At 36.2% G+C, this 288,358-nt stretch overlaps 5 protein-coding genes across 18 annotated transcripts; 3 read left to right on the top strand and 2 right to left on the bottom strand.

Annotated features, from left to right (window-relative positions):
* Window positions 1-59,751: 59,751 nt before the first annotated feature.
* Window positions 59,752-66,983, top strand: LOC124159848. Its single transcript, XM_046535747.1, has 2 exons — window positions 59,752-59,920; window positions 64,418-66,983. The coding sequence occupies exon 2, from the start codon at window positions 64,449-64,451 to the stop codon at window positions 65,874-65,876; it is 1,428 nt and encodes a 475-aa protein (XP_046391703.1). The 5' UTR covers window positions 59,752-59,920; window positions 64,418-64,448; the 3' UTR covers window positions 65,877-66,983.
* Window positions 66,984-69,860: 2,877 nt separating this feature from the next.
* On the bottom strand, window positions 69,861-80,954 carry LOC124159258 (solute carrier family 35 member C2). Its single transcript, XM_046534953.1, has 7 exons — window positions 80,694-80,954; window positions 80,362-80,576; window positions 80,136-80,208; window positions 76,567-76,685; window positions 74,355-74,488; window positions 74,073-74,248; window positions 69,861-73,501 (listed from the first exon to the last, which is right to left on the bottom strand). The coding sequence occupies exons 1-7, from the start codon at window positions 80,835-80,837 to the stop codon at window positions 73,148-73,150; spliced, it is 1,215 nt and encodes a 404-aa protein (XP_046390909.1). The 5' UTR covers window positions 80,838-80,954; the 3' UTR covers window positions 69,861-73,147.
* Window positions 80,955-82,024: 1,070 nt separating this feature from the next.
* Window positions 82,025-102,845, top strand: LOC124159259 (syntaxin-17). Its single transcript, XM_046534954.1, has 6 exons — window positions 82,025-82,107; window positions 82,234-82,403; window positions 82,483-82,678; window positions 82,784-83,025; window positions 83,154-83,370; window positions 96,161-102,845. Exons 2-6 carry the CDS (start codon window positions 82,260-82,262, stop codon window positions 96,301-96,303), a joined length of 942 nt encoding a protein of 313 aa, XP_046390910.1. The 5' UTR covers window positions 82,025-82,107; window positions 82,234-82,259; the 3' UTR covers window positions 96,304-102,845.
* Window positions 102,846-110,311: 7,466 nt separating this feature from the next.
* Window positions 110,312-115,076, bottom strand: LOC124159257 (peptidyl-prolyl cis-trans isomerase-like 1). Its single transcript, XM_046534952.1, has 5 exons — window positions 114,936-115,076; window positions 114,656-114,789; window positions 114,399-114,488; window positions 111,509-111,616; window positions 110,312-110,654 (listed from the first exon to the last, which is right to left on the bottom strand). The coding sequence occupies exons 1-5, from the start codon at window positions 115,028-115,030 to the stop codon at window positions 110,539-110,541; spliced, it is 543 nt and encodes a 180-aa protein (XP_046390908.1). The 5' UTR covers window positions 115,031-115,076; the 3' UTR covers window positions 110,312-110,538.
* A 39-nt stretch (window positions 115,077-115,115) lies between these two features.
* Window positions 115,116-198,941, top strand: LOC124159256 (JNK-interacting protein 3). 14 transcript variants are annotated; one of them, XM_046534948.1, is made up of 29 exons: window positions 115,116-115,790; window positions 115,866-115,986; window positions 119,710-119,905; window positions 123,087-123,231; window positions 123,892-124,006; window positions 129,267-129,414; window positions 130,131-130,222; window positions 131,392-131,427; window positions 137,331-137,366; window positions 140,177-140,194; window positions 145,439-145,496; window positions 149,840-149,896; window positions 150,860-151,007; window positions 151,582-151,775; window positions 157,024-157,218; window positions 159,166-159,499; window positions 161,100-161,402; window positions 163,291-163,474; window positions 165,205-165,498; window positions 166,706-166,837; window positions 167,350-167,509; window positions 168,085-168,349; window positions 170,089-170,260; window positions 173,118-173,132; window positions 180,538-180,651; window positions 185,783-185,968; window positions 186,977-187,132; window positions 190,780-190,926; window positions 196,633-196,720. In XM_046534948.1, exons 1-28 carry the CDS (start codon window positions 115,488-115,490, stop codon window positions 190,875-190,877), a joined length of 4,275 nt encoding a protein of 1,424 aa, XP_046390904.1. In that variant the 5' UTR covers window positions 115,116-115,487; the 3' UTR covers window positions 190,878-190,926; window positions 196,633-196,720. The 14 variants fall into 14 exon arrangements, with proteins under 14 accessions (XP_046390904.1, XP_046390903.1, XP_046390894.1 ...); XM_046534947.1 differs by having other exon boundaries at window positions 190,777-190,926; XM_046534937.1 differs by lacking the exon at window positions 190,780-190,926 and having other exon boundaries at window positions 115,126-115,221; window positions 115,322-115,790; window positions 196,633-198,941.
* Window positions 198,942-288,358: the final 89,417 nt, after the last annotated feature.

Here is a 288,358-nt window from a genome sequence, read left to right as displayed (position 1 = left end):
GCATATTTTATTTAATTTCTTGAAAAGATAACTATTATCACAATGCTATGATTCTTGTTTAGAGCTCAATACATGTTAGCTACATCTCCTCTTTAAAATCTACGTGTCCATAGTACCTTGCTAGCTATCTCCTGACGGCGTGGAAGAGGTTGAGTTTATCCCAGAATGCCATAGCATTCGCAGCAACATCTTTTGGTCGATATTGTATTAGTAAAATTTTATTGTTGAACATCATATAAATTAAATATTATTTACCTTGGACAATTCTCGCCTAGCTCGTACAATTCTTTACCATACAATTTCGTCATGCCAAGGAAACTCTATGCCTATATCGCCATCACAGACATCCAGGTATTTCTTCTAAATTGTGCTTCCAGCGATCTTGGGAACTAATGGGGACTAAATGAATGGTCAAATTAGTAGTCCCGTTTCCCATTGAATAAGATGCGATACAAATTGCACATCTGTTCCCAAATGCTATTGCTTCAGTAATTGGTTCCTTTCTGAAATACTTAGCCTAAAGGTACTGTGTGATATGACTCCGCCCCGTTTAGCTTTTATGTCTGAAACTACTGAGCAGTGGTATTTCAGAGGTTAAGACTACATTTAGCGACTGCGATAAACCTTACAATTTTTACAATGGCTGTTGGTAACTCAATCATTTTTTTCAACAGACTACCACCCGAAAATGCAAGGAGTAAATTCCTTGAGCTACATTTTAAGCCCTGAGGAGGGGAGTAACTCTAATTGTATTAACATATAACTCACTTTTTAAGGAATGATATTTATTTCACTCATGTGTATCTACAACATGGTTATACTATCTTTTGATGCTATTTCCCAAATGCCTTCGCCACACAATCGGTTCTACACTTGTTTCTCTGCGTATTAACAGCATATGAAGAGCGGCGGTCGTAATTACAGTGCTGCGTTTTCTGGGTATTAATATCCTTCGTTGAACTGTGATGATGATATGCTGTGTGTGCACCTCTTCTTCGATCTAATATTCCTTTCCTATTTTTCTAGGAGCTCCACCAAATCTTTTTTTTTAATAAATCATTTTCTCGATGTAGGTTTTTAGTTCGTTAACTACCATCGCCGTGAATTTTATTTTTAAGACGATGTAAATTTCCGGATGGTTCCTTCACTGCAGCGTGCCATCACGTGACGTAATTCAAAAAAGTTTCATTTTTTGGGCTACGTAGGCAGAGAACATCGTCCGAAGGAACGAGGAGGCGTCTCTAGCATTGCTTATTGTTTGTTCCAGCCCATCGGGTCATTCCTCCTGGGGTAAATCATTTTAATAAAACTCTTAAATCACACGGAATGCGCGCTAGGGGGGGAATACAGAGTTCTTCCCTTCTTTTACTATTCAGGGAGCGAAACAAATACGCAGAACAGAGAAAGAAACAGAAAGAGAGAGAGAGATAGAGGCAAAGGTATATAAAAAAAATTCTGCAGATGGAGGCGCTTACACAAATAAACGTAACTTCTTATTTTTACGGCCGGACGGGGAATATGTGGAGGACAAAAGAGGAGCGGGAGGCGCGCGAGGTTTAGGGTTTGATGGGGCAGGTGGGAGGAGGGCGGTTGAATGGGGGAGCCTTGCCGAGGCCTCACCTCTCAGCAGTGGAAAAGGAAGGAAATGGGGGCGATGGGAGGGGGGGAGGGTTATTGCAGAGGGAATGGAGGGCCAGGGTTTTTCTTACCCTGGGAGAGAAGAAAGAAAAAATAGGGAGTATGGAGTTCACTCGCTCTTAGAAAAAATATCAAGCGTAATTCATACCCTCCTTCAAATTCGTACAGCAGTAAGTTAGGCTGCCGTTTTGCATGGGCGAGGTAAAGCCTAAATGCAGCTTTAAAGATAGAATTTAAAAAAAATTAATTGAAGAGAGCAAGTAGCAGATGAGTATAGCATAATTTTGACAATAGCGCTCTCAGAAAAAATTAAATGCGAAGCATAGGAAAGCATTTTATTTTTTTTAAATATAGGTTTGAACGATTTTAAATCCGCCCGAAATTTAATGAGAACTCAGGGTCGTACTCATGACAGTTGTTTCCAGCCTGTTTGTTATTCACTTTTTGTTTTACCTTTATTGGTTCAATTCAAACCATTAATCATGGAATATGGTGTCCCAAAGTAGAAAATAACATGACTATAAATAAACTTCGAACATGCCAGCTCAAGAACATTTATTATCGAATTCAATAATATGATAGCCGCAGTTTGCAGTTGGTCTTTCCGAATTGAGGCCATGTGATGAGTGAACTGCCTCGTTAGCCTTATCTCGATGTGCATCCTCCCGAATTTCGTGCCGTTATGAATGGTAAAAAGAAGTGAACTTCAACGCAGCATACAAAAGGTGTTTTTTGCCATGTTTACTGACAGGTATTTATGATTCTTGTTTTCACAACACAGTATCCTTGACGGCATCGATAAGCCCAACCCATTAATACAACTGTGCTTTTCTCCAGAAATAACATCTATCTCTTGAATTCTAGTCCCTCTTTAAGACGATGCATATCTCCCGTATATCAAGAAAGCATATCAATCAGTTGAACTTCCTTAAAAAAATAGTGAAGCCAATTGGCTCCAAGCCGTTATCCCAAAAATTTAACGAGCGTGGATTTGTATATTGATTATATTAATAATAACTCAAGCATTTATTCCAAGTAGATTTTTTCTACCACTCAAATGTGCATTTCCAGGATTTTTCACATTAATGATAAACATGTATATCTACAAACTCTATTAAAAAAAGAACCATCAATTTTTTTAAAGAATCGATCTTTTGGTTAAAATTTCGATTTTATTTGAAAACTCGAGAATTTCATCATTCATATGTCAATTTTTTTTTGATTAAACGATCTTTTGGTTCAAATTTTAATTTTTGTTGAAAAGTCGAGATTTTCATTATATATCGATATAAAATCGATAACTCGAAAAACCGAGCACACCCAGCGGTCCACAGTAGATACATCTAATGTAATATTCGTGTTGTAATTTTAAAATGAGTAATACGTCACCAAATAAGGCAAAGTACGACCGGTCGAGGGAGAGTTTTGCGTCATGTTTGAGTGTTCCCCCTCCCTCCCGTTGGAAACCACTCCTCGACCAGAAGCGGCCATTCAGCTCCTCGGCCACTAATTGTTAATGGGAGCGGCGCTGGCGGTCAGCTCACTCCAACCTAATCCTCCGCCCGTGTGCGGCTGCAAATGCTCCCGGAAATGAAGTGTTTACTCGCTCTCTTGGCCCTATCCCTCTCACTCACAAAACCCTCGATCTAAATGACGGTAATGGGGTATCTTTCCGACCGCGCGAACGCATTAGTTTTTGTTTTTGCGTTGAAAAATGTAAGCTATGGTATTAACCCTTCAAGTAGTCTCGTGAGATAAAGTTACGTAACTACTCTCGTCGGGTGATATTGACCCAGAATTCAAACATCAAAGTAATAATGGTCACATGATTGGAAATGAATCTGCCTTATAGCATTAAGAAACTTAATCTATTTAAAATATTTTGCATTGCTTTTTCATAAGATACGGAGGTCCAATACATAGTTTCACAAATAATTTGCAGGTACTTTCTTCGTATATCTAATTATTGCATCACAAACTCTCGCGACGAGTCGTAGAACGGTATTTTTAAGACGCAAATACTCGCGTTTGGTCAAAACGTAAATTATGTTACATATCGTATGCATCCGGGCACAAAAATGGCATGGAAAAAGTGGAAAAGTACCTTATGAAATAAAATGGGACACAATTTTCTGAAATACTTAACTGAATTTTAGTTTTATTATTATTATTATTATTATTATTATTATTATTTTATTGTTTAAAGAAAAACGACTTGTTGATATAGACCCGACGCCACTATTTCAGGGTTATGTTTAGCTCAATGACATACCTTAAATTTACAATTATGGGTGGGAAACAAAGCTGTCGAAGGAAAAAATGGACACGCTTTAAATTGTGACGTGAGAAGTAAATACATTAAGCTAAAATCTCTCTCGTAATACCACTCTCAGTAGGGATCTCTCTACAGAATAGAGTTCATTGGTTGGGGTGATGGCGGAGTGGAATAAAATGGAAATAACAAATGTATGCCAGAGTAAAATTACCGTGCTAGATGATTGCTGCATTATCCCGCAAGACGCATCAAATGGCATCTGGCGTGCGGTGTGGAGTCACCAGCTAACGTTAACTTGCCCGATAATAATAAAGAGTTTTGGCGGCGAATTTCGAGAGATTTGAATGCCTGAGCTGACCTAGTATTTATGAAAATCCTGCGTAGTTCGGGGTGAAATTTCTTTCCATTTTAATTCTTTTTACAGGGTGAGCTAGAATGGACTCCCTACGGACTCATGGCTAAGGAAATATTCTTGTCTAAGCATAGGAAAAATCGATACCTCCACTGCACAAACGATCAACAATCACCCACCGAATCAATCCCCTCATATAGTAGCCATCATAGATTCTAGATGAGCGTATTAAAAATCGATCTCAATTCTCAAATCAGGGAACCCATTCTGCCCCATCCTGTTTAACGGAAATTGGCCGAAAAATATAGCTAAATATTTGAAAAAAGTTGTGCCCTCCAAAAAAAATCTCATTTTTTATCTCAGATAATTTTTCACCCAATTGGTTGAAACGTGTAGTAATTATGGTCTCTCCTTTTGAAATCGATGACCCTTTACAGGGGTTAACTGAAACCCTACTTATTAGAAAAAACCATTTCGATTCTAATGTCAAGTTCTAATAAAAATTATTCTATTTTGGTTTTTCCTATGGCCTCGTATCTTTCTTTTTGATTGAACACCAGCCCCTCTTGAGGTATAAGACCTCACTTTCCTCTAAGTGTGTGGGGAGTGACTCTAAAATGAGAGCTATATTCTTTTCAATGGATGAAAAACATAATAGTCCAAGGAAAGAGTTGACTACGTATTAAATGTGATGTGAGCGATAAAATTAATTAGTTAGACTTTGTATCTGGTCAGTATACGATTTCACTCATAATTACTCCGTCTCACTGACTACGTTAGATCTATAATTCTATTTTACATTTACCGTGAAATACTCCTGAAATTATTCAGCATCAGATCCGTTTATCTGGGAATGATTTCTGTTGAAAATCTGAGTTCTTTTCATGGCACGTCTACTTACGTTTATTTTCATAAACATTTACTTGTGACTGCTGAAATCAGTCCATCATAGGACCAGCAGTAATCAAATCTACTGATAAAATTTACTTCCTGTGAACTTCAATGCACGCCTTCTCATTTTTAAACACTCACTCACTCAATTCCATTCCATGCACTGCCTGCCTTTCTCCACCCCATTCAGGTGACGGAATACCTAATCGCTTAAAACTTTCTCTACCGTCTTGAAATTTTTTGGGGATAATATCGTTTTCAACATTTCATATAGCTTCAATTTTAATATTATTCTTCAAATATTTTTTTCTCTGATATATTTGTTTACATTTGAGGAACAGGACAGATTCTTCCCCACTTCTTTCTGAGATTTCCGAGATGATACCATAAGTTTGACGCGAGTAACCTGTGAGCAATAACGAAAGGTCGAGAGGGAGATAAACGCAGTCTTGAGAACCGGTACACTATCTTTCTTTCGGGGCCTCTGGTCGATTGGAGACCATCCCTCTTCATTAGTTCCTAGTGCTTCCGTAGAAAGATCGAGCGCTTACTTATCAAGCGGACGATGAATGGGGACCATTTTCTGCTCCTAAATGGAAAACGATGGCTCCGAGTTCGACCCGTTCCGCTCCAAGTGGTTCGGGGCGTGGGACTGATATAATGGGAGCGGAATCTGCTGGGTTGTGGTATATGGTAAGGTGCGGGCGATCGTTGAGGTAACAAATATCGGTCACGGAATTGCTCAAGTTCTCGGAAACTGAGTGGATGAATCGCTGGAGGACACGAGGGATTCCTAGAATGGAATGTTCACTTGAAAATTTATTTAAGTCTGCAGTCTTGAGCGTTAAATTCCACTTAAGTGAAACCAATTAAACCGTATAATGACGACGAAAATCCCTTGGAGTAATCTAGCCAATGGACTGGTAGAGGTAATTCTACCAAGAATAACGTGCATAAGGGACGTGGATAAAATTATGATAATGGCCTTAGTTGTCGACATAGCCAAAACAACTCTGGATGGACTTGGGACGAGACCGATAGCGGGTATCGGCCATTTTACCGATACTTCGATACTTTCTAGTATTCGTTTTTTTTCGGATACTTTTATTCGAAAGTATTCGTTTTTAGAAAAACGTCTAAAAACATCGAATTTTAAAATCCCACCTTCTTCAACTGGTTGCGCGACGCGTTGTGTATTTGTTTTCATTGCTGCGACACTGCTGCCCTCAAATATATGCATGACTCTTGTATCTATGTGACTGGTTCAGCGAGTATTCGAAGGTATTTTATTATTGAGTATTCCAGGGCAATTGAGGAGTTATCTGATTGTTTAAGTCAATCAAGTCTGATTGAGGAGGTTCAGGGTTTCTGAGCAAATTTTTTCAGAGACTGGTGCAATGGTTTCTGATAGAAGAACCCTCTTAACTGCTGAGCATGTTCAGCAGCTCATATTTCTTAAAAAGAATTTCCAGTATTTACAAATGCAAGAGGGCTTAGAGTCTGAAATTTAATCCCAGTAATTAATTGTCAGAGTTGCAAAATAAAAGAGTTATCACAATGTCATTTCTCCCATTGATTGCTCTTATATCACACTTTGGATTACTGAGCTTAGTTCACGAGAAAGAAAGCACATATTAAATTTTTTGGGAAAAATAAGTAAGGTATCGGCAAATAATACTATCGGTATCGGCCGCTGATACCGGTTTGTAATCGGAAAAAGTGGTATCGGTCCAAGCCTAGATAAAAGCATAAATTTTTTAGTGTAATTTTGTAAGTTGCCATGGCTCTTTCGTCGTCATCGTCCGGGGATTGATAGGGGATTGATAGTCACACAGAAAAAGGGAAGAACTCATATCGGGAACAATCACACTTAATTCTTAATTCAGCAGCGTACCCACGCCGACTGCCCAACGTGCTGTCGTCTCACTTCTCTCGTCAGCGATTCCGTTCTTGGGTCGGGTGTATGGCAAGATCCCATTCACAGAATTTCTTACGTTATAGGGGGTTGGGTCGTTGGGAATGTGGAAGGGGGAAATGCGACATTGGAGATGAAAGGAAATGAGGCAAGGAAGACGACAGCCACTTCTTACAATTGCATTTTTCTTCCTGTCCCTCGAAACTTCATTTTGATCCGTTCATTCAACGTCCTTATTAACTCATTCATTCACGGAGCCAGATATACTTCACCTATTTCCGCCAAGAAAAATGTCTCTTTGCGATTTTGAAGATATTGAGGTGTTCCAATCTTACGGCTTTCTTAAGCAAATACGATCGTCCTTGCACGAAAAATATTTTGGTGATGCATTCTTCAAACAGTTTTCTCAGAATGATCCGTGGCTTGAGTTGAAATCAGCTTTTCAATTCCCTTCCCTATTTTAACTTTATTATAAATGCATCTAATTCACATACAGTTGACGTCCATGTTGGAATTTCCATTTGCACCAATCCCTTTAAGCAGACAGGGAGATACGGGAGCGTTGACCATTATCTTTCTATATCATCTCGGTAAGTTGCGAATTCAGGGGTTGGTAACGTTACCTTCATGTTTTCGTGGGGAAGCTAAGAGAAATACGATGAATTAAGGACGCGAGAAAAGTCTTCTTTAGCGGTGGCTGCTGGAATATTTCATCGTAAGCCAGGTATAGGTAGTGGATTTAAATGAAAAAAGAATTCCCATGCCCTAAATGTGTTATTTAAACAAACTTGTTCTTTGGGTAGGATCACAATTTAAGCATTGAATCTCTCAAGTTTTGTAGTGTATTATTTTTCTTTTGACCTCAATGAATTACGTGTATCAAGCCGAAACTAATAATAACAGAATACACAAAAATAGGTTTGGCTTAAGTTCTATCCTTACCTATCCCTACAAACCTTCGGGTCGAATTACTGAATGAGTGAACGAGGTATTTCATTTTTATTTTTATTTTTATTTTAAAGAAAGATAACCACATGCAGCAGATTTGCCATTTTAAAGTGGCCAGGTAACAATACATAAATTTGATAAAATACACGCTGGGAAGTATGAATGCTGGGAAAAGCCCGTGTGACGCCATTCTGGTTCCAGCCGCCGCCGTGTGAGGCCATCTTGGTGCGAGGCTATGAACGCCGATACCGTGCAGGCAGCTAGCAGGTAGCAGAGTACCCTGCTAGCAGGTAGCGTTAAGCTTAAATAAGGATTATTAATACCCTATATATGAAGGAAACTTTCCGGCCATAGGCGATTTTAATAGGTGATTATTAAGAATTGTTTCCCTGAGCTCTATGCCACATGCATGCGTTGGTAATCTCAGACGATGTTAAACTCCTGACTACTCGTATAGCATCCAGCATCCTGACTGCTTGTATAGCATCTAGATCCCTGTGACGTCACGTGGAGTGGCATCGCATGGGTGCCAATCTGGCCTTTTTCAAATGAGGAAAAATTGATCATTAACATTCGTATAAACTGAGATTTATAAAATCAAATAATTTGTATATTATCAATACGCTAATGGTGGGTATCGAATCGTAATCAATGCCTTTCGTTTTCTTCGATGAAGGAAACTACCCTAATTGGCCTACTCTATGTAGTCCCCTTGTTTCCGAGATATCTCAGTCAGCCGCTAAGTCAGTAGTAGGTGCTCGACTTCCATGCTTTCACATGGGAGAAATACGATCGATTATGAACGGAGAAAAATCCTCGGAACGAGGTTGCTACCCTTACATTCGACCGCAGGACGTCGTCACCATCTCATCACCCGGCCCATCATCCCGTCAAATGCCCACTTCGCTCCGCCAACGCCACCTTCCAGTCGATATATATATATATATCCCTCTCTCCACGCAACGTCACGAAATGGCGCCAAACTCCCCTCCTCCTCCTCCTCTCCAGCTCCTTTTCCATTGGCTCGTCTTCGTTCCTAGGCTCGCTCGCACGCCACTTCGCTTTCCTCCCTCGTGTCCTCTTGATTGAGGACGGGCCAGTTTGCCGCCTACAATTTTCTCCGGATCATTAATTCTTGATCGCCTCCTGCTCAAATATTTATCGTTTCCACCCCTTCCCCCCTCTTATTTTGGGGTCCACCGCGATGGGAATGCGCGTTGAGAGTTGGAAGGACCGTCTCCAAACGGTCTCTCTCTCTGTCGTTCCCACGGAAATGCGGTATCTTGTGCTTTTCTTTTTTTTTAGTCTTTCGCCACCTTGTTATTCTCGTCCTGTGGTTTCGATTTCTCGTTTGCGGCTAGATGTTTTAATAAATCAAGCGAAAGCGTTTGAAATATATTCTGAAATATTTAGAATATTATCCACGAAGTTTAAATTTATTCTTCATCTTTCGCCACCTTGCATTTCTCACTTCGAGGTTTCAATTTATCGCCCGTATAAAAAATGTTCATGAATTTAGGTACAGATATTGGACTGTTCTGAAACAAAGTGCATTAAATGAAACGGTAGCGGTGGGATAAAGTCCTCGCCTCCCAAACAAGAGGTCGCGGGTTCGTCTCCCGCCTGGCTAGGTTTCCCATATCCAGGGCATGGTTGTTCGTGTACGTTTTATTGTTGAATTTTATTAATTCCCCGATATAAAATGGCGAATATGAGCTGTATTCGGTGGTTTGCGATTAAAGTAAAGTTTGAAAAAACTTTATGCTCTATTATTCGCTGCTTAAATTTTCCTCTTATGATGTTTCGATTTCCCATTTTTTAAATGGTTACATATTGATAATTCTAATTGTGGTCCATTGTGGTATAGAAAAAATAGTTATCGGTGAGAATGTGAATGAGAAATACTTGGGAAGCTTGAATGTATTCACTTGCTATCAAAACAAAATTAAAATCAAAGAGAAGCACGTGGATGTATTTTTAAAAGAGGAATGCTGCTGCTCAAGATGGTCTTGATACATGTTTTCGCTGGTTTAACGAAAATAACTAGCCCTTCGGGTACATGACTAAAATGGGTGTGGGCTGAGAATGTACGTTTATAGCTGGAAAGACGTCATGAAACTGTTTCTCTTTTCCACGGAGATGAAACAACTCTTGCAATATGTTATATCATTCATATTTTACCAACTTTTACTTCTTGTTGTAAGGCTTGAATTTCTCGTTTTGAATAGATATATTAGTAAATTAAGGGATTTTATAGCGTTTAGTACATAATAGATAATTAAGGTAACTATAATAGTTTTTCCTGAAATACAATAAATCGTATCAGAGACTCAACTGAAGTAAAAAGAAATCAAGCTGCGTTCCAATACTTATGAATTAGCGTATTTTTTGGCGTCACCGGTGGATTTCTATTTTTCTTCAGATTTATGTTCACAACACTTATCCAACCCTCATAGTGAATATTTCAACGTACACTTTTTTTAAACCCTTGTCATGCTCAATTTTACGTCAAAAATCACGTTAAATTATCGCCCAATATTTTGTTACATGACACCCAAGCACAGGTTAAAATCTCTGTTAATAAGTTAAATAAATAAATCACAAAATATTTATAGACTACAGCTTCTTTGCCCCATCGAAAACTCCAATAGCGTGATGATATTCCAAATCTGGAATATTTTCCAAGAAAACCGAAAAACTTAGAAAGTTTTGTCATGTATGCATGACTATAATTAGTAATTGCGAATAAACTTGGGAGGCATAATTTTATCGATTTTCAACCATTTTATACGTTACTAATGTCGCCTAGTTTTAGGTTCCTATCGTTAAAAAAAGGCATTGAGTCTGGAGACGTATTTGTTATGACAAGTTATACGTTATTGTGCATTTCATCTTGAGGGATTATAAAAACATTATGAGTTCTTAAATGCTTTAATTAGCGTCACCATGGGACTTTTTGGGAGATTTGAATACTTATAATTTTAATGTCTGGGGAAAACCCTAGTAACTAAAATACAGACTCCAGACTCAATATCTCTAGAATGAAACACAAATCTGCATACATTAATTATGACTAAGCCATTTAAATTTCACAATTTAAATAAAAAATAAAACTAGTCTGCTTTGTGTCGTCAAGTAAAACTAGTCTGCTTAATCATGAAATGCATAGTTATATACGTGGCCACACAAGTGTGTTTTAGTCTATGTAACTTTGGAGTTTTGCTCTATCACTATCATTTATTGGTGTAATAGTTGAAATTTCTTCAGCTCAAACTAATGAGGTTAGCTAGGGGATTATCATATTTGTTTCGTTGTCGTGGGTTGATTTTCAGGTCGGATGGAAATTAATTAGCTACTTCAACCATAAAAGAGCATGTAAAAGAACTATCTTTCGTTTAAAATACTACCCACTAACTCCGACATTATAAATCAACAAACAACAATGCATATTGTATTAGAGAAATAAACATTGAAATTGCACACGCTAATACACCAGCAGTTTTAGTGTCAAAAATACACCTTACGTGCACTGAAAGTCGGTATTCAATACCGTAAACCCCCTTTACTTCGCTCCATTGCCACGTTCCCTCGTGTTCCATTTTCTCTTATCGTTCGCTTAGGAACGGAAAGGGATCGTGCTGCCATCTTCCGAGAGAGACAGAGGCACTGAAAGAGTTGAATCGTTTCCGCGATCTCTTCCGAGCCGTTTCATCCCATTGGTCCTTCGTATCCTTTTTTTCCGTCGAATCCTGACTCGTCCCACACACCCTTTCGAGTATTCGCTCTCCTTTTGAATCATGCACTTTTGAAGATATGTATACTACTTTACACTGCTACGCTCCTCGCACAATGAGCTTCTCCTTTTATTCATGCATAAGTTGCGCATGAATAATCCACGACAGTGCTTCCACCTGCCGGCTGTGGAATCCTCCCGCGTGCCGGCGAGCGACTCCCCGATTGCCTTTTCGCTGCTTCTGCTGTTGCAGACGCACTCAATCCGTATGGGGGCGTCCATCAATATTGCACGGCCGCCGATCCGAAAAAGTATAGAGAAGGCACGGGAGGAGGAGGGGTTTATATTCGGTGGGAAAGTGAAAGCGAAGAGGTTTTGGCGCTGGGAATCGTTCCACTTCGAAAGGGAACGATTCGCTGACAGTATGGAAATCTTACGGGAGTCCATACCGCAAGTAGGTAAGCCTACCCGGGGTGTTATTTATTCCAATGAGCACGTTCTCCAATTCTTGCCGATTTTTCTATTTTTTGGAAAACTGAAAGAGACACGTATTTTTCCGTTATTCGATTCTTTGCTCAATTCTCGTGCTATTCGCGGCGAAATTGGCTGAAATGTACTTGTATGGCCTAGATTAAAGCTATGCTTTTGATGATAAAGAGATTAATGATTATAAACTCACCATTAGATCGATTTCTTATAATAACGACAATAATATAGCATTCATCGTTCAAATTCGCTTTTTTCTGGTATGATATGAGCACCGATGGCCCTCGGAAACAACACCCGAAGACAAGAAGACCGCCACGTGTATTCAAATGCTTTCATTTCTATGTTCAAAGTTTGTTAACCCTGGAAAAAAAACTTCAATTTCCAACCTTTTTACCTCCTCTGGTTTTTCCACTCTCCCCTCTCCCCCCCCCCCCCCCCCCGCCTTGCACTTCTACCCATTCCAGCCACCTCCTTGAGCACTTTGCACCCCATTTCTCCTCTCTCAGTTGGTACCTTGAAAGTGATGTAGTAACATCGAAACTCGAGTCGAATTAAATTTTATTTTTGTGGAAAATTGCAAGTCAGTGTTTCATTATGAATCAATTCCACTCCGTCTCGCTTGATTCTTCGAATTTTATAGATATTGGAATATTTACCCCAAGTGCCTTGCCCTTGATAATATTGTTTGCGACTGCGAAACGCGTCGTGTTAAGATAAAACCCAGTGGAAATATTGCAATGTTTAATTTTACTGGTATTCACTATTGTAACACTTACCAAACCAAACACAACAAAACATGGAAACACAATCCCATGAATTTCCAAATTTCATCAAGATTTTTCGATAAGTTTCCTGGGGGGGCACCGCTCCTCAGCTACAACTCGGCATTATTTGAAGGCCCCGCATGGTTTGAAATTGTTTACACTCTTGGAGAGGTTTACTTCTCTCCATGAAATTGTCTCTCAGAACGAGTAAATGAACTATAACTCTAACAATAAATCATCATTTTGGAGTGTAGGTTTTGAAAAAATTAAAAATAAGTAAAAAAATTAAATTTTCCGTGGAGACATACAAGCACTGCGATTTTACATATTTATTTCAACGTACTCCCGGATTTTGCCGTAGTGTAGCTTACTCAACAATGGATTCTTTTATTTGAGAAGCAGAATAACTTGCGATGAAAGGAGCAAGAAAGAAATAATGAGTACAGTAGCCCAAGCGAAAAGAGAATTCAACTAAAACAGAGATCTACGGACAGCGGGAAATGAAAAGTATTTAATCCTCTACTTTATCACAGGAGTATGAAAGCAATTTATCAGAACTTACATATGGAGTACGCTTCTCAACGGAACTGAGATATGGGCTATGACAGCGTGAATGAACACTGAACAGGTTGCCAGGAAATGTGCCCCTGTAACTTATGCACATGTCTGAGTCTCAGAAGCTGTGCCAACGTGCATAACTTCTAATATGGGGACGCAACGCCGCACAGTGGTCCCAAATCGAAAAAAGCTGGCCAAAAGTCATTTTTTCGACTTTTTACGAGGAAGTTTTGAATTACGTATTCGGATTCTGCAGGATATGGCCTATAATAATTTGTACCTGATAGGTCTGTGTGATTATTATGTTGACCTGTGTAACCCGTCAAACATGAGCATGTTCAGCCTAAAACGCCCGAGGCGTAGAAATAGTCGATTTTAGGGTAATTCAACTTAATAAATGACTATTTTAATTTCATGGGATTGATCTGTCAATTTTAATACGGTAAGTTTGCATATTTTTTCACAATTATATGGTAAGTTTTGTTCGTTTCAGAATTTATTATAACTATATTTAATTATTTATAATGTTAGCTATTTTTGGGCCTATTTTTAGTCAAATGTGTCAATATAGTTTCGTGCCCGTCCGTGCCCCTCAAAGATTCCTACGCTTAATCCTTAGGAAGAGTATGTACAACAAGATGGAGAAAAAAAATCTTGCCTATACTTGCCTATCCGACATCTAGAGGGTTTTAAGTTGAGCGGTGCACCGTTCCGCTGAGGGCGGCCGCCGCGGCGGCCGGCGGGAGACAGTGGCATTATCGCTCAAATATTCCTGTATCGGTAGTCAAACTTGCATGGTGTATACTTAGCATAATTCTACATCCTGTACGATTACATAAATCAAGTGCTTCACGCCTATCGTATGCACACTTCTCGTTTGTGCTCTCACCTTCAAATATTCATGAAACCAATGAGGGCCGGTTTTCATGCTCTTAATGAGAAATATTATGAGTGATCAAAAGTGACTACTCAAGTCCTCGTGCGAGAACCTTACAGTAACCACAAGATGCTTTTCTCTGCAAAACTTTCCTCATATTTTTATAGAGAAGAGATCCCTTGCATGCTGTACAGCGTTGTCAGCACGTTATTCCGAAATAAGGTATTGGCTCTAAGAGAAAAAAATGCTCCTTAATGCCAAGAATTATTCACAGAATCATTTCAACAGCCCATAGACGTAGATAGGATTGAATTCGGAGGGAAAATTCGTCTAAACCCACCAATGGAGCGTGAATCTTGCACGTGCATTTTTTAATAATAATGGAATGAGGATGACGGCCTCCCTCACCATAGCCATTGCATGGATGTGGTGAACATTTCCCACTCAGCTTTACTTAATGATTTTCTATGTGAACAAGTGCTGTGCTCCGAACTGTGTTAACACGGCTAACTCGAGAAACTTCTCCTGTCCAGATAATTAAAGCACTTGGTTTGCCAGTATTTGGCATTCAAATTTCAGGATACGCCGGAAACTCAGAGGCAAGTCTATATAAGCTTTATATCTTTTATTCAATGTCAAATCATAATTTCCGGTTTACTATTGGTTAAAAATAGACAACTTATAGAAATCACATTCATCGTTTCAGCCGTAAATACTCCTGTTAAATTTGAATTATGGGTGCAGCAAATTTTTTCGTACCTTGCGGTGTACAATAAAAATACGGAGAGAAAAGAATATTAATAAGCGAAGAAGAAGGAATATGTCGTGGAATATTTGAAAACAAAATTTCGACTGAATGAAATCAAGCATGCAAAAAATATTCTGACGCGTTTTGTGCGAAGAATGTTTTCTCGAAATACCTGAGAAAGTGGAATCAAAGCTCGAGGACAGATGAGCATTGCAAGAGATGTTCAAAAGCTGGTTGCAGAAGGAAATGAAATTCCCTCCAGAAGCATATCAATATCTCCTTCTCGCATCTAGTGAGTGCAAATGATTACCGTGTATGCACAGTCGGTGAATATATGCAGTGTATAAAAATAATCACTTATTAATCTCAATCATCATATTTTTAAAAGTGAAGTTTTGATTCAGGATTTCATTTCAGACAAGATGAAATTACGTGTAAATATAAAATTATAATCAATAAGTAAGAAATATTGGACCCGTTTCTATAATTTTGAAAAATCTAAGAATAAATGCTTTATGTGTATGAAATGTAATTATTAATGTGATTTGTAATTTCCACGACGGGTATCGATGAAAGACTTATTCATAGACTTTCAGTGATATTAAAATCTCTGTCCTGCGGCTATGAGATAAATAATGAAGCCTTCAGCCAGTATTGCATTGAAATAGCTGAGCTGTGCATCGATTATGCTTGGTATTATATTCTGCTCATGGTAAATAAAGTATGATGATAAATGGAACAGCAATTTCCAAAGAATCCTTTCTTACAATTGAAGTTTTAACGGAGGAAGCATTGGAGGCCAGGAACATAGACATGAGGAAATTCCGAGAGCATTGTACAAGAAAATACCCAAGAATGTTAAATTATGAAGATATCTTTCGAAGACTCCTGCAAATATATGAATCATACATTTTAATTGCATCAGGAGTTACAAAAAAACGAGGTCAGCCTATCAGGTGAGGTGAAAATTTGCTAATTTTAAGTGATTCGCAGAACGACAATGAGTCCGATGGTGTGACATCGGGAGACGATTATTTTTAAATTTGTTCTTTGTGATACATGAAAGCCATTTTATTGCAATTCGAACATTATTTTCCTCAATGTTCTTAATATCAGTCATTTTATTTCATCTTATGTGACTTATCAAATACATGGAAGCCAAAAATGAGTGAGTGTGAGCACTTTTTTCCGATTTTGGTATCTCACCAACTATGCTGATGGTCGCGGATTCGAATCTCACCAATTTCATGTCGTAAATTCTATAATGGGTTTTAACAACAATTTCTACATCTTTTACCTTAAAATTATACTAATTTAAACTCTCCATGAACACCAAGTTATCACCAATCGCAATGACATCTGTATTGAGATTTTCTAAAAATTGTTTAAATAATAACAGCTCAAATAATGATAAAATGAAGAGACATCGTAAAAATAATGCCAAAATCAGACTCAGACGATCAAAATCAGTGAGAGATATCCACTTTTGTTGCTGTTTTTGCTAAAATTACGACGTTATTAATTTTGGCCAGCTTTTTTCGATTTGGGACCACTGTGCGCCGCGGCGTTGACGTAGATCGTTTCCGCGAATATTGCTCTTCCACTGCTGCCCTTTATGTGGAGCATTATGAATGGTATTTTATGCCTCCAACTGTGCATAAGGTTCTAATACATGGAGCGTCTATTGTAAACGCAGCAGTGCTACCATTGGACAATTGTCGGAAGAGCCCTTGAATCGAGGCACAAGATTAGTAGGTTCAGGGAGCAGCACTCCAGAAAATTTTCAAGAATGGTGTCGTTCGAAGATATTTTTCGAAGACTTCTTCTATCTTCGGACGCAATAATACCCTCATCAATCGATTCGAATCACGGAAATATGAAGGTACCTAAAGGAGCTAGGAACCTCCTTCTGATTGACGAGAACTCAGAGTCGGATGGAGACGAGATTGATTCAGATGACGAAGACCTATAACTGTATTTACTCAGGTATACATTATTTCCATTTCATTAGTCATTCATTTCAGATACAGAAATATGGTTTTAACTTCTAATGAAAATAATCGAAAAATACTTGCATTAATTTCCGTAGAATACATTGATAAAATCCATATCTTTAATATTATATAGATACCGCGCATCGATACATATTCTGTGATGTATTGATACACGGTAAAGTTGTTTAGGGTTATGTATCGAAGTTTCTAAGTCATTGATAGTACTTGTATGAATATAATAAGCATCTAACATGCCGCGCTATTAATGCTAAAATTAGGGAATTTTTACTGTTTCCGCCATTTTATTTAAGAGAGGCCCCTGATTGTTCTAGAGCAAAAATAACATCAGATTCGGATTAAGGAGGTAATAATAATTGAAAATCGAAAAAAAAGTGGATCTACGTTGAATAATAACGGAGATATAAGTTTTGTCAAGCTTTTTTCAATTTCCGCCCACTGTGCGCCGGCTGAAAGACGGCTGAAACGGTCGATGTAGCAGGGGTTGAAAAACAAAGGACAGCATATGCAAGGTTTTATCTGAGTTTGTACTCTTAAGTGATAACAGAAAATACATTAAATAAATGGACATGAAACAATTTCCATCAACTTCTCCCGATTGTTTGATTTAGGAATAAAATATTTCAAAAGCCTAATTGGGAGTCCAAAATAGTTTTTCTCAAAATCTTTGGTATGGTGCATATTGTCTGCATTGCTGCCTTGCTCAACCTGATTAAATACATATTATACGTTGTGTAGACTGGTGAGCTTCTTCCATCTGACCCAGCCGGTTAAATCATCCTTTAATTTTTAGTCAACTTTTAAGCAATACCCGTAATGGAAAATTAAGGCCATATTATACTTACCAAAGAATTCTTTAAAAGTGTCATGGTGACGATTATCTCCAGAGCAAGTATTAATATTCGCATTAGATTTTTCACAACGTTTTCAATACACTCACTTTGTCGTTTGTCGTCTTGTCCGGGTCAAATCTTGTAACTCACTTTTAATCCACTTTTCCATTATCTATCAAGCTGATGATTATCAAGATAACTAAGAATTATATGACAATGCAGTATTCTAACACTTTTGGATTTTAATTGGATCTTGATTTTTATTCAAAATTGAAAAAGCCAATTCGGAGATTGGTTCAAAAAACGGCCACCACAATTCTATGACGACGCTGCGATTGTTAAAATAAAGAACAAATTTGTTTGCATATCTTATGCAAACAAAACAATTTTTTTGGCTCAAGATTCAATGGGAAAACTGATAGAACTAAAATTTACAAACAAAAGAAGTAGGATAGAAACAGGAAAAGAAAAATTGTAAAAGAAGAATTAGCTGTAACGAAAGGGGAAGAAAGATAAAGTAGGAAATTTATAACGTAATTTTTTTAAAGTCAAGTACGTCGACGCTTAGTTAGATTCCAATGAATTTCATTGAAAAATTCCACGCTTTAAAATTTTTTGTTGTTATCACTTTAAACTGGATGTTCTCGTTAGTTTCGTAATTTTTTAGGTTTGCAAATGTTCAGGATGACTCGGAACCAGACGGCAATACAGTACTCTAACACTTTTATGATAAATTGGAACTCTACCACGATTTTTATTCACATTTTTAAAGTACGTTTGGAGATTAGTTCAATCAAATGCGACGGAAATTCAATTAGTGCTACTATCATTAAAGTAAATAGAATAAGAGAAAACTATTGCAACAAATTTGTTTACATCAAATTTTATTGAAAAGTTGTCACGAAATAAACGGTGTGTTTTTAAAAAATACTTTAAAAATAAAATAAAAAGCTGCACTCCGAGAGTGCCGACAGAAGTAAAAACTTGAAATAACGGGAGTATTTTTGAATCTAAGAAATAATTTCTAATGTTTATATTTCTACAATATATAATTGTAAAGACTTCACATTTATAAATTAATTTTATGGCACAACATTCGAATTAGCTACTCAAATTGAACGTATTTAAAGAAATTGAGTTATATTGCACTAACCTTCACTATTCTTGCATCGAGTACACTCCCCTGCACGAGTATGGACTGGTGACGATGACGGTGATGCGAGTCTAATGGTTTGCACCCCTTCACAAGTACTGTATATTGCGAGTATACTGCTTGTATACGGAATATACACAATTGTGCCTATATGTGTTAGCAGTGACGGTGACGCGAGTCCAATGTCTTTTACCAATCTACAAAAGTGATCAACGTGACATAAGAAGTTTTCACTTCAAAAATTACTTTAAAAGTAAAAAAAAATACCTTAAAATATAAAAATACTTTAAAGATAAATCAAACAATTAAGTGATACCATATAAAAAATTACTTTTACGCTGTTATATTTTTTCTTTTGCAAGAATAAGTGACTATTGAGAAAGGGGGAATGAGTACGGGGTGATGAGTAACGAGGGTAGGGGGGGAGTCAGTAGTGGCAGTGGTTAGAGGAAAACAGAGGAGGATGAAGAGATGGCATCCGTTATTCAGCAACGAGCCGCTGGATGTCGCAAACGAGCGAAGAAGGATAGATAGGCTCGCTCGCTTGTTGCTCACTCCCTCTCGTCATGCCGCCGGAAAAGTTTCCACCTTCTCTACCCTCCTTCCCCCCCTAAAGAAAGCCACTTCCACCAGCACACGAAACATTCCCCACCTGACCCATTCCCTTAAAACATTCCCCCTCTGCTGTCCATCTTAGAGTCCAAATATCTTTCTCTCTTCCTTCTCGTAGAGGGCAGTAGATAACCCTTACCCTTCTTAGACACACTCTCGAAACATAAAAACCCATTTCCGTCCACCGTAGTCATGTCTCTACACCCTGTCGTGCTGGTCAATTGAGGATCTTGATCAGGCCGCTGCTGGGCCGCCGGGACACCGAGACGTGCCCCGATGCGCCCTCCAGGCTGGAAATCATTGGCGCCCTCCCGTTCCGAAACTGACAAATTTTACAGTCAGAATATCAACATTATAAACAATTTGTTTTCGGCAAACTGCTAGTAATAGATGTGACTTCTTTATATCAAAATTGCAAGTTATTGGAACAAAAACTACGGGATGCCAAGCGCTCAAAGTTGGGCACCTTGATTTTACGCGCAAAAAACGGGTAATTTTTTGAGAAAAAATTAAGTACAGGAAATACTATTTAGCCGAAGAATTTTTAATGTACGTGATATAACGTAGAACTAAATTCTCTTTCGTATGCTTTTTATTGCATTGAAATCGTTTGCTTTGTTTAGACACTAGAGCTCCTCAAACTCGAGTATCTTGTTTTTTTTTACAGACAGTAAGTAGTTGACTCGAATTCAGTGATGTCTCATTTAACAGCATAATTAAAACCGTCTTGAGAAAACAAAATCATAATTTAAATTAACACACTTCAATCTTGTTAGATTCAGTTCAATCTTAAGAGGGTAAGGATTAAAGTTTTAAAATTTGTGCATTACATTCCACACCCCCAGACCACCCGGTAGTCCTACCCCTGCATGCAACGTGCTGGCACCCTCTGGCCATGGCAGTCCAACCGCCCTTACAAGGAGTCCAGCACGGGCCTGGTCTTAATGAAAAAATGTGCACTTTTTATCTTTGAAATTGTCTCCGATATGCTGCTTAAGGTTTGTCAACGTAATCCATCAAAACGTTTATTTTTGAAGTTTGTAGAAATAACCCTACTTGCTGAAAGATACTGGTTAAAGTCCGAATTTAAATATAGACACCTACAGTTTGTAAATAAAAATATTTATAAGGACGACCGTATTTACTCAAGACGTCGGTAGGATCGAAACACCTCTGTGTCTTCAAAATCGCAAGGAGACATTTTTCTGGGTAGAAATGGGTTAATTCTCGTTCACAATAAGTTAACTTGGCATAAATTGAACTATTACAGTCTATACCAAGGAGTATAGGTCTGACAGGGGGGGTACAAGGGTCTGATAGGGTGGCACAAGGGTACTCCCAGGCGTTAAGGCCATTCACGGTCCCCACACAAACCCCTTTCCCACGAGGGCAATATTTTTTTATCGGGCGTTGACTAGCAAAATACCAATGACTGGCATATCTGTCTTCTTGACTTAGGCTCTAGGGTTAAATAAGTGAGGCTCCGTAATACACAATAAGAGTCTGGGGGGAACGTGCCCCCCCCCCTGAATCCGCCTATGTATATCAGCATAAGACGCCAGCCTCCTTGGCGGCGGGGTACCCTCCTATCTTACCAATCTAAAGGTGATGAAGGCCGAAAATCCTAATGACAAATAGAGTTAGAAAGAAAAAGTGTTTCAGAATTCGGTTAATCGATTGTTTTAGGCACCGAAAACCCGCCGAGAGCTCGGCTAAGACTAGACCTCGGCGGGTCAAATCCTGCTCTCCTTCCCGTCTATGATTGCAAATGAGAATTGAAAAATCTCTTTCTTAGATTTTTCCCTTTTGATTTTGACAGACATTTGGATTTCCTGTCATCGGATGTAGTGACCGGCATTTGCGGGTTCGAATATCGTCTGCGTAGGTTTACGCCACCCTGGCCATGAATGTGTGTGATTCCAACTTTTTTTTTAATATAAAAGAGGACTGCATTATCCTGGTGACATAAGTTGGTATAAATACGCTTTTATAATGACAATTATTATATAGCCAATCACAGCTTACACTACAAACCAAGCATGAAGTCCGTTTTAGGCACTGAACTTTTAACAAAGAATGCTGGAACTTTCTCCCTGCATGAATTCAAGACGTTGCGATGAAGAGAAGAGGTCATCTTAGAAAGAACCTAAAGCATTGCGCTCTATTGAAATAGATAGGAATTCACGCAACTTTGAATTTTTCTCATCTAATGTAATTTGGATGAGATTGCAACTTGAAAAATAAATTAATGGAAACCCTAACAAGAGTTTTGATCCTCGAAATACTCTATCCTCACATTCGCATCATACATAATTTTCCTTTATAACACGTGGTATTCAGCCATTTTGGGAGGTGCCAGACGAATTTCAACCATACTTTAACTGATCCCGTGCGCATCGCATGGCGACCAGCATTCCATTATATACAGTCAAGTTCTTTTACTGCACAAAAATTATGATATCGACGTTAGAGGACTAATCAGTTTTCAGAACTGTTACGATTTTCGATTGCTGTTGGAACTATAAAATTGCATTGCTTACTCCCTTGCTGCTGGTTAAAATTGGCTTGAGAAAGTTGAGCGCTTCTCAACCAATGGTCAAGTATTACGCCGCTTCAAGTTTTTGTCTACTAGCTCTTACTCTTACTTCTGTAGCCATTGGAAGCTTAGATGGTTTTTGGTCCCACCAATCAAGCGCCAGCAGATTCTACGGTCATCGTCTTTCTACAGTTCTCTTAAATCCTTTTTTTTCTTATTGTCCATATTTCTCCTTCAATGGGACAGAATATTCTTCGATAAACTTTGTTTTCAAATTTTATCAGGTTTTTCTCTGACTTTTTGTACAATGCCACACTTTAGAACTATATAATAATATCGGAAGCACTATTGTTTAATAAATCCTAATTGGTGTACTTTTTAACAAGAGTTTATTCTTAAATAGTTGTTTTAATATCCACTATGACTTTTCCTCTGTGTCAAATTATTTCTATCTCTTCTGTGCTGTTGTTTGTTTAAAGCACTCTTAGACATTTTTGTGAACTAGCGTACCCTCTTTTTTAAATTCTCAACTACTTAGTCACGCCGGGTTAAATCAAGTTATGTTATAGTGGACAAGGCTTTAACCTCCTTTACTCTCTCTTTCTCTCTACCTCTATCTCTTCTCTGCCCACACTGTATCCTCCCTTCTTTCTCCCCAGCGGTGAATCCTTAATAGCGTGTTCCACCACTTCCCGTCCGACTGGCGCTGCGGTCAGTCTCTTCCCTCTCCGTGTGCCACTCGTACTTTATCCCTTTCCTACCCACCTAATCGCCTTCATCTATCCCTTTCCTCTCTCCCCTCTTATCTTTTTACACGCGACGACGACTTCCCTCGTGTTGGTAGTTGCTCGGACTGCCGCTTCGCGGTGCGGTCGTCGCGCGCGGTGGTTCGCTCCCTCCACGTGGCCCTTATATAAGAGTGTCCACCGCCCTCTGTCTCCATATATCCAGCTTCTGGCTCGACCTTTCTCCCCACTATCTTTGCGGTTTGGTACCCTTCTCCGCCTTCAAACTACGTGGGGCACAGTCCCTCTTTGGTCACCGCATTTGCATTTTAGTCCGAAACTTTTGCGCGGGCTGTTGAAGAAAAAGTAAAGAATCGATTTTCTTTTAGGCGCGAAATCTGTCTTCCATCTCAAGCTCCTCCTCGCTCTGCTCTGCTCAGTTGTTTGCCGCGGTTTCATTAGCACGAGTTATTAAGCGAGCGAGTGCGTGATTCATGTCTCATGCTTGAGCTTGCGTGCGAACGCGGCGTGCCCGCAGTCGGACTCGTGGTTTCTTGGCTCCCTAGATCAAGGGGTGGTTAGACCGAGAGATGTGCAGCCGGTGCAACTAACAGTTGTGCCTTGCACTCTCCCAAAGTGACTGCAATGGTCAACACAAAAGAATTTTCGCTAATTAAGTTTGCATGATTGTTAATGAAGAAGTAATGTCCAGCTTCGTGACTGAAGGTTTTCTATTATGACCGGGCTAAAGTATACTTTCGTAGAAATATAGAAGTTATTTTTTCAACATAAGTAGTGATGCAGTTTTGCACACGTTTTGTGACATTGCCACCTTTGATTTTTTCGCGATACTTAATACATGGCGAAAGTATTAAAATTTGTGAAATGTATTAATTGAATTTACATTTATAAAAACGATACGTATCTTAATCATTGTGCGGACCTCCAATTTTACTAAATCCAACGATAAACAAGAATATAAAATGAGGAAAAATTGGATAATGAACGGAAAATATTACATATTATTTCCTTCATACAGATACCTTTTTGTTTGTTGCGCTTACCTTGAATTCAGATGATGGATGTTCAATACAGCAAAAATTCAGAGTATTCAGGCACTCGCAACAATAAAATTTTTTGTGGTTTCACCTATTATGATCTAAAATTTTAGAACTTACTCTAGTAGTGTTGATTGAAGTATTCCTTCAATCAATGAATCAATCGCACATCAATCATGAAATTGATTTTGAAGGACTAAGGATAGCTTTAATGTATCTCAATGGACAAAAATATATTCCTTGCTATTAAAACTCAAGACAAAGTTGATTATTTTTTCAACCAGTAGCTCTTATAAATCAAGTTACACCATTTCAAGTTTATGTGAACCATCAGGCTTTTTTTAAACCACATATGTCTAGTTAACCCCAGTTAAGTTGTTGTGAACAAGAACTCACCGTGGGTGAACTACATCATCTCCTCTAAATAAAAAACTTCAATTCTGCGAAGTCAATTATTTTGATTACATTGGCAATTTTTTATAGCGATGGTCATTCAATAGAACAGCCATTATTTCCCTGAACAAAGACCTGATCCCAAATTATTCTTCCTTTACATTCATTTTTACATTGGATAATAATTACCTTTTGAATACAGTTCAAATCTGTAGGTTCGAAGATTTTCGCGGCGTTGGTTTGATTATCTTTCCATTCTATTCGGGTTTTTCACCGCGTTTGTTGTTTTTTTTTAAAGACAACAGTTTCGCTGGCGTTACAGTCAGCGTCTTCAGGTCGAAGGTAATATTTTTTGGAAAATTTTTTTCCGCCTTTTACAGGCATAAAATTTTCCGCCTTATATAGGCGGCGGCGGCTGCTGATCCGCTGCTGCTCTCTCATTGGCCGGTTGTCCATCTCTCATTGTTGGTAGTCGGAGAATCCTCCTCCATGCAGTATGCAAGCTGTAGCCTTGATCTCTGTTGAAATTTGCGGGCGTTTTCGCTATCTCAATAGCTTCTCTGATCAAGCGAGGGAAGTATTTATATTCTTTAGCTATTATCACAGTTCAAATCTTTCAAAATTATTGAAAACATGTAAAAATAAACCACTCCGCTGCGCTTATCAACAATCGCGAGGACGCTGTTTGTCGGCACTGCCTGCAAAAGGGCAGCGGAAAAATACATCGAGTCCTCGGGACACGAGACTATCCATTCTCTTGTGACCTTCTCCCATCCCCATCCCTTCGATTCGCCACGCCCACCGTTCTGGACGCGGTGTACCTCAAGTAGTATTTATCCCCTCCCCCACCCAGCCTCGTTGTCTTCGCCCTCTCACGAGCGATTGCAGCCAACCCTCTCGCCATTGCATCTTTGATGCGGAGCTGTAATCGGCCACTTGGGGGGAGGGGGAGAGGAGAGAAGTTTAGTGTGGGAGGGATGAAATCCGCCCGCCGCCAACGGCACGCGATCCTATAGGTGCGGCGTGTGGCAGGGGGTGACTAGCGGTTTATATTACCCTTCCGAAATGACCAACGTCCGTTACGTGCCGTCAAGTTTTACCCAATTTTTCCATTTTCGAATAGGTTGTTTTAATTAAACGAAGAACTGCTGTCTACTGTCGTGATTTCAAAATACATACGGGAATAAAATCTCAAGATACATTTTTTCTTAGATGAAATTTAAATTTAATTAAAATAAATACCTTAAAAAAAATTAAAAATGTATATGTTGATAGCACATGGAAAGAAACATTTAAATAGAGCTTGTTGCTTCCAAGATATGTTGAGTTTTTTTGTTGACTACGTATGATTTCTTCTTTCAGGCACACACTAGAGGCTAATTGAATGGGGAAAGTAGATTGCGAAGATTCTCGATTGGAGCAAGAGCAATCACGTACTCACTCACGATTTATGGGAATAGGATCCCATATCGGTGAACAAGAAACAAACAAGATAATGAAAACGTAATTATAAATGCAATCACACAGGCAGTTGTCGGTCATTTTTTATTCATTGACACCCTGTGACGCTATATATATTCACCTGATATTGACATTAATTGCTGAAACCGAGGTTCATTAAGATGTATTTTTTTTGTGGAACATTTACGGTGTATTTTTGCTTTTCGGCGTGAGTATTTTAAATTTCTACCGCTTTAAACCTTACGATTATGCTTATACATCAATAGCGAAATTTTATCAGTCCTCTCAATGATAATGATGCTTCAAAATAAAGTGAAGTGAAAACAATTTTATTTTTCAATTTGCAGTAATTGCATGATTGCAGTCAAATTCTTATCTTAATAAGTGCGAGATACAACTAGAATTGATAGGTAATTTCCTTGGCCACATATTGACGACGGTTGCTGTCATAGTCACGAGATATATACCCGTCAGCTATATACCTGCGCATTCCCAAAGCGGGAATGCAAGGAGGGGGACCTCGAAAGTGCGACTGAGGCAACAGGAGTTCCACGAACATAGCTAACCTCGGATATGGTTTTGATTCATATTTTCCGCTATTCTTCTCGCGGCTGAGCTTTTCGTCAACGAGTGCGTCCACTGGGTTACGGATGATGGGTCGACCTATAGATATAGAGGTTATCTACGAGATAAGGGTTCTTTATTTGCTATTTTTAAGTTTCATGGCGAAATACGTTTTAGTCATCACCTTGTTATCTAATCTGTCCGTTTTGGTCGGTAATTTGTTTCAATTATGACAGCCGTACTACAGTTCTCGCATGAAAAATTCTTGTCCACTATGTTTCGTAGTTAATGTACACATATTGGTTTAGTTAGTATATTTACTTTGAATCACGCAGCCTTTTTATCTAAATGGCATATTGCTGTCGGAAACCTACTGATATTATGAAAGCCTTCCTCTGGGATGTTACCATAACGTCATTCGTTGAGCACTCAGGGATTTTTATCGTCGGAAGTGGCTTCGGTGATTCCAGAAGAGGTTTCCAGTGGCTAAACGCATTGGTTTATTTGCCTCAGTGTGATCTTTGTGATTTCCGGTGACCGGATAAAGGCAGCGGATAATCAAAACCCTTCAGCCACATCCTCTCAAAATGCCTCTGGTCGTTACGTACCGTTTTACCCTTAAAGCCGTCCCAAGATTCGAAAATCAAATTTTTGATACGTGACAAGTACATACCATACCTTTTTGTATATATTTTGATATTTAAAAGATACGGAAATCAAATACTTTTCATAGCACATGGAAAAATATTTGAAGTACAGCGCATAGATTTCAAGATAAATGATGTTTTTTGTTAAATATGATAGATTTCTTCTTTAGGAGCAGAGTTTATTATTATCTGATATGCAGAGGTGCGGCATAATTTTACTTTACCTACCAATTTATTTCTTCAATGGATAGACACGTTATGACAGAGATGGAGAAAACCTGGGAGGAAGAAACTCCCCAAAACTAGGCAAATACATTGGCCGATAGGAAATTTCTAAGTTATTTTGGGTAATTGAGAAAAATATTTCTTATTTTCATGATATCTCATGTAAAAATTCTCAGAAAGTACTATTCCAGAGATGAATGAGTTTTTCTAAACTTGATGTGCTGACAATTTTACATAAAAAGTAGCATGCAGTCGCTTGCACAATTTCTTAAATGATCATTTTCATGCTATAATTCCACCGTGATTGACTTAAATTTGCATGAATTTTAGTGCAAATTACTACTTTAATTACAAGTAGGTCTGCCGTTTTGAATTCACTCTTTCGTACTAAAACTCACACCGCTTACAACAGCCGCAAAGCCGGGTAAATGAATTGAGGATATGAAACAAATAGGTTAACGGTGACCTCTATCCGGATAAAAATAAAAATAAATATTTTTAACTGTTAATTCTGTCAAATAACTTTAAAAAATACAAACCGTGGTTGCTCAGTAAAATGGTACAATTGAAGCAACAATCACTTTATATTGATACTGCCTGCTGAAATTAGTGTCTATTAATTTTATTTTAATAACATATATGAGGAATATCCTCCAAATAAAGCCTTTCAAGCTTTTATGCGTGCGTCTATGCGTTAAAATTGAGAAAATTGATCGATACGCGATTCAAGTGCGTGGAATTACCGGAGTTCATTACGAGAAAGTCTTTACTAAGGCCGTGTTATCGTCACGACAAAGAGTCTCCGCTCTCCCTACAAACTCCATCACGTTCCTTCCCTCCTCGTAAATAATTCCCCTCGCAAAACATCACGAGCCCCCACTTCGCTCAACCAATCCCGCCAGCTCTGAGATATTTTCTTCTAATTTCCCTTCCCTCTGGCTAACCATCTCACCCCTAATCCTTTCAAACAAGGATCAACCCCATTGAGGCTTGTTACAATAATGACCCCTCCTTTAATTCTGGTCTCTACGTGCAAACCGTCAAATTCGTTATCTGAATTTTGTGGAAATTCTTGTTTCCTATGGGAGCAAGGCTTGGACATTGACAACAGCAGAGATATCAAGAGTGGTAGCATTCGAAATGCGGTGCTACCGAAGAATGATGAAGATAAAATGGATCGACCATGTAAGTAACGAGATAGTGCTAAGAAGAGTGGGAGAAAATAGAAGCCTCCTAAAAACCTTAAACAGAAGACGGGACAACTTAGTTGGCCACATTATGAGGCACGATGGCCTGATGAAGAAAATCGTAGAAGGACAGGTGGAAGGGAAGAAAGGCGAGGGACGGCCCCGAATGAGTGACATAGGACAGGTTATAAAGAATGAAAAAGAGAAGAAATTCGTCGCTATGAAAAGGCTAGCGGATAGGAGAGAGGAATGGAGAGCTGCGTCCAACCAATCCTATGATTGTCAACCTATGATGGTGTCGACGGAAACTTTCTACAGGGCCACACAGAGATGTTCTTTTGCGCGGAGAACCTGCTGATTCCTCAAAATCGTAATCGTCGCTCCGACAAAAAAATCAGTCAGTTGTTGCGTTATAATCAGAACGCGGTAAGAAAATCTCTTAACTTTTTTTTGAAAGGGGATAGTGGAGTTTGGACAGAAATTTTTTCAGATGGCATGTACTATTAGAATGACTAATTTTTGGAGACCTACTGGGGCTTTTTGGTATTCCAAGATTTTCGTGAAAATTAGACTGTACAGTGTACAGGGACGATTTTTTTTGTAAAAATAACATGAAATAGTTCCAAATATTTGTGCCATCTCTTTACTTGCTGAGTCATAGTGAAATACGTAGATCACATAAATAGTGTGATGTTTTGAAGGTAAAACTGTGTTTTTCAAATTTATTGTTTGGAAGTTTTGAAAAGAGAAGATCTACTGCGAATGGGTTGTGGTAACTTATGGCTATTTTCCAAGAAATTGAATGTAGATTGATTTCCTATGAGTGGAAGGATATTGATTATCGGTCGATTTTAATTAATACTCTCTACGGACTTTGCATGAATCAGAGTTGCGCCTCGTCTCGTGAATAATTTGGCTAAGAAAGGATAAAACAAGTGAGACGATGAGATAAAAACACGAATAAGCTAGTAATGCATAATTTCCAGGAATTAAGCTCGCATGAAAAGGATATTGGCGCATACTATAAATTTCAGTGAAAAATTTATAATATTAAAAAAAGCAATGATTCATCGTTTTCAAAGCTATAAGGAGCCAATATAAAATGTAGTCACATCTGCTTCCACGCCGTTTCTATAATAATTTGTTACATATTTTTTACTTTTTTCCTTGTCCATTATGTATGCATAGTAAATGATCCCACCGTGTAATTCAAAAAAGTTTTCATCATCCAATTAACTATCTTATTATTTATCATAGTGATAAACGAGGGTATCGTAATATCCACAATTTATTAACCGAATACTGTTAATAAATTGTGTACAATACGAAATCTTCGTTTATCATTACCTTTACGTATGTTCCACAACATCTCCCTTAAGAAAGTTTACTTTATTATTTATCAATGGCCTTCGGACGATAGTCGAAGGACTCATGGAAAACATTTAACCTTAGCGGGGAATAGAACTACGAACATTTTGCTCACCGTGTAAATGGTCAGACCAGGGGCGCAGCTAGGAATTTAGGCTAGGGGGGGATTTTAGGCGCAACTAATACTGCAGAGTCTGGGGGCCCACCCCAAAATGGTGAGTTTTACGGCATTATGAGGGATATTTCATTAATCCTTACACTATTCTATAAGAAATATTAATCAAATTAAGTAAAATTGATTAAATTTAAAAATTTCTCTGAACTCCGGGGGGGGGGGGGGCGGGTAGGATCATACCACAAATTTCCCCCTCGCTGCGCCACTGGTTCAGACCACCGAGATATAGAGATTACTTAAGTATTTTCGGGCAATATTCTCACTGTCACCGTTGTGTCCATGGTCATGCATTTGTGTTCCATCACTTTGTTTCAAATATATTTGTATTTATGGTTGTATACTCACTTATAGCGACCGAAAACGCTTCTTGCGATAGCACTTAAATAAATAAATGACTAGATTTTGAAACATAGAGACACGTTAAAAAGGTCACCCAAAAAATGTATTGCCAGGCCCTTCAGTGGGATAACTCACTATCCTCAATTAGAGAGATTGGGTCTATCCTCTCTCGTTGAGAATAATGGGCCATTCCATTGAAACGTCAGGCAAAACAATGTGTGAGTGCAATGAAACAATTTGATTTTATTAATCCTTACACTATTCTATGAGTAATATTTATCCAATTCAGTAAAAAGGATTAAATTTTAAAATTTCTCTGAGTTCTGAGCGAGTTTTATTCCCCTAAAACCTCCCCCTCTGTCACTGTACTGGCCAGCCACCCGACGTTGATCGGTAAGGATAGTACCTAGAGAAGGGGAAACTTAAAACTTGTACTTTGGGTTAATATATTATTCAATGGGAAAATATGAAAGAACGTAAGAAGAAACACGATTTGTCGGAATGCACGGTTAAAAGGACATCGAGGTTATTCGTGCGCCATTTACATGTGAACGGTGAAGTTGCAATGAAATGCATTATTGGAACTGGAAGCCGCCGAATCGGCCTTCACCTCTCACACAACGCGCACAAAGATATACAATCATGGCAGAGTGAATGGTGACGTTATCAGAAGGTGGGAGAATAAGCAGCGGATGGTGATGGGTGATAGATAGGTGGCTTTGAGCGCACTTGCAGGGTCCGGCAATGAGGAAACGATACAAAGGACGGTCGGACGCAACGGAAAGTAGCACTACGGGGTTTGGAAGCATGAGATGCAATGTACCCTTTAAGGTCCATTAAGATTGCAGCCATTGGATTGCAAAACAAAATACTTTTTAAGGCTCTTATTAACCCTTAATTACACGCTTAGCGGGGATTTTGCCGAATTTTTTGAAAATTCGAAATAACACGTTAACTGCGTATACATCACTAGTGACACACTTTGGTATTCTATTTCTGTACTTTTCCCTCTACCAAGAACATTGCCGTCAGTAATTCCTTCAGAAAAATTATTCAAAGAAATCTAGAAGAAATTTGCATATTTATATGCTTCATTTTTTGTTTATAAATGAAATATAAAAATATTTGAAGTACTTTTAATTATTAGAGGTTATCCAAATGCGTTAAAGTATCCAAAAATTTTCATTTATATTTCGGAAAACCAAAAATATTAGAGTGCGGCAAAAAAGCCGCAAGCGTGCACTGGCGCTTTCCTCGCGGGCGCGTGTAGCTAAGGGTTAATGCGTAGATTACAAAAAACATTTATATGACAGCGATATCTCGAAAAGTTTTTTAGATACAGACTGGGACGTGAAATAATACCCTCCCTTATGGTCCACAGGGACATGTGTGTCTCATGACATAAAAACACTAATTTTGTGAAAATTGAAGCACAAATGCCGGGTTTTTCATACTAACTCCACAGTCTAGGTACACCTAAAGGATAAACCGGCAGTCTTTTTATAAATGGCCTTCCCATTGACATTTAATAAGGTATTTAATTTCCACTTCGTTAACAACATTTCTAGTGAAAATTCTGAACAATATGGAAACTACAAAATCGAAAGGATATCACAAAAAGAATTTAAAACTAGAAGCCAATAGCCTATTCTTCAACAGAACCAATTTTTACAATCGCACACCTTCTCATATAATGTTGAGAGAATTTTCAAAATTTGGGACACATATGTCCCTTGGACCTTAAAGGGTTGAGTACTAATTTTGGTAGCAATCCGTGCATAATGAATAATCCGTATAAATAAATTCAGAAGTAAGGAAAGAAAGGGATAGGAGCATATAATAGAAGAAGGACGAGGACAACAGTGCTGTGGTAGATGGAAAAAGCCAGAAATCAGAGCGTAAAAATGCGGCCTGACTGGGAGACGAACCCAGAACCTCCCGGTGGCCGGCCGGTTGCTCTTCCAGTTGCGCTACCAGGACGCTTAGATTTACCACGATTTCGGCGGGGGTTTATGCGAAAAAAAACTCCCTTTGCTTTGGTCCACAAGAGTAACCAATAGATGGCACTGGAGCAGCTCACCGCTCACCAGCAGAAGAAATGGACGACGATACAAGGATGAAAAGAAAGATACACACTCACATGATAGCAGGTAAGAGACTGGAACATGCGTTTCGGGGCACGCTGAGATCAAGTGAAATAAGCCCAATGGCCGATATACTACTTCATTCATTCACACGACGCCTTAAGCGCAAACATTCAAATAAATTCAGATGTTCAGAACACTCAAATAAACAGAGGTAGGGAAAGACAGGGATAGGAACATATAGTAAAAAAAGAACGAGGACAACGGTGCTGTGGCAGATGTAAAAAGCCAGAAATCAGAGGTTAAAAATGCGGCCATACCTATATACATATCGATAATGAAGGATCACATTCCGTTGAATGAGCTCCTCCTTGCCTTCCTAAACCTTTCCACTTCTCTCTCTTTCCTCTCCTTCGCCGTTCGCTTCCCCCAGCCAAAAGGATCGCATGCACGGAGTCGCGTGTCTTTGGCGCCGCGCGGCAACTTCCTCTCCTCCCCAAGGGGACGACTCAGGGGTCAGACCGCACACCGCGCGTCCCAGGGATACTCCTCACTCATTCATGAATTCGCCACCAGGGGGGGTGGCCTTATCCCACTAACCCTAGAAAACCCTTTGCTTCCAGAACGGGGTGGGGAGCCGAAAAGGACCCCCTGGGGTGAACGTGGTGAGCTGCACTTGTTCCGTGGGCGATTTTTACTCAAACTCACGATTTCCAACGTTGATCGATGCGCTCATTTTTTGGAGAAAGGCATGGAAAAAATCGAATGATTTATCGTCAATTTTAAGCACTGTATTGAAACAATTGAATGCACCCCGAGTGGGAGCTTTTGAAGGTAGGCTGAGTCATGTTCCAGCCCTGGTCGACTCTCATGTATTTTTAAATGGGAAAATGAATAAAATAGGTATAGGTGTAGGAGTATAAAATTTCCTATTAAGTTTAAAAATAAGTAATTTTCCTTCCGAGTCGCAGCCTTGTCCGAAATGTATGACCTGAAAGAAATCAAAGTTTCCCATATATTTAAATGGTGCGCAACTCTGCATGTCTTCAAGATGGCTGGATATGCAATGTCTTGGCCTCTCTGGCATTTACATTACAACGTTTCCTTTCCGCATTTCAGTAATTTTCAACAGCCGGCCTTATTAGTCTAGAGAAAAACCTAGTTTACCCAAGTTGGCTTCTATGACAGAGGCTCAGGGCCGGTAACTTGCAACTAGTATCAACACAGAAGTGGCCTCAGAGTGACAATAATTATTAGCTTATGCTTCGTGATGAAAGATGTCGAAGCACTATAGAAATGACGATGGCGAAAGAAAGTTCTAGTCCGTTTTCATTCTACTTTGCAGCACACTATTCTACTTTTCATAAAAGATCGGTACGGTTTCAGTACTTTTTTAGAGTATCATAGGGATAGGGTGGCATAGATTTATCATAGGCTGCCCTATCCCTGCTCGAGTGCCTTAAGGAGGGCAATTCAAGAACAGCATTCCATCCGTCGGATGGGACGTTAAGCCGTGGTCCCCTAAGCGCCTTTCGTTATGAGTTGGCTGATATCAACGCTGGGTTTCTCTCTTGTAGAGCGAATAAGGGTGTATGGATTAAAATATATTAGTTAATTTAAAAAATTGTTTGAGACGATAAATTCGAAAAATTACGAACTGTAAATAAGTCTATTTTCATTCAAACCATGCATAAAATCGGACTATTATTTTATGATATATTAATAGTAAGATATTTATTAATATAAGCATTAGAAATCAATTTATTAGCCATTGGAAACATGCTAATTAATGTCCTGATATATCTATATTTACTCTTGAACTAAATAGGTATGATGCTTGTTATATCTTAAGAAATTTGAAAAACATTAAACTCTGGGTCTTCACTGATTGGGTTTTTTTATTTACTAGCTAATCCATGTTATAACTGGAGTTAAAGCACGTTATTCACGTGGAAATGGTGCTATGTTCTGATCTCAAAAACCGAAATAAGTGTTTACTTAAAAGAATTAAGTCTGAGTTATCCACATTTTTCTACCATTATTTTACTTAGTAATTTCAATGGATATCATCAATAACGGCAAAGAATTTAATGAACATACTCTTAAACTATGTAAGTATTTTTACATTCATCCCGTCGTACGCACTAAGAGCTCACGTATTAAATATTTTTATTAATGTTAAAAAAAACTTTTTGAGATGGCAAAGTCTAAAAATAAAAATACTTAAACTGTAATTTAATGTTTTCATTATCACCATGTTCGTAAACGCAACATTCTTTCATGATATTCTTGTATAAATAAATATACCCTTGATTAATAGATACCCAATCGGTTGACCGGCGAAGAGCATGAGTTTAACTTTTTTCAAAATTCTTAACATATAACGAGCATCATACCAGTTTAGGTTAAAAGTAAATATAAATATGTCAGGGATTTAATTAGCATATTTACAATGCTTATACAATGGTCTCTAATGCTAACACTAATAAATATCTTATTATTAATATATCATAAAATGATAGTGCGGTTTTCAGTATGGTTTGAATGAAAACAGAATTTCTTACAGCTATTCACCGTACTGCTTGTATCTTATTCTATTCCCCTGTGTGCTTGCCAGCTCGTTCCTCAATCCATTGGTCTAGTTTATCTTCTCCTTTTTCTGTTTTCCTTACAACCCCAACCTTATTCCACCCATCAGTCGTGACCCTTCTTTCCGCACGAAAGGGGTTACCCACCTTTTCCCGACAATTTCCACCCATAGATAGGTAAGCGTGTAGGGTTACATCGGCTGCCGTGTATGTGGAATTCAATTGCAGTCTCGGCGAGCGGAGGGTGGGGAGACCACTTAAAAAGTGACAATTCGATTTGGCCGGTCACGTGAGCAGGAAGGGAGGAAGGGAAGGGGGAGGACGTTGGGAGGTGCGCAGGTGGAAAAGGCCGCTTATTAACTCTCCCCAGGCCGACTCTATTCGCAGCAGCCATGCCATTTGAACCACCCTTCACGAGAAAGGGAACGAAAAAAATAGAACCGCCCCCTAACGCCGGCCCTCATCCCACTGACATCAATAGAGGTGGGGCCGTAGGGTTTTGTTCAAGAAGGTGAAAAAACATGTCCTTATCAGTGTGTTAAGAGTTTTTTCATGTTTAAGTGCGAGGAATTCTAGCTGATTAATAATAAAGTTACTGGAAATATTCTAAATATACTTCATGTGCACGGTTTCAGCACATTTTTATTGTCTTGAGACCTGAATATTGATCAGTTTATTTAGGTGAACTTATGGAGCAATTTGAGGATGACCAACAAGTAAAAAAGATCCCCAAAGTAATTTTATTTTATTCTGATGATTTTCTTTAACTCGAACGCACCCAGTGTCGTTCATGGATGTGAAATTATCCTTTCTTATCTGACTTTCACTACCGTTTGGTCATTCAATCTCATAAATAATTGAATACTTCAATATGATTCTTGGTTCTAGATATAAAATTGCCATTTTCATCAGATTTTTTTACAACTGACAAGCATTAGAAAGCAGGGAATGGCAAGTGATACGAAACGAAAATGTTTCGTTTCGACCCGAGACGAAACTTTACTCATGGGAACGAAACTAAATTAATCGAAACTCCGCTGCTCATAGTTAAGTTTCGATCACAGTGGTAAAAATACGAGTGCCCCATGCATCTAATGGCGGTAGGCCGAACCTCTCATTCATTCAACCATACTTCGTACTCGGTGCGTGGATTGAAACTAAACTGTTCGAAGATGAAGCACGTGTTCCCTCCGGTGCGAAACATTTCCTCCGTTTCGTGTCATCCCAGAGTTTTAGTTTAGTTTAGACTCAAAGTAGTTTTGACTCCGATTTCGTTTCGACCCTGAGTTTAGCTCCCCGTTTAAGTCCACTCCGTTTCGTCTCCACATTTCGCTCCCGGGAAGGAAACTATTGAAATTTTACTGGTTTTGACTCTAGTTTCGTTTCACTTGCTATCCCTGATAGAAAGTGTTAAGGCACTTTAAAGGGCCTTAACACTTTTTAAAAAACTATGTTAAAGGCCCGTTATTCTTGAAATAAATATCGGTGGTTATCGTACTGAGTTTCTGAGAAAAGTAAGAGAAAGAGGAGCCTTTTGAAAAACTTGTGTAGGAGACAATTTACTGGGCCACATCAGGAGACATGAATGAATATTATCGTTGAATGGGAAGTGGAAGGGAATTACGGCATGAGTAGGCATCACATGAGAAACATAGAGCAGATTATAAAGGATTGAAAGCAGAAGAATCGTGTTGGCGTTAAAAGATTATCTGATAGAGAAATGGAGAGCTGCGTCAAGCCAATCTTATAATTGATGACTGTTGATGACTGAGTAAACAATGAGGGTAGATGATCCAGTTCCTTCTCAGGCTATTGTGACTGTCTGAATGCGTCACCCGAGATTTGAACACAGAACCCTTGAACCAGTAAACCAACGCTACACCCACTGGGCTACCATGCTTCTCCTATTTTTTGGTCATTTTGGTTTAATCGTAGTAACTATTTTTTTATTTAACCGTTCCGTTTTCAGCAACTACCATACCTTGATAATAGCATAGAGTCTGAAATTTGGTCGGGTGATTAGGTTTCAGATGGTAATAATGATGCTGAGTATTCCTGGAGTCTTAAATGATAGTTCTTTTTTTTTTAAGTAGTTATAAGTAAATAATAATTATAGCTTTTAATATTACGATTCATACAACTTTCATGAGTGACGGAAATCAATTGGAATCGTGAATTTAAAAACGCCTTAAGTTCACTTGCCGGGAATGAATAATTTTAATACAAATGTTTGGGTTTTACACAGTATGTTGTCCCAATTTTTTCAATGAATGCATTTTATAGCCTTTAACATATCCATTTAAGGGGAAAAGTTTAATCAACTGCTTTGATAGCTTTGGAAATGTGCGTGATCATTGGGTTGTATCAAAACTTTTCTAAATATATTTGTACTTTTTTGGAAAGTACGGCCTCAACTTTAAATAATATTATTTATTTATGCCCTAACTATTTTTTGATAATAGATTAATTTAGAATTATTTTAGAATTTTCACTAAATACAAAAATATTTATTTAGGCGACCATTTTCAAATAAACTGTAAATAAACAGTATCATCCTCGGGTCCGTAGTTATAAGTGGTGAAAAATTGCATTACATCTACCCATTTACCGTAGCATATTTGAAATAAATACCAATATATGCAGTCAAACATAAAAATAAAATATATTCGAGTCATTCTTATGAATGCTGATTACCTCAAATCATCCGATGAATGAGTCAGTGGAATTAGTCAGATAAATATACTTGTGTATCCCCTTCTTATTAAACTAGCCACTGCACTACTAGTATTTTGGATAGAGTGTGACTTCAGTCTCAATCTAGCGGAATTCTAAAGTACTAATAAAATTTCCAACAATTTTTAGGCTTAATTACCGATTCAATTACCTGGAAATTTTTCCTGATTTTTAGAGTATTAACGACTTAGTAATAATTTTCCACAAACATTTCCAGCAAACCCAGCTGCTTTCCGCATTTATCGGAAGTTGTACCCTTGATAATGACACAACAGGTGTTAATATCAAGGACACAAACAAACTTTGATCAGGTTAAATACAAATTCGTTATAATTACCATCGTCAACTTTTATTTTATCGATGGTATTGTAGATTTTGAGGTCATATGTTTACGTCTAAGTTTTATGCCGTCTTGGGATATTTTCCCACAGTTCTCTTATGCATGGAAAGAGGACACTTCATCGCATGGTGGAAAAATCCATACTCCCAACCGCTCCTCTTCTCAACAAAAACCCCTTTAATACACTTAGCCTTTAAGGGCTGCTATCTTCCCTCCTGTGCCACCTAATTATACCCTTTCGGTGGAGGGAGGGGGGGAAGGAGGATAAAGGGACCACACAAACGCTCTCCTATCCGTACCCTTTTTTTTTCAAAGAACGCCCACTTCCTTCCCAGGGTACCACCCACACTCAGGGTCTTTAAGTATTCTTTCCGGCAGCAAAACAGTCGCATATGCTGCTTTCAGGATAAGTTCAAGGGGATCTACGTACTTACACTCTTAATCGACCGGTCGTATTTTCTCTTTTTTTCCATAGAATTACATGCTTAACACTTTTCGCTATTATATTGATATTTCACGGCATAAAAAGTCGAATGGCAGAGAATGAGGGCGCTAGAGTGTGCTTGTATAGACTTACTTAAATTGCTAACCAACCTTTGGAAAATTTTATCTTTCTGCGAAAGAAATATAGCATACTTTTCAGCCACTTCTTCTAGACAACTACTCTGATTCTTTACAGGGTCTCGGTCAAGGAAATACTTCGTGTTTCAGAATATAGCCTATGTTTTAGCGAACTTATTCATCTTTTTCACGGCTTACTTAGTGCTTTTATGATAAAATAATTTTTCCTGTTACTAAACTCAATGTCTGTAGAATTTAACAAAATTACAATGCAAATTTTAAATTTGCAAATGAGATTTTTATTGCCTCAGTTTCTACATAAATTCAATTCGGTCTAAGAAGTAGCATAAGAAATGGCCATATGAAAAAGCACGCGTTAAGCAGTGAAGAAGGAGAATAAATTCACCGAAACGTCGCCTTTCTTCTGAATTAAGAATTATTTCCTTGACCAACACTCCAAAAAAGACTCAACATAGTTACTACTGTGCAAGTGTGTTGTGTTTAAGTCTTGTGTTGCGAGGAGCTATCCGCATGCTATGTAGTACGTTATGATCACATGATAGGTAAAAACCTACTCTGTTTGGTGGTCAAATGATGTTAGTGGCTTAGACTGTGGGGTGGGGTGGGGTATGGTCTAAGGTTAGTGGTAACTTTGACAGGTGCTGTTATGTGGCGCGATTTAAAACAACTACTTGGTAAACATTCCATTTTGTTTGAACTTTTACACAAATTTTTTACCATTGAATTGAACCATTTTACACAAAAGTTAACTTTTGTGTAAAATGGTAAAAATTTTACACAAAAGTTAGCTTTTGCCACTTCCTTCCCTTTGCTTTCAAATACCTCATATGAAAAATTCCACGCTTAATAATTTGTTGTTTTAATCACTTTAAACTGGATATTTTTATCGCTTTATTTATTTATTCTTTTATTTTTGGGATATAGGTACTGAGGAAACTTGAGTAAAATTTTTACTGTATCTTAATTAGCAAGTTTTTGCCTCCTGGAAAATATTATTGAAAAAATGTAATTTTTGTAATGTAAACAATGTAATTTTTGTAATGTTAACAATGTAATTTTTGTAAAGTCAAATTCTTATAGCTTGTTTAAGTATGAGGACCATGGAAGCCAAGACGTATAAGTGCAATTTTTATAATTTCGGAAATAAGTGCAAATAATGGTTGTTGAGGTACACAATATTGCTGTGGCAAATGGATACAAACGAATCACTGATTACATAGATTCAGTAATTCACTTTTATCCCTTTGCCACTGCAATACTGTGTACCCAACTAACCATTATCTGCACTAATCTCCAAAAATATAAAAAATTCACTTGGCTTCTTGGATCCTCGTATGAACAATTCCACCCCGAAATTTTTTTGTTGTGATTACTTTAAACTGGATATTCTCTTTTGTTTCGCAATCTTTAGGATATACAGAGGAAACTCGAGTTAACGTTTACCAGTACCTCATTCGTAAATATTATGCCTTCGATAAAATTCTAGTACAATATTTTTCAAGTTTTTTAGACGTGTTTTAAAAGTTACAACGAGGAATCATGTTTTGCCAATTATAAAAAGGTGCCTGTTTGTCGCCTTTCCCGGGTCTAACATTACAGCATAATTTAACCCGCTCTCCGATTGGCTATACGGCTGAAACTTAAAAGATAACTCATAACCAATAGCAATGCAATATTATACCACTTTCATTACGATTAAAACAGTATCTCGATATTTATTCAGAGTTTAAAATATGGATTTTAGTTCAAAAAAATAGTCACCAAAATCTGATGGCATCGCTGTGATCATTAAAAGGTAGAAGAATGATAGAAAAACATAACAGCAAATTTGTTTGCATCAAATATTATTGAAAATCTCATTAAACTAAAATTTACAAACAAAAGAAGCAGTGATGAACTAGTAAAAGGAAAAGAGGAAAAGAATAAGAGCTTAAACGAAAAGAAGAGAAAGATACGGTAGGAAATTTGAAATCTAATTTTTGAAAAGTCAAATTATTCATGGCTTGTATATACTGCAATGAATTCCAGCAAACAATAGGGTGGTTTCCTATTATTTTTTTATTGCCTTAATCGAAAGATTATTACTCCTGGAGTACGTATTTCACGCTTTTAGATTTTTAAATGACAAAATCTATTTTTCGCGATTAAATGAAAAGTGAAAATTTTCAAGCGCGCGAAAACGCGACGCTCAAGTATGAATGCCGGGAAATATCTCCGTACGTCATATTTCTGGTTCCCCCTCCCGCCCGGTGAGGTGACCTTGAGGCGAGACTTAGCGCTGATACGTCGCAGGCTGCCAGCGGGTAGCTGAGTACCTTGCTGAATGGTAGCGCTTGGCTTAAAAAAGGTTTATTAATACCTTATCAAACGAAGAAAACTTTCCGACCTTAGCCAGTTTTAGTAGGTGATTATTAAGACATGTTTCCCTGAGCTCTGTGCCTCATGCATGCATTGGTAACCTCAGACGATGTATAACTCCTATCCTCTCGTGTAGAAACTAGGTCCCTGTGACGTCACGTGGAGTGGAATCGCATGGGTGCCAATCTGGCCTTTTTCAAATGAGGATAAAATTTGACCCTTGCCATTCGTCTAAACCGGTATTTCAATAACCAAATAATTTGTGTATTATGAATACACTAATGGTGGGTAACGAATCGCAATCAATGCCTTTCGTTTTCTTTGATGAAGGAAACTACCCTATTCCACGCTGAAAAATTGGTCGTTGTGATCCCTTTAAACTGGATATTCAGTGAAACCTCTGTCCACAGACATATCTGACTTAAGGACAGTATTCAATATTTCCGACATAAGGGTAGTATTCAATTCTCCGGCAGAGGGATAAGCATTTGTTTAGAGTTCAGCCTCTAGTATAAGTTCTCTCCCATTTACGGACACGGATATTTTTATACACAATTTTACTCTTTTACGGACACCATCACCATGGGTTTTCTGACGATCTCTTAAAAATAGTTTTTTTTTTATAAAAAGATTTCATTCAGCTGGCTTCAATTATTACACTATAATACTTGCGGTGCTATAGTAATCGTAATCATGAGATTTTCTTTAAGCCACCTCCGACTTCTGGACACCTCTCACGTACGGACACTTACCTTGAGGACCGTTGGTGTCCTTAAATGAGAGGTTTCACTTATTGTATTTTGCTTCGCATTTTTTAGGTTATCCTGAGGAAACTCGAGATAATATTTGCCCATATCTCGGTTATGAAAATGTTTCCACTTGTAAAATACTAAGATAAAAGTTTTCAAGTTTAGTCTCTTTGGGAGGTGGCTTTTGGGTGGTCTTTCGGGTGGGGAAGAATAGTTTGGAGTGGGGGTGAGTTTTCGCCCCCCTCCTTAACCGCAGACCGCCTGTCTCTCCCACAATTCCTTCCAATCCATTATTATCCCCCCTCCCACCCTTTCTCCTCCGCCGTCGCATTCCCAAGCCTTATGAAACGCACGCTCACAAACTCGACGAGAACACGTGCCGACATTTTGTACCGCGCGCCACCCCAACTTGAAGTGCGACCCCACACTTAAGGAAGACTCCACGCTCTCACACATTAAAGTCCCTTTTCATTCCCTCCCTGTCTTTCCGTTCGCATTTCTCACGCCACCCACCTCACTTTCTATCACGCCAAACTGCAGCTCGGCCTTTGTGCTAATGAATCCCCCCCTCTGCTTCTGTTTTAGTGAGGTTCAACCGTCCACGTGTTCGCTGGAGTGCATGTTGCGTCGTGTGATCGCGAGCCCTGATACATGTATGGGACATAATAAGAGTCACGTTTTTACTTTATAGCAATGATCAAGGAGCGTCAATTATTAAAGGATGAATCACACGATCATTTTTCCCATCCCTTTCGAGGGAAAGTTCTAGCGATCGCTCCGATTATGCGGAAAAAATTACGTTTTACGAGATCATTTTTCCCGATGGCTGCAGGAATGGAAATCCCAATACTTTCTCCCTCACTCGGCACGTTTCTTTTCTCCGTCACTGGCGCTGTTCTTAAACCAATCAGAACTAATAGCGATTCAAACGCCGCGCTTGACTTTTCATTGGACGACATTTGTAAATACGGTAGGTAAGTGACGGAATAAGCGAATAAAAAGCGACGATGAAAATGACCGTTTTCGTCTGGGTAACGCATTTTAAATTTAATTTTTGAATTTATTCATCATCAACCCCAGAATTAATTCGCCAAAAATAAACTTATATATAAGTAAAGCATGAACAAGAAAAGTTATGACTAGCATAAGATTAATAACAAAATGAAAATGTGGACACGAAAAAATAAGCACTAAGCGAGTCGTACAACATCAAAAACAATCCCTAAGATACAGCCTTAAAATGGCGCATCCCTCTCGCTTGAGCGATGATTTTTGATGTTGAATGACTCTCTTAATACTTATTTTTTCGTGTCCACATTTCAATTTTGTTATTAATCTTTTGTTAGTCATAACTTTTCTTGTTCATGCTTTACTTAAGTATGAGTTTATTTTCGGTGGCCGGTTTATTGCATCTTCTCCTCCATCTTATATTTGCATTGTACAATGTACTAACACCCGAAAGACATAAAAGCAGTCCTTTGGTATTCTTATGCATTTGAGATAGCATAATATGTTCAAGTTTTTTAAACTGTTTTTGTTTTCGTTATCAAAAAATATAACCTGGGTATTTCCTTCGGAAGATGCAGCCTTAGAATGACGTATCTCTCTCGCTTGAGCGATGATTTTTGATGTTATATGACTCGCTCAAATCTTACTTTTGCGCGATTTAATTTATAGGGTGTTCAGAATGGACAATTTTGAACACTTTCCTGAATCTCAAAATGTAAAATTTCTCCTCAATATATCCTCGGATGTAATTTTTTTGCATTATGAGATAAGGCCAAATTTTGACGTATCTATGAACTATACCTAAAACCTACTTCCGACCACGTGCTCGCTCACTGACACGCTCATAAAAATTTATGGGGTGAACGAGACGATATACGACAAAAAGTCGTAGAATCGACCCTCTTTGAAATCGTCTGAAAACCTAGTACAAATAGTCGAAACATTAATTTTTTTAATTTCTATTTAATTATGTATTTTTTACCTTTGAGGTACAACGTAATGTGGACACACTTATGCTTTATAACCCCTAAAAATTTCAAAATGATTACGTCAGTTTTATGTAAGAGTGTATTTCGTTCCCAAAAAATACAAAATATGACCGGTCGACTTTGAGTAATGCGCCCTATTCCCTATTCAAAAGATGACTGGAACATTATTTTCACATAATTTATTACAGCAAGTGGCCTAAGAAATAAACTTAATTTTCTTTGAAATATAAGTGTATCTGATTACTGATGAACTGTTTTTTCTCTCTCATTTTTTACTAAATAACATTCACAGTAATAGGTGTCAGGAAAAAACTTTAGAACAGCTTATTAAACACTTGAATTGCCCAAATCTATGGAAGGCAAACTTGGAAGCTTCGTATTTGGATTATTTCGGTGATTTATACTAGCCGCTCCGCTTATTGACGAATGCTAGATCCAGTCATTTATCAAGGGAGTGACACATGCTTAGCACACGCTTCGTGACTTCGAAATTGAATGGCCGAAACCCTATGTTCCACGTAGTTCGCGTGCCCTTTCCGTAATGTCAACGAGTGGAAGTAAGTGCTTAATGAACCCTCGCCGACGTCCACTTCCTTTCCTTTTTTCGCTATTCACTTTTTTTTATCGCCACGCCGCCAGCGGAAGCCCCCCACAGCCCCATATAGTGAACCTACTCCCTGCTTGGCGGGGGCTAGTGACCCCCTGCGGTTTTCTCCCGCAAACGGGAATGTCGTGATGGGCCATCGAATTGCTGGGGGAAGAGCTACAGGAAACAGAGGTGGCTATTGTGGCCGTCTAGGCAGGGGAAGTAGTCGTGGTGATACACGAACATGAAGTATCCACCTAACTCCACCCCCTTTTGTGGGATAATCTCTCACTCTCTTCTTCAACTGGAATATCGAACCTATCGTGGGGAACACGCAAAAGAAATATTGGTGGTAGAGCCCTGAAGAAGTTAGGATTCGTCAAGCGAATCGAGGGATGATTTTCGGGCGAGAAAGTAAAAGAGAGGTGATATTTCGCGCTCGCCCGGCCACACCTTTAATATGCAGCGAGCATCCGAATAAGTCTCGTTCAGAGTTTCCCCCGTTATATATGATAAAAGACTTTATTAAATGACAGGCGTAATTTCGTTAGAGTATTTCCTTTTGCACAATCTTCGGATTGTGCCATAATACCCCTTGCGACACATCTATTGAGGCGGCTAACCAATTGGTATGTAGATGTAGTTGAAGATAGCTCTCACGCATAGATACGTTTTTGACGTGTAAATTGCACCAGTCCGGGTGGCGTCAACCGGATCCACCTAAACATTTGCAAATAAATTGAAGGCTTCAACAAGACCTGTGCGCCGACAGTATATTTCGTTGACGCCTAGGGGCGCGAAGGGTAATTTTTGTGGCGTGTGGATGCCTGGTATTCTATGGCGCACTTAGTTCTCAAATCGAAAAAAATGACCAACGAAAATTAAAGAGTTCAACTTTTAACTAGACAGTCCAACATGGTTTAATCAACAGAACGGTGGGAATGACAGTGTGATTTAATGGATTCTGAACTCTTCTGACTTCGTACGGTCTTTGACATAGGATTACGCCCTTTTGACAGACAAAATTTTAAAGATTAAATTAAGATTAAAGATCTTCGTCGTAAATTAAAAATGTCCTCCGATATACCCACGTAATCTGTCCCTACGTACTCTGTATCCTTGAAAACTTTAGTGGCTTCGTTTTTGTTTGCTGCCAGTCCTTCGAATTACGTTTTTGCTAGTGTCTTTCGTACGTCTCTGATGGCCGTCACCTAATTAATTCAGTCCACCGCTTGGTTACCTGAACCTTGCCTAATCTTAAAAATGAATCTCATGTGTCTTCTTTCGAGTTTTTCAATTTTCTCGATTCTTTCCCTAGTCAAAAAGCCACACCACACCAGTGCGGCGTATTGCAATGGTCATACATATGACTTGTTTATGAAAACTGCGATTAATAGCTAATATTTTATTTATGGGAAATATGAAGAATCGGTTTTTGTGTCTAAAGTGTTAAACCATCTTGTGTGCACATGAAATATTACTTACGCGAGTGTTAATTTTTGGCTTTAGGCAATTGAGGAGCACTCAGTTCCACCCTCTCAAGCAATTACTTCTTTGCATTTTTTGGTTGTTATTCTTTTTTTAAACATGCATTCAAAGTAGAAATTATGATTGGAAATGGTAGCATGGGTACATCAAAATATATCCAGTAGTATTTTTTCTTTATATTATTTTGATTTTTTTTATTCCCTTAAAATATTTCTTAATTGTTAGGATGATGTCCTCCATTTCTTCAATTGTAAATTTTATGATGTGTGTAACTTGAACTCTTTTATTAATTAGATCATTGTGAGCAAGTAAACTCTAATGTTCTGTTCATTTTGCTCTGAGCAATAGTGAAGAATCATTAAATTATTGAGCTTCGTCTTTCAAAACTTTGGACATTTTGATTTATCAAATACAAATATTGGCTAATAATGTCAAGTTAGCTTATGTACAGGAGTACTGGTATTGTTCAAAATAAAAGAAATTATTGCCTTTTTTGAGTTGGGCAGCTAGGGTAGAGGGTAGCAAGACTTATTAGAGGTGGGTACCGCCGGCAATGAAAAAAATGATAGGTTCAGCGATCACTCAGTTGGATCCTGAAAACATGTCGCATATGCTATCAATTTGAGGGATGGAAAAATATGATCGTGTGACTTAGGTTTTAGCATGATCAGAAGGAGACTCGTGGCAAAACCGCGCGTCCTTGCTTAGCACTCATATCATGCGGATCTATACCCACACAGACCCCAGGATCCTCAACCTCTCATCACGCAAGGATCCGTGAGGGAAATCATTTTAACCCACTGAGGTGCAAACAACACAGTATAAAACACACCAGGAGGGGAACGAGATTGTCACAATGGTCCGGAGAGAGCTCTCGAGGGGGGTTAGGGAATAGGTGGCATTGTTGCGGGAGGGGAAGTCCATTGTTGAATTGTTATCCCCTCCCCTCGCTTCAACCTCGATTATTTCATCGCTGGAACCAACCATTCGGGAAAAGAACGGGATTATTGTTGGCGTAGGAGGAAGTCTGGCGGGGAGTATTATATTATAGGCTGGGGAGGCGGGAATTCAAACGCCCGGGGGTTGAGATAGAACCCCACCGCCGAACCCATTGTTCTCTAGCTCTCGAAACAAAGTGGACACAATGCAGAGGGAGGGTTGGGGGAAGGCGGTGGGTGGAGGCAGCCAGGGCCGACTAAACAAGTCGCTTTCTAGCGCATAGCCTTTAGGGCCTCCGAATTAAAGGCTTCATCTCTTCCGAAGTGGAATGGATGAAGTTTCGTCATCTTAACGGTGGCAAAAATGTGATTAGATAATTAGTTTTATTATTACTTTTCCTCTTCTATTCTTGGCCTTGTTTAATAACTTTTTATGGTATTTCTTGGAGTTTAAGTCAATAAAAACCAAGTTATAGCCAATGTTTCGATTTATTTAAAATCATCCTCAGGGCTATGAAAGAGAAAACATGAACAATATGAAATACAAAGATGACAACAATATACAATATTTTTACATAAAAATGTTTCGATCGCGTTTTTTATACAGTAATATAATTTAAAGTATACACATGTATATATAAGAGCAAAATAGAATGCACAAAAAATTTTGACATTAAAAAAATGTGATTTAAACTTTGAAATTTTACATGGTTTTGACGAAGGTAAAAAACTGGATTTTATTGAATTTTGTTACTAGGAGTGTGTTCTAATTTTTTAGGAAAAATCTCGTAAATGAGGTAATGACCTCTACTTTTCTTGTGGTGAGAGTCCCTCCCCCATTTCCTTTAAGCATTGTCCGATGATCTGCCACCTGCATGATTCTCCAACCTAAATCCCCCATTTTTACTTCTAAATTTACCCCACCTACACCTTCCAGCACTATACATACCAGGCTATCTGCAATCAAAATGCTCAAAAATGCTATTTGCAATGAAAAAGGTAATAAAATTATTTAAGAAAATAGGAAATAATAATTTATAAAAACTGTAAAAAAGAAAATTTCCTCATCTGATTTTTTCACCGTTTAATTAAGGTATTATAGTGACTTTAGCAATGTTGATTAGGTATTTTCATTTAAATTCGCGAATTCCAGTTAGAGCCTTCAATGGTCTCGTTTTGAAGCTGTTACTTTGTAAATCCAGTGCTATCGAATCCACCCATTAACCATGTACAAGTTAAAAGCAATGGATAATTGAGTAAAATCAAGTCGTAAGATATCATGATGAGTAGCATCAAAGTTTTTAACAAATTTCGAGATCCAGCTTTGTGAACGAATTTCAAAAATGACTCAAAGAACAGCAAGTTTCAATCAAAATCAAATTTCAATTACGTCATCCATTTAAGCTTATAAGTCGATTCCCTCGGATGAGGTACAAAAAGAATACCATTTTTTTTATAATTAATGGTATTAATGTATATCTCTTCGATATCTCTGACGAACCTCTTTAACCCGGTTGGAGACCCGAATAGCATTCAATAACGTTACAATCCGGAAAGCATGAGAGGGAGAGAGAAATTCCTAGTATGCCCTCTCTTTGTTTTTGTTATTTGCCGTCGTCGCAGTCCTCGCGCGTATTGATTCTCAGCTGTCTGTCAAGCTCTCAGGGGTCGCGTCACGGTTTGTTTTCAAAGGGTGGTCGGTCGGAATCCCCTCTTTCCCTCCCATACCGTGCGAGAGGTGGACTAGGTATCTCTCCAGCGAAAAGGGTATGGGGTGTATGACGACATCGAATGGGGCAACGGGGGAGAGAGAGAAATGACGGGGCATTCGAAAAGGACGTTCGACCACACTCCCACGCACAGAAGAGTAGGAGGAGACCCTCACCTCTTCCCTTCACCCAGGGGACATGCAAAGGGTGCCGACGATGAGCAGGTGTTTTGCGGTCTATTCCGTGTGCTTTACTCCTCCGTGTGCGTGGGTGCTTTATAGCGGGAGAAAGGGACCGATGGAGGCCTCTATCGGCGGGAGCTAGCGTCACCTATCCAGATGACGGTCGGGAGGCGACTTCCTCTTTCCCCCCTGAGTAAATGCGGACAGCACCGATTTTCGTCTAATGCGCATATGGTCAACGTACTTATTTTTCTTCGGTCTTCATCATTTTCGTTGATTTGTAGCAGCTAGTCATACTTCACGACATAATTTGCCTTCCTCTCCATTTCGCCATAAGTCTTGTGAACGGGCGCCGACAGTTAATCTTCCAAGGCGGTGGGGTGTCGTCCGGACGCATTTTTTGCGGTGTGCGGCGTAATAAAGTGGTACGAGTAAATTCCTGCTCGTGATGTATGCTTCCGAAAAAACAACGCTTAGTTTGCGTTCGATACAGTATCTCTGCTCGCACATTTTAGACTGGGTCGCAGCGCTGTAGCTCGACATTGCGTAAAGTTGCGGGCAAAAACTGTGCAGAAATGGACCAAAAACAGGCTGCTCACAGAACGGGATGCACACAGTGGCAAGCTACAATTGATTTCTGCCTCTCCACTGCAGTAGTTGTACTTTGCAAAACTCTAGTAAAGGAGAGCTGGGTACTTGTATGCCACAATAATTTCATGTCCCTCAAAACTCCTGAGACCATTTCTCGCAATTGGCCCATGATTCTCACGATTGGGCCATGACGAGCAACAAGGTAACAACAGGTAGCTCAGCAAGGTCAACCAGGGTGTAAATCACGCAGGTGGCCACTGCTAGTTGGTTATTAAAGATGGTGGTGGGTTTGTCGGAGCAACGAATGTAAATATTCCTCATCGCCTGCCAATACCATAGGCGGATTTAGGAGGGGGGCGGGGGGACGGGGGCACGTGTCCCCCCCCCTGACGCTTAAAAAAAAGACAACATTTTTAATACGGTTATCATCACGTTCGTTTCGTTTTATGTATTACGAGTCCTCAATCATTTAATTTCATATTAATACCTTTCATATTAAAATCAAGATAATATTTCGTACAGTAATTTCTGTATATGTTTAAATCTCAAGTATGAGAAGATTGTTTGCCTGTCAAACCCTTGTACCCCCCCCCTCCCCCCCAAAAAAATCCTGGATCCTCCCTTGGCCACTACCTACTTTCACCGCGGCGTTACATTGTTAACAACATGAATATCCTATTTTCGATATTTATGGAATATGTTGAAACTGATTTCCCCAGATAAGGTTATATCGATTTCATTTATGGATCTAATCAAATACTTTTTTGTTATTACTTTCGTAATCGCTTCTTATTTCAGTAGGTGCAGCGCTCGAGCACCATGCTGCCTGTACAGCGAAGGAGTTGCTGTACGCTGAAGAACTGTGATTGGGAATGTATAACTCACCAATGGGTTCCGGGTTCAAATCCATGATGAGCATTATAACGGACATTGCCAAATAAAATCTCACAAGTTCGAGGCTGTATAGGGAAAGGAATTGCTCACCTTTCCTGATTGTGAGATATCCACACGTCTGTGGCTAAGTCGAGGGTGAGATCTACCCACAGTGTCCCACACCCATCTAAATCAACCAGTGGGTTGAGTCACTAAGGGTGTGAGTGATCCTAAATAGTAGTCAGGTATGCGCTGCGTTTGAGACTTAGCGGCCTTATTTTGTTGTTCTAGATGTATTTCCAACATCACATTTTTTATGATACGAAATATCGTGATGATTTTCGAAATGCAAAAGTTGCTATTTTAAAATATTTCAGAATCTCTGGCACACGACCTCCTTAAGAAATTTGGCCCTAGAGAGGAAGTATATGTCATTTTTATGAAAATTTCAAAATATACTCTTATAGCTGTACTTCGTCGATCAATGGACAAAAATGAGCTTTCTACAACTTAATTTTCTGGAAATTGCGTGTGAAATTCGCATTTTTATTCATGTTTTCATGGCATTATCCTCCTCCCCCCCGAAATGGAAAAAAATAACTAATTGTAGGTTGAACAAATATGAGCATAATGCGCGTGAGAAAATAGTGATGTAAAGTAAATGCCTTTTAAAAATAACAGCATTTTAAGAATGAACCTCCTAGTTATTTATTTTTATTTAATTTATGAATTTAGCTACCAAGAACTAATGTAAAACATTTATAGTAACCTATATGGACAAAAGACGATGTCTGTTTATCTGTCCACTATACATTTTCATATGGCAGCTCGGATTGAGACCAAAGTTATACTCCCAAACCCCGTAGTGCTATTCCTGGTTATGTCCGATATGTCCTTTGCGTCATTTTCTCATAGCTGTTTGTTGCGTCATGTTATACAACTTCTGCGATAGGACATCCTGTAGGGTAGACACTCCTCTTAATACGATAGAGGAAAAAAGCAAAAATCCAATAGTATCATGAAATTCAAGTTCCAAGTTTCCCACTCTTCTGAGTACTAGTGATGGGTCGATCACGAACGATTCGATCAAAAAGATTGAATCACTAGGTGAATCAAATGACTCATGATTCATTTCGTTAAACAAGTCGATCATCAATCATCAATCACTCCGACTTCCGGTTTCATATCAATCATCCCGGTTTCCGGTTTATTCCAAAATTTGGAACGATCGATGCTTGATCTCTTTTCGTCAGGGCAGAAATAGTTGTGAGAAAATTAAATACTATGTTATAAAGAACTGAATACTTGTGTAATCTTTTTCTTATAAGTTTTCCAGCAGTTATTAGTATTAATAACACCACTACACGTAAAAGGAAAATATTAATATTACTCTTGTAGGAGAACGTTAAGAAGTAGATAGAAGTTAAAGCTGTTAACATTTTATTGTGCCATTCATAAAATTATCCTGCAGATCAGATTCATGCATAGTGTGTGGTGTATTTTGTGTTATATTTTGAGATATATAGTTAGAAATTATTTTATTAGTGTTAAGAAACTGTGGCAGTTTTGCCTTCCCAAATATTTTCATGACACTACTTCCTTCATTTTTGCAATATAATTTACTCATCTAGAAATTCACAATCAAAATAGTATATGAAATTATAATATGGATAGCAATCAGCGTTACCAATGCTCTTCGCAGATGCGGCAGTATCTATTCCATTATTCAAAGTGATTTATTACATCCATTGATTGAGTCTTTTCGATCTTGATTCCTTTTGAGTCTTTTCGATCATAGTGATTGAATCAATTGATTGAATCACTTATGTGACTCGAGTCAAAATGATTGAATCACTAAAATGATCGACTTTGCCCATCACTACTGAGTACTATCTTTCGCAAGCAACGCCGGGTGGTCTGCTAGTTACCAATAACTGATTATTGCGATACCTCCACTGCATAAACTCTCAACAATCACCCACCAAATCAAATTCGCTCATCTAATGGCCAAAGTAGTACTAGATGAGTGGATTTGATTCGATGGGCGATTGTTGAGCGCTTGTGTAGTGGAAGTATCGATTAGTATTGACCCCCCTAACCAAAATATTATCTATATTCGCCACAAATGCAGTCCCCATTGGGTACCACTATCCCTTTCTGTGGGAGTGGTGCGTTTTCTTAAGAATAGGCATCAGTCCAGCCAAATGATTTTTTTCGTGATATATGACATGATTCCTAGTGAAACTATCACCTTCATATATTCAGGGAAGATATAGTTGAAGAAGAAGCGCGATGCGTTTCCAAAAAACAGAATGAGGACGGAAATTCTTTGGTTCCTGCTGGCTTCAACGTCCGGAAGAACGAATTCATTCGTGACGGCAGGTAATGCGTCACGTAGAACTAAATTTTGATTGATGCCCTCGAGCCAAAATTGTGAACTTTGTATTCGAAAGGCAAGAAAATTCTTCAGTGCGTGAACATCCGTATTTTTGCGCTCCTTTTGTAACCCTGGAAACGCATTTTGGGAATTTGATTTATAGTTTCAAGGTTTTTCAACTTTGAAGCGTTGGAGCCGAAAACTGGGGATATCGAATCGAGAGTATGGATATCGGGTAAATTCCAGTGAAAAGACATTAATTTTCCTTAATCAACGGAGAAAGAAAAAGCTCTTCCACTTTTCCATTGAATTCACGGCGAGAGCGTTATGTTCTAGGTACAATAAAATTACCGTAATTACGGGTTATTTTTGGGTGGATTTGAAGTAACTATCTACTGTGCACTCATGGCAGATGAATTTTTCACTAATATCATAATACTTTACGTAAAAAACTGGAATAATATTTTCTATTCTAGATTTCGATAGCATTACTGCAGTGCTGCATACTTTTTCATATGAAAGTAAATTGATAAGCAAGGCAATAAATGTAGGAGGTTTAGGTTATGGATGCCACCTTAAGGTAACGAGCTATTCCATCCTGATGGTAGTATTTTTGTTTTTTTAAACTGATTTGTGTAAAACTCACGCTTTAAATATCTAAAATGTAAGGGGTAGAACGCAGTACTGTAGTAGGAAAAAAATTTAGGCGGTACTCACCAAAAATTCCAACAGCTGAACATGTATTATACATCCAGCCGCGAAGGTATTTTAACCGGTACGCTTATAACGAGTTTGGGTTTTAGGGGGTACGCCGTACCGGCCCAACTACATCACTGGTAGAACGTTTTAATTTTCTCTTGAAACTAAGTCAAGAAAATTTTATCTAACACGAAAACGGAAATTAGAAATACAGATAAATATTGAAATGGTTCTACGCTATATACTCTGTAAATTACAAGGAATTAATAATAAGCAAGTATAACGTCAGGAAAAAAGAATGATCGGACGGGAGTAAAGGGTTCTCTTAAAGGTGGATTTCGAATAGGAAGAGGATGACGGACCCGAATGTGATTGGAGAAGGAGGTGAGACAACCTTGGCTGTGCTCGGCGGGAAAGGGGAGGTTGGCAGGGTCGCCGTAAAGGCGGGAAAGCCTTCGGGCGCTATATGTCTGTGCCTTGCGCGGGAACTTGACGTTCGGCGTATAGCAGGTACACACACGCCGCGAAACCGGCAGGATAACTTTACCCTGGAGAAAAAGAAAGGGCTCTTGGAGAAGGGATGTCTGAGGCGGTGAAGGGGAACATGGGGGAATGTTGGTAAGGCGGTTTGGGCGCAGGGTGAAGGCTCTAATTGTGTCCCGAGTGGGTTATCGATGAGAGCCCATTGAATAGTTCACGAGGTTCTATGAATAGTTGAGGAGGAGTCAGTCTCCTTTCCCCCAACCTCCTTACCCTTTATCCGTCACCACCACCGCCCACAACCACCAAAACCCTTAAAATCCTAGCTCCCCCTCCTGTGTCCCCACCCAAAACCCCTTCCTTCTTCTCCAGGAAGTCCCTGCTCTCCCTTCCACGTGACCCTAAAACCCTTCAGTCAGCCATCCCTCGGGCGACCAGTCAAAGATCTCGGACACTTTACGAATGCATGCCTTCGGTTCGGCTTAAGGAAGTCCTGTGTCTGTGTTGGTACGTGTGTGTGTGTGTGTAGACTGTCTTTCGATGTGGAACTCGGGGAAGGCGGATGAATGACGGAGTTGGGCCGAAGGGGTGTGTTCTGGTAAGGCTCCTGAGTCTTCTCTCTACCTGTATCTTTCTCCGCGTGGTGGGAATAGGGAGAAGGAAATAGGTGGCGGGGCGGGGGTGCCGAAGGGATCAGTTTACTTCCCCCAATATCCCCACCACCCCTTACCTCCTATGTATCCTTATCATACTCCCTCCTCTAGATAAACGTCACAAAAGAGTGGATTTTCTTCGAAGGGTTAAGGATGGAAGTTGGGTAACGGGCGAAGAATTAAAAAAAGGAAGCCCTACCCTTAAACTCTTTTCGGTAAGAAGAAATTGAACAGTGAAAAAATGGGACAAAAGATAATTTATATGCATGAAATTTGCAGTATAAGCCAACGTTATTATACTTGAGAAATTATCAGTATTTTTCATGAGAGCCGTACCGCGAGCCTTTTATTAACCGATTTTCAATCACCATTTTAATATTTCTAACACATTTTAATTCTTTTAGCGCAATGAATTCAGACCATATAGAAATTTATTTGAGACGTCAAGGGGCTGTAACGTCAGACTCTTGGTTTTTCTTTCAATTCACCTCATTTCATCAGTACAGTAGACTTTTCCTTAACAAATTCCCCCTCAACCCTTTTTTCTCCTCCCTCTATTCCTACACAGAGAGACACAGAAAACATATTATTTGAGCCACACTATATCTCCAGGTCCGATAGAAGCGATAAATTAAGAGAGATGTTTTGCCGAACGGATAGATATGGGAATTCGTTTTTCCCCCGAACCATAAAGGACTTTAATAAACGCTAGTCCCAACCTCGTTAGAGCACTTCTTTTTTTTATAGTTGTAAACGGCTGGTGTCCTAACACCCCCTGCCACACGCCTTTTAGGCGGCTCGCGGGGTATTATGTAGATGTAGATGTAGATGTTTCTCTCAACGATCAAACGTCCCGCGTCAAAGCGTCAACAATTATTCAACAAACCAGCAAAAACTAAAAAAATTAAAGTATTTAAATATTACAGAAAATATTAAAGCATTCAAAATTCCATAAAAACTAGACGTTACACCGTGTATACACGTGGCCTTTTAATAAACCACGCCCAACTCAGATAAATGCGACTATTATCAATGGGGAACTTGCATGATTTTTTTTTATTTCACAGGCGGACAGAAAATTATTTTCTGAATACAACAAAGAAAACCGCATGTATATCTGAGCTTTCCTTCGCGAGTTATTTAATTATAAATATAACGAATTTTAAAGCGCGGGAAAAACTCCCTCACCCCCCAAGCCACTGCCGACGAAGACTCGATGACGTCAAAGGTGCCTAAACATCACGCGAAGCTATATTGTTGTGATTGTTTGTAATAGTTGCCAGCAGTTGTGAGAGCTTCGTTTGTTAGACGTGTTGATTATTTTCTATTTAAAGATAAATATGCGACGATAGAGGCTTGGAAGCCCTCATATTTTGCATTATTTATAATATTAATATCTGAGTAAGGGCATAAAATATAAAACTGGAGCAGTTAAACCAAAAATTTTATAATACCTAAATAACATCGTTGTAGGAGTCTGAGCCACGGCCATTGGAAGGAGGATACGTCAATTGTAAGTTTATGTTATCGACGGCATATCATTCATTTAAGTATGTAATTAGAACGATTTTGATGTTTACTAATGTCCGCTTAGCTTTTATATACAATACATTCATCCGTTTATTCGTAGGTACCGGAGAATTCGTCGTTTAGGACTGTCTGTGCTTGTATTATGGGGTGAATTCCAGTCGATGCAACTTTTGCTCGCTGAGTGGAGACATCTAGGAACATTTTTGTGCCAAAATAGTGTTATTTTCAACGTGACATCTCCCGTTAAGCTACTGCTAATAATCACAGTGCCAGTGGTTGTAATGCACAAAATTTGACAAGGTTGAAAAATATCGGCCAAGAGTTATCAGTGTTCCATCGTGATTGAATTGTAAAAAGTGCTATTACGCTATCGATAAATGTCTAACAGTAGTGCAAAAATTGTCAGTGGCGTGCTAATCTCCGTTGTTCACCGTAGATATGACATTTCACGATCACGCTATTGAAATAAAAACTGTGGGTGAAGTTTGTTATTCCATTAATTCAACGAATAGTAGTGAGAAAACTCACTTGTGCGGGCTAATTTAAGGGTTAAAATCAGTGAATAAATAGTTGTTTTCATCATAACGAGTTCTGTTATTGTAAGTTGTACGTGATGAATATAAGAATGTGACAGTGACTTCCAGTTTTTGATAAGAGTATTTGCCTATTTCCCACTATATTTTTATGGTATATGCTAGCATATTGTTTATGGATTTACCTATATTATTGAAATAGGTTGTAGCTTGTGTGTGTGTTGGCAGCGGAACCGATTCGCGATCTCACATGTGGATTGTGTGCAGACTGTTTTGCTGTGAATTCGTACCGTAGGACGGATAGGACTACCTTCTCCACTAATTCGGCGTTGCCAAATTCAACAGCACAGCTTAATCTAATGTCAACAGCACAGCTTACGATCGTTATCCTCCAGTATTACAAGTTTATTTTACATCTCGATTTGCCGCCGACGTATAGCAATAATTTGTCTTAACAAATTCCATGAGGGTCGTGGCATCAATTTTTGGTGTCCTAAAAAAAGGCTGGTGTCCTAACACCCCATGCCACACGCCTTTTAGGCGACTTGCGGGGTATTATGTAGATGTAGATGAATTTCAGGTGTACTATTCGAACGAGTGGCAACGTTATCATCCATTTTTTCTGATTACTAAAACATACGAAGTGAAACGCTTGTACTTCATCATCCCAATGCCGCATTATTAATATCCCAAGTAATAATCTAGGCACAATAGCAATAGAAAAACTTGTCCAAGAATAACAGAAGAAAATAAATTGACGATGAGCGGCTAAATACTCCCTCAAAACAAATTTTACACCATGCGCTCAGCGTATTTCCCAACTCCTTACGGTTGTTTAGGCACCTATGACGTCACGCCTGGCCTCGGCAACGCTCGGGTGTCTTCGCGCAGTGGTCGGGTCAGAGAAATTTTTCTCGATTTTAAATGCAATTTTTTTATTTCTTTTGATGTTGAATGGAGAAACTGAAGGTATTTTTGCGACCTAATGTATCCATTTGACTTATTCAAAATAGTTTTTAGCGCAATCTACGACCCGTGCAAGTTCCTCATTCGGGTTCGTTAATCTTTCTCATTGGATTCACGTAAATTGGTGAGATTGGGTAAAGGGATTGGGTAATTGGGATTAGGTAAATTGAGAGGAATAGTGATAACAAAGTTGTCCCCATTAGTCTCACACAAAAATGGTTTATTTTTATTCTGGAGTGCGATGTTTTGAAAGTAGTACACATTTTACTAGTAAATCTAAGTTTAGAGAGCTTTAGAGAGTTTAATCGTTAATGTTACTCATCAAATTCATAGACACATTTAGGATACGAATGCAAAATGAACCCTATTGTAGGTATGGAAGGGAATTATCGGCCACAGACCAATTCATTGATCTACGCTCTTACCCCATTTTTCCCTGTCAGTCAATCGACAGTAATACATGACGATTCACTGATTTCCCTGACGGTTTACATATACTTTGTCATTTCTACGTGTTCCTTGACTTATAACTTCCCTGATATAGAAACCTTAATATAGCCTGGGTATTTAAGGGACATTGAAGGAGACAAGTTTGCGACGGCAAGATTTAACAAAAAAATACTTTTTGATTGTGTTAATATAGAAGTTTTACCATCGTAGACATCGAGATTCAAAAGCAAAAACAAGGTAGAGAAATGTGGATAACTCGATCTTAATGTTTATAATAAAAGCAGAACTACTTACAATTTATGTTTTTTTTCGAATTTGTCGTCTCAAGCAGTTTTTTCCTAAGTGCCTTGAGGAGGTAACCTAATCGAATGAAGATTCTAACTGAAATATTGATCGATAACGGAAACTTCCATAGAAATTATGCTTGATGCGAGGAATTATTTTATGGTGATAAATGGGCAGTAGTGAATTTTTGCATTTTCCGTGCATTGGATGTTCGCGATAAGCGTGACGATTTCGTAGATTCTGTTTCAGAAAAATTCATTCCAAAAAGACCTTTGAGATTGGCTGGGTAACTGACCAGGTAAATTTTTATTCCTAGTTCTAGCCTCCTCGTGGGCGTTTACGTCTTCTGTGATGGGCCAAGGTAAACGCGTAGGTTTATGAAATAATTTACAATCACCTTCTCACTTTTTTTTTCAATTTCGCAACTACTTAAAATCGCTTCGCATGCGTGATACATGTGCGCCTTCACTATTCGTGAATGTGATCCTCATAGATTTTAGGACTGGTGAAGGATATGTGCATTTCTACAGTGAGTGAAGGATATACGCATCTTAAGCTTCTCGAACCATGGGCTCCAAAACAATTTTCCGAGTGATAAATTTTCAAATATGCTTAAATAAAGGTTATTTTTCCTAATTCTGGACGTCCCATACACTTTTCACCAAATTTTTCGCGCGTCTTTTCGAAGAACTTAGTGCTATTAAGCCTATTTTTTGCATTGCCGATAAAAGTTTAACGGGTTTTATCGGTGATTATGACCACCGAAACGGTTGATACATTTCAGCATCCAATGCTAGTAATTTCGGTAATTGGTGACTTTTTTGGACATAATTTTAGCAAGGTTTGGTATTTGGGTTATTTACCGCAAACTTATGAGAAATTAAATGCTGTGTACGGGGAGGCACCATCTATTGGTGACCCCCGTAGAATAAAATCAATGTCAATGAGTAAAAAAAGTTAGAAATATGAAATTTACCATCAAGGATAAGGTTAAAGTTATCTCTATTTGACTAACTCTAGGAATTATATATCGCCTGTCAACTTCCTAATGCCACGTCCTCCTCTGGTTTATGAGGTATTTTCTTCTGTATTGGAATGGCAGAGCATTAAACCTCTCATAAATTAGCGGAAATTAACCGGATTTCAAATTTCGTTGAAATCACGTCCAAAAAAAAGTCGATCATAGTAGGTACAACGAAGGAATGTATCAAGTATTAAATTCATGCCTCTTTCGTAATACCATAAAGTCCATTATTACTTCAAATAGCTAAGAATTATTCTTAAGATGTGATGAATACTAAAGATAAGATGTTTTATTTTATAGCTAACATTTGCTTCATACGTGGCCAACATCCCTGATCAATTTGACGAATTGAAGACAAGCATGTAGTAGCTCTATTGAAAAAGTGACTATATCAGAAAAATGATTCGCGCACAGGAAAAAATATAAAGATGAAAGAAGGAGAAAGAAGATAGTGTAAATAATTTCATAGCAACAGTCGAATTTAATATTTACGCAGTTGGACACAGTCGCTGATCTGTGTTATTGTGGCAAATATATACTACAGTATCTCTCCGGCTACGATCAATTTATAAGCTGAGAGAGTGTTACGGGAAGGAGCTTACCGGAAAGCTTTAAATTCCACAAAGTTCAGCAGCAGTTTCACAATAAGGTAACTGAAAATTTTATCAAAGTAGATTACCATAATTTAAGGAATATTATTTTGCATGACATCTCACATGGATTGGGGTGAAAAAAGTAAACCGAAGATATTGGTAAGATCGGATACCTAATTGATGTTCTGATGAATCTCACATCCTTATACACCGCTATAAAATGTAATCTTAGTATACAGGTAGTTAGTAATTTCTAGTTTCTAGAATAATAATAACTTCATTTTTAACTCAATGACTTTTAAACTCGAAGGAAACGAAAAAATAATTGAAGCGATATCGTAGGGAAGTATATATATATAGAAGGCCACTGGACTAGGAACTTTGCCAAAATGAGTAAAATAAGGAATAGATTCATTACCGTAGACGTAAATAGTTCAATGAATCATTCATGAGGGCATGGCCACGGAATGTGGTGATTCTCTGTCATATTTGCCTATTATTGAAAACAGAAACAGTACAGTGAAGGTGTTAAGTACAGTACTGTTAAGGTCTCACAGCTCACCTTCCTTCTTCTACCCATTATTATTTGTCTAGTGAATATAAATTTAAAGTATCTTGGGATTTGTTTATTTAAAACGGCTTAAACCAACAATATATTTATCTTGGTTCCCTTGCTATTACAGCTCCATCTTTTTAAAGTATCGCTAAAGGACTATTAGCCCGTGTCACGCGAGAGATGAAAACAGGCTAACTCGAAGGGCCGGAGTTGCCCAACTGAATTTGACGAATATTTCAGATGCGTCTTGACAGGTGCAATCGCCTATCGTCAGATAGAGGCATTGGGGGCAAATCAGTGTTTGAGAGCTGCCACTAGTCGACCCCTCAGAGGCGAATGTAAGGAAGGGGGCAAATTCCCTCATCCCCACGTAATGAGGAGCTTCATATATCGAAATGCGGATCTTGGCTTGGACCAAAAGGGGGTCGGGGCTAGTGGCCTGAGGAATTTCTCCCCAGTCAAAACGGGGTTTTGAAGATTTTGAAAATATGTGATTTTCAAGACTTGAAAACGATGATTTTAGGCTTATTCTTTGATTAAAAAAGACACTATAAACCACTTGTAGTAGGTCGTTTTATTAGTACCAAAGCCTGTAAAATAGGCCCTAAGATTTAAAATAATTTTATTTTAATTCGTTACAGTGGGTATGTTTACCAGAAAATACAACTAAATACTTTTATTCAATGAAGTAATCTCCAAAAATTTCGATTTTATCTAGTGCATGTTTTGACCCAATGGTGGCCTATATATCCTCCTACCTCAATATATCCCAAGTACGACAGATAATTGGAGTCTGAGACGTATATAATTCTTCGTTTCAAGGAGGGATAGGACCCTCTCACTACATGATATGTATATTTTAAATAATACGAATAACATTACCTAAAAATTAATATTACTGCAAGCTACTGTTATGCCCTTACGTATGATTCATTTAACTAAGTCAGGCTACGGTACTTCATTCTCCTCACTGCGGAGAGCGGAGGCACCAGGCCCCTTATCCTTATACACGCCCTTTACTTTATTCACGCCCTTGATTAATGTACCAAGGCACTCAGAGAGGGCGAATTATCAATGGAGCTTGGTACACTTCAAACTTGGTTCCGATAGGTCTCGCCTGAAGCAATTTCATTTGAAGTAAATCAAGCTGATATTAACATGAGTTTTGTTGGGGTCTTAAGCCCACTCCTACCCCAAGGAACCAGTGGCGCAGCGAGGGGGGGTTTTGGGGGATAAACCCCCCCCCCCCCCCAGAGCTCAGAGAAATTTTTAAGTTTAATCCATTTTACTTAATTGGATTGATATTACTAATAGAATAGTGTAAGAATTACTAAAATATCCCTCAGAAAGACGTAAAACTCACCATTTTGAACCATTTATCCTAAAATTCCGCAATTTATTAATCTCGCACCTTCCGCTTATCCTGGTGGGTATTCCATACCCACATACACCCCGGTATTAGTTGCACCTAAACCCCCCAGCCTTAATTCCTAGCTGCGCTCCTGCAAGGAACAGCCCTTGACTGCATCATGATAACTATAGTTGTGCTTGAGGGGAACGCATTCCTGGTAGATAGGCAATTTGGCAGACAGATCTGTGTTGGTGATAGCAAACATCTGAAGACCCTATAACGCAAGCAGCGAAATTTTTGAGCCACTAAAACGACGTTATTTTGACTTCAACGCCTCCAATATTTTAAAGAATGACACTCAAAGAGTTAATCATCACCATCATATTCACTGGTCAAAAATCTTAAGATTGGTTTCATGCAGCTCTTCATTCAATTCTTCTTTCACACCTATATATGTCTTCTCTTTCACATCCTTTACCCTGTGGCGTAGCGAGTGGGATCCAGGGAGGCCGGACCACCCCGAAATATAAAGCACAATTGTTTTACATCATAAAAGAAACTAACAAGAAGTTTCCAACATACAAGAAAAAAATCATGAATTTATTAAAGATTTCTCTGAAAAATGAAGTTTTTGTGGTCATGAAAGGTGTTTAAATTAGTTTAAAACCCTCTACTTTCTACCCTATTTTTAAAAAATTTTCCCTCTGGCTTTGGACCCCTCCCCCCCGAACGAAATTCCTGGCTACCCCACTGCCTTTACCTGATCTATATATCTTAACCAAAGTTTCCCTATCCACTATTGCCTTCGACTTGCCCCTGGATGTTTGTCTCCATCAGACCAACATACCTCGATATGTGGGCTATGCAGTTGGTTTAAGGTGTTCTGCCTTCTTCTTAACCTTCCGTCAGGTACAATATTGGTATTGCTGAGTTCAGGTGCAGTGTGTCTGACAGGCACAGATGTGAAAAAAATATTATTAACTCTTAGAATGGCTCAGTGGTACACCTTTAAAGTTTAAAGCACCATTATTAGTGATCTCTGCATTTCTTCAGGGTTTTATTCCACGTCAGCTTGTTTGTGTACAACAGTTTCGCTGGCTATCCTGCCAGCGTCTTCAGGTCGAAGGTGTCGGCTGTTGGTTTCTGCCTCGCTTATATACTGTAGGCTGGATAGGTTCTAGCTGCACTGTGATTGGCTGTCTGACAGGGCGCTTCTCTCTGATTGGCTCTCTCTTTGATGACTCTTTTCCAGGCGCTGTGAAGGAAGTATCCATCTTCTCTATTGAAATTCAATGGTATTTTTCGAATTTCTATCGCTTCCCTGATTTGTCTTGGGAAGTATCGGCACTCCTTAACTAAAAGTTTCTTCTCCTCAAATTTGATGTAATGGCCAGGTTCCGACCATGCATGTTCAGCGATGGCAGAGAGTTGAAACTGTTTGTTCTTGGTCACCCTTTGATGTTCTCTAATCCTTACATGCATGGAGTGGCAAGTTTCCCCTATGCAGGATCTTCCACAGGAGCAAGGCACCTTGTATACCCCCTTATACAGTTCTTGAGGAATGATGTCCTTGGGCCCGGGGAGGAAGTCCCTTATCTTGGTCACACAGTTATATCTGGCGACCACTGATCTTTTTTAATATTCTGGCGATCCTTTCTGACGTTCCAGCAATGAAAGGGATGGTGACGTATAGCTTCTTTGACGATTCTGCCTCTCCATCGTCATCACTCTGGTTTTCTATGTTGGCCTTGGTTTGCTTTTCCTCTTCCTTCGTGGTCCTTCTAAGGACCAATTCTCTCCGATAGCCATTTTTCTGCAGTGCCATAGTGAGGTGCTTTATCTCCGTGGAGAGGGAGTTATTATCGGCGATATTATATGTTAATCAATGTAGCCACTAGGGAGGCCTTCTGCCTGGGATGATGGTGAGATGCTGCATTTAGATAGTGGTCGGCGTGCGTAAGCTAACTTTTTATAGCGACGTATTTCTTCTCTTTTACATCCTTTATAATCTGTCCCATGTAACTCGTTCGGGGCCGTCCCTTGCCCTTCATCCCTTCCACTTGTCCTTCTACAAAAGTCTTCATCAGGCCATCGTGCCTCAAAATGTGGCCAACTAAGTTGTCTCATCTTCTGCTTAAGGTTTTTAGGAGAAAGCCAGTTTGTTTATCTCCATTATTATCTCTATAAGCCTAAGAGTTAAAATTGCTGCTATTGTGCCCTTGTTATTCCTAAATCTGATTAGGTCCTCATCCAGGAATTCTTCTGCTCTTCGTTCTATTCTCCTGTAAATGATTCTTGTCAAAATCTTGGATGCATGTGCCGTCAGGCTTATAGTTCTAACATCTTCTCACTTCTCCGTTCTTGTCTTTGTGAATGTGGGAATAATGATATTATGTATACATAATATGTTTAACAAAATGCAAAAATTTGCCTACAGGACAGTTTCAAGGTCAAAATATTGGTATAAGTGAGACCTTGACTTGGCCACATCATTAATTTTAGCATTTGTGCTAGATGGACTATCTAGGCTATATCACTGATAAAAGGGATTATGTACTGTTGTTAACATTTAATTTGATAGGGAAACTGTGAAAAGCCTTTAATATTATGTCTAGCAGAAAATTTATGCTTTACTCTGCATTTCAGGTGAACTATATTATTACACCCCTGGGGGAGAATGAAAATGGATTTTTTCACAGAAGATGATCTGACTGCTACACTTATGTCAGCAATTATGTCGCCTAATTTCAAAATATTAGACCACAGATTTGATAAAGTCTACAATTTTGGAAGCACCAAAATGGGAACTCATCGCCGTTTGGTTTTAGAGATTGAGGATAGTGAGAATGACCAGCACTTACTCTCATTTTTTGCCAAGTTTGTGCCGGAAAATGAAGCACATAAAGCCTTCGCCATAGCCAATGACTGCTTTGGGAAAGAAGTATACTTCTACTCGCATATTGCCTCAATAATGGAGCCAATGCTGCCGTATGAAATGCCCCTGCCAATCCCAATGTGTCATTTTGCCAGAGTAGGAAGTACAGAATCAAACACATCAGATTCTGGTTTGAGTTTTGAAGCAAGTGCCATCATCCTTCAAGATTTGTATCATTTAGGTTTTGTTCCCATGAATATGTGGATACCGTTGGACCTCCCATACTGTAGGGTTGTCATGCGAGCCCTAGCAATATTCCATGGTGGCTCAGTCCTCATTCAGAATTCTAAAGGTGAAAGTTCAGAACTGGCAGAAGTACATGAAGCCATCTTTTCTATTAAGGAGAGTGTTTTCATTTTTGATGAAGATGCACCTTCCGGCAAAATTCTTCATGGTGTAGTTGAAACCACTGCAAATTTAATTTGCCAATTTTGGCCGCAAAAATACCCTAAGGAACAGTTTTATCAGAGACTGCTTGATATCCTATGGAATAGCTTCAGAAATGTAGGTGCAATGCTACAACCCTCTCATGATCTTCTGAGTGTTCTCTGTCATGGTGAATTATGTGGGAACAACATACTGTTTGCTTACGAAAAAGATCAGGAAGAGCAGGCACCAGTTGATGCTAAGTTTGTTGATATGCAACTGATGAGATACAGCTCTCCAATCACTGATATTTTGACATTCCTACACGTTTGCACGAGGCGTGGTTTTCGTAACAAACATCTCCCAGAGCTCCTCTCCTACTATCAGATGGAATTTTCTAGAGCCGTTTCTCCAAAAGTTGCCACTAAAACTCTGTCCCTAGAGGAGCTCCAAACATGCGCCAAGGACATGAAGGAATTTGGATTAGTGGCAGCTATTCATTTAATACCAGTTTGCTTGGCTCAGAGTCCAGCACAGACAACAGTCTCCTCTTTCCATTTCGATGATGAAGATTGCCATCAAATTCAAGACATGCTTGGAAGACAATCTCTTCCTTATAGAAGAGACAGCTTACTTGAGCCTCTCCCGGAGCCACTACAGAAAGCATATTCCATGCAGGAAAACCAAAGTGAAATAATTTTCGAAACAATGCGTGCAAATCGAAAATTCAGAGGTAGACTTGAAGAAGCATACATAGAATACTTGGAGTTTGTCGGGCTGTGGGAAAGTAGCTCTTCAGAATAGGTTTGCAAATATTGGCTAAGTAAAAATGCCACTCTATTTTCTATATTTCATAAATATCAATGTAGTTTAATACATCTAAGATGAAATAGATTTCATGATTCTACTTACAAGTATTCTGAGACTTTGCGAGTTTTCCAACGCAATAAACTGATTATATATTTAAACAATAATGTGAAAAGGATAATGATAATAGCTTCCAAGATTAGAGTATCAACTGATTGTGCCAAAAATTATTTTTATGCAATAATATTGCGATAAAATCATCAATTTTTTGTGCTTACCAAGAAAAGTAAAACATGGAAGCATTTACATATTTCGCAAAAAGATCTTCAGTAAAAAAATCTTGACTTCGCCAGCTTTGTCGCATTAAGTAGATCTCATTAGAGCACATTTTCTTACCTTATCAAAAAAGTTTAAATTTTTGAGCCAAGGTTACCTGTGTACCAAATTTCTTTTCAGTAACAATCAACAGTAGGAAATACATGAAGGTTGATAGGAAAATAGGTCTGGAAAACAATTTTTCTGTTTAAGGCTTTCATAATAATGTTCCTTCAATGGAATCAAGGCTTTGAGGTAACCCTAATGCATTATGTTTTGGATCCGCTCCTTTGCATTGCATGAGCCATCCTCAGTAAGCTTCTAAAAGGATAAGATGGCTTCAGCATTATGGGCAAAATCTTTCAATGATGATTAAGAGACAACATTTTGCAATTACGATAGAGCAAATTCCAGTGGGGATGCATGGAATATGTATTAACTATTTGGCTGAGGGGCTGTCTGTGGTGGATCTAGGTTTGAACCAAGGGGGGAGGGCGGGGGGCGGGAGAATTCCCCCAGCCAGAGGGCGTTTGGGGATATCGGAAATTTGGGTTTTTCAAGACTCAAAAATGAATGTTTCAGGCTGATACTTTGATATTTAATTGACAATACTCAGCACACCTCATAGGTCATTTTATTAGTACCAAAGTGTGTGAAATATACCCTCAGGTTTAAACTAATTTGTATTTTCATTCGATTTAGTTGGTATGAATAAATTTACCGGAAATTATAATTAAATACTTTTGTACTAAGTGATAACCTCCAAAAATTTCAATTTAATCTAGTGCATGTTTCTACCCAATAATAATAGCACCCTTAGCCCCTCCCTCCCCCCATAGATCCGCCACTGCTGAGGGGAATGTATTGAATGTATGTATTGATGGTAAAGAAAAAATACTTTCTACTTCCATTTCCTCATAAAGTGAATTTTGGAACTGATAAATTATAAAAATTTTAAGAATCTCTGGGAAAATTCTATCTCCAGTGGAATTATTAATGCTGAAAAATTGAACTGTGAGATTAACTAAAATCTTCAATCACTTGCTTCAGGTTGATATTGCGTATATGCATTACAAAATACATATGTTGAAGAAGCTCAACCTTAACTTGTAACATTAGCATCATGAGCTGCAAACATTTATGCATTATTTATCATCTAAATGAAAATAGCAATTATATTTGAAAAATAAACCATGATAGTCCGACAGATGGCCATGCATGTAAACTTGATTACGAATCCATGCACTTCATCTATAAACCTTAAAATGAGAAATGGGTCAAGCTAGCCTGAAATAGCTAAAATGTGCTCCAATTTATAAGGGTTAAAACAAGTTTGGCATTTTCCAAGTACATATCTGCAAATCATTTGCACAGGGGACTCCCGATTATCCGGGTGCAGCTTATCTGTGTTGCAGATTATCCGTGCATGAGTTCATACTCCTTTGATGTTTTCAGCGATTTTTCTAAAAAAAAATAAAATTGGAGGCAAAAGCAGCAGGATGTTTGCATTTCAATGCATGGCAACACTGGGCCTATTATTTAAAATTGAATTCCTGTCAAAGAATGAAATTATTTTATTTACTTGCTGACAAGGAATGTTTCAAGTTTACATGGACGTCTTATCTATCTAAAAAAAAACTAGAGTAATTTTCAAAGATTCTTGAAAGGTAAACGAATAGTAAATGAATAAAAATGTATAATCCATATCATTAATGTGCAATTATTGCCCTGGACTCGCATTTGCTACGGCCCAAGAGAACCGGAGATTTTGTTGGACTATGGCATGTTTATATCTTGACTAGTCAAGGACCAAATGGAGAGGAAGGGAATAGTAGAAGTGTAGGCAGTGAGGGAAGTGGAAGTAGAGATAGCACGAGTCATAGTCTGCAACGCACACACGTCGTGAGAAATGAATTGACGAGAAATAGGCAGTTAGGAGTGAAAAATAACAAAACAATAGGGTTGATTTCCAACAGTATAAATACATTTAATATGCAAAGTAAACTACAAAGTTGCATAGGTACACAATACATATAATACTAAGTTGCCTGAGGTTAATTGTAGTCTTGAAGTTGGGAAAATGCCGGGCAGGAGGAGTTCCTTCCTTGTTCGGGGTCTGGAGCAGAGAGAGCGAGCCAGCCGGCTTACAGCCGAGCCGCGGCGCTTGAAGCAGGCGTGAGAGGGAAGGTGAAGGCAGAAGAGGGGAAACAGGTTTCACTCTGACGTTTCACCTTACAATTGGAGAGGTGGTGGTGGAGAGTATTGGAAGTTCACACATGGCATAAAGAGGCCGGCACAGTTGATAAATTCACTATAAATTGCAGAGGACTTCATTAGACGCGAGAATCAGCGGCACGCGAGAATCAAGTTGGCGCGACGGACTCGAGCGCTTTGCGAGGTTTGGACTCATGCGCTCGCGAATTGACTCCTCGTGATGTAGTCTCGAAGGGATTAAGTCTCGGAGAGATTAAGACCCGGAGGGATTGAGAACGTGCCCAGTTATGGCACAAGTCAGGCACTTGCTTGCGTAGACAGTTTGCCTTAAGCCCGGTTTCCTATGACCACTGCTGGGCAATGGGGTGATCGCGTGCCAGTTGCCATCATGGGAGTACCACGCGTTCCTGTTTTCCAAGCATCACAGTGCACGATCGTGCTCCGTGATCACGGGTCTCTGTCCCAGGCAACTTGTGCGAGAAGGGAATAGGCGGCATGGTGCCTGACAGTGTAATTTCCGTTGTCGTGCAGTGATTTTGGAGCATTCGTGCAAACCACATTTCTGAATCCGTGATCTCATAGCCACGGATGCGTGGTTTTTGGAAAACAGGTATTACATGGAGCAGTATGACTAAGAATGCAATCACATTATCAGCGCAAAAAAGATCGCAGTCGGGAAAAGAAAGCTGCTAGTGATTTTGGAAAGCAATGTAAAATAACATAAAATGTGCCTGGATATTAATAGATTGATTGATTAATGTACATGATGAAAATTTTAAGAAATTCAAGTGAAAGTTAGGATTACCTATTCGTGCTTTCAATTATTCGTGCCGCCTCTCCTTATCATTAGCCCTTATAATCGGGAGTAAGCTGTATTTCAATATCTAAGAATTTTCAGACCTGGGAAGTTTGTAAATCTTAATCCTGATTATTTGATTTTTAGTAAGAATTTTCCTACTTCCTCAGCATCCACATTTTCACAACGTAAGGCATTAGACTCCAGATCCCTCTTTCAGAGCTCTTTCCTATTGAATTTTTCTTCTAAAGGTTACGCAATTCTCTATCTGATTTCATTTCTGCTTCAACAATTTTCCTCCGACACCCTGTCAAGATAGTTGAATTTCTCCACCAGCTCTTGTTTGTGCCTATTTACTTAATAAATGCATCCTTTCTCGTAAGACTCGTATAAACAAGACCTATCTGTCTCATTAGCATGACAACACCACTAACTCCTGATAGGAAAGTAATCCTTGAGATGGTCTACTTTTGTGAGATGCCCCATTATTAGAGGATGTTGGATATACTTTTCCAGCAAGTAACTATAAGATTAATGTAACAGAATTTTTTGGTTCCAAATTTTCTGATAAAAAAACAAGACAGGATGGTAACTTCTATGGCTGCTCAATGTATGTACATATATGAAGGGAATTCAAGCAAAAATGAAACTCGGTATATTTTAAAAATGGATATTTTTATGTTCTTTTGAAAACAGAGTTTTGTATATTTATTTACATATAATCTCATTGCACTTCCTCTGTTTGGAAAGCTAGAATCAAAATAGGCCCAGAAAAAAACAACTTTCGGAGCCAAAACACCAAAACAATTTAACGCATGGCATGGAATGTACATTATTACAAAAATTAGCAACTATTGGAAATCTGGCTTAAGGCACCAAAGTATTTATGCATCACTATAAATTACACATAATAACAGTCACAATAACAATTAAATATGTACCACAGATGGATAAGTGCAAAAATTACATTGTTGCTAATTTTGTTTTACAATTGATTCACTCAATTAACACCATGTATGTTGGAAAGAGAGATAAAATGGAAGAACTACATTTCCAAGGCAATTTAAGATTTTGTTCACTAATTAAGTTAGAATAAGAACACCAAGAGCTGAACACCAATAGAATGCAGAACATTTCACTACAAATATGCACAGAATCAGAGGCATATCATTGTGGTTTTAGGCATGGAGAAAATTTCAATTACAGTTCTATCAGAGGATTTACATATATTTAAAGTAATTTTAAAGGCTAAATTATTAAAAAAAATCAAATTTTGAAGCCAACCACGGAAGGAAGAAAAATTCTCCATCCATTAATCCATTGGTATACCTCTGGAAACAACACATGTATTTAAGCTTCAAGGAACAAAATTGCATTTAATGAGACATAGGTATCATATAAATGAAAATAGCCATTATATTTGAAAAATAAACCATGATAGTCCAACAGATGGCCATGCATGTAAACTTGATTACGAATCCATGCACTTCATCTATAAACCTTAACATGATAAATGGATCAAACTAGCCTGAAATAACTAAAATGTGCTATGCTGAAATGATAAGGGATAAAAAGATCTTAACTTTCTTTGAACACTTAAAATTCACTCAATGGAACTTCATGGAAAATCAGATATTTAAAATGCTGAGATCGACCTTGAATAAAAAAAATTTCCTGAGATACACACATACAGAAAACAAAGCATAATTATAGTTAGGAGTAAATGCAAAGGTGCTGAAAGTATGAGCATGGTGCAAGTACAAAAAAAATAAAAAAAGTACAATGAAACAATTGTCGCAAAGTATCCCAATTATATTCTTGGATAAAAGGGAAAAATGAAAAAAAAAAATGCAAACATCACCTGGATGACATACATTATAGCATATGAAACCCTTTTGCATTCAGAGATGATCGCATTTTGAAGACTCATTAATGCAATAACAAAATGCAAGAACCTTAATCAGAAAAGGCACTATGTACTAAAAATATTCCCTAGCAAGAAGAAATAATATATCACCACATATCTCCAAACCCAAGTTTATACAGTGATTTCCTAAACCATGACTATATTATCACAAGAAGCATTATGTTATGAAAATTATTAGCTGGTAAGGGGAATAATTCACATCATGAATGTAAATTTAAATAAATATTTCCACAGCCATTGCACAGTATTTACCAACTCTAAATCATACGTATGATTTAGAGTAAAAATAGTAGAGTATGAAAAAATTGTATAAAACTGTTTAAAATTTTTATACATTCTCATGCATTGCCATGGCAATGCATAAAAATTTGAAAGTTTTATACAATTTTTTCATAGGGGACAAATACAATACTCTTGTCATTTACCTGTGCCAAATGACATAAATTTCACTTTTGCAAACATCCTAAGGCTGCTGCTAGTCATCTTATGCTCAGAGAATTAAATTGTAATTGAAAATATTACAAATATGAGCCTAAGTCATAACATTTTTCATATTTTTTTATGGTAATTTTTTTAACCTCTTCAGGATTTCCAAAAAATTGGAGTCATCCAAATTTTGAATCATCCAAATTCAAATACAAAATTTTTAATTCTTGCCAAAAAAAAAAGCTAAGGATTAAGTGCTGAAATTTTCAAAATTATCGCATGAGATTAGTGAGCAAGCAGCAATGTCATCTATAATATACACCCTGGAAACAATCCAGATTTCCATCCAAACATCTTTCTGCAAAATAATCTTCCAATGTACACTTCCAAATGCAGATGATCACATTTTGAAGACACTTTAATGCAACCACAAATGCAAGAACCTTTATCAGAAAAGATATAAACACAATATGCACATGGAATAAATATTTATATTCTGGAGAGAAATGGCAAAATTTTTTCATGAGATAGCTCAGTTCAATTGGTTTTGATTAGAAATAATTACATCTATGAACTATGGAAGATTTTTAATGACTGGAAATACTTGTTTCTCCCAGCCACGTTGAATTAAGGAATGGCAGTGACTTATCAATGTCTTTGAGTTTCCACAACCTTTCAGTGTCATTATATATATGTGCATTACAAGCACCAGGCATACTTATGTTAAAAGACCATAGCCATGGAGGGAAGGGGGTCATGGATTCAAAATCATCCCTCCCCCAAAATTTAAGGGGATAATATCTTGACAGAACCCTCCCATAAACCAGCATCTGCCAAATTCCTGTCCTTGTAAGGTCAAGTCCCCTCCCCAAAAAAATTCCTGGCTGTGACTTTGATTATGTAAATAAGTCGATGAATTGATTGAAAGTGCAAAATAGAGTGCCTATAACCTTTGCACTGCCTAATTATGGTAACCATGTCAATTACTCTCCTAACTAATGCTGATGCTGAAAGCTTTTCCACATTTTACTTATTCCATAAGATTGTAACGATGCTTCCACAGTTAGTGGAGATGGTTCCACCTAGACCGAAATCATTATAATATTTGACTTTATTCACTTCCGCATCACTCAGTCGACACTAATCCTGCATAGCTATATTTTTCGTAAAATTTCTATTCTGAATAATTATCTTTCACTCAAAGTATCTCACACCTGCCTTGTTTCTTCAAATACGGAAGAAAGCTGATTTTTAATAAGCCAGTTCAGAAAAACTTTTAGAAACTAATCATTCAATTTTGCATGGATTTCACTCCCCGATATAAAAATATATTGAATGTATATATCGATACAATGGCATACGGCTGACTTTCATTCCCAAGATAACGGTATGGTATGAAAGTTACAGACAAGCAAAAATAGGTTAATTTATCTTTCTGATTCATAAAAAAAGAGAAATTGACCTTTGGTATTTTGGTGAAGGCAATCTTCGATTAATTGACTTAGGTTTTCGTGGTGAACCCAACCTTTAGGATATGAACTGTTAACATGAAAGGAATATCGAACCGTGCAAGGAATGAAATGAATTTAATCATGACCACTCCCGTTTCAGCACATTAAACACTTCATTTGCACTTTCAGCACTCTCACCAGTATCTGAATCGCTGAGGTCACTATAAGCCACGACCCCACTCCCATCAGTTAAATCCATCAATGGAATGTGAGAATCTTCACTATTTCCTTTCCAACCAGTTCTATTTCGCACAGGTAGAGGTGAAACGCAGACCTCCTCTTCCAAGGAATCGATAGGTACTGCTTGGGTGGCCATAGCTTTTAGAGCAACGTGATTCACAATGCCCCCAAGACAAAGGAGGAACCCTATGTAATTGATCACCGACAACTGATCTCCATTGATTGAAACAGCTAACATCACAGTCACCAGCTCCTACAAGAAAACAAAAAATCATATGAGACACACTACATATACAAACATATGTAATTGCAAGGAGAGAAAGCTTCTATATGAGATAACAGAGGGGTTGGATAATGTATATGTAGTTATATTCTAAATTTTTAAATACATTGATATCCACATCATTAGCATGCAAAGGATTTTTTTGCATGGGTTCCAATTCAGTTGTCATAAACCCACACTTTATAGTTATTGACTCAATGACCACTACTTTTTAATGGTAAAGAAATCATTAATGCCATTCTAAATTATATTATTTCAGTTAAAATAAACACCAAGGAGCCATTTTGTGAATGAAAATCATTCCGACTCCTTAGCAGTAATGGTACCAATAGATATGATAACAAACAGGCATTTAAAAGAACTGAGTCCTCACAAGCCTTCATTTTTCCACCTGAATGTCTACATCTCAAGTGAAGCTGAAATAGCAATCCTGGTTGTACCTATAATAATTTAATTTTTCCCAGATACTTGAATGATTTTTCAAAGATATGATGAATTCTTACAGACACACTGGAGTCGATTTCAACAAAAAAATGCTTACCTTAAAAATTCCTGCCACAGAAAGTGTCAGGCCAGAAGTGTAGGAAACAACCATATATTCAGCCAACTCCATTAGAAATGCCATCACACAACCAATCAAAACCAACCCCACTGTTCTAAGGAATAAATCCCAATCTGAGACATTAAAAGTATTGTGATTTGCAATGAAGGTCTTTCCTGAAATGAGATGATGCACCGAAAATAAATTAATGACTGCATTGAATAATCTTGGTAGAGTGTAGTTTCATTTTTACAATTCCATCACAGTTTTAAACAGATTTACCTTCAACTGCAAGAGCGATTGGAAGCAATGCCACAATCATCCATGGTTGAACATGGTACACCATATCAACAGGGTTTTGAAGACCCAGTTTCGACTTCTGCATCACTAGCTGAGCCAGGGTCCACCGCAGACCACTAAATATACACGAAAAAGTAATTATTAGCATCCTTCTTTTACATTTTTTTTCTTCCTACATGAAGCCACAAATGGCAGTCGTAAAACTGTATGAATTTCACTAGGAGTTTATCAGTTGTATGAAAATGGTATTATTTATTTTTCATCCTGAATACTTAATCAATGGTGTTAATTTGATTCGTGAAGTAATGGTACATGTTTTTGCTCCCGATTTCTCTTTGAGAGTAACTACCAAGGACGATTGTGTGAGTAATTTGTGTTTATTTGATTAGAAAAAGTAAAAGTCAACATTATCAGATGTTAGATACTACAGATAAAAATATGTGTAATGGAAGTACAACACCTATATTGGTCAAAACTATACAAGAAATGAAAGCTAACAGAGAATTGGGAGGATTAGGAGCTGGGGCATATTATGCAGAGGTCTGCCTACTGTCTCCTTTATTTTTAACTCCTCTATGCCATAGACTTAATTTTAAATAAACTATAAAATCAGTACCTTAGTTGACAGCAGTATGCATTCATTTTAAAAGAATATAATTATGAAAAATGTTGATTTATATTATTCATTTTATAAGTAGCTTTTATATTTCCCTGTACTTAACATTAAATCATTTCCTTTTCCCACCCTTGAGGCTATTAATAAGTCCTGCAGCGTATTTTCTCAGCAACTATTCAATGCTATTATGTATTTGTAATAGATAAAATTCAATCTATTCAGCTCCTTTATTAAATAAATTATAAAGGCTCACTCAATCTTACAACCTGAAGATGGGTCTGATAAATGAGGATGGATCTCAAATCTGATCAAACCAAAGACATGCGAATTTCACAAAATCAGTCAATTGCTGCACAATGGCTGGGGAGTACCTAGAGGTACCAAGCTATGAACTCTGCACAATTTACTTGCTTTTTATTGACTTTGTGGTACCGCGTTTCACACCCTACCCAGAACGTGTGAAATGTGCACATATATGTCTTAATCAAAGGTGAGCTCTAGCCTTATCAAAGGTGCTGAGCGAGTGAGTGATGCAAAGGTGTCAGCATTTCACCCATACTAACAAATGAAATGTGATTCCACCCACTATGTGCAACATATTACTAGCCAGTGGCGGCGCGTGCGTATACGCATGTTAGCAAGTGCACACCCAAAGATGAATGAATTATAAAAGAAAACTATTCCTTTGCAACGAGAAGGATAAAAATCCTGTCTGCATATGCAAGAAACATGAAGCTCCGAACGCTACAGCTATCTCCTTTTCGAATTCACCGCTCTACAAGTGTGCGATCCCGTGGTATCGCGCCAGGCGCATTTTCGGTCTATGCGATTGCTTGAGGATGCTCTGGCGGGACGAAGTAAGCGGGGGGTATGTACAGTTCAAGTGGGTGATGGGAGCAGACTCAAAACGATGCGAGTGCGCACGCACATATTTTTGGTGAGTGACTCGCAGGTAGTGTAGTGGTGTAGCCGCCACTTACACTACCTGCTCACAGGATCCTAGTCCGTCTACAGAGTCATCTGTTTTCTACACTACTTCCTCATAGGGTGTAAGGAAAGGAGAATGAATTTCACCTACCGTCACTTGTAAAGGTGTGTTTAGAATAATTATTTTCATGCGTGCTAATATTATTTCTGTTCATGCAATTTTAAGGGTAGAATATACCAGTGATATGTTTAGCTTGCTATGTGTTCTATTACGACGAAATATGATGCTCATGGATTAGTATTAACATAATATAATTAAATCATCCTATATCTGCTCTAATGCACACCCTAGATAAATTACCACCAGCCGCCACTGTTACTAGCTCAACATGTATATATGTATTCGTCGCATGTCGCATAATGGTGCAAGAACTTAAAAAGGAAAAATTCATACAAGCAAAACACTAACGTACTTCTTTATGACATAAATTCATGAATGAAGCTAATAAATTAGTGAGATTACAGAATTAACAAGTAAGGCTAGACTAAACCTCTCCTTACCTTAGGGATTATATTTACGCACCATATTTACTATCTTATTTCCATGCACTTCCTTAAACTTCATGCTAAAATTAAATAAAATTTACTAACCTTATAAATGATGCAAAGAGTACCAGACAGAATCCCAGCACATTAAACTCTGCAGCCTTGTAGGTGAATAGCATCAACCCAAGTGATATATTTAACACTATAAAAACTAACTTCCATGACTGTAAAGATAAAAGAATGAAATTGAAGTGAAAAATAGGAAAAATGATACAAACACTAAAAATTGATCCCAACTTTATATTCTTAAATTAAGTTGGTGCTATTAAACATAATTAGAGAAAATAGATACTACAGATAAAAATATGTATAATGGAAGTACAACACCTATGTAGGTCAAAACTATACAAGAAATGATATGCTAACAGAGAATTGGGAGGAGGATTGGGAGGAGCTGGGGCATATTATGCAGAGGTCTGCCTACTGTCACCTTTATTTTTAACTCCTCTATGCCATAGACTTAATTTTAAAGTAAAATGCCCACTACAAACTTCTGTGCACAAGGAATTTTAGGTGCCTAATATGCATATAAATAGGCAAGTCAGTTCAATTTTCCATTATGACCTAAGAAATCAAAAATATCAATAGACTACAGGCACTCATCAGCATATGTCATTTTCATGAGGTTTCCCTTGACCAAATTTTTGGAACTCAGCATCTTTTCAGTATGCCTTCAATTTTCAAGATGTGAACAAGTTCTATCCAAGTGCTGCAATTTTAAGGGTGCCATTGCTAATACCTCTATTAACAACATAACAGGGAAAAGGCCCCCTATACTTCACCCCAAGATGCAGGCCCCTAAAAATCTGGTGGGATAAACAACCTCAAAGGAAATGTCTCACAATTAGTTGCAGTCTATGCAAGAGGGCAATAGCTGCTGTGAACTTCAAGAGGACACATGACCTCCGCAGATAGCGTGATGTTCAGTAAAATCAATAGTATCAAAAGGTTCTCTATTTTACTGTGAAAACTTGAAATTTCCCCACAATACGGGGTACATATAAATATATTGGCATCTGGAAGGAAAACCAGGTGGCAGCACTAAATTAGGTGTCATGACCGAATAGAGGTGATTGGTTGCCTTAGTATGCTTGTTTGATTGAAACGATAGCCAGCCAGCCCTACACCGTTTAGTCGAATATTAATAGCATTATGATGAAAAACATAGAAAGAGAAGTTCATGAGCAACAAAATGTGCGGCATTTATAATTGCACCAACCAGGTTGAGACAAAAGCTATTTCTCTACATAGATTCCCCAACACCCCTAATTTGAGAAAGAAGTGGGAGCACGTCTTGAGAATGGGCAAGAGTTAGCTACCTTATTTAAGAAAAAAATTAGAATGGGTCATAGAGAAATATATGAAGGCATGACATCGTCAATGTATTATTTAATGTCCACTTAAAAGATGTTCGCGTAAGTATGGAGGTGTCAGACGAGGAGATGCAGACGGAAGGAAGGTTGATCAAACTTGCAATAACTATCAATGAAACGATGGTGGGCGAATCCCCGACGTTCCGAAGGCCTGTGCGCTTCGCTCGGTTAAAGGATTTCTCGAGTCCCTTTGCCCAAATGGCCTAAATTCCATTTTGCCGACTGGGGCCAAGGCACGGAGACCCTCCCGGGACCCGCCGCATCACTTCCCATCGATCTTTGCTAGCCGGTGAGAGTCGAGTGACTCAACATAGTAGTCAATACGCAAATGCAAGGGGAATTCGACTCTCGACCACACCGACGTCGAATTCCCTTAACTTAAGTGATACAGGTTGGATCACTATTCACAACCATAAAACAAAAGATATTAGCTTATTGAGGACGGATGGTTTATGTGAGGAGATACCTGTCATATTGTTTGATGATTTTAATAATGATCTATTGTAATCGATGGTCGATAAAATCGTCAACCATTATTAACGAAAACGGAAAAAGAAGTGCCAATTTTCTTCTGAAAAGCATGTATCTTGTGTGGCATGCCATTAATAATGATTGTTTGTATAAAAAAGCCCATTACAAGAACCAAATACTTCAGTGCTTCAACCATGACAACTTCCAATATGTGATTACAGCATTCCAGTTCATAGCCCTCAACGAAGGGCCTCTTGAAGTCTCTATTAACTCCAAAACATCAGGTGTGGAGAAAATTACTTCATCCATTATTCACAACTGAGATATACATCAGTATTCACTTCACAAAATTGCTGAAAACACACCCGTTTCGCTCACCACTGGGCTGTAGCATTAGTAAACAAACCGGCCGATCACCTTTGTCTCATTCCTGAAATTGGCCACCAGATGTCAGCTACTTTGATTCCTCTAGGCAATAACATAAAACTCATATTTCGAATTTCTTAAATATAACCAGCCAATTATCAGGGAAAATTTTTGCGAACATTTTCAATAATAAAGCTGTTCATTCATTAATGAAGAAGTATATACAGTGATTACAATAGATAAAGGCAAAATTTGCAGCAATTACAAGTTATCTTCAATTTTGGGGTCGAAATTGCGCAAATGTGTGCAGGGAAACAGCTAAACATTAGTTTAGTTTAGCATATTCTTCCTAATTGTCAATGCTAACATAAACTTTGTCTTATATAATGACTCCACAACTCTCATCTTTAGCTTAGATTATACTAATGAATTCAAGTTTGCCATGGCTACGGTCAAATAATGAAATGGGAAATCTTGTTAGTCAATTGTGACACTTTTTGTGGAGGTATTGAGCCTTAACAAGGGTAGGGGATAGATCTGCTTCAGAAATTACAAGGAGGGCCTAAAAATGTTACGAGCCATTGTATTAAATATATCGAGCGCTTTCAGTGATTATTCCATTCTTTGGAAACATTATCCAATAGCCAGTGAATAACTTTCATCCTTAACATGAAATATCAATCTGGGTTGATGCAACAACTGAAACCTTTACTAGAGTCAATTGAAACTGTCAGAAATCAGAACTGATGGGTCAATAATTAATGCACAGGATGTAAAAGAAAAAGCCCAATGCAATACCATTGTATACTTTTTCTTTTTTATTTTCTATATTTCATTTAATAACTATACTTATACAGGAGAATAGCAAGGGTTGTCTAGGTGGACATCTTTTGATTGTGGAATTTGTTGGTAGAGGCCCTATGCTGCTGCAACATACATGTTGCATTCTTTTTTTATGTTCCTTCTTTGATGATCACTGCATAGGGTATAATGGATTTCCACTAATTTCAAAAGCATTTCCACTAATGATTCCTTCAATGGCTGCAAAAGCTAGAACCCTTAAGACTCACACAATGCAGCAGCTTCTACACGCCCCCGAAAATTATGTCTCATACAACAAAAGCCTTACACTCAACTGATTAAATAAACTTCCTTGAAGTATGGCAGGGTTTGTACTATTCTCAATTAGTATTAATACATTAAAACTCATGCATTTCATTTTATAAATATTTAACATTTAAAGGGTTATATTTGCAAATAATAGAAATAAAATTTGGCCAGAGTAAACGAAATTACTATAGTACATAAATTATCATACTATATATACATAAATTATGATGTGTACTTTCATATTTTGTCATCCTAAACAAAATAAATTGCTTAAGTATGATAAATTTCAGATACCTTCTCTTCCAGCTTGAAGATTAAAGCGAATCCCATGATAAAAATTATAGCAGTAGACTTTGTCATTGTGTAACTGAAATAATAAAAACACATTCATGGACAATATGAAATGCATTTAAGTTCCTCCAAATAAAAACTATCGATTGCACTGTTTACAAACATTTGGAATGAGAGCAGAGGAATCGACTCTCTTCCTATTCATGTTAGTTTTAGGAAGAATACTTACAGGGAAACTGTCACCAACTCCAAGCCCCAGTTAGAAAATCCAATGTCAAGCCCACTGGTAAGCCCCGTTGGTCCAACTTTCATTATGTAATTTTTCCACTCCACTGTCACTCTATCTTTTCGGTGGTAACACTCCCATACCTTCCGACATATTCCCGCTAATATAAATTTCACTACCATATGACATACTACTACAGAAAGTGGATAGTGAAAAAACTGTGGAAGGAATTACATTATGAGATAGTACATGTCCGAGTCAAGCATAACAAGGTGAATGCATCGCAATCTAACAGTAGGACAAAAAATAAATTTCAATAATAATAAATATCCAACCTTTAGAAACCGATTCTGATAGAATACAAGACCAATTGACAAAATATAATAAATGCATATCACCGAAAGAGTGCGAATGCAAACAGTGAGTAGCCCACGATGACATTTATTGACATAGTCTTCGATCGCACGAATGAGTTTCATAGTTGATAATCATAGCTCGATGAATGATCAAAGCCGGAAATTGGAATGCTATCAAAATATTTTGAACTAAACATTAGCGACGTTTCACATGGGATAACTTCACTCAGCTGGTAAATATCGAACACACAGGCGATTATCGACTGTCGATTGTATTCGATAATGGGTGAATAGCGACAGCGTGGACAGCGTCTTTTGTTGGAATTAAAGCCGGGATTTGACTGTCATTCGCAGATTTTTTTAAGTTCATGCCACAGTATTAAACATGTGTACTTTTCAGGCAGAATGTGGGATGTACTTTACGTGGGGCTGAGGCGTTGTACCCCCTAAGAAAAATATAGAATATAACCCATACCATATCCCTTTTTTCTCGAGTCAATTATTGTACACGAAGGGACTTCGTTTAATTGTTATTCGGGTACTTCCCTTTAACTTCCATCTTGAGTTCCGGGTTTACATTTTAAAAATTCTTTGCAATTGCATTAAATCGTCTGTTTCGTTCAATTTTTATTCTTATCCTGCGAAGACTTGTGGCAATAAAGCAATGAAATTTAAGAGCTTTGTATTAATTATCAGCTCGGGCGTATATAGAAAGTTAAATTTAAAGTTAAAGGCCTTTTAAAGGCTTACGAATTGAGGCATGCATAATTATCAAAAATATATATTATCATTATTAGACAGTGAAAATATCCAGATGGAAAAGTAATAAACTTCAGCTACAATATTTATTCCTCTTGCTTACAGCTCATCCACCGATGCAAATAATGAAGAAATCAATAAATTTTCGTTCCACAGAAAATTGGACAAATAATATTTATTTTAACTATCGATTTTTCTCCTTTAAATGCTTTGAAGTAGTTTTGAAGTGCTTTTGTTTATCGTCATTGCGTTCAAAATGTTATCATTCTTCAATTTTCGATGTTTGTACCACCTATTTTCCTTATCAATTGCATCAATATTTTATTGATCCCAAAATAATATTCAGCATATTTGTCAAACGTTATGCGTGGTATATGCTTTCTTAGATGAGCCTGCATCTTTTATTGTAGAGTTTTAATGTTCCAAGTATTACTTCTATCACTAGAGTGAAGCAAAGAAGATGATTGTATGCCTATCCGAATGCAAGTGCTCGACACTTGACTTTCAAGTCACCGCCATTTCTTTGGGAGTGGTGGATGGGGGAAGACGTCAGCTGTTTCTACCTGCCGAGAACTTGCGATTATTGCGAGAATTGCTCATCAGTTGTTGTGTGTTGTTAAGTAATGTTGCTGTGGTAACTATTTTAATTGGAATAAATGGGAATTTAGGCAAAAGGGAACCGCATAAGTTCCGCAAAGTACATATCATTGTAAATAGTGAAATGTTATAATCATTTGCGCTTTTTAATGATTGTTCTTAGTGACTGTATCTCTGAAAGTATTGCCAATGGCGAAGGCAAATGTATATGGGGTGCCTTTGGGAATGAAGAAGCCGTTGAAATGGGTGGAAATACCTCTTTATAAATTCAACGAAATTGCTATTCCTCACCACGTGGAATTACTACATCGCCATCGAGAGAGTATAGAGAAGGTAAAAGTTCAAATTCATTATGTATGACCTTTGAATATTCGCGAGCAACCTTTGACTACGGTATTTACCCCTTTTGCAGTTTCAACTTAAAGGGGAATGGGAAAAGGCACATCGAGAACAGGTGAACGCAACCAGAGTGGTGAAGCAGTTGAAAGATCTTCTTGTGGAGATTGATTCCCTTCGCATGCAAGTACAAGATTCCGATTTAGAACAATTTGATAAGCACACCGAAAAATCTCGTCAAATTGCATTAAATGCCATCAAGACCTATCTAGGTGAAACTCTTTGATTTTTGTTTTTTTAAAATCTATGAATCTGTAATTAATTGGTTGACATAAATGTAGTTCTGTAGTCGCTAACATGTAGATCTTTCCTTACAGTCATAACACCTGCTCAAGCTAATGCATGGTTACGGTCCAGTCTGGATGAAGGTGAGAGCTCGAAATCTGTTGAGGATGTGAAGGCAGAACAATTGCAGTTGTCCGAAACGAAGCTTGATGTGGTTAGAAATGAAGAGGAAGAATTAGCAAGAAAAGAAGCGTGCCTTCACTCTTGGCAGCAGCTGTGTTCAGATGCTGACGAGCTTCGTCAATTGTTCACGGATTTTACCAATGTTGTTAAGGTTAGATTTGCATTTTTAAAGTTTTTGCTTAATTCAAATGGTCAGTTAGTCTTTAGTCGTTGCTCATTGGTTAGAGCAGAGTAAGCCTGGTCAAATTTAAGTCCTGTGTATTTGGCTCTCCATCATAGGAACAGCAAGAGAGTATCTCCAGAATTGAAGAAAACATGGAAACTACATCAGTGAATGTCACTGCTGGACAGGCTAATGTCGCTAATGCCGCCAAAATGAAATCTGCTGTGTATCCTTTAGCAGGTGCTGTACTTGGAGGATGCATAGGTGGGCCTATTGGTCTGTTAGCTGGTGTCAAAATAGGAGGTCTTGCAGCAGTGGGGTGTGCTCTCGTCGGTGAGTCATTTGTCAATGTTTGAGAATTGGGAATCTTTTTTATTCATTTTGAATTTGGGAAAATAAATATTCAAGTAGTCTAGGGAATCAGGAAGAGAGTCATGAATTTAATGAATTATTACTTGCCATCAATGATAGGGGTAAGGAAATTTCTTTATGCTTACTGATTTTCCAATTTTGGGCCATTCCATGAAAATAGGTAACTTTTGGAAATAAAATTATTTTTTTATATTTAACTTATTGTGTCATGATTGTCTTCTCATAAGGTTATATTATGAGTATTTACTAGGAATTTTAGTCAAATATATTTAAATATGTAGGTAACCTAGGTTCAAAGTCGTGTCTTCATCAGCTGTTCAAAAATTGCCATTTTAATAGGTTGTGTTGCCATTTCAATGCTTGACTAAATGCTATTTTTATGTGTCTTGGTAATTATAATATCAAAATATAGTACAGTATAAGAGTTTCTATCACAAAATTATATTAATTTTGCGATAGTATAATGGTAAAATACAGTGTTTAAAAGTAGATTGTTTCTTTGTCCCGTACGTAACATAAAATATATAAATTTATTTTTTCACAAAGTTTCTTGACAAACAGCTACTCAAAATACAATTTTCTAAACTGGTTTTGTGTCAAACTAAATGATTATGATGTTGTGAAAAAATAATAAAATTTAAACATACCCTAATGTTCAATTTCTTTCTGTCCCGTACGTAACGTTACGTACGGGACACTTCACAACATAATATGCAATATACATAAAAATGAATTCACTATGTCATATCATTACTAAATTTTGATAATATTTAATTCTAAAACATAAAATGAAGCGTTATTTACATTTAGGCCAGAAAAGTCTAGGCCTACAGTAATTTAAATTTAAAATTGTGCTCTGGGCATTCAGGGTTGGGGAGTTTGGCATCGGTTAATAGAAGGGCCAGGTATTAAGTTTATGTCATGAAATGACAAAGTGGCAGAGGAGTAGGTGCTGTGGTTGAAAGTATGCATTGTAGTAAACAGAAGAACAAGTAAAATTTTAGGTGCATAGAGGGCGGGTAGAAAAGGTTAGAAAAAGTAAGGTGAATGAAATGGTAAATCATGACTGTTTAATTCCTGCGTTTCATTTGATTTTGTCACCTCAATAATCTCCAGTTCTTCATGACAAAAAGTGGGGACTTAATTTCTTTTGTCTCAGTGTGTGGTAGATCTCAGATGTGAAATCACTGGGATAGTTGTTCTCGATTAGATGTTTGGTGATACTAGAATTTACAGTCGCCTTTAGCCAACACGTAATACATGTTTCAGTGCGTGAGTGATTATAGCATATGTTATTTTTGTGACTGATTACTAGGAGGGAATCAAGGTCAGAAAATAAACAATGTGGACTACATGAAGTATTTTTATTTAAGTAAGTTTACATAAGCACCACTGAGTAATGCCTGAAACTTTGAAGATAAGAAATTTAATGCTTTTTCAGAATTTAAATGGTGGTGGAAAAACCTTAGGCAACTGCTGTTGCTAGAGTAAAGAAAATGCGAAGTAAACTAAATGCAAGTGATCATGATGGGTTCTTAAAAAGAAGTAAGAGGATAAATTAATTAAGAAAAAAGCGGAGAGAAAATATTACCGACAAAGAAAAAGTATGAAAGGGAAAAAATGACAGTGAATAGCAGACAAACTTAAGCTAAAAAATCAAGCTCACATCAGTTCTCCTGAATGCAATTTTAGAGAACTGACTGAATGTTAAGAGTAGTGAGGATGAAAATGATGCTCTATTCAATCTGCCAAGGATTTTGCATCAGAATCTTCAGTAGTTTGTTCAAAGACAAGTTTTATTGTATTGTTGTTCAATATTTGTTTGTTCAAGGCATATTATGCTGGAGAAGATTATATAAATGATACCATCATCAAAGTAAAGCATTGAGACAATGTTCAAGCAGCACCAGATATCCTTAGCTTTCACGTGATATGCAATACAAATGAAAGTTTTTCAGGAGAGAAACATTTTAAAGATATCAACTTGAATTTAGACCTGTTTGTTGAAGTGAAGACAGAATTCAGAGGTCAGTGGGTTCTAGTGCAATATAATGGCAATTTATTTTGAGGCAAAATCACAGAAATTGTCTCACAGAAGCAACTGTAAGTTACAGTCATGGTACCTAATGGTGCAGCGAGGGGGGGGGGGGGAGGTTTTTGGGGCATAATCACCCCCCAAATCTAAATTAGTTAATTGGATTAATATTACTTATAGAAAAGTTTAAGGATTAATAAAATATCCCTCAGAAAGCTGTAAAACTCCCCATTTTGAACCATTTATCTTAAAAAATTTCTGGGGGAGGGTCCCCGTACCTCCTGCTTGCCCTGGCAGGTATTCCATACCCCCCAGATCCCCACTATTAGTCGCCCCTAAAACCTCCTCTAGCCTTAATTCCTAGCTGTACCCCTGATGGTACCCACCAGTCCCCAGAACATTATAAATGGCCAACGCTGCCCGATTGTATTGTATACAATAGAGAGACAGAGGTGATTAAAGCTATTTCTCCTCCTATAGTGTTGAACAAAAAAAGACGATGGAAAATTTAACCGTAAAGATCTTAAATTATGAACTCTGGTATCTTTCTCCTTGTTTTTTTTTTAATAATACCATGGTAACAAGATTAAAGTAGCTGTATAATTTTTTTATACCTTAATTGTATTATAATTAAGCTAAGCAAATACAAGTTAATTGATCAAGAAAATAATGCTTATAAACATACGATCTTCTTATATTGTAATTGGCTTAACAACCTTTTCTGATAAATGTGTTTTTGACCATGTTAACTCTGCCTGCTTTCAATAACTTAGCCTGAAGTGTACAATGTCCCGTACGTAACACCCTTGTCCCGTACGTAACAAAAGGTGAAAAAATTGCAACTTAGTTGAAAAAAATTTGTTAATAATGTTAAGTATATGTGCTTGAAGCATACTTTTTAAGCTATATGAAAAAAAATACCACAGCATTATGAAAATTCTAATTGAGCTGAAATATCATTTTTCATAACATGAGCCAAACAAGTGGTTGACTCAGCTTGTCCCGTACGTAACAGGCACTTATTTTTTCTTGCAACAGTTACAACAAAGTGCTAAAGCCAAAACTGTTGCTTGAAAAATAGCTTAGGTCTACACCTAACAATTTATAGCTGTTTCAATGAAACACAAAAAATATTAGGAGCAGAAATAATATTTTAAAGCTGTAAAAATTAGTACAAATGTCCCGTACGTAACGGTGGAATGGCCCTTTTATATTTTGTCATACATGAGCCATCTCATCTTTTGTAATGCATTGTCCATCATATTCTTGACATTTCAGTCACTCCACTTAGCACTCTACTTCACCTAGTTGTAATTCTTTCATAGCAAGGGGAAATGGTCACTTTTTGTGCATAAATGGTTGTCTGCCTCCAAGTAACATTCTTGGATGACACAATAAGCTTCAGATCAGAGATTCAGGTTGGAATTCCTCGTCATGAAAGTATCAGATGGGGAAATACTTTGCTTTGACTGAGATTCGAATCAGGATTCCTTGAGGTGCTCCTGGGTTGGAATTAAATCTTTGGCTGGTAAGGAAATTTCTCAATCCCATCCTCCATCCAGGTTTCTCAATTAAGTCATTTATCAAGGTTTTGAGCACTTTCTCTCCAATGATATAATAATAATAATTTTTTATTCACCGGACTGGCAATGTACATTGCATGGTTTCGTCACAAAAATCACTATGATACAAATTACATAAATACAATAATACAAATTACATAGAATCATTTAAATAATCGCTAATATCATAATAGGCTTTACCTGCTAAAAATTTACATAATTTAACTTTGAATAGGGAAGGGGGACAGTTTTTCAATTCAGATGGAAGTTTATTAAAAATGATGGCTGGAGTGTGATGAGGTCCCTTGAGAGCTAGAGATAGATGGTGACTTTTGAGGTGAACGTCACATTTTGAGCGAGTGTGGTAGTCATGCCATTCATGATTCCTTGGAAAATGCTCAGGATGCATTTTAACAAAAGTGGCACAATTCAAGATAAAAATGGAGGGAAGTGTTAATATTTTTAGGTCCAAAAAGATCGGTTTACCAGGAGTCCTCTTAGGCACTTGAACCATAGCTTTCAATGCTTGCTTCTGTAGAGAAAATAATTTTTTTGCATGGTGTGAAATTCCCCAGAACATAATACCATAAGATATATGAGCATGAACATTAGCATGGTAGATAAGTTTGAGGGTAGAAAGAGATAGAAATGGGGCCAGCCTTCTAAGCATAGAAATACCAGTGCTAACTCGATTCATGATGGCTTCAATGTGTGGTGTCCATTTAAGGTCGTCTGAAACCAGAAGACCTAAAAATTTAACACAGTTACTTTGGGTAATGGGCTCATTCATCAGATTAAGTTGGTGATTAATTATAGGTGTGACACTCTTAGGGTGGAAATCCAAGAAAACAGTTTTGTTAATGTTAATTGATAAATGGTTGGTATTGCACCACTCAGCCATCCTGGAAATTGAAGTATTGACAGAATTTACCAGATCAGAAATATTTCTAGAATGTGACAGACATGAAGTATCATCAGCATATAACACAACATCCTGTTGAGGAAACAGGTTTGGTAGGTCATTAACAAAAATAATAAACAGGAGGGGGCCAAGTATGGAACCTTGGGGGACCCCAGTATTAATATCTGAAGGAGAAGAGAATGAGATATCATTACTATACTGTGACCGGCACGTATATTTCACAATTTGTTTTCTACCAGTTAAATATGATCTTATCCAGTCCAAGGTTTTTCCTCTCATTCCAATGTTGGCCAGCTTAAGTAAGAGAATATCATGATTGACTCTATCAAAAGCTTTTGACAAGTCATAAAACACTCCTAGTGAATGTAAATTTTTGTCTCGGGCATTATAGATGGAATTTAACAATTGATATGCGGCAGTAATTGTCGATCTTGCTTTCCTGAAGCCATGCTGTGAATCATGCAAGATATCTTTTGATTCAAGATAAGAAATGATACGGGAATAGAACACTTTTTCGAAAATTTTGGAAAAAGCAGTAAGGACAGAAATTGGTCTATAATTGTTGGGGTCTGAAGATGAGCCTTTTTTTGGGATAGGAGATACTATGGCTAGTTTCATGCGAGAGGGAAATTCACCACTTAGGAAAGAGGTGTTAATAATATCAACTAGTGGACTTGCTATATAATGGATTACAGTTTTAATGATCGGCATAGGGATGTCATCAATTCCAGAGGACCAATTGTTGGGGAAGGAGTTAACAAGCTTAATGACTTCATGTGCATCAGTGGGCTGTAAGTACATTGAGCAGGGAAAAGGGGTGCGAGATGTAAAGGCCGCAAAATTTATGGTGGGGCTTCGAGGAGAATTACAAAAGAGTTCATTAAAACAATTAGCAATAACATCAGGATCAGATGTGGACTGATGATTGAAATTGATAGTTGTGTTGTTGACACAATGTGAGGTAGACTTAGTATTATTCTTAATAACTTCCCAAGTTGCTTTGGTACGATTTTTCGAAGTAGAAATGTAATTTTCATTGATTACCCTTTTGTGCTCAACCACCTTGAGTTTAAATCTTTTTAGAGCCATATTATATGATTCCATCTGGTCTGGATCGGTTGATTTACAGTGGTAGTAAATATCTCGCAGCGATTTACTTTCAGCCATTATTTCCTTAGAGTAGAAATTGGAGTTAAAAGGTCCATTACATTGTTTGATATGTTTGACTGGAAATGCAGCATTGAAATGGTTGACAAAGGTATTTAAGAAGAGATTAAACTTTTCATTTGCATCGGATGCTGTATAAATATCCATCCAAGATTCATCAGATATTAGTTGCAAGAAAGTGTGTCTGTTAGCAATGTTGAAGATTCTTTTGCTAACAAATTTAGGCTTATTTTTGAGAACAATAGACGGAAAATTGACCAAGCAAGTTAATGCCATATGATCAGAAAACCCGATATTAAAAGTTGTAGTTGACAAGCAAGAGGGCAGTAGAGTAGTTGCAAGAACATCAATTAGGGTAGCAGATTGAGTAGTAACTCTAGTGGGATCATTATTCAGCACAGAAAGCCCAAAGCTTTGAAATAGATTTGTCAAATCACATTTATCATGGGAGACACTTAATAGATCAACATTGACATCACCATATAATAAGATACCCTGTATATTGAGAGTAGATGCCAGCGTAAGAGCATCATTAAGGGCTTCAAAAAATTCAAATACACAGCTACTAGGTGATCGATACACACCAAGGATAACATATTTGTAGTTACCGATTTTCAGAATGGCACCACAGCATTCAAACGTTTTATCAGTACTATGAATTTGATTCAGACTGGTAACACTTAAGTTAGGTCTTGCATATATAGAAACACCACCACCTTTACACTGAGTGCGACAGTAGTAGGATATTAGATTGACATATTGAAGTGTAAGAACAGAGATTTCATTCTCTCTTAGCCAATGTTCGACAATAATCACAATATCGGATTCAAGTTCTTGAATAGCACATTCAATTTGATAAGTTTTGTTCCGCATTGATTGCGCATTAAAATAGAGAACATTAAGAGATTTGTAGTCGCAACGATTTTTTGTCATTTTTGTTCGCCTTCAATCGCGTGTTTGGGCCTTCTTCATTTCTTGAAGCGTCACTTCCTATTGACGATTGATCACTCACATTGGTGTTGGCTGAAGTTGAGTTTGAGGGAGGATTAAATGGTCTCATGAAGCGAGTGACCACGGCACCAGGGGGCCAGAGAGACAAGTTTTTTAGCTTGTTGCATAAAGTGTAGTCAATACCTATTTTGAAGGCAGCATGGGCACTTTTACCCTCGATTTTTTCGCAAGATTCACATGTGATGTTGAAATAAGCTTTCACGTGTGTAATCACTTCTTCACGTGTGGTCGCGTGATCCAGTCTACCAACATACATGTAGCTAACGATCTTCGCAGCACGAAGTCCATTTATATCATCTTTAAGTAACTCACCATTGCCGATGATACGGAAGTTTCCTTTTTTTCTTCTGCGACGAGGTTCAACAAAACCGTCGAAGTCTTCCTTTTGTAGTTTCTCTTTCACCTCAACATTAGTCTCCGTTGGTGCAATTTGCTTCATAGTCACAGAAGATTGATTTAAGGTACCTCGATCAGGAAACCGACTAGGCGTCACTGGTGGTTTCACATGGTTGGCGAGGTGAGAGGATGTACTCTTTTGAGTAGGAACAATCGGCTTAGAGGAGTCTTCAGTTGGAGTGAATTTCACGGAATCTGCAAAGGTGACTGTTTTTTCCTTCTCAGGAACGGAAATTCGTCCACTTTTCAATTCTACTACTTCCCGTTTCAAGATCTCAATGTCAGCGGCCATTTTCGCAACAAGAAATTTAGACGATCGGCACGAAAGGCATCTCCAATAAATATCACGCGACTCGTAAAGAGCTTTTAACGATAGATCCTTAAGGCCCGTACATTTGGCAGCTTATTCATTGTCAATAGGCAGAATACTAAGTAGTATCAGTATTGTCCACCACCTTTCCTGGTTTTTTAAACTGATTTATTTATTTTAAAGATAGAGAACCACATACTGCATACAGTTGCCATTTTATAGTGGTCAGGTAAAAATATATAAATTAGAGGACAAACAAGCAATATAACTAGTAGAAACAAGAATTACATTAGCAAAAAAAAAACTTTCACACTTAATTTTAGATACCCATTAGAAAATTAAGTGTATTAAGAAACTTTTCAGTGTGCCATAGATAAAATTATCCGTAGAAAATAGTCAACCAGTGTTAACAGTGCCTTCAATTTAATGGTGCCCATGCCTGGCTTCTCCCAAAGTAATAAAGTCATTGGACAAGCCCAGGAAAACCTATAATCCGACCACTCAAGGGGCAGTTTCAGCATATGGAAGAATACTTTTCTTATGAGTTATCAACTATTCTGCTAGAGAACCATGATAGGTGGTTCACAATACTGATGAACCATAATTGCTACCTATTCGTAGCGACTGTAATGAATCTGCTGCCAAGTTTCCTTTCAGATGGACATATTTTCACTCGTCAAATGACTCGATTAAAAAACCTGAATGGATGAATGCGATTTAAAAATTTCCTCCCCAGTCAAAGATTAATGCCAGTCTTGGGACACTTCAAGGAATCTGGGTTCAAATCCTAGTCCTGGCAATTTTCTCCCCTCCAATGATTTCATGACATTGAATTCCATTATTGATCTTTGATTGCCCTGTTTGTTGTACAATGCAAGAACTGGAGGAGTGGCAGATAACCATTGATCGATATAAAATGATTATTTTCCCTTGCTGTGAAAGAATATTGAGATGAACGTGTTGATATGTACCTGTCAGGGTGAACTTTTAGATAGATTAATTACTTTACACTAAGTTTAACAAAAATGTGTATATGCATTGGTTTTTTTCCATAGGTGCAACAGTATCTGAGGTGAGATTAAGTGTTACATAAAAAGAATAGTGAATAGATATTCTGCTAAAGCCCGACAACTTCAGAAATAATAACAATTGTTAGAAAAGGAACAGTATCAGAATATTTTTGTAGTAGAGACAATGGAAAGTTACAGTTGTTTTTCACTTATTTATCTTTCTAAATACCTTTGTGTGTGATAAAAAGTGTTTTGTTCCAGAATTTAAAAAAATGTTTTAGGCTCCGCAATTTTTTACCTCAATAGAGATTGAAAAAAAATACAATTTTCCTTGCAGTTTCAGGATTTTTTCTGGGTACATATTACCAAAAGCAAACCCTATCTTAATTTCAAATGCTAAATACCTATGCTACAAATATAAAGTACCTTCATGTGAAACCTTGCTTACTCTCGTCCTATTCAAAACTAATGCCGGTGACAATCATCATTGAGGTTTGAATAATCATTTGCATGAACTGTCATGTAAAAACGTTAAATCTGGCAAAAAAATCTTCTGCGGGAAAATTTTTTACGACCATAAATGCGGAAAAACGCAAAATGCGGAAGCACTAAATATGGATAATTTTTATATTGTCCTAATAGGGAATGAATCGGGATCCAAAAAAATTAACGCAAAATGCGGAAAAACGTTAAATGCGAAGACGTTAAATCCGGATCCGACCGTAGTTGTTTGGCAATAATCACTGGCGGAATCATTTTTGCCTCTATTGTTATAATGATGCACATCTTTGTTTTGGTTAGTGGTTTGCTTGTAAAGCAAGCAGAAAGTACTACAGTGGAACCTCGTTAAAGCGAGTACGGGCTATAGCGGCACCCCCGCTATTACGAGGGATAGCCGATGCACCGTCAATTGACTCTATAATAAGAGTGTTAAAAAATTCGTTTTTACGATACCCTATGGTGTTGGCTCTCGCCATAGCGAGGGTTTCACCGCCGGAAGACTTTCATCAAGACTCCTTAACCTCTGTAATTGCTAGCGATCTGTTAGAAATGAAGTTAATGGAGTGCTCAGTCTCAAATTTATGTGGTAAACTGTCGTTCGATAAATATAATGATTGACGAAACAATGCTTTGCATGATTTTTATTCAGTGCGGTGCTTATAAATTGTTTGAGTAGTTAGTCGTTATTTGAGTAAGGAAATTTAGTGATGCAAAAAAACATCGCCTTCGCCTGGATTTATGCTTACGTTTATCGGATAGATGTTTATCTGTCGCCGCACCACTCCTGTTCCTGTATACAGGCGGTCCTCGACTTTCGTACACTCGACTTTCGTACAATTCGCACTTTCGTACATTCAAAATTGACACCTTTTACTCGACTTTCGTACGCTAAATTCGGACTTTCGGACGTTGGTCTGTAATTTTTTTAAAATTCCCGCGATGTTTATTGCGCATCCCAACATTCAATTGTTTCAAATGTCAGTATCGGCAGTATATACGAACAATACGAACGTATATAATGAAGGGAATTGTTGGTAATTGACTCTAATCTAGGTGATTTATTTGGGAGAGAGACTGCCTGCTATAGGCTCCTTTATCAAGAGAAGAAGAAAGCCTTCATTGAAGATATTTTTCAAAAGAAGTTGACTAGACATCATCGAATAGCTTTCAATAAAACTAGTAAGACCTTTCTAATTGTGTTTTTTCGTTTGAGTGCTGTTTAATTCATGTAAACCTTCAGCAACGATATTGCACGAAATATCACCCGAATTCCGTTTGTCTTTTGTCTTTTTTGAATAACATGCGGAATATACGCGATCACGAATGTCACCTGCCAAATATCAAATTTTGGTGTAAAAATTAAAAGGTATCCAGAGTGCGGGTTCAACAAATACATTTTGTTATGCTTCTTGATATGTCCTTTTATTTATAGTGGACGTAATAAGTGGAATGTCAACTTAGACGCCAAGAGGAAGTTTCACTCGATAGCCAACGGAGTTCTTGTTTTTTAAACTTTTATTTGCACTTTCTGCCTATTTTCGAAAGAAATTAGATGATTTGAGGAGTTTTATTAACATATTATTAAAATTAAGTCAATTGAAATGAATTCCGTGAAAAAAAAAGTTTTAGTACGTATATTCCGCTCTTTTGGAACGTAACCCCTAATTAGTATGGAAGTCAATGGTTCGACTTTCGTACATTCGACTTTCGTACAAGTTTTCGGGAACGCATTGTGTACGAAAGTCGGGGACCGCCTGTATCTGTTCGCAACAGGTATATTGGCTATTATTTGCTCCTCCTCCGGTAAAGCGACAATTCGCTATAGCGAGTGTTTATAAGTGCACCGTGGGGTGTCGTTATATCGAGGTTGCACTGTACATTGTAAATGTATATGCACAGTATGGTATAATTTGATATGCTATAAAATAGCCTCTGCAAGTTTCACTAGCTTTAAATCATTGAATAACCCTCAGGGCCTGATTATGGAGGGTAATTATCCTCTTTATATTTTCCTTTGCTGAATTACCTCAGTAGAAAATACCATACTTAGCTGTGGACCATGGTATATGGGGATAAGAATTTATGGATGGCAGTTACATAATTGCTAAGTTTGTTTAAGGAATTAGCTCCATCTTTTCTAATGTTTGCATATTGTTTCTTATTTTCCAACAAAATGGTTTTGCCAATACATAATTAGCAACACCTCTAAAATACCATATGCTTCCAATTTCCTCCAGAGAAAGTGGATGTTTACAGAGTCAAAGGCTTTTGACAAATTCTTATCACTTGAATAACTTTCTTTTTATAATTTAAGGCTTTAGAAAGTTTTGTTATGTAACCAGTACACACAGGTTCTATGTTTTTATTTTTATTGAAACTATGCTGTAATTGACAGACAACTTGGTGTTTAGTTTATTTTATGAAAATTACCGTATTTCTCCGAATATAATCTCCCTCTGAATACAGTCCCCCCCCCCCCCTAATTTTGAGGCTTGAGTTTCAGGAAGAATAAAAATAATGGGTTTGAATATAGTCCCCCCTTTAACCATGGGCATTTTTGAAAAAAAAAAAAAAGGGGGACTATATTCAGAAAAATGCGGTATGTGGGGTTTACAAATATTATTCTAAGTATGTATTTACTTCCTCAAATAAACTCTGGAACCAGTGAGGGTAGAGAAATACCCCTCCATTTCATAGACACTGCCAACTGGTAAACTTAACACATTCAGTGCGGTGCACGTCAGTGGGCGTGGTCCCGTCCAAGCCGACATACGGAGCACATCAATTGACGTGCTCTGCCGGTCGGACAGGGGGCTTATCTCTGCCTCCGTACGTGACTAATATCCACTTTCGAGTCTTCCAATCATGCGCATGGCCTTCAGCAAGCTTCCCGCTTTCGACTCATGTGCACCATTTTTAACCAGTGACGTGCGGTCCGAGAGACCGCTGCGTTTCTAAAATTATGAATATTTTCAAAATTAAGATTTCAAAATATCTATAATTCTCATTAGCTTCATATTTTTGCATAACAAGGACATCCCACTCTTAAAATTTAACATTCCTTTTATTAATTTCTGTAAATTTGCAATTGAACTCGATTAGCGGTCTGCGAGATCGCACGTCACTTACTAAGAAGGCATCACGAAAAGGAATAAGCGGAATAAATTTCATGGCTACTTACTACTTAGCCTTCCTACTTTAACATTTAAGGCCTTTTTTGAATCTGGCGAAATATTGATACATAAATATAATAATTATAACTCAAGTGTTTTTGGCATCAGTTTTTTGATCCTGCTTCAAATCACAATTTTTTATGACAAATTGGTTCGTATTGGGGGTGTAAACATTTTAATATAAGTTTTTAAATAGTTAAGCATTCAAAGAAAAATTAAACAAAACAATAAAAATGGCGTAGCAATATTTTATGAATTTTTGATTTGTTGCGGTCTCCCAGACCGCACGTCACTGGTAGTGTAGCAAGAATTGCACGTCACTGGTTTAGGGTTAAATAGCAGTATTTGAATGGAAGTTATGGCGCGAAAACTTCTCTATTTTTCATTCTTATTTTACCGGCCGATTCTGATGACGTTCATGAAAATCGGGCCTGCATTGAATGTGTTAATGGCTTACCGTGGCTCATTGTTATCCTCTGATCCTCTTAATTTCTAATCCTGGGTATGTTGTTCCCCCATTCACTTATCCAAAACTTTTCTTTCGCTCTCTCATTTTTGTTTATGTGATCTCCTAATAACTTATTTTTACTTTTCTTTATACATACATATTATCATACCCTATCAGTCTTATAAAGAATTTTTTTCTTTCTCTTGTGCAATGCAGGTTTTACTGGTGGAACAATTCTAAAGAAAAAAGAAGAAAATACGTTACATTTGGCCAAACTAGAATCTCTATATTCTCCAGTCAGGCACAGGACCTTATCAAATCGGAGAAGTCCAGATCCGGAGCCTAGAAAAAATGTGTGATCTTAATGTAGTTTAAGTAAGCAAGGAGTATTGAGAAGTAATGGCTGTGAGTAATTTAGGTACTAAACATTTAGTATCTAAGTTTTTAATATATTTTGTTGACGCTGTTGTTCAGGACAGACTGCCCAATGTTTAGAATATTCACAAGTGTGCTTAGAATTTAATGTATGATGCTACCCCTGGAGTAACCATTTACCCCTCTTGCATAGTAATATTTATACAGAGTTCCATATTTTGTCTTTGGCAAATTTTTACAAGGTTTTTGGTATCCATAACAATGATTTTTAAGGGATTTTATGATCTTAAAATGAAAAGATTATTTGTGGTATTCAATACTAGAGTGGGTGAATCACCTGCTCATTTTCTTGACAGTTCTTTGTGCTCAACAATTATTTTGTTCCAATTTTGCAACTTTAATCAGCTCCAGTGGCTATAAATCTTACCTAATTCATTTGTGAAGCAGACAGCAGGTTCAAAGTAAAGATCAACTGCCCTTTCACTGTAAACCAGTCTTTGAACCAGTGGAATTTTCGTTATTACTCTATCATGACTCGTAGGTAGTCTTGCGGATAGGAGAACATTGCAAGAGGGAAGCAGACCACCCTCGACATTAGAATAAACCGCTCTGAGTGCTTCGTCCTCCCATCAGAAGGAATATAACCCCTATCCTCTAACGACTCTTCATCCATGGCTGTGGACCTCCTCTTCTGAGGAGTGTAGTGCAGAGTGGCAACTATGCCTGCTGGCTGCCTCACCTTGATGTCCAGCTTTGCTCGCTTCTGAGGGATTCATAAAGCATTCTCTTTCCCACCCTATCCTCTGGTCACCACACTCGCAAGAGTGGCTCTACCTTTTTCAGGGGTTTTCACCACTTTCTGCATTGCATCTAGCACATACACCTGGCACTGAGCCTGGTTTCTTGGCATCAGCTGTCATGTTGGACCTGTAATTAAGAGCCCTCAGGGGAGGATTCACATGGCAGTATTGGTGCTTGGGTTTTGGCTTGATAGATGAGAGGTGAATGACAATCCTATAGTTGAGGTAGGAGGCCCCATGCTTGCACCTGAATGACGTCTTGCCATGTGCCAGCACATGTTGGCTACCATGTCTCCTCCACTCTCTTGCTCTCCTGTGAATCAAGGTTGAACTTCGTAGAGCTGAAAGTCGGAACCCCTTGCTGGTGGTGAAAGCCTTGCCATGAACACCATAATGGTACAGTTATTGGAGCTATGGATCCATAATCCTTTGACACAGGCCTGGCCCAATTTGATGTATTTAAACAACAGTGATGGGGACCCCTTAAATCTCTCCAACACAAAGATTGGTGACAAAACTACAACTATGGGTCAACAACAAATTGGACTGTTTTGTGTTGTAGATGTTATCCTCAGCCATGGATGAAGACTTCTTGAATGAGGATAAAGCGTGTATTCCTAATGATAAGAGATTGATGCCCTCAGAGCAGTTTATTCCAATAGTCGAGAGTGGTCTGCTTCCCCCTTGCATGTTCCCTCGACATCCAAAGGACTGCCTACAAGTCATGATGGGGTAAAAAGAAAAATCTACTGAGTAAAGACTGGTGCACAGTGGAAGGGCAGTTGATCTAGTCTCGGTTTTATGAATTTCTTTCCGATTTTTGCTAACATTTATTATGTTTTTCATTATGGAAATGGGTAAACTAATCTTATTTATATTATCTCGGATTTTTGTATGTATGAAGCACTTAATTTTGTATTTTTTATAAATAAGTTGTGATGCTTTTTTTTGCAATGGCTAGTCCTGAAAACTGTGTATGATAGCTAAACTAGTTCTTTTCCCAGTACCACCTCATTATGAAAAATAATGAATTTCCTGCCTCTCGTGTAACTGATACAAAAATGTTTTTCATCACAATGTATAAATGGAATTGGGCTAATTTCTGGAAGTCACTTTTGATAATTTATATGATAGCCTGATTCTTGCTCTCTGTACAGACAAAAATGCAGATTATAAAAGTAATTATTTTCTGAGTAAATATATTTTGCCATCATTTTTTACATTCTCCATTTGCCCCTCTCCTTTATTGGTACGCCAGTTACAGGGTCCGTAACTTATCTACATTGCTCTGCACATTATGACCACAGAGGTTTTTTGTACCGTTGATTGTGGCATGTGGGAGGGGAAAAATTTAGGTATTGTAACTAGCGTTGGCTGTTGAATGATGGTTACAAGGATGGCAAGAGTCTTGTGTATGTATTGTTAATGCTGGGCGTGTCAGTACATAAATGGCTGTTTGTTTGAGGTGGTGTGTGAAGTCTCTGTACACATAATATCTCATGAGGTGTTGCAAGCCCAATTTTTATCTGTGTCACATTTATGTGGTTATTATTAACAAAATATGTCAATGTTTTATATTGATATCAAACATTTTGAGTAATTTGTTCTTGGTGTTAACAGCCATGCATGGTGTTTACATGTTTGACGTGAATTTGACAGTTTTTATGGCCCCTCACGTTTGCTGTCATGAGAGGGTTATTCAGTGCTTAATTCTTGTTGTATGTGTTCATATACAAAGAAAATAGATGCTCAGTATTTTGGTAATATATGTGAATGAAAATATTTATTAATATTTTTTGCCCCATAATGAAGGGTATGACACTCACTTGATCTTTTAAAAAGTATAAACCCGTCAAGCATTTTGTATTCTGTACTCTTCTATTCCTACAGTGGAACAATGCTCTAGAGTGGTCATGTTGAATTTAATGTGCATCATGGTCAAAATTCGTTAGTTATCCAGTACTTAATTAGGAGATAAAATTCCTGGAAAACATTTGGGTACGTTATGATTTGGGCATATCGAAAACTTGAGAGCATTGTCCTACTGTAAAAATTTGCAACATGTCTTTTCGATTTCTAATATCATAAACAGATTTTCAGTGGAACTAATTTTTCTATGATGGTCTCATTATGAAAGCCATTTTACATTTGTCCTAACTCAGCAAGCCATGAGTATTTTTACAACCTATTGTAGATGGATTTTTAAATGCATGAATGTGATACATTTTCTTGTGAAATTTCTGATTAACATACGTATACAACCAGCTATTTTACTTTATCCCCTTTGTGTGATCACTGTTACATATTTTCGTATACATCTCCTGATTTACTGTGCCTGAATGTTTCTTTTCCTGAAGGAACTTGAGCTCATAATGATATCAAATCATTATTGCATAGGTTTGAACGTACACATATCCACACTCACACACAGATATGTCAAGGCTGGATTAAGAGAAAATAATTGCATAGTTTCAGATACATAATGTATATTTCGTATTTTTTTGTTGGCTCTAAAGGCTACTGTTTCGTTGACAATATATAAATGGGGATTGTTAGTGGAAAGTGCTGTAAACTCCTACCTAACCAATGAATGCTGTAAATTTTGTTTGTGAGGCATGAGATGACTAACAGAAACATTTTCACTGTGGATACCATCTGATTTGTCACAATGGTATAATTTTCCAGTTTGTATAAGGGATTGATTTATAGTTTTTAAATGAAAAGTATTTTAATGTTTATTTGAATTGTTTCATGAATGGTGTTATTAAAATTGACTTACTGAAGTAGTTGCAATAAGACAGGGTAACAAAGGGTGAAGCTGTTAATTTAGCTTAAATATTATCCACTTTCTTAGTCATGGCATTTACTTAGCTGTTCTCTTTGTTTATGTAATTGCATAGCTGCATATGAAATTTCATTATTAGATTCGGAATTTTCTTTTTTGCATAGACATATAAACATATATATAATGGATGTTGAAATCACCTGCCAAAATAGCCATTGCACTATCTTCTAAGAAGATAATGCTTATGTTTGCATATGTAACTGAGCTGTTATTGTTGAATGCACATGCATATTACTGTTGCACTAATCACAAGTGAGGTATGTATATAGTTAATATTAGGGAATATTTATACCATGCCCAGTTATTTCCTGTTAAATGTAATATCAGAGTATGAATTGATTGTTAATTAACATAACAGATACTGTTGAGCAATCAAGTTTCAAAGCTCGGGTGGGGTATAATTGAAATATTTCAGATGAGGGTGTTCAGGAAATTAAACTGAAATGAGACTTTGATCATTTGAGGGAGAGTGTTTCGAAAACTCTGCATTGTTTAAGGGATACCTGCGTAAAAGTAGTCCAGTTTTGTTGCACATTAATGTGATTAGCAATTCACATATGCAGGATAGTCTCTAGGAAGTCTGTAGCTGTGGAAAAATGTTTTTTGTGATAGCTTGCTAAATTTCTGCTTCTTGGATCACTTCATAATTGTACTATTGGTCATGATTACTTGAAGAGGATCTCATCATATTTTCATACTGCATGAGAAGTCATTTGATGAAGACTGCTGTTTCTAATGATAATTTTGTTGAAGATATGCTCAGTTTTTATTCAGCCTGGATAAGATAAGCTTTGATGTTTGAATAGTAACTTGAGCTTTACCGAAGTTAATGCATGATATTTCTATGGAGATTAATAGAATTGATTATTGCTGTCTTCCAGTTGTAGGCTGTTTTTACTGCTTGTTGGAGGTAATGCTATCTGTAGTTACTCTGCTTCGTCTGAATTCTCTGTTTTACTAGTATTCTTCTAGCTACTATGTTGGCAATATCTTCATCTTTGTATGTTATATGATTATATGTTATTTCATGTCCTGTATTACAATTCACCCTGCTTTTTATATTTTAGTATAAAATAATATGCATTGTGGTGCTTTGCTTCATACCATGAAAAATCTCACGATTTTGTATTATTAATTGCACGCTGATTTTTATTGTTTTGACTCAAATTGCATTGGCATTGTGATTATTATATTTCACTGTGAAGTAAATGCTGATGTTTGTTTGTATCAATAGGTATTTCTGCTTATTCTAACCTCTTCTAAAAATCTAATCACCATAGAATGATTCTAAAAAATGCTACCACCATGCTGTACTTAGGTTACAACATAAAATGATTGCAGTTCTGCTGACCGTTCTGACTGATAATGAAAAAAGTGGGAACTTCAGAAACTATAAGTCCAAGTCTCCCCATGTTTGCTTGTTAATGGCATCCAGGTTTCTGAAATTTTTACGGCATGATTTTTCTCTCATTATTTTCATGGCAAATTGTATCGTCTACAGATTTTTTTTGACAATCCAAGAGCTATTTGCCATGAAAGCTAAGTTCTTTACAGTTGTACTAGGATATGATCTGCAATTTATCTGCTAGACTCTTGTTGCTTGCATGGAGACTTAAAATTATTAAGCTAGTTTTGCTGTTGCCAGAAATTTTATATGTTGGCTGAATGGATTTAGTTAAGTAATTTTTTAATTGAGGACATTTCATGTTATGCTGAAGTCGTCTCTGAATGAGGAGAAGTTTTAGGAGTATGACCTGTGAATAAAAAATTCCTGGTACAAGTATTTATTGGATGAACAAATTTCTGTAGAGCAATAATTAAAGCCAGGTGTAGTCCTTGACTAAAGTTTTAGTATCAGTTAGTATATTTGAGTAACTTAGGTTTGTCACCTTCTGCTATGTTAAGAAATTAATCCAGAAGTATATTGTTGGTTAGAATAATTTCAATTTAGTGAATGTAGTTAATGCTGTAACTGAACCTGTGTTTAAAAAGTGTGGTTTCTGCTAATTCATTTGTCAGTTTAATTGCTTTAAATGGATAATTGTTGGTTCTGATTTGAAAAATATTCAACAGTTAGTTTCAATTGGTCAAATTTGAACATAATGCCAGCCAGGCTATGAAAAGTTCAGATGTATATGTAACTGAAGAGTCCATGTTCCATAGTGATAATATCTGTTGATTCATAACAGATATAGGAAGCCTTCGTGAAGTAGGTTCTATAAATAACAAGAGAGTAATTATATGCCAAGATGGTAATAGTTCCCTGTATGAGACTGTAGTAAATTTATGTTTAGGCTCTTTGTGTACCAAGGTGTTCTGAATATGTATTTGTACAGATAATGCCTTACATGATATAGTGAAAGGTATAAAGCTTTTGAGATGCAAGGGTTTTTATAACCTTAAGGATCCAATAGCATTCCACAGATTTAGCATTGCATGTTGTGAGGTCTAGTAAATACTAATAGTCAGTGGTAATCAGTCTCTGCTATAACCTCAAATGTCGAGGGATTGTTGTTGCCACTACAGCATGTATTATATGAATCTATGTGGGTCTGAAATCCATTGCCCTTGACATTTATTTTCAATACTCATATTTTTGAAGTATTTTTTAATATTCTAAAATTTTGATAAACATAGTGTTGCTGGACTTATTTTCTACCAAATTTCATATGATATGCAAACTTAAGTTTGAAAAGTTCTCATTGTTATTTTTCCTGGTGGTTCTTTTCTTTTTTCTGCAACTGATAGATGTAGTTGATTAACTCCTTGGCTTTCCTAGATGTTGGTGCTGGTCTATAGGTACATGTCTATGAAAAAAAACATGCAAAGCTTCTCTGACTGTATTGTAAGAGTATTATTGGAAAATAAATTATTATTTTTATGTCTTTTCCACAGTCATTGCCCCATGTAACATAGCAAATATACAGACTGATTTATTTGTAAGTTGACTTTAATACAGTAGATTCCACTTAAAGGGTCCACTGGTTACTTGGAGCAGCCGCTTAATTGGGGCAGATCTTGAAGAACAGAACCCAATAGAGGAATATCCCAGAGTATTCTCCGCTTAATTGGGACAGCATACCGATTTATTGGGCCATGAATCGGTGACATAGACTCTATACTAGCGACGAAATTAAAATTTTTCGCTTTCAGAATACTATTTTTTTATATTTTCCTCTTTTGATTTACTCTTATTTTTTCGCAAATGTTCCTATTCTTGCCCTATTTTGAAAGCTCTTGTTCTTATGTGTATTATCCACAAGAGAATAGGACTTCTCTTTAATAGGTCTTAGTAAAAAAACATTCATTCAGCATCGCCCGAGGCTGTGAAAAATATTTTTAACTACATTTTTATAATTATTGAAAATGATAATAAATTAGCTGAACTCACTGACTTATTAATCAAATTAATAGTTTAATAAACTTATGTTGCATTATAAACCTTCTTTAGTCTTCAAAAAAGGCTATTCGGGCTTCCAGCCGGGTGGTCTCCCTCCATTCTGCCGACGTTTCGGAACACGAGTCGGGTTCCATCCTCAGGGCTAATGGTGAGTGGATGAAGTTTGCCAGCTTGTTTACTTTTCAGTTGGTTGTGAGGTCTAACGTGATTGGCTCGGAGGCAGCCAATCTTATTTTCTTAAGTGCCGGTTTCCATTTTCCAACCATGCTCCAAACTAAGAGATCTACTTCTTAAAGCGAAGGATCCTTGTGGTTTTGAAACTCCAGGGGTCTACCAAATTCCTTGTGAGTGTGGGCAGGTTTACGTGGGGGAAACGGGGAGAACTATCAATACAAGGATAAAAGAACATAAGAGACACCTTAGGCTCTGCCAACCGGAAAAATCCGCGGTTGTAGAACACGCCATTGAATCCGATCATAGGGTAAAGTGGGATGACGTGAAAATTCTATGCCGCGAGACTGATTTCTGGAAAAGACTGGTTAAGGAATCCATCGAGATCCGGCTGGCAACTAACACCCTCAATCGTGACACAGGATATTCACTGAGTAATGCATGGAAACCGGCACTTAAGAAAATAAGATTGGCTGCCTCCGAGCCAATCACGTTAGACCTCACAACCAACTGAAAAGTAAACAAGCTGGCAAACTTCATCCACTCACCATTAGCCCTGAGGATGGAACCCGACTCGTGTTCCAAAACTTCGGCAGAATGGAGGGAGACCACCCGGCTGGAAGCCCGAATAGCCTTTTTTGAACATATTCGCCGGGAAAGCATCAGATTTTACTTCTTTAGTCTTCTTTCTATCATTTTGACGCTTGTTTATACCCATATACAAGATAGTTTGCCTAATTGGGGTAAAATGCACAAGTCCCGATATGTCCCATTTAACCGGAATCTACTGTATTTGAGTTCAATATCTCTGAAATTTAAAAAAATATGACAATCATAGTTAGTAATGGAAAGCCTCCAATTTTTTAATCGGTAGAAATGTTAGATAACGGCCAATGACCAACAGTTTCCTCCCCATGTAAATTCTTAGGGTATTTTGGCTAAAATTAGAAAATGTCATTTTTCTGTTATTTCTGTTAGATGAGTAACAATTTTGGCCTTAATTCAATGAGGTTATATGCTTGGACCTAAAAGTAAATTCATTTAATGCAATATTGGAATGGATGAGTTACGATGAAAAAATTTCCATTCAGCTGCTATCTCATAAGTTTATTAATATTCAAGTAATCTACCAATTGAGGTACGTTTCATGGATTACTTGAGAAGTATTCTGTCAGTCATTCATGGGCTGCCCTCTTGAATTCACAGTAAGACCTACTACCTTTTATTCCGTCTAAAAATCCTATTCTCCTCCCTCCTCTTCCTCACTTACTCAACTTACTTCTTCCCTCCAACACCATTTTCAGCATCCCATCTCTGGCCAGAACTTGCTCCAGCCATACCATCTGTCTCCTCTGAATCTCATCTAGAAGCATCATCTTTTCACCCATTTTTTCGTTCCTCCTCCTCTCCGTCCACTTCACTCTCTTCATTCTTTTCCTGACCCACATTTTAAATGCATCAGGTCTTCTCTCATCCATGTTTCCACTCTGCAATGCACTACTTTCCTTATCAGACTCTTCACTAGCCTTTATTTAAAACTATTAAATAATGATCCTCTCATAAGCTACTTCATGTTAATGAAAGCCTCCTTTGCTACCCCAATTCTCTTCCTGATGCCCTTACGGCTGTATCCGTTGTCCTCTAACATGCTTCCCAAATCGTTGCTCAATACCTGCTCATGTTTTTTCTTTCTAACTTATGCCTAAAATCTCACATTCCTAGCTGGCAATGCTTTACAAAACCACATAACCTAGGTTTTCTTGTGATTGATTCTCATGCCCTACTCGCAAAAGTTGTCTAGTGCATCCTATAGAGCCTGCAGTCCCTTCGCTGACTGGCTAATCTACACCTGATCTTCTGCTAACAATTCAAATATCATTCTGTCACTTTTACTCCAACTTCCAAATCATCCCATGCGAGGGGAGGGTTTTGAGGGATAAACCCCCTCCCCCAGAGCTCAGGGAAATATTTAAGTTAATCTTAAAATTTTTCTGGAGGAGGCCCCCGCAAATCCTGCTTATCCTAGCGGGTATGCAATACACCCACACTCCTAAGTATTAGTCTAAACCCCCCCTCTAGCCTTAAGGGAAAAATGATGACCTGCTTGGCATGATAGTTCATATAAGGGTTAGGACTGTTGATTTTTTGCCACAAATACATAGCTTGAAAAGCAGACAAGGGATTAAGAAACTGAAATATGGTATCTTTATTTTCCATGCCCCTCACTGTCCATAGTAAAATAAAATTGGTGAACAAGCCCATTCTTTTATTAAGGCCTTGCATGTAGAGCTGTAGTTTTCAAGACCAATATGTGCCTGGGGACACATGGACACATGAAGAAAAAACTGATATAAATGCTGTGCTAGTACAATTTTTCATTGTGTAACTGTTGATGATTTAATTAAACCGTTTCTTAAATATGAGGGTATAAAATTTTTTTCATTTCATGAAGCTATATTGAAATTATTGCAATAAAATTAGATTACTAATTACTATTCCAAGAAAATAATTTCATTTTTGTTCTATTAAATTTTCATTTCACATGTTCTTTCTGGGATGAACAAAGAATAGCAATTTTTATTTTTTTTTATGTATTGAATCATTCAAAAACAGCCAAAACGGCCTTTACAATGAATAGACAATATAAAATCTCAGCTTTAACAAATAAGGATATTAAAGAAAAAAAAAAAGATTCAGAAGATGGCTATTCGAAGCTTCCTCTTGAATGATCTGATAGGCATGGAAAGATGCAGGGAAGGGTGAGTAGTCGAAATGGTTTAATTATTAAATTGTAATTGTTTGTGAAATTCATTTGGTACTTTGAATTTTGACAAGCAAAATGACAGATACTACGAATTAAATCCTGTTGTCTAATTTCAAACAATGTGGTCTGATTTCCTGGACGTAATTTGTCTGATTGTTAAATAACCACTATTTTAACTGATTGATCATTATGATCTATGTTGTGGGGCGGTGTATAAGCTGATCCCATGTCCGGTGTACAGGAAATAGTTTTTTTCCATTGTTTGCTGATTATCATTGTCTCACAGTTACCTTTCAGTTTTGAGTCAACCATGGGATATATGAGGGGAACTGTGGTATGGGGTGAGGTGAAAATTCTGCTATGTGACCATGACTTCTAAGTTTCCTACTTCTCTGAGAACTATCCTTCCCAGGCAACACTGGATGGCTTGCTAGTATGATCTAAACCTTTGAATGGTCTCACACACTTCCGATTGTGTATACTAAAAACCAGTTGTGTAACTATGGGGGGGGGGAATGAGGGGATATTCCCCCCCCCCCCCAAAGCCTCAGAGAAATCAAACAAATATATGAAAATCTGGTCTGGATTTGATATATAATAACTGCATCTGCTAAAAGTTAAGTGCCAAAATGATGTAAAATGCATTTTCAGGCATGTTATTTTTCAAAAATTTTCCTGAAATCCCTGTTTCCTGGGGGGGTAGCCCCCACTAGCCCCCTCATCCCCCTCTTAAAGCCCCCCCAAAGCGTATTCCTAGTTACGCCACTGCTAAAAACGTTGTGTGAATGTATACACCAGCAAAAAAGGTTTGCAAGGCACCAAGAGAATTAATAGTTAAGCTTAGTTAAGTAGACCGGGACTAGCTACGGTGATAACTTTACGGGAGTCACCCGCAATGCACAAATCCAGGTTCGAATCCCAGTCAAGGCGAATGATTTTTTTTTCACGCAAGCGTAGTATCCTTAGAGTTATGCTTTTCCTTTTAGAAGTGCCAAGTGGTGTGCCTACTCGGCAGGATGTCGAACCGCAGAAGTTGTACGACGTGACGCAACAAACGGTATTGAGGAATCGATGCCTCAGATGCAAAAAGTAGCACTACGGGATTTTTGGGAATGAGAGACCCTTGATATAATTTAGAGCTTGCTCCACGAAATACAATGGGGTTTCATACTCTCCCCAAAACTCTTTCCGGCCTTGTCAAGGGTCTGTTGGGAGGATGTTAATCGCTCACTTTATTTCCTACTCTGTTACGTACTTTCATCTCTACCATGTGAAATAGCGAACTTTCCGTTCACCACCATCGAGGGTGCCATTAAGGAATTTGTCCCTGTGGTGAAAAAAAAGTAAGAAGTTCCCCTCCTTTTTCAAAACTGACTCGCTACACGTTTTAAAAAAACAAAAACCAAGAATAGCATATTTACAAGGTCACTTCAAATCAGCATGCTTCATGCATTTCCTCAAAGCTACTTGAGTTGCACACTGTTTAACTGATGTTTAACTGAACATGGATGAACTCAAATGAAATTGTCAGTTAAATTTAAAAGATTATTTTACGGTTAGTAATTATTGTCGCACCACCACCGGGAGTGGTGGCATGTGCATTCACATGAATTTGGTGAAATGTATTTTATTGTAGTATATTTTATAGGTATTATCTGAGGTTTACGTTGAGGATGCAAGTATGTGGGAGCTAGAGGAAATATTCTCGTCTGAAAGGCTTTGGTCCATATTGACAATGCGTCTCAACATGCAGTTCTTCAAGGATAACCGAGCATAGGAATCTTACTCGTGGGGAATGGGAGACATTTTTGGTCTGATATATCTATTGTTGGATTGTATGAAGTATTGTTAGATGGCCGTCCATTCCAGATTATTGGAAAAGGTAGGAAAATATCTTCGATTTTTCTTGCCTTCACAGCACTTTTTCCCGGGACTGATTTCAACTAATTTTCCGTTGCATGCATTTTGGCAGGAACCCCAGAGTAGATGATCCGATACCAAGAGACCCCTTGCATAAAATTCGACCCCTTTTGAATTTATTCACTCGAAGAATGAAAGAAATTTACTATCCGGGTAAAGAACTCTGCTTCGTGAGTCCATGTTGCTTTGGCATCATAAACACGGCATAACATTATGTATGCTTTCTTTCCTAATGGCCTCGTGCAAGATGCTATAATTTACACTGGGGCGAAGGATCCTGATGTTGGAGGCAGGGGACATGCAAAAAAAGTCGTGCGAAAATTAATCGATAGATTTCTTCTCTGTGGGCACAGTTATACAGTCGCGTAGCCATGATTTTGAAATGGGGGTTTTTGCCGGAGATTTTGGGACCATTCCGGAGGGTGCGAGGGGACATTTTAACTGTTTTTAGTGCCTCAACGGGGGTGTAACCCACTGAAACTCTAAGGACAAACAGGAGAAATAATCCTCATCACGTCCTAAGAAAGACTAAAAAGTGGCAAATCAGTATACCTCTGATGGGGTATGATGTGCAGGCGTTCCAGGGCTGTGTTTGAACCCTTTTTTCAAAGAATTTCCCAATTATTAGTTAATTTTGCTGCATAAACGCAAAAGAAAATGTCATTAAGATAAAATAACTTTCATATGTTTGCATGCAAATCTAAGTCACCAGTAAATTTAAAAATTTAGAAATGTGAAAATTAAAATTCGAAAACTTTTATTTGCCCAAAATTTACCGCATGGATAGTGGATGACATCTGAAAAATTATTTATCTTATTTTATAATTCAATTCCGCCATCATTTCAGAAATTTTTTCAAGCTTCTTAGTTGCTACGTAAAAATATGTCTGTCGTTTCTAATGTTTGTGTGACGGGTTGCATAAATATCCGGGGCATTTATCACATGGGTGCGGATGGCATCACTGTGATGCCATTAACAAATTGTTTAATAAATAGTCAAATGAATATAAAAATCCTTTTTTTGTTGAAATTGTTTTCATATTTTCGAAAAACCAAGTGAATGCAGTGAAAAAAAATTCTCCGCCAATGTGAAACAACTATGAGAAAATGTTACGCAATGAAAGGGTTAATGATTCTTAGTATACTGGTAGGTATCTGTCTAGATTAAAGATTGATTTTGCAATTCCTCTCCATAAAGTTGGCAATGTTAACGATATTTATAACTTCTGACTGATTTCCCTACTGTGTTTGTTCATAAATGTTTGAATATGTTATGCTGTACAGTCTTTCATTTAATTGGAAAGTGTAGCGTTCTGTCCTTATCTCACCATAGTTTTTACACGGGAAAAGTACAGAAACTACTACTTGAAAATGTTTTGATGAGATTCTCCCTGAATTAGATAAACAAAAGGATTTTGTCAATCTCAATGCGCTTTACCCCTTTCACTTCCATTTGTTTTCTGAATATCGTGCTCCTACCCTACTTTTATTTTTTCTGGAATGGTATGCAATGAAATTATATTTTGTAGTTTTAGTCTATGTGAATCAGTGAAATAAAAAGTGAAGGAATGAGCCCTATACCCTTAAGAACTATCGCTACTAGTATAAAATCATTTTCTTTCCAACGCATCATATTTCATGTAATATGAGTTATTAATGTTACATTATGGATGCTTTAAGATTTTTGAACTTTCAAAATATTTGTATTGTTCCCCGAAAATTTTGAAAATATGATGACAACTTACACTCATCATTGCATGATTTGGCATCTGAAGTTCATGATGAGCTAGACTCGTCATTACAGCGCAAGGGGTTAAGTACTGATTTTGATGACACCATTTTGATGTGAGGAGGTGTCTGAATGTAGTAAAATCATCTTTGGCACTTATGGAAATGGCCTAAGTTGATGTTTTGTGCACTGTTTCTATCACAAGCTGCTAAAGCTGCACTAGCTATAGTATTTAAAGTAAGTGAAGGAAGAAAATTCATCAAATAACATCTAATGTTGCCTGAGAAATTCCTTAAAAAAGCACTAGAATGATGGCTATGAAAACTTAGAGAAGGTACACTTTTAAGAACAAGATTAATGAAATTTTGATTTTAAAATATGTATTAAACAGCACTGACATTATCTTTGATGGATAGTCAGCATTTTTACAAACTTTGATAACATGCTGCTCCACAAGGAAATAATAATCCTTTTGAGTCTTGGAAGCAGTTTTTTTTCTGCAATACAACACTTGTAAAAAAAAAATAATCACCATAGCACAGTATGTCATAAGAAGTTAATAAAAATTCACTGTAATTTCATACACTTTCTCAGTATGGTTTGGGAATAGCTTGAACAATTTGGACATCATCAACTGGTCTGTCCCCAGTATCCGTCTCAACTAATCCAATTCTTTTGATGGTGTTCATGCCAGAATGCACCCTACCTGCAAATGAGAGAAGAGAGACACTTAGTTAAAAATGTTCAAAACAATCAGTTGCATTGATAGTGGAATAACTAAGCAGCCTCTGATTTAAAAGAAATTGTGAATACATCGGGAAATAAAAATGAGGAAGAGATAAATGAGAGGTTAATGAATTAGAGGTATTTAAATGCAAAAGTAGGCATATGTTTGCACTTAAAGTCAACAATTATTCTCTCAATGAAATAACAATACCAAATTAACCACCACAGTAGCCAGCTTACTATCACACATTTTTTTTAGTAGTAACAATATGGCAAAGTAGTACCCTAAAAAGGGATTGAAACCCAATTACAGATAATGACTGAAGATAAGCTATATTTTAATGCAAGGCTGCAGAAGTGATTCTAAGCTTATTCCACCTGAAATTTTCAGGAGGTAGTCTTGAGTGAACCCCTTCTAAATGATTATAATTTAAGAAATTGATTGCTTCTGGTGTAACATGATGGATATATTGGATATTCATGATGGAATAAGCCAAACTTATAATTTCCACAGGTTTTTCCCGCTATTAGCCTTACTTTGATGACTACTGAAACAGGTACCAACACTTCAGCATTCAGCCAATCATAGTGTAACTGAAAACTCAGAATAGTTTATTCATTCTATATAAAATAGATGCTATGAGGCATGACTTCAGTATGTTTCATTGCTTCATGTTGAATCAAAAAACCTGGCAGATTTCACATAAATATTTTATTATTGACCCATTTCATCGCTGAGCAACATAGCCAGGTCCTAAAAAGGTAAGCCTATGCACCCTTTGTTTCTAGAAACATAGAAAATAACTGAAAATATACAGAGAATAATTCACTTACCGAATATAGTGTGCTTCCCATCCAACCACTGTGTTGGTGCCAAAGTGATAAAAAACTGAGATCCATTGGTATTTGGTCCTGAGTTAGCCATGGACAATATACCAGCACCTAAGAAATAAAAAACACAATAGAGTTGGCTAATATGTACATATAGTCAGCACGGAATGAATCCTTGAACCAAGGAACACGAGAGTAAATGATACCCCATGAAGTTATTCAGAGGTGGTCTTGGTAAGAAAAACCAATTAAATATAAATTAAATTTGAGCTGGCTTCATCACCAGCAAATCAAGGTCAAAATCCAAGAGATAAATTTTTCTTAAGAATTCAATGGTTTGAAAGTGCGATCAACAATTAATAATTCACTGAAATCATTCCCACACAGAGGCCTTTTATTTGCAAAACATATCAGGGTGCTTCCCTTACTCAAAATATCCCATTAAGGCAATTACAGGTTATAAAGCTTCGGTTATAAAAAAATCTTTTTAGAGTTCCATGTGGATAATAAATTTTCCTATGCATATAGATCCATGTAGTTATAATTCTTTGAGGGAAATTAAGAAAATAATTAAAATTTGTCAGAAAGTACTCGGAAGCACTGAAATCATGGAGCAGTGTCACAGCTGACATTCATGTAAAAAGTAACTGCCACCTAATGGCCACTTATGGACCTCTTACCCCTACTTCCAAATCCCAAGTCAGCCTCCCCTATCATCTCAAATAATCACTACTAGCCCATTCCTGCCAAATATAATGCTCAATAGGCCAACTTACACCCCACAAACCCAATTGCTTTGTTCTTTTAGCCGTGCTAGCAGCCACCCTACCATGACTTCTCACCATTATCCATCACTGATGACCAATATGTCGACGGCTTACCCACTATTTTTTTTATCTGCTAGCACCAAATCTTTTAACATTACAGATTAAGTTTGACAGAAATGGATTCAGGTGATACCAAGTTAAACAGAGTGGGCACATTAAAAAGCTTAAATTTCCCACAATACATATATTGATAACGTAACTGCTTTTCACACTTTCATATTATTCTCTAGGGAACACTGACATCTGATAAATTATTGGCTCATTTATACGAATCCAAGTACAAGAGTTTTCCTAATCTTAGTATACCAGCATACTTCAGAAAATGACACTGAAGTGCCCAAACCTGACAAGTTTACCATGAACTAAGTCAAACAATACGTCTTTCATTATTTAAAAGTATTCAAAGGATGGAAGGGAAAGATATCTTATGGCAAAAGTATCTTCCCCATCAAGTCCTTCTTTCATAAATTTGAAAAGAGGAAGTGTGGAAGTTGCCACTCACTTCAAATGAATTGGTGATGTGGAGGTTCTACACCAGATTACCTAATTCAGTTGTATTGGGCAACGTTTCGGAAAACTAATTGTCTTCTATTTTCAAGGCATGTTACAATGTTTGTTAATCATTCAGTAATATACCTTGAAATCTGAAGACAAGTTGTTTTCCAAAATGTCAGCCAATATCACTGAATTAACCTGGTGTAGAATCCAAGAAGAATTCCTCAAAATTATTCACCAGGAAAAATTAAGATCATTTATAATTTGTGAACTCATTAGGGATCAGGTACATTTACTCGATCAGGTGTAACTTTTCTTTGAGGGAAGGAATCACTCACAAGACCTAAAACAACAAATCACACAAGCTGAAGTACAAAACTAAGTAGGGTTAATAGAAGGGGTGACCAACTTGCCATGAGGTCATGATGATCAACTTATCTGCGATATAATGTCGGCAAAAACCCTGGCAAAATCTACATATAATAACTACAAAATCAAGCATTTATCTATTTAAATCCCTCCCAATTAAAGGCCACAGTGTGAGGCCCCAGGTTTGATTGAGAGATGTCCAATTTTAAGATCTCATTTTGAAAGAGTTCCATGAATTTTTTCAATAGGATGGGCTTCTCCCAAAATAAAGGATTTTTCTGATCTGCTATATGCATTCTCCATGGAGTTACTACTCCTGCAACCCTTCCCTAGCCCACCACCCATTTTCCTCCTGCTGGATGGTATAAGGAATTCCTGCGCAGTGAAAAGGTTCGTGGTTGTTGCTGCTGTGATATACAGCTGCAATCATGCACTATGAACCCAGTATTTTTTGAAGAGGGGTTTCAGACTCATCTCTGCGAACTAATTGTCAGGGGCGGCACTTGCAGACCCATTACTGAATGCCTGGAGTGGCAGCCATGAACCCAAGTCCATGCTACTCCAATGGTTTTCGACCACACAGCCTCAGGTAATCTCAGAAATGAGTCTACCTGGTGTCAACCAATTAAGTAAGCCATATATGACAACTGCTTCACCCCCTTACATTTTTTACACAAACAAGTTTACTCAAAGATACAAGATGGGGAGGCACTGTGTCAGGTATAAAACATTAGGCCATTGCAAATTTCATGCAATCAGATGTTAGATCAAAGTTAAAGATTTTGTATTCACTGAGGACATTTGAAGAAAACGTTGTTGTTCCAAATGATTATATGTGGAGTTAACTCCTAATAGCACCAAGAAGAAACTTAATCATCAAACACCCTGATTATTGAGAATCTAAAAAAATGAAAAATTTCTCTGGAATCAAAAGTGCAATACATGGCTTTGATAGATAGCAACAAATAAAAAGAATGACTGTACTGATATAACTAATGGAGTTATCTAAATATGCAATTAACTTAGATCAATTGAGGACCTCAGTAATAATTGTATACACAGCAGTATCAAAGCCCTTTTAAATGAACTAAAAATACAGTATGAGATGGTATCAGTAAAAAGTATGCTTAGATCCATAATCTGCCGGTGTCTTACATCAAAATTCATATTTGTAGAGAGCATATCTCTAAGCTAAAGACTACCTGTGTGTTTCAATTCATCGTGTATTTCATCCACAAAGTTTCTTCCGTATATTGAATCACCCCCACGCCCTGTTGCTGTGGGGTCTCCGCCTGAAATAAGAAAGGACATACATCAATTTCACCCGTAGTCTATTCTTTTTCTAAAAATACAGTCCGGAGTTTATACTTCTGAGTGCAAATTATGAGTCTTGATATCTAATATTTAAAAAATTGAGCATATAAAGCAGTAACAGAGATGCTAAAATATCAGCCCTTACCTTGTATCATAAAATCTCTTATGATTCTGTGGAATTTTGTCCCATTATAATAGCCTCTTCTGGCCAATTCAGCGAAGTTCTTACATGTCAATGGAGCATGATTCCAATACAATTCCAGCACAAAATCACCCATTCTAAAAAATAACATTCATTCTTGATCAAACAAGAGAAATAGCAGGGAGGCCTTCCACGCTATGCCGGCAGTTCATGACTGCAATTGAAGTCATGACACGGAATAGCCGCTGTTGAGATAATTGATAGACGCGCTGTTGGTACTCACGTTGTTTGTACATGGACGAGAGGTGGCCTGAAATAATCTGGGGGATAAGATTCCATCATACCCATATGACCCATTGGCCCCATGTTGACCGCCATTGTTTGTGTTTGACACCCCAAGCTGACAATTGAATGCAAGTATAGCGAGTGTAGTTGACTCTTTCCACGTCGTTACGTAAATAGCGCTACTACTGCGGATTTCTACTTCGTGCTGCGCTATTGGATGTTAAAGGGAAAAGATGTTTACTGATTCGTGAAGTTCATCGCTTTCGGATTATATTATTGATTTGGTAACCTCAGGGCGTTGAATTTAGATAATTAACTTTTCTTATTTCGTTCAATTTTTATGGATCGAATATATAACGCAGTTATTTTACGTTGGCGTTGCAGTAGGCGGATCAGCAATGGCGATAGGTGATGTGTCTGAAGTGCTGTGGCTCAAATGATAAAGCAATTCTCTAGTCCTGGTTTTACAGATCATAATTTATAGATTTAGTGCTTCATTGGGCTAGATGGGCCGTGAATTTCATTTTTAAAGTGTTGTGTAATAGTGATCATGATGGAGTTGGAACAAGAAACTGTGTATGGTACTCATGAGGACTCTCATATTGTTATGTCAGAAAATGTACAATCTCTGGCTGGCAGTATTTATCAAGAGTTTGAGAAAATGATAAGCAAATACGATGAAGATGTAGTGAAAGAATTAATGCCCCTAGTTGTCAATGTTTTAGAATGTTTAGATCTTTCATACACGGAAAACCAGGAGCATGAAGTGGAGTTAGAGCTCCTTAGGGAAGATAATGAACAGTTAGTGACACAATATGAAAGGGAAAAACAACTAAGGAAAGCTTCGGAACAGGTATTGTATGAGCTTCTTGTAAAAAACACGGAGAGAGTATGTTGGCATTGGTTAACCTACATTCTCTTTTGATAGAAACTTTTGGAAATAGAGGATGTCGCCGAGGATGATAGAAAGAATCTTCATAGCAAAATTGAAAGTCTCGAATCCATTGTGAGGATGTTGGAACTAAAGGGCAAGAATTCCTCAGATCACGGTATGTAATCATCTTTCTAGACCTTGAACTAATAGCCCATTGTTCTTCGTATTCCATTTACCTTTCACAATATATTTTTCCTGCCATGCAATTAAAGGGGCAACGTACTTGTTACATAATTTAAGCGATTCTCTTGTATGCACGCATGTGATTATGTAATTTTATTTACTTGAAAGGGTCAATGACGTTTTACTGAAAGAGTAGTAAGCCATGGGCTTGTGGCCATGACTCATGAAGTAAACATTCAAGTGTAACATAAGAAGCAATGGCATATTGAAGGATGTGTACAACTCTATCGAAATTTTTAGTATTTATTATTTCATGGAAGCTCTGGATAGTGAGAGCAGCTGTTTTATTATGGATGGCTATAGCTTTGTACAAAAGAATGTGAGGTGTCTTTAATTGATAGATTAATTCCTCTGACAAAACACATTGCATCAATTGGTGGAAATAGTATTCCACATGAGCTTAAGAACTGCCTAACTTTAAGTGTATTAATTATTTAGACACTTTCGATATTTATTCTTTCCATTCTAAGTGGGGATGATTAATATGCCAATTAGGTTGCCCAGGTAGACATATGTAGTGAACAGGCTTGTTTTTCATCTCGATTAATTCCGTAAATTAATTTCATCTTCTCTGATGGAATGACGTTTTAGGAGCTCTTGAAATATTATGCTAGGCAGAAGCATGCTTACCTAATTTTTGTAGTTCTATTGAAGGGGTTTGTTCTTCCCATGATGGATTTCAACCCTTTTGTTCCTTATGATGGCAAGGTTTTGTCATGGGTTGCTAATTTCTAAAAGCTCATGACAAGTGTGTGTCAATATAGTTAGTTTGCATTTTTATGATTGGATTTCAGTAAGGTTTAAGGTTTTCTTTTATTTTAAATTTTATCAGCTATTAGGAATTACTAAATTATATAGTATTTCTCAAGTATTAAGGAAGTCAAATATCTAACCTTGCACATCAAGTTTTGCATTAAAAAGCCTCTCTTAGTATTTGTTGCTTGCAACTCCGAGCATATTTTATTTTCTTTCAATTTCCCAACTCTCTACCCACCGTAATCCCCTCCTTAAATTAGCTTGAGGAAGTTTTTTTTACAAGAATATATGTATCAAATAATGTGACTCTACAAATTTGGTTACTTATTTGGAAAGTAATGAAAAATTTATCACGATAGTGGACTGCTGGCAAAAGGAGATTTTTGTAGCAAGTGTGCAGCATTGGTTGCTTATGCAGTAAAATATGCAGAATGGGAAGGGGTGCATAGTATGGTATGTAGGGGCTTGTGAACAGTCAGAAACCTGGTTGTTTCCCAACCATTTCCGTCTATTGCCCATGCCTGCGTTCACACCTGTCTACGGACTAAGACAATAGCCCACGAGTGACCATGCAGGTCATTCAGATTCCAGGAGGATGATGTGGCCTTTCACACCCACACTGTGTGGGGAGGCAAAGGTTATCCTCACAAAAGAGCTGCAGCTCAAGGAAAAAGGTAGCCAGAGTCTGGCCTCAATGAAGTTCACACAATCATCCTTGAGGGCCCTCTTATCTGGCTTAAAGGAAAGGAAGGGCCTTGGGACTCCCTCATTTCTACTCAGCTAGTGTGTGACCTTACTTCTAGTTCAGATACAGGCCTCGAATTTGCAAGTATAGTATAAACTCCAGTGGTAGTAAAAATTATTTCTCTCCACTCTCTTCCCACTTATACGATGATTTGAAGATTGCAATGAATGATTTTTTATTGCCATTTCAGTTTATATCTCATATTGGGCATTAATATGCCTTAGAGCTTTCCATATTCCCCCCATTTTATAAGGCCGGTAATTATAAAGAATCGTATTTAAATAAATAAAAGATCGTAGCACTTTTCCTCAAGAATTTTTAATGCGTACAACGCGTTTCAGCTCACTGAGCCATCATCTGGTACAAGACACTTCAGAACCCTTCCCCAAAACAAATGGTGAAATTCTTTCCTCACCCACGCCTTAAGTGACCCCAACATCCACTGGGTGTTTCCCGTCCGCCCACCCTCTCTACAAGTTGCGTTTGACCATTTTCTTTTGCTGGCAATTTCCTCCCTTGTACGCCCGCTAACTTTCACTCCTTCTCAGCTAACCCAAAGGGACTCCTCACCCCCGCCTCTTTTCCTGCGTCGCTACTTACTCCTCTCACTTTCAAAAGACACGCGGCCTCTTTTTACCCTAAACTCCCCCTTTTTTTCACTCTTCTCAACACCCCCTCCTCCCGTTTTGCTATGGTTCTTCCCCACGTGTCGTCATTTTACTGTTATGACTAAAACCCTCCCTCCAACGTGGGTTCTCCACATCCCGTAGTTGTATCTTTTCCCACTGTCTCTACTCTGTATGCCAGTTCCCATCCCCCATCCTCAAAGATGTCAAATCCTCTCCTACCCCTCTCCTTTCTCAAGGGTATAAAAGGGATTTTCACATGTTCTGAAGTGTCTTGTACCAGATGATGGCTCAGTGAGCCGAAACACGTTGTATGCATTAAAAACTCTTGTGGAAAAGTGCTACGATCTTTTATTTATTTAAATATGTCTAACTTCCACCAATTGAAGCCTGAATCGGTTGAACTTTGAAGAATCGTCTAACTTTCATCAATTTTTATGACTTACAGCTTCTTTGTATCTCATACTCATCTTAAGAGGTTTATAATAATAATATATTTATTGGTCCCGATACTTTACAAGAGTAAAATGTAGGAAAAGTCATACATTTAAAAAAAAGAAGGCATAATACAACAATAACATTATACAGTACACTCCCGATTATCCAGGCTAATGATGGGGAGAGATGGCATGAATAATCGGATTAACCAAACTTCAATTTAATGTCTTTTAATGTTTATAATGTACGTAAAACAAGCAATATATTATTATTTATGCGGTTATTCTGTTATTTTAGAGTGCTTCCCGGAGTCTTTGAGAGGCGTCTTTGCCAGTTCGCGATCTTTTTAGCGGCAATAACATGGTTGTACTCTTATTACAAATGCTTCATGTATGACCTGGTTTCGAAAGCCACACATTCGTGGCTGTGTGATCATGGATATGGAAAAGTGGTACAAAAAACGTCGGAAACTTCATTGTCAGGCACCACGCCACCTAGTCGTGTCTCGCTCAAGTTGCCTGGGTTGCAACTGCTGAGGGATGTGTATCCGTGATGATGGAGCACGGTTGCGCACTGCGAGGCTTGGAAAACAGGAACACGGTGCTCCCGTGAATACAGCTAGCGTGCGATCGCTTACGATATACAAAGGGGATTCTAACGGAAATAATAAGCCCTATGTATCCTAGAATTAAAATGCAGTAATTCCGATGATTTTGTGTCCGATTTAATTTTTTTATAAAGATCGCGGAAGATATTGAGCGAGAGTGAAATTCATGCACGGATATACCGCAGCCGAATAACCTGGAGTCTGCTGTATAAGAATTCAAAAAAGTAAAAAGCAGGGAAAGAGGTTAAGACAAAATATTCTTTTAGAAAGTCTTGAACATTGTAGTAGGCTTTCTTTAGCAGAAAGTCTTTAAGTCGTCTTTTAATTGATTCTCTGGAAGTAGTATGTTTAATGGCAGAGGGCAGATGATTAAAAACTTTGATGGCAACCTTATCTATAAGTTGAAATGAATTAAATTTTGAAATTTGTACCAATGATTAACGTTTCTGATAGAAATATGTTGCTTTATTTTTGTTTCTTTAGTTTCAAGATTGGAGGAAAGAGAATCGGAAATGAAAAAAGAATATGGAAAACTGCATGACAGGTACACTGAGTTGTTCAAAACTCATATGGATTACATGGAGAGAACCAAGATAATGATGGGCCCAGAGAGAGTGGATTCACTTGTCGGAACAGCTCGCCCTAGAATACCAGGGATGAGTTTGAGTCAGTTAAATAGGTATGTAATTTTCTAGACTCTTTCTGTCATTTGCATGAACAGTATTTCTGTGTGAGTTGTTTGATTCGCAATTTGATCAAAAAGTAAATTTTTATTGGTGCAGAAATGATTAATTCTTGATTTGTTCCTATTATTACCTCAATGTTACTTTAAAGTGCATGTGTTCAAAGTGTGTTTGCTTTGTTGAATTATTGTATATTCTGGCTTAAAAGACGACTGGGCAGTGTAAGAATATTTTTCCTGCTAATATGTAGATTTGGGTCTAACTTGTCGTGCACAACTACCTATCTTCAATGCACAAAATCAAAAGTAAAAATATAAGATTTTATTTCACTGTGTCAAGTTTAATTCCATTGCTACTTTCATATGGGTGCCGAGTATGGTGGAGGTGCAGTTACAGTTAGTCCTCGTTTAACGTTGTTGATTCGTTCCTGAAAAACTCGACGTTAAGCGAAACAACGTTAAACGATGCAGTGTTTCCCATAAGAAACAATGTAAAAAATTTAAATTGGTTCCTAGCAATCCATTTCTTCGTAAAGAATCCAGAATTTCCCGGGCGAGAATCCAAGGAGGCCAATTATCGGAGCCGTAACTTTAAGCAGACTTCGTGACCAATCGGGAGACACCTGAATCAGGCCAAAATGAAAAAAATCTGAATCTGACACTCGGAAGCACGAGGATGAAGGGCGAGTTAATTTTCGTGATGATATGAATTCTTTAACACGGCGGAAATCGCGAGAAATATTCATTACCGATTATTCACTTCAGCATGATTACGATTCATTCGAAACGAATTTCCATAACGAAAAGGTTGGGAAGTAGGCATTATTAAATGAAATATAAAAACTAAAAAGAAAGTAGTTTAATGGCGAAACATCGATATTTTCAGTAACGGAAGAAATTTTAATTGTAATAATTCGACCTGCAAACTTAAAACTTGACCGATCTCTCCAGCAGTTGCACCTTCTTCAATTCTTTTAATAATACCTAGTTTTTGTTCTAATATCGCCGTTTTTTCGTCACGTCTGAAGAACCACCAGGGCATCAGAAAAATATACGGATAATGGGTAAATTAAGCGATAATTATTCGCTTAGATGCATATTTAACATACGCTACCCACGCCAACCTTTTCTGTCGAACGAAAATTACCAATCGCATTAATATAGTAATATTTACTATACATCAGATGCGCTTGCGTCCTATTCGCCATTCATTTTTTTTTCGTCGCGCATAATTTGAACAACGTTATCGCGAAGCAATAACGACGTTAAATGATCAAGGGTTTCAATTTTTGGACAACGTTATCGTGAAACAACGTTAAACGGGACGACGTTAAACGAGGACACACTGTACGGCTGTTATTGAGCTCCTCCACTCTATGCTGTGATGATAGATTCTATGGTCTGACTCAGTTTAGTAACGGGCACTTTTAGACTAGACCTATTAGTCTATCACATAAGATGACCTTTGACTTTTGAAAAGGGCTCTCCCTCCCTGGCCTATGAGGTCATTTTATACTCTTAAAAGTATGGTATATTAGGATGTTTCGTCGCTATTTATGTTGATGTGGTGGAGGATGGGCTTGTCCACCATAATTTTAAATCTCAATATTCAAAATTTAAAGTTCAAAATGAAATTGTAGTCAAGTCAAATATCTTTTCTGCCCTCTACAAGTACATAAAAAATCGCTGCAAGAGTGGCAAAATTTCCTGTTGTGCTGACATGATGATTGAGTTATAAAGAGGACATAGCTATCTTTGTTCCGTTTGGCTTCACATTGGGGATGGACTGTGGAGATATGGAAAGGAGAGGGGTGGTGGAGAGGAAGAAGCATGTTCTCTCAGTCTTCAAAGCAGTGGAGCTATGGAGGGGTTTGAATTTGGTAGTCCAGGGAGTTTTTAGGAGACAAAAACATTCGTCTTCTAATTTTGTGACGGAGATTGAGATGAGGATACTGTCCAACAACACCGACTTCGCACCCAGTGATGCATAGCAACCATCTCCATGGATCTTTGCCTCACGTCTGAATTCGGACTGTTGCATGATTTTTGACTGCGAAAAAGGTGGCACCTATCCCATCTTCAGGGCAAGCACATGTTGCTTGCCCTGAAGAAACATCTAGGAGGAGAATTTTGCCATGGAGGACAAGGTGCAAGAGGAGATCAACGCTTATCTTTGCAAAGCAGGCGGAAGCTGGTATGAAGATGGGATTCAAAAGTTAATCATGCGGATGAGTAAAGTCATCGAGTGCCAGGGTGACTACATCGAAAAATAGCTGAAACCATGATCTTTCGATTAAAGTATCCACTAATGTAAATAAATGTCATATTTAGTGACAAAAAAAATTGGAGACTTACTTTTAAGTTTTCCGTCGTATTTGCTGATGGTGCGACATGTGTAGCTATAGCATTATTATTATTATTGTTAAAGTATTCTACCAAATAAGGTCGTTTTCCATGGAGTTCATAAAAAGGATTCTGGAAGCCTCCCTTTCCATCATGTACTTCCCTCTTCAATTCGCAGTAAGGCCTACTCTCTTTCATTCTAGCTAAAAATCCTTTTCTCCTCCCTCCTCTCCCTCACTCACCAAACATTCTTCCCTCCAACACTGTTTTCAGCATCCCATCTCTGGTCAGTACTTGCTCCACCCATACCATCTATCTCCTCTGAATCTCATCCAGAAGCTGCCTCTTTTCACCCGCCATATCCAGCACTTTGTCGTTCCTACTCCTCTCCATCCACTTCACCTCCATTCTTCGCCACACCCACATCTTGAATGACTCCAGTCTTCTCTCATCCTCCTTCCTTAGTGTCCACGTTTCCACACTGTAAAGATTCACACTCTAGATCAGGCTCTTTACTAACCTTTCCTTTAAGCTATTACATAATGATCCTCTCATAAGCTCCTTCCTGTTCATGAATGCCTCCTTTGCTAGCGCAATTCTCATCCTGATGTCCCTACTGCTGTATCCGTTGTCCTCTTAAGTGCTGCCTAAGTAGTTGAATGACTATAGCATTGAGGTTTTGAAAATAAATGCTTCAACTGTATTGGGTTTTTGTTCAGTAAAGAAGAAATTACTTTATAAAAAGTTTCATTTCTTTATAAATAAAGAAATCTAATGTCTTACTGCTGCTGTGGTTAGGAATACATTTTTTATTGCTTTGTTTTTACTTTTACAGATCATCTGGTCCAGTATCTTTTGGTTTTGGCTCCCTGGAGCCTCCCGTCATGAAAGGAGGAGGCATAGGGAGCCCACTTGATTTTGTTGGCACATCACCTCCCGAAAGTAATCACTCAAACACTAGTCTCCGTAATGAATTACAGGTAATACTCCAGTTGTCACAATGATTGTGGTAAATTAAATGTATGCATATGGTTTTTCCAAATTCATTTTAGGAAAATTTTGCTATGGTGGATGATATTCTTCCATTTTGACTTGTCCTTTTTTCTGCTAACCGTAAAAGCTTGATTTGATATGCAAATGATTGCATGTCTTGTATCTACTGCTAAATTATTCATAGTTAATATAGTCATGAACAGTAAAGTAGCAATCATTTCATGCAGTTTTTTTCGAGACCTGTCAATCAACAGGGATCAGAAGTGATTTTATGTTTGTTTTAGATGTTTAAAGCCTTCTTTTTTAAGCCATGAATTACATTACCTTATATTTGGGGTGATTCATGGAATGGAACTGCAAAGTTTGTATCAATTCCAGAACCCCTTGCCTTACAATCCCCTTGTTGGAAATTGTGCAAAGAAAATCATAATTGATAAGCTTCTAAGTTCATGATACTAATGGTAAATTTTTGGGTAAGGTTCCTATTTTGGACTTTTAATTTAAGTAGGCCGTGGGATATAGAGGTGGTTTTGAATTTCTGTATGTTCAAATGTTTTTATATTGAAAATACCTATCTATTCTAATCTTTTTATCTAAAAAATAACTTTCTCTTTTCTTGATCACTTTGATTTACTTTTTTTACACAGAATGATACCAAAGCTACAGAGTCACCATTAGATGCCGGAGCTGGTAACCAAACACCAGGAACACAGCCCTCAAACATGGAAACTAGTGGTGGGGCTGTACATGCTACTGATGAAAGTAAGTATTTACAACAATTTATAAGTAATATTTACTTACTGCCTACTTTTTTCCAAGAAGTTGTATGCCTTAGGCCCGTATTCTTAGTCGACCCTGTAGGGCCAACCGACCCTGGATACATCATCAGCCCCTACATAAACCGATCTCGCCCTACATACGCCACATCAAGCCCTACATATGGCCGTTTTTGGAACTAAACGGGCCCTACTTAATGTAGGGTACCCGAACCAGCCCTACACCCTACGAAAAAATGGTGGCCAAATTTCGTCTGCTGATCACTTCGATTAAAGAATCCACGTTACAATGGATATTAAGGGAGACGAGCTCACACAAACCATTTTAAAATGTAGAGTAACACAGCAGTAAGGTAATAATATTACTGGAGGCTTTTGAAAATAGATCCTCTCTTGTTTTAATAGCTTGTGACCTTTCTAAAGCTTTTGATTGTGTTTCCCATCCACTACTCCTTAGAAAATTACAATATTATGGTATCAATAATACTGAATTAAAACTCATGGAGTCCTACTTAACAAACCGCTCGCAATGTGTTCAAGTGAATAATTCACTGTCTGCCCCTATTAACGTAACACATGGTGTACCACAAGGATCAGTCCTCGGTCCTCTTTTATTTTTAATTTTGATAAATGATCTCCCACACCATCTTCCTTGCACGTCAGTCTTATATGCTGACGACACTACTCTCATACATGATCTAAATGACCCCACCTATCCTTCGGATGTTATCCTTTCAGTGGCCGAAGAATGGTTCTCAGCAAACAGGCTTGCCCTTAACACAAATAAAACCCAACAAATGGTGTTCTCCTTAAGCCCTACTCTGTACCACACTAGAAATTTAAAGCTACTAGGCTTTGACCTTGATTGCAGACTAACATGGGATTGTCATACATCCTCTACAACTGCTAAGTTATCAAAAGCCATATTCCTCCTTAGAAAACTGAAAACACTCATTCCTGCCGAACATCTTCGAGCAGTTTACTTTGCCATTTTTCACTGCCACCTCTCCTATGGCATTGAGGTTTGGGGCCATTCTTCCTCATCTAAAGAGTTATTCATTCTACAGAAAAGAGCCATTATTATTACCAATTCTAACGTAAGGGAACACTGCAAACCACTATTCAGGCAGCAAGGGATTATGACATTGTACGGTCTATATATATTTAAATGTTTAATAAATGTAAAAGTGAATATTGACAGCCATAAAACTGGTGCTGATGTCCACCATTACAACACAAGGCTCAAACATAATCTGTTACAGCCCCACTGTAGGCTGTCAACTACAAAAAATTCTTTTGACCATGTTAAACTTTGCATGTTCAACCACTTACCTCAAGAGGCAAGAAATTGTACTTTAAGAAAGTTTAAATGTGTTCTTCACTCGTGGATAGTGACTCAAGCTTTTTATTCACTCAATGAATTTCTGGAGAGCAATACTCTAAATTGTATATTCTAGATTTAGTTTTTCTATGACGAAGACTATTACATTGTATTATGTTTAATGTTGAATAAATTATGATTATGATTATGATTATTACCACATTATATCCATCAAGGGACATAAATAATAAAATTGACTGAAGTATAATAAGTACAACATAGTGGTACACATCACCTTGTTTCTGTGGATACAGTAAAACCTCACCTTAACGAACTCCCGCTAAACGAAGAACTCCGTTCAACGAACAAATGCTATTGGTCCGGCCAATTGCCTATGTAAACACATTAGTGAAAAACCCCGATGAACGAACTCCTCTTTTACGAAAACTCCCGATCAACGAAATGAAATTTCGGCGCGATCGAGTGAAATTCACCTCCCAATAACCAATTTTTCCGGTTAAATTTTTATTTTCATATGAATAATTTAATATTCGTAGCGTTGGAGGGCAAATCAGAGACTTCCACTGAATAAGCCAATCAGAATCGTCATTATTAACCGTAACCATAGCCTTCCGTCGTGTGTTTCCGCCGACCCCAACTCGCGGCGAATTGCGAAAAATGTTAATGCTGACTTTCGTAAATAACTCAATGTCCCAATATTTACACGCTCAAAGATATGATATCTAGAGCTATGTACTTCGATCGCATTCTTTTGAGGGTTGTTTAAGATACTTTACAGAATTACAACGCGTAAATTCCGAGAAGCATTTTTTTTCACTCGCCGCCATCTTGGATAACTTCTTTAAAATTTAACTAAATTACGGAAGATACAATGTGCGCGCTAGAAGATGAAAGCCAAAATTTGCATCTCTTAATTATCTTTAATATATGACTCAGTAGTTACTCTTGTTTCATTCACATTGTTTATTTCAACATCATCTAAAAAATAGGAGAAACTTTTGCATTTGCCGCAATCTTGGATAAAAAATATTCGCACTTAAGACACGAAAGCCAACATTTCCCATTGATCTAGACGTTACTTGAATTGAGTGCTTTATTCTAAAGGTCAGTCTCTGTCTGTCGGCGATTGTAGCGATGTCCTAACGTGATGTGAAGCGGTGTTGATTTTCTCCTGAGAAAAAGGTTTGCGACGCCCGTCAATTGTTGCATGAAGAAGACGACACAGTCTAAACATGCCATATTTAGATTGGGCCAATGGTGATGCCTCACCCCTGTGGTGGCAGCAAAAATCCATGAATGACAGCGGGATTAATTCAGCGGTGGTTGGCGGGAGTTGATGCACTCATGGGGAAAGTAGATTTCTTCCTCGATCGCTGCACGGGCCCAAACATAGGACTAACAATAAAAAATGTGCGTGTTATTTTCTTCCCCCCAACTGCAATAGCTAAGTTGCGACCTCTCGACCGAGGGTTCATTTCTGCGGCAAAGCGGCATTACCGTCGGATTGTAGTGGAGTTTTTGTTTTGTCGAATGGATGTAAGGGATCGGCGAAATTGAAGAGGACCATTTTGCAGGTAATGCAAGGGCTTTGCAAAGCTTGGAAGCGTGTCGCACCTGTCACCATATTTAGTTATTTTGCAAAAACCGGGTTTGCAGTCAACAGCATCATTATCGTGACTTATTTTACTTCAAGAACTCCTGCATGAGGCCTTCCAAGCTGTTTTCTTATCGGGAGTTGTCAATCCGGTTTGCAGTCAACTGCGACCACGCGATGGAGAGTGATGACGAAAGCCGTGAATCCTGGCAGGGTCTCTCAAAAGTCATGAATATATTGAAGGGTCGTTTGATGAGTTCACTAGAATAGACTCAAATTTCGTAATCCGCGAAGCCAGCGAACTGAGGGTTGCAGAATATAATTTCTCGAAAACTCATTTTTCAAAATCGTGACGTATTTTACTTCGAGAACTCCTGCATAGGGCCTTTCAAGATGTTTTCTTATCGGCAGTTGTCCATCTGGAATGCGATGGAAATGATGCTAGTACAATGAATTATTTACGAAGCCCGCGACCGCAAATATTGCTATGGAGTATTCTGGATTCGACTACTATAAAGAAATGCTGCCACCCACTGAGCTTTAATGGGTCGACGAAAGTCGCACTCGCGCCGTTATGGTAGAGCGATCTTAATTTCATGATGAAGCTATAATTGGCGCTGTTACTTTAACTTTATATTAGTAATGGTCAAATCTATCGAATTCTTAATTTTTCAGTGTAAACTTCGCGAATACATGTACTCTATTTCAAATATTGAGAATAAAGGGATGGCCTCGCACTCACCGCTACGTTGCATACATTTTTGAAAACCGATGAAAAAGCACGCGAAGTGATTGAATAATACGAACTGAGGCTTCCTAAATGTGGTCTATTGCCCGCGATTTGCATTGCAGCTGAAGAAATAAGCACTGTTTTGAAGTATGCGAAGGTAGAATGAAGATAACGCCTGCAGACTTGCTTCAATTTCCGAGCCCCTAGAATGATGCAACGTGCGCATCACCTCCGGGGAACGAACTCCCGATCAACGAAACGGCAAAATTTCGGTCCCTTGAGTTTCGTTTAAGAGAGGTTTTACTGTATATATATTAATATTTTTCACCTCTGGCACTTGGTACACTTTTGAGAAACCAATATCGTTTACGTACAACAGTAGAAAACATTTTTCATGTCGCTATTTGCCACATAATAAACTTAACTACGGAAGGTAAAAGCGAATAACGAACCTTGATGATGCAACATAAGTTCTCGTGTCAATGATCGTATTTGCCCCATACTTACCACTATCTTGTGCGTACCGCTTTTGAAGTAATTGAAAGACAATATGATTCTACTTTTGGCTTGATACGACAGTATTTGTAGCGATAATTGATGTACCAACACGACCTGGCGGACGTGATGTCACCACTCCAACAAGTTAAAACTGCTTGAAAAATAACTGTCAGAATATTTCTGGACTAAATGTATATTTCTTAAGAAGTAAATTTTTCATGAATGCTTAATTATCAGCTTTTTCTCTCGGCTCCCAAGAAATTTTAACTTGTTAATCTCATTTTGTGGTTCAAGTTGTTTTGGTACATTTTTAAACTCTCCATTTCTAACTGAAATGTTCTCAGTCTTTCAGCATCTTTCCTTTCCTCAATCTCTCTTCTGATTCTCATTTCTTCTTTCCTCTGTTTGTCGGTCCAATCTTTTCTCTTTTGTCAAAATCTTTAGCATCTCACTAACAAATCCTCGTTCTAATTTTTGCTAGGTAGTATTTCTTTTCTGTACTCCATAACTCTAGCTTACTTTTCTATGTCAACTCCAGGCCCATCTGCAATTTTCTGTATAATGTATTTAGTGGCTTTGGCTTAGTGGGAATCATAAGTATTTTATAAAATTGATGAAAATCTATCTCCCCAAAATCCCCCTGTATGTCAGACAGGAATAGCTCTCAGAATGCTTAACCATACAGCCAAAAAGGTATCTCACAGGGAAAAGCACACCAACAAGATGAAGTGCCCCTCGAGGTTGTATTATTTTGTTACATAAGCTATGAGATGTAGGTGTTGCATACTCATATGATTCTTTGTATGTAAGCCCAAAGATGGAACTCCAAAAAATTGGCAAAGAATGTTGTTTTAATTACCCAAACTGATGACGCACACTTAATTTATTTTATGGGTACACAAATCAAGATGTTGAGAAGGAAGATACTGCATAATTAAATAAGATTAAATTAATAAATATGCTACTTTGTATGAAATCCAACTTTCTTGAATTTGTGTGTCTGTTTGACTTTACAGCCGACTAACAGGTTTTGTGTATGTGTATCATCAACCTCAATAAATTTTATTTATTTTTTAATTCAGCAAGCATGGAAATTTGGTCTGAAGAAACAAGTCCAATGGGTGAAATTCCAGATTCTCAGAGGTCTGTTTCTGTAGAAGGAGTTACTCCCACTGATCCTCAAGATGAAATTAGACAGCATCAAATTGGTGGGAGGAGTCATACCAAAAAGTAAGTCCCTTTTCTCTTTTATGGTTTTATGGTGGAAATCCTTTTTTCATCCGAGTTCTGCGGCTGCAATACATTTTCATGTGGTTCTTAAGATAAGCATGTGACCCATGATAGCCAGAGTGGCCATTTGTGTTAGATTACATCCCCTGTCTGCTGGATTTATCTTTTTGAATTTAAAACCCCTCCGAGGTAGCCACGACAGGCCTTGAAAATAGGTGTTCATTTAGACGGTTGGCCACTTAGCAGGCAGTTTTGTGATGGATCAAATATGTAATTGTAATGTTTTGTGATGGATCAAATGTGTAACATAGGCTTTTAGAAAATCACCCACAAGTGCAAGTTAAGTGCGGAAATCCGACAGAGGAATAGTCATTTGCCTTGACTGGGATCCTAACCAGTGCCCCCTGAATGTGTGCTGTATGTTCTACCACTTGAACTACCTTGGCATAGAACTGATTTTGTTCATGGCCATTATTATGTATTTTTGATGATTGATCAATGTATAGATCAATGTTTCCATTAAGTGAAATTGTTACTTTTCAATGGCTCTGATAATAGGACAAGGAATCTGATTTTGTTCCTTGCTCTTATTATAGCAAAATTAAGAAGCATCATATTACTTCCTCATAATAATTGTGTGTTCATGTTTTTATGATTAGATACCACATTAACATTATTGTCTGCTAGGTAATTTTCTCTTATGTTTGGTTTTGTAGAGAGCAACGTATTGGCAACACGTTGTACCAGGAACTTAGTTTCCAGGATGCCGATGCGTTGGGAGAAATGGATGAGGGTGCTGATATTACAGGTATGGTTTTTTAAAATAACTTTTTGTATTCCTACATTTACCCAAAAAATTGTGATGATTGATATTTCCTGTATAACAGAATGTTATTCTTAGCCAGTAATAAGTTATAAGAAGTGTTCTGCTTTTGATTACTATTTTGTGGGCCATTTGTAAGATATATATTCTTTTTAGTGGCAGTACAAAGGTAGCTTTTGACAATTATTAATTTGATCTATTGGTATCACACTAGGGAAAAGCTATGTTAAGGTTTTCAATTTATGTTGTCATGTTGAATATTTACACCTCTCTTTGGTGATTATTATTGTATTTTTGAAGAAATTCAAGTAGGAAGATCATTTAGTCTGTGTGTTGTGGTTAAATTGAAAGTAAAAAATGGACCTTCTGGTTGGGTTTTTCACCATTACCATCGTCCATTTTCTGTTTGTATTCATAATAGTCTGGAGTGAAATTTGCTCATGGTGATATGGATATTACCTCGATATGCTAGTCATCAGAATCTTTGTTGGTATTCACAGTGTGTTCTCACTGTTCTAAGATTTCAGCTTTGTTAATTGTTATGTGGGAAACCTCAAGGAATACCTCTTGAATATTAGAACTAACCTGTGGCATTTTCATCGTCACTTACTAATGCATAGATTCACTATTTCCAAACCATAGAAATCTTCACATGAGGGTAAAGTCCATATTTTAGTTACTTGCAGTAACAAAATTACTTATTTGTCATCTCTGTTGCAAAATATTAGGTCTTTCTGTAGTTACACTGTTATTTTATGAATAATTTAAATTTATTCTTGAAATTTGTGAATGAAATTGATAAATTATGGGATATCACAGCTAGAATTGTTAGTTTAAACTATGAAAAACTTAGCCAATTACGATCTGGAAAATCAGTCTTCAGTATCGATGATTTGAAGGCTTCTTACTTACCAAGAATACTGATATTTAAATGATATGATGAATTAAAATTTGATGTTTTATGTGGGATGCATGCTATACTCAAGTAATAGGGGAATTCACTCCATTAATCATTCCATCAATGTAAATCAATAAGAGTTTATTGAAATTCAGTGTGATAAGTGGTTTTATAATTTTATTTAATGGTGTGCTTATTTTGAATTTACTGACTAAAAAGTTGGTTTCTTTCTTTTTCTCTTAATTCTAATGCTCAGGGAGTTGGGTGCATCCTGGAGAATATGCATCCTCTGGTTTGTATTTACCCCATATTACATTAAGCACTGCATTGGGCTGTAGAGTAGCTTAGGCTGAGTTGAATGCACATTTTTTTTAAGGGTTAAGAGCAAATAGTATGAGCATATGACTAGGTAAATATGGTGTGTTATCTATGTTAGATTTCTGAGTTAATGATGTTGGAATCATAGGTATGCAATCTATTTCCGATTAATTTTTTTGAAGTCAAGGTATGCCTTGAAGTTTTGCTATCACTGTCAGTATATTGTGTCAGTTTATTTCCCTCTAACTAATACTGATTTTTTAATGATTTTTAACATTTTGGGTTTGTCTACTGATTTTTTTTATCTGAATAGTATAAATAGAAATGGCATATTTTCTTGGTTTTTTATTTTTATTTGGAAAACAGAGTCTACTTCTGTCATGTTCAGTTAGTAATCTAACGGTTTTTGTATGTGATTTCAAGAAGGCTAATTGAATTCATTGCCATCAATAGGATTCATCTGTCGGCATGAAGTAAGCTTTCATTTGCTAAGTACTTATAAGACTTTTCAAACCACCCTGAATTGAAATTAGTGCATCCAGTTGTATTAATATTGCATTGTTTAAATCTTATCTTAATTTCAAGACCCTTCATTTTCATTTCCAAGCTTGTGCCTCTGCAACAAACAACATGCCATTGCTGCATTGAGCAAAGTATTTCTATCCCAAGTCATGGCATTAGGGATTTTCATTAGTCTAAATTTCTGTTGCCGTCTCATTCTGAGTACAGTAAAACTTCGATTTTACGCACTTCGATTTTACATCAAGTCTCGTTTTTACGCAGCGGCACTCAAGTCCGGCCGGAAAGCATAGGGAATTGCAATGGTGAAACTTCGATTTTACATCTTTTCTTGATTTTACGCAGTTTTTCGATTTTGCGCAGCATAACCCCATCCCCTAAGAAGTCGCTAATCTTGATTTTACGCAGTTGTCTTTCGGCTTGTTTTGAAAATCCGACTAGAGCAATATGAAGTTAGGTTATTATTTCGTCTCAATGAGTTGCAAAAATGAATACAGGAACGGTTGAAATGACGTCGCGCTGTTGAGCGTGAAACTAAAAACATCGCGAATCTAATTATTGCTTCCCCGTGAGCCCTCTCAGTAATATTTCAGGCTCCATTACGCACGCGAATGTCGCTCTTAGTTCAAATTCGCCGTAGAAGGATATAGAACCCTAAAACACACGGCAATCGCCGTGTATGCGTAACTACTTTTGATTAAGACATGATCGCTGGAGATATTAACATTATCACCTTTCGTTTATTATTCGACTTATTGATCGACGCTGTTTATATCCAGAATTATGAGCTACGGAATATCTATCCCCAACGCAAGGCTTTTTAGAATTTTGCCAACGCTATGTTTTCCGTCGCCCCAGCGAAATATGACGGCGAAATGAGTCGTTAAAAATACTCCCGTGCCAAAATCTTGGCTTCCAAGGTGATCCAAAAAAGATAGTCGTACTTCTAGTATGGACGTAAGTCGATGGTGATTCAACACGATGGTAAAAGCAGCATGCGTTGTCTCATTCCCAGGCTAATCCCACAACTGCGGGACAAATGGAGGCGGGGAAAAATTGCTTGCGCTGCGCGCTTATCAGAACCGACTCAACTTGTATCTCGTTGTCAGAGGGTTTAAATTAAACATGGTTGGAACTTGAATAGCTATTAGCTTAACTCCGCTAGGTGGCAAGCGTTTTAACGGAACGGGAGTTAATGCCCTCGGAGAATAACTCGAGTCGTCAATCGTCATGTAATAATTGAAGTCAAATTCAAGACGTGAGTGATAAGGTAGTCCCTTTAAACTCAGGAATGGCTTGGTACCATTAAATCGAAATACAAAAAGTGTCCGGAGTTGTTATCATGTATGGGGAAGCAAAATATTACGTGAAGCTGAGTCACACGGCTTGTGAGTCGAAGGTCCCGGCGCTGAATTCGCGGAAGAATGCCGACAGAGAAGCTATTCCCGGTGGAGTCAATCTACTAATGCTAAAATTTCATGGGGAAATGCTTTTTTAATGCGTATAAATTATAAAGAAGGAAAATTTTTCCGGACTATTAGTCATTTGTTACTCAACACGGGCGGCATGACGGCAGTTATGCGGTCATTTAAATAGCTCATTTAAAAAAAGTGATCTAAGCACCGGAAAAATCTGAATTTCCGAATATCCCGGGTCCTGTGTGCTCCGTATTATCTATGGTATGCTAATTGGAGGTAACCAACGACTGGGATCATTAGCGCCATGAAGTACCTAAGGGCTGGGGGGATAGGAACCCTATGTTGGCATTAGCCAGGTTCTAATGATAAGCTCAAAAGGGACCAGGACTTAACTTCCCATCTGATGGACAGAGTGGTGCACTGGAAGTGCCCTCCACATTAGACTCAAGTAGGGATAGGGCCAACTCTGATAAGTCTCTGCTACTGCCAGGACTTGAACCCAGGCCCAGAGGGTGTAAAGCCTTTGTGATGTATTAGCAAAAGTTTGCTCCCTGTTAATGGGGTTAATTTGGATGATTATCCTCAGGTATCGTGCGAAAGTTGCGGGTGACTCCCGTAAAAGTTATCACCGCGGCTAGTCCCGGTAAACTTTAAACTAATCCTCAGGTATCTCATTTCTTCAATCTCCAATCTTTGTTTGTCTGCAGGTGGTTAAACGGATATCCTGAAAACTGCTTTTAATGAGAATATTTTCGAAAATTAGGTTCTCTGCGACCATTTAGTATCACCATTCCGAAATTTCTCCTGGGTAACAGAAGTAATCTTAGTGCCAGAAATGCTGGAATTTCAACCATTTTGTTCAACCATGGGAAACACTGTTCAGGAATGCAACGTTGTTTCTCTTAAGGTAACACCTCATCTGTGGTGTTGCTTTTGAGTAAATAAGATTATTAGGCTTCATTTTCCGAGCAATAATGAGCAAGTGCTATCCTGAAAACTATACTCCTCCTCAATACCAACTCTTGATTTTACACACTTTGATTTTACACAGTGCCCATATTTCGGTCCCTCCAACTGCGTAAAATCAAAGTTTTACTGTATTTCTTGTTTATCAGTCCAGTGGGGTCTTAAGGCAGATCTTGAGTTGACAGAGTCGGTTAAAACTTTCTTAAAAAATATCTGTATTCATTATATTGATATGTATGATATTTGCATTTATAGTTAATCAATTTCTATTCACGTACATTTTTTGTGGATGATTTCGTTTAATTGTTGATTGAAATCGCACATGAAAGGGAGTTCATTTTTCAGTGTTAGTGAGCCATTTCATAAACAATTCTCAATTGTTATGTTCTGTGTTCCATAGAGACATTAGTTTTTAAGTGTGTAATACTGTCGAGTTACCATCCTTTACCCAAGCTCTTGTGGTGATTATGTTACAAATGTCATTGTCGTTAAGTATTTCGGATTCCACCTCATTGTTACTCTTTGATCTAACATGGAAAAATCCATTTATGCATCGCGTATCATGTATGCATAAAGCTTTTTCAGAATTAGGGAGTCAGCCTGCGAACTGAAGTGCATGATGGTACATTTTGAATGGCTTAAATTTTTCTGTATGTGTAGCTAGTTTATTTTAGTCATGGGCACATTATTGTTATGCAATGGTTTGTCCTGGGTGCTAGCTTTGGATAACCCTGGTATCAAACATGCAAGTTGCTAATTAAATATTATATTAGCTAAATCACCATACTGGTATTTTTTAGTTTTACGATTTATTTATTTATTTAGCTATCTTTTTTGCATAGTTAAGTATTTTTATGAGGAATTGTGAAAGGGATAATTGAATTTCCGAATTCTTGCATGCCTCAAATAATGATGTAATAGTGATGCTAGGCACGTTAAAAATAAAATTGAACTCTTCCGTGGGATATTGCAAATAATTACACAATTTCTTTGTAATTTCAGTGGTATCAAGTGGTATGTAGCTTTATTTTTAATAATATCCTAATTATCTAAACTGAATATTTTACTCCCTCTGTAGGGTATTGCTCTGTGATATTATAATCAATATAAGTTATTTGACCCCATGTATGAACTAACGATAAAAAGTGTAATTGACCCATCCCTCATTATAATTTTTCACTTTAATGTCTCTAAATAATTGATAATCCATCCAGAGTTATGCATAGTTCATTTTTCATCTAATTAATGGCCTGGGCAACTAATATGATAAATATAATTGTGACAACACAGTGTGAAAGCTTTAGCTATATTTTTATCGAAAAATATTAGATACAATTAATACCTTAAAAAATTTATTTGAGGTTTCAGGGGTTTTAACGGGCTTCTCAACTTACAATTGAATCAATTTTTAACCAAGACCTGCTGTAAGCCATCTCTTAATTGTTATTGTAGTAATGCAAGTGGACTGGAAAGTGATTAAAAGCCAGCAGGGCTTTTCCTAAGTGTATTTTAAGTACAAACAAACTTTTTTTTCCACAGAATGTTTTTTTAAAGCGTGACAACAGTTTTGACGGTTAGCGTCATCTTCTGGATTGGTTGTATGCATACAAACCAATGGTCGTGTTTTAATAAAAATTCTGTGTAAAAACAAAGTCTAAATTAATTCATCCAAGGGTAAGAAGATGTCAATTGCAAAAAATCATTGTTTACCATTGCTCATCATTAGTTTGAAATTATTCTAAATTAAAGATATTGGAAGCCCTGCTGGTATGGTAACTGTAAGTTTTGTTTGTTTTCACATGCTTTAAGTCAACTGAGTCGATTTATTGTTTGAGCAGAGAGGTAGGTTTGATCTGTATAATTTTTTAATGGATTGATTTCCCTGGATGTAATGGATTTGTCCCTCATTTGCATTTGATAGTATACGTATACAGGGTGTCCCATTTATCTTGACCACCCAAAATAACTTTTTGTCCAGATGAAAATTCAAAAATGTTCAAGCAAATGTTCATTAGCCGTCAGGGGAACATAAATCAGCATAATTGCCTTCCTTGTAGCTTTGTTATTTACAAAGATATGAGCAGCAGTATTTCTTTCTTAAATGGCACCCTATATATTTTATTCGGCAATTCATATCCTCTCCTAAAGAGTTGTTCAAAAATGTAGCACAGTGGACCATTAACATAAACACAGTGTTATGAAAAATGACTGACTCTCTAGCGCTTAGTGCAGGTATGCGGGTATTGGAACTACTCCACTTGCTGACGTTGACGGTGAACAAATGAAAACATAGTAAAATGCAAACCAGTCATAAGAAACTCGTCCACAGTAAGTGGACGAGTTTCTTATGTTTTCATAACATTGTGTTTATGTTAATGGTTCACTGTGCTACATTTTTGAATAAGTCTTTAGGAGAGGAAATGAATTGCTGAATAAAAAATATAGGGTGCCATTTAAAAAAGACATACCGCTGTTCATGTCGTTGTAAATAACAAAGCTAAAAGGAAGGCAATCATGCTGATTAATGTTTCCCTGACGGATGATGAACATTTGCTTGACACATTTTTGAATTTGCATCTGGACAAAAAGTTATTTCGGGCGGTCAAGATAAATTGGACACCCTGTTTACATAAATAATATCCTAGCATTAGTAGGAGTAATACGTTTTGCTTCATCATGGGCAATGTAAAGTTAACTGTAAGAATATAATCTCTTGTTGATCAAGTTTTTTCCTCTCACTTTCTCCCTTGCATGTGCACATATCCCATTGTGGTTGGTGGAATTTGGGGGATTGGGCGTACTATTTTTCTGGGGCTGACCCTACCGCATTGACTTCCCTTGCCTCGACTTTGTCAATACGACTGCCATTGGTATTTCCCAACTTCATCTGCCACCTGTGATTGGTTGTATGTGTACACCCTTACCCCTACGACTCGGCCGCTATTAATTTACATACCGAATGTCCTGTCCTTAGACTCCGAGGAGGAAAGCCATCTTTCAACCAATAAGGGTAAAGTAATCATGGATTATATCCCTCATGTTGAAAGCTTCAAAGTTTTTTTTTAACCTCTGTGTGCAAGAACTTATGAGCTTGCCTCAGAAAAAATGAGGGCACAATGTTCTAGTGACGTCTTTGCTATGGATTTTCTGAAAAATATGATGCAGGCTTTATGGTATATTTTGACTGTATTTCATAATACTTTGGGCAGCTATCGAGTCATTTTTGCTGCCGTAGTTTACATTAAAGTAAAATATCTGGAGGGCTATCTGTGCCTATGTTTATCTCTTTAATTGGCTATGCACTATGAAGGCTCAAGAGGTTTGGCTAGCTACATCAAAACTGGAGTGTTTATGGGGTTCAATCCCCCTAGTCCGAAGGTACGAGAGATTAGATTAAGCATATGTAATATGAATTCGAAATTGCTCCCCTCTGTAAATGAAATCTTCTCCTCAGTTTTCTTGCGGCTTTGGCCATGATAAATGACCTGTTGATAGATCTTTGTGAAGTGATCCCTTATGAGCTAAGTATATTGCGTATCAATATGTTTTCCTTAATAGAGTCGACTCTCGTTAATATAGACAACCTTATTACAAAGTTTTCATCATTACAGAGTATATTGTTGGTCCCGACGAAAAGTCCTATCTGATCTATTGTAAAAGAAACATTATTACAAAATTATTACAAATCTCAGTCCCGGTCCCGGCAGTTACAAAAAGAGCTTTATTATGAAGTTCCACGGATAAACAATGGCATTTAGGTGTATGTACACTATGCTACGTTTAAGTGCTCCTCGTGTTCTGTGCCCAAGAGTGTCATTTATGGTTCTTTCTTCAGTAGGGGATACTTGAATATGAACTCAACATCATATAATAAGCTTCATTCCTGTGGAATCATGGTGACCCACTAATTCCCGCAATTAAATTGGAGGTACAGTCAGTCCTCTTTGTACGCACATTCACTTTACGATCTTTTAGAGACATGAACACTCTAAAAATTCAAGCGTGCCTCAAGCGTGCCTGAAATTTCAAATTTGGCACCTTTCGAGTTGGCTGATGCAACGTGGTGTGGCATTGAGGAACTCGCACTTTGGGCATAATCTGAACAAGGTATCATTGAATCCGGTGTGAAGTTAGGAACTGTTCAGCATTGCACCCATCCTTCCGTACCCTGTTGTAAACTTATCTAGTTGGGTCAGTTTGTCACGATCGTGAGTTAGTGTACAATTGCCATGCAGTGTTGCATTCTGCAGGATAGCCACATTCCTCGATGACTTGCATAGGTTTATCAACTTACGAGCAAGGTCTCAAGGAACACATCTTGTTCATATATCGAGGACTTACTGTATTTGGGAAGATATCAGCCCTCGATTACATTATGCTGCATTCTTCTTTCGAGAAAATGAAACGAATGTGCTTGTTTTTATATTTTTGTGCGTAATTTAATCGCTTACACTATACACTTGACTCCGAAGCTATTTTGCAGTGCAACTATAAGTACAGTAAATGGAAGAGACGAGAAATTTTGACAAACTTTGATTTTTTTCGACAATGCCTAAAACAAAAGTTCATACGAACTTCATTATTTCAAACCTTTGGTTTTTCGGTCCTGTGAACTTTGTAATAACGACAGTCTACTGTATTATCTTGCCTAAAGTAATACACTCCAGTTTGAACTAGATACTTACTGTTGCTCTATCCTCTCTTTATTATGGAATTAATTACGTATTTTAGTAGGAGATATTTCTTTTCTATCTTCAATTGCCATGAAGATAATGTCAATAATTTTTATTTTCTATGTTTCCATACATAAAAATGTTACGTCTAACTAAACTATTAAGGTTCAAATTTGAATTTCAATTCCCACAATGATGAACATAATAGAAATTTACTAGCCAGAATACTGAAAAGAATCCTGTATTGTAAAGACAGCTTTACACGGTGAATGATCATGTGATCATTCACTGATCATGCAAGCAAAAATATTCTAATTTTCACTGAATAATCATGCACATGAAGGTTTATTTGCAAATTTTTCTGTCATACATGGCGAATGATTTCATTCGCATGATCATTCACCATGTGTAGTGGCCTTAAGTGCGATTAGCTTCTCGAGCGTAGGTTTCAGGTTTTTGGTCATTTGAATGCAAAGCTTAAGTCCAAGCCCTTTGACCCATTCAGTCACCGTCTTTGAATAAGTGATTACCAACTTTTAAAAGCTTGTTCTTTTGAAGTAAATTGTTTTGTGTTTATTAATGTTTGCCGAACCAAAATATGTTGTTCAGTTGACAGAATTTTATCCGGCAAAGATGATCATTTTGTGTACAGCTGATTAATTCCTCCGAAACCAATGTCACAATGGCAATTTGAGTTTGGGAGTATAGTATATGTTCGCATGTTTTTAGTGTAGATGTGCTTTTTGTGTCTTTATTTTTTTTATTTTTCTGAAAATTTAGCTGGCTTTTTTGTGGTATGGTGATTATATTTTATGTACATGAAGTACTAAAATTGGATATAATCTAAATCTTTATAAGTATTAAAAATTAAATGAGCATCTATAAAATGATTTTTATGCAGAATTAAATGTCATTGAAAATTTTCAAACTCTAATGGAAAGAATTAATGTTGAAAATAAAGAATTGCACAATATAATTTTAAATAGTCAATATTGCTATATAATGAGAATTCCTTATGAAACTGATAAAAAAATTCAGTGTTATGAATCTGTGTGTTAATCATTTAAACGATTTAACCATTACTAACATTACAATTTTCCCTCCTGGCAATTTCCACCTTAAACCTTGGGATCCGGTGACATCTTAGTTAATGACAACTTTTTTGGTAAGAATAAATTACTCTTTTTTTCTCTTTTAGTGAAATTTTAGTGTTTATTTTTATAAATATATTTTAAAATGAATGATTGGATCATTTGATGAACGTGTTTGTTTTTTCTGTAATTCATTTATACAAGAAACACTGCAGTGCATCGTTTGCTTGAAATGGCAGTTGACTCAAAAGTAGGTTTAACAAGATAATCAATGGAATTTTTAACAATTAGTTATTCTTATGGAGTTTTCAGGCAATGGACTCGATAAATTGCGTTGTTTCAGGTGTGACTGCATGGAATTTACTAATTATTCTGAAAATAATTCTAATAATTTTGTTAGTCCTCATGTGATAAAACTGTGCAACCTGTGCGAAAATTTTCACTTTCACGCTTTCAGTGAGTATGTGAAGGAAACAGTGTAATTAGGTTTTAAATAGATAAGGTGTATCATGAAGTACTTTCTTTATACCATGTATATTTATTTAGTTTAGTTAAGGATTTAAGAGGTTCTTAAGCCTTTTTTGAAGTTAGGAATAAATATTGTGTGGAGTTGGTATACCGTGAGTGAGTTATCAATTTAGAAAAATCTAAACTTTTAAGACAAATAAATAGGTAAACAGTGAAATTTGAGATTGAGCTTGTATTTTTAGTCAAAAGCTGGCGATTCAAGGTTTCAAACAATACCGCATTTATCACTGTAGGTGCAGTGTTAACAGAGCATATGCGGAATGAAATAAAAAGAGCTTTCTGTATTAATATATATATATATATATATATATATATGAAAGTTTAAAAACACAGTCACCAAAAATCTCAAGAAACTACGAAAAAACCCAAATATAGTCATTACCTCGGCTGACAAAGGGTCCACGGTCGTTGTACTTGACACCAACGACTACACCGCAGAGTGCAATAGATTATTAGGAGATTCCTCCTCCTACTCCCCTCTCCCATCAGATCCCAACTCTGAGTTCACCGGAGAATTGAACGAACTTCTAAAAACAAAAGGTCCCCCCGAAGGTTTAAGCCCATCTGACATTTCCCTTCTCCTACCAGCTCACCCCACCTCGCCATCTTTCTACATCCTTCCAAAAATTCATAAAGCTAATAATCCAGGCCGTCCCATAGTTTCCTCTAGAAACTCTCCTACGGAACGCATCTCGGCCTTTGTTGATTTCTATCTCCAGCCCTTCGTTCAGTCCCTTCCTTCATACATCAAAGATTCTCATGACTTCCTTTCTAAACTCAATTCCATTTCCCTCCCCCCCAATCAGCCCATTATCATGGCCACTATTGATGTAACCTCACTTTACACTTCAATCCCTCATTCTGAGGGACTCGCTGCTCTCCGCCACTATCTTTCATTACGACCCACTCCTCAAAACCCTAGCACTGAATTTCTTCTTGATCTTTCCCACTTCATTCTCACCCACAATGCCTTCTCTTTTAATAACAACCACTATCTCCAAATCTCCGGCTGTGCTATGGGAAGTAGGTTTAGCCCTTCCTATGCAAATCTCTTCCTCGGCCTGTTCGAAGAAAATTTCCTATCAAATTACCCTCTAAAACCTCTCCTCTGGCTCAGATACATTGACGACATATTTATTCTCTGGCCGCATGACGTCAATTCCCTTAACACCTTTGTCTCATCACTTAACTCTTCCGCCTCAGTTTCTTTCACTTCTTCCATCTCTAACACCAACATCACTTTCCTAGATGTGGACATTTTTCTCTCCGAAAATAACAAATTCAAGACATCTGTCCACATTAAAGCCACCAACAGACAGCAATACCTCCACTATGATAGTTGCCACCCACCACATACCAAACGTTCAATCCCTTTCTCTCTCTCCGTCCGTGGTCACAAAATCTGCAACAACCCCGAAGACCTAGAGAAGTTCCTTTCCAATCTACACACTTCTCTTCTACGCCGCGGGTATCCCGATAAACTGTTAATCAACAAAATTAGAAAAAAACCCTACAGGTCCAATAAACCCCGTGCCGATAAGAATTGCTCTCCATCTCTTCTCACCACTTACTTCCCCGGTGCTCATGCCTTACAGGACATCCTGAAGGACTTGTACCCCATTCTCTCCAACCACAAATCCACCTCACAAATTTTCCCCTCTCTTCCACGGATCACGTATAAGAGACCACCTAACCTCAGCACCATCTTCAAAGCCACCCGCCCCCTTCAAAAATTGAATTCAGTCCCCACTACCCCACCCTCGCCGTGCAACCGTCCTAGATGTAAAACCTGCAAAATTTTCTCTCCACCCCCAGCCTCTTTCCTCTCCAAACTTAAATTCCTCCCGATATTTCCTTCCACCACCTGTACCTCCACCAACATCATATACCTCCTTCAATGCAACTTCTGCCCCGCTTTTTATATAGGCCAATGCACCACCCCTCTCAACCTTAGAATAAATAATCACCGCGCCTCCTGCTGTCCGTCATCCCCACATGCATCTCTCCCGGTCCCCACACATTGTTTTTCGCATGATTCCATGTTTAATCTATGTTTCAAAGTTTCTATCATTGCCTCCCTGCCACCCACTGACTCGCCCCTCAATCTCCACACCCTCGAATTGGCATGCATCTGGCGCCTGCAAGCCAATAAACAGCCTGGTTTGAATGTATCCTGTTAGCCCCGCCCCAATACACCCCTCCCTCCTCCCATCACCTTTTCCCCTTTTGCCAACACACTCCTTTTTCCAAAACACTCCTTCCCACCTCATTCTCTCCTTGACTGATGAAGCGGCTACAACCGCGAAAGTCTCTCAGTTTAATTTTCGTGTGAGTGTTTTCTTTTTTATTTTGTGTCTATTTTTGGTGACTGTGTTTTTAAACTTTCATATTATGTGCTACGTTGCATCGCATTTCTGCAAAACATTGAATATATATATATATGTATATGTGGAATAACTCCAATGAATGAAGTGATAATTGCGATGATGAACACTGTAGTGATGACGATTTTTTCATGTTTTCCCCCATATCTATGCATAGTTTTGTTCCATATTCAGTTGTACTGTGTAGTTTTAGGAACAGATTAATATTTTTTTGTATTATATCAATGATGGTGCCACATATTTGGCTTTTCTGCAGCATAAGAGCCTAAAAGAAATAATTTGAGTAGTTGGGGTGCTACACCGTGGCGCTGACTTTTTTCATTTGAATGGCGTACTGAAATGAGAATGCTTCTTCTATGCATTCAAGCACAGTAAGGTGTTATGGAAAAAAACAAAAATAATGATTAGACTCAATAGACGGTTATGAAGTGCAGAACATAGTATTATTCAGCACATCCATGTTCATTAAGGACTAAATGGAAAAATAAAAAAAATTGAGGGATGAGAATGCCTTCTTGCCTGGTGCTAAAGTAAAGTTTTTCTGCCTATATTTTTGCCTTCATGTTATTACCTTTCCTCACAGAACTTGAGTGTGTGAATTATGTGTGCATACATCGATATGTTTACATGAATTGCGTTTTTATTACCTTGGAGACTAATTGGTATATTTTCATAAAGTGCACTGTTTTTGTCACAACTTATTCACATGGCACTCTGTTGCTAGCTTTCTGAAATCCAGGCCAGTAAAGTTAGCATTGATGTTACTAGTCCTTGGTCTGTGGTTACATTAACGATTCTGATTGAATTTCCTATTACTTCTTTTAAGTCATCTGAATGAGTAATTCACAGCTTTTTCTATTCAATTGTACCCATCTTCATAAAATAGGAATTGAATCTTTGACCAGTAATGTACAAATCTGGGTGTTTTCCATTGTAAACCTAAAATGCACTGTGTAACCACCCAACTTGTGCGAATGCATGCACAGAAAATAGAACCTGTTCTAATTTGGTTCATGCATTCGTACATGTTCCGTTCCAGTCCACAAAAGTCATTCATGCAAACAGACATTAACTCGTACATGTTAATGTATCGTGTAAACAAGCGTTTATGCTGGATTTTATGATTATAAGAATGAAAACAAAGTAAGTAAAGCAGTAAGTTGTCCTTCAGCAAGATGTGGCAAAACTTCTCTAACTTGCTAAGTGATAGAGAATTCCTTATCAGGCATCCTGGCAATATTCAGGAATATTGTTGTAATACTGTATGTTGAAAATCCAAAAGTTCACTTTTCAATGAATATCTTAATGATGTGACGAGGAAAGGTTTTATCCAACTGCTTTTTAAACTTCTGTACTTGTTATGTAGCCATGTTCATTTTCTATTTTGGAATCCTTCCATGCCATCCTTTTTTATTATTTGCGTATAAGACAATTTTTTGTGAGGTAAAAAATTTCTGAGCATACTCATTTGTTTCTCAGCAACGATCTTTTCAGTGCTGGTGGTATTTCTCTTATATCATATTTTCCTTCTGCCTGACTATTGAATTTCTATTATTTTTTCTGTAGGTATTCTTTCATTAAGAAGACTTACACCATTGTTATAGTTCCTTTTCCTCACCTTTAGATATTAGGTTTCCTATCTTGAATTTTGATGTTGGTGTTGTCTATGGTACAATTGTTAATTTTGCTTTCATTTTATATGATAAGATCATTAGAAATTATATTTTCTATGTTATCTAAGGGGTAAAGAAAAGTGTGCTCACTAACTCTGTGCTAAATTTGATAAAAGCTGAACTACTGAAGAATAAAATTAATGGGGTGGTTTTGCATGCGAAACAAGAAACAATTAACATATGTGGTGTCAATGATTTTAATGTGTGTTAATTTTCATTCAGCTGAAAGAATGCTTTCCTGAAATCTTTTTATCTAGCGTTTTTTTGTTTTAATTATGGCAGAAGATGCTTTAATTCTTGGTTCTAGTGTGAAATCAGCTTTTGGGTATGGGTTGTGGTGTCATTTTTTAAAAACTATTTACGTTAATCAGAATTACAGGCCCAAATCACTTCAGGAAGCATGAAAATATAGAATAAGCACCAATTATGGATATTTTGTAGATGTTATTAATCTATTTTTTATGAAAGAATTTTTTTTTTGTTACTTGTTGTACCCTTACTTACTAGACTTTAATAATTATTTTTTAATATATTCCCTTATTTTTTAATATATTCCTCAACATCTGTATTTAGAAGAGGCATTTAAATTGTTTATGATAATTGTATTTCATTGAATTATATTTTTTGTAGTTTTAACATGTGCCAGTGCTTTAATAGTCAGTATACAGGCCCAGAGATGCTGGCTCTGATTTTTACATTGATGAACCTGATAGAAGTAAATATTATTTTCCAGGAATGGGGAAAGAAGTTGAGAATCTCATCATGGAAAATAATGAGCTTTTGGCCACCAAGTGAGTACTACCTCTGTACATCATTCATCACTCTTTTGTTTATAGTTGATAAGCATCACAAAACATTGTCAGATAATATGTAATCAGCTAAAGATTGGAAGACAGTGTTGACCGTTGTGGTTACCCTTTTTTTTCAGTACTTACTTATGGCTCTTAGTCAATGGGTTTCCTGCTATTTAAAAATAGACTGGATTCTACCAATGGAGTAGTTTACTTCATCAAACAAAACGTCAAATTTTCTCTTTGTTTCAGTCATTTTTGGTAGTGGATAATGTAAATTTTTGCACGTCTAAAAAAATTAGATTTACCCTAAACACTCTCCCAAGAAATTAAACTTTTCTTTTGTGGATCATTATTACTCTTCCAAATTTCACTATCTTTGCATTACATCTGCTAGAACCAATATTTGGGCATAGTCACTCTCATCGATTTCAACTACATGTTTTGATGTTATGTACTTCTTATATAATTTGGTACCATTAATTACGTTTTTAGAAGCAGTACTATTTATTCTATGACATGCGTGGTATCTACTGCAGAAACTGTCAAATGGATACGGGGATTTGGATATGAGTCAAGAACATAATTTTTTAGAAAATGTTTTAAAAGACTTAGATTTCATTATTCACGTGCAGAATTACGTATGTGTCGGGGAGTTTGTGCCTGCATTATTAGCAAACCGCATTATACCGATGAAACTTCAAGGGAAAGAATAATTTTTTAAATTTCTGCTTGTCTGCTTTCGTTAATCCTGCGTATTCTCATTTTACCTTTGTTGTGGAATTTCCTTAATGTATTTGCATAACACTGCTTTTATCAGAAGCATGCAAAGTAATTATGTCACGGTATTACATGTTACTGATATACATAGTATCAAAAGAGTTTAGAACATCATTGATGAGAGTGAATTCAATCATAATATTTGGTCAAGCCCATTTAGTTAATGTCCATTTCTGATATCTTACCAGTCACAACTTTTATGTATTGTATAGCCATTCAGCATTTCCCTCTTCTTGATAAAACGAGGCTGTTCTTATTGGATCCTGCTACAGTTAGCCGATGAGCTGATAGGAAAAAGGGGATATGTAGTTGCAAAAGAGAGGATGTAATCCACATTTGATTGGTTTGCACGGTTTTAGCTAGCACGTGGAAGGCTTGGATCATAGACTTCTTTCATACATTCTGAATTTTTGCCTAGTGTGGTGGATAACATAACATAAAATGACAATGGGCCTTTATGGCTGCCATCAGATTCATGAAGGAACCTTATGGTGGACAACCACAGTGGTACTCAGTGGCCCTTTCTAACTGGCACAGCACGAGGTAGTTGGCTATATAAAATATGCATGCTGTGAACTGCAATGGTGATTGTTCCTAATGCCCATTGAGAAAGCAGTGCATGCCATCTGTATACTAGGTGTACAACATGCCATCCACAGTACGAATGTAACACAGCAAAAAAGTGATTTGTCTGAGAGTGACTCTGGTCTGCCTCGTATTTTAGACTCTTCGAAAGCAGGAGTACGGATGGAAGGAGACAGAAGGCAATTGAAATTCACATTACTGCTTGCTAATTTTGTGATGAATCTTTTGTTACATGTGGTATCTTTTCTCCCATGCTTGATATTAGATTGACAAAGGTAATTGAAGTGGAAAATAGATGCAGTTGAATGCTCTATTACCTGAAAATAAGATAATTGTGGAACCAATTGATTTAAACATCCGTTACTGAAGTTATGCTTTTATATTTTTACTATTTTTTTCTGTTGGAAGTAAGGATAAAAATGATTTTTGTGTATCAGGGGATAATAATCCATTATGGAGTTATCAGGATAAACCACTATTTTTGATCATCGTTTCTGCTCACAGATTTTTCATATTAATTTTTTTTACATCAGTCTTGCTGATTTAGTAACTTTGTTTTTGCAGCATGCATGCTGGTTATGAGTAAGTGTGGAGATAATTAACTGTCTTGTACAAATAATACCCTTGTAATTCAGAAGAAAATGTTAAGTAACTTTAGATTGGCTAATTTGGAACTGTGAGTTAGCCTAACCTGCTAAAAATTGCTTTGGCCAGGTACTAAACGGACATCTGGATATTTTTTTACATCCATGTAATAATTATTGGCAGCCAATGATTTTTTCAGTATTTTTAATGTAGCTTTAGAGAAAAAAATTTTAGCAGCAGAATAGATTTTCATGCTTGTTAGTAAATAGCTGCAGAAAAACTATATGCTGAAAAGCTTTTATTTTGCTTCATAATGTTATTTAATGTAGAATTTATTTCTGCTTTCCTTGGTCAGGATGATTTTTTGTGCAGATATTTTTTGAATTTCCTTCTTAATGTAATGGAAGGGAAATTCTTGTCCTTGATCTTGTGTTGGATTTTTTTTTAACCGTAGTTCACCTTTTCTGTGGTTTATTATTCTCCTTCTTGGTACTTATCCAAATTATAGAATGGATATTGGTACTAATACTCAACTACTTAACATAAATGTTATGGGAAATGAGTTGTAAGCATTCTATGTTCCACCAAATCTATTGTTCAAAAATGGAGCATTCAACTTTCAGTATATAAGGTACATAATCAACATTTTTATACAGAAATACTTCAATACAGCCATCAATTTCTCATAATAGCATAGTCATCATGGGGTTTTGCCTTCTGTAGGTTATTGCTAGGGCTAGTTGCTGGTATCCTGCATAATGTCATATTTTATTTTAATAGGCTCTCTGTTTGAATGAGAAAAGTTTATCTAATATAATGATGTGTCAAATGGCCTCATTTTACAGGCACTGTCATATCTCCAACTTAATATATTATGGGCTGGTTGGAATTGTAAGAGCTTAGATGCTATTGAGAAAGTGAACTGTTACGAACCATTATAACTTGGTATTCTACTGTTAAACTGACAGCCAATCAGTGAAAGCCTTTGATGTCGGTTTGGTGAGTTGCAGCGACATACTTTGTGAAGGAAATAGGGTAGCTTTTTGTTTGCATCAGGTGGTAGTGTCAATGTTACATAGTTTCCTGTGCTTTGTTGAGAAAAAAAGAATATTCAATCAAAATATTAGTTTCTTCTTTAAAATTGCATAGAAATCAATTTTGCATTGTTACATCACCTCCATGTGGCTGCTAAAATGTATTCACATGCAGATGTAATGCAGATGACGACGTTTCTGCTTGCATTACTTATGATATGAACTTGTACCTCCCTTATTTAACTCTGATTATTTGTTGATCATTTTTTTAATTACCCTTTAAATTGAATGAATTTCCTTTACATCATTTCTTCTTGTTTTCATGGCAATAACTGATAAAAATAATCAAGTACTTCAAGTGAAACTTAAATTAATCAATATTTACGTAATATGCATTCATAACTTCATAATCAAACTTGATGAACATAAACTTCTAGGTTGATTTCATTTTATTTGAAGGGGAATGACAATACCTCTTGTAGGAAATAACCTCTCATCAAAGATGCATTAATTTTCGACAGCAGCTTGTTTAATTGAGATTCCTGTTCTGTAAAGATTATTACGGGAGATATGCCTTCCAATCTTCATACATTGCTCTTTAAATTCGATGTCTATATAATTTGTTTTACCGGTGCTGTTATTTTTTTAGGTTTTATTCTATTCTTCACAAATACTTCTGAGTTGGATTGCAAATGCTATTAATTTGAGATTTTGTTGAGGATGATAATCAGGCTAATACTTTTAATCATCCGCACTTTAGTGATGAAACCATTATTATTCTATAAAATTGCAAGCAAGCTTTAGCTTCACAAGTTAGTTTAGCAAGCAAGCAAACTTCCTGCTTTATGTGTTATAGTTAAAATTTTTACCATTGACGATGACGTTGAAGAACGATCAAATCTTGAGAAGAATTTCATTATATTTTATTGACTCTCACTCTTCAAAGTTTTGCATAACGATTGTAGGGAGAGATTGTAAAGTCATAGAAAATGAAGATTTTTGCCAGTAATAAGTCAGGGAATTTGAATTCAGGAATCTTGTAACAATCCAGAAATAGACTTCCTCAAGATAATGTCTAAAATAAATGGATTCAAACAGGGAGCCTGTAGATATTAGCTATAGTAAATGTTATAAATAAGTGGTGATTATTTTGTTTCAGCATATAACCCTTTCTAATACATTTCAAATGGCTTAGTTTGTACTGAAGTGTGTGTCTTTCTTTTTTGTTAATGAAAGCATTTCTGTGGAAAGCTATGACATGTTGTTGGGTTGTCTGTTATAATTTAAGCTTGTGGAAATAAGAGTGATTATTTCTTTTTGAAAAAAAATGTATTTCTAATTAATTTCTCTCTGTTTTAGGAATGCTCTTAATATAGTGAAAGATGACTTAATTGTGAAAGTGGATGAATTGACCAGGTAAGAATTTATTTGATTCTATTTCTATATTATTTTATAAACAAAGAGGTTGTATGATTATGAAATAGTTACATTACCTGTGTGGTATCCAGTGTATAATGAGAAAAATTTAAAGTCTTAGAATAGCCATGTATCATCATTGTTGAGGTTTGTTTGACACCGTTCTCCACTCAATTATGATATTACAAGTATATATTCTGGAGAGTTTTTTTTATGATCTTTAACAAAGCATTGTTATCCACAAGAAGTGAAATAAAGCACAACAATTGGTTTTAAATTTTCAACGTTATCATAAGAAAATTTTTAATAGCTCTTTTATAGGTTATTTACGGAATAGAAAGCTCAGATATTATAATTTACCCTCTAACTCCATTATTAGGTGTATGAATATATCCATTTTGTTCATTAATGTTATATAAATCTATCAATATCTATATTTAACGGAAGTTCATGACGAGCAAGACTCGTCATTTCATCTCAAGGGGTTAACTCTGAAAATGGAGAGTGGCAGAATTGATTTACTATATTATAGGATATTCAGATGTAGCTCATTAACTGATACATAGCTTGATTTAAAATGTACCTTTAGTAAATTATACCATTAAGTAAATCAATATTGAGATTGTGTTTAGGAAAATCCAAAAATCCAATGTAATCTAAATGGGCTTGTGTGCGTGTGATCTTACTCAATCGAAAAAATAAAAGTCCACTTTTATTTTTAGCAAATGATGGAATCAAATCATAAATTCTGTACTAAAAATTGTTTTACTTGTCTTTCCCAATGGCTTTACCCTTGTTGTGTTAACTGCCAACTAGTCTACCTGCCGATTACACGTTGGATCTTTTCATAGCTCATTTACCTTGTTGAATATAAGATGCACATTTTCTCTGTTTTCCTCCACGCTTGATGGAATGCTGACTATTTAGTCATTGAAATTAAATTTTTCACTTGAATTTTTTTAGTGAGCAAGATATGCTTCGTGAAGAAATTCGTTCCCTGCAGACAGTAAAGGAGAGATTAAAGCAGCGAGTTGGTGAGCTGGAAGAAGAACTAAAGCGAGTCCGTGAAGAAGCAGAGCGTGCAGCCAAGGTCTCCAAATCGGATGACGAGGTCAGCATTCATCGCATAAGAAATACTTTCATCCAACTTGCCCTTAACTTCAACCTTTACCTACTGGGTTTTGCTTTGAAACTCATTTTGTACACAAAGGAGCAATGTCATGCTAACCATTGTGACCCTAACCTGTGTGGAAGATGATTTTGATTTGCTGAAAACACAGAGGAATTATCAATTAGCATTTTTTAGTTGTTTATATACCTGGGACCGAAGAGTTTGCATACTTTCTTTGTTTTTGCATATCATATTGCTGTAGAAATGGTCACTGCAGTGCTTACAATGCTTATACATAATGGTGAGAGGCCTAGCTATCATTGTTGATAATATGTTATAATAGATTAGATGCTGCAGTCTGCAGTGGATAAATGTCTGCTAAATCTATTTGTCTCTTTTCATCAAAAAACAAGTACAATCGGTCAAAAGTACAATAATTTAGGTGTATTTTGGATGTAAAACTGCCCAATAATTGAAAATTGTTTTGTTTTTTCAATTGAAACTTAACTTTGGTTGGACAGTGCCTGAATATAATTCTTTGTAATTGCTTTCTGGAGATTTTTATTTTCCTCAGGAGGATGTACCTATGGCCCAGCGCAAGCGTTTCACGAGAATGGAAATGGCTCGGGTGTTAATGGAAAGAAATCAATACAAAGAGAAGTTCATGGATCTTCAAGAAGCTGTGCGTGTTGCTGCTTCTTTCAAGGCGAGGAAAGATGAACTGCCTCCCATTAACCGCAAGAAAAAATCACCTGCCATCTTCAACTTGTGAGTCTTAGCTTGTTTTGTGCTACTATACATGATAATCAACCTATTATGTTAGTTATTGTCCCATAATCTCGACACATCCCAACAAATGTCGCTGTCAGAATTCATTACTCCTGAGATCTTATTTCAACCAGTTCAGCATACTAGTTTTGTCTGAAAACAAAAAAGAGTCCGTTCAAATGAATTTGGAAGATCCCTGGAAAATTACTTGTCATAACTCAAACCTGTCATAGCCAATGTTCAGTGGTAACTTTACGAGAAGTGGAAAGTTCGGCTTATTTACACATTTCTTTTTCTTAAGTAGAAGTAAAGTCATATACAGTAAAATTCGGTTATAACGCGGTTCTACGGGGACATAGTTTACACCCGCGTTATCGGACAACCGCGTTATTACGGGAAACTGCGTGGGAAGCAATAAAAAAACCCTTAAAGGTAATTTTTATAGCCAATTTATTTGCGTAATACATTATTAAAATATTTATTTTATGATTTAGACGCTCTACTTTAATGGGATTTACTAAAATACTCGGATATTTTCTTTTGCCGCGATAGTTGATGGCGTTTCTTTGTCACGTAATTTTTTATGCTTTGCAAGTGCAACAGATGAAAACTATCGCAATCACTTTGTCCTTCCAACCAATTCATCAATTCACTTATATTATGTAATAAATGGCCAATTTTTGGCATCTCGACCTCACATTCGTCTTCTTCATTCTCGCTCTCATCTTCCGATGATGCAGCTGTTTTTGCGCGGCTCTGGACTGCAGCCACAATTTCTTCGTCACTCTTATAAGCAGATACAGGAGTTTCCTCGTCTTCGCGAACCCAGGCCTCGAGATCACTCACAAATAGTTTATTAGAAAGAACATCTGAAGCTTCACGTGCGTCCTCTTCCGTGAAACCCATAAACTCGTCTTCCATGCTATCGCCCGCTGTATACTCGCACTTTGACCAGCCATTTAGAAATGTAGCTGAAGTTATTTTCTTCCATGCCAATCCAATATTATTAGCCATATTCTTCAGGGTGACTGTTTTCAGATATTCTTGTACCTGCAGTTCTGAATTTATGACACTAGTGAGCAATTCCCACCGATAGAGGGCTTTAAATGCTCTGATTATCCCTTGATCCATGGGCTGAATAAGAGCTGTCGTATTTTTTGGTAAAAACGAGGCCACTATTTTACCATCCCTCGATATCAAAAGCTCAGAAGACGGATGGGCCGGACAGTTATCTAACAGAAGTAGTGCCTTCTCTTCTAACGTTTTTGATCTTAAGTGGCTCTTAACCGATGGAACAAAATCTTCATTGAACCAAAATAAAAAAAATGTCTCGAGTCATCCAGGCATTCTGACTATTTTTGTAATTTATGGGTAGTGCTGTCATATTAACGTCCTTGAAGCACCGAGGACTTCGATTTTTACCAAAACACAGAGGTTTTAACTTGTGACTTCCTGATTTGTTCGCGCACAGCAATAAAGTCGCTCTTTCTTTGCTCATTTTTATTCCGGATTTATTTGCCGACTTCTTAATATCAAGTGATTTTGTTGGAAGCAATCTGTAGTAGAGAGCGGTTTCATCGCAGTTATACAATTGCTCTTCAGTGTACTCACCCTCATCAATCATCTTGCGTAAAGTCCCATAGAATTCTCTAGCTGCTACACTGTCACTGGAACGCGATTCTCCTTGCATGTTAACTTGCGCTATCCCGTGGCGAATTTTCCACCTCGATAGCCAGCCAGCAGAAGCAACAAAATCATGAGCACCACCTATTTGTTTATTTAATTTAATTGCTTGTGCTTGTAAAAGTGGACCGGATAATGGAACACCTTCACTGCGCTTCTGAACAAACCACGTCAACAAACATTCATCCACATCACCAGCAGCACTCAATCTGGCCTTTTTTCTATCAAGTCCTATTTCGTCATCCACTTGATGAACAAATGATCGTAATTTATCTTCTTCTTTCATCCAACCACGAATAGTTCCTTCAGGAACACCAAACTCCCTGAATAAACTTGATTTTGAATCACCGCGCTTCACTCTGTCGATTATGCCCAACTTTTCTTTAATTGTGTAAGTTTTCCTTTTGGCAGACATCGTTTTAACCCTAACATCAATGAAAATTTTCGTAAAAAAGTAATTTTCATATTCATATTAAGCCTAAGACAAAGTTAAAACAGCTCCTTCATCATTAAATGCTCGAAGCCTGTGGGCATTGAGTACCTACCTTGGTTTGAGCGCCGCGGTGCGAACGTACGAAAGAGAATTATCTCAATCTCCCTGAATCTCGAAAATTATTATAGCCGTGCAACACACTTTTCAGCTCGAGTTCACAAGACACAATGACCGATCAGGAATTGCCGAGTTTTTTTATGGCTACGAAACAATGTATGGAATACGTCGCCAACCGCGTTAATACAGTCGCTTGAAGTAGCGCCGTTGCGACGCGTCGGTAGTCACGCCGAGATAAAATTCGCCACAAAGTTACGTACCTCAAAAAAAAAGGTCAATGTAACCATTTCGGGGGACATGGATAGACCCGCGCTATATATCCGAAACCGCGGTAAAGTGAGGCGCGTAATAACCGGAATTTACTGTAATAATATTTCAGTGTTAATTTAAGAAATATAGTACATGATCTATAATCCAGAGTAGAACTAGTGCATAAACTATTTCTAGTACAGTGGAACTTGGTTAGTACGTTCCTCCTTAGTACGTTTTCCTCCTTAGTACGGCGATTTCCCTCGGTCCCGGTACCATCTGAACAAAATACAGGTAAAAGAATTTGGTTAGTACGTTTGAAAAAATTGCGCTTTCCTGGTTAGTACGCTCAATTGCTTGCCGTGACGCAACCCGCAATTCGTTCTCTAGTGTCTTCTTAAGGGTCGCAAACGTCTGAATTCATGATTTAATTTATTATCATTAGTCATTAACATTCTTCCATTCATTCCACATCTCTTTCTTCTACCGTAATTTATCCAAATGCATTTCTGAATTCTTGTGACGTGATGAAAAATAAAATGCGGCCATTTTTCGGGAATGTCTGACTATGAAAAACTACGACCAATAAGAAGCCCCAATTTTCCCCACCCCGAGCTCCTCACCTTCTGTTGCCTTTGGAGCGCTTGGGAGTGCCCACTGCTGCGCACAAAGTTCGTGAGTGGGCAATTGTTGCTATTGCACGAGTTATCATGATGAAGAAATGAGTCAGACAATTTCCACATTATCTAAAGCAGTACTATTCCATAAACTCGACGTCGTGCGTATTTACTTGACTACTGTTGCGGGAGCAGACGATCCTCAGGATCTCCACGCGAAGCTTAGCTTAAAAATAATTGATCTCGGAACGAAAGCAGACGACATTAGACAAATTTTGAAAGTAAATTTCAACTGTTTAATATAAAATTTTCTTGTAATTATGTCGTAATCTAATAATCTTGCGTGTCATCAGTCGATATATCGATCGATTTTACAATCGAAATGGTATCATTCCAGAAGCGAATGTCTACGGCTGTTGCCGTAATTTGAAAGTCAATATAATTTTTCCCAATTTTTATGATGTTTAAAAAACCAGTTGACTTACTCCGGGTTGTTGTTATATTCTCCGAGTACGGCGTGAGAAAGAAAAATGACTTGTCTTCGCTTGTCTGAGCTTCACTCGTCCTCGTTCTGTAAATATATATAGGATAAATCACGGGAGATAGACGCTGTAATCATGAAATCGTCTCCGGGATGTCCAAGAAAAATTGCGATTTTTATTCACATGGTATTGTTTTTCATGGTAGCGCTCATTTTCTTGATTTTAAATGTGAAAAGAGTTCAGGAAGGCGATCCTATGAGAACTACCGATAATAATTGTAATTATGACGACTTTTTCACTGATTGCAATAACCCCGACTGCTATTATTTACTTTCCTCGTTAGTACGTTTTCCTGGTTAGTACGTTCATTTTTCGTGGTCCCTTCAGAAACGTACTAACCAAGTTCCACTGTATTGACATGGCTTTTCACTTTGGCGCATTTACTGCTATGCCGGTCACAGTGACCAGGCATGGAGCAGCTAGTGGATTTCTGGCACCACAGGTGACCAGGACCTTTTTCTATGCGTGGCTTGTGAATGAAGTGGTCATGATGTAGGGCCAACTAGGGTTGGTTGGCCCTGTAGGGCCCGGTAGGCCAACCGACCCTGGATACGTCATCAGCCCCAACTAAACCGATCTCGCACTACATACACCACATCAAGCCCTACATATGGTCGTTTTTGGAACTAAATGGACCCTACCTAATGTAGGGCACCCGAACCACCCCTACACCCTACATAAACATGGCGACCAAATTCGTCTGCTGATCACTTCAATTAAAGAATCTACGTTACAACAGATATTAAATTAGACGAGCTCACATGAACCATTTTAAAATGTACAGTAAGACAGCGGAAAGGTAATTCCGTATATGTCTGAATATAGTCCCCCCCTTTTCCTAAAATGCCTGTGGTAAAAGTAAAGGGGGGGGACTACATTCAAACGCATTTTTTTAACTTTTCCCGAAACTGAAGCCTCAAAATTAGGGGGGGGACTATATTCGGAGAAATACGGTAATACTACCACATTATATCCATCAAGTGACATAAACATACAGCTTTTGAAGTAATTTAAAGATAATATGATTTTACTTTTGGCTCGATATGAGAGTATTCGTTGCGATAATTAATGCACCGACATGACCTGGCGGACGACACCGATTGTTTATTTGCCTTGAGCCATTGCCCCAACAATGTGCCCGAAAATTATCGGATGCCTTGTCTTAGTTTCATAGTTAGGTCTCAATATGCAACCAGAGTGGAAAACTGGTGCTGTGCTATCATCTACGTCATTTCTGAGAACTTGACGATGGAATAACCCCCCATCACTATATAGGGTGGACTGAGAAATGCATGTAGGGGTCTCTTGTTATGTAGGGACGGATATGAGGGTTGACTGAGAATATGGGCCTTAGATTCATTTCAGATTCATTTGCAATTATATGTCTAGGTGTCATTAGCCATTTATACACAACTGATGTAATACAGTGATGGAACCACAGGAAAGTTTTAGCAAAATACCATCAAGGTCAACATCATATTGAAATATTGGTGGCTAAATTTGAGCTGTGTATGATCTCAGTAAACCAATATTATAGTTTCCATGGAAGTTACAGATGATCAGCTCGCTTTCTTTGTCACCTCATGGTCTTCATTTTACTTTTCCAGCTTCAGTAGTCTTTTTCGTGGACCCGTAGATGAGCAGTCAATCCAGCCGAAAGCCAACATGAATGTCACCTACAGCCCACAAGGCCATCATTCGTCTCCTGCAATGGACACGATGAGGAAGCGATCTCTTGGCAAACACTATTCCAGCCACTTTGGTCGTACTCCTCCTCTTGAATACTTGGATGTCGCTGATACGTGAGTTTTCTTTTGATATTTATATTTTTTCAAACATATCGAAGAGAGTTGGAACGTTAATAGTATTTTTCTGTGCTCTCTTTGTAGGTTTTTGAAGTTGGCTTATTGAGATGATAATATTATCAATCAAAATTTGAAGTGCCATTGTTTTGCGAAGCATATTGATCTTCATATTGCTCACAACTCTGTGCCTTAATTGGAGATGAGAGTTAACTTTGCTCACCCAGAATTCATTGCTGTTATTTACAAATTTTAGAATAAGTATTTTCAACTATTTTCCGTAGTAATTGGCACTTAGTTAATAATAATTATTGCTGAAGTTGTGTGTTCGAAAATATTTTTTCTTAAAAAAATTTTATGCACCTGTTACGATTTTTTTACATTTGGACATCATGAATCACTCTATGAAGGTTGCCAAAATCAATCAAATTGTAAAACTTAAGGTTAAGGAAAGAATAAATTTTTTCGCTGACCAATTCATTTCTAATAATATAATCAATGGGTTTTAGTGGCCAATATTTGAAATGTTTACAATGCAGGAAAACCTCATCTCTCATGTGTTAGTAATTCTGTGTAAAGTACTCTTCCAGCCGGTTCAGTGGTTTCTCATATCATATGAACACTTTGGCATTGATTGAAAATGGTGCCATATGCTCCATTTTTATGGCCTCAAGTATCAAATGAGGACTTTCCTCAAACGACTAACCCCCATTTGGTTATAAATAATGAATATGCCTGGGTACAAAAATTTTAATCAAAATTTTGTCAAGCGCACATTTTTCCCCTAGCAAAGCAATTTTGTTCAAAATGAGGTGGCTATAATTTTCCTATTCAAATACTTTTTATGATGGTGATTACAATGGGTCTGTTACGCAGTTTAACTTTGCATTGCCGTTTTAAGCTCTGGAAGTGGAGCCAATTTTTCATAGAATAAATGGGTGAAAATTAGTTGGTGCCAAGTCATAGCTTTTGGGAGGGAGAATTGTCAGAGGCTCTTGATATCAACTGAAGCATTACGTAATGTACACAGAGCAATTTAAAGGGTGATCATTAAAACCCGGAAAACAGTCACCTTAGGTCAACATTACATCTAGCTGGTTTGGTTTCTTCACCTCGACCTTCTGGGTGATGATGTGAGTCTAAAGCCCAAAATAGCTGACTTTACATCTGCTGCCATAAAATTTTAACACTTTAATGTGTTTAATTGCTTTGGTAAATGTTCTACAAGGGCAGATATTTTTTCCTGTTAAAAATCTGTTGCATGCATATTTGAAAAATGAGCAAATGTAACTATATCCCCACATTTATCCTGAGATTTTTAATTCTCACCATAAGGAATAGTAAATAAGGGAGGTAACTTGTATCTATACAGTTTTATTTTCCCTTATGAATCATGATGTAAGCTGTGAGGTATCTGGTTTAACCCTTAATTTCTGGTGCGGTTTTTTGAGAAAAGTCTTTACATTATTTTAATAAGTTTGCTGCTATACATTTAGTTTGTTTTTTCACCCCTTGGTGCGGGCCAAAATATCGGCTCTAACGTAGTACATTGTTTAATTTGCTATAACTTATTGCTTTGATATATTTTATTTCAGTAAACGTAAAAATATTTTGTCAATATTAACCAGTTAAACCTCTTTAATTAAAAAGAACTGTGGAAATGTAAAAAAATAGCTTTGTAAAGTTTTCTTCGTAGTTGCTACATTTAATGAAAATACCCTCCACATTTCTTGCCTATGAGGGTTAAGTTATTCAGTAAAGATTCTCCCAAGGGTAGATTATTTTTTCCCCCCACTCCTGAAAGTGTGTTGCATGATTTCTTTTTAAATGAGCAAATGCAATCATTTCCCTTGCGTTTGCATTGCCATTTTGAATGATGACGTATGAGTGTTTAAGGCCTGAGGCTGATGCCCCTTAGGGCTGTCTTCAATTCTACTGCCATGGTAGATCCTCCGGAAAGCTCCAGCAGAAGCGAGCGACTGAGCGAAGTGAGCAATATCGACAGGTCCAAGCTCACGTACGAAAGGACGAAGGTCGAATACAGGCGTACGGATGGAGCTTACCAGTGCGAGGAGGAGGTGGAGGAAGCGCTGGAGGAGGGAGTGGAGGTCGGGGAGGAGCCGGAGGAGGTGTAGGCAGCTTATCCAACCCGGCCATTTCCTCATTGGCAGCTGCTAGCGCATCCTCGCCATCGGCAGCTTCGTCGACATCGCACCATCACATTCCAGTTCCCGTGCCAGTGTTCTGTCAGCCACTCACGGAGGATGAGCCTGGAATGAAGGTATTCCCAGTTGCAGGCCTATTTTCTCTATCTTACCTTCCCTTCTCATTTCTTTCTTCAGTTTCAAAAATGTTGTGTTGTGTTCGTGAAGTGTTGGTCTGGAAATAATTTTTTGCTGTAGAATGATGCTGATTTTTTGGTGAATATATTTACCTTTGTCAACTTTTTTTTTGATATATCGGGACTAGCCATGGTGATATCTTTATGGAGTCACCCACAATGCACAAATTGTGGGAAAAAGTCACAGAGAATAAATCATTTGCCTTGACCAGGATTCGAATCCGGATCCCCCATGTCCGGTCGAGTGCTTTAGTCAGTTAAGCTACCGAGGCGTCATTTCTTTACTGTGGATATTTGAAAAATATCCAAAATAGCTACGGAGGCATCATTCTTATCTCAAGGAAATTTGAGGACTAAACTGCGCACAAATTGGATTGCTGAGCATATGATGCCACAAGCAGTCCAAATCGTGTGCGGTATAGTCATCAAATTTCCACAGGGAAGAATGACGCCTCACCTGGCTAAAGCACTCGACCGGAAATCGGGGGATCCGGGTTCGAATCCTGGTCAAGGCAAATGATTTTTTTCTCTGTGGATTTTTTTTAGAATGATGCTGATTTATTTGGTGAATGTCACCTTTATCAACTTTTTTTATGGTAAACTCATTGTATTATTGATGTAAAAAAGTTCTTGGGTTTCCATCCAGCCAGGTTACATCCTCCATCTCCATCCTTGACGACATTTTGATGAATGACTTATTCAATTGAAACATTGACAAGGATGGAGAAGGAGGATCTAATCCGTATGAAAACCTGAGAACTTTTATACAAGTCATTCACTGGGAGAAAGTTAAATTTTTCATTGAATTACTGTGAACAATATAGCTATCATTTGACTTCAGATAGGGCTGACCATAATTGTGAAAAAGTGGTTCATATGTACATTATATGTGTAAATATTCATCATTCTCTCTTTTTTCTATCGTTTAATACTGTAGCTCTAAACCCTCACATTCCTAGGGTTTTCATTTATTTTTGTTCCTTAAGAATGCTATATGTTAAAAATATTTGAGACTTAATGCCATGAATGCTGCTCTTCAAATTGGGAAATTGAAATCAACATCATCTGTGATCAAAACGGCAAGTTTCATTGTGGCTTTCATGGATTCTTTTGTGAATTCTAAGTGGCTTTCACGAATTTTATCTTTATTCAAAAAGTTTACAAATGGTCAATGAAATCTACTGGGAAGCTAAATATATTTTACATTGGGTTGAGCTGACAAGTGTTGCATAGTTTATTCTCCTTTTCCTTTGTTTGTTTCAACTTCATCTATGGCCATTATGAAGCTTCAGTGGGAAAGTGGAATGCTCTTGATCTCCTCAGTCCTTATTCCAAACTGAGTTATTTTCAGTTTTTCAACCACATTTGTAGAATTTGAAATGCTTTCATATTGAAATTTGAAATGCGATTTGAAATGCCTATTTTTATCAGTTCCTTCGCATCATGGCAGAAACAACATTTCTCATTGCCCAAGTTTCATGCTTTACAATTTCTTTCGATCTGCTGTCACAGTCAAGACCTAATTGAAGTGCATCAATTGGTCCATCAGGTTTGGTGTGCAGCTGGGGTTGATCTCACTGGTGGACGGACCAGTGACGGTGGCTCCATAGTGGGGGCCAGTGTCTTCTACCTGAAGTCACCCACTGAAGGGAGTGCGATCAAAGCGGGTGATGCCACTGAAGAGGTTATTCCTGACTCAGGCGAAGGGGAGGTACCCGAGGAAGCCAGGACGAATGCAGATGGAGCCGAATCGACGCCTGCCTCGGAGGAGCAGAAGCTGAGTGAGGGGAGGAAAGATATTGAGGGGCCCTCACAGTTGGAGAAATTGGACAGGGAACTCAGGGTGAGGCAGTGTTTCATATGGTCCCATGTACAGTCGAATCCAGATTTAAAGACTTCGCATTTAACAATTTTCCACATTTAGCATTTATTTTTTGAGGTATCCATTCAGTACCTAATGTAAAACCTATCCTTATTTAAGGTTTGTGCATTTTTCTGAATTCTTAGCTGTAAAAATTTTTCCGCACACCAAATTTTTGTACTCTTTTTTAAAGTTTTTAAAGTCTGTTCATGTAAATGATTATTTAAACTTCAGTGATGATTATCAGCAGCTGTAGTTTTCAGTGAGTCAAGGTTCCATTTGTTTTCTGATGTCTAGATCACTTTCTTTTCAGTGAACAATTTAACTGTGTCGCAACTGCCATTATAACCAGGGTAATGAATGAAAAAAAAAATAGCTTAGAGTCTGGAAAAATCTCTCCACTTTGATTATCTGCTCCTCAACAAGAGTATTCATGTGGAATTTCAGCAAGACTAGATTTCATTTACTGGGTACATTTTACATTGGGTTAAGCTGACAAGTCAGGGTTCCCACTCAACCGTGAAAACCTTAAAACCGTGAATAAGCTGTGAATTTCTTCTACCGTGAAAAAACCTGGAAATAGCCGTGAATTTCGTCTTAAAACCTTAAAAATCTCTCAAACTTGATTGTAGAAGGGGATCGGGTTGGTGTGGTTGCTAGAGTATTGGCTTCCCATCCGGTGGGCCCGGGTTCAAATCCCGGCAGCGGCAGAGAGTTTTCAGAGACTGCCCGATTCCTGCTTGAGTGTTGTGTGGAGGATATTTCAAGCGCAACACTCCGTCCGTCAGATGGGACGTGAAGCCGTGGTCCCCTTGGCGCCTTTCGTTAGGAGCAGGCTAATGCCGACGCCGGGTTTCTCTCCACCCTTCCTTACCTACCCTTCCCTCATGGCGCAAATGACCTCAGCTGTCGGTCGCCTCCTCCAAATACCATACCATTGATTGTAGAACAACAATGGACGGGTTAAAAGAAAAAAAAACGATATTTCAATCATGTTTCAAGGTCATTCACGTGCAGGCAATGTCCATGCATTTATCTGCACTCGTGTATTCGAAAGCGCAACTATTAATTGGTCCGTGTGTGCCATGACAGCACGTTGACCTTAAGCCTGCGATTGGAAGACGTTAATCCTGGCAAAAAATCAGGCTCTTCTTCACTTCCCTGCCACCCTGCTCTCTCCATTTTCCCACTCACATCCTTTTAGCCGGACATGAATTTTGCTAACGATAGGTGACGTCATGAGAGATAGCACTGTCATTGCTGCGTTTGCATTCAAGGCATCTGTTGCGTTTGTTACATTTTTAGTTAACATGTGGCCGATGATTGTTACATGATCAATATTTCTGCCTAAAATGCCTTATCTACAAACCGTGAATTTGATGACATTTAGACCGTGAAAACCTGGAAAAAACCGTGAATTTTATAATGTAGTTGGAGTGGGAACCCTGCAAGTATTGCATAGTTAATTCTCCTTTTCCTTTATTTGTTTCAACTTCACCTTTGGCCCTAATGAAGGTTCAGTGGGAAAGGGGACCACTATTTCTTATCACCTAAAACAATTCAAGCTATGATTTTTCTCTGGATATAGTCAACATTTAGCTGCGGAAAAAAGCCAAAACACTCATTATTGCAGAGCCTAGTGTATTTTGTGCTAGTTTTCTTGTTACCACTGTTTGCAAAAATTTTTTGCCTCCACTCATTGTATTGGACCTATTCCTTAAACATATATAAAAATGACTTTGGAAACTGCCTTATTTTTGCGAATTGTTTTGAAAATTTGTGCTGATCATATATTTTTAGTTTCGTTTGTGTATTTTTCTGTAGTTTCAGAGAATAATGTGAATCAATTGTTTGTGACTATGATTCGTAGGAGGGGGAACGGCTGAGAAGAGAAGGAGAGGAGTTGGAGAGGCAGTTGTCTTCTTTGGTTTGGATCTGCACAAGTACCTTAAAAGCCAGCAAAGTGACTGTGGTCGACGCAAATAACCCTGCAGTTGTTTTAGCTTCTTTTGAAGTGTGTTCTTCCCATCTTCTTTGCATTGCTAGTGTACCAGGTAAGTTCATTCAATCTTATGACAAATTTCTACAATTATTTGGAAAAACACCAGCAGAAATACATTTCACATTGTTTTAAACTGACAAGTATTCAGAATTGCATGGTCTATTCTACTTGTTGTTGTTTTTTTTACTCCACCTGTATCCCTGATAAAACTTCAGTGGGAATGTTGAACCCCTCATGAAATTCAAGCATGATTTCATTCCTAAATGTCTGCTAGAAGTTGTGAAGGAATTTTAAGTTTACCTTTCATTGTCTCATTTTTATCCCTCAAACTTGAATGTTGTGGCAGACTTCACTACTGAACTGTGATAAATGAAACATATAAAAATTGTTTCAGTAGCTACCTCATATTATTACAGTTACATACCTTTTCACTAGTTATAAATTTTTCTTTTTTAGTGGTTATGAATAAGCCAGCAATGATGTGTTATTTTTCATGATTTGTCCAACAGATATAGTTTTTTGATTAAGTTTAATGCTAAAGAATGTAGAAACTCCTCCAATATCCATACTGAGTTATTTAGAGCCTTTAAAACTATCAAGGCACAACTGAACTGTGATCATTGAAATAGATATAAAAATAATTACTGTAGATATCTCATGTTATAACAATTTCTCACCTTTTTACTGATTTTAATTTTTTCCTCTCAGTGGTTTATTAATTAGCCAGCAATGATGTGTTTATTTTTCATGATTCATGCAACAGATATAGTTTCGTCCAACACATATTTTAGTCATCACAACAGCTAATTAAAAAAGTTTGCATGCTATATTCTTTAAATATTTTATCGATATAATCACAAACTGTATTAGCACATAAGTGTACTTATGAGCAGTTTAAAATCAGGTGCAGTGAGCATTTTCTGTTGACCTTCATCCTTGTCAGTGTTACTCATATAGAGGTAAGGATATTCTTATGAGTACAAAATATAGGCTACAAATAGATTCTTTGAGCAACTGCTTGTTCATCATGCCCTTTGTAGCATTTTTTTCTTCCTATTTTTGCATGAATGGTTTTACCTCCAGGTGTAAAGCAATACTTTGGCATTCTTGCCATATTTAACCTTGGAATGTGACATAAGTATTTGAGAAAAACTCATTTTCAAAAAAGTTACCTTGAGAACTTACTGTATTTAGGAAGATATCAACCCTCGATTGCATCATGCCACATTCTTCTTTTGAGGAAATGAAACGAATGTGCTCGTGTTTATATATATGTGCGTAGTTTAATTGCGTAAATTATTACACTTGACTATGAAGCTATTTTGCAATGCGACTATAAGTACGGGAGATTGAAGAGAGAAGAAATTTTGACAAAGTATGTTTTTTTTCGTTGATTCCTAAAAGAAACAACTTTGTTATTACAAACCTCGTGTTTTTCAGTCCCGAGAACTTTATAATTACGAGAGAGTTCTATTGGATTTTATATATTCTTGAGCGCATTAATTTATTAGAGAAACATTACGATAACTCTGTTTTAACTGCAGGTACCAGTCTTTTCCTTTTCCAGGTTTTTTCTGTTTGTTAACTCTCTTAGTAACGTACATAACTACAAAATCGGCGTCGCAGCGCCATCTCTGCATCAAACAATAAACTTAGGAATCTAACTTGATTTTAACATAATTACTTTAACAAGTTCTGTATCAAGGTGCGATTGAATGCGTGAATTTCTGATGATTCAAGTTTAAGTAATATTTCATGCCTGTAATTTTAATCCTGGAATAGGTGCTAAGGAAGATGATTACCTGCCAAACGAGGAGGAAGATAAGTTATTAAAGAAATCACTTGAGAAAAACAGCGAGCCTCCCCCTGAGGATGCAAGTAAGAGAGAAGAGGGAGTCGGTGCTTCATCTACGGGTGAGGAAAAGAGCAAAATTGGTAGCATAGAGTTTGTGAGCTGTGCCACAGGCTGTGAAGCTCCCGCCAAACCTCCTAGCAAAGAAGCAGAAACAAGTGTGGAGGAGGAGCCTAAGAATTCCTCTGAACCTTCTGTCAGAATAGTTGGATGTGGCCCTAAGTGTAAGTAACCTTTAACATGCTTCTCTTTTAACATGTCGACCGCCATGGTGTTCTGATACAGTCAAATTCAAAAGTATTGCAACGAAATGATTTCTTTGTTACTCTTGCTGCAGTTTGGGAATGGAATTTTGGTATTTTCTGATGTATCAGTAGGAGCGAAATTTGAACAGAATTCCTATCTCCAGCAGTGTTTTTATTATGACACCATTAAAGGGAAATGTATTTATGAGGGAAAGTAAGTTGGAGTCCTGGAGTTATATTTATTATCTGGGATGAGCTGCACAATTTGTGTGGAATTAAGCATCTCATGTATCCCTGATATTTTGCTCTTTAATGAGGCAGTTTTAAAAATACTGCAGGAAATGAGAATATTGTTCAAATTGCCCTCCCACTGGCACTACAGAAAATGTGAATACATACTCCATTTCTGAATTGAGGTGAAAGTGGCACTACTCAGTTTGTTACAATACTTTAAATTCGACTTTACATATTTCCTTTAATGCCTTCAGTGTTTTTCCTTCAGTTTTACATTATTGAGTCATGTCACGTAGAAATATTATTGTAATGAATGAAATGTGAATTGCAATCCTTTTTTTAAGTGATTTGGCCTTAATTGACAACTTTTGTCATGGTCCATGCCAAAACAGTCTTTGTGGGTAATCATTGGTGCAAGAAATCTCCTGGATCTCTGTCATTCTGGGGCTGGTCACGATGACCGGCTTGGCAAGGCATGAAGTTTCATTGTCGGTCACTATGACAGGTCAATGTGTTAGTATTAGATGTGACGAAAAATAAAATTCAAATTATGGACCCCATTAAAACTTTATTTTCAACTCTAATAATTATTTCCCATATAATTATTCAGTTCCAAGCTTTCTTGTTCATGGCTTTCTGCTAATCCTCATTTTCTCATTGAGTTACCAATTACAGATTGGATGATGTGTTAGTGATAAAAATTTGTGCCGGAAATATTTTGGCTATTGATTGTTTTTTATATAGGCATTCTTTTTTCTGGGATTTGATTGTTTACAGTGTAATGAGTTTTTTGGTGCAGGCAAATGTGTGATTTTATGCAAAATTTTGATCAGATAAATTCTCCGTGCATATTTTTATATTATGGGTAATTTTTTTGCTTTGAACTGAAGTTAGCACCATTAGTTTTGTTTGGCCATTGCTCTAAAAATAGCTGTTTGATGCTTTCTCTCAGTGGCGGAAGAAGAAATAAACAATATTCTTAAAGAGGCTAGTGTACCTGGAGATGGATCTCTTTCTCCAAATCAAAATATTCCTCAGGATCTTTCAGGACTCATCAAAGATGGTTTATCTGAAGTCTCAAGAGGTTAGTGGTTGCCTGTTTTTATTTGTGTTTCTGTTGAGAAGTTAACTTTTGGGAATTACAAAGAATTTATGAGAGTATGAAAATAAATTCCTGTTTTTTTTGTTTGATTAAGTTTGATTCTAAAATAAGTGTAATTTTACCCCTTACAAACTGTATCATTTGCCAAAATCTCTTTAATCACGTAGTATCTACAAAATCTTGCAAACTGTATCAAGTGCCAAATTCTCTTTTATCATTGTGTATCCACAAAAGGAGTGATTTTGTATGGTTTACCATGTTTAATTTATTGATGAGCTTATTTAGGATTTCTGTTTAAGCATTGTCTTTGAGATATTGGCTGATGAGTGATCAATTTCCAGTCCAGTGATTACCTGGGCAGTTATGAGTAAAACATCTCTTTCATTTTGTGTGGTTTTATTTTGTGAGTAGTTAATTTCACAAGGTGACACTATCAAATTTCAAGTTGTCATTATTTTATATTTGATGATTCTATATTTTTTTTCATTTTCCAGGGAATGAGTTGGCGTATGCAGAAGTGGAGAAAATGAGTAGTGTGCTTCCTACTATGTGGTTAGGCTCAAAAACTGGAGCTATTTATGTCCACTCCTCAGTAGCTCACTGGAGAAGGTGTATACATTCTATTAAACTGAAAGACTCTGTACTAAGCATTGTGTAAGTGGATTTTTTCTATAAATTGTAGCATAGTTTGTTGTAAAAGTTTGTTTCAGCTGATTTGATATCACCTCCTGAAGTGTTTCGGTAATTTTTTCAAATTTGGGATGGATGCAAATTTTGACAAGAATTTGCTCTCAATATCCAGAAAATTAGGCATAAAGTTAATGTAATACATTTAACTCGCTGGGAAAAAGATGGTTCAAGCAAGAGTGTTCTGTCCTCGTAATCCATTATAATAAAATTTGCTGAATCGTAATGTACATTTTTATTTTAGAAAATCTTTATGGAATCATCAACTTTGAATGCACTTTCATGTAATGCTTAGCTTTAATTTTCATTGTTTTGTACTAAATTGTGGATGGTAACCACATTTTCCATAATTAAAAAAGTATTAACAGATTAGCTGCATTTATGTTATAAGAATGGTTCAGGTGTGATTATTAGGTTGTAGTGGAACTTTTGTACCTTAATCAGTTGTTGATAATTTTTAAGTTAATGAGTAATCAACTTGTTTTGGTTAGCACTTTATTGTAGAATTGAATTGAATGCTTAAAGTTAATTCCATCCTGCAGGCACATTCGTGGTAGGGTGCTGGCTGCCCTTGCAAATGGCACTGTGGCTGTGTTCAGGCGTCACAGTTTCGAGAAGGAAGGCAGTGGTGGGGATGGCAGTGAGAAGCAGCATTTGGCTGGTCAGTGGGATTTGGGCTCATACTTCCTGGTGGATTTGGGGGAGCCTCACAAGTCCATCCGTTGCATGTCTGTGGTCCACTCCAAGGTGTGGTGCGGATATGGGAATCATATCCATGTGCTGGACCCCAGGACCCTGGAAATTGAGGTGAGCTTCATTGCCTGCCCTCAGTTACAGTCCGGCCGGCGAGAGTTATCTAGTTTAAAGTATACCGGGACTAGCCGCGGTGATAACTTTTACGGGAGTCACCCGCAATGCACAATCGGGTGAAAGATCCACAGAGAAAAAATTTCTGGATCTTTCGCACGATTGTGCATTGCGGGTGACTCCCGTAAAAGTTATCACCGCGGCTAGTCCCGGTATACTTTAAACTAGCCTAGAGCGAACACCCCTTGTGTTCTATGTCCGGGCCTGCTCTCCGGCTGTGGCGCTGTGTGCACGATTTGGACTGCTTGTGGCATCATATGCTCAGCAGTCCAGCAACACCTTGTCCGGTAGTGTCCGAAAATGTCCACAGGGAAGAATGACGCCTCGGTAGCTTAACTGGCTAAAGCACTCGACCGGAAATCGTGGGATCCGGGTTCGAATCCCGGTAAAGGCGAATGATTTTTTTCTCTGTGGATCTTTCGCACGAGAGGTATCTGATGACAGCGCAAAAGAATGGGCAGAGAACCCTGCGCTGGCAAGGTTTGCAGCCAATCGCTGTACCCCAAATGCGCCTCTCACCCTCGCTTCGTCATGCAACGTTTTCACATGCATACGAAGCACTGAAACAAGCCTGAGCTGCCAAAACAAGCCCTTTCTTCAAATCTCCAGAACAAGGGATTCTTCCTTTGGGTCCTTCATGCTTGTCGTCCCTTCCAGCTCCTTTCTTCACAGAAGACATATGTTTACATGTAACGTGGGCATTTCCCTTTCTTATGGCTGCTTACACGGTGAACAATCATGCAAATGATCATGCTGAATCATCACGTGATCACTGGATCATGCAAGCAAAATAGGACATGCTCTAATTTTCACTGAAATATCATGCGCATGACGTTTCATCCGTGAATTTTTCCGTCATACATGGCACATGTAATGTGGGCGTTTCCCTTTCTTAAGGCTGCTTACGCGGTGAACAACCATGCGAATGAGCATGTGATCATTCGCTGGATCATGTGAGCAAAATAGAACATGTTCTAATTTTCACTGAAATATCATGTGCATGACTGTTCATTCGCAAATTTTTCCGTCATACACGGCGAATGATTTCATTCGTATGATCATTCATCATGATCATTCATATGATCATTCACTGTGTATAGCCGTGTTTACCTGGCAACCTTGCCGCATACCCCGAACTAGATCCTTCTACCTGTCATCAGACAACTCTCAGTGGCCGGACTGTAGTGAGGTGCCACTACTATGTACTCATGGCGAAAGATGGCTTGGTGGAATATCTACAGTGCTAAGGTTCCCAGCTTTAAATCTTTGGTGAAACCTTTCAGTTATCTCTAACCCAAAATTCTTGAAGCATTAGTTGCCCCCTAAGAAATGAACTGGCTCCCTTACCATGAATGCACATCTCATGCCTTTGGCCTAGTCTTGGGTGAGCTCTACAATCACCAATCCAAGATAACCCTCTGATAGAAGTACTATGTGAGTTAATAGTTTGAAATTAAGTACAATAATAGTATTTGTTTTCCTGGAGATCTCAGTGTATACTTATTCCATGATGTAAGGCGTGTTGATTTTTCATGAAATAACTAAAATGTCCACTAAATGATCAATCCTGGATGCTCTAGGATATGGTCAAATTTTCAAATCCCTATTCCAATCTCTAATATCTTGACTTATTTTGTCTCGAATATCATGACTTGGGTGTTCATTTCTCTCTCCATCAGGCCTCATTTAATGTTCATCCAAGGAAAGACAGTCAAGTTCGACAAATGGCCTGGCTGGGTGATGGAGTTTGGGTTTCCATAAGAATGGACTCCACATTAAGGCTCTATCATGCTCACACTTATGAGCATTTACAGGATGTCGACATTGAACCTTACGTTAGCAAAATGTTGGGTGAGTACGATTGAACTATAAGGTATGAGGTTTTTTCTTTGCTATTCCTTTTTCTGTAAATGTAAGAATTTTTCTTCCTCAATTTGTTTATATATTGTCACCTTTGAGAGAGTACAGTAGACTCTCGTTATTACGAAGTTTGCGGGACCGAAAAACCGGAGGTTCGTAATAACGAAGTTCGTATCAACATTTCTTTTAGGAATCATCAAAAAAAACCGTATTTAATAAACACGATTAAATTACGCGGGAATTTGTTTAAACAGGAAAATTCATTCCAGTTTCTCAGCAGAAGAATGCGGCACGACGCAATCGAGGGTTGATATCTTCCCGAATACAGTAAGTGCGATATAAGCACTGGTTGCGTTCCAAGACCTTGTTCCTAAGTTGATAAACCTACAGCACGGCCGCTGAGGGTTGTCCGATGACACACAGAATGGTCTAGGTCGGGGTAGGGACAGGGTTGCCATCTAAGAAAGTGAAACGCCTACAAAGGGTTCCACGAAGAAAGGATGCGGAAGGGACGCCGTGCGTGATGGACCCAGACGAAGAATCACTTGTTTTGGCGATTCGAAGAAAGGATTTTTTTGATGATCAGCCATATTTCGGTGCACCTTATGCAGTTGGCAACGTTGAGAGACAAGGCGAGGGTTTTGTTGGACAGCGATTGACTGTAAACCGTGCTGGCGTAGGGTTATCCGCCTCTCCTATTGTGCCGTCATCGGGCTACTGTCGCCGGCCGGACTGTATGAAATTGCATCATGAGAAATACGGTCATCCTACAAAATGCAACACTGAATCACAATCGTGCTCTAGCTCACGATATTACGAACTGATCTAGCTGGGCGTGCGACGCAGCCGGAACCGAAAAAATCACTACTCGCGGTAAGGATGAGCAGGCGAAACGCTGAACAGTTCCTAAATTCACACCGGATTCAATGATACTTTGTTCAGATTGTGCCCAAAGTGGCAGTTCCTCTACGCCAAGCCAAACCGCGAAGCATCGGCCAAATTGAAAGGCGCCAAATTCGAAATTTGAATGCTCGTATCTCTGAAAATTCGTAAATCGAATGCGCGTAGGAAGAGGACTTACTGTACGTCCAATTTACGAGCGGTTACAAGTGAGTCACCATGGCTCCACAGGAATGAAACTTATTACATGATGTTGCGTGTACACTGAAGAAAGAGCCATAATTGACGCTCTTGGGCGCGGTTCACGAGAAGAACTTAAACGCGGCGCGATTATTATAACTCAGCGTAGTGAATATGCACCTAAATGCCGTTGCTTACACGGGGAACTTCGTAATAAGGTTTATTTTATAGCCGCCAGGACCGGGACTGAGTTTCGTAATTTCGTAAAAACGAAAATTTCGCAATAACGTTTCTTTTACTATAGCTAGCATATGCCTTTTCGTCGGGACCAGCGATTCGCTTCGTAATAACGAGAACTTCGTAATAACGTTGTTCGTAAGGAGAGTCTACTGTATATATTTGATTAATGACAAGCACGTCATGCATAATTTATTTGGGAAGCTTTTCCTCACGATTTTATTATGTACTAGCTTTTTTTTACACTTATTAAATGTTGCTTTTAAACTAATTGATGATACATATCATGTTTATTGTAGAGGAAGTTTAAGTGCCTTCATAATTATTATGGAATATTTTCCATGAGTTTCTTTTCTTCATCCTATGATTTTCATTTTGCAAGTCATCAGTGAAAAATTTAAGAGCTCCCATGTTAAATCTTATAATCTACTTTAGGATGATATTCTAATTATGAATACTCTTGCTGTTTTGGTTTTGGCTTTCTCTCTTGCTTTTCATGATGCGCTGTGGCAAAGAATGAATCTTATTGAATTTTACTGTCCAGTATTTCTATCAGGTTTATTTTCACGTTGTTTCTTTTGGGCAATTCATGAACTGTAAGAGTTGGCAACCTCTTAGCAACCTTATAGTGACCTCAGCAATAGGAGGTCACCTGTGTGGCATTATAAGGAGGCTAAATGATCTAATGATATAACTTCCTCAGGATAGAAAAATATCATTTAATTTGCAATTCTGATTTTGCTTTATTAATTTTTATGAGGTTTAAGTCATTAGGAAAAGCATCTCGTTTTCCCTATGTGAGTGAATGCCTAAGGTTACCTCTCATACCCATATTGCATAAATGATTTATGCAATATGTAGTTCCTATTTTATTATATATGTAGTCCTTTTACTGAGCAATTCATTCAATTGGTTTGACTATTAAACATTATTCATTTTGATATCACATTGGTAAATATTGCTTTTTTAACCTGTGAAAAAAATTATTGTAGTTAAAGAGGAATTCAGCAATAGTTTTATTAGCAAATCATTCTGCATTTACCTCTTATGACTTTCAACTTCATTATCTTTACAAGTATGATATCATTTTAAATTTATTCACCTTTTCCTCTTTAACATCTGAGTTTGCAAATAATTTTATATGAGTTTCTTAAAAAATATGAATATTTACACAAATGGCTTTGGCTTGCTAATTGCTTTGGTTATCAGCTTTTTTCCCCTATATTCACTCTTCTTCTTCATATTTCAACTTTCAATTTGTTTAAAATTCTATGATTGTGTATGCAATCAGTGAAAATTTTTTTGATTAATGCTTTAAAAAGCTTAAGCTTTTACTTATAACTTATTTTAATATTTTTATGACAACCAATGTGGAGTTGGAGTGGATTTTTTTCTGCTTTATGAGCAATGAGATGTGTGTGCCTTCAGTTTTTTTCCGCAACTAAATGATTTTACAATTTTTTGCACTCTTTCTTCATCCTGCGCCTCCTCTTGCTCTTGGGTGTTGCCTCAAACCTGTGCACCTCTATAGCTGTTTACCCCGGAGGTAGTATTCCTTAAGCCTTATTTTTAACCCTATTAATAATTTATCAAAGCTTAAGTGCATCTTGGTTTATGCTTAATCTTAATATATGGGTGTGAGCAATATATCAAGATTTCCCGGCTTGGGAAAAATTTTCTCAGAACAAATTCGTCAGATTAATCAAAACCGTGTGACAGTTTGGCTGAAAACCTTTTCACAGAGATTTCCAATTCCTTCTTGGAAACATACAGCTTTTCATTGAGTAGTGGTATTTTTGTCTTTAAAACTTTTGCGGGTGTTCGTTGTGTACAAAAACTTTCTAATTTACTAAACGTACTAAAATAATTCTCCATGCTGGAGTTTGGGCAATGCCAGCATTATCAAAGGAATGACCAGATTCAGCAACCAGCATCCATTGGGAAATGTTGGGGCCATACTGGCATGAAGAAATATCTAAAAGGTTTTTCTTTAAAATCACTGGTTTTGTACTTTCGAGAACTCTATCTTAATAAAGTATTTAAAAATTACTTCTCTTTAAAATGAGCATATTTCATTTGAAGCTTTTTGTAATGAAAACATTATGCACATACCAAGATGCACTGCTGCTTCTGCATGAGTTTTCTTTCAAATTAATATTTATTTCATGGTGTTAATTTTCTCTAACCCTTCTTTGGGAGCATTTTACCTGCTTGTCTCATATATAATCTTCAGGCTTGAATGAGTTTATTTTAATATCTTTGAATGTATATCCTTGCCTCCTTGGCCTGTGAATTTTCATTGGATTCAAAGACTTCATATATTTAAAGTCAATTTCTTCCATAGTAATCTGCCTATTTGGACAGCTGCTTTTTATTGGACTTTCTTGCAAATAAAAATACTTCCTATCAATAATTCTGGGTGGTATTTTACACAACGAATTCCAATGATAGGGTTAAAATTGCTGCATATTGAGCCCAACTTACTTCTTATTGAGCTTAACTTACATTCCAATTACCATTCCTAGCATTACTGTGATTGTGGATGCCATTGCATGTGTTTTTTTTGGCGATGTTTATTAAATTTCTTTTGCCCTACTCAAAAGTGTGTTCATGTGGTTTCTCTTGTTTTCTCCTTGTTTTTCCTCTAATCACTTGTGTGCGTCTCGTCTCCCTCATGTGTTTCTTGTGTGTGTTAACATCATTCCATTCAGGTACAGTACACTCCCAATTATCTGGGCTAATGATGGGGAGATCCGGCACGAATAATCGGATAACACAGATAATCCAAACTTTACTTTGATTTCCTGTGGTTTTCAGAATTTACCTATATCAAACAATCTATTATTACAAACGTACATTGTTTATAACTTTAGATTGCTTTCTAGAATTGTTAAGAGCACTCTCTCTCCAAGCGGGATATTTTTCGCGGTGATAACGTGATTGTACTCGCATTCCTATTGCTACAAGTAATTCCTGGTTTCCGAAAACTATATGCCCGTGGCTGTGAGGTCACGTGGTCAGAATAGTGGTTTGCACGAATGCTTCGAAACCACTGCCTGACATTGGAAACTACACTGACAGGCACCATGCCGACTAGTCTCGTCTCGCCCAAGTTGCCCGGGATACAACTGCTTCGGGACGCGGATCCTTAATCACTGAGCTCAATCCCACACTGCGATGCTTGGAAAAGAGGAGCACGGAGCTTCCGTGAAGGTAACGGGTGCGCAATTACACCATCGCGTAGTAGCGGTTATAGGAAACCAGGACTTGAGACAAATAGGGTGGTTTCCTATTATTTTTTATTCAAAAGATTTTCAATCGAAAGATTATTACTCCTGGAGTAAGTATTTCACGCTTCTAGATTTTTAAATGACGTAATCTATTTTTTGCGATTAAATGAAAAGTGAAAATTTTCAATCGTGCAAAAGCACGATGGCTAAGTATGAATGCTAGGATAAGCCCGTGTGACGTCATTCTGGTTCCGTCTGCCACTGTGTGACACCACCTTGGTGTGAGGCTATGAGCGCCGATACAATGCAGGCTGCTAGCTGGTAGCAGAGTTCCCTGCTAGCAGGTAGCGCTTGGTTTAAATAAGGATAATTAATACCTTATCAAACGAAGGAAACTTTCCGACCTTAGGCAATTTAAATAGGTGATTATTAAGAGATGTTTCCCTGAGCTCTGTGCCTCATAAATGCGTTGGTAATCTCAGACGATGTAAAACTCCTGTCTTCTCGCATAGAAACTAGGTCCCTGTGAGGTCACGTGGAGTGGCATCGCATGGGCGCCAATCTGGTCTTTTTCAAATGAGGTTAAAATTGACCAATGCCATTTGTCTAAACTGGGATTTCTGAAACCAAATAATTTGTATATTATGAATACACAAATGGTGGGTAAGGAATCGCAATCAATGCCTTTCATTTTCTTTGATGAAGGAAACTACCCTATTGTCTATGTAGGGGGGGAGTGCCTGGCTATGACTCATGCTTTCTCTACTTCCACTTCCCCCATTGCCTTCACTTCTACTCATCCTCTTCCACTATTCCCTTTCTCTCTAGTTTGACCTTTACTGGAAACGGCGTAAACATGCCAGAAAGCGACTAAATCTCCGGTTCCCTTGGGCCGCATTCAAACGCATTCGAGGCCACGGCAATAATTGCGCATTTGTGGTATGAAATATACAATTAAAGATCGTACAGGGTTCCCACTCAACCGTGAAAACCTAAAAACCTGGAAATAGCCGTGAATTTCATCATAAAACCTTAGAAATCTCTGAAACTTGATTGTAGAAAAACGATAGACAGATTAAAAGAAAAATCGATGTTTCGATCATGTTTCAAGGCCGAGTCACGTGCAGATACTGTCCACGCATTTTTCTGCACACGTGTATTCGAAGCGCAATTATTAATTGGTCCATGTGCCATGACAGCACATTGACCTTAAGCCTGCGATTGGAAGACGTTAATCCTGGCAAAAAATCAGGCTCTTCTTCACTTCCCTGCCACCCTGCTCTCTCCATTTTCCCACTCACATCCTTTTAGCCGGACATGAATTTTGCTAACGATAGGTGACGTCATGAGAGATAGCACTTTTATTGCCACGTTTGCATTCAAGACATCTGTTTCGTTTGTTACATTTTTAGTTAACATGCGGCCGATGATTGTTACATGATCAATATTTCTGCCTAAAATGCCTTAGCTAAAAACCGTGAATTTGATGACATTTAGACTGTGAAAACCTGGAAAAAACCGTGAATTTTATAATGTAGTTAGAGTGGGAACCCTGTCGTAGTTAACATTTCTCTGATATAAGGAATGATTAACCATCGAAGAATCTTCTAGAATTAAACGAGAGTTTTTTTCCTGCCGCTGATCGTCATCTACAATGTTAGAGCAGACGTCCAAGTAAACTTGAAACATTCCTTGTCGGCAAGAATATAAAATAATTCCACTTTAAGAAGGGGATTCTAGTGGAAACAATTAGCCCGGTGAAGCATTGTATTTTTAAAAAATGAAAATATCTTGGTGCATTTGCGTCTGATGTTATTTTTTATAAAGATCACAGAAAACTTTGAAGGACCCTGAAATCATGCACGGATAATCCACAACCCGGATAAACCACAGCCGGATAATCGGGAGTCTGCTGTATTTTTAACCACATTGGTTAGCAATAAATCATCATAATAAAATCCAAATATTAATGATATTACCCTACCAAATTGAATTTACCAGCAAAAATAAGGAAAGAGGAAGCAAGTTAACTGCAGCTCTTAACCTTTAGCGAGAGATGTGCAGTTTGGCAATCCGTAATAAATCAAATTAAACAGCAGATACCGCACGCCACATGAGTTAGTGGAAATATAAACGTAATATTGTATATCCATAGGTTTCAGTAAATTTAATTTTTATTTTATTTTCCCGTTTGGTGTCAATTGATTGAGCAATACATAATTCCTTTTGTGCATTATCAGCTAAGTTATTAGTAGCCATGTATATAACTGAACCTACATCTCGTATAAAATTTTTTTTGGGGTTTTTATTCATGAAGAAAATGAGATGTTTTGCACACCTTTTTAAAATCGTAAGAAATGTTGTACTATCAATATTTTTTTCAATTTATTATGTGTAATCTGTAATCATTTTTGTCTGTATAATATTTACCGTGTTTGTATGGTAAGTGAACCTTTATGTATATACATTAGGGCGGATCGGAAAAATCGATTTTTTTCAAATCCATCTGGCCCATTGAAAAAAAGTTGTGGGACCGATCAAAAATAAGGCCTGAAAAATTTGAGACCTCTAGGTGAACCCCTGACCCTCGCTCAAATGAGATTTAGGGGTGGAGAGTCCAATTTCGAAAAATATAATATTTAATGGTCATTTCCTATAGATTTTGCCGAGTTACTGCCCTTCAGGGCGAAAATTTCGTGCATTTTGACGTATCTGCCACTGTTTAGCCACAAAATGCCTTATTTGAGTCCGCGAAGAAAATATTCCAACGCCCACGCAGCGTCGCGGATACAAGAGGGGCAGGCCAATCCCGTCCCCTCCCCGCTCGCTTCTCCCCCTCCCACGCCTCGAGTACAGCAAAATTCATCCTGCGTGTGCTGCTAGGAGGGAGTTCATCCTTGATAATATAAATCGGAAGATGGTGGATGGTAAAATATGATGAGTAGTGAGACGACTTGTTTCTTATTTGGCGCCTCGTCGGCGTAAAACAAATCGATGTTACCAACTTTTAGAGAAGTGATGAAATATTTATACATGCCTCAGCCCAAATGCACCAAAATTCACACCCAGTGCGTATTTATTCGTAAGTCTAACTAATATGTTTGATGTTTCAGCATCGTCTGTGGAGGCAAAATCACGAAAGAATTTCTCAATTATCTGCTTTCCAGTCTGTATTTCTTATGTCAGTTTCATTCCTCATCTTTCGCTGCTATCAACAAAGTTTTGGTGAATTCCTTCACGAATCTCTCGTCCGGATGTATAATAAAAGAAATATTCAACTTCAAATTTGAATGTTCACCAATAGATTTTTGAATTTCCACACTGCTAAGGTCAGATATAACCGGGTGTCTCTCTCCAATACATAATCAGCGCGTAGTCCTTTACGTTGATATTCAAATCCAGCATTTAAAATAATCTCAGATTGGTCGCCAAACGCATCCTTCCAACAACGCAAATTGGGTCCCTATATTGCCCTCCCAATGTTTTTGTCGAAAATTCTTAGTCGAAAAAAGCCAACTTAATGCAAATAGCAAATAGACCACTGCAAAGATGAAATATGATTTTATACTTTTCCGGCGAATGATGTGGATAAACTCTTCTCGGGATTCAAAAAAAATTATCCCCGATGAGCCCCGAGCTCGAAACTTTGCCCTTTGTGGAAAAATTAACACGGTGGGAATCCCGAGACGTTTACCCACACTTCAAGGGATGTTGGAAAAATGCTTGTAGCAGAGGGATGATACCTCCTTTTTGGGCGGTATTCACTTAATACCATCGCATTCAAATCCTTTTTAATTTTTTGTATCTAGTTTTCACTCGGAAAGGAATCGAGAATCGCAGATTTTACAACTATTGCTAATACTCCGACGGGTGAGGCTAACCCCCAAAGGTGGGACTCTGTTTCTTCAACACCACACATTCCCCTTTAAACTTGGAATGATAAGTCCTCTCACCTTTTTTCATCACACAAAAGTATTTGTCAACATTACACATTTATTTCATGAAAATGGAGCCCTTTGATAACTCTCTTTCGTATTCACAGTAATTAGCATCTTTTTCTGTCTACGTAAATAATTCTGGTACACTGGCTTTGATGTATCTTACGAAGTTATGACTTTTGCGTCAGCTAAAGTTGCGGGAATGATCATTGCTGTTGCTTGGTTGTGGCATATACCTCTATCACAGTTCGCAGACGCATTTTCCCCGAAAGAGTTCCAATGTGACTTTATACCCCTTATATTTATTTTATGATGAAAGCAGGGATACAAATAGGCTGATTTCTCGTCAGTTTAATTTTCTTCGGATGAATTGATGAAGAAAAGTTTTGATACTCTTTTTCCATACAAGAATTGACGATGTTAACTTAATTCCTATGATTCCCTTTTTTCCTCAGTTGCCGAGTTTCTTTAGAATTCAATCCAGCAGCCATCATCTTTCGTTTCGCCCGCTTGTCTCTCAAAATGCTTCTTCATTGGGGGGAACCTTATGCTCCTTCTTTCAAACACACACAAAAATATCGCATAATTTCAAATGTTCTTTTAAAAGAGTTTGAGTTTTGTACTTAAACCCTACTTTTGGCATATTCCCATTTTCCGTAAGTTTTAGTACTTCCTGTGGTACCGCTAAATCCATTTAGTCACACATTATGGATGAGAAGCGCGTCACTATAGGTCGCACGCCTTTATAGCCACACAAGAGGCCTTTTCATAGACCGTAGGCTCCTTTCCTGCGTTCTCGGATCTATAAATATTTCATCACTTCTCTAAAAGTTGGTAAATTCGATTTGTCGATTCGGACGAGAGATTCGTGAAGGAATTCACCAAAACTTTGTTGATAGCAGCGAAAGATGAGGAATGAAACTGACATAAGAAATACAGACTGGAAAGCAGATAATTGAGAAATTCTTTCGTGATTTTGCCTCCACAGACGATGCTGAAACATCAAACATATTAGTTAGACTTACGAATAAATACGCACTGGGTGTGAATTTTGGTGCATTTGGGCTGAGGCATGTATAAATATTTCATCACTTCTCTAAAAGTTGGTAACATCGATTTGTTTTACGCCGACGAGGCGCCAAATAAGAAACAAGTCGTCTCACTACTCATCATATTTTACCATCCACCATCTTCCGATTTATATTATCAAGGATGAACTCCCTCCTAGCAGCACACGCAGGATGAATTTTGCTGTACTCGAGGCGTGGGAGGGGGAGAAGCGAGCGGGGAGGGGACGGGATTGGCCTGCCCCTCTTGTATCCGCGACGCTGCGTGGGCGTTGGAATATTTTCTTCGCGGACTCAAATAAGGCATTTTGTGGCTAAACAGTGGCAGATACGTCAAAATGCACGAAATTTTCGCCCTGAAGGGCAGTAACTCGGCAAAATCTATAGGAAATGACCATTAAATATTATATTTTTCGAAATTGGACTCTCCACCCCTAAATCTCATTTGAGCGAGGGTCAGGGGTTCACCTAGAGGTCTCAAATTTTTCAGGCCTTATTTTTGATCGGTCCCACAACTTTTTTTCAATGGGCCAGATGGATTTGAAAAAAATCGATTTTTCCGATCCGCCCTAATATACATGGGTGTACATCTTCACCTAACAAGGGGAAAAGTAAATTTAGTTCACAATCTAAGATTGCAAACCTAAAACTGATATGTTGATGTTGTTGAAGTCAAATCATTTTATTTATTGTTGTCTCCCAACTTATCTTTATAGGTACAGGAAAAGTGGGATTCTCATTTGCAAGGATTACTGCTTTACTCATATCATCTTGTAGACTTTGGATTGGCACAGGAAATGGTGTTATTATATCAGTTCCACTCTTGGAGAGTAAGTTATCAATCTTAGAATTATTTTCCCTATGTTAAAATTAATTTTGTCAGAATCTCTTTCATCTCAATTCTGGCTGTGGGGAGGTGTACTGAATTTAGGAGCCCAATGCCAGTTCTTTTCACTAACTTTTCTTGTTTTTTAGTCGTAAGTTTCTGCTGTTTTCCAGGTATCCTGTTTTATAGGTATTTTATTTTTGTCTACTGATCCTGGTGAGGTTAAGATCCAGAAAAATTTCCTTTGTCTCTAGGGCTGAAAAATCCGGGAGGTTTTGTTTTCCGGGAGAATATATCATGAAATTGGACTGAAATTTTTTAATCATTTCATCCTATACTAATGGCTTACAGAAGGCTGTTGAGGCTCTTAACACGTTGAGTACGGATGGCGAGAATTCTCGTCATTTTTTTCCCGAGCGTTCTGGATGGATGATGTTGATTCTCGTCATTTAGGCGTGTCTACTTTAGCAATTTTAAAGCGTTTGAGAATCCAGACAAGCAATACGCCAACTATCGGCCAAATTCGAAAGCAAAGCTCCGAAGATGCCAAGCATTTCCCTTAGGAATTCACATTGACAAATCATTGGGATTTTTGGGTGTTTTCTGATTTTCATGAATATATTTTTCGCAATGAGCTATCAAAATGTTGTAATTAATATGTTTTATGCATTCATATTTAATTGCAATGCCGTTTTGTTGCCATTCATTGCAATAATTCATCATTTACTGTTACGGTGGTTTATTGGTTTAAAGCGTGTAAGGTAACCAGCGTATTCGACTTTTCTTTTCTACGCTGCTTAGAGTTGTGTATTTTTATGGGAGTCACGCTCATTAGGAAGTCTTTGAGTACTCGCAGTGAGCTAGTAGAGGATATTTCAGCTGTAATTTATTAATTCCTGAATTTTGTCGTTGCCCATAAGTATGGCAATAAATCATCAAAGCCAAGAAAAATGTACCTTAATATTTTCTACTTTAACTTTCGCAGTGGCTCAAAGAATCATCCCATTACGACTATGTTATCATCATAACGCTATCCTCAATTCATTGGCCATATTGGCAAATTACGTCACTGCCTTTAGCACTGCCAACGGTTGATTTAAGTCTCGAATAATATAGATTTTTGGTTGTACATTTTCAGTTGTTGTTCATTACTTATAATGAATGGACATATCGTTATGTTTGATTAGGTAAAGTTATATTTAAACATTAGCTTTTTAGCCATGGTTAAACCAAAGCAGTTTGCCTAAATTGGCACATATTTTCAATCTCAACTCCTCTACCCAGATACTACATACCTCTGTATTTTAAACCCCGGTACACAGCGTGTTAATTTAGCATTTTCAATTGAGTCCATCGTACAAGTTTCATAGAGCTCCATTTTTCTTGTGATTATGTGAATTTTTTTTATCACAGTTATTCATGCGAGTGTGTCTACCTCTGTTTTTAGTGTGTTATCCTTCAAATGATATTTTTTTGGTGGAATTAGTAACCTTGGACTGTGTTTCTTCTGGCCTACTTTTACCATTTGGAGATCCATGGAGAACGCTAGACATTCCTTTGAATCCAAAGTGCTCTGTGAGCATATAATTATGAAATATTAGTATCAAGTGCCTATATTTTTAAGTTGCCTCAACTTATAAATATGGTCCATATTAACCCGGCGGTAGTCGCGCCCATTTTCCGAACATAAACGGTCGCGTGGGGTGTCTCTGACACCCCAAAAGATGTTGTTCAATTTCTTTCAAATAGTATATTTTATTTAAAAATTTCACATCTCGACGTATTCTTTGTTTATTTAGGAATGACTATACTATATATTTCAAACTATAAATTCAACTTTTATTTTTTTAAGAAAATATTTTTGAATACCCTATTTTCCAGTAGGCAGTCCCAGCTCCTCCGGAAAATTTGCCAATTTTTTTTGTTTCAGCCAAAGAACACAGTTGAAATGTTGAGATATAAATAGATGGCATATACTTTTATAAACACCAATCACTGTATCTCATCATATTTTCTGCGTCGACCTCTATTTTCCTTACGTAAATACTAATAAATGTACTAAATTAATTTACTTATCGATATTGAATCGATTTCCCAAAATGTATTCTTGAGGAAAAATTGACGATGATATTACGGTCACTTATAACTATTGAAATACTCCTGTTACAAATTATATACAGCATTGGAAGGTAAACTAACAAATATGTAGTCCTCAACAGGAGTTCAATTTCGCGCTGTTGAAAAGTTTATTGAATCTAAAGAATGAAGAAAATAAATCATGTAAATTATTTATTTGCTTCTAATCACTTCTCAAAATTTTCAGCAAAAGTGTACCACACATTAGTTTCTGACACACTGCACAGTATATTTTTGTTTTTATATCTGTTGGAAAAAACACATCTTCCAACTTTTTTCTTTTTTTCTCCTCATCCTTTTCTCAGGCTCATTTTACGCATATTCCTCTATTTTTCATGTCTCTAGAGGTCATGTTCAATATCGATCTAATTTTACTGCATAGAAAAGTTAACGATCGAGTTATCTCACGAAGAAAACTTCTTTGCAGTGTGATAGTGAATCGGAATACCTAGGTATAACAAATGCACTGATGTCAGCAGTGTTTGGCAAATCTCCTGATGTTTCTGTTTGCATGATAGGTGCTGCCTATTTTGTCTAATGTGGCTAGACCTTCAGTGCAGTTATAAAAGGTCAATATTTCCGGTTTTCTTTTTTATCTGTTCGTCTTAGATTCATTGACATAAATGGCTGTGTGAATTGTTGACGAAAAAATTACATTCTTTGACCATTTTACGACGCAGGAAACTAGAGCTTTTTTCTTCCTAAACCAAAATAAGCTGCTATTTTCTTCTTTCTTTTACATATACGACTTTCAGTGCTAAATCTCTTTTATTTTTTGCGTGCTGTTCTCGCAACCGTCAAATTATTGCTTAGAATTTCATCTGCTTGCGGAATATTATTGAACCAGTAGTTCAAATTATGTTTCTCCCGTTTCTGTTTACAAAAGAAAATATTCGCTTTAACTCCTATTTTGGACTGGTATCTACAAAAAATGGACCCTCTGGTTGCCACCCTGAGTAGGTACATTTTCAAATACAATCCAATTTGCCAGTGCAAAAATTTTGATGCCATATTTTGCGGGTTTGGAAGGGAAATATTGCCTATATGAACATCTTCTTTGAAAAGGAGTCAATTGCTCATCACCTTTTTTTCATGGCCCAATTCTATTATGTTGTCGTGTATTGCGAGCAAACATCTCAAATACATCTCTACTTTGTGCCAATTTTGCCACTTTTCATTTTCTCTACTCTAGCAGTCACGTTTTCGAAACGAAAAGATAAAGGGGAAAAGAGAAATATGTTATGTCTCATGGAGGAATAACATATTTCCACTCCTAATCCATTGTGGTTCCAAAACAATAAAAAATTCTGTTACTCAGTTTTATTTGCCCTGGCTAAAAGTAAAATACTATTCAGGAACACTAAGTCTTTCCTGTCTGTTTCACTATCTCTCTTACGAGAATAATTTTTAGTGACTTTCTCTACCTGTATATTAGTGCAATTTAGAATTTTCTCTGCCATTCTTTCAATGAACATCATACAAAAACAAACCATTCGTGTTTCGAATCCAATTTATTTTGCCAATAAGTCCCCTCCTCTCGGTAACACTGCTACAATTTTATGTTTTTATGTTTGGTCTTGATCCCTGCGTATTACACGTTACAACTCCATACTTCCCAACGTACATAAGCTCCCTTCCCTTTTACAAAAGCTCATCATCCCTGCACTGTTGTTCAGTGTAAGTTTCATGTGCAGCTATATGACACCGGTCTTCTTTTTCATCAGAATCAATTTTCTTCACTCATAGATTCATTCAAAAGGCAAAGTCTTTCTTCTATCTATTTGTTTGTCAATTTTAACTGATTTTCATGTTTCTTCAAATTTGAAATGTGTGTTTCGACTTTTTCTTTGCAAAATCAGGCTTCATGCCGGTCTGAGAAATCTATCTATCTAGTATGAATTGAAAACGATGATTGTAAGTATTATAAGGCCAACCTTCACTGGTAAATTCACATAAACATGTAAATAATGCCTTTTTATTAATAACTACTGCACTAACGTAATTGAACGAAGTCTTCAAAAAATTACTTCTAAAAAATCGCATTTTCTACAAAAGTTGACGTCAGAAACAAATAATTCCTCATCCAAATTTTCAATCAAAAGTCAAAGTATATTAGCAATTTCCTTTTTTTATAAAGACTGCAGGAATCCATAGGGTACAGAATGAACGTGCTGTAAGTAATATATAATCGATTTTTCGTGGCTCACTTCGAGAAAAATCACTGTAACATTATAAGAAATTACTAACTTTCTATTTGTTTACATAAATTTAGGCAAAAAAAGCCAAAAAATAAATATTTATTGATGTAAACGTAAAAAGACAACTTTCATGGCCAGTTTCAGAAAAGTAGCTATCAAATGTGATGAAAATGAATGAAAAACATTCAAGGTGACTTTGAATACTAGGCGGCAAACCGTAACGAGAACGGTCGCGTGGGGTGTCTGGCGCACCCCACTCTGCAGAGCTTTGACAAAAGTAATTTTTCTTAAAAACTTCCATTGATTTTATCATAATCTTTTACATGTATTCTCAGACAGCTTAAAAAATCAGCTAGAGGGGGTTACAGATCATTGCAGTCACCATTGCAAGAAAAAATAGCGCTTATATAAGGCTGGGGTGTCTGGGACACCCCACGCGACCACCGCCGGGTTAAAAGATTAGAAATTGAAAACATAAGTAAAACTCTTTATGAGTGGTAACATATTTTAAAGAAAACTTCTTTTTTCTGGAAATTGGAGTACTTAAATGCTTGATTTATTTCTGTTACTACCAAAACTACACTGGTTGACCTTTTTACAATATACCTTGCTGTATTTTTCCATTGTGAATTTTTAAGTATGACTGCTTAGTCATCGATATAATGTAGTGGAAAATTCGTGTGAACCCTGAGCCAGTTGAACTCTTACTATACATCTATTAAATTTTTGGTGGTTATATTATGTTCTATGTTGTTTTGGTGCAATAAATGTATTTTCGTATTATTTTGATGTGTGTTATAGATGCTGGTGGTAGAGCTGTTGCTTCTCATGCTGGTAAAGTCCCTGGGAGTGTGGTTCGAGTATATACTGATAGCAGAGGGACACGACTGACTCCTGGTAGTTTTATTCCATACTGCTCCATTGCTCATGTACAAATATCCTTTCATGGCCATCATGACGCAGTTAAATTCTTCGTAGCAGTTCCTGGTAAGCTCAACTCATCGTTATAAATCTCTAATGATAATTAAGCTTGCCTTCTTTATTAAAGTTGCTTTCAAGAGATATCCGTTATTAATGGCATCTATTGAGCAAATTTGTGATACTGAAAACCTGAAAATGAGAAATTAACTCAACAGAAAACATAGTCCAAGCAGGTTAAAAATTTCAAATTCATTTTCATGATTTCTTCTTAGCTCTATAGAAAAACTATTTAAAAAATAAAAAGAATTTCATTAAAGTTTGAAGAAAAAGATCAAACACATTTTAAAAACAGAATGGGTTATGTTGGTTTCCCTACAAGGTGACTCGTATTAAAAGGCAATTTGCATTTTTTATAACTACTGTAATCTGAATAGAATTCCACCCTTTGTTTTTCAAAAATGCCCATGGTTAAAGTAAAAAGGGGAATAGATTCCTATGCATTTATTAATTTTTTTCCTAAAACTGAAGCCTCAAAATTGGGGCGGGGGACAAAATTCAGAGAGAGACTATATTCAGAGAAATATGGTATTAGTTTTAGCCTGTGATTTGATGTTTTGAGAGAAAATAGGATGTTGGTTCTCTGCATTTAATTTTGGTAAAATTCTATTATATTGTGTAATATTTGCTTAGGCTACAACTCTACTGGAGGTAGAACTATGCTTAGAGAAGTATGGTAATGATATTAGTTAAATAAATTTCCAAATTTTCTAGAGAAAATAGGATGTTGGTTCTCTGCATTTAATTGTGGTACAGTTCTATTATATTGTGTAATATTTGCTTAGGCTACTCTACTGGAGGTAGGGCTATCCTCAGAGAAGTACGGTAATTGATATTAGTTAAATAAATTTCAAAATTTTCTAGAGAAAATAGGATGTTGGTTCTCTGCATTTAATTGTGGTACAGTTCTATTATATTGTGTAATATTTGCTTAGGCTACTCTACTGGAGGTAGGGCTATCCTCAGAGAAGTACGGTAATTGATATTAGTTAAATAAATTTCAAAATTTTCTTTCAGGGAGTAGTGGTCAGTCATCATCCACCACGCCTGCCCAAAGCCCGATGATTGAAGGATACCATTCAGAGCCTGCAACCCCTATGTCTCCTCCTGTACCTGTTACTCGATCAATGCGTGTCATGTCGGGCGGAGAAGGTTATATTGACTTCCGAAATGGTGAGTTTTAGGCATTATAACCATATGAAACAATAAATTCAGTCTTCATTTGCTTTGATTGGCTTCTGTCACAGTTCAGGTTGTCTTGTAGTGGTTGGTGGTGAAGAGTAAGTATGCATATATGAGTTAGATTCCTTTACTCCTGTTATTTATTTCTGTTTTTGTTCTAACCCATCTAATTCCCTTTTTGGTTTGTCTCAAAGTAATCATCACTGTATTTGTCCATACCCCTTTCTATTCCTCAATTTCTATTCTTAGATAAATTCGTTTACTTTTTGGACTTATGCATTATTTAAAATTCGCTTGGATAGGTTAAGGTTATCAAACCGCATTCCTGTAGGCATAATAGCTTTTGTATACTTTCCTTTGTTATACTTATTTCAGTGCTGCTACTTGAATTGTAATCAAAAAACATTAAATAAGACCACACTTAGAATACAATAAATCCAAAACTTACCAGTTAATTGTTTCCCAATATTCTCTGGAAGTTGAGAACAACATGAGTCAAAAATTCCTCAAGTTTCATTCATCATCATAATATGTACATTATATTGTTGGTTGTTATGCTCAGGGTTCCCGCTCAACCGTGAAAACCTTAAAACTGTGAATAAACCGTGAATTTCGTCTACCGTGAAAAAACCTGGAAAAAGCCGTGAATTTCGCCATGAAACCTTAAAAAATATCTCAATATTGATAATAATACTACAATTGCCTGATCAAATTCGATATGTTTACACATTAATCCCCAGCGTTGCGCTAACACAACATTATTGAATCCTAATTCTCAGAACAAGTTTCTACTTCAGAATGATTTTTTTCTTCCGATTTACTGACTTTTTAAAGTATCTCTAGTTCCAATTTTGTCATTTTCACCAACATTTTCATTTGCATAATTGTATTTTGATGACTGATGGCGTTTGGCATAAAAATCGGTGCGCACATAGGAGACACATACCCCAGGCAGACACATACCGTCAAGGCAGAATGTGGCATTTCCTCCAAAGGAATACTGATAACTCCCGGCGAAGATGTCGAGTGTGTAAATCAAGATAAAAAATAAAAGATGTAACCCAAGTTTAAAAAAGTTCGTCGTAATCATGCCAAAATAAATCGGAATATGAGAAACAACCGAAGTTAAAAGCCCTACGTACATTCTGGGGAATAATGGGTTAATTATGTTTCATGGTTAGGCATGCGCAGACTCAGTCTACGCATTTCTCTACACACGAATATTCGAAGTGTAGTAATTGGTCCGTACTATATGACGACACATTGACCGATATTTTCCATTTTAATGGCGGAAGTCTGTTATTTTGTCTTAAGCTTTTCAATTTCAGTGATAGCTTGGGATGGACTTGTATTCGAAAAAGGACGAATGAAATAACTTGCATTTCTAATGGACCCAGAAAACATTTACAAAAATTATCTGATTTGTAACTCGAAGTTCAGTTCCCACAAATATTAGGGTACATGCTTCGAAATATGAGTTTGCCATTGGAATTTTACATAAGGAAACATTTCTATAGCAAGTAGGCTTTCAATTTATGGCAATAGCTCTCAATAAACTACGCTCACATAGTTTGAATTTATGTGAATAATAAAGTAAAAGTGAAAATAACGTGTTTCAGCCGGTATTTATTTTGTCTTTATATATTTAAAATCAAGTGCATTATATGTAATTATATGAAATTGATTTTTTGACTTATTACATTCTATAAAAAATTTTAATAAATATTTTCCGCGATTTCAGAAAGATTTGGTATGGGAAATTTGGTTATTGTGCGGTAATAACAACGTGCGCAAAGAACAATCTCTTGGCGAGGAATTAAAAAAGGACTTCCGGCGTTCAGACGGAAGAAGGTCCTAAGGGCATTCGCATATTAAAGGAGGCCATGGTATTTGGTGTCCGTGCAAGAGCGGGGGTGGGTTGGGCCTTTAGTTGGCCCTGAATTTTCCAAACGTTGACGTCAATACAGATATCACTTTTCATTGCTGCGTTTACATTCACGGCGTATGTCATGTACGTTAATTTTTAATTAATTTAGGCTGGTGATTGTCCTATTGTATAAATGGACCATGAATTTGACTACATTGAGACCGTGAAAACCTGGAAAAAACCGTGAAAACTTGGAAGAAAAACTGTGGAAACCTGGAAAAAAACCGTGAATTTCATTATTTAGGTAGAGTGGGAACCCTGATGCTGATGTATGATTTTACACTTTCCCGGCGAATAACTACAGAAAAATCTTCTCGGGATTGCGCGCGGGTTAGATTATTTAAGAGCGCCAACGTTTCGGGTACCGACTCGCTACCCATTCTCACGGCTACTAATACTCCATTGACTTGTAGCCGTGAGAATGGGTAGCGAGTCGGTACCCGAAACGTCGGCGCTCTTAAATAATCTAACCCGCGCGCAATCCCGAGAAGATTTTTCCTGATGCTGATGTTTAAGATATGAGACTTTTTGATGATGATCATCCTAATTATACACTAAATCATCTTAAACACTGTCTTTTTTATACATTTTATAATTACTTCCATTACTTCAACTAATTTAGCCATTATTGTTTTATACTTCGCCACAGCTTCATAATAATTTTAATTGAATCATGTGCAAAAATTAAATTATGAATCAGACTATAAGTTTTGTTCATTTGAGATTGGCAGCAAATCTATATGATACATATATAGTTTTGTCTATTTTATTTCTCTGCTTTAATTTTATGTATCTTTGTTAAAACAAATTTTATTAGTATTAGATAACTACAGAATCTTTTGCTTGAATTCATGATGTTATTCTTTTACCAGATGTAAATTTTTTTAGAAGAATTTGAAGTATACTCTTCGAATAGTTTGTTCAGAATCCTCCCTCTGTAATGTATCCCGAATCGCTATCATTCTTTGCATAGTTTTCTCTAATTTATCAAAATCCACCAGTAACATAGGTTTTATTAACTAGTGGCCTGGAGATTTGGAAATATAAGGTTATATTGTCTTTTATATATTTCGACTTACATTGATCAGAACAGCTCTAAAAATTGAGTATGAAGGTGGCATACATAATTCTTAATAGTACTGGTAAAATGGTGACCTAGGTTTGCTGTAAATCTTCAATTGCTGAAGACTTTCGATTGCACTTCCAAAAAAAATCAGTGACTTCATCTCACAGCAAAATTTGTGGTATTAATAACTACATGCATGGAAAATGTAGATGGTACCACATAGTTGAAGGTTTTAACCCAAGTTTAGTATTCATACTTCTTATATCTTGTTAAAATTCTTTTTGCTTGAAAGTATTCCATATCGTCATGTGGCAGTATTAGAATAAAAATGGGGAGCTTATATCCACAGTCAAATACAGTGATGACATCAAATCTCAAAATTCTAGACCACACTTAGAATACAATAAGTCCAAAACTTACTGGTTAATTTATTTATTATCTCCTGAGTTCTTTATTATCCCCTGAGTTATTATCAGTTGTTTACTTTTTTGTACCAATTTTACAATGTTGATTTTAATTTGACTACTCGTATTCAAAGTGAATTTTTAGTTTCTTTTGTTGATTTGGAGGTTGGATCCATGATTTCATCCGTCCTTCCTCATGCCTTTCACCCTACCACCATCCAAATTTTTCCCAATACAGTAGACTGCCCAGGAGAGCTTCCAGACGGAGCTAGTCACCTAATTGTGTGGCAAATGTCGCCTGATGGGAGGCTTGAGGACAAAGACGAACGTGGCGCGTGACTAAGGTGTTAAACCTGTCCCTCCCACTCCTGTTACCCATGAATCATTGGTAGGAAAACATTTTCCTCTAGGTCTAACCATAGAGTTGACTATTTCTGTAGAGGTTTTTGTTTAGCTCTCTTATCACTCCAGTTGTCGTAGTAAATTAACTTTTGGTTTCAAATCACTGATGAGCAGTTTGTTCTCTGTCTTTCTCTCTACCTCTCTCCATCACATGGACTTTTTTTTAACAGGACGATTAACAATAATTAATCTTTTTTTTAGCTCTTCCAGATTTTTGCAATGCTTCTTCTGTTTCTAATTTAGCATTTTTTTCTTGTAGAAACCCTCCCTTACACTCACGATACATTTAGTTTAGGTATCGAAACATATTGTTAATACCAGTAATTCTCAGACTTCCAATAATTCCAGTTGTATAAGTGTATGGCTTTGCAAATGGGTGATAATTCTTTAAAAGAATTTCCTTTAATAAATTCTCATTATCTTGATTCTATAAAAAATGTTCTGTTCTCTTGTTACTCATCAATTACATGCATGTTGACACATATTATGCACTTAATAATGCATGTTATTTTATTCATGTATATACAATGTGAACTAGTGAAACATTATTTCCTTTAATGGTATAAATACTTCTTCTATATAAAATTAAACTTCACTGAATGTTCTTTCATCGTTCAGTTTTATTTTTGTAATTATTGTTGCTTCATAGGTGCTGCATATTTTTTTTTCTTTTGCCCTTAAGGAAGCTATATTTGTCTGTTTGAAATTGATATAATTATTTCACTTGATTTGATTATTGCAGAAGCTTTTGCTTTGGTTTTTGTCCCTTCTGTTTTCACCTAATTTCAAATTCTTTTAAAAGGAGGAACACTTTTTGAATAAGTTGTCATGAAAAATTCACAATTAAAATAAGATTGTTTTTGGTAAATAATGAATGACCAAGAGAAAAGGACTTCATTTTTGGCATTATTGTATTGCATCAGGAAATTTGTATGAAGCTTCTTGATTGGCATTCTTCCGTGGTTTTATCACCAGGACCTTTGATTCATCACAAGCCTTAAGATTTGTGAATAGGCAATGATGATGATTTTTAGTACAGTTCCACCCACACCTCCTTTTATAGAATCAAATTGTATTTAGACCAAAGGGAAATGTGTAAAAATGGAATTAATGATGTTGAAAACCATCCACAATAACATTCCATAAGTGGAAATTTTTAAAAATAAATTGAAAATATACTTTTATTAAAATATGGTGTACAATGTACTTGAATTTAATTTTACTTCCCATTTTTTTTAATGTTTGCTGATATGCATTATCTGACTTTCTTTGAGAAGAGGACGTTAAATTGATGAACAACTTTTGTTGCATGCAACACCTGGTAGTGATTTAAAATGATATATTTTTGATTCATAATAAGTTGTTCCAGTCATCTCAGACCTTGAAAAATGGCTGGTCCTCATTCAGCTTTTTTACACAGGAAGTGTTTAAAATTATGTCTCCCACTTGAAAAACCTTAAATTAGAATTGTACCGTAGTCAGTGAACTTATTGTTAGGGGCCTGGGAAATTCATAAAATTGCCTTGTCTGTTCAGTTAGATTTTGCAGCATGAATGTTATTTATATGAGAATTTTGGAAAAATTATGCAATTTCTCCATATATTCAGCCTTAGCTTCTATGCAATCCTATGTTTGGCTGCAATGGCTAACAGTTTCATTGCAAGCACAACTGTTACGGTTAGAAGTTGTAAAATGAATTTCATGTCGATGCCAAACACTGTCAGTAATTATTGGCTTTGAAATTCTGGAAAGTAATTGTACATTTATGCAAACTATATATGCTTAGAGATAGCAGTTTTTGTGAGAACGCATAACTTTTCCTTTTTATTTATTACGGAAAAGGAAAGGGGCATGAATGATCAAAGCGCTTAATTTTTTGTTCAGTAGTTTTGTTGGCTTGAGTACTATTGCCGAATTCACTGTTCTGAATGTTCTGCTAATGAAGTTCTTGGTGTTCTCATGGAAGGAAAATTTATATACCACTTGAGGTACTTGACTTTATTTCTGCTACTGCTGCATGACCTTTTTTCACAGTACACTTACATTTTTCCATACAATCCCTTTATATGACTTCTTTGCAAAGTCAGGGAGTTCTAAAAATAATTCAAACTGAAAGTTAACTTAGACTGTTGGCTAAGGATTGAGATAAATTAAAATTGAAAGTTGTAAACCCTGAATATCCTTGAATATCTGTGGACAAGAACCTCAAATTTCATCGTGTAAAATTAGTCTACATCATGAATTATGTTGTTATAATCAAACTTAAGTTCTATTTTGTTTACTATGAAATTTAATTAGGTGTCTGTCTTTGTATATGAAAATATCTTTTATGATACGTTGATGTCTCAAGGAAGGGTTCGATGAAGGTTGAAGGGCATGAAATCGGTTCACTTAACTTCAAGGGCAAGGTTTAACACTGATCTGGTTTCTCTATTCATTCTGTTTAATCTTTGATCTCATAAAATCATGCAGTTAATTTTCCAAGCATGCTTGCTGGCTACCGTAGTATCCTTACCGTAACAACTTCATACTGTTTCTGGAAGTTAGCTTAATTAGGTGCACAGTAATACTACTTGATTGTTTTATTACTTTACATAGATATTTCTTTGTGCTTGAGGAACCATTTTCTTTTCATACAAGTTTTCCTAAGTCAACCCTGTGCCAGAAATAAATATTTTCGTGGATTCTTCTGTGGGGTACGAATTAAAGGATGTGATTGGTTCATAAGTCACTCATCAATATTTTCATGTTATTGCCGTTTCATTTTCAGTAATATTTTGAAATGTAGATACGGTGCAACCTCGATAAAGCGATAAATCCTTTCTTGGAAGAATTTTTCATCCAATTCTTCCATCCATCAAAACTCATAATCTACACTTAAAAATCTTCTAAGCGCATGTAATGATGTCATTAATTTTGTCATTTTTTCACTTTTTCTGCTTCTGAAGCTATCTCTAAAATTAAATAAAAAGAAGAATTTGTGCTTTCACATTAATATTTATTCACGACCTGTCACCTGATGGTGACATCTAACGTTGAAACCATGGTCATGAATAAATATTAATGTGAAAGCACAAAGTTCTTCTTTTTATTTAATTATGAATCGCTTTCACCAAGTTATGCCTCAAACAATCAATTCTATCTCTAAAAGATAACTTAAAATTATGGAATCAGTCTTCACTTCAAATAATTAAATTCAACTTTAAACAAAGATGCTCATGGTTTTCATTATATTCACAGACACAGTATTGAACATCAATATTTATGAGATCGATTGCATTGGAATTAAAATTCCTGTTACGTAATGAGTCTGTACAGTTACTTTGGGAATCAAAAAAAAAAACAAAGATTCCAAATTTTACTCATTCTTTACCTATCTCTCACATTTGATGTAATTCCTTTGTTCGCATAGGAGAAGTAAGACTAAAACGATCGCAAACATGCTTTCTTATAACATTTTGATTTTTGGCAATTTTTTAAAGGGGCATCACAGGAGGAGTTGAGAAGTATCCGCTGTTTTTATTTTCTTCAGGGAGGTTGGGATCAACCAGTTTGAAAATATTTACATTCTCTAACATAAAATGCAGTATTCTGCATGTATAATAATATTTCTGTCATGGATATCTCAAAGATATGCCGAGGACAGTACAAAGTATGGAAAAAAAATTGCCGACATTGCCGACAATTTTTGCTGTCACGTTTAGAATTGGACGGCATTCTGCAACAATGAACATAAATAGCTGATAAAAATGTTATTGTGGGTACATTCAATAGCTTTGTTATTAAACAAAAACCATCCATATTGCATCCATATTTCGGGAGTATTAAAGTAAAAACTAAACGTCCATCTGGGATAAGTACGAAATGTCCTCCATTTTAATTTTTTCCCAGGGGGATCAAGTAACTAGTTTGAAAAGGTTTACATTTTCTAATGTCAGACACACTTCTTCATGTGCTAAAAAAGTTTCAATGAATTAGGTGGTCTATAGGTTGATGAAATGAGGTCTTAATCTTTAGAAAATTGTAATTTTGGGTGTTATTCAAAGATTTATTTTTTATCTCGTTAACCCTGGGTGACAAACACAAACTGCTAAAATACAGTAGAGAAAATTGTTGGCGCATCTAGTAATCATTCCCATTGTCGATATCTCGTCTAATACAGCATGAAGTATCGAAATAAAAATACAATTTTTGCCATTAAATTTAGGATTGAATGGCTTTTTTGCAACAATGAAGCTAAGTAACAGCAAAAAGAATTTAAAAAATGTGGTTGCATTCATTATCTTTCTTAATAACCCAGAACATTTTGTATCGCATCCAGTATATTTAGGGAGTATTACGTAAAAACCAAACGTCCATCTGGGAAAAATCCAGTGTCCACCATTTATATTTTTTCCCGGGAGGATCAATGCAACGAGGTCAAAAAAGTTCACCATTCCTAACGTCAAATACAGTGCTTCATGTGACAGTACTAACAAAGTTGAAAGGAATTCTGTGGGCTATAAGTGGACGGTTTGCTGTGTTAATCGATTGTAAATTTCAGTGACATTCAAAGATTGTTTGATTTTTATCTTGGTAACCATTTGTGACAGAAACAAACTTTTACCTGCATACAGTGGAGGACATTCTAGGCATATGCAATAATTGTTGCCGTTGTTGATATCACAGAATTGCAGCAAGGACAGCAGAAAGTATGGAAAGAAATACAAATTTTTCCGTTAAATCCTTTAATTTGGATGGAACAATCCATTTTAAAAAATTCTGAAAAAATTGCAAGAATAGGTGGCCAGCTTTCATAATATACATCAACCACCTATGTGGAATGCATAGTTCAGGAGCATTAAAATAAAATCCAATAGCCCGTCCAGAAAAAGTGCCAAATTTCCACAGTTATAACGTCGCAACTATGGGGGTTGATTGAAACTTGCTGTTTTCGAAATTTTCCTCCAGATCATTGCCAAATTTCAGCTCTCCAGCTCTTTTGGAAGTGGTCTGGAATTTATATGCGTGAGTGAATGTGTCACACGTCCCGTTGTATATCTAAGGGGGTAGTAGGGTTGTAAGGATTGAAAAGAAACTAATCGATTATTCCTTAAAGAACAGCAGCAGAAATTTGATAAAAGTATAAGTTGAAATGGAGCGTAAATGTGAATGAATGGTGGATGATATGGGATAATAATAACTCGATCTCAAGTGAACTCTCGAGTGAACCAAATGCACTAAAATGAACCAGTCTCAAGAAGCAATATCTTAAGAGCATTAATCTCAAGCACCGGGATTACTTTATTCAATGTCAGTAATGAGAGTGGCTAGGATTCATGGTAGCAGAATATTGTGTTATTAGGTAGTTATTCGAGATTTTGAGATCAGCTGAGATTTTGAAATGAAAAGAAGTGCTGTTCTCATGGAAGGAAAGTTTATATGACTAGATCTTGAGCGACTTGATTCGATTCTTGCAACTACTGCCTGACCTTATTTCATAATATGCCTTGCTCCATTTTTCCATATAATCCCTATGTAGGTCATCTTTGCCATAGATATTGATATAAAGTGGTCTAAAAACAATTGCAACTGAAAAATCAAGGAAATTGATAATGGAAAGTTGATATCAACCCTGTGCCTTTCACATGTATATTTTGTTGCAATGTTTAAGGCATTGTTTCTCTAATGAGATGGCTCCTTTGCTCCCCAGGAGATGGAGATGAAATGGATGGGATGGACAGGTCCTCATCGCACGCCGGACACCACCACAAGGTTCTCGGAGGGGACGGTGAGGCGGGACGAGGGGAGGAGGGGGCGGAAGGCGTTGACAAGGAGGGTGAGATGGTGGGGGACGACCTGGACGACCCGATGGAGGTGAGGCCTTCGTCGTTGATGGACAAGGGAGGATCTTCTCAGGGAAGAGGCGACACGAGCTACCTGATAGTGTGGCAAGTAGACTTGCCAGCCGAGTGACCAAGTGGCTGATAGTGTGAAGTAAATTGACCCGGGAACCCTGTTTGCTTACGTGTGAAGGCATATAAACGGAAGAAAAACGAAAGAGGAAATATGTTACCAAGATGCCGTTTGGTATCCCAATGTTGCCCAGTTTTTGAAGACTGCAAGTTTTGTTTAAGCATTGCCGAAATAAAATATTTCCCGCCAAGACTGTTGTCCTTCTGTGCGTGATTTTTTGAAGGTTACATGCTTTAATCTTGGTCGTAGTTCTAAATTTTTTGCATCACTCAAGTGGTGAATGAGGTTGTTAATACTGTAAAGGTGTAGAGAAACTTTTACCGAAAGTTTATTTTAAGGGATTAGTGCCCTTAAGTCACAATTCTGAACTAAACTCTTCTTTTTCTAATGATGAACCTGGTAAATAGCATATTTGTATACCTATAAAAAAAAGCATTTTTATAAGTTTGATATGCGTGTCAGTATTTCCTGTCTCAGCTTGTCTACGCACTGATGGTTTTCTTCTGCACCAAGCTCATAGCTTAATATTGAAAGGACCTAGATGTCGATCTTTTATTATGTAGATAATCCATCTCTCAGATATTTTGTTTACAAAATATTCCTCCTCCCCCCAGAAGTGTGAGCATTATTCCATTTTGTAACGAAGGGTCTTTTTTTACCATAATTTATGAAAACTGTAGTCTTATAACTCACTAGTCGATTCATTCCTCATGGTGTTAGTTACTCAAAAGTGTCGTCATTTATAACTTTTGTCTAAAATACACACGCATATGATTTACCAGGCACAAATTATAATTTCATTACACTCTAGCAGTTAACTCAGCTCCCAGTGGCTCAAATAATTATGGATTAATTTACAAACAGTGCATTTTGGCTTTCTATTTTTAGAGTGAAAATACTATGAGAATTGTAGGTTAAAACACATTGGCATTTTTATATTTTGTAAAGAAAATAAGCTTAATGCTGCTGGGCAGTTATTATTTATCCAACTATAATGTAGGAAAAAATTACTTTGTTATGAGCCCTCTTTGTGTGGTAATTGTTGATTAATGCTTTTATTTTATTTACTGTAATTGATTTTGATACTTCACTTGCAACTCCTATCAGTTTTTCATTTTAAAAGAGGTTGATATTTAACTTTGTACAAATGTGAGAATGAGTAAGTGCTGTATGCTTGCCTAATAAGAGTAATTTGGCCAGTGAAGTTCTTTACATATGGGCTGTGCAGTAATATATATGGTTCTGTGAGGTTTTCTTGCGCCTGTGAAAAAATGTATAGCCAAAATGTACATGCTTTCCATGAATCCTCCAAACACTTATTTATAATTTGACATTAAGAAAAGTAATTATTTAGAAATCATCGATTTTTTTAATAATTTGAAGTAATTAATAACCTTATTATCAAATGATATTTGTATACCAACTAATTGAATTTTTGGTTCATTGAAATTTTCGATCAGCTATTATGGAAATTTTCTATCTTGAAGTGCAGTTGACATTTATAAATACATATTGAACATAATCTGTATAAAATCCAGTGCTTACTAGCTTTCCTGAGAAGCAGTTTGTGAAAAAAAGATTTTAATACGAGGATTTATAAAAGCAGTTCATGCGCTGACTGTTTTTTTAACACTCAATGCATGAATATGTTATTGTTGTGATTTTTTAATCTATTCCAGTTTTGAATGAAAAGAGAGAATATCTCGTTCACAAAGAAAATAGTCATTTAAGTCTGAATATGGTCTTAGACCCCACTATACTAATTACGGTATTTTCTTTTGTGAAAGAGCTATCATTGTATTCAAATGAATTGCTTTGTTCTTGTAAAGATCAAGGCAGTTCATCGTCTCAAGAAAAGTTTGAAGGACAGCATCTGATGTTTCTTTCTTTACAGTACTTTGTTAAATTAATTGTCCACTTGTTTTGACAGCAGTAAAGCAAACTGTGAGAGTAATGCCAAAATATTTATTTTCTCACTGTAAAAAAATTATTTATTTCATGAAATTTGTCCAATAAAGTTATGTACACGTTGGTGAATTACAATTATGAGAGTTTTTCATTTATCACGAACCTTGTGTGATAAACTTATGAGAAAATCGTGTGCATTCCAGTATATCCTAACTAAATTGTTTCTGTTAAAACTAACCTAAGGTGAGAAGTATACAAAGATTAAAGAGCCAGAGTTTATAAATTACAGTGTAAAAAAGTGACTGAAGAATTATCGACCGTGGAGGCAGCAATAGAAGTAGGTACATGTAGGTAGGTACTTACTTCAGTGGGGATGAGACATTAGAAAAGTCGAATCACCAAATACCTTGAATAATGAGCTTTTTCACTGTTCAATATCTGATGTCACAAAGTTATCAGTTACTCAAATTACGAATATACAGCACAGATCATCCATGACTCTCTTCAAATCCGTAGAAAATGGTTGGGTCTTACTTGAAGTTTTGCACATTTGGTTGGTTCAATTCTTTAACTATATTTTTACGAAAACTTATCATTGAAAGTACATATGTACTAAAATATGTAAAATGCTGATGCCTCCACGAGAACAACACTTACAAAGATGTATGCATTCAAATGCATGCGTGATTGGCTGTTCCTTTTCTGACTCCCTGTTGCGTGATGAAATTCACGTTTTACATGTTCCAATTTTAAAGTAATTGTCAATTTTTTATTTAGTTTAAGTTTTTCCATAAATGCAGTGAAGCATTACTAATAATATATTCTTCAATATACGTGTAATAAAAAAAAAGAATTGAAATGCACTATTCGATGTCACCAGCAATAGAAATTATCAACACTATTTACAAATTACCACTGAGAATTAACACTACCAGAGAGTGACTGAAATGAGGAGGGTCTCAGAAAATGACTCTGTTTCTCGGCACTCCATGTATGCAATTTTAATGTAATCATGGGTAATAGTTGTGTTAGGATTTAGGAGCTGTGTTAAAGTAGAATGACTTGCAAAGCATTCAACATTTTTTTTATTTTAACTGCGATTTACATTAAAAATTGATGGAAAAATGCGTATTCAGTAATGCAGTATCTGATATCCGAGTTAGGTATTTGGAAAATAATTAAATATTCGAATTCGAGAAAAATACTATTCAACCCATCCCTAGTATTTAGTATTAGTGGTGGCAAATTTATATGCATGAAGTGATGTTGATGATGAGGGCTTGCTGCCCTTCTGGTTTGCAACTATGTGATCCAAAACAAATACTTTTAGAGCATGTTGTTAAAAAAAGTTATTGACATAATTTACAATATCCAGGCACTAAACCTAACGTTTATCCACATTTGGAGTATCTTGCTGCCCCTGGAGCCCTATCCACTAAGGAAATCTCTCGGATAGTTCGTGGTTGGTTCTTGGAAAGACTTCATAATTTTGGAATGAACTATCCACTTAGGTCTATCCAACTGTGATGTGCCTACATTTTGTTTTTATAATATTTTTATGATATCATCAATTGTCATAAACTATAACGGAAGTTTTCATTCCCACATCCTATTGGATTTTTAGTGAAAGTTACCTGCTTGGAGAGATATGTATTCATGGAGTTTTTTGTACTAAATAGTCCAGGCTCTGAATCTGCTCTATCTGTATTTTCATTATTCTTTCCTCTTTCATTCATCTTAATTTTCCTGAGACCAAATTCTGAAAAACACACTTAGTACAAATCTTAACGCTTGCACATACTTTCAGATAAAATTCTGAAATCATAGGTATACAGAATGTGGATATATAATGATATACCTATGTACTTGTGTTTACTTGTGAACAGCCAATCACGCATGCATTTGAACGCATACATACATCTTTGTAAGTGTTGTTTTCGTGGAGGCATCAGCATTTTACATAGGTATTTTAGTACTTACTTTCAATGATAAGTTTTTGTAAAAATATAGTTCAAGAATTGAACCAACCAAATCAGAATATGTCAACCCTTAAAAATCGACTCTTATTAGGGGTTAATGCCAGAAAAAAAATTACCTTAAAAAAATGAAATTATTCATCACAGAGTGCTTGCTTGGATGTGGTTGCTTAAAATATGTACTAATTTCATTTAGCAATTTTTCAACCCTTGAAAACGACCCCATACAACATTACAATGCTTATAAACTACTTTAATAGGTATAAATAGGAAAAAAGTTAATTTAACACATATTCGTTTATTTACACAATGATACAATAAATATTTGCTTACATAGACAAAAATAAAACTTACGCAAACAGTTAAAAATAAATTTTTTAATCATCTTCATTTCTGTAATCATCGTTGTCATCAATGTCATCCTCGTCTTCTAACAATACTGGACAATCCTTACAAGAGCACCTTGAACAAATCGAATTGCAATATAACCCCACTTTTCTTTGGCCACATGAAACGGCACTCCTTTTTTTGTGATTATAAAAAATCATATAGAGAAGTTCTTCAGGTGCAGGTGGTTTGTTCATTTTAATGGGGTGAAATGGTACACAATTAAATGTATACTTATGCATAAATTGCATATAGCATAATCAAACAGATACTGCATGGCCTCCAGTCTTCCTGCTACATATCACGCATGCACACACATGTTTAGCACACAGAGTATATACTGGTAATGTAGATTGTGATGCTCCGAATTGCACTTATCGAATTTTCAAAAAAAAAAAAATTGATTGGTTTTTCAAACACAGCTCCTTCAGTTTTGATGATAAAAAGTTTATTCAAAAATTATTTTTTTTTATTTTTTAAGGGCTATTAGGCTATATAAATTAAATTCCATTTAATTCCTTAGATTTGAAAGGATGTGAATTTAAAATGCTATTATTTTAGAAAACAGTTTTAAAATAATATCATAAACTTTCCTAGAAAATGCATAGTTTTGCAGCTACATATTTGACATTGATTCTCTAAAATTTATCGTTTGACAAACAAAAGCTATCCATTAACAAGCCATATCTTGGATAATATTGATCGTCAAGGGAACATAGAAACTATTGTTCTATGTTGCATTATAAGCTATAATTTTATAAGTCACAGTTTTTTTGATAAATGCACATTTTTCAAGTTATTTGAGAAAAACGGATTGAAAACTTTGATTTTTCTTCAAAAAACTGTAACTTTCATTGGAGAATAACTCGAAAAATATTAATTTCACGAAAAAAATGCAAATATCTTTTGATATTATCAATAGCAAGCACTTTGTTACTTCCACAAAATATTTATGACAATTTCTATTTTATGATCTGTTTCGGCTGTATCATATAAATTTCAATATCTCACCAAACAACAGAAAATTTACACAAAGCAAACAATATGAAATTATAGAAGCTACTATTCATTCCTGTAATAATCACTATTGTTTTTTTAGTTACAGTAGATTCCGTTTAATGTGTCAACCGGTTGCTTGGGACAGCCGCTTAATTGGGGCAGATCTTGAAGAACTGAACCCAATAGAGGAATATCCCAGAATATTCTCCGCTTAATTGGGACAGCATGCCGCTTTATTGGGCCATGAGTCGGCGACATAGACTATACTCGCGACGAAATTAAATTTTTTTGTTTTCAGAATACTATTTTTTTTTTCCTCCTTTGATTTACTCTTCTTTTTCACAAATGTTCCTATTCTTGCCCTATTTTGAAAGCTCTTGTTGATATGTATATTATCCGCAAGATAATAGGACTTCTCTTTAATAGGTCTTAGTAAAAAACATTTATTCAGCGTCGCCCGAGGTTGTGAAAAATATTTTTAACTAAATTTTTATAATTCTTGAAAATGATAATAAATTAGCTGAACTCACTGATTTATTAATCAAATTAATAGTTTGATAAACTTATGTTGCATTATAAACAATCTTCAGTCTTCTTTCTATCATTTCGACGTTTTTTTATGCCCCTATACAGGATAGTTCGCCTAATTGGGGCAGCCGCTTAATTGGGGCAAAGAGCACAAGTCCCGAAATATCCCAATTAACTGGAATCTACTGTATTTTGGAAATAAGAGCATTAATGGTGTAACAGCCAAAACAGGTCATAAAATAGAATTTTATAAATATTTTGTGGAGGTAACAAAGTGTCTGTTATTGATAACATGAAGCCCTTCCACCACGTACAAGATTCAAGTTTTGATTTAATATTCTTTGCTTAGAATTAGTTTCTCCATCGAGTACTATGGTCAGCATGGAATAAAAAATTTCCACCTCCGAGATGGGGGAAACCACCAAGGCACCTGTATAGATTTTGATGCTTGGCCTATTATCTATCTACTGTCAAAATTTCAAGTAAATTGATGCAGTTTGAAAAAAATGCAAGCCAAAGTGCTTCATTTCCTGGACTAAAAGGCAGTATTTCAACTTGTGTACCCACTTGTTTGACAGCAGTTTTTGTTAAAAAAAGTTTTCCGTCTGTTTCTTCAGACCTGCTAAGTGACTGAATTTTTGGCTGCCTTACATAGCTACATGGCTTACATGGGGTTAGGCTGTCTGCAGTTGGTTGCCAAACTAAGGCATTTTGCATGCAAAAGTAAATTGATGCAGTGAATTGTTTGCAAGAGGACATCTTAGAGGTTGCAATCATTCCCGTTCATTTTAATTAATATTGATTCACTTGTTTTATTCCTGAAATTTTCATATTTAAAAAAACTACATTGACTCATTCCAACAGTTGTATTTGTTCAAGAAAAAGACTTCTTTCTTTGCAAATTCTGTGCTTTTATGAATCTCACCATATAGTTATTAACTTTTCCTCTTACTTCACTCTTTTTTAAACATCAAGAACTCATTCATTCATTCCAGGAGTTGGGATCTTAATTTAACCCTCAACAAAAAAATTATTTTCAAAATTTTTATACTTTATTATCCAAAATATGTACATATATCCTAACATTGTTTTGCTATATCACCCATTGTCACTATAATTAAAAGCAACAAGCAAGCAATTTACAGTCTTGAATCCAGCACATCATGGCTTGGGAGACTTCGTCTGGTGTCCAGACCTACTAACACTGGACAATTATGCCGACCATATGGCAAGAGGGGATCTTAGAGGTTGAAATCATTCCCGTTCATATTAATATTGATTCACTTGAATCATTCTTGAAAACCTAATTATTATTGTGTTCGTGGGAATGTCACAAAAGCTGGGTAGTCATTTTTGATAGAAAAAAACTGCAACTTGTGTAGAGCAGATGAGATAACAGGCAGCATATAAAATCATGGTAATGTATGAATGAAAACACCATTTCCTAGCTTTTCTGATCTTACAGCAACAATAGTTGAGCCAATGTGGCCAAGCCCTATTCTACCACCATTCGACTCCTCTTGAGGGATCCTCACAGCACTTGCAAACACACCTGTTTTTCACAGCCTACCCTCAAGGCTGATTATGTCCACCAATCCAAATCAGCTCATCTGCAAGGAAAAGATGAATTCAAAGCATTGAATCCCTTAACTCATACATATTCTGTAAATTATTTATGATTGCAGGAAAATGTCACTGATCAATGGCCAAGGCAATTGAATCATGCTCAAGGTTTGTAATAAAGTTGATGGTAGGTGATTTAACTTTGTGGAAGTAATACATGATAAAATAAAAACACTTGGTACTTCCCACACAATTTTAATAATTAACGACTGGTTTCGACGTGCTCTACATCATTTTCCAGCTAGATACAGAAGTGAAAATTCTTGCTATAAACTAAATTTTAGTGCTACAAAAGAAAAATGTGAGATGACAACACATAAGTGAAAATTCTTGTAAAAGACTCTATATTAATGTTGCTGGTGGTTTTCGGGTATTGCTGTGTAGAAAACATTTTAACTCGACGTTTCACTCCTCCTACTGGGAGCGTTATCAAGAGAATCTGAGAGCGTTATCTCTATATCAAGAGATAACGCTCTCAGATTCTCTTGATAACGCTCCCAGTAGGAGGAGTGAAACGTCGAGTTAAAATGTTTTCTACACAGCAATACCCGAAAACCACCAGCAACATAGATAAAAGAAGCTGTGAAAGTCTTCAGACGAAAACTCTATATTAATGCTGAGGAAATAAAATTGAAATGTAAAAGTAATTGGTTTGAACTCGATTTTATTGCGGATGTAGTCAAATAAGATATAAGTCAATTTTACTTATTCTGACTGCCATCTCCACACAAATGAACTTTGGCTTGTAAAATAGTGTGAAAAGTACAGTTTTTATTTTATTTCATCATCCCCAAGGTAATTGGAAAAGATTTCCAGCATTTCCATTTCCAGCAAGTCAATGTTACATATTCAACATTATAGCAGACTCGATTAATTTTAATTTTCCAATATTGTACAGCTGAAGGGATAACTAATAATACCAGATATAATAATTATAATTAATAATTACATAAATCAATAATTATACACATATATTTAGAAAAGTTATTTTATTTAAAGTAGGGATTCAGAATAGCAGACAAATTAAAGAAAGATAAAAATAGCCATGTAAAACACTCACAAAAATGTTCAGATGATTCAAAATATTAATTAAGAAGAAATATCCAAAATGACAAATCAAAAATGAAAATTCTTGTATTTCCCTCAATTCTAGTGTAAAAGGATGAAGAAACAAAATGACATTAAAGAAAAAAATCTTGTTTTTAACTCTTAGTGCGAGGGAAAAAAATGCGGCATTAATTTACAAAAACAAAAATTCTTGCGATAAATTCAATTTTCTTGCTGAGGAAGAAAAGTGTGAAATGACACTTAAAAAGTGAAAATTCTTGTTATAAACTTGAATTAATTAGGAAAGAAGAAAAATGCTATTAGTGCGAAAAATCCACAGAGGAAAAAATCATTCGCCTTGACCGGGATGCGGGTGACTCCGTAAAAAGTTATCACTGTGGCTAGTCCCGGTATACTTTAATAAAAATGCTATTTGATACTAAAGAGGGAAAATTCTTGTTATGAACTTAATCTAAGCGCAAATAAAGAAAAATGCTAAATGATAATACAGAAGTGAAAATTCTTGCTATAAATTAAATTTTAGTGCTAAAAAAGAAAAATGTGAGATTGCAACACAGAAGTGAAAATTCTTGTAAAAGACTCGATATTAATGCTGAGGAATTAAAATTGAAATGTCACTTAAAATGTAAAAATAATTGAACTCGATTTTATTGCGGATGTAGTAAAATAAAGTATGAAACTTAGGAAATGAAATTACTTATTCTGAACATGTTTTAGTACCAGTGAAGAAAAATGCGTTATAACACTTAGGAGATGAAAATTCTTGTTATAAACTTGGAATGACACTTAATTAAATGACACTAGAAATGACACACACAATGACAATGAAACGACACTTAAAAGTAAAAATTCTCGATATTACTTAATTTTACTGCAAATGGAGAAATTTACCAAATAATTTGTGAAAAAATAGAAATATTATCATAAACTCTATTTTACTGGTAAGGAGGAAAAGTACCAAATGACACTAAAATTGACAGAATTCTTTTTAAAAACATATTTGAAAGGCAGAGGAAGAAAATGCTTAATGTCACAAAGAAGTAAAGATTCTTGTTATAAAATTGATTTTAATGATAAGGAAGAAAACGCAAAATGACACTTCAGAAGTGAGAAAAACTTTTAAATACTCAATTTAAGCGTGAAGAAAGAAAAATTCGAAGTGAAGAAAAAAAATTTTTAAATCAAGGTGTGTGACACACAAGTAAAAATTCTTGTTATTACTTTGATTTTAGGGGAGAAAAATAACAAATAACACTTAAGAAGTGAATAATCTTACAGTAAACTCGATTTTCATGCTAAGGAGGAAAAAATACCAAATGGCACTTAAAATGAGAGAATTCTCAATTTGAAAATGCTTTTTATTCAAAGGAAAAAATTGCGAAAAGAGTCTCAAGAAGACGAAATACTCGTTACATGCTAGAATGTTGTGCTAAAGAAGAAAAATGATAAAAAAAAGATGAATGAAAAATGATAAGGAAAAAAATGCACTTTAAAGTATAAATAACACTATTACTTAGATTTTAGTGCAACATTAGAAAATTACCAATTGATTTTTAAGAAGGGAAAAATCTCTTCACAAACTCAGTTTTTGTGCTAAGGAGGAAAAAGAGGAAATGACACTTAAAAAGTGAGAATACTTATTTAATCCCGATTTTTCAAAAGAAAAAAAAATGCGAAATGAGTCTCAAGAAGAGAAAATTTTTTTTATAAACTTGATTGTAGTATCAAAGATGAAAAATGGGAAATGACACTTTAAAGTAAATATTCTCATTACAATTTGATTTTAGAGCATTTGGAGAAGATTATATAATGATTTATAAGGAGTGAAAAATGTTATCATAAATTGGATTATACTGCCAAGGAATAAAATACCAAATATCACTTAAAATGAAGTAATTAGTAATATGAATATTAGTTCAAAAGAAGAAAAATGCGAATTGGATCTCTAGAAAAAATTCAAATAATAAAGTCGATTGTTGTGCTTAGGAGGAAAAATACCAATTGAGTCCCTAGAAGAGAAAATTCATAATATAATCTCAATTGGAGAGATTAGGAGGAAAATACCAAATGACTCTTAAAAGTAAAAACTCTCGCTACAACTCTGAAAAAAGCATATAATTTTTTCCGTGACTCTATTTTTTCGCTGATGGTAATCAATAGGAATTGACGGTTGAAAAGTGAAAATTCCTTTTTTAAAAAAGATAGTGATCCTCAGTTGATAGTAGTCCTCAGTTGAAAAGTGACAATTCTTATTTTAAAAATGTTTCTAAAGCAGAGGAATATCAATGCGAAATGAGCCTCTGTCAGACAATATTATTGTTATAAACTTGATATCAGTCCTAATACAGAAATATTCGAAATGGTAGCAAAAAGTTAAAAAAATTTTTACTTACTTAATTTTAATGTAACGTTAGAAATAATACCAAATAACACGTTAAAAATTAATAATTTTGTCATTGACTCGATTTTTTTGCTGTGGGTGTTGAATAGGAATACATGGTAAAACTGAAAATTCTTATTTAAAGAATGTTTCTAAGGAAGAGGAATATGAGTGCGAAATGAGTCTGGAAGAGAAAATAATTGTTATAAACTCGATATCAATGAAATCGCGTTTGTAACAATGATATTTATTTCTATGTCACAATATTGATTTTATCATTCTTCGTAGTGAAATCGCATTTATAACAAGGATTTTCATTTCCAAGTAACATCTTTAATTTTTTCAATCCGCGTTGTTAAATCGTTTTTAAAGCAAGGATTTTTATTTTCAAGTCACAATTTTAATTTTTTCACTCTTCGCAGTGAAACCGCATTTATAGCAAGGGTTTTCAATTCCAAGTCATATTTTTAATAACTTAAATCTGCGCTGTTATATGGTGTTTATAACAAGGACTTTCGTTTCCAGGTCATATTTTTTCAATCTTCACAGTTAAATCGCGTTTTAACAAGAATGTTTATTTCCAAGTAACATTTTTAATTTTTCTACTCTGCACGGCTAAATTGCTTTTTGAAGAAGGTATATTATTTCAAAGTCGAATTTTCAATTTTTTCACACGTATTAACGATGTCACAATTATGACATTGATATTCATTTCTAAGTCTTAAATTTAATTTTTTCACTCTTCGTAGTGTATTCGCGATTACAACAAGAATTTCCATTTCCAAGTAACATTTTTAATTTTTTCACTCTTCGCAGCGAAATAGCGTTTATGACATTAATATTCATTTCTAAGTCTCAAATTTAATTTTTTCACTCTTCGCAGTGTTTTCGCGATTGCAACAAAATTTTCATTTCCGAGTAACATTTTGAATTTTTTCACTCTTCGCAGCGAAATAGCGTTTATAACAAGATTTTTCATTTCCAAGTAATATTTTTAATTTTTTCACCCTGCCCTGTGATATCGATTTTATAACAAGGACTTTCATGTTCAAGTAACATTTTTAAAATTTTCACTCTGCGTTGTGAATTCGGTTTACAACAAGGACTATGATTTCCAAGTCATATTTTTAATTCTTTCACTAGGCACTGGTTAATTGCGTTTATAACAAGTATTTTTATTTCCAAGTCACATTTTTAATTTTTTCACTCTAATCAACGAAATCACGTTTAAAACATTGATATTCATTTCCAAGTAACATTTTTCATTTTGTCACCCTGCGCAGTTCAATTGTGTTCATGACAAGGAATTACATTTCCAAACAGAATTTTCAATTTTTTCACCCCTCGCTGTGAAATAGCTTTTGAAACAAGGACTTTCATGACCAAATAATATTTTTAATTTGTTAACCTTTCGCGTTTAAATCGAGTCTTTAGCAAGAATATTCATTTCAAAGTAGTATTTTTCATTTACCCACTGGGCGCAGTGAAGTCGTGTGTATTAAGGGTATTTCCCTCTCGATATAACATTTTAAATTTATTATCCCTAAGCTGTCACATCTCGTTTATAACAAGGGTTTTCAATTCCAAGTCATAATTTTAATTACTTCACTCTGCGCTGTTAAATGGTGTTTATATTTAGGATTTTCATTCCCAGGTCATATTTTAAAATTTTTCACTCTTCACACTGAAATCGCGTTTTAACAAGAATATTTATTTCCAAGTAATATTTTTAATTTTTCCACTCTGCACTGCTAAATTGCTTTTTTAAGAAGGAATTTTATTTCAAAGTCAATTTTTAATTTTTTAACACTTATTAACGATGTCGCGAATATGACATTGATATTCATTTCTAAGTCTAAAATTAAATGTTTTCACTCTTCGTAGTGTATTCGCGATTACAACAAAATTTTATTTCCGAGTGACATGTTTTATTTTTTTCCTCTTAGCTACGAAATATCGTTTAAAACGAGAATTTTCATTCCAAGTAATATTTTTAATTTTTTCACTCTACGCAGTGAAATCGCGTTTATTAATAGGGTTTTCAATTCCAAGTCATATTTTCAATTACTCCACTGTGGGCGTTTGAATGGCGTTTGTAAAAAGGATTTTCATTTCCAGGTCATATTTTATATTTTTTCACTCTTCACTCTGAAATCGCGTTATAACAAGAATGTTCATTTCCAAGAAATATTTTTCATTTTTCCACTCTGCACTGCTAAATACTTTTATAAGAAGGAATTTAATTTCCATGAGACTTATTTATTTCACATTTATCAACGATGTTACGTGTATGACATTGCTATTAATTTCTAAGTCTAAAATTTATTTTTTTCACTCTTCGTAGTGTATTTGCGATTAAAACCAGAATTTTCATTTCCGAGTAACATTTTTAATTTTTCACTCTTCGCAGTGAAATAGCGTTTATATCAACGATATTCATTTTCAAGTGTTAATTTTAATTTTTTCAATCTGCGTTGTTAAATCGTTTTTAAAGTAAGGATTTTTATTTCCAAGTCGCAATTTGAATTTTTTCCTTTTTTGCTGTCAAATCGCGTTTACAAAAAAAGGTATTATATCCAACTTAATTTTTTCATTATTTCGCACTGCGCGGTGTAATCGTGTTTATAACATGGATTTTCATTTCCCAAGTTATATTTTAAATATTACACTCTACGCAGTGACATAGCGTTTATGACAAGAATTTTCATTTCCAAGTTAATTATATTTTATTTTTTCACTCTTCGCTGTAAAATCGTGTTTATATCAAGGCTTTTCATTTCCAAGTCGCATTATTAATTTTTTTCACCCTACGAGGTGAAATTGTGCTCATAGCAAGGATATTAATTTCCAAATCATATCTTTAAATTTTTCACTCTTTCCAATGAAATCGCGTTTATGACAATAATATTTATTTCCAAGAAACATTTTAAACTTTTCTACTGTGCACTAAAATTGCGTTCATAACAAGGGTTTTCAATTCCAAGTCATATTTTTCATGTATTCACTCTTATCAATGAAATCGCGTTTATAACAATGTAATTTATTTCTATGTCACAATACTGATTTCATCATTCTTCGCAGTGAAATCGCATTTATAACAAGGATTTTAATTTCCATGTAATATTTTTAATTTTTTCAATCTGCGTTGTTAAATCGCATTTACGAAATAGCGTTTAAAACAAGAATTTTCATTCCAAGAAATATTTTTAATTTTTTCACTCTACGCAGTGAAATCGCGTTTATAACAAGAATTTTCACTTCCAAGTCATATTTTTTATTTAATAACTCTCATCAATTAAATCTCGCTATTAAATTGACATTTATTTCTACGTCACAATATTGATTTTATCATTCTTCGCAGTGAAATCGCATCTATAGCAAGAATATTCATTTCAAAGTAGCATTTTTCATTTTCCCACTCGACACAGCGAAGTCGTGTTTATTAATTTCCCTCTCGATATAACATTTTTAATTTTTTATCCCTAAGCTGTCACATCTCGTTTATAACAATGATATTCATTTTTAAGTCATAATTTTAATTACTTCACTCTGCGCTGTTAAATGGTGTTTATAACAAGGCTTTTCATTTCCAAGTCATATTTTAAAGTTTTTCACTCGTCACACTGAAATCGCGTTTTAACAAGAATATTTATTTCCAAGTAATATTTTTAATTTTTCCACTCTGCACTGCTAAATTGCCTTTATAAGAAGGAATTTAATTCAAAGTCACATTTTTAATTTTTTCTTACTTATTAACGATGTTGCTTTTATGACATTGATATTCATTTCTAAGTCTTAAATTTAATTTTTCCACTCTTCGTAGTGTATTCGCGATTACAACAAAATTTTATTTCCGAGTGATGTGTTTTATTTCTTTACTCTTCGCTACGAAATATCGTTTAAAACGAGAATTTTCATTCCAAGTAATATTTTTAATTTTTTCACTCTACGCAGTGAAATAGCGTTTATAAATAGGGTTTTCAATTCCAAGTCATATTTTCAATTACTCCACTGTGGGCGTTTGAATGGCGTTTGTAACAAGGATTTTCATTTCCAGGTCATATTTTATATTTTTTCACTCTTCACTCTGAAATCGCGTTATAACAAGAATGTTCATTTCCAAGAAATATTTTTCATTTTTCCACTCTGCACTGCTAAATACTTTTATAAGAAGGAATTTAATTTCCATGAGACTTATTTATTTCACATTTATCAACGATGTTACGTGTATGACATTGCTATTAATTTCTAAGTCTAAAATTTATTTTTTTCACTCTTCGTAGTGTATTTGCGATTAAAACCAGAATTTTTCAATTTCGAGTATCATTTTAAATTTTTTCACTCTTCGCAGTGAAATAGCGTTTATATCAACGATATTCATTTTCAAGTGTTATTTTTAATTTTTTCAATCTGTGTTGTTAAATCGTTTTTAAAGCAAGGATTTTTATTTCCAAGTCGCAATTTGAATTTTTTTATTCTTCGCTGTCAAATTGCGTTTAGAAAAAATGTTTCATATCCAAGTAAATTTTTTAATTATTTCACTCTTAGCGGTGAAGTTGTGTTTATACCTACCAAGAATTTTCAATTCCAAGTTATGATTTAAATTTTTCCACTCTGCGCTGTGAAATCGTGTTTTCTATCAAGTTCTTTCATTTCCAACTCACACTTTTCATTCATTCACTCTTATCAATGAAATCGCGTTCGTAACAATTATATTTATTTCTATGTCACAATATTAATTTTATCATTCTTCACAGTGAAATTGCATTTATAATAAGGATTTTCATTTCCAAGTATTATTTTTAATTTTTTGAATCTGCGTTATTTAATCGTTTTTAAAGCAATGATTTTTTTTCCAAGGCACAATTTTAATTTTTTCACTCTCAGCAGTGAAATCACCGTTATAACAAGGGTTTTCTATTCCAAGTCATATTTTAAATTAGTTCACTCTGCGCTGTCAAATCGTGTTTATATCAACGATTTTCATTTCCAAGTATTAGTTTTAATTTTTTTCAATCTTCGTTGTTAAATCGTTTTTAAAGCTAGGATTTATGTTTCCAAGTCACAATTTGAATTTCTTCATTTTTGGCAGAGAAATCGCGTTTACAAAAAAGACTTTCATATCCAAGTAAAATTTTTAAATATTTCACACCGCGCGGTTTTATCGTGTTTATAACAAGGATTTTCATTTCCCTAGTAAGATTTTAAATATTTCATTCTAGGCAGTGAAATAGCGTTTATAACAAGAATTTTCATTTCCAAGTTATATCTTTAATTTTTTCACTCTGCGCTGGAAAATTGTGTACATATCAAGAATTATTATTTCAAAGTTATAATTATAATTTTTTCAATCTGCGTTGTTAAATCGTTTTTAAAGCAAGGATTTTTATTTCCAAGTCTTAAATTGAAATTTTTCACTGTTAGCTGTAAATTCGCGTTTAAAAAAAAGGTATCATATCCAAGTAAATTTTTTAATTATTTCACTCTTCGCAGTGAAGTTGCGTTTATACCAAGAATTATTAATTCCAAGTTATAATTTAAATGTTTTCATTCTGCGTTGTAAAATCGTGTTTTCTTTCAAGTTATTTCATTTCTAAGTCACACTTGTCCTTTATTAACACTTATCAATGATATCGCGTTTATAACAATTTTAATAATATGACAAATGACAATTTCTATATCACAATATTAATTTTATCATTTTTCGCAGTGAAATTGCATTTAAAACGAGGATTTTCATTTCCAAGTATTATTTTTTATTTTTTGAATCTGCGTTATTAAATCGTTTTTAAAGCATTGATTTTTATTTAGAAGTAACAATTTTAATTTTTTCAATCTTCGCAGTGAAATCGCGTTCATAACAAGGGTTTTCCATTCCAAGTCATATTTTAAATTACTTCACTCTGCGCTGTAAAATCGTGATTATATCAACGATTTTCCTTTCTAAGTGTTATTTTTAATTTTTTTCAATCTGCGTTGTTAAATCGTTTTAAAAGCAAGGATTCATATTTCAAACTCATAATTAGAATTTTTTTACTTTTGGCAGAGAAATCGCGTTTACAAAAAAAAGACTTTGATATCCAAGTAAATTTTTTAATTATTTCACACAGCGCGATTTAATCGTGTTTATAACAAGGATTTTCATTTCACTAGTAATATTTTAAATATTTCACTCTAGGCAGTGAAATGGCGTTTATAACAAGAATTTTCATTTGCAAGTTATATTTTTAATTTTTTCACTCTGCGCTGTAAACTCGTGTTTATATCAAGAATTTCATTTCCAAGTCGCCTTATTAATTTTTTCACCCTACGCAGTGACATTGCACTCATAGCTAGGATATTAATTTCTATATCATATTTTTAATTTTTTCACTCTTCCCAATGAAATCGCGTTTATGACAATAATATTTATTTCCAAAAAAATTTAAAATTTTTCTACTGTGCACTAAAATTGCGTTTACAATAAGGGTTTTCAATTCGAAGTCATATTTTTCATGTATTAACTCTTATCAATGAAATCGCGTTTATAACAATGATAATCATTTCTATGTCACAATACTGATTTTATCATTCTTCGCAGTGAAATCGCATTTATAACAAGGATTTTAATTCCCAAGTAATATTTTTAATTTTTAAATTCAGTTGTTCAATTGTTTTCATGGCAAGGATACTTATTTCTAAGTCACAATTTTAATTTTTTCACACTTATTAACGACGTCGCGTTTATGATATTGATATTCATTTTAAAGTCTATGATTTAATTTTTTCACTCTTCGTAGTGTATTCCCAATTACAACAAGACTTTTCATTTCCGAGTAAACATTTTAATTTATGTTACTATTCGCAATGAAATATCGTTTATATCATTAATTTTCATTTCCAAGTGTTATTTTTAATTTTTTCACTCTTCGCAGTGAAATCGCGTTCACAAAAAAGACTTTCATATCCAAGTAAAATTTTTAATGATTTCTTTGTAAATACTTCACAGTTGAATGGTATTTATAACAAGGATTTTCATTTCTAGGTGATTTTTAAAATTTTTTCACTCTTCGCACTGAAATAGCGTTTTAACAAAAATTTTTATTTCCAAGTAATATTTTTCATTTTTCCACTCTGCACTAGTAAATTGCTTTTTTAAGAAGGAATTTTTTTCAAAGTCAAATTTTTAATTTTTTAATACTTATTTACGATGCCGCGTTTATGACATAGATATTCATTTCTAAGTCTAAAATTAAAATTTATCACTCTTCGTTGTGTATTCGCGATTACAACAAAATTCTATTTCCGATAGACATGTTTTATATTTTTACTCTTCGCTACGAAATAGCGTTTAAAACAAGAATTATCATTCCAAGTAATATTTTTAATTTTTTCACTCTACCCAGTGAATTCGCGTTTATAACAAGGGTTTTCAATTCCAAGTCATATTATTAAATACTTCACTGTGCGCTGTTGAATGGTGTTTATAAGAAGGATTTTCATTTCAAAGTCATATTTTAAATGTTTTCACTCTTGACGCTGAAATCGCGTTTTAACAAGAATATTTATTTCCAAGTAATATTTTTAATTTTTACACTCGTCACGGCTAAATTGCTTTTTTAAGGAGGAAAGTTAATTCATAGTCACATTTTTAATTTTTTCATACTTATTAACGATGTCGCGTTTATGACATTGATATTCATTTCTAAGTCTAAAATTAAAATTTATCACTCTTCGTTGTGTATTCGCGATTACAACAAAATTCTATTTCCGAGTGACATGTTTTATATTTTTACTCTTCGCTACGAAATAGCGTTTAAAACAAGAATTATCATTCCAAGTATTATTTTTAATTTTTTCACGTTACCCAGTGAATTCGCGTTTATAACAAGGGTTTTCAATTCCAACTCATATTATAAAATACTTCACTCTGCGCTGTTAAATGGTGTTTATAACAAGGATTTTCATTTCCAGGTCATATTTTAAATTTTTTCACTCCTCACACTGATATCGTGTTTTAACAAGAATGCTTATTTCCGAGTAATATTTTTATTATTCCACTCTGAACCGCTAAATACTTTTTTAAGAAGGAATTTAATTTCCAAGTGACGTTTATTTTTTCACAATTTTCATCGATGTCACGTTTATGACATTGATATTGATTTCTAAGTATAAATTATTTTTCTCACTCTTCGTAGTGTATTCGCGATTAAATCAATAATTTTCCTTTCCGAGTAACATTTTTAATTTTTTCACTCTTCCAAGTGGAATAACGTTTATATCAACGGTATTCATTTTTAAGTGTAATTTTTAATTTTTTCATTCTGCGTTATAAAATCGTTTTTCATGCAAGGATTTTTATTTCCAAGTCATATCTTAAATTTTGTCACTCCACACACTGAAAGGGCGTTTTCTTAAGAATATTTATTTCTAAGTTATATTTTTAATTTTTACACTCTGCAGTCTGCACTGCTAAATTGGTTTTTTAAGAAGGAATTTATGTGTAAGTAACATTTTTAATTTTTTAACACTTATTAACGATGTCGCGATTATGACATAGATATTCATTTCTAAGTATAAAATATAATTAATTCACGCGTCGTAGTGTATTCGCGATTACAACAAAAATTTCATTTCCGACTGACATTTTTTATATTTTTACTCATCGCATTGTAATAGTGTTTATAACAAGAATTTTCATTTCCAAGTAATATTTTTAATTTTTTCACTCTGCTCTGTAAAATTGTGTTTGTAGCAAGGATAATTATTTCCAAGTAATAATTTTAAATATTTCAATCTGCGTTGGTTAAACGTTTTTAGGGCAAGGTTTTTTATTTCCGAGTCTTGACTTTAATTTTTTCATTTTCGCAGTGTAACCGCGTTTATAACAAGGGTTTTCATTTCCATGTCATATTATTAAATACTTCACTGTGCGCTGTTGAATGGTGTTTATAACAAGGATATACATTTCCAGGTGATATTTTAAATTTTTTCACTCTTCACATTGAAATCGCGTTTTAACAAGAATTTTTATTTCCAAGTAATATTTTTTATTTTTTCACTCTACGCAGTGCATTTACGTTTATAACAAGGGGTTTCAATTCCAAGTCATATAATTACATACTTTAAGACGCTGTTGAATGGTTTTAATAACAATGATTTTCATTTCCAGGTCATATTTAAAATTTTTTCACTCCTCACACTGAAATCGCGTTTTAACAAGAATGTTTACTTCCAAGCAATATTTTTCATTTTTCCACTCAGCACCGCTAATTACTATTTCCAAGTGAAATTTATTTTTTTAACATTTATTAACGATGTCGCGATTATGACATTGATATTCATTTCTAAGTCTAAAATTTAATTTTTTCAATCTTCGTAGTGTATTAGCGAGTACATCAAATTTTTATTTTCGAGTGACATGTATATTTTTACTCTTCGCTACGAAATAATGTTTAAAACAAGAATTTTCATTCCAAGTAATATTTTTAATTTTTTACTCTACGCAGTGAAATCGCGTTTATAAGAAGGGTTTTCAATTCCAATTCACATTATTAAATACTTCACTGTGCGCTGTTGAATGGTGTTTATAAGAAGTATTTTCATTTCCAAGTCATATTTTAAATGTTTTCACTCTTGACGCTGAAATCGCGTTTTAACAAGAATATTTATTTCCAAGTAATATTTTTAATTTTTACACTCTGCTCGGCTAAATTGCTTTTTTAAGGAGGAAGGTAAATTCATAGTCACATTTTTAATTTTTTTAACACTTAACACATTAACGATGTGGTGTTTAAGTCATTTATATTCATTTCTAAGTCTAAAATTTAAAATTTTCAATCTTCGTTGTATATTCCCAATTACAACAAGACTTTTCATTTCCGAGTAAACATTTTAATTTATGTCACTATTCGCAATGAAATATCGTTTATATCAATGAATTTCATTTGCAAGTGTTGTTTTTAATTTTTTCACTCTGCGCTGTAAAATCGTTTTGATAACAAGGATTACGATTTCCAAGTACTTATTTTAAAATTTTCAATCTGAGTTGTTAAATCGTTTTGAAAGCAAGGATTATTATTTCCAAGTCATAATATTAATTTTTTTTACTCATCTCAGTGAGATCGCTCTCGTAACAAGGGTTTTCCTTTCCAAGTCATATTATAAAATACTTCACTCTTCGCTGTTAAATGGTGTTTATAGCAAGGATTTTCATTTCCAAGTCATATTTCAAAGTTTTTCACTCTTCAAACTTAAATCGCGTTTTAACAAGAATATTTATTTCCAAGTAATATTTTTAATTTTTCCACTCTGCTCTGTAAAATTGTGTTTATAGCAAGGATAATTATTTTCAAGTAATAATTTTAAATATTTCAATCTGAGTTGTTAAATCGTTTTGAAAGCAAGGATTATTATTTCCAAGTCATAATATTAATTTTTTTACTCATCTCAGTGAGATCGCTCTCGTAACAAGGGTTTTCATTTCCAAGTCATATTATTAAATACTTCGCTGTGTGCTCTTGAATGGTGTTTATAACAAGGATTTTCATTTCCAGGTGATATCTTTCATTTTTCCACTCTGCACCGCTAAATAATTTTTTAAGAAGGAATTTCATTTCCAAGTGACATATTCATTTTTTTAACACTTATTAACGATGTCGCGATTATGACATTGATATTCATTTCTAAGTCTAAAATATAATTTTTTCACTCTGCGCTGTATAATCGTGTTTATAACAAGGATTTTCAATTCCAAGTCATATATTGTAATGACTTAACTCTACGCTGTTGAATTGTGTTTATAACAAGGATTTTCATTTCCAGGTATTATGTTAAATTTTTTCATTCTTCCCACTGAAATCGCGTTTTAACAAGAATATTTATTTCCAAGTAATATTTTTAAGTCTTCCGATCTGCACTGCTAAATTGCTTTTTTAAGAAGGAATTTTATTTCAAAGTCACAATTTTAATTTTTTCATATTTATAAGCGATGTCGCGTTTATGACATTGATATTCATTTCTTTCAAGTCAAAATTTTATTTTTTCACTCTTCGAAGTATATTCCCACTTACATGACTTTTCATTTCAGAGTAACCGTTTTAAATTTTTTCACTATTCGCAGTGAAATAGCGTTTATATCAATGATTTTTATTTCCAAGTGTTATATTTATTTGTTTCACTCTGCGCTGTAAAATCGTGTTTATATCAACGATTTTCATTTCCAAGTGTTATTTTTAATATTTTCACTCTGCGCTGTAAAATCGTGTTTATAACAAGGATTATTATTTCAAAGTAATAATTTTAATTTTTACAATCTGCGTTGTTTAATAGTTTTTAAAGCAAGGTTTTTTATTTCCCAGTCACGATTATAATTTTTTCACTCTTCGCAGTGACATCGTGTTTATAACAAGGACTATTATTTCAAAGTAATAATTTTAATTTTTTAAATCTGTGTTGTATAATTGTTTTTAAAGCAAGGTTTTAGTTTTCATGTCAAACTTTCAATTTTTCCACTCTTCCCAGTGAAATCGCGCTTGCAAAAAAAGACTCAAGACTTTATGATAAAGTATATTTTATAATTATTTCACTCTGCGCTGTTAAATCGTGGATACAACAAGGATTTTCATTTCCAAGTCATATTTAAAATTTTTCCCTCTTCACACCGAAATCGTGTTTTAGCAAGAATATTTATTTCGCAGTAATATTTTTAATTTTTCCACTCTGCGCTGCTAAATTTGATTTTTAAGAATGAATTTCATTTCCAAGTGATATTTTTAATTTTTTCACACTTATCAACGATAACGCATTTATGCCATTGATATTCATTTTTAAGTCTTAAATTTAATTTTTTCACTCTTCGTAGTGTTTTCGCGGTTAGAACAAGAATTTTTTTATTTTCCGAGTCACAATTTTAATTTTTTCACTCTTCTAAGTGAAATAGCGTTTATAACAAGAATATTTATTTCCAAGTAATATTTTTAATTCTTCCACTCAGCACTGCTGAATTGCTTTTTTAAGAAGGAATTATATTTCAAAGTTAAATTTGTAATTTTTTTAACACTCAGTAACGATGTCGCCATTATGATATTGAATTTCATTCCTGTCTAAAATTTATTTTTTTCACTCTTTTTAGTGTATTCGTGATTACAACAAGACTTTTAATTTCCGAGGAAACATTTTATATTTTTTCACTATTCGCAGTGGAATAGTGTTTATATCAACGATTTTCATTTCCAAGTGTTATTTTTAATATTTTCACTCTGCGCTGTAAAATCGTATTTATAACAAGGATTATTATTTTAAAGTAATAATTTGAATTTTTTCAATCTACGTTGTTTAACCGTTTTTAAAGCAAGGTTCTTTTATTTCCGAATCACATTTTTTATTTTTTTACTCTCCGCAGTGAAATCGCGTTTATAACAAGGGTTTTCAATGCAAAGTCATATTTTTCATTACTTCTCTCTGCGATGTTAAATGGTGTTTATAACAAAGGCTTTCATTTCCAAGTCATGTTTAAAATTTTTTCACTCTTCAGACTGAAATCGCGTTTTAAAAAGAATATTATTTTCCAAGTAATATTTTTCATTTTTCCACTCTGCACTGTTTAATATTTTTTTAAGAAGGAATTTTATTCCCTAGTGATATTTATTTTATTCATAATTATTAACGATGTCACGTTTATGACATTGATATTAATTTATAAGTCTTGAATTTAAATTTTTCACTCTTCGTAGTGTATCCGCGATTACGACAAGAATACTTATTTCCGATTAACATTTTTAATTTTTTCCCTCTTCGCAGCGAAATAGCTTTTTATCAACGATTTTCATTTTCAAGTGTTATTTTTTAATTATTTCAATCTGCGTCGTTAAATCGTTTTTAAAGCAAGGTTTTATATTTCCAAGTCACAATTTTAATTTTTTTACTCCCCGCAGTGAAATCGCGTTTATAACAAGGGTTTCCAATTGAAAGTCATATTTAAAATTGCTTCACTCTGCGTTGTAAATGGTGCTATAAGAATGATTTTCATTTCCATGTCATATTTTTAATTTTTTCACACTTCACACTGAAATCGCGTTTCAACAAGAATATTAATTTCCAAGTAATATTTTTAATTTTTCCACTCTTCTCTGCTAAATTGTTATTTTTAGATGGAATTTTTTTTCAAAGACACATTTTAAATTTTTTCATACTTATTTGCGATGTTGCGTTTATGACATTCATATTCATTTTTAAGTCTAAAAATTACTTTTTCACTCTTTGTAGCGTATTCCCGATAACAAGACATTTCTTATTCGAGAAAACAATTTAAATTTTTTTCAGTATTGGCATGTGGAATAGCGTTTCTATCAATGATTTTCATTTCCAAGTGTTAGTTTTAATATTCACACTCTGCCCTGTAAAATTGTGTTTATATCAACGATTTTAATTTCCAAGTGTTATTTTTAATTTTTTCAATCTGCGTTTTTAAATCGTTTTTAAGGCAAGGATTTTTATTTCGAAGTCACAATTTGAATTCTTTCACTTTTCGCAGTGAAATCGCGTTTGCAAAGAAAGACTTTCATATCCAAGTAAAATTTTTAATTATTTCACACTGCGCTGTTAAATCGATTTTTTAATAAGGATTTTCATTTTACAAGTATTATTTTAAATTTTGGTTGACGCAGTGAAATAGCGTTTAAAACAAAATTTTCATTTCCAAAAAATTTTTTTAATTTTTTCACCTTGCGCTGTAAAATCGTGTTCATATCAAGGATTTTAATTTCCTAGTCACATTTTCAATTTTTTCACCCTACGCAGTGAAATGCGCTCATAGCAAGGATATTAATTTCCAAATCAAATTTTTAATTTTTTCACGCTTCCCAATGAAATGGCGTTTATGACAATAATATTGTTTTATAACAAGGATTTTTACCGAGTCATATTTTTAATTTTTTCACTCCTCACACTGAAATCGCGTTTTAACAAGAATATTTATTTCCAAGGAATATTTATAATATTTCCACTATGCAGTGCTAAATTGCTTTTTTAAGAAGGAATTTTATTTCAAAGTCACATTTTACTTTTTTTTCACTTATTAACGATAGCGCGTTAAGGCATTGATATTCATTTCTAAGTTTGAAATATAATTTATTCACTCTTCGTAGTGTATTCGTGATTACAACAAGACTTTTCATTACAGAGTAACCGTTTAAATATTTTCACTATTCGCAGTGAAATTGCGTTTATATCAACGATTTTCATTTCCAAGTCACATTTTCAATTTTTTCACCCCATGCAGTGAAATGCGCTCATAGCAAGGATATTAATTTCCAAATCAAATTTTTAATTTTTTCACTCTTCCCAATGAAATGGCGTTTATGACAATAATATTTTTTTCCAAGCAACATTCAAAATTTATCTACTTTGCACTCAAATTGCGTGTATAACAAGGGTTTTCAATTCCAAGTCATATTTTTCATTTATTCACTCTTATCAATGAAATTGCGTTTAATAATATGATATTTATTTCTTTGTCACATTATTGATTGATCATCGCAGTGAAATCGCATTTATGACGAGGATTTTCATTTCCAAGTAATATTTTTAATTTTCTAAATTGCGTTGTTAATTCGTTTTTATAGCAAGGATATTTATTTCCAAGTCACAATTTTATATTTTTCACTCTTCGCAGTGAAATCCCGTTTATAACGAGGGTTTTCAATTCCAAGTCATGTTTTAAATTACTTCAATCTTCGCTGTTAAATGGTGTTTCTATCAAGTTTATTCATATCTTAGTCACATTTTTCATTTATTCACTCTTATCATTGAAATCGCGTTCATTACAATGATATTTATTTCCAAGTCACAATTTTAATTTTTTCACTCTTCGAAGTGAAATCGTGTTTATAAGAAGGGTTTTCAATTCCAAGTCATATTTTAAATAACTTCACTCTGCGCTGTTATTTGGTGTTTATAACAACGATTTTCCTTTCTAAGTTATATTTTAAATTTTCTTACATAAAAATCGCGTTTTAACAAGAATATTTATTTCCAAGTAATATTTTTAATTTTTCCCCTCTGCACTGCCAAATTGCTTTTTTAAGAAGGATTTTGTTTCAAAGTCACATTTTTCATTTTTTCACATTTATTAACGATGTCGCGTGTATGACATTGATAAATCATTTCTAAGTCTAAAATTTAATATTTTCACTCTTCGTTGTGTATTCCCGATTACAAGACTTTTCATTTCCGAGGAAACATTTTAAATTTTTTCACTATTCGCAGTGAAATAGCGTTTATATCAACGATTTTCATTTCCAAGTGTTATTTTTAATTTTTTCAATCTGGGTGGCAAAATTGTTTTTAAGGCAAGGATTTTTATATCCAAGTAATATTTTTAATATTTTCACTCTGCGCTGTTAAATCGTGCTAATAATTAGGATTATAATTTCAAAGAAATAATTTTAATTATTTCAATCTGCGTTATTCAATCGTTTTTAAAGCAAGGATTTTTATTTCCAAGTAACAATTTTAATTTTTTCACTCTTCGCAGTGACATCGCTTTTATAACAAGGGTTTTCAATTCCAAGTCATATTTTTTATTACTTCACTCTGCGCTGTGAATGGTGTTTATAACAATGATTTTTACCGAGTCATATTTTAAATTTTTTCACTCTTCACACTGAAATAGCGTTTTAACAAGAGTATTTATTTCCAAGGAATATTTATAATTTTTCCACTCTGCAGTGCTAAATTGCTTTTTTAAGAAGGTATTTTATTTCAAAGTCACATTTTTCTTTTTTTTCACTTATTAACGATAGCGCGTTTATGGCATTGATATTCATTTCTAAGTTTGAAATATAATTTATTCACTCTTCGTAGTGTATTCGTGATTACAACAAGACTTTTCATTACAGAGTTACCGTTTAAATTTTATCACTATTCGCAGGGAAATTGCGTTTATATCAACGATTTTCATTTCCAAGAGTTATTTTTAATTTTTTCAATCTGCGTCGTTAATCGTTTTTTAAGCAAGGATTAATATTTCCAAGTCACAATTTGAATTTTTTAACTCTTCGCAGTGAAATCGCGTATACAAAAAAAGACTTTCATTTCCAAGTAAAATTTTTAAATATTTCACATTTCGCTGTTAAATCATGTTTATAACAAGGATTTTCATTTCCAAGTAATGTTTTAAAATTTTCACTCCTCGCATTGAAATAACGTTCATAACAAGAATTTTCATTTCCAAGTAATATTTTTTAATTTTTTTACTCTGCGCTGTAAAATCGTGTTTATACCAAGGATTTTCATTTCCAAGTCAAATTTTTATTTTTTCCACCTTACGAAGTGAAATTGAGGTCATAGCAAGGATATTTGCCCAAGGATATTAACCCCAGACTGTATGTAGGACTTTTAACTTCGGTCGTTTCCCATTTTCCTATGTATTTAAAACTAATTAAGAAGAAATTTTGGAAAAAAAATATTTTTATCATATTATAATGATTTTTAAAATGCTGCGAATACGCAACCCTGGGAAAACTCCGGTAATTAAATACAAAAATAGTAATTTAAAAAAATAGGTTACATCTCTTATTTTTTTTTCTCTATTTGTACACCCGACATCTTCCTCGGGAGAAATCAGTATTTCTTCGGAGGTAATGCCCCATTCTGCCTTGACGGACATGCATTGGAATTTCATTTTTCCTTGGGTGTCTCGTATGTGCGCATCGATTTTTTGCCATACGCCATCAGTCCTAAATATACAATTATTTGAATGAAAATGCTGGTGGGATTGATAATATTAGAACTAAAGATACTTAAAAAAGTCAGTGAATCGAAGAGAAAATTATTCTGGGGTAGAAACTTGTTCTTAGAATTAGAATTCAATGATGTTGCGTTAACGCAACTCACAGGATTAATGGGTTAATTTCCAAGTCAAATTTTTAATTTTTTCACTCTTCCCAATGAAATCGCTTTCATTACAATAATGTTTATTTCCAAGCAACATCATAAATTTTTCTACTGTGCATTTAAATTGCGTTCATAACAAGCGATTTCAATTCCAAGTCATATTTTTCATTTATTCACCCTTATCAATTAAATCGCGTTGATAAAAATGATATTTATTTCTATGTCACAATACTAATTTTATCATTCTTCGAAGTGAAATCGCATTTATAACAAGGATTTTCATTTCCAAGTAATATTTTTAATTTTTTCAATCTGCGTTGTTCAATCGATTTCAAACAAGGATTTTTTTTCCAAGTCAAAAATTTAATTTTTTTCACTATTCGCAGTGAAATCGCGTTTAATACAAGGGCTTTCAATTCCAAGTCATATTTTAAATTACTTCACTCTGCGCTGATAAATGGTGTTTATAACAAGGATAATAATGTCCAAGTCATATATTTAATTTTTCCACGCTGCACTTCTAAATTGCTTTCTTAAGAAGGAATTCAGTACCAAGTAACGTTTTTAATTTTTTCACACTTATCAACGATGTCGCGTTTATGACATTGATATTCACCTCTAAGTCTAAAATTTAATTTTTTCACTCTTCGTAGTGTATTCGCGATTAAAACAAAATTTTAATTTCCAAGTAACATTTAAAATTTTTCACTCTTGGCTGCGAAACAACGTTTAAATCAAGAATTTTCATTTCCGAGTATCATTTTTAATTTTTTCACTCTTCACACCGCATTCACGTTTTCACAAGTATATTTATTTCCAAGTATTATTTTAAATTTTTACACTCTGCGCTGTTAAATCGTGTTTATATCAACGAATTTCATTTCTATGGGTGATTTTTAATTTTTTCAATCTGCGTTGTTAAATCGTTCTTTAAGCATGGATTTTTATATCCAAGTCACAATTTGAATTTTTTCGTTCTTCGCAGTGAAATGTCGTTTAGAAAAAAATCATTCATATTCTAGTTATATTTTTAATTATTTAACACTGCGCTGTAAAATCGTGTTTATAACAAGAATTTTCATTTCCAAGTAATATTTTTAATTTTTTCACTCTGCGCTGTAAAATCGTGTTTGTATCTTGGATTATCATTTTCAAGTCAAGTTTTAAATTTTTTCACCCTGTGCATTGCGCTCGTAGCAAGGATATTAATTTCCAAGTCAAATTTTTTATTTCACTCTTCCCAATAAAATCGCGTTTATGACAATAATATTTATTTGCAAGCAAAATTTTAAATTTTTTTTACTATGCACATAAATTGCGTTTATAACAAGAGTTTTAATTCCAAGTTATATTTTTCATTTATTCAGTCTCGTTTATAACAATGATATTTATTTCTATTTCACAAATATTATTTTTATCATTCTTCGCTTTGAAATCGCATTTATAACAAGGATTTTCATTTCCAAGTAATATTTTTCATTTTTTCAATCTGCATTGTTCAATCGATTTTAAACAAGGATTTTTTTTCCAAGTCAAAAATTTAATTTTTTTCACTATTCGCAGTGAAATCGCGTTTAATACAAGGGCTTTCAATTCCAAGTCATATATTAAATTTTCATGTTTTTCACACCGCGCGTGAAATCGCGTCTATAACAAGAATTTTCATTTCCAAGTAGTATTTTTCATTTTTTCACTCGCCGTAGTAAAGTCGCGTTTATAAGATGTATTTATATTTATTATATATATTATACTTTCCGTATAATATTTTAAATTTTTTTCCCTAAGCTGTTACATCTCGTTTATAACAATAATATTCAGTTCTACGTCACAATTGTAATTTTTTCATTCTTCGCAGTGAAATCGCATTTATACCAAGGATTTTCATATCCATGAAAATTTTTAATTTTTGTACTCTTATCAACGTAATCGTGTTTAAACTATTGATATTCATTTCTTAGGTTCAAATGTAATTTTTTCACTCTTCGAGGTGTTTTCGCGATTTCAACAAGGATTTTCATTTCCGAGTAACATTTTTAAATCGTTTCATTCGTCGCAGTGAAATAGCGTTTATAGCTAGTATTTTAATTCCAAGTAATATTTTTAATTATTTCACTCTGCGTTGTAAAATCGTGCTTATATCAAGGATTTACATTTCCAAGTCACATTTTTAATTTTTTCACTCCTCCCAATTAAATCGCATTCATGACAATAATATTTATTTCAAAAAAACATTTAAAATTTTTCTACTGTGCACTTAAATTTTCATTTCTAAGTCAAAACTGTAATTTTTTCATTCTTCGCAGTGAAATGTCATTTATAACAAGTGTTTTCGTTTTCAAGTAACATTTTTAATTTTTTTACTCTTATCAACGAAATCGCGTTTAAAATATTGATATTCATTTCTAAGTCTTAAATTTAATTTTTTCAATCTTCGTAGTGTATTCGCGGTTACAACAAGGATTTTCATTTCCAAGGAATATTTATAATTATTTCACTCTCAGCTGTTAAATCTTGTTAATAAGAAGTATTTTCATTTCCAAGTGATATTTTAAATTTTTTCACTGTTCGCAGTGAAATTGAGTTCATAACAAGGATATTCATTTCCTGGTCACATTATTAATTTTTTAAAACTTCACATTGAACTCGCGTTTTAACAAGAATGTTTATTTCTAAGTAATATTTTTTAACATTTCCACTCTGCACTGCAAAATTGCTTTTTTAAGAAAGAATTTTATTTCCAAGTGACATTTTACATTTTTTCACTCTTATCAACGAAGTCGCGTTTATAACATTGATATTCAATTCTAAGTCTCAAAATCAAAATTTTTAATCTTCGCAGTGAAACCTTATTTGTTGTGTTGTTAAATCGTTCTTAAAGCATGGATTTTTATTTCCAAGTCGCAATTTGAATTTTTTCGTTCTTCGCAGTGAAATCGCGTTTAAAAAAAATTCATTCATATTTTAGTTAAATTTTTAATTATTTAACACTGCGCTGTTAAATTGCATTTATAACAAGGGTTTTCAATTCCAAGTCACATTCTTAATTTACTTCACTCTGCACTGTTAAATGGTGTTTATAACAAGGATTTTCATTTCCAAGTCATAAATTTTTTTACTCTTCAAAGTCAAATCCAATTTTAATAAGAATATTTCTTTCCAAGTAATATTTTAAATTTTTTTACTGTTCACTGCTAAATTGCTTTTTTAAGATGGAATTTTATTTCAAAGTCAAATTTTTATTTTTTTAACACTTATTAACGATGTCGCCATTATGATATTGATATTCATTTCTAAGTCTAAAAGTTATTTTTTTCACTCTTTTTAGTGTATTCGCGATACAACAAGATTTTTCATTTCTGAGGAAACATTTTATATTTTTTCACTCTTCACAGTGAAATTGCGGTTGTTAGAAGGGTTTTCAATTCCAAGTCACATTTTTTAATTTTTAACACTTACTAACGATGTCGCCATAATGACATTGATATTCATTTCTAAGTCTAAAATTTATTTTTTTCACCCTTTTTAGTGTATTCGCGATTACAATAAGACTTTTCATTTCCGAGTAAACAGCTAAAATTGTTTCACTTTTCGCAGTGAAATAGCGTATATATCAACGATTTTCATTACCAAGTGTTATTTTTAATATTTTCACTCTGCGCTATAAAATCGTGTTTATAAGAAGGATATTTCAAAGTAGTAATTTTAATTTTTTAATCTGCGTTGTTTAATCGTTTTTAAAGCAAGGTTTTTTATTTCCAAGTCATGAATTTTATTTTTTCACTCTTCGCAGTGAAATCGCGTTTATATCAAGGGTTTTCAATTCCAAGTCATATTTTACATTACTTCACTCTGCGATGTTAAATGGTGTTTATAACAAAGATTTTTATTTCCCAGTCATATTTAAAAATTTTTCTCTCTTCACACCGAAATCGTGTTTAAACAAGAATGTTTATTTCCAAGTAATATTTTTAATTCTTCCACTCTGCACTGCTAAATTGCTTTTTTAAGAAGGAATTTTATTTCAAAGTCACATTTTTAATTTTTTCATACTTATTAGCGATGTCGCATTTATGACATTGATATTCATTTTTAAGTCTAAAATTTAATTTTTTCACTCTTCGTAGTTTTTGCGCGATTACAACAAAATTTTCATTTCCGAGTAAACATTTTGAATTTCTTCAATATTCGCAGTGAAATAGCGTTTATATCAACGATTTTTATTTCCATGTGATATTTTTAATTTTTCAATCTGCGTTGTAAAATCGTTATTAAGGCAAGGATTTTTATATCCAAGTCACAACTTTAATTTTTTCACTCTTCGCAGTGATATCGCGTTTATAACAAGGGTTTTCAATTCCAAGTCATATTCTTAAATTACTTCACTCTGCACTGTTAAATGGTTTTTATAACAAGGATTTTCATTTCCAACTCATATTTTAAATTTTTTTACTCTTCAAAGTCAAATCCAATTGTAACAAGAATATTTCTTTCCAAGTAATATTTTTAATATTTTTACTCTTCACTGCTAAATTGCTTTTTTAAGAAGGAATTTTATTTCAAAGTTAAATTTGTAATTTTTTAACACTTATTAACGATGTTGCCATTTTGATATTGAATTTCATTCCTGTCTAAAATTTATTTTTTTCACTCTTTTTAGTGTATTCGCGATTACAACAAGACTTTTAATTTCCGAGGAAACATTTTATATTTTTTCACTATTCGCAGTGAAAATGTGTTTATATCAACGATTTTCATTTCCAAGTGTTATTTTTAATTTTTTCACTCTGCGCTGTAAAATCGTATTTATAACAAGGATTATTAATTTAAAGTAATAATTTCAATTTTTTCAATCTGCGTTGTTTAATCGTTTTTAAAGCAAGGTTTTTTTCCGAGTCAAAATTTTAATTTTTTCATTCTTCGCAGTGAAATCGCGTTTATAACAAGGGTTTTCAATGCAAAGTCATTTTTTTGATTACTTCTTTCTGCGATGTTAAATGGTGTTTATAACAAAGAGTTTCATTTCCAGGTCATATTTAAAATTTTTTCACTCTTCAGACTGAAATCGCGTTTAAACAAGAATATTATTTTCCAAGTAATATTTTTCATTTTTCCACTCTGCAGTGTTAAATATTTTTTTTAGAAGGAATTTTATTCCCAAGTGATATTTATTTTATTCATAATTATTAACGATGCCAAGTTTATGACATTGATATTAATTTCTAAGTCTAAAATTTAAAATTTTCACTCTTCGTAGTGTATCCGCGATTACGACAAGAATACTTATTTCCGATAAACATTTTTAATTTTTTCACTCTTCGCAGTGAAATAGCGTTTATATCAACGATTTTAATTTTCAAGTGTTATTTTTTAATTATTTCAATCTGCGTTGTTAAATCGTTTTTAAAGCAAGGTTTTATATTTCGAAGTCACAATTTTAATTTTTTTACTCTCCGCAGTGAAATCGCGTTTATAACAAGGGTTTCCAATTGAAAGTCATATTTTAAATTACTTCACTCTGCGTTGTTAAATGGTGCTATATGAATGATTTTCATTTCCATGTCATATTTTTAATTTTTTCACACTTCACACTGAAATTGCGTTTCAACAAGAATAATAATTTCCAAGTAATATTTTTAATTTTTCCACTCTTTTCTGCTAAATTGTAATTTTTAGAAGGAATTGTATTTCAAAGATACATTTTAAATTTTTTCATACTTATTTGCGATGTTGCGTTTATGACATTCATATTCATTTTTATGTCTAAAAATTACTTCTTTCACTCTTTATAGTGTATTCCCGATAACAAGACATTTCTTTTTCGAGAAAACAATTTAAATTTTTTTCAGTATTTGCATGTGAAATAGCGTTTCTATCAATGATTTTCATTTCCAAGTGTTAGTTTTATTATTCACACTCTGCCCTGTAAAATCATGTTTGTATCAACGATTTTCATTTCCAAGTGTTATTTTTAACTTTTTCAATCTGCGTTTTTAAATCGTTTCAAAAAAAGGTTTTTGATTTACGAGTAACAATTTTAACTTTTTCAATCTTCGCAGTTAAATCGCTTTTATAACAAGGGTTTTCAATTCCAAGACATATTTTACATTACTTCACTCTGCTATGTTAAATGGTGTTTGTAAATTTTCATTTCCAAGTCATATTTTAAATATTATCACTCTTTACACTGAAATCGTATTTTAACAAGAATATTTATTTCTAAGTAATGATTTTATTTTTTCCACTCTGCACTGCTAAATGGTTTTTTGAAAAAGAAATTTTATTTCAAATTTACATTTTGTAAATTTTTAACACTAATAAACGATATCGCGATAATGACATAGATATTCATTTATAAGTCTTAAATTTAATTTTTTCACTCTGCGTAGTGTATTCGCGATTACAACAAGATTTTTTATTTCCTAGTATCATTTAAATTCTATTCACTAATCGCCGTGAAATAGTGTTGATGACGAGAATAATCATTTCCAAGTATTTCTAATTTTTTCACTCTATGCTGTAAAATCGTGTTTTTATCAAGAATTTTCATTTCCAAGTGTTATTTTTAATTTTTTTATATCTGCCTTGTTAAATCGTTTTTAAAGCAAAGATTTTTATTTCGAAGTCACATTTTGAATTCTTTCACTTTTCGTAGTGAAATCGTGTTTGCAAAGAAAGACTTTCATATCCAAGTAAAATTTTTAATTATTTCACACTGCACTGTTAAATCGTGTTTATAATAAGGATATCCATTTCACAAGTAATATTTTAAATTTTGGTTGACGCAGTGAAATAGCGTTTAAAACAAGAATTTTCATTTCCAAAAAATATTTTTAATTTTTCACTCTGCGCTGTAAAATCGTGTTTACATCAAGAATTTTCATTTCCAAGTCACATTTTCAATTTTTTCACCCTGCGCAGTGAAATGCGCTCATAGCAAGCAATTTCCAAATCAAATTTTTAATTTTTTCACGCTTCCCAATGAATTCGCGTTTATGACCATAATATTTTTTTCCAAGCAACATTTAAAATATCTAATTTGCACTCAAATTGCGTTTATAACAAGTGTTTTCAATTCCAAGTCATATTTTTCATTTATTCACTATTATCAATGGAATTGCGTTTATAACAATAATATTTATTTCTTTGTCACATTATTGTTTTTTTCATTCATCGCAGTGAAATCGCATTTATGACAAGGATTTTCATTTCCAAGTAATATTTTTAATTTTTTAAATTGCGTTGTTAAATCGTTTTTAAAGCAAGGATATTTATTTCCAAGTAACAATTTTATATTTTTCACTCTTCGCAGTGAAATCCCGTTTATAACAAGGGTTTTCAATTCCAAGTTATATTTTAAATTACTTCAATCTTCGCTGTTAAATGGTCTTTCTATCAAGTTTATTCATATCTAAGTCACATTTTTCATTTATTCACTCTTATCAATGATACTCACTCAATCAATCAATCGCGTTCATTACAATGATATTTATTCCCAAGTCACAATTTAAATTTTTTCACTCTTCGAAGTGAAATCGTGTTTATAAGAAGGGTTTTCAATTCCAAGTCATATTTTAAATAACTTCACTCTGCGCTGTTATTTGGTGTTTAAATTTGAAATAGCGTTTATAATAAGAATTTTCATTTTCAAATTTCATTTCCAATGTTTTCACTCTGCGTTGTGAAATTGCGTTCTTATCAAAGATTTTAAATATCAATTCTCTTCGCAGTGTAATCGCTTTTATGTAAGGACTTTTATTTTCAAAAAAATTTTTATATTTTTTCACTCTATGCTGTTATCTCGCGTTTATAACCTGGATTTTCATTTCCAAATCGCTAATTTATTTTTTTAACTCGATGCAGTAAATACGCGTTCATAACAAGGATTTCCATTTCCAAGTAACATTTTTCATTTTTTCACCCTGCGCTGCAAAATCGTTTTTATGACAAGGATTTACATTTCCAAATAACTTTTTCAATTTTTTCACTCTTCGAAGTGTATTCCCGATTACAAGACTTTTCATTTCCGAGGAAACATTTTAAATTTTTTCACTATTCGCAGTGAAATAGCGTTTATATACATGATTTTCATTTCCAAGTGTTATTTTTAATTTCTTCACTCAGCGCTGTAAAATCGTTTTTATATCAACGATTTTCATTTCCAAGTGTTATTTTTAATTTTTTCAATCTGGGTTGCAAAATCGTTTTTAAGGCAAGGATTTTTATATCCAAGTAATATTTTTAATATTTTCACTCTGCGCTGCTAAATTTGATTTTTAAGAATGAATTTCATTTCCAAGTCACATTTTTAATTTTTTCACACTTATCAACGATAACGCATTTATGCCATTGATATTCATTTCTAAGTCTAAAATTTAATTTTTTCACTCTTCGTAGTGTTTTCGCGGTTACAACAAGAATTTTTTATTTTCCGAGTAACAATTTTAATTTTTTCACTCTTCGCAGTGAAATAGCGTTTATAACAAGAATATATATTTTCAAGTAATATTTTTTATTCTTCCACTCTGCACTGCTAAATTGCTTTTTTAAGAAGGAGTTTTATTTCAAAGTCACATTTTTAATATTTTCATACTTATTGGCGATGTCGCATTTATGACATTGAATTATTTCTAAGTCTAAAATATAATTTATTCACTCTTCGTAGTGTATTCGTGATTGCAACATGACTTTTCATTACAGAGTAACTGTTTAAATTTTTTCACTATTCGCAGTTAAATTGCGTTTATATCAACGATTTTCATTTCCAAATGTTATTTTTAATTTGTTCACTCTGCCCTGTAATATCGTGCTTATATCAACGATTTTCATTTCCAACTGTTATTTTTAATTTATTCAATCTGCGTCGTTAATCGTTTTTTAAGCAAAGATCTATATTTGCAAGTCACAATTTGAATTTTTTAACTATTCGCAGTGAAATCGCGTATACAGAAAAAGACTTTCATTTCCAAGTAAAATTTTTAAATATTTCACATTCCGCTGTTAAATCGTGTTTATAACAAGGATTTCCATTTTTAAGTCAAATTTTTATTTTTTCCACCCTACAAAGTGAAATTGAGGTCATAGCAAGGATATTAAACCATTATTCCCCAGACTGTATGTAGGACTTTTAACTTCGGTCGTTTTGCATTTTCCTATGTATTTCAGGCTATTTAAGATGAATTTTTGGAAAAAAATATTTTTATCACATTATAATGATTTTGAAAATCCTGCGAATACGCAACGCTGGGAAAATTCCGGTAATTAAATACAAAAATAGTAATTTTTAAAAAATAGAGATGAAATAAAATGAAAAAAATAAAAAATGAATAAATTTTTTTTTCATATTTTATTTTTTATCTTGGTTTGTACACTCAACATTTTCGCCGGGAGTAACCTTCTGTATTTCTTCGGAGGTAATGCCCCATTCTGCCTTGTCGGACATGCATTGGAATTTCATTTTTCCTTGGGTGTCTCGTATGTGCGCATCGATTTTTTGCCATACGCTATCAGTCCTAAATATACAATTATTTGATTGAAAATGTTGGTGGGATTGATAAAATTAGAACTAGTGATACTTAAAAAAGTTAGTGAATCGAAGAGAAAATTATTCTAGCGTAGAAACTTGTTCTTAGAATTAGAATTCAATAATGTTGCGTTAATGGGATTAATGGGTTATTTTCCAAGTCACATTTGTAATTTTTTCACTCTTCCCAATGAAATCGCTTTTATGACATTAATATTTATTTCCAAGCAACATCTTAAATTTTTCTACTGTGCATTTAAATTGCGGTTATAACGAGGGTTTTCAATTCCAAGTAATATTTTTCATTTATTCACTCTTATCAATGAAATCGCGTTGATAAAAATGATATTTATTTCTATGTCACAATATTATTTTATTATTCTTCGAAGTGAAATCGCATTTATAACAAGGATTTTCGTTTCCAAGTAATATTTTTAATTTTTTCAATCTGCGTTGTTCAATCGATTTTAAACGGATTTTTTATCCAAGTCAAAATTTTTTTCACTATTCACAGTGAAATCGCGTTTAGTAAAGGGCTTTCAATTCCAAGTCATATTTTATATTACTTCACTCTGCGCTGATAAATGGTGTTTATAACAGGATAATAATTTCCAAGTCATATTTTCAATTTTTCACGCTGCACTTCTAAATTGCTTTCTTAAGAAGGAATTCATAGCCAAGTAACGTTTTTAATTTTTTCACACTTATCAACGATGTCGCGTTTATGACATTGATATTCATTTCTAAGTCTAAAATTCAATTTTTTCACTCTTCGCAGTGAAATAGCGTTTATAACGATAATTTTCATTTACAAGTAATATTTTTAATTTCTCACTCTTCGCAGTGAAATACCCTTTAATAAAAGAATTTTCAATTCCAAGTAATATTTTTAATTTTTTCACTCTGCGCTGTGAAATCGTGTTTATATCTAAGATTTACATTTCCAAGTCACACTTTTAATTTTTTCACCATGCGTAGTGAAATCGCACTCAAAGCAAGGATGATCATTTCCTAGTCATATTTTCAATTTTTTATTCTTCCCAATAAAATCGCGTTTATAAAAAGAATATTTATTTCCTAGTAACATCATTAATTTTTCATTTCCACACTGCTAAATTGCGTTTATAACAAGTAATATTATTTAAAAGTAACATTTTAAATTTTTTCACACTTGTCACCGATGCCGCGTTTATATATTCATTTCTAAGTATCAAATTCAATTTTTTCACTATTCGCAGTGAAATTTTGTTTATAAAAACAGGATTTTCATTTTCAAGTAACATCTTTTATTTTTCACACGTCGCAGTGAAATCGTGATCATAACAAGAAATTACATTTCCGAATAACATTTTTAATAATCTACTTTGCGCTGTGAAATCGATTTTATAACAAGGACTTTCATGTCCAAGTTAGATTTTAAATCTTTCATTCTCCGTTATGAATTCTCGTTTAAACAAGGACTATGATTTAAAAGTCATATTTTTAATTCTTTCACTATGCGCTGTTAAATGGTGTTTATAACAAGGATTTTCTTTTCCAAGTTATATATTAAATTTTTCCACTCTGAAATGCTAAATTTCTTCTTTAAGAAGGAATTTTATTTCAAAGTCACATTTTTAATTTTCTCACAATTATCAACGATGTCGCATTTATGACATTGATATTCATTTCTAAGTTTAAAATTTAACTTTTTTCTCTTCGTAGTATATTCGCGATTTTTCGCGATTTTTCGCGATCGCGATTATCAGCGAGAATTTTCATTTCCGAGTAACATTTTTAATTTTTTCACTCTTCGCAGTGAAATAGCGTTTAGAACGAGAATTTTCATTTCCAAGTAATATTTTTAATTTTTTCACTCTGCGCTATATAATCGTGTTTATATGAAGGATTTTCATTTCCATGTGTTATTTTTAATTTTTTCATTCTGCGAAGTTAAATCGTTTTTAAACCAAGGATTTTTATTTCCAACTCACAATTTGAATTTATTCTCTGTTCGCAGTGAAATCGCGTTTACAAAAAGAAATATCAATCCAAGTAAAATTTTTAATTTTTTCACTCAGCGCTGTAAAAGCGTGTTTATATCAAGGATTTTCATTTCCAAGTCACATTTTTAATTTTTTACTATTCCAAATGAAATCGCGTTTATGACAATAATATTTATTTTTAAGCAACATTTTAAATTTTTCTACTGTGTACTTAAATTTCAATTATAACAAGGTTTTTCAATTCCAAGTCATATTTTTCATGTATTCACTCTCATCAACGAAAACACCTTTATAACAATGATATTTGTATCTATGTCACAAAATAATTTTTATTATTCCTCACAGTGAAATCGCATTTATAACAAGGACTTTTATTTCCAAGTAATACTTTTAATTTTTTCAATCTGCGTTATTAAATCATTTTTAAAGAAACGATTTTTATTTCCAAGTAACAATTTTAATTTTATTCACTCTTCGCAGTGAAATCGCGTTTATGAAAAATCGCGTTGATAATATCTCGAAGTCACAATTTTATGTTTTTCATTCTTTGCAGTGAAATCGCGTTTATAACAATAATATTTATTTCTAAGCAATATTTTCAATTTTTCCACCTTGCACTGCTAAATTACTTTAAGCTGTGAAAAGGCGTTTATAACTAGGATTTTCATTTCCAAGTAATGTTTTTAAATATTCAATTTTTCCACCTTGTACTGCTAAATTGCTTTACGCTGATAAATCGTGTTTATAACAAGGATTTTCATTTCCAAGTCCCTTTTTTAATTTTTTCACTCTTTGCAATGAAATCGCGTTTATAAGAAGGATTTTCACTTTTATGTCAAAATTTTAATTTTATCTCTCTTCGCAGTGAAATCGCGTTTATAACAAAGATTGCCATTTCCAAGTATTACTTTTAATTTTTTTGCCGTGCGCTGTTAAATCGTTTTTATAACAAGCATTTTCATTCCCAAGTCATATTTTTTTTTCATTCGACGCAGTGAAATCCAGTTTATAACAAGGATTTTCATTTCGAAATAACATTTATAATTATGTCAAAATGAACTGTGAAATCGCGTTTATGACAAGAGTTTACATATCCAAATAAAATTTTTAATTTTCTAAATCTTGGATGTGAAATCGCATTAAAATAAAGGATTAACACTTCTAAGTCACAATTTTAATTTTTTCAATCTTTATTGTGAAATCATGTTTATAAAAAGGATGTTCTTTTTCAAGTCATATTTTTAATTTTTTCACTCTTTGCAATGAAATGCGTTTATAAGAAGGATTTTCACTTCCATGACAAAATTTTAATTTTATCTCTCTTCGCAGTGAAATCGCGTTTATAACAAAGATTGCCATTTCCAAGTAATACTTTTAATTTTTTTGCCGTGCGCTGTTAAATCGTTTTTATAACAAGCATTTTCATTCCCAAGTCATATTTTTTTTTTTCATTCGACGCAGTGAAATCTAGTTTATAACAAGGATTTTCATTTCGAAATAACGTTTATAATTATGTCAAAATGAACTGTGAAATCGCGTTTATGACAAGAGTTTACATATCCAAATAACATTCTTAATTTTCTTAATCTTAGATGTGTAATCGCATTAAAATAAAGGATTAACACTTCTAAGTCACAATATTAATTTTTTCAATCTTTATTGTGAAATCATGTTTATAAAAAGGATGTTATTTTTCAAGTCATATTTTTAATTTTTTCACTCTTTGCAGTGAAATCGCGTGTATAAACCGCATTTTCATTTCCAGTCACATTTCTAAATTTTTCAATCTGCGATGTGAAATTGCGTTTAAAACAAATATTTTCATTTCTTCGTCATTTGTTCACTCCTCGCAGTGAAATCGCGTTTATAACTAGGATATTCATTTCCAAGTGACATTTTTAATTTTTCACTAGGAGCTGTTAAATCGTGTTGTCAACAAGGATTTACATTTCCAAATAACATTTTTAATTTTTTTCACTCTGCGCTGTGAAATCGCATTTTGTAACAAGGATTTTCACTTCCAAGTCTTAATTTTAATTTTTTTAGTCTTCGCAATGAAATTGCTTTCATAACAAGGCTTTTCATTCCGAGAAACATTTTTAATTTTTTTACTCTGCGCTGTGAAATTGCGTTTATAACAAGGATATATTTATTTCCAAGTAACAATTATAAATTTTTTACACTTCACTGTGAAATCGCGTTAATCACAAGGATTTTCAAATTCAAGACACCTAATAAATTATTTCAGTGTGCGCTTTGAAATCGCTTTATTGCGGTGATTTTCATTTTCAAGTAAAATTTTTAATTTTTTCACTCTGAGCTGTTAAATCCTGTTTAGAACAAGGAATTTTATTTCCAAGTCATATTTTTAAAATTTATCACTCGACGGAGTGAAATCGCGTTCATATCAAGGATTTTAGTGTCCAAATAACATTTTTAAATTTTTCACTCTGCCTTTGAAATAGCGTTTATAATAAGAATTTTCATTTTCAAATTTCATTTCCAATGTTTTCACTCTGCGTTGTGAAATTGCGTTCTTATCAAAGATTTTAAATATCAATTCTCTTCGCAGTGTAATCGCTTTTATGTAAGGACTTTTATTTTCAAAAAAATTTTTATATTTTTTCACTCTATGCTGTTATCTCGCGTTTATAACCTGGATTTTCATTTCCAAATCGCTAATTTATTTTTTTAACTCGATGCAGTAAATACGCGTTCATAACAAGGATTTCCATTTCCAAGTAACATTTTTCATTTTTTCACCCTGCGCTGCAAAATCGTTTTTATGACAAGGATTTACATTTCCAAATAACTTTTTCAATTTTTTCACTCGGCGCTGTGACATCGCGTTTATAACAAGTAGCTTCATGTCCAAATAACATTTTTTAATTTTTCACCATTTCCTGTTAAATCGTGTTTATAAAAAGGATTTTCATTTCGAAGTCCCATTTTTAATTGTTTCACTCCTCGCAATGAAATCGCGTTTATAACAAAGATATTCATTTCCAAGTATTATTTTTAATTTTTCCAGTGTGCACTGATAAATAGTGCTTATAACAAGGATTTTTATTTCTTAATTACATTTCTGAATTTTTCACTGTGCACTGTGAAATCGAGTTCAATAATATTTATTTCCAAGCAACATTTTCAATTTTTCCACCTTGCACTGCTAAATTACTTTACGCTGTGAAAAGGCGTTTATAACTAGGATTTTCATTTCTAAGTAATGTTTTTAAATTTTCAATTTTTCCACCTTGTACTGCTAAATTGCTTTACGCTGTTAAATCGTGTTTATAACAAGGATTTTCATTTTCAAGTCCCTTTTTTAATTTTTTCACTCTTCGCAATGAAATCGCGTTTATAAGAAGGATTTTCACTTTTATGTCAAAATTTTAATTTTATCTCTCTTCGCAGTGAAATCGCGTTTATTACAAAGATTGCCATTTCCAAGTATTACTTTTAATTTTTTCGCCGTGCGCTGTTAAATTGTTTTCATAACAAGGATTTTCATTCCCAAGTCATATTTTATTTTTTTTTCACTCGACGCAGTGAAATCGCGTTTATAACAAGGACTTTCATTTCGAAATAACATTTATAATTATGTCAAAATGAACTGTGAAATCGCATACATTTTCGCATTTAACCTTAAGTTTTTGCAGTGAGAAAACAACCGTGGTAAATACCTGATACTGCTTCTTTATGGAATTGTTTCTTAAGTGATATATTTCGAAACTATTTCTTTCCAAGGGAAGATAATTGGGCTAATTCTAGATTTAAACTAGTCGTTCAAAAATATTTTGCATTGAATGTTCATGTTCTTTAATTGATATAATTATCGCGGAATGAACTTCTGGATTGAATATATTAACTGAGAGTCAGATTGTAAAATTTTTTCTTCTCGTGAAATTCGTGTGGATAAATCCCGGGATTCAACTAATAATTGTTGAATAGAATTTTGTATATAATTTTAATGTTCTAAAATTGATAAAACTATCGCGTATAATTTTGACCCTGGTTTCACTAAGACTCATTTCCTGGGTAGACATTTTAAAATTTTATTATCAACAGGAAGAAAATTAAATTATTTCCAGAGTATAACTGGTTCTTTAAAAATATTTTGTATTCAATTTGCATGTTCTAAGAGCAATAAAACTACCACGGATTTTCGTTAATACTGTTGTTTTGGAATATCATTACTGAGCGTCATATTCTAAACTTTTATTTATCCTCGGAAAAATTGATTGAGTAAATAACATTATATAATACTTGGGTAAATGAAATTTCGTATTAAATTTTGAAGTTCTGGAAGTTATAAAAATAACATGTATTATATTTGATACTGCTTTATTAAGACTGATTCCTTGCGTGTAAGAAATTCACCTCGGTGAAAAACTTCATCTCTGTTTCCTTCTCTGAATCTCCTATGCGTCCAAATCAACTAAATACTGAAGAGATATATGAAATTTTTTACTTTAACGTTCCACTGAAGCAGATGAGAGCCTTAAAATGATGTTTAAAGATAATTTTTTTATTCGAGCTTGGTTTAAACTGTGGGAAACATCCACAGAAAAAAAACAATTCGCCTAAACCATGATTCAAACCCGGATCCTTCGATAAACGGCCGAGAGCTCTAGCCAGTTAATCTTCCGAGGCGTCATTATTCCCTTTATTCTCTGTGGATTTTTCGCACAATTTGTGCATTGCGGGTGACTCCGAATAGTTATCACCGTGGCTAGTACCAATATAATTAAATCAGTTTAAATGACTGTTGACTTATTGCTCAAAAAGCTCTCAGGTTAACTACCGCCAAATAAGCAGGAGTATGAACTTTATAGAATAAATAGTAAAAGGGAGAGATGAACAAAAGGATGGAAAAACTTTTCTGAAGGTTGATGGCATGGCTTCTTGGGCGTGAGAAAATACATTTATATAGATATATATATTCGTCATCCATTATACACGTTTACGTAACGGCTAAATTGTGGGACTATGATTGAACTAAGGTGAGCGTTATAATGAAGCTGAAAGCCGTTTTTTCATATTTAGGCTTAATTTAAGTGGAATGACTGTTGTCTTTTTTTTTAGAAAAAATGAGGCACGAAAGTGAAAATGAAGGCAGTATTTGGATTATTTGGACGCGTGGGAGATTCAGATATATTTCTCATATTCCAAATTGAAGGGTACAACTTTCCTCAATGCCTAAAAAGTCTCTCCGTTACATTTAACTGATGGTAAATTTTCCAAACTCCCAAAAGTTTTCGCCAGAATCACGCCAGAAATCTTTATATCACGCATTAAAAATATTTCCCATATTAGAACTAATTTAATTTTTAATATGTGCAGAGGTTTCTTGACATGGGGGCAGAAAGTACGTCTGTCTCGTTGCAATCTTGGGATAATTGATGGTGCTGTTACGAAGTGTTCTTTCATATTCCGCTGCACCTCCGGTCTGCCTCCTAAAAACCCTCTTTAAACGCCGAGTTCGAAAGTAATTAAGTGGGTACCGCACGAAATTATTCTTCGCATTATTCTTTCTTAATGATCCGACTTTGCGAAAGGGGAGCGGGCGTCTTGATGAGCCAATGCAACGATCCTTGCTTCCCCACTCCCAAAGGCGTTTATAAGGCGCAGATAAGGACCACCAGGATTAATATATACTACATATATATGTATATCTTCACGCCCAAGAAGGCATAACACCAAGCTGTTAAAAATACTCCTATTTTTTATCTTTCTCTTCCAACGCCGAATTTTAGCGCGGCACTTAAAAACTATCTCTTCTCGCCTCGCGGTCCGCTTAATGAATCGTGGAAATTTTTTTCTCTTCCCATTCCACTTCATTATCTCAGTCCTCTCTCCCTCTCTCTCTATAGCCTCGCTTACCAGCCTTTCTTTTTTTTTAAACTCTCACCCGCGTTACGGTGTTAAGGATGGGCTGAAATTAAGCGTTGGGGGGAGGGGTTTTAATAAAATCCCTCCCCCGCTGACTCTGAAGCAAGGGTGTCGCTTATAACCATCTAGGGAGGGAAAGGCGTGGGTGAGTTTTGGAAGGAGCAAAATGCGCGAACGGAAATGCATAAATGCATGGGCGTATTCAAGGGGGAGGCCGTGGTACCCCCCAGCTTTGTGGAAAATAAAGAAAAAATTTAAGTACCGGAGTTCGAATTAGTTTAATGAATCATACCAGAGAGCATGGCCAAGATGAGCAATATCCATTTTTGTCCATAAACAAGGGGTCTCAACTCGTAATTTAATACAAATACTTAGGGCCTAAATTATTTAGTATGTTGCCAAGTAATGTGGCAAACTCGGAAAAAAGATGGGGATTTGTATCCTATGTAAAAAAAACTGGCTTATGAGATATGAGGAAGTAGTGTTTCTACTAAGAATGGTGGCATAAAGCAAAAGGCATATTGTATATTCTATGTATATAATTATGCTTTTATATAAGAAAGATGGTTATCCTTGTGTAAATATTTGAAATATCATATGTGTAAATATTTGAAATATCATATTATAACAATGAATGCAATCGGTAAGATAACAAATAACTGAATGCAAAGAAATTTACTTCTCATATGTGTTAGCACCAGACCTGTGCAAAAAGTGTAAGATGGTAGCCCCATAACTATTCAATAAGGGGTACCTATATATTCCATAATTATTTAAGTGTTTTCTAATGTAATATATTTGAATGTAAATGGAATTAAGTCATATTATTATTTTAAAAAATGTACGAAGCTATGGTAACGCCATAATTTTTTGGAAGCACTTTGCATTTACCATGAAAACGGTTTTTCTTTGGTATCCAGCCTTTTAGACATTTTATTTAACCCTTAGAATGCGGGGAGCGCGATAGTGTTCCTCATGCAATATCACTCTTAGATGCTGATAGTTCGCTAATCATTCAAAAGTCTATATTCATTTTATTTTAACATTAACTTTTTTCTTTAAATCGTAAAAATCAACTCTTACTACCAAAAATTCGTAAAATAATACATTAAAAAGCTGAAACCACGTATAATAAAGATTTCCTAACTTTTTAAATAAAGTTATACTTTATTACGGAGGCTTCCGCGGTTAGTTGATTGGTGATGGTTTTCCGGGTTTACACCGCGTTGATGCATGTTTTGCGGACGACAGTTTCGGGCGCGTTCCAGCTCCCGTCTTCGGGTCCAAATGATAAGATAAACCATAAGATTTCGCAATCTAACACATTTTGAAATTTATTTTTTCAGACAATTATAATGGTTGTCATGGTAACTGCAGAGTGCACCCAAAAAATATTTTCGTTGCCATAAATCTGCAAATCATTTGGACCCGAAGACGGGAGCTGGAACGCGCCCGAAACTGTCGTCCGCAAAACATGTATCAACGCGGTGTAAACCCGGAAAACCATCACCAAGTTATACTTTAGTTGTTTTTTAGATCTACTTTTTTCCTAACGTACTGTAAAATCAGGAAATATGCCACTGGACTGTGATCAGCGTATTAAATCGATCAGCCGTATTTCTCAAAGGATTTGGAAGGTTGTACAGTTGATTGAAAATTCTCTCCCGAATCCGATTCCCAAATGTCAATGCTACAGTTTTTCTGAACTAAAAATAACTTTTAAATGTGGTCAATAATGATAAAGAATCTGACCGTTTCTCATGGCTTTTTTTCGCATGGTACCTACAAAATCGGTTGGCAAAAAGGTTTTAAGTACATAAAATAATTAAGGTTGGACGCAAATGTGCGAATACAGTTGAATGATACAATTAAACTTATAGCTTAATTAAACGAGGGCTTTGAGCGAGAAGGTAAAACCATAAGATTTCGCAATCTAACACATTTTGAAATTTATTTTTTCAGACAATTGTAATGGTTGTCATGGTAACTGCAGAGTGCACCCAAAAAATATTTTCGTTGCCATAGCTCAGTAACTAAGAAGTTGCGACCCCATTTTTAGGTATAAAATATGCTTAAAATTGCCTTCCCTACCCCTACTGAAGTATTTAAGAGTCCACCTGAAACATCCTCTATAAATATATTAAAATCTTTACATAAAGTACATGTACTATGTACTCGCATACAATGATACTCGCATATAGATAGATGTATGTTCTAGTAATATTTGTAGTAATATGTATTATCTAGTAATTATTTTTCAGTATGACATGGAGTATGACAGTATTATTTTTGCAGTATGATAGATAGATTTTGCATTATGATATCCACCAGGTATTTCGCTGGTGTTAGGATCATACGATAATTTCGTTGGCATTGGATAACATTCCGTCTAAGTTCTCCCTCCGGTAGTTTCATCCCCTGTTACTCAAAATGAACTTGCTGCTAAGTCCACCCACCTCATTCTTCTGGCCACTCATACGTAAAAATTAATCTTTGCGAGGCATTCTTCACGTCCTTTCTCGGGAGCACAATAGGTCCCCTTCCACTGCCGTCTACACTTACTTCGGTTTGAACATATTTAGTCATATAACATGAACATGTTACTCAAGTAATGTAGATTCTTCCTGAAAACCCCTGTTTTATTATTTATACCTATAAGTATAAATAGTTTTGACACAGTATTCCTTTTTTAAAACTAGTTTTCCTACTTTTAATTGATCTTTCCAACGTGTATTTTTCAGAGTAAGCTTACTTCATGTTAGCTTGCAACTGGGAGAAATTGTTGCTCCACTAATGGACATCATACAAAAACACAAACATTTATAATTGCATTAGTTAAAATAATTCCAGAGTTTTGAAATTATTTTTTAATATTTTAAAATTTTTATACTCTATTAACTCTATTAACAACTACAAATAGTTATGGCTGTGAAATTAGACTCATGAAAGCTGATTTTTTATCGTACGAATGTGAAATTTTAAATTGTTCTTTTGCAAAATTAGTCGTTATAACTCACTTCTCATTCGCCGCGATTATTTTGTTCAGAAAACCCTTTAATGATAATGAATCACATCCTAATTTTGTTTCTAACCACTTCTGGCCAGGAAAGGTCAAATTACAGCATCTAGAATTTAAACAGTGCTTTCATTTTCACCCAAAAAAAACTACAGATCACAGTAGCGTTAGGATAGTAGATTAGGTTAGACCAGTAAGGTTTGCTTTAGTAGTTTTATAGTATGGCTTTCCAAGACCCGGAATTAATTTTGTAGTTGTTAAATAATTCAAACTATAGATAATACGGCAATGCAATAGCTTCCTCACTCCTCAAGACGTTTGCAAAGAAGGAACACCATTAGTATATAATGCGTTGCCTAATCATACTTCTTATAAAAAGCGTTGGAAGATTTCATTTGCTCACGATAGCCAAGAGAACTACTGAATCTCTGCCAAATGTGTACCTATTATTTTTTAAGCATGCCAGGAAGATTTATAGATACATTTTTACACGGATATAACACTGGATGCAACTGAAAAAAACACAATTATCGTTCTTACGCGAAAGCATTGAATTTGTTCAATGGCTTGAAATTTGAAGTTTGTCACATCTGGTCTTAAATTTCGATAAAAATTACTAAAAGTAAATTTTCCGTGACCGATTTTAGAAAATAAATTGTTCGTCTCATGCACATATTTAATTTGTTCGCATTTTTTCCAAAAAAAGTGCCTTGAATCATACAATTCCTTCTTTTTGCCATTAAATTTTCGTATAAACATGACATATATCTCATTTTAGAACTAAGCATTTGTGTAGAACACTGAATGCGTAAAAACATTGGATTCCCCTTCACATTTTTTTTGCATTGGAATGTTTAATAACTGTTAATTAACTTTACTCAAACAACCCATCTCGTAATTAGTCAGTACACAAAACGTAAAATATCACTGAAATATGTATATATACATATATATACATATTTCCTATAACTGTAACTTTAAATGTTTAAAAATTGTAAATTAAATTTTCTCATACAATCCAAATCAGAACTGGCCCAATCGCTTTCTTGAATCAATTTCATTGAACGTAGTAGATTAGTATTTTCATTTATGTTTTGAAATTATAATTTACTTTCCGACTCATTCATCCAATTTTTTAATGCGCCAAAAGAAATCCAAACCAATGAAACTGTAAATCAATAACATTGCTATCAAGCATCTTCCTAGAATGAGAGGTTTATTTAACTATGAGAAAATTATTTACCCAGCATAATTGACCATAATTAATTCATTATCCTTGCCTCGGGATGAGGAAATTTATTAATTTAAGTTAAACTTAATTAAATAAGAATTGGACATCCTGCTGCTTTGGGGAAGGGATTTTAGCATAAACGTATGCATTGCAGTGGATGGCCCCGGATTTCTTGGTCCGATTGCACGTTCCTACTGTGTTGTCAGTGCTTTGATAATGTTACTCTGTAACGACACCATGGTCGGTGTCAATAAATTACCATGTGGAAATGGCAAAGTTGTTGATCCTTCTATTCCTGCGATTATGGATTTCCACCAAGTTACACCTGCTACTATTAATTACATAATTAAGACTGTTGATGAATACTACCAAGTTCTCAACGATAGCCAAATAAAAACTGAAAATCGATAATATTCCATTTGTCGCTGAATTCAAATTTAAAATTTCAAATGGTATAATATATAATTATCTGTTTCGTGTTTACAGCAACGATTCTACGTCCAATATTAATCGAACCGTCAAGACCAACGGCTCTCCCACTAGTAAAATAAATAAGTATATACGTTTCATAGGGATATACATTAGCAAGCTTCCTCCTGAATCGATTTGAGCACGTCCGTTGGAGATTTTAGGACATCTTAACATCTTAAATTTTATTTATTGTTTCCTTTGTCAATATATCTTCCTGTACTGAAGAATTCCGAACATCCTGCTGCTTCAGGGAAGGGATTTTAGCATAAACGTATGCCTAGCAGTGGATGGCCCCGGATTTCTTGGTCCGATTGCACGTTCCTACTCTGTTGCCCTATCCTCCAAAACTCTCCGGGAGAATGCTTTTCAAATAAATAATGGACAGGGTACGGAACCCTAAGTGATGGGAAGAAACCCGTTTTCGAAGCATCCCTTACGAGACAGCGGCGTATCCTTTCGATCGTTTAGTGGGAAATGGTCACCTTGGTGAGTGAGCATCAATAATCCTGAACACCAACCATAATTGAGTGGCAGGAATAGAAGGATCAACAACTTTGCTATTTCCACATAGTACGAGTAATTTATTGACACCGACCATGGTTTTGTTACAGAGGAACATTATCAAGGTGAAAAATAAAATTCATATTAATAATCATGATCTTGATCTAATTGTAATTAATGTTCCTGTAATTAATCTCGATATAAAAAGTATTATTGATAGATTTATTTTAATTAAAAAGAGAGAGATTAGAACTCTCATAAAAAGGGTATGAACCTATTAGCTTAATTAGCTTATCTTTTTATTTCTTAGTGTACGATGCACGAAAATTTTTGATGTTTTAAGAGTAGTTTGATTCTACGAGAAATAATAAAGGTAATATAAATTACGTAATCCATTCTATCAAAATGGCCCTTTAGCTCAGGCACTTTATTTAAAATATAAAATAACTTACATAATTCCATCCTATTGATTTTAATTACTGTTTAGGCACCGGGCAAGTGAAATTAGTATTAATACCTTGTTTACCTGAATTTTCCACTTGATGATGTTACTCTGTAACGAAACCATGGTCGGTGTCAATAAATTACTATGTGGAAATGGCAAAGTTGTTGATCCTTCTATTCCTGCGATTATGGATTTCCACCAAGTTACACCTGCTACTATTAATTACATAATTGAGTGGGTGAGAAGCAAAGGGGTACAGGTGATTTCTTTTTTCTACAAAGAGATACAAGATCAATTAGATACTTAGTAGTGTCATTTATTCTCCACTCGATGTCAGCATAGAACAGAGACTAACTCGTATCCCTTGGTAACCAAGTTTTTATGTACGTATTTATTCTAGCAATTAACTTTACAAAACTCTGATTAGAAAGAAATTACCTTCATCCCTTGGATTCTCAACCCATCAATTGCAATTGTTAAAAATAGTTTGGAATTTTAGTCATAACTATATTTAAAAAAAAACTGTAATTAGTTACGGCAACGAGACTAACGAAAACTGTTGTTTTATGGTGCCAATGTGAAATTTTGAATTGTTCTTAATTTATTTGTCACTTAATTAATATATCATGCTTCGATCAATTTCGGTGTGTAATCATTTTTCAAAGTACTTTGTTAGAGAGGTCATGATAATTCACCCCTTATTCTGTAAAGTATAGAAGTTTCTCAATCAATTATCACCAATTTATTTATCTTCGAGAATAAAATCATCTAAGTGCACAGGCAATATAAGTTTTCAGGTAAAAAATTAATACATGGAGTAAAAAATACTTATATGAAAAATTGTTTTATATGAAAATAAAAGGTTTTCAATCGACGTTTACAAACGTTTTTTTTATTAATAGTTGTCATACACGCGGAGAAATGAGAAGTAACCGTCTGAAACTAACTGCTATGTAGAATTTTTATTAAAACACTTATTATAATCATTATTAAAGTCTTCTACCGATTAAGGTAGGTTTCCATGAAGTGCTGAAGAAGAATTCCGTGAGCCTCCTCTTCCATCATGAATTCCCTCTTCAATTGACAATAAGGCCTACTCCCTTTCATTATATCTAAAAATCCTATTCTTTTCCTTCCTCTCCCTCGTTTACCAAACATTCCTCCCTCTAACATTGTTTTCAACATCCCCTCCCCGCTAAGTACTCGCTCCATCCATACCTTCTCTCTCCTCTGTATCTCATCTAAAAGTTGCCTCTCCTCACCCACCATACCCAGCACTTCATCGTTCCTCCTTCTCTCCGTCCACATCACCTTCTCCATTCTTCGCCACACCCACATCTCGAATGCCTCCAGTCTTCTCTCGTCCTCCTTCCTAAGTGTCCACGTTTCTGCACCGTAAAACGCTACACTCCAGATCAGACTCTTCACTAACGTTTTCCTTAAGCTCTTACAAAACTATCCCCTCATAAGCTGGTTTCTTTTCGATTAAATGGGAAAAAAAGGTATGAAATTGAATTATTTACGAGACAACCCGAAAGATAAGGTTGACATGAACCGACAATTACCATGCTCTCAATGAAAGACACCACGGACCACTATATAACACCCCATCTGGTGAAGGATGAGCTGTTACTCGTACGCTGTACTCTGCACAGCCCTTGCAATCAGAAATAGGGCTTCTGCGAACAGTTAACACTCTCACACATCAACTAAATGTAATGGTTTCATGAATATGGACTAGAGGTCGAATTATATAGGATTAAAAACATTTGAAATCGTCAACAAACAGCTTTTTGTATATTTAATATGGGATAAAATTAGCGCCAACAGCAACTAACAATAGTTATGGGTTGTGTGGTTATGTTAACAATGGTTATGGCTTTTACAAATGCCTGTATAACTGTTAGCATAGAAATTAGTATACATGAAAAATATCACGCAGTATCAATGGCTTTTCTTTAAATTCTTACATAGCGAACCTCTCAGAAGCTCCTTCCTGTTCATGAACGCCTCCTTTCCTAAAAAAATACTTATTAGTGAGTTATTATTTGCGTACGAAAATGTGCCCAGAAAATAATGGGAATTTTAGTTATTTGAAAAAGCTATTAATTTATTCGTCTATATAAATGTCGACACCTTCAAAAAAGTCCCGATTAGATATACATTAGATATTACGTTAAGACAGAGTCGTACTGCACCATGGCCGTACCGCACTCCTCTGCATAACCCCCTCGGATAACACCTTCAATTCATCATCACCAACACGATTGTTTTCGAACGCAATGGGGACCAAAACATTGTCCGTGCGAGAATTTGGACTTCCCATTTACCATCCACGCGCATGTGAGTGTTCGTCCATTTTGATTACGGTACATCCGCTGTAGGTACATCCTGGTTGGATTCGTGCGAAACACCATCCCTCGATAATTTACGACCGCAAGCCGAGAATCAATCGCCTTGGAGGAACGATCTCTGGGAGCGAACTCAATGGACTTAGCATTTCAATCCCATAAATCTAGTCGGGAAAGCCACGAGCGTCGAGGTGTCCGGCTAATGCGTTATCCTGAACTTACGGCCTTGTTGCATGGGTGAAGCATTTTAAGAATGCTCTGAGCTGGGAACGGTCGGAAAACATTCATTACTTCATTTTGCGGTCTCATCAATCGCATGGGTGTTTTCAACGAAACATTCAGCAGCCTCTGCAATGTGAGGTAGATTTTTAAGGAAACAAAGACCACCGTGATCTAAACAATAGAATTACCCAAATGAAGTCAAGAACTTGCGCTTTTAGCCATCTTGGAAGGGCCTCAAACATTGCGTTCCATTTCAATTTATTGTGCGAAAAATCCACAGTGAAAAAAAATCATTCACCTTGACCGAGATTCCTGAGGATAATTATCTCGCAAACGTAGCAGAAGCGATGAGGATGATTTTTACACACGCGTAGCATAATTACACATTAAATCACGGATATAATCACTCAGTAAAACGCAACAAACAAGAGCAAAACAACTTCTCTTGCTTTACACAATTTGGAAACTACTTGGAAAATAGGGATCCTTGTCTAGAACACCGGAAGGGTTGACTCTGCGATCACTAGAGATATACCGAGGGAAGATGACGATAAATTCGATATACATAACTGATTTGAGAAGCTGATACTTTGTGGAACTCGATGATTAAGGAGAAAGAATGCTTTTTAACTCCAATGAGAGTATAAAATTTCAATCTTATATTTTTCGTGGAATTAGAAAGTATTAGTTTTCCTTTTTTAGCTGCGAAAGCAAGAGAATTGCCGTCCAAGCCTGAGCGGGTGACGCATTCCGAGGGCCAGCGTAGTTAAGTGAATCTTCCGAGCTTTTGCTACATATTTTAATTATTGTTGCTATGCTATGCAGTAAAATATTTTTATTTTTACTTCTTTCTCTTGTTATTACATATTTATATCATTCGGTGTAGGATGATGTGAAATGGAAGCTGGAAACAATTTAAAAAATACGTGAAAATTTGAGAAAAATTGGCAAAATTGATAATTTTAAATGTTTTTTTATACAATTAACGGAGATAAAGTCCCCCCAAATCTACCTCCTTACCATAAATATTCATTTTTTTAATTTTCTCCCCTCAAAACCATTAGATAATACCAAAACCACTAAATAATCCTTTTAAATCCTGCAAATGACCGAAAAGTGATAAAAATTGGAGGGGGGAGCTCCCCTGAAAATGGTGGTTAATGGGGAAAAAACGGAGTTCATATTCGGATTCAGGAGGCCATTTTACATGAGAACCAGCAGGAATGGTGTCAGGACCGATTTTCATGCCGTCCAGTGTAGTTAGCCTTAACTGGCTAAAGCATTCGACCGGAAATCCGGATTCGAATCCCGGTCAAGGCGAATGATTTTTTCACCGTGAATTTTCGCACAAATTGTGCATTGCGGTTGACTCCCGTAAAGTTGCCGACTTACGAAAAATATTGGGGGGGACCAAACCGGGGATCTTGCCCCGGGAAATGTTATAAGTAGTGAGTTTTAAGCTTTTTAAGCATTTTAGAAGAGTCATATGATCAACATTTGAACCCTGATAACTCGAATCTCGATATCTGGACACTCCGGGGAAAATCGATAAGCATGACAGATTATTTCCTCACACCTATAACAGGCCCCCTCAGGCCCCATGGAGTCGGCGCCACTGTAGCCGTAGCTAGTCCCGGTTTACCTAAAAATTTCAATATATGTGTAAACATTTAACCCTTTCTAACCCAGAGCTGTTTCTGGGAGAAATCAAATTTCAAGATTTTTCATTTCGAAAACTTGAAATTTTTTTCACTCCATCATACTGTATGTGGCAGCTAAATATTTAGTCATTGAAATTTAGCATAAATAAAGCATAGTTTACATATTTCCTAAATATAGCAGAAAATTTATACGTTTTTGATGTTGCTTAGAAGCAACATTGGGTTATAATGGGTTTAAACGTTCTTTAAAAACTTATCAAAATCAGTGAGCAAGTCACTTGAGCATCGATTTATTTGAAATTTTGACAGTGGGTTGGGAATAGATCAAGAGTCAAAACCTGTATTATGCCGACGGGCGCTTTTACCCTGGGGGTGGTTACCACCCCCTCTGGTGGGGTGGGGGAATTTCCATTACATTTTGACCATAGAAATCGACGGAGAAATTAATTTTGAGACAAAAAAATGTGAGTTTTATTTTTCATAAAATGAATATTTTTTGAGTTAATTGATGTTGAAAGTAAAATCGAGTGAAACATGACAATTATACAGGGAAGGTAATGTACAGATACAGTTGTCTCATTTTTTTCCGTCATTCGGTGCGTTTAGAATATAACTGGAATTTTAGTCCATTGAAAAAATATTTATTTATTCGTCTACATTAATGTTGTCACCTTCAAAATATTCGGCATTAGATTCATTGGTTCATAGCCATTTCTTTCGCTCTTTCTACGTTTCCATCAGTTGTCGATATGCTAGGGCGTATGTGCTGGCATTCAGCGAAATGAAAACCTCAACTCACTATTGTTACAAGACAGAAATATCACGCTGGGATCGCAAGTGATCCTATAAAATAAAAAAGGCAAATAGTAGGGAAAGCACCTTGGATTGCAATTTTTTCCAACTGCATCGATTCACTTGAAATTTTGGCAGTATGTTGGGAATAGACTAAAGATCAAAATCTGTATCATGCCGACGGGCGCTTTTACCCTGGGGGTGGTTCTTAAGGTGCAGGCGGTTTTTTCATTTTAATGGGATATAATGGTAAAAAAATAAATGTACATTTATGTATACATTATGTATAAAGCAATGTAGGTGAGCCTCCATGGCTCCTAGTCTTCCCGCTACTCGCATGCACACACATTACACGCGAGATAGCGCACACATTCACACATATATATGTGTGTAATTATTTTTTTCTTCTTATATTGACCTCATTAATTAAATATTCTTGGAGTATAGGTCAAATGAATATGATGCAAAAAAGTTGTTAGCCAACATTTCAGTTTATTTAAAACTATCATCAGGGCTATGAATGAAAAACATGAGAACAATATAAAATACAATGATACACAATATTTTTACATAAATAAATGTAATAATTGATATTATTATTTAATTGTTTAATTTTACCTATAATCCAAGATTATTTTACCATTATATATGTGCATATACACATCTTATGGGTATGTGTGTTTATTTTGGAGGTTTATTTTATAGTGCACAGGTCAGTGTCAAACGTGTAGCACACAAAGTATATGCAAGCAATGTAGATTATGATGCTCTGAATTGTGCTTTTCCAATTTTTCGAGGTTTACTAGCCTTTCCAGCGCTCCCTTGGATATGGGATATATAAGGATGGGATAAGCAGAACAGAAGTTCGACTCAGCAAAAAATTAATAAAAATATGTCTCCCTCGCTTTACGATATCCCTTTATGGTTCATGTTTGCTATCGTTATTCAAGTAAATTAAAACTTTTTACAACAATGGCTTTTCAACTCACTTCAAGATTATATGTTGAACAATAATTCTTGAAAGACCGTCTCGCATGGTCTTGAATATCATTTCAGCGTTCAAGACGACTTTTTCCTCGTTCCTTGTTCAAGACATCTCGAGTAGTGTGAAATATGCTCAAGACTACACGCAATCCTGTCGTCATTATTTATGACATCCATTTGGTTATGTATGGAGGGTTTTGAGAATAATAAAACCCGTATTGATGAAAGAAAACGTTTGTATTTTAAAATTTTGATAAACACACGTAATCACTTAGAGAATTTCAATGCTCAGAACACCTTCAAAGCGTATTTCAGAATTGTTTTTTATTCAAAATTCCCGGACTCACCAGTTCATCACGGAGAGTTTTCCATACCGATCGATAATCACCCCTTCACCCCTTTCAGACACTTCTAAGTAACGCCTGTGTGTGGAACGGAAAAAAAGTCTTTCCATACATTATGAGGGCACCGTAATATGCGGTCCCAAATATTTGTTTAATCTACAAGCACCAACAGAATTCTGAGTTTTGAATTCTGAGACTTACGCTGCATTCTTTTGGGTATAAATATTCTGAATTTTTTTTATTCCTTCTAAACGATTAGACAACCTCTAAACGAAAACACGCATGCATGGAGAGTTTTGAAAGTAGTAAAAACCTCCCTATTGATTAAAGTACACGTATTTCTCTTTAAAATTTGATGAACAAATGCAATGACTGTGGGAGTTTCAATGATTAGAACACCTTGAAAGCGTATTTCTAAATCGTTTTATTTTCCAGACGGTCTATCTCGAATTTTAAATTCAGAGCACAGAGGACAATATTTGCTGCTTGCATTCTGGCTTTTATTTCCGATGCACTTGAGGAGTTTTCGACCAAAAGGGTGCCTAGATATTTAACTTGTTGTACTCTGTAGTTATTACTACTCATTGTAATGTTTCCGTCATTATATATTCCCCTTCCAACAATTAAATATTCAGATGGTAAAGGGTTGATAAACAATCCCACTTTTCTTGCTACTGCTTCTACTAATTGCATTTCTCCTCTTAATTCTGCCTTTTATTTGACAATAATAACACAGTCATCTGCATATGCTACTTATGAAATTCTTCTCCAATTCATCAAAACACCTCCCAATTCATATTTGTCAATTTTTCCCCTAATATTCCTTATAAAAATTAATTAAAATTGGAGATAGACCGTCTCCATGCTTCAAATTTGGCCAAGTCATAAAACTTTTTGTTACATTATTTCCCAGTTTTCCACATTGCCCGATAATCAACGCTTCTGTGTGTGGAATGGGAACTGTTTTTTGCAGCATCGGAACTGCAAGCGACGCGAGGCCACAGTTTCACGCGGATCGCGAGGTTTTTTACTTGTATCAGAAGCAGACGAGCGCGGGCAGGCGAGGGTGGTCGTCCCCCGCTTCCTCCGAGGACAGCACCGCGGGAAATCCAACCAGAGACGCCGGTAAACGGATCCGGAAAAACGCTAGGAAGCTGCGGGACGGGAGACAGTTGCGGACGCCTGGAGTTTATGAAGGTTACGTTTGGGTGTGGAGGCACGAAATAATGGGTATATCTACTCATAAAGAGTGCGGCATTGTCACCCGCGATACCGATTTAAAAATATTAAAAAAAAAATACATTAAAGTCTCGCGAAAAATTTTCACACACAACACATGAAATTTTTATTCGAGGCGTTTATATTCACTACCTGTGCACCGACCAAAAAGGTCTGAAAGCAATTAATCCGCTGAATGGGAGATAGGTGGAGGAGGAATTCTGACGTATATCGCGCCATCCCCGTATGTGATTTTTATTATTTATACGCGTAACGGTTTTTGTGCGTGTAAGTTTATTTCCGGTTAGGATAACAGTTGAGGTTCTCCCTCCTCTCCCCTGAACAGAACCACAGGGACCGGAAGGAGGTCTCGGCAGAGGTATTATTAATGAGGGAGAGGGAGAAGAGAAAAATATACGCATTCATAGGTGGGAGGAAAGAGCGTTAAAATATCAACTTAGTGACAGAGAGAAATAAAGGTACGGGCTGGGATGGGTACATAACGGTACCTCACTCTTTCGCGTTTCCTTCTCTCTATAGGTATATATAGTTTTTCCTCCAAAAAAAACCGTTCATATCTCTCTCAACCTGCCTCTGCACAATCTCTCTTGCCTATTGTTATTTTTTTATGAATTCATATTCACATCTCTTTTCCATCTCCATCGTTTCAATCCGGAGGCTTTATTGTTTTTATTTTACTTGTTATAACCCTTTCTCTCTCTCTCTTTACCTCTGCGATATCCCACTTCCTTTGACCCTGACACACTCGTCTGTTTCGAGTCATTATTGCAGTTGACACCAGAGGCCTCCACACTCGCTGGCAAAAAAAACAAACTATAGTCGCCCACGCTGCCAAGGATGGATCGTCATCGCAGGATAAAATTTTATTACTTAGGTAACTGTGTTTAATTTGGTGATGTGGTGAGAACAAGTTATCTCGTAGTTTTCCGTGGCGTTCTTGATTAGATGATCTCACCATCTTCCGGGTTTTCGCCGCGTTGTTTGTATAAGGGTGATAACAGAAACTGTTGTCGCCCGTAGACAAACAACGCGGCGAGATCCCGGAAGATTGAGAGATCATTTACTTGTGAGAACATGTTGTGCATTGATAGATCGAATAATACTAATTTCTATCGCAATTAGAGACCCTATGTAAACATTCTTTCTGCCAAATTGAAAGTAGTATACCCAAACAATAATTACGTGCTGATCATTCAAGGAAAAAAATAGGGACAAGCCAGTGTCGCCCCTTAACGGAGTCATCCGCAAACAGCCAAAATCATAGCTAAGTTCTGAGCACCTAATCCACGGGCAAACATCAATCCAATTTATCGTTTCCCCCGCCCCAGTTTTACACGGAGAGTTTTACAAACCACCAAGTGATCACTACCCCCTTTCAGAAACTTGCATATTTTGCCTGTGCGCGAAATGGAAACTGTTCTTTCCCGAACCGAGACTGCTCGCGACGCAAAAGGCCACAGTTTCATGTGTATCATTAAGTCCAACTTGTATTGGATACAATTCTCCTTTCTCCTCCCCACCCACATTTCGAGCGATTCCAGCCTTGATGAGAAGATGGGAAAATACGAACCTTTACAGAATGATGTAATTGATCAGCTTGGACGGAGAATTCGAAGGTTTTGCATTTTTCGACGGCTTGAGTCATTATGCACCGCGCCGCAAGGTGTCAAGCTTGAGATGAGGTTACTCTACAGCCTTTCTTTCAATCGCTTACATAACGATCCTATCCACATCTCTTTACCATTTGTGAACACCTCCTTTGATAACGCAATTTTCGTCTTCAATGCCCGTACTGCTGGTTCGCTCTCTTGTACTATGTTACCCAAATAGTTATAATCATAAATAAATGAAAATTTCTTAATTTCTAATCTATTTAACCGACAAACATCCATTAATATTATCTTCAGGCAGCTGCCAATGATGGATCGTCATCACAACGTAAACTTTGTTAAGGTTACTATGTCCAATTGAATATAATATTACTGTTACAGCATGTGGTGCATTGACAGATCGAATTCTACTTAATAACAACGGAATACATTTTTTTCCTGCTGACAAATAGTAAAACAAACCTTTTCTAATTAAAATCCTTTTCCCGAGACGAATTCGTAAACTTATACGTACCATGTCAACGCTCACTTAGTTCTATTGCTGGAAAGAAAAAAAACGCAATATATTTGCAATATGTGCTTCAAAAGATTGAATACCAGTAACTTTACGAAACTAACATAGCATTATACCTGAAGCAATTAGTAAAACAAAAGCCACGTCTCAATTAACAATTTTCCTTGACAAATTCGTAACTTTTATAATGTCCTCGCCCTCAAAGGCCAGATAGTTCAAAAGGAACAGACTCGGTCTATTCTTTATGCCCAGATTTCATGGGTTCAAATAAAATAAACTGTCAGAGAAAAAGGCCCTCTTCGGTTTCATTCAAAAAATCACTTGAATTTATTTTACGTTACGGTGGAGCAATTCTTGTAAACCGAGGGGAAAGGCGCTCGAGCTCATAATCTGGTATTTTTCTTCTCTCAACCTCCTCCCATGAATCAGCAGGGATGTCTAACCTTCCGCGTCTCCATAGTGACGTCTCGAACAAAAATTGAATAAATTGCGCTCGCGCGGCAGAAATATTTTTTTTCCAGCGCGCGGGTCGTATGCCCTCGCTTACACGCGCGAAGAGGCGCATTTGTCTTATTCCCTGAATTACGTTTCCCTCAAAGCGACGCCATGAGCCGTGTAACTTGTGGACTCACCTGTGACACAGCGCTGATACTACAAAACTGTAGGTTCAGGATATAAATTTGGAAAGCAACAAAAGGGAAAAAGGAATTAGTTTTTAATTTTTATTTCGATTAATGCTCCCAACAATAATATTTCAACCGTCGCACTCAACAGCTAGCTGGTCGCTTCGCATATCTGCAAACACTGAATTTGAGAATTAATGTTGTCATCTCACGTGAAAAACATGATTCAATTCGATTGTTTTCCACAGGGCAGAATGACATATCGGTAGGGGAGACTGGAGCAGGTTTTTGCATTTTTAAATTTATTTTTTATTTTGTTCCCCTGCATATTTACAATTACCAAAGGCGTGCCATAACAATTAGTAATATATCACCTATAATTTGAAATAATTGTAACGTATGAAATACAAATACTTGTTAGTAAAAATATAAAGAAGTAAATGTAAGTCACGCGCGAAAACGTGCCCCGTGGCCGGGGCATGTTTTCGCATAGCATTAAGTTATACTGGGGCAAATTTTCGCATATACTAAAATATAACTAAATGGAAAATAAGAACACATATGTTAGGAATTAACTGTATATTTAACAAAAATACATTAAGGAAGTTCAGCAAAACTCAGAATAATCGTCGCTGTCACAGTTAAGGCAAACAAAAAAATAATGATTCCCCTTTGATGCAAGAATCGTGTGCCCATCTTTTGCAGCGAGTACATTTGACCCACTGCTCGCTAGACTTGGAATTGCTAAATTTTTCCAAGCAGTAAATGCACGTAAGGTCGGTCTCATCTTCATCACTGGAATGGCTTTGAAATAGATTTTTATTTACTGACTTTGCCATTTTACCATCGTTCTTCGTGGTCTCTTTGTTCACCTTTTTCTGTTTCTTTTTTCCTTGCTATAGCTTTTGCCTTTTCTGTTTAGCGTGTTCCTGTTCCATATTTTACTGTTTCTTAAATAGCCAAATTCCTTTTTTTTCACCATTACCTGGTTTTCTTTCTGGGTCAAGCTTTTTCGAACGGCCTGAAATCCTCTGGCGATGTATAAGAAGCAGCAGTAGCTGTAGGGATGTTTTCAGCTAACTGATCAAATTAGATTCAGTAGAACAGTTTTCACTATTGATCCCAGTTGGTTCAAGCCTATCCGTGAAATAACTTGGCATGATGTCGGTATCAGTAAACACCAAATGATTCAAAGGGCACATTTTCGATGGCGAAAACTTGCCCCGCATCGTATTCGAAAACCTGCCCATCTCCATTATTTTACTTTAAACCAGCCTAAAATGGTGATAATAAATAATTCTTTGTCCAATACCTATATCGATAAACTCAGCAGTTAATGCTCAATCGAAATATATTATTAAAACAAGGTACAACTGAAACGGTTTATGTTTGTTTTTAGTTTAAAGTAGGGCAGAAAAAGTTACTCACCTGAGCAAAAATCAACAAAAGGTGACAATCCTCCACAACACTTGCGTCCCTGTCCTTGAAACTCACAAAACAGCCGTCGATGCATTGGCGATTCATTCGAGTATGATTGCTGATGCGCTATAGCGGATAGTTTAGGAGGTAGAGCCAATTCGAAAACGTGCCCCATGCGAAAACATACCCCGGTCTCCCTTACCCTAACCGACGACCGGAAATCAAGGGATCCGGGTTCGAATCCCGGTCTAGGCAAATGATTATTTCTCTGCCGAATTCTCGTCCCATTCGACCATTCGTCAATACGAAGTATTTGAGGAAAGTTTTACGAAAAAATGTTAAGCGTCAAAAAAATATAAATGAAATACGTGTAAATCAACATTACTGATAGATAAAAAATAGTTTGGTCGTAATCTTAAAATTGCATGTTACTTTACGACATATGTGACCAGAGAACAAATAAAAAAGCAAATAATTTTGAAAAAAAATAAATAATAGTTAATTTGTCAGTTAAATGCACTGACACCATCTTATGAAAAACGGAATCGTGTGTTTTATTTTGCGGGTGACTATATATCCATCAAAAATTCTATCACAATCAGAGACGCTATGTAAACATTATTTTTGCCTACAAAGCGGTACCATAGATAAATATAATAATTTTCTCACGGTCAGTGAACATTGGTCACCTCAAACTAAACAAGTTTTTCCTGAATGGAGATTTCCCACATAACAAGTTGACCTTAATTTTTGATTCACCGTAGTAGCTCTGAAAACCGAAGTCTAATAATTTTAAATGTCATTTCCAAAAGCAACTGCTATATTATGCAACAGTAACTCTAGTAAGGAGGGAAAAAACCATTTACTTACTATTTGTGAACACGCGTGTCCAATTCTCCGCCACAATAAATAGAGTGTAAATTCACCCGTGATCAGGTACTGGAACTCCTCCTGAAAACATAAGTCCTCAATGATCAACTTATTAAAAACTATTTTTTGTCTTATTTTCTTAAGTCTTTTGGTTAACCGTCTTAATGCTATTTTCCTTTGTTAATTTTTGTTGCTATTTCTAATTTTCAGCTGTTCAGCGGTAGGCGACCAAATGTATTTATATATGTTTGCTCTGAGCAACAATGCCCTTCTCATCTGATGTTTTATTAAAATGAAGTGTCTGAGTTGATGTCATATTTTACATGAAAAAATAAGTATCATAATTTTAAAAGAGGGATTAAAATTAGTTAATTAGAAGATACCATTGACCATTAATAAAATAAAAGTCAAATATTTATTTAGGAATCAAATAGAGAAGACAGGTAAGAATGTGCAAAAGACGGCATAGGCATGATTATTTAGGAGATGACCTAATGGTCAAACTCAGGATCGCTGAACTATGATGATGGCGATGACTTCAATTTACTACTGCAGTATTAAACTCTAGGACTAAATAATGTTTGAAAATGCAGTTAATTAAAAAATTATGCGTTCTAAAAATATGCCAAAGCCATTTATCTACATTAATGTTTCCAACGTATTGTGGAAGATAAATGCTGTAGACGTAGTACCTTTCCCCAGGCTGAGTTACAAAGTTCATGAAGTTGAAAAAACGGCTAACTTTACGGCGTGCGTAGTCAATTATTTCACTGGTGTATATAATTTTTTTAAATTTTCGTATAAAAAAAATAAATTAGAATTTGGCATTAAATTGTCTTTAAAATGACGAATTATTCATATTTTTAGCATACGCTTAAGCTCAGATTTAAATTTTCAAAGTATAGCACCTCATAAATTTTCATAGCACATCATTTTGACGCCACTAGTAGGCAATAGAAAGAGTCATAAAAATCAATGGCTTATGCCCTTTAACCGTCTCCAACCCTAATGTTAATAAAACACACTGCAAATAATACTGAATTTGAAATAAAACCGGAATCTACGTACTGAAGGGGACGCATCTTCCCCACTTGGTCAGTCGTATAATGGTTTAAAGCCTAGTTCACACGGATTAGAATTTTCCTCTCTCGAAATTTGTGCCAGCGTCCGAAAATTAAACTTTTCCCTGTATCACAAATATAAAAACCATATTTTAGAAAAGAATAGAGTGAAAACTTTAATTTCATAAATGTTAACAATGGTCTACTTTCCTTGTGTAGGCTTTCGCGATGTGGTGAGGATTCAGCAGACAGGTTTTCGGGGTTACTACCTCGTAGATTCATCTCTGCAGACATGAATCTACGCGGTAGTAACCCCTAAAACCTGTCTGCTGAAATGGTCTACTCTCCATGCATACCCTTTCAGGATGATGGCAAAATGGCAAGAAATTACGGTTAACAAAACAAAAACCTTACATATGAGTGGTGGTTATGCGCCTTTTTAGAAGGATCCTTGGGACTGACCCGAAAATATTAATAAATATAAGACCTAACCCAACGAAATATATACATTGTAAAACAAAAATAAGAAACAATTTGTGCTATCTTGGAAGGCAGGACAAAACTATTCTCAGATTTACCAGAACAGAAAATTTGCTCTTCAACGAAACGCATAGAATACCGGGTGTTTCAAAATAAGCAGCGGGTTGAGCAATGACAGTTTGTTAATTTAAAGGCAAAAGGATTTGTTTGATAAGGGCTCTCAATTTCATATCCACGTCCCCATTGTTGCGTATCGAGACAAATTATACAGAGACTGATGACTCTCGTTTTTAATAAGTTGGGTTCGCGAAAAAGGAGGAAACACGCCATTAAAAATATCATCCGATTTTTTCCTGATACGAATTCGCTCTTCCGACACATCTCCGAATTCAAACAGCTAACAAACTCTACAAAAAAACAAGGCGCTCCTTACGCGAGAGAAATAAAAATGAGAGCAGGAACACAGCCACGAGATAACGTCAGTGGTGTAGTCGTATCCGAATTCAATGTACAGCCACGGCTAGCCGAAATCGAAAGAGGATGAGCCTGCTTGATTAAATCACCTCTTCTTTTTTTTAATCCAAACGCAGTAATCTTCACATGACTTCAACAGATATATGCGGATATCCTTGAACGTTTGCAAAAAAAGGAACATCACGTTGTTAAAGCGAAAGATGGTTTAGGGGGAAGGAAGTTCTGAGAGGTAGATCGCTTATACGAAGCTGCCCCCTCGAAACTCGCTAGTTCAAAGATAACGTTACGGTGACAGATTGAAAGAACATCAAACTCCGGATGATATTGCAAAAATTCTCCTCCCCCCGGATGCATTAAAAAATGGCCACGCTAATATCGCTGGAACGAACAAACGAAATTACGAACGAACAAAAACACATCGCGGAAGACAAGGGTGGTTCTCCGGGGGAGGGAGTGAAGAGGGGATTAGGCTTCGCTGGAAAAAAAATGACTGTCGGAAGTCGAAAGGTTTTCATCAGTCCATGCTGAAAGGGGGGCTTTCATGAATAAAAATTTGAAACATACCGACGCGACGATATTTTCGGGGGAGGGAGAAAGCAGGGATAACATACTTTCCCACCTTTCCCACCCGACTACTTTGCCTCCGAAAAGCGTTCTCTCTCTCTTGACTGATTGGAGCGTTTTTTTTTTCGTAAGGAGCGCAGGAGTTCACATTCTGTTACGTGACATGCCTACCTCCTCAATATTGAAGTCGATGCACAATGATTATAGCCGGTGTGTAAGTCTATAGCACTTTCCCGAATTATCGAAAATTAAAAAGGCGAACCCCATTTGTTATACAGATGTTAAAAATAAGGTAGAAACCCATTTTTATTACCGATTTATAAATTTTGGACCATTCCCTCGACGAAAAAACTCGTTTAAGAAGGATAGAAAGTAACCAATGCCTCTATTTCGCACGTTTTTAAGATCTCAAAATAGTCACACCTCATCAGTCACAGGTTTCGGTATTTTTTTTAGGTTCATCTCACCTTTAATACACTTTTCAGCTTCAAATAATGCTGCTGTACTTTTCACACCAATTTTGTGTCACAAAAAAAGTATCGTTTATTAAGACATGAGCGATAATTACCAAAACATTGTCGATATAAAACTGAAATTCTCGGTTATATATTTTAACTCCGATTATTGCTGGGTTAGATGGAATTATCGGATTTTTTTAGGATTTCAATATACCCTCGGTATGTACATACCATGATCATAGAATGACATACTCTTTCCCAGCGTTGTAGCATCGAGAAACACAATATGGTTTTTCGAACGATTGACAGAAATTATGCAACTGACCCGCTAGGCAGCCCGTATATACTTCACCAAAGAGAGAAACAGCGGGCGAAAGTAGAAGGGGATCGTTGGATTGACGTATGAGGGATGCCGTCCCATCCAAATGCTTTGGACATTTACTGTCCTCCCCCTGCAGTGGACTTCGACGCCAGGGGTAGGAGATAACGGGGGGATGTTAATATTCGGTCCCTCGCGAACTTGTGACTCCGCTAACGCCCATTCTCTCCATAGAGACCTCTCTCCATGGTGAGAACGCGAGATCCGAGAGGGAGATAGCTGCGTCCCGCGATATTGTTTTGTTTCCACCGAGCATTCCCCGCCGCTACAGCTCCACGCTTCCGACTGAAGTCGCGTCGTTATTGTTATTTGTTTATTTATATATGCATTTCGCTTTTTCATCCCCTCCCACCCTCGGCCCTTTTGCGTTTCATCTGTTTGCTCATCATTTGTTTTTTGCGCGGGCTTTTCCGTTCCGGGAGTAGAATGGGCCGGGAGAGTCAAATGGGGGAGGTGAGAGAGATGGAGGAGAGTTATCCTGCTTTCGCCTGACCAATGCGTTTTTCTTTTTTTCCAAGAGATTTTTCGGAGAAAGCGCAAATCATAGTATCCATTTATACCACGTATTCCTATGGTGGATATTCATAGGTTTGAGGATATCACCGGACAAAACTCGCAATAAGCAGATTAATACACCGTCTCTAGCATAGAAGTACCAAAAATTACTTAGCTCCTTTATTTTCTAAGAAGTAGGTGACATGTCTGGTATCATATCCAGTCACACTCACCATTCTATAACTTCGAACTCAACTGACCAGCATTCAATGACTCTATGATTCAGAAACATAATATATCTCCCTTAAGTCCTAGGTATGTGATCATTCTCAACATTGCCTCTCAAACACCCAGTAAATACTCCTATTTTGATCAAATATTTTATACCAAGCTTATCAAGTTTCCCTTAGAAACATTTACTGCCATACATAACGGCACAGTTTACACTTCATTGACCTTATTTACACTATTGCAGTTAAATGTAATGTGTCGAAAGCCTTCAGTTTTTAAATGGTCTGATTACAAAATCTTGAATCCTCTAGAAAGCTTTCTCTGATGTCTATAAGAATCTTCCTTACAGTATATATTTTGTGGATATGATATATCAATTCATTCATCCATCATTCCATCGGTTAATATCTAGATCAACTCTTCAAGAAGCTTATTTCAATACTGTTTTTCCTGAAAAGCATGGCAGTGATAACTTCCCACGTCTTTTTAAATTCCCTCAGATACTTTTCATACCAAACAATATTGTACTGCTTGTATCTAACTGATTTTATTCACGCCATTTTCTTCAAATGCATCATATTATCCCACTGAAATTATCCCAAAAATTAGGGATAGGTACCATTGCATAAATTCCCAAAAAGCTGAAAATCTGCAGAAACGCTAGGAGTACAACTCTTACAAATCCTAAAAAAAGTTCCCATCGATCCCGTTAATGCAAAAAATTTTATTCAAGATCAAAGATCACAAAATTGTTTTTTTTTTGCATTTTTTGGCCTAACGGTTAGTTTTACGATAAAAATTGCTCAGACCCAAACTATAGATCAGGAAATTATCTACAAAATAGTCACGTACTTTTTTCTATCTAAGATTTTCAATTTTTGAGAAAAAGCTATTCGAAAGTCTATCCGCCCGAACAGATCTATCTTCTATACATAGAACTATATTATCTAATGCCGTGAATTCTATCCGTGGCATTATTTACTCAGAACAAACTTTATATGTGTAAAGAAAAGAATATTGACTTAATAATAAAAAAGAAAAAATGTTGTATATCAGAAGTGCCTCACTCAAGAGAATAAACCCAAATGTTTACACAGATTGAATAAAGAAAATATCTTCCTGACAAGTCATTTGATACTTATTTTTTAAATAGTTTTATTAGTTTTTTCTTCATTGTATGATTATAGCAAGACAAATGTGATTAACATGGAAATAGCCTTTCTTGATATATAACGGGCGTTACAAAACAGTTAAATGATTTTTGGGCGGTGTAAAAGGTTTTACCGGTAGTTTACGTGAATATCTTATGATGCAATATAAGTATACCGGAACTAGCTACGGTGATTACGGAGTCTCCCGCAATGTAGAAATTGCGGAAAAATCCACAGAGAAAAAAAATCATTCGATTTGACTGCGATTCGAACTTGGATTCCCCTATTTCCGGTAAGTAATTGGTCAAAAGCGAAAGATTTTTTCTCTGAATGATTTTCGGCATGATACTATGTCTTTGAAACATGATTACAGGTACACTAATTTTGTGTGTTACACAATATTTTATTACTCTGACTCCGGTTACGGCACTGTAAAGTATGATATTCTTAAAGGATTAAAATTATTTGAGAGGAAACACCTTCCACAATGACACAGTGTCGAAAATGGGTTAGACTAAAATATATTTTTAAATAAAATACAAGCTTGAGGAACATAAAATATTAGTGTATCTGTGATTATGCTTCATGTTATACGAGAAAAAATTGTTACCGAGGATGAAGTCGTGGAGCAATTATCGCATTTCCAGCACTTAGGATGCGATATTACATATGACGAGGACGAAGATATAAAAAACAAAGTTAACACTTTTCAGAGAATATGTGGCACAATTAGAAAAACCCTAAAAAATAAAACCAGAAAAGAAACACAAATAAAATTTCATAAAGTGATGGCAGTCCCTACTGTACTCTACGGATCAGAATGTTGGGTACCAAAAAAGAATGAATCAAGGCAGATATAATCGTCGGAAATGAAATTTTTAAGATCACTGTAAGGCTGCACAAGATTGGATATTTAAGAAATATTTAAATAAGAGATGAACTGGGTGTCCAGGCAGTTACTGGAAAATTACAAGAATACAGACACTGATGGAAGGAGCATACACTTCGAATGCCAAATGAAAGAATTCAAAAACAAGCAATGGAATATCTACCAATTGGCAAGAGAATTGTTGGAAGACCAAGAAAAAGATGGTAATGTGGAGCAGGGATAGGCTAAGTAGCCCAATCGTGGAAGGAAGAAGAAGAAGGAGTTATACAGTTCCATCAAAAATCGCCATTCACCCTTAAGTTGATACTGTCTTGATAGGAGAGTAGAGTGGAGAGCTAGATCCTACAAACCCTAGGATTATTGATCGATGATGATCATGATGATAACCCACTAGAGCGTTGCTTCACTGGTTCCTCTGTTTCAACCCTATCTACTCAAAAAGATTTCGAATTCTCTCCCCAACCTCACCCCTCTTCCATCACCCCACCCCCTCCCATCCTCTCCCACCCCCTCACATCCCCAACATCCAACAACCTCCCGCAACCTGGCGTTTTGCTTTTCAAATCACGTCGTAATTTTCGGCGTGCCCTGACAGCATAAATAACAGGCAGAGGCGCGTCAGTTTTGTACCGCCCCTCCTTTCCCACACCCTATAACCCTTCCCTCACCCCTTTCCCAAAAAAACATCCCTTTTACTCCCCTCCCCAATTGAACTACGTCACCAAACTACTATTACCTTACTGTGCCTCCACATGCCACCAATTCCTGGTGACGTATAGATATTATCCGAATAATTACAGCTAAGGATAAATATCCTGGGTATTTACATATTGAACCCTTTGCGGTCCATTTTTTATACTAAATTAATATTAATGGTCCAAATTTATATTAAGAAAAAAATAAATGACAGGATTGATTGTTGAGCGTTTAAATGTCCTTATTTTATTGTTTAAAGTACAAATCCACTGTCTTAAATATCATGTATGTCCAAGCAAAGAGTTTTTTTTATGTTTCAATATGTGATATCCCTTGAAACGTTGACCTTGTATAATCGCAGCGCCTTGTGATAACGAGCTCAACTCGGCGTTGGACCTGATAGCACTTGGCCAGTCGAGAAAGCCTCGCAGTTGGCCCGCAAAGGCTTAATCGATCAAAATTCATAAATAAATAGGCAATGGTATCATTTATGCAAAAACCCAACTTCTAACCCAATGAGAATTCATAAAAATCATGCCATGATCCACCGTCTTTCTACTGGTAAATCTATGTAGTTCGCTTTCCTTCCACACGGAGCGCTGAGAAATGTAGTACCCAGCGTCGCGGGTCCTTAAAGAACCCCGTCCAGGTTTGACCTTATTTTGCATTTACGCCGGTTAAGAATATTTTTATCCTAAAAGTAGGGATAATTTCCAATACAATACGATATACAGTGTTTTTAAGCCCATCTATTTTATGCCATATATAACAGAAAATCCACCTTATTTGTTGCTTATGCTTAAAACTTAAAAACATCCTCATCTAGTGTAGTAATTTAGTCATTTTAAAGTCCTATAATTGATAATATCATATCACTACTCACCGTCTTTATGGAGGTACATCTACGTAGTTCGCTTTCCTCCCACACGGAGCGCTGAGCGCCGTAACAATACGCGAGCGACGCGCAACGTCCTGGATAGCTATGGAAAGCCCTCGTGACCTTATTTTGCATTTATGCCCGTCAACAACTCGCTGGCCCAATCCCGTTTGAACATGGCACCACCAAGCTACCCGCGAGGCCAATAAAATCCCCATCCCCTCCATAATAACTCTCCCGCCAGGGCGAATAACTTCCATTTCCCCATTACCTGGCGCGGAGGCCCGTGTGGCATTACTGCTTTGCATATCGACCCTCGAATTATAACACATCGCGGGAGTTGCCGGAATAACTCGCCCCATCAGGGGTCCCCTTTCCCCCGAAATTTCGATGTGACCGGTAAAGCGAGGCGTTCTCTTCTCTTCACGACCTCCGTCATTAATTATAATTAATTCACCCCTCCCCCTCCGATTGCGCGGTGTGACGCTGCAATTTCCAATATTGGTCCCATTTGTCACGGTAATGGCTTCGGGATGAAGTAGCATGGTATCATCGAGTACAACTTAGAATTTAAAAAGATGGAGCTCCAGAAAATTGGTGGTGAGTTGATCGAGGGAGAAAAAATATCATCGGACACATAAAAAAAATGCATTCAATATGCAGGTGAATTCTACTGGTTATGAAGTTTAATCTGTAAAGTTGACTTTTTTCGAAAGGATATCGTGGAACAGAATATTAAATGATACACAAATTTGTCGTGCTGTCCACTAAATTTAATTTTCACAAACTCCACTTCACGTGTTTTGATTGGGTCATCAGTACATGATGATGATTGCAAGCCAATGGAAAAAAAAGTCAGCAGAGTTTGAGAAATTAAATTAAGTGAACAGTACGATAATTTTGTGCATCATTTAGTCTATGAAGCTGTAATGCAATATTTTATCGTGTTCGCTTGAATTTGTAATACAACTTAACATTACCAAGTTCTTTTTGAATTTAATGTAAAGAAGTTTCTTCCATTTATTGCATTGATGATGGTTAGAAATTAGATTAATAAATGAAATTTTGTAAAAAATGTAAAATATAGTTATGAAGCTTGAACTCGCCATGAAAATCTCAATATGTAGCCCAACTGGAATCGAGATAGAACTTGAGAGTGATTGCTCAGCTCTATGAAAAATACGCGCTTGAAAAGCTGACAAATAATGGTGACTATTTGGAGGTAAAATTAAAGGATAAAGGTAAATAAATAAGTATTTCAAGAAGAGAATGCCTTTAGCTAAGGAGGCGCTTCTGGACATATGTAAGATATTGCGTGAGGACCATTGTGTAGGAATGTGAAAGAGAGAGCGCATTGCCGCGGGGCGACTTTCGTTTTTTTATGCTTATTTTAAGTAAGATGACATATAAACATTTCCTTACAAGAAAAGTTTATAAATATTTTTTACATACATTTATTTTTTTCATATTCAATTTCTTTCCTTCCCCTCGGAAATTGAAATTTACCTTTTGGCCGTTAAAAAAATTAAAGAAAGGGTAAAATTTAATTAAAAAAGAGCTATATGTAACTCGAAGATGCCGTTTTCTCTAAAAAAAAATACAATAAAATGACCCTATTAAATATTTTCCCCGTGACTAGATGGAGAAGAAGACCATTTCGCCGTTCTTATCGATTTTTGTGTGTTCTTTTTCACTCTTTCAACCGTAGAAGGTAAACGTTTACGTTTAAACAATGTTTAATGATTCATTCTTGTAGTCGAATAAACAATCAGATTTACGATATATGACACGACCCTATGGAGCTAAGGCAGGAGTTCACACAAAAGCTTTAAGTTCAGCGTTCTACCGTTTTTGTACCAATAGTAAATTGCAAGATTTGACGCGGGGATGACAACAAACAAAGCGAGTTTACGAAAACTTTTTTAACAGAGGTTCGATTCCTTGAGTATCCATTTCCGTAGATGAATCCAGAAATAGGGCGGTTTCCTATTATTTTTTAATGCCTCAATCGAAAGATTATTACTCCTGGAGTTCGTATTTCACGCTTTTAGATTTTTAAATTACGATATCTATTTTTCGTGATTAAATGAAAAGTGAAAATTTTCAAGCGCGTGCAAACGCGACGGGTAAGTATGAATGCCGGGAAATCTCTCCGTGTGACGTATTTCTCGTTCCCGCTGCCGCCTTGTGAGGTGACCTTGAGGGAGGCTTGAGCGCTGATACGACGCAGGCTGCTTGCGGGTAGCTGAGTACCCTGCTAGCTGGTAGCGCTTGGCTTAAATAAGGAATTAATACCTTATCAAACGAAGAAAACTTTCCGACCTTAGCCAGTTTTAATAAGTGATTATTAAGACATGTTTCCCTGAACTCTGTGCCTCATGCATGCATTGGTAATCTCAGACGATGTAAAACTCCTATTTACTCGTATAGAAACTAGGTCGGTGGAGTGGCATCGCATGGGCGCCAATCTGCCCTTTTTCAAAGGAGGTTAAAATTGACCATTAACATTCGTCTAAACTGGGATTTCTAAAACCAAATAAATTGTATATAATGAATACACTAATGGTGGGTAACGAATCGCAATTAATGCCTTTCCTTTTCTTTGATGAAGGAAACTACCCTATTTTCGGCTTAGCGCTGTGTCCTTCTAGTGTCATCCCTAAATTGTCGATGGAAATTAGATATCGGGAGAACACGCGTGGCATTGTATAGCACACATCCAGACACACACGTTCGCGTCCGCGTGTAGTATTCATATATGCAAGCGTGTTTGCGAGTGCGTGCGACATACGAATGCTCGTCAATCTCCATCCCTGCCATTGTCGTCCCCTCGTTCGAAATATTTGCGTGCGCGATTCGGTTCGTTGCGGACCGAAAATCCCTCCGTACTACGCGATGAATAAGGCCCACACACACTCAGAGCTCAGCACGCACGATGCGGCGGTGGGAAGAACTAGAGAGGACGGAGATGGATGAGGGAGATGACATCTGAGGAACGGGATACGCGCTATTGTCATCATTCCAGTACAAAAAAACGAAACAAAGTCGAAATGAAGTAGGTACCCAAGAAGAAATTGCAAATCGGTGTATTGAAGCAAAATCTAATTTTTGCGCAACTTTACGAAAATGTTTACTATACAATTACATAATGAATTTAATCCTGGATATTGATGAAAGATAGTACTGAATTCTGCTTCGAAACAGCTCGTGCTCGTTAGTCACATTCATTTTCTAAATTGATATTTGTCTAATGGCAGCCAAATTCATTTCTATATCATGCAAAATCTAATTTTTGCGCAATTTTGCGCAAGCATCGTAGCCTCTCCAAATTTAAACGGTATCTTAAAAAAAAAGAGTACTGTAGGAATGAATCTTTAGAATAAATTTTTATAAACTCAATAACGCTAATAGTTAGCTGAGAATAGCATATCACCTTTACATACGATGTTACGATAACTACTTATCTACTCTTAGTCATCATCACAAAAATCAATTATAGCCCCAGCCTTTATCCCCGTGAAATCCAGATCACTCTGTCGTCAGCGACTTCAGCAAACCCATTTAAAACGTCTTGACTGACAGCACATTCAGTGGCCCATCGGAGAATCCAATACTTAAATATTTATTCATAACTGATAAGCGAGAGAATTTGGTTTTGCCTTCAATGGTCCCTGGGTCCTACGGTTAAGCCTAATTTGAGTTGTATACCAACAAGTAATTTAATTTTTTACTGCAAATGGGCTACAACCTTAAAACAGGCAGAAAAATACTAAAATATATGTTAAATTACAAAGTTATTCACTCCTGGATATTGCTGAAAGATAGTACTAAAATGTATTTCAAAACAGTGAGTTTGTAGTCACCTACATATATGCAATGTCTATTGGCTACCAAATTCATTTCTGTATCAAAGCAAAATCTAATTTTCACCAATGTTATGGTAGTATATAGCCTCTCCAAAGTTAAACGTTAACTACAGAAAATGTGAATAATGAATGTGTGGAGAAATCAATACTTCGAAAAACATTTATTAACCCAATAACACACTTGTTAATTGCTAATAATAGCATATCCTCTTTACATACGCTACGATATTACCATAACTGCCTATCTCCTCTGTGAACTATAAAAAGCGAATAATGAATGCAATGCATGGCACCAAGGATCGCAGGAATGTCATAGATTGCAAAAGTTGTCACGAGCGTTGCGGAGGGGCTCCAGTTCGTTGCCTGGCAACGCTTCTCTCCCTCCGATGACGAGATAAACAGCCGCCCGCTCGACAAAAGCGAGTACCGCCCACAACCCCTTCCATATCCAATTTCCTGGGTCGCCTTTTGTCACATCTGCATGCGCGATCCACATGAGCGTGAGCCTGTATACGTTTGAGAGCGAGAGACAGAGAGAAAGATATAGTGGGCGTCATAATGGAGTCATGTCAGAGAGACTGGATTCAGTAACCGCGAGTGGGCAGGCACGTGTTCAATCGGAGTTAATGAGAGCGGCTAGGGAATGAGGGTAGTGCGGCGCATATCCGGCATCCCATCGCGATGGACCAGGATCGAATACCACAGCATGAATTTCCACTGGGACCCAGACAACAACTTAATTCAAAAAGATCAAATTTTCACGGGGAAAAAGAGTTTTGAATAGCACGGTGCACATTCGGAATCCCTTCACGATAGACCAGTAGCGTGAATTTTCACTGGTATCTGGATGACTACTTAAATTAAATGCGAGAGTTGCCCAGAAAGTAATGCACCAACAAGTTTTTCTCTGCTGAAAACAATGGTGTGAAGCGTTGCGTGAGCATTAACTGAAGTTTCGTTGCTGCACACGCAAAATTTCTGGCTTTTTCGACTGATAGCTCAACTGCAGGAACGTTTCAAGAGAATGCCATTCATGAAAGACATGTTGAGGACGACGAGGAAGTGATTCACCCAGTGAAGAAATGGCTCGGTGGCCAGAGCAAGGATTGGTACCCACAGGGCATACTCGTCCTTGTGTCCCGCTGAAGGAAAGCCATAGAATAGACGGATATTAGGGGGAAAATAGGTTTAGTAGTTGAAAAATCATTCTTTATTTTGTTAAATTCTCGTATAATGCAATGAATAAATGTCGAAGAAAAAATATGGTGCTTTACTTTCTGGGAAACCCACGTAGATGTAATTTTGCTGGGGCATAACGGTTTTAGATAGCACGGCGCGTACTCGATAATCTAGGAGCGGATAACTCGGTATAGATTTCTACCGGGGTCCCGACAACAACTTAACTTAAATAAATAAAGTTTTGCTGGGGAATAAGGGTTTATTATTTATTATTTTAAGTCTTGCAACCCATGTAACCTGTATGGACCACAATGGCAATGGAGTGTTTACAAGTGTACTGTATACTCTCGTTAATATGAACATCGTTACTACGAATTTATCGTTATTACGAAGAAAATCGTTGGTCCCTACGAAAAGGCCAATCCAACCTATAGTATAAGAAACGTTATTACGAAGTTACGAATTTCAGTCCCGGTGGTTACAAAAAGAACTTTATTACGGAGTTCCACGAACAAGCTACGGCATTTAGGAGAATACACACCACGCTACGATATAATCATTGCACTACGTTAAGGTTCTCCTCGTGCGCTGTGCCCAAGATCGTCAATTATGATTCTTTCTTCAGTAGGAGATACTTCTGCATGCACGTCACATCATATAATAAACTTAATTCCTGTGGAATCGTGGTGACCCACTCATTACCGCTCGTAAATTGGACGTATATTAAGTCCTCTTCTTACTAAATTTTAGAGGTACTAATTTGGATTTCCAAGGTTTAGATACTAAAGAAATAACTCGGAACAAAAAGAACTGCTTCACTAAAAAAGGGTGAAAGGGCTGAAACTGCTTTGCATTTGATTTGAATCTGTGATGAATCGCCGTCGACTGCCCTAAGAACACAATTTAAATACACAGAAAAAGCAAGCGACTGACTTGAAACTGACTTTCAACATATCTAAAAATTTTCTTGAAGTTGATTTTTGCAAAATACTTTTCTACTCTTAGTGGCCTCGTGGCTTGGCAACGGTTTTGTTTTTTTTTTTCAACATTCTCTATTTCAGCCTACTTTACAATGTTCCGAGGATGTCAATGCCACTAAGCAATGCAAGAGAAACACACTATTCCATATTTTCACAAATACCATACCAAAACACACTTTTCATTCAGAGAACGGAGATTTCCGCGCTGTGCAATGAAATTCATAATTTTTGGTTACTACCGTGACGGTTGCTGTAGCAAAGACAACTTTTCGTTGGCACTATTGCCAGCGTCTTCAGGTCTTCGAATCTGTTGTCTTCGCCACAGTAACCGACGCGGTAATAGCAAAAATTGAAGATCCCATATGAGTGGGTGGAAAGCCAAGGGGTACAAGTGCAAAAACTTGGTTGCCATGGGATACGAGTGAGTCTCTGTTCTGTGCTGACGTCGAGAGGGAAATCAAATTCAATACTAAATATCTATTTGACCTCGTTTTTTTAATTTCTCTATTATCTGTACCTAACTCTGTTTAGAAATAAAAATCACTTGTACCCCTTAGCTTCTCACCCCCTCATATTTCATTGATCACACACCTCGATACAAGATAATTTGAAAAAGTTGGACAATTCAAAGAACTTGTAATTATATGATTCAAAGTAAATTTTATCAAATTAACACATTCCTTCCTGTTGACGCCGGTTACGGTGCCATTTTCATTTTCTGACGCATTGCGACTCCAATTACGACATTAATACGTCATTTACTCGAAAGCAACGAGCTGGACTTAGATTGCATGAGCCTCCTGTAGTAATATACATTTTATGCATAAAACGATACCTCTTCGGCTCTAAACATCAGCGCTTTTCCCCACCGTGACCTTGGCTGACTGTTAGAGATTCGCCTGAAAGACAGGTTGGGTTACGTTTTGTTTACACAAGCATTTTACTCGGGAGTGGTCGAAAGTGTACGTTGTTTACATGAATCGGAGCAAAGAGGTGAGGGGATGGTTGGAAAAGGGTTGACTTCGGGATATTGAGGTGATACACAATGGGGTGAAATTTAAAAAGGTCTGTTTAAAAGTTGAAAAGTTGTTTCTTCAGTCCACTATAATTCATAAAATGTACCTTTGGGTAAATGCGAACTGAAAAGAAAGTTAGCTCAAATTTAACATGGATAACATACTACTCTATGTAATTGGATGGGATTATACTCAGAAACTTCACCTATAATTGCCTAGCAAGGGATTAACTATGAATTCTCCAAGAGGAAGCCGAAGGCCGGCCACTTACCGCGAAAGTGGCTAAATTTTGATCCCATGTATATTTTTATCCATGAATTCTACTAAAAATGGCTCGTGGCTAAAATTTGTTGAAAGTGGCTATTCATGAATAGTGTCAGCCACCTGGCTCTAAAATAAACACACGTGAATCATGACCATCTTTTTTCGGTTCCATCCCATTTTGCTATGTTCCGTGAATATATAAACGTTAGTACGCATGTCGTAGGAGCATATTTAGCCACTACACACGAAAGCAACAGCAATCGGGAAGGAACTAATCAGTGCCCAAATCAACGGCACTTGAGGGCATAAATACCTTCAATATCTTGGCTCCACATTCTACTCTGAACACGATGGCAGACTTATCCGTAGAAACGTTGCGACCATGGTCCCAGAATAGTACCCGGTGGAAAACCCTAGAACTATTCCAACAATCGATATACATCAGGTACACTCGAAGATTTAATCCGACATTTCACAAAAGTCGCACCAATACACATCTTTCATGCCTCGATACAACAATGGAAGCTCGAAACAGTACAAAAAATTAAAAGAAGATACCAGCGGCGGAATTCTGTACACCGTACCGACGATTGTTGGTGTCGGTAAGCTGGTCCTACCGATAAGTCTCGGTACGAGCGATTCCGGTGACACGTTCTACCAACGATTGTTGGTAATCCCACCGACAGCTGTCGGTAAACCCGTCGGTACGTACCGACGATTTCGACACGCTCGGTAGGACCTACCGACAAATTTTTAGCAACATGGCGGACTTTTGTTTACACTTTTCGGCCTAAGCTGACGATTTTAAATCATAATCTACGGCGCTAGATCCGTGGAAGCGCTCTAATTGTATGTTATTTATAATAAAAATTATTGATTAAACACTTGAAACGTAAAATTTATGTAGTGGGAGCAGTATATAACTTTGCCAATGTTACACGTACATTACATTATGCGTTCCAACAGCGTAAGGTATTTTACATTATAAATATTCCGTCATTTTACGAATGTAACGTATTGCTTTGCTTTTGAATTACTTACAACAAGACACGATGTTGTCTATTGATTCGTAAAGTTTGGATCCGAAATTAATTTATATTTTCAACAAAAGGGAAAGGGCTGCTATGATCGGGATTGATGCACCTTTAATGAAATATTTCCGTGGACATTTCGTTCACTTCCTTACTAACTTCAATACCCTTTGTGAGCATCTTAGAATGGGGTTTAAAATGAAAATAAATCTACTACCTTCGCAAGTACCCTTGAGAGCATCAGACAGCAACGACGAAATAGAAAAAGCATATTCCTACCATGTTTAAAAGAATGCAAATGACATCACTTAACTCCTCACACTCTTTGACGTCGTTACCGGTGCACAAAACGTCCCGTCAAATTAATGCTGAATTTCCTTCACCATACTAACCAAACACCGTACGGGACTTCAATATAGGTTTTTATTATTACTATACGAGCACTGAGTGGGTACGTACCGTGTATTCCATCGGAAGAAAGGGGCAATTAAAAAGAATGATTGCACGAAACAAGGAAACATTTAATGAATTCTTCATCGTAAAACTACAAAAATTTCATTTCAATACGAGAAAACCTTCATACCATCAACGGTATATCACAAATTAACACTGATCCAGCATATTTAGTCCAAGTCATATCAATGCTAAGTTGTTTGAAATAACATACAAATGGTATCAAAATCCAAGCGTTAACACTTCCAAATAGATAGCGTAAAGTATGTCACTCAAGTTCACAATCACAACACTTGACGCGATGATACCTTCCGTGACATCCGCGCAATCTCAGTGTTTTCCGCAACGAATGTATTTTAAATAGCCCAAAATGTGATTTCAAGCGAGAAAAATGTTTTCTAATTAAATAATTGCCCTTGTGGAAGTATCGGACTTACGGCGAACAATGAGGCAAACGATGTAAACAAGCCGTGGCTGGAGATGAAGGTACATTGTTACAATAGTAATAAAAATAATTTCGTCACTGCTAATCCCAAGAATACAATTATAATAAGCGTAGGTGAACATTTATGTAGCAGACAAAGTCCTTTTCAAGACAATAATACTTGAAATTCCGATACATTGAGCACCAAATGTAACAGATGTTCTTCTATCGACGACCGTTGAATCCTTGAATATAAAGGCTTTTTTACTTGGGCTAGAAAATATCCGTTGGTAAATACAGCAAAATCTCCGAATACAAGCCACATCGCACCAACGGGAGCAAGACATTGTGCTCGCAGAGTAATTAAACATCGTAAATATCTCACAAAACAGTGATCAACTCTTTTTAACTTCTTCGCGGGCTGCCGATGGCGTTTTCGGAGCCTCATTTATCTAATGCAAAGAAACGAGAAATATGATTGGTCGAGGCGCCTAGCCTCGCGTGTGGGTGCCACTTTCGTACCGACAAAAGCATTACGTCACGAATTTGTCGGTTGCACCGACGATTGTCGGTAGCAGCGTTTTGTGAATCGCATTTCTATCGGTGCAACCGACGATCGTCGGTAGCTACCGACACCGACGATCGTCGGTATCCGTGTACTGAATTCCGCCCCAGATAACTCTTTTTCTTTCAATTTCATCCCATTTTACGATGCTCCGGGGATGTTAATATAGCCACGCATCGCACATCAGAAATACATGTCGAATTATTAATTATTTCCTTTACGGATTAGCTTAATTTTTAATGGCCAAATGATATACTACTATGGCGACAATAAACACGATGAAAACTGGGGCTCCCTGACTCCTAAAACCCTGGTTTCAAATAAGCCCACGTTTTCGGGGGTGGGTCGTGCACCCATGTTAGTAGGAAGGGGGGGGGCAGGGATTGATGTGGCACACAAGGGATGGAACACACAGAGGGAAAAAGGGGTGGGGAGGGCGTGGATGATTGGCGGCACATCCGGTTGGTGGCAGCACACTCGGGGGTGGGGGCCGGAGTGAGGGATTTCTGACGCTGCTTGATGTGGGGGGCGGACACGGCGGAGACGCGGGGGCCTTTTGCAACGGGGGCGGTGACGGGGGGGTGAGAGGCAGAGATGGATAGGGTTGCCGTGACGAGGGAGGAAGATGTCCCCGTGATAAAATGGCCGACGGCTAAGTCCAAGGCCCACGCCTCCTCATCAGTAGCACTGAGTAAATACAAGATGTGATTTAAAAAAAAGACCGGACTACTTTTATTCTGCGCAAACCGTTTAACGGATCGAAACGAAACAAAGTGCGACATCTTGCGACAAATCTGACGACTAAAACGAGAGGTGTTGCACTTGTTTACGTCGAGTTGTTACTTAGCAGCAGCGGTGCGTGTCTTGACTAGTGATGGGCAAAGTCGATCATTTTAGTGATTCAATCATTTTGACTCGAGTCACATAAGTGATTCAATCAATTGATTCAATCACTATGATCGAAAAGACTCAAATCAAGATTCAATCACTATGATCGAAAAGACTCAAAGGAGTCATGATTGAAAAGACTCAAAAGGAATCATGATCGAAAAGACTCAAAAGGAATCAAGATCGAAAAGACTCAATCAATGGATGTAATAAATCACTTCGAATAATCGAATAAATACTGCCTCATCTGCGAAGAGCATTGGTAACGCTGATTGCTATCCATATTATCATTTCATATACTATTTTAATTGTGAATACCTAGATGAGTAAATTAGATTGCAAAAATGAAGGAAGCAGTGTCATGAAAATGTTTGGGAAGGCGAAACTGCCACAGTTTCTTAACACTAATAAAATAATTTCTAACTATAGTTGATCAAAATATAACACAAAATACACCACACACTATGCATGAATCTGATCTGCAGGATAATTTTATGAACGGCACAATAAAATATAACCAGCTTTAACTTCTACTTCCTAACGTTCTCCTACAGGAGTCATCTTAATATTTTCCTTTTACGTGTATTGGTGTTATTAATACTGATAACTGCTAGAAAACATTTAAGAAAAAGATTACACAAGTATTCAGTTCTTCATAACTTAGTATTTAATTTTATCACAACTATTTCTGCCCTGACGAAAAGAGATTAAGCATCGGTCGTTCCAAATTTTGAATCAAACCGGAAACCGAGATGATTGATATGAAACCGGAAGTCGGAGTGATTGATGATTGATGATCGACTTGTTTAACGAAATGAATCATGAGTCATTTGATTCACCTAGTGATTCAATCTTTTTGATCGAATCGTTCATGATCGACCCATCACTAGTCTTGACCTGTTCTTCGCCGCATGCAACGGCAGTAATGGAGGAACAGCGTGTGTGCCTGAAAATTTGTTTCAAACTTGGCTAAAGTGCTACGGAGACGTTTGGAATGATTCATTAAGACTTTTATGAATATACGAGTCAATCAATGGAAATCAATGAATGGAAGTGTTTTGAGAGGTAAGTACAGTCGTGTTAAATCGGACAGAACCTCGACAGATGAAGATTCGCGGCCTTCCACATCGACAGATCCCAACCATGTCAAATTGGCGAACGATTTGGTGCAGGAAAATCGCTGTTTAAATGTTAGGGATGTAACCAAAGAAGTGAACATTAGTTTTGGATACTATCAGACAATTTTAATAGACATTTTGGGGAATGAAAAGGAGACTTCGTTGATTTCCACAGATTTATTTCGTCCGTACGACATGTTTCGAACCATAGAGGTCATTATCAAGTACCTACCAGGGAATCAAGTACCTGAAATCTATTATCATAGATGTCATTATTAAGTACCAATCAGGAACTTGATAATGACCTGATTGGTACTTGAGAATGACATCTATGATAATAGATTTCAGGTACTTGATTACCTGATAGGTACTTGATAATGACCTCTATGGTTCGAAGCATGTCGTACGGACGAAATAAATCAGTGGAAATCAACAAAGTCTCCTTTTCATTTTCGAGTTTTAACTTCCACATAGTTGAGCCTATTGAGAAATTTTGGGTATGGCGCGCATCGCATTTGTCCCTCATGATATCGTTTCCACCACGATAACGCGCCGACTCACACGCTGACCGTGACAGTTTTTCGCCAAAATCAGAACTTCCGTGATCCCGCAGCCTCCCTACTCTGCAGGCGTAGTTCCATTAGACTTCTCTTTGTTACCATAGTTAAAATAAACCTTGAAAGAGCTCCTATTCGACCCCATTGCAGATATTAAAACTAATTGGACGGCGAACCTGAAGATGATCCCTAAGGCGGCTTAACAGGCAGGGTTCGTGAGCTGGGAGAAACGTTGGTAAGGGTGTGCCGTAAGCCAAGGCATGTTCTTTGAGGGTAACAAGTTCGATTAAGCTATATCCGTCCAAATGATTAAGTTATATAATCAGTCCGGTCTTTTTTCGATCACACCTTGTATGATACAACAGTGCTCAAGGTGGCTGCGCAGAAACCAAAAGCCGAGGACAATAATGAAAATCTAAACTTTGCATCCGTGCGCGTTACTGCGTACAAAGTCACTTGTTCCTGCAGTACTTTGAAATTCGTCGTCGCAGACCAGCGACAAAATAAGGGTTTTTCACCCCGACAGTGGCTTAGTAAGCACGACCCTCGCCAAATGTGCCACAGTGTGGACTTGTGACGTCAATCTCTCTTTCGGTAAAACCCATCCCGAAGTTCGCTTGGAGTAAATGGCTTGGTAGTGTAACTGGCTAACATACTAGACCGGCAATCGGGAGATCCGGGATCGAATCCCGGCTAAGCCAAATTTTTATAATGGCGAACTTCATCCGTTGGTGTATTTAAAATCTAAACATTGAAAACCCACAGACAACGAAAAACCAAATTTCAATATTTTTACGGGAAATGAATAAAGTTAGTAAACAAAATTTTTATGAGTAGGCTTTATAAACAATTGGATACAATAGAGTCCCCCAAACTCAGACACCAATAACCTGGAAGTCCCGATAACACGGAAAAACTGACAGACTAAAAAGCTAACGATTGAAAACCCAAGCACTGAAAATCCAAATTTCAATATTACTACGATTATTAATTGACAACGTTGTCGAAAGAAATGTTTTTTTAAATAAATATATCTCATGGAAATTTGCATGCATTCGAACCTCCTAAGTCGGAAACCGATTACACAAAAGTCCGGATAACCCAGAAAAACTGGCACATCCATGAATTTCCGCACGTCAAACGTTATGGAACCGACCAGAGCAGTTTTTTCGCTTGATTTTTTGATCCGTTCAAGCTTAAGTAATACTTTTTGTATTTTTATGCAATAATTAATTGTGTAATGCAGTAAAAATGTTTAAAAACTCGCTCTTTTCTTCATTTTTCACTCCACACCCTATGACTCGGGCATTTAAAAAACTCAGACATCTTTCAGTACAAATTAGTCCGGGTTTTGCGCACACAACTGCGCCTTTTTTTTCGTTTCTCTTCTTTAGTTTTAGGATTTTTGCACTTTCCACTTTCTTCAATGTGTTCTATGACTTTATTTATGCTACGTGGGGTTTTCTAGACAGCTTCTCTTTTCCCAAGAGATTCTTTTGCCTCCTCCTGCTGTCCAATTTTAATGACATTCCAGCTTTCTTCCAATGATATCTCGGTAACATCGTATTTCATTTTACGCTCTACTGTCTCTTGAAAAGTTGGCTGATGTTAAACCGCCTTCGATTTTTTTACCTGCCATGCTTTCTTCATATCTATCTTTTGTTCACAGAAATCAAGGAGGTACTTTATCATCAATGAATTATGGTCGCTGTCAGTACCACCGCCGGGGTAACTTTTGCAGTAATTCATCTGGTTGATAAGTATCTGTTTTGTCAATATGTAATATATTTGAAATATTCTCACTTCTGCTGGATTTTTCCAGGTGTACCTTCTTCGGTTATGATTTTTAATAATAAATAAGAAATAAAATGTTAGCAACCAATCGCCTGTTTTCCGCGCAGAATGTGAGTAATTTTTCTACTCAATAATATATTTTACTTAATCCATATTCTTAGGTTATTATTCCGTCTTGACCTTCTCCGACAATAGCTTTCCAAAATAAAAGCTTTCTTTCCTAAAATAATAAAATTCTCTCCCACACTTACATCTTTGATTACTTCCGCGATATTCACGTATACGTTTCATAATCCGTTGTTGGCACGTAAACCTGTACTATTACGGTATATAGCGGTTTGGTCTACATCCTGGCATTTATTATGCTTCAATTATACTGCAGACAGCTTTCCACTCGTATTTCGGCGCTCTTCCTCAGCGTTGGCCTTTTAGAGATCGTGTGCATCCTATAACTTTTACACCAGTCTATCTCTTTTGGCCTCTTCACTTCGCTTATTCATCGCACGTCAAGATTAAATACTCGAATTTCCACCTTTAATTTTTCTAGTATTCCGTAGGTCTTAAGCGGTATCACGTTCCATGTTTCTATCCTCAAAATTTTACCCCTTTGAGCAATGCACCCTTTCGAGTAGTCCCCGCCCGTAGATCAGAATGGGGAATTAGTTTACCACCGTAATATTTTACTTGGGGGAATGCCATCATGTTTTTGGGATAATGGATGGAGTAGCTGAGACCCCTTGGATAATAATGTGGTGGTTTCCCCTTGCCTTTCAAAACGCAGTAGTACAGCCCTTAAAGTAAATGTAACCACGCCTACATCAAAATGATTATCGATGTACTGACCACTGTGGTCTCCGCCTTCACTCATACGAAGAAGAGCTGCTGCCCTCTTCCCCAGGTGATGAGAAGCATAATTATTGGCGACATCCCGTCGCCAAGTCACGGCATCATCACAAGTCATTAGTATCATCTAGATGGCTTATCCCACGGGCGCAGCTAAGATTTAAGGCTGGAAGGTTTTTAGGTGCAACTAATTCTGGGGGTCATGGGAGTGTGGATTGGGGCCCTCCCCGCAAAAAATTAAGATAAATGTTCCAAAATAGTGAGTTTTAAGGCTTTCTGAGAGATATTTTATTAATCCTTACACTATTCTACAAGTAATATTTATCCAAGTTTCCCCCAAAACCCCCCTTCGCTGTGCCACTGACCTATACTACCTCGGAATGCCGTGGTTTTCGTTCACAACTGCTTATTTGACAATTTAACTCTCTGCATCGCTGCTAACCTCTATTTGTAGGTCGACATACTATCCGCAACCCGGTGGAAGCACTAGGTGGCTTTAACCTTAGCCGCGATAATACCTTCAGCATTTACCCTAAATTATAAAAAACATATGCATATTTTGCATTAAAAAAATGAATTAGACGCAGTTTAAACAGCGCTAGTTCACTTTTGAAGCATTAGGTGATGCATTTTAGTCAGTGAAGTATTACAGTGTATTCGCACTACTCCGACACTTGCGCAACATTGATGCTGCCGGATTATCGAAAACGCCGGATTACTGGAAAATATTACAGGAAAAAATACTTTACAAAAATACTTTACGTAATCATAATAATGCAGCATTAAAGGTCGAATTTATAGCAGACTGTTACTCCAATATTGTGCGTCCGTCGCCCGCCCGGCCATTTTAGTTCCTTGCATTTCATTGTTTTTTTCCCAATAAAATGGTTCGTATCACCAAAACTACACCCGGATATAATAAGAAGGGGACAAATGCTCACCTACATACCAAACAGTGGCGCCGACTCCATGGGGCTTGAGGGGGCCCGAGCCCCCTCAAAAATTGGTTATGGGTGTGACGAAAAAATGGGTCAGGCTGGTCGATTTTCTCCGGAGTGTCCAGATATCGAGATTCGAGTTATCAGGGTTCTAATGTTGATCATATGACTTCTAAAATGCTTAAAAAACTAAAAACTCACTACTTATAAAATTTCCTGGGGCAAGATCCCCGGTTTGGCCCCCCCCCAATATTTTTTGTAAGTCGGCACACCTGATACCAAATGACGACAAAAAGCATAGTTTTCGTAGAAAAATCTTTTCTTTAAGAGCGATGAAATTGTTTTAGCCGAAAAGAAGTAGTGGACCCGGAACAGCGGATTAACGGGCGTACCGGATTAGGGCAAGGCCGGACGGTGGGGATTTTATTGTAAAATGAGACCTCAGAAATCGACACAAAGCCGATTCGAAACGTACAGGAAACAAGCACAATTAGACGTAGCTTTACAAGATATAATTTTTGCAATTAAATACATTTAGCGACGCCAAATCTCCCTATACTGGGTGCTATACACACTTAGGGTGTGAGTCAAGGAAGATAACCAAATTAATAGTAACGATTATGGTCGATAAAGGCAGAATAAACAATCGATACCAATGTGACTCTGCAAAGAGCATTTCTTTTCCCGATTTAAAAGGATCACGTAACCAAAACTTCATGCAAATTATGAACTGATGAACACCTACTTGAGATTTACATTAATATTTTTTTAACGGCTGCAGTCCTGCGGTGCTGAAGGCAAGGCGAATCGCCACATTATTATCCCGAGGAGTCGCAGCCAAGGTAAGGAAAGACCATTATTATGTATTCTCCAAGCTTGGAGGTGAGCGTTTATGATCCAGACACTGCCATCTGAGCGGATTCGTATTAATGGGCTACTAGATAAGCGGATTTGATTCGGGGTGCGATTGTTGAGCGTTTTTGCAGAGGAGATATCGAGATCTCCCCCCTTAGTCCCAGAAAAATAAAAATAATTACTTTAAAACTTACGTCTAGTTTTTACATATAATAACTGAATCTGCTCAAAGTTAAATTTTAAGTGCCAAAATGATGTAAAATCTATTTCCAGGCGTGTAAATTTTCAAAAGTTTTCCCAAAAATTACGATGCCTGCCGGGGTCCCCTCCTACAAAGCATATTCCTAGTTACGTAACTGTTGAGCTTAGTGAACGAACGACACCTTTGGCTGGTTCCGTTTTAAGGATTGTTTTCTAGGGAGAGGGCCTTACAAAAAAATTAGAATTTTATTTCCTTGCGGTAAAAATTGTCCATGGATTAATTTTTGCAATTCCGCTTAACCCAGGTACACGTGCCCAGGAATCGATTCCGTTTCCACGTTTGACAGTTCCCGTTTAACAGAGGCCACCAATGCACGTAAAACCATATTGCGACCGCCAGAACCGACAATATTTTCCGGATAAGACAGGTTTCCGCTTAATAAGGTTTCGCTAATGGCAGGTTTCACTGTATTTAAAACTATTGAAATTATATCAGCCGAAGGAAGGACGCCAGCCCTCTGCATACCGGATTACTGGACGTTTCGGATTATCGAAAGACCGGATTACAAAGATTGTACTGTATTTACGTGCATGGCCAAAAAGCGAGGGAGACGTGAAATGTTTTAGTTGTGTTTTCGGCCACCAGAGGGGGTGGGAGGGAATCGAATGGGGCGGGGCTTGGGCCGAATCAGAAGCCCATGGGATGTGCGTGTGTGTGTGTGCGTGTGTTCGCTGCCACTTCCGGTTTCTCTCGTTTCAATCACGGGGAGATCGACATCGATCCATTGAGCAGAATCGTTCCATTCCCCATCCCATCTCTTGCCAACCACCATTTCTCCCCATACCTACCAACGATTCCATCTCCGTCGACACAGACGTACCGCGTTACTCGAAAATGGGAAGGGCTCACTTTCCCCCAGAAAGGTAGCATTTCCTGTCCCCCGATCCTGTGCTTTACCAGCCGAAACGTAACTTACGCGTCTACCCCAAATAGGTGAATATTTTCGTGCGAGTTCAAGAGCATTATTCACAGCACGGCAAGAAACAAGTGACTTCGTACGCAGCCACGCGCACGATTGAAAATTATATACATCACGGATGAATTTCACCACGAAAAAAAAACGTTTGGCTTGCGAGGCCAAGCTCGCAATCGTAAGCCAAACATTTTTTGAAGAAATATTTAGTGCTTTCCCGGCGTAAAGACTTTGTGAATAGTTCTCGGAATGGCCACCGGGTCAGGAATTGCATCACTGCCGACGTTTCGATGTCCGACCCGGCCATCGTCCTCAGAGCTGGTGAAAATCCAAAGAAAATGCAAGAAAAGATAAAATTTCGACTTTTAATGTCAAACCTCTTTATTGCTCCCCATTATTACTGCAACAATATGCTTTTCACCGCCGAAAAACATCGCCGAAACTGCGCCGAATTTACGAAAAACTCCGCTATTACTGTATAAAAAATGTATACGCTAAAAATAATTTTATCCCTCGATGAGAGAAATGAAATATTTCCACAGAGTGGAAATGTTGAAATGTCTTCATGTAATTATTTTTATGAAATATTGCATAAAAATAACGTAATATTGAAATTGCAGACGTTGCAATGCAATATTGACAGGGGTTCGAACCCGGATATCCCGAATTCACGATATATGTTCACCTCGTGAATTATTAAGGCAATCTTTTTCAGTAAGAGGAAATTTTTAAATAAATTAGCTATCAAATTTTGTTAGAAATTTCCATATGAGTTATTATTGGCCACAAACCAAAGAAATCGAGACCGAAAAAAAGGAGTACATTTCGACTCTTAAAATCAAACCTCTTTATTACTCCTCCATTCACTATAAGCATCCTAAAATCCCCCTTCCCATTGGTTCCCCTCTCCCCAGTCCAATCCTTATCTTCCAATCGCCAACTGCCCCAAGTTCCGCCTCCCTAATTTCCTCCCGCCCCACCCGCACCGGAAGTGACGCCTTGGCCACCCCGAGATGACGTAGTGGATAAGAGTTGGCCGAAAATGGGAGAGGGAGCAAAGTCCCTTAAACTCCTTCAAGTTCCCTCGTTGGAATGGTTTATCATTTTCAGCCTCTCCATGTACGGACAAGACTGACAAAAAATAATTTAGACGGTCATACCACCTGGCTGAACCGTATATTTCTCCTTACTACACGTAGTGCATCCAAGTAAGTTCCAGCTCTCCATTTTTTTGCAGATTATACCAACTTTTTTAACAGGATTTGTCTCCTTACTAGGCAACCCGTGTGTAGTGTATCCATACAAGTAACATTTTTACATTTTCTGCGAAGCTGCCTTCTTTATTTCACTGTAAGGCCTACTCCTTTTCAATCTATCTAAAACTCCTATTCTCTTCCTTCCCCTCCCTCGTTTACCTAAAATTCTACCCTCTAACATCGTTTTCAACATCCCCTCCACGCTAAACACTCTCTTCACCCATACCTTCTGTCTCCTCCGTATCTCATCACGTTTCCGTCACGAAACGCTCTACAATGTAGTGAGGGATAGGGGATACAAATGTAATCGGCAGAGTTAGGGAAAGAAATTGTGAGAAAAAGTGGGCGCACGAAATGCAGAATGGCCAATAGGGTTCACTCATACCCGAAATTGTAGTGGAAAGTAAAGGTAAAGGAAAATATGCAGAGCGACGAAAATAATCTTCCTCATTGAGCCATTTCCTTTTAAGTAAAAAATGAACCACCCCCCCTTGAACTTTTTCTGTATTCACTACTGATCTTGATAAGGTAACTTACTCAGTCGATCCACCACCCGTATATTGTTCCTATTCTTCAACCAGCCTGGCATTTTACAAAACCTTAAGCCCTGATGACGATGGACGACACGGCCATCGTAATGTCGGCAGAGATAGAGAACCTCACCCCAGCATCATCATGCGTCGCGAAAACCTCAGATCCTTCTTCGAATTTACCTCAAGTTGCTGCGTGGCGTCTACCAGACGCCAATAGAAACAAAACATTCGTATTAATTCCAGAAATGCGACGAAACATAAAATCATATCGGTGACTAATACAGTAGCATAAAATAATGAGATACAAGGAAGGACAGTGTCCTAGCATTGAAAAGAAGATGCAGGTAGATAATAAAAATGGCTTGGCGTCCGGTAGACGCCACGCGACCAAAGGAGGGTTAAAATCATAAAAAAATTGCTTGTGCCTCAGTCAAAATAATTGTTTTATCTTTTGTAACGAATATGTGATGAGGTAACGATGTCTTCACTTCATCTACCTGGAGAAGCCAGCTGCCATGCAAGCGAAACTTTCGTCTACA

Source organism: Ischnura elegans, chromosome 5, assembly GCF_921293095.1.
Source record: "Ischnura elegans chromosome 5, ioIscEleg1.1, whole genome shotgun sequence".
In the NCBI taxonomy this organism is placed as follows: domain Eukaryota; kingdom Metazoa; phylum Arthropoda; class Insecta; order Odonata; family Coenagrionidae; genus Ischnura; species Ischnura elegans.
Note: the sequence above shows the minus strand (reverse complement) of the source record. Positions and strands in the feature narration are given on the sequence as shown.

Bases quoted from the DNA above. Each gene is read 5' to 3' on its own strand.
- LOC124159256 (XM_046534937.1), top strand. From the start codon at position 115,488: ATGATGGAGTTGGAACAAGAAACTGTGTATGGTACTCATGAGGACTCT. The intron at 124,007-129,266 runs GTAAGTATTTAC...TTTTTAATTCAG, and splicing joins TGTACATGCTACTGATGAAA to CAAGCATGGAAATTTGGTCT. The intron at 187,133-196,632 runs GTGAGTTTTAGG...TTTGCTCCCCAG, and splicing joins TTATATTGACTTCCGAAATG to GAGATGGAGATGAAATGGAT.
- LOC124159259 (XM_046534954.1), top strand. From the start codon at position 82,260: ATGGCGAAGGCAAATGTATATGGGGTGCCTTTGGGAATGAAGAAGCCG. The intron at 82,404-82,482 runs GTAAAAGTTCAA...CCCCTTTTGCAG, and splicing joins ATCGAGAGAGTATAGAGAAG to TTTCAACTTAAAGGGGAATG. The intron at 83,371-96,160 runs GTGAGTCATTTG...TGTGCAATGCAG, and splicing joins AGTGGGGTGTGCTCTCGTCG to GTTTTACTGGTGGAACAATT.
- LOC124159258 (XM_046534953.1), bottom strand. From the start codon at position 80,837: ATGAAACTCATTCGTGCGATCGAAGACTATGTCAATAAATGTCATCGT. The intron at 76,686-80,135 runs GTATCTGAAATT...TTATCTTTACAG, and splicing joins TCTTCAAGCTGGAAGAGAAG to TCATGGAAGTTAGTTTTTAT. The intron at 74,489-76,566 runs GTTAGTAAATTT...GTGTATATTTAG, and splicing joins CTCTTTGCATCATTTATAAG to TGGTCTGCGGTGGACCCTGG.
- LOC124159848 (XM_046535747.1), top strand. From the start codon at position 64,449: ATGAAAATGGATTTTTTCACAGAAGATGATCTGACTGCTACACTTATG.
- LOC124159257 (XM_046534952.1), bottom strand. From the start codon at position 115,030: ATGGCGGTCAACATGGGGCCAATGGGTCATATGGGTATGATGGAATCT. The intron at 111,617-114,398 runs GTAGTCTTTAGC...TTTATTTCTTAG, and splicing joins CGATGAATTGAAACACACAG to GTGCTGGTATATTGTCCATG. The intron at 110,655-111,508 runs GTAAGTGAATTA...TCTCATTTGCAG, and splicing joins TGGGAAGCACACTATATTCG to GTAGGGTGCATTCTGGCATG.